The sequence below is a fragment of the Vulpes vulpes genome, chromosome 3 (genome assembly GCF_048418805.1).
Source record: "Vulpes vulpes isolate BD-2025 chromosome 3, VulVul3, whole genome shotgun sequence".
Classification (NCBI taxonomy): Eukaryota; Metazoa; Chordata; class Mammalia; order Carnivora; family Canidae; genus Vulpes; species Vulpes vulpes.
In genome coordinates this window covers 108,154,475-108,436,819 of record NC_132782.1, presented here as the reverse complement: position 1 = coordinate 108,436,819, position 282,345 = coordinate 108,154,475, and the positions used below count along the sequence as shown (strand labels likewise).

Here is a 282,345-nt window from a genome sequence, read left to right as displayed (position 1 = left end):
ATGCCCGGGTGGCTCAGTGATTGGGCATCTGCCTTTGGCTTGGGACGTGATGCTGGAATTCCGGGATCGAGTCCCACAGCAGGCTCCCTCTGGGGCCTCTGCCTATGTCTCTGCCTTCCCTCTGTGTCTCTCGTGAATAAATAAATAAAATATTTTTTAAAAATTAAAAAAAATAAAGTTTATTCATTTTTTTTTAAATGTTGTCAGAAACGAAGGAGAGGCGAGGAGGGAAATGTATTGGGCCTGTGACCTTACCTCTCCAGCCTCACCTGTAAGATAGGGATAGCAAGCCTTCTGTCCTCGGACCGCTGCTACGATGACCAAGAGGGATGCACTATGCAGGATGCCTGGCCTGCCTTCCATTCCTCTGGGATTACCAACCAGGACTTGGCTTTGTGTTCCAGAGTCACTTCCCCTTACAGCTCGAGAAGATCAGCCCATGCCCAGCTCCAAGGAAACAGACGTATTTTAAATAAAATGAATTAGAAATCAGATGACAGACCCAAGAGGCTGTTGAGAAGTGGGGGCCCTTCTCTGGGGAGATGGCACATTAGCCCCCCTCCCTGCCCCTGGCATTCTCTTGCCGCTCTCGGTGCTCAGAGATGATGTACACCACCATTGGGGCCCCCGGCGATTACCCCAGGACCCTACAATAAGTGCCACCCTGCAGGACTGGGATGCCTTGGTTGGGCAGGACCATAACTGGAGGAGGGAGGGAGCCCAGCCGGGAAGACATGTGGCTGCTCGGTGTCCATCACCAACATCCTGGATCCCGAATAACCTAGTGGGAAAAAGAAAAACAGCAGGCTTGTGACGACTGAAAATATCCATTACTCCCCAGACACAGGAGAGAACAGGGCGACTCTGTAAGCTCATCTCTGAAGAGAACGTTTTGATCCAGGTCTAAGTGGATCAGTAAAACCTTTCCTGCTCAACACACACAGGGAGTGGGTAGAGGGTCCACGGCCAGCCTCTCTGAAGTCGGGGTTACTGATGACTCCAGCCACGTTCCCAGGTTCTCCAGGCTCTCGCTCATTCTGCAACTGCAGGTGCTCAGCATTATAAGGACGACCAGGATGGGGAAGGCCCTGCTCTCATGCAGCTTACATCCTAGTGCAAGAGACAGATGACGAACAAGTAAAAAAATAAGTAACAGAGCATTCCAGAGAGCAACAAGCCTATGCAGAACATAAAACAGAGGTATGAGGAGAGCCCCTGCCTCCCCCCGCCCCACCGCCCCGGGCCCAGGCAGGTGGTAGGGGCAGCACAGAGTGGGCCGGGAGAGCTCTCTGAGCAGGGCACTTTAGCTTTGGGCCCAGCCCTGAGGAAGCCCATGGAATCCACAGAGACCGGGCTGGGCACTGGCACCCTGAGCCGCGGCAGGAGTGGAGCCTAGAGGCCCGAGCCAGTTTGGGACTCTCCTGCTAGTCTGCTAATGGATCATCACCAACAGCGAGGCTTCAGCAACAGGAATGGATTCTCTTGCACTTCTGACCACCCGAAGTCTGCAGTCAAGGTGTCCACAGGGCTGGTTCCTGCAAGAGGCTCTGACACAGAGAATGCTCTGCGCTCTCTCCCGCCTTCTGGGATCCCCGGCTTGTAGCCACATCCCTCCAATCTCTGCCTCCATCTTCACAGGGCCTCCTTCTCTCCACGTGCTTTCCTCTTCCCGTAAGGACACTCCCAGGATGGTGGGTGATTTCATCTCAAAAATCCTTACCTAGTTACATCTACGAAGACCCTATTTCCAAATAAGGTCACATTTGGAGGTTCTAGGTGAACAGGAATTTTTGGAGGCTACCATTCAGCCCACTACACACTGGAAATGGTATGATTTTAACACCGCGGCGGGTCACCTCCAATGAAGGAGGTGAAGATTGGCTAGGTGATCCTCAAACAGTTTGCAAGAACGACAGTAGTAGGCGATATGGATTCATTACCATAGCCCCTCGTCTACCATAGCCCCTCGTCTGCACCATTTCTGTGCTTGTGGGGCCTGACTTTGGACAGGCGGCCCCAGGACATTTTCTCTGGAGTCACTCTGTTCACACACACAGCTGACCAGAAAAGCGAAGGAATTAGCAGCCCCAGTCAATGACTGTAGGGTTTTGGGATGCCTGGGTGGCTCAATGTTTGAGCATCTGCCTTTGGCTCAGGACATGATCCTGGGGTCCTGGGATCGAGTCCCACATCGGGCCCCCCACAGGAAGCCTGCTTCTCCTTCTGCCTGTGTTTCTGCCTCTCTCTCTCTGTGTGTGTCTCTCATGAATAAATAAATAAAACCTTAAAAGAAATAAAAAAAGAAATGACTGTAGGATTTGGTGTACATCGGGTGTAGTAACTCAGAAGCCCATGTTTTACCTAGGTTCCAAGAATTCCCCAACAAGATTAAACTCCAGGGACCTGGAGCCTTTGCACTCAGCTGGAGGGAATGTAAAATGGTGCAGCCACTTTGGAAAACGGGCTGGCTGTCCCTCAAAAAGTTAAATATAGCATTACCATTGGAGCCAGCAGCTCCACTCCTCAGTATGCAGCCAAGAGAAAGGAAAATTTATGTCCATATAAAAACTTTACATGCGTATTCATAGTGCCTTTATTCATAATGGCCAAGAAGTAGAAACAACCAAATGCCTATCAACCAGCGAAGACACAAACAAAATGTGGTCTATCCGTCTAATGAAATGTTATTTTGCCGTTAAAGAGGAATGAAGCAGTGAGCCAAGCTACAACACGGATTAACTTTGAAAATATGCTCGGGTAAAGAAGCCAGACACGAAAGAGTACCTATTGTAAGATTCCATTTCTATGAAATCCCCCAAACAGGCAAACCCATAGCCAGAAAGCAGATTAGGAGCTGCCAGGGAAGAGGGCAACTAGGAGTGAATGCTCATGGTTTCACAGTTTATTTCTGGGGTGATGAACACATTCTGGGATGAGATGGTGGTGACAGCGGGACGGCCCCGTGAATACACTAAATCCACAGATCCGTACACCCGCTCATTGGGGCTGCTGTAACAGCACGCCAAAGACAGAGTGGTTCATAAGCCATGGAGATTTCCTTCCCAAAGTTCTGGAGGCTGGAATTCCAAGGCTAGAAATCCTCCCGAACCTGCCCCCATCCTATCTTCACCCAAGAACAAACCGCTACATCAATCTGAAGACATCTTTCCAGACCTCTGAGCATTTACATCAGCTGTGTGCGTCCTAGAAAAACAAAACCATGTAATAGTTGGTGAGCATTTTTTCTTATATAACTGATATTTATACACTTTGTATGGTCCTGCAATGTGCTTTTTTTTTTTAATCTAACAACGTGACTTGGTAAAATTAGTGAAATTCAGGGATTCTTCAAAATGCAACGGATGCTATTAGATCACCCCAAGGGGGCAGAAGAGTCATGCCTGGCACCTTCCTCATGTTCTATTTCTTTTATTCATTCTCAAAACAACACTTCAAGATAGGTATGATTTCAATTCTGGAGAAATTCGAATGTTAAGTTCTAGGGAAGTAATAACGTGCCCGACCACCTAGCATGTGGAACGTTCCCCGCGATTCCGAGTGGAAAGGACTGGCCAGCGGCCCCACTGAGGATTCAAACCCAGCGCTGGCGAGCAGGCAGGTCAGCTTGGTGCCTCCGGGCCCAGAACCCGGAACCAGAGAGCCAGGCGATGATTGCTGCGCATTTGCAGCAGGTGTTGTTAGAAGCGGGCGGAAGGCAGGGGGCAGAGTTACAATCGCCTAGGGGAAGAGCTCTCCCTCGGAGGACATAATCTTCCAGCGCTGACTGAGAAAACACATGAAGCATTCGGTAAACACAGCACCTTTGGCAAGGGGGCTGCTCTGGATGCCCCAGCCAGTCATAATCACCTGACGGCAATTTCCTGCAGGCTGGCTTCTCATCACACATCTGGCAGTGCGTCCGCCGTCCTCTGTCGCATACATGATTTGTCATTAGCCCAGGCGGCGGGGGTAATGTACACGTCGGCGAGTGTGAGCTAGCACTGTAACCCTGGGGTCGCCAAGCCTTGGGAGAGCCACTGGAGGGAGGAGGCATGCAGGAAAGGGCCTTTCACAGAGGCGTCATCCAGCAGGCCAGCTCGGACATCTGGGAGACGGCCTGCCAGCTCCGCCACGCAGAAGCTGGGTGACTCCCAGGAAGGCACTGGGCCTCTCTGAGCCTCAGGGGTGGTCGTGTGGATGGAAGAACTGAACACGAAGGGGACAGCAGAGTGGCTTGTAAATAACTGAGTGGTGGAATAGGGAGAGACCTCTCCCGACACCTGCAGAGCTCTGCAAAGAAGGGCTGGCTCTCCTCCCCCTTTATTCTGATAGGCTCCTCTCCAGTAGCAAAGGACCTCAGGACCTCAGGACAAAGTGGCATAAACAGTAACTCTTTTGTTATGTTCATGAATTCTGTGGGTCAGGAATTCAGGCAGGGCACTGTGGGGCTAGCTTCTGTTCTAGGTTGTCTGGGAGCCTCAGCTGGGAGGACCAAGAGGCTGGGTGCAGAAGGGGGGGCAGTACTCACAAAGCAGGGAGCTGAAGAGCTGGGTCCGGAGCATCCCTTCCAAGATGCTTTCTATTGTGGGCTGAACGGTGTCTCCGCAAAAGATATGTTTCAGTTCTAACCCTGTACCTGAACACAACCTTATTTGGAGATAGGGTTTTTGCAGATGTAATAAAGTGAAGATAAGGTCATGCTGGGTTAGGTGAACCCTAATACAGTAACCGGTACCCTCACAAAAAGGCAATTTATTTATTTCTTTAAAATATTTTATTTATTTACTTATTTGAGAGAGAGAGAAGGGGATGGAGGGAAAGGGAGAAGCAGGCTTCCCACTGAGCAGGGGCCTGATGTGGGGCTTGATCCCAGGACCCTGAGATCATGACCTGAGCCCAGAGGCTTAGCAGGCTGAGCCACCCAGGCGCCCTGAAAAGGCAATTTAAACACATACATACACAGAGGCAGAAATTGGAGTAATGCATCCATAAGCCAAGGACTGCTGAGAGCCACCAGAAGCTACCTCCTTGCCTCTGGAGGTAGTGTGGAACCAATGTTTGTGTCCCCACAAATTCATATGTTGAGGCCCCGACCCCCCAGTGAGGACATATTTGAAGACCGAGCCTCTAAGGAAGTAGGTAAGGTTCAATGAGGTCCTAAGGTTGGAGCCTGACTGCGGAGAATTAGCATCCTTGTAAGAAAGGGCACCAGGGAACCTGCTCCCTCTCTCCTTGTACACACGAAGCAGAAGCCAGGTTACAACGCAGAGAAGGCAGCTGCCTGCAACCCAAGGGGAGAGCTCTCACCAGAACCCGACCACGGCATGGAATTCCCAGCCCCCTAAACTGTGAGGAAGTAAAGGTCTGCTCTTTAAGCCACGATGTCCATGGTGTTCTGTTATGGCAGCTTGAACCGACTAATACAGAGTCTCTGGAGAGTACAGGGCCGGTGACACTTGATTTCGAACTTCTGGCCTCCAGGACTGTGGGAGAATAAACTCGTGTTGACTTAAGCCATCCCATTAGTGGTAACTTGTTACAGCAGCCGTAGGACATTAATACAGTTTCATGGCTCACATTCCCAGGGCCCGGAAGGATGAAGAAGAGATTCACCCAGGGCTGTTGACAAGAATTTATTCTCCCACAGTTCTGGTAAGAAAACTGGTCAGCCACGTGCAAAAAGAATGAAACTGGACCACTTTCTTACACCTCACGCAAAAATAAATTCAGAATGGATTAAAGACCTAAGTGTGAGACCTGAAATCATAAAAATCCTGGAGGAGAACGCAGGCAGTTAACTTCTTCAACATCCGCCCTAGCAACTTCTTTCTAGATGTGTCTCACTTGTTTCTGCAAGGGAAGCAAAAGCAAAAAGAAACTAGTGGGACTTGATCAAAACAAAAAGCTTCTACACAGCAAACGGAACAATCAACAAATCTAAAAGGCAGCCTACAGAATGGAAGAACATATTTGCAAATGATATAGCTGAGAAGGGGTTAGGATCCAAAATAGATAACGAACTTGTAAAACTCAGCACCCAAAAACCAAATAATCCAAGTCAAAAAAATGGGCAGAGGACACGAACAGACATTTTTCCAAAGAGGACATACAGATGGCCAACGGACACACGACAAGATGCTCGGGGTGATGACTTGGCATCAGGGACACGCAAATCAAAACCACAATGAGATATCACCTCACACCTGTCAGAATAGATAAAATCGGGCGGCCCGGGTGGCTCAGCAGTTTAGCGCCACCTTCGGCCCAGGGCATGATCCTGGAGACCCGGGATTGAACCTGTCGGGCTCCCTGCATGGAGCCTGCTTCTCCCTCTGCCTGTGTCTCTGCCTCTCTCTCTCTCTCTCTCTCTCTCTCTCTCTGTGTGTGTCTCTCAAAAATAAATAAAATCTTTTTTAAAAAATGGATAAAATCAACAATACAAAAACCAACAGGTGTTGGCGAGGACATGGAGAAAAAGGGACCCTCGTGCATGGCTGGTGGGAACACAAACTGGTGCAGCCACTGTGGAAAACAGTGCAGAGGGTCCTCAAAAAATTAAACAGAACTCCCCTATCATCCAGCAAGAGCACTCCTGGGTATTTACCCAAGGAATACAAGAATACTCCTTCAAAGGGATACACACACACACACACACACACACACACACACACCTGTTTCTAGCAGCATTATTTGCAACAGCCAAGATCCGGAAGCAGCCCAAGGGTCCATCGACTGATGAATGGGTAGAGATGTGGCACAGACACAAAGTGGAATATCACGCAGCCAGAGAAAAGAATGAAATCTTGCCATTTGCAATGACACGGATGGAGCTACAGAGTGTGATGCCGAGTGAAATTAAGTCAGAGAAAGATAAATACCCTATGATCTCACTCATGGGCAGCATTTCAGAAACAAAACACACAAGTGAAGGAAAAGCAGAGAGAGATAACCCCAGAAACAGACTGTTAACGATAGATAACAAACCGATGGCTACCAGAGGGGAGGTGGGGGGAGGAGGAGGATGAGAGAGTACACTTACCATGACAAGAAAATAAAAATAAATTTAAAAAAAATAAAAATTAAAGCTTCTCCCCCCCAAAATAAATCACATCTAAGTATAAATTAAAAAAAAATAAAAATTAAAGCTTCTCCCCCCCAAAAAATAAATCATCTGTAAGTATAAATTTTTAAAAAATAAAAATTAAAGCTTCTCCTCCCCCAAAAATAAATCACGTCTAAGTATAAATTTAAAAAAAGTAAAAATTAAAGCTTCTCCCCCCCCAAAAATAAATCACGTGTAAGTATAAATTTTTAAAAAATAAAAATTAAAGCTTCTCCTCCCCCCAAAATAAATCACGTGCAAGTACAGTTGCCATTTCCTGGGTGCTCGCAGCATGCCAAGGATGATGCTAACTGCTTTCCCAGCATTATTGTGTTTCCCCTTTCCGAATCAGAGAAGCCCAGCATGGGTTGCACATGTGAACCAGCAGCTTTTTCTCTCCCCAACGCATTCAAAACCTAGTGGGGGAGACGGGTAAACAGGTCTTGACAACCAGAGTCACAGGTGCTCTGATGGAGAGAGCTGGAGGAGGGGGAATCCAGGAAGGCTTCCTGGAAGAGGTGACCCCAAAGTGGCCTAGCCCCTGCCCCATAGTCTACAGTAGGATCCTCGTGGCCCGACATGCAGGTCAGTCTGTGCCAGGCCTTGTGAATAGCGAAAGGCACAAAGTACTAGGGACCCAGGTCCCAGGGCTGCAGGTCAACGGAGGGTACCCGGCCCCGCCCCCCGCGCGGCTCCGGCAGGTGGGCGTGGCCACGGCGCGGCGGCGGAGGGGGCGTGGCCGCGGCGGAGGGGGCGTGGCCGCGCCTGCGCAGACCGCCTACAATGGCCGCCGCCTGAGCCCGGCGGGGAGAGGCCTCGGCTGGACTCCCTCCTGCAGCCCGCGGCGGGTAAGCTCCCGGGACAGGCAGCGGGATGGGGACGGTGGAGGGAGTCGCCTGGCCGCGGCCTGGCCCTGACGCCAGCCCCCACTCGGCCTCGCTGTCCCCTGCCGACCCGGGCCGGTGGGAGACGGGGCCGCGCCGCCTTGCAGGTTTCCGTCGGGGGGTCCAGGCCGCCCCCGGGTCGGGGACCAAGACGGGAGGGCGAGGCCGGAGAGGGACTGCCCTGTGGGCGGCACTGAGGGAGGCGGCGAGACGGGAAGGGGTCCCTGCAGCCCCCGACTCCGGCCGCCGAGTCTGCGGAGGGCTCCCGCGCCCCGGGCCGCCGTCCCTCCGGCGCCCCGACCTCTCCTCGCACCTGCCCCGCCGCAGCCCGTTCCCTGCGGCAGCCCCGCCCCGCGGCAGCACCTGCCCCGCCTTAGCCCCGCCCCGCGGCAGCCCCGCCCCGCGGCAGTACCTGCCCCGTGTTAGCCCCCGCCCCGCGTCAGCCCGTTCCCCGCGGCAGCCCCGCCCCGCGGCAGCACCTGCCCCGCCTTAGCCCCGCCCCGCTCTAGCACCTGCGCAGTGTCAGCCCCCCGCGTCTGCACCTGCCCCGCCTTGGCCCCGCCCCGCGGCAGCACCTCCCCGCCTTAGCCCCCGCCCCGCGGCAGCCCCGCCCCGCGGCAGCACCTGCCCTGCCTTAGCCCTTGCCCCGCTCTAGCACCTGCGCAGTGTCAGCCCCCCCCGCGTCTGCACCTGCCCCGCCTTAGCCCCGCCCCGCGGCAGCACCTGGGCCGCGTCACCCCGTTCCCCGCGGTAGCACCTGCGCCGCTCTAGCACCTGCCCCGCCTTAGCCCCCCCGTCCCGCGGCAGCACCTGCCCCGCCTTAGCCCCGCCCCGCGTTAGCCCGTCGCAGAAGTGCGCTCAGGGCCCCGTTGGTGAATGCTTGAGTTGACTGACACCTGGCAAAGGGAAAGCCTGGGAGGCCGGGAGGTCTTCTAATCCACAAATAGGAGACCCTGACTGGGGGGCCCGAGGGGAGAAAGGATGAGCCTGGCCCCCGACACCCTTGGAGAGGCGAGCTGCTGCGGGATGAGCCTCAGCCCCAGGGAGGCCCATCTGCAGGCTGGGTGTCCATTCCCCCCCTCTCCAGGGAGGCGCCCGGACTGAAGCCATCCAACTGTAGCATTCCCAGAGACTCTGAGTCAGCTGTTCCTAAGTAGAAACACTGGCTCTTGCCTTTTTCCATCCTCCAGCACACTCTCCAATAGTAATTACTTTTTTTTTTTTTTAATTTTTGTTTATTCATGAGAGACACAGAGAAAGGCAGAGACACAAGCAGAGGGAGATGTAGGCTCCACGCAGGGAGCCAGATGTGGGACTCCCTCCCGGGACTCCAGGATCGTGCCCTGGGCCAAAGGCAGGAGCCCAACCGCTAAGCCACCCAGGCATCCCTAGTAATTACTATTGCTGCAACGATTGACACTTACTGTCGTTACTTGTTGGCGGTTTAACTCTGTCCTGAACCCTAAAACCGATGGTCTCATTTAATCTTCACACAGGCGGGGGGCCGGGGGGGGGGGGGCAGGTAGGTACAAGACACTACTATTCCCAGATAACTGGTCCTAGGAGAAGCCCTCTAAAGGGATCCCACTTCCTGGTTCTCAGTCATAAGGTACATTTCCGGGAAGCCCGGGTAGTTTGAATTTTAAAACTAAAAATTCAACCAGAAATGAAGAATTTGAGTTTGATTTTTTTTTTTTTGTCTATGTTTAAGAAGAGTTAGTGTCGAATTATAATATTATGCTCCTTCGTGGGATGTGATTTTTCCAATGAAATTGCACTATAGCAAGGAACAGCAAGCGTCTTTTGGTTGTGTTTCACTTTCAGAGCGTCGTCACAGAGGATCTTTTTTTTCTTCTTCTTCTTCCAAAACTGTATGTGGAAGTCCTCAGGATATCTTTCAGCCCTGGGAGAGCCACATCTACCTTTGAGACATTTATTCCTGTCTTTGGATCCAGCCTAACTGTTCCAGACCACATTGGTTGAGGGCTTTTGCCTGAGGAAGGAGCATTTCTCCTCCATCACTTTCACTGGCACTGTGAAATCCTACATCATTTTACTAGATTCACAGCAGCACTTCTCAACCCACTTACTTTGTGCCAGCTTCTGGTGTCAAGTGAGAAAGCCAACATGGAGGCTGATTTAACAAGGGATCAGCTTTTCCACAAAACTTTTTGTCGGGGGACACCTTTGGCTTCCCCATGGCACATCCTTAAAGGTAGGAACTCTAATTAGGTGCGCTCAGACTGTGAGGACAGCCCAGGTTATCGTAATCCCACTTTCCAATTGAAGAAATACAGGCCCGAGAGGTTTCGTGCCATGCCTAGGACACACGGCTTGTGCATGCACCTACCCAGGTAGGAACAGCTCCTGTAGAAAGGGTCAGGGGTTAGCAGCAGGTTTGGGCCAAACGCGCTGAAACCAGCCCAAGACAAGGAGTTAACAACTGCTGTGGGGCCACAGACTCTGCTCAGTTCTTTATGCCCTGGGCACCCTGCAAGGTGAGAATATAGCCTAGAGGTGAAGAAACAGGTCCAGAGAGGTGAAGTGATGTCCCCCAGGTCACATGGCGACGATTCAGAGACGGGTTTACACCCACTCCGCCAGCATCCCAGCCCATGGCTGCGTGTCGCTGCCGTGCAGTGAGGCAGACGTTTGGTTGCAAAGGGAGCCTTACTGTTTTGACCCCTTTGCCTCAGAGGTAGTTTCCGCAGCCGTTGTTGGCTGTGTCACCTGCATAATCTCTCACATCTGTACCTCACCGGTACAGTGATTCCCTTGGCTGCTTTATCTTCGAATCTCTGCTCGGTGGCTCACTCTCTTTCTAGTTTAAAAAGAATGCTTTAGGGGCACCTGGGTGGCTAAGTCGGTTGGGTGTCTGCCTTCAGCTTGGGTCATGGTTCCAGGGTCCCGGGATCAAGCTCCATGTCAGGCTCCCTGCTTGGCATGGAGTCTACTTCTCCTTCTCCCTCTGCTGCTCCCCCTGCTTGTGCTCGCTCACTCTCTCTCCCCCTCCCCGCCGTCAAATAAATAAGTAAAATCTTATTTTTTTAAAAAAAAAGAATACTTTAGAGCAACAAGGGTATTTGGGCAGTTGAAGTCAACTTCTAGAATTAAAAAAAAAAAAAAAAAAAAAAACTAAAGGAGAAATAACTAAATGCAAGGCGCAAATTGTGATTGAATACTGTTTTAGGAAAAGCCAGCTATAAAAGCATGAGAAATGGAGAAAGTTGGCTATGGACCGGGTTGGGGTTTTAAATGGTACAAAGAAATCTTAGGTTATCTTAGATCTGCTACTGATCTTGTGGTTATATGACAGCATGTCTTAAGAGAAAGACAGTATGGGGCACCTGGGCTCAGTCGGTTTAGCGTCTGCCTCCGGCTCAGGTCATGATCTGGGAGTTCCAGGATGGAGTCCTGCATCGGGCTCCCTGCTCGGTAGGAGTCTGCTTCTCTCTCTGCCCCTCACCCCACTCATGCTGTCTCTCTCATTCTCTCTGTGTCTCTCAAATAAATATACAAAATATTTAAAAAGGGAGAGAGAAACTGTAGAGAAATTTAGAGATAAAATGTGGTGTCTAGAATTTCCTTTTGGTTCAAGGGAACAAAAACCCAGGTAGACAGATCAATTGACCCCATATGACAAGGTGTTGATGACCACTGGATCTAAGCAGTGGGTATATAACAGTTTATTATGTTATGCCCTCAACTTTCTTGTCTCTTTGAAAATTGTCAAATGCAAAAAGTAGGAAAAAATTAAAAGCGAAGGAAAACTTTATCAGTATAAATGGAAATTTGGATCCTTTACCATAAATAAAAAACTCCTGTGAAACTGAACACACTGTAAACAGAATAACACAATTCTAGGTGGATTCTTTTCCCTTGCAAAGCCTCCGAGACTTTCTCCTTTAGGAAAAATTGAGAGAATCAGAAAAGGGAAGCATCTTCCCCCAGAGAAAGTTATTTACTACCGGGTTGGGGAGTATTTACACTGCTCCCCTTTGGGACCTGCTGTCCTGAGGACTTGATCTTGCCTTCCAGGTGCTGCTGTCCCATGATTAACGTGGAGCCCGGCCATGGTAGCTGGCCCCTACCCCAGCCATGGACGAGGTCACGTTCAGAAGTGACACTGTGCTCTCAGATGTCCACCTCTACACCCCAAACCACAGGCACCTCATGGTGCGGCTGAATGGCATGGGGCAGCCTGGTAAGGTCCTGCAAGTGTGCAGAGGGGCCCAGCACCCTGTGGATCTGTTTTGTTTTCTACTTTCTCATACTCTTCTTTGGGGGGAAAAGATTAGCAAGTTTACATTGTTCAGCGGCTACTCTTGTTGGATTGAGTAAACACCTGTGCTTTCCTGAGCACCTACTCTGTGCAGGGTGCAGGGAAGTGGGTGGCAGTGGTGGGCAGGACCTGCTCGGAGTGAGAAGGGAACAAGCCAAGCCCTGCCCTTGGGGAGCCTGTTGCCCAGTTTGGGTTCCTCTTGCCCCACCCCAATTCAGGCCCCTCTGTCACTTGGCTGGATGCCTCCAGCTCCTCCCACCAGGGCTCCCTGGCTCTGCTCTGCACACCTTACCCCTACTCATCTCCCCAGCATCCAAGGGGATCTTTTAGAAATGTGACTCACATCAGCACCCTGATTGAGACCCTCCGGTGTCTCCCTCTTGCTATTAGAATAAAATTGGACTCTTCACCCTGGCCTGTGAGCCCAAGCTGACCCAGTGTGTTCACACTTGCCTTTCTGTGCTCTGTTCTGTTCCTCACACACTGCATGCACTTCTTCCCTTCCAGCCCTGACTCCACATGTCTCCTCACACAGGCCCCCCGCCGGCCACCCTCCCCAGCTTTGACACCCTGTTTCCACTTGTTGTGATGTGATTAATACTCTTCTTTTCCTCATGTCCCAGTCTGGGCCCTGAATTCAGGAGCCTGAGATTCATGGATGGATCATTGCCCAGCCTGGGTCAGATAGCCAGGGGAGAGGGGGACTGCAGCCCAGGTCTATCCCCTCAATCCCTTGCACCCCCACCTCCAGCCCACCTGTCTGGAACACATACTTGTCCCAGTAACTTTCCAGCCACAGATGGGGGAGGTGGCATGGTGTCCTTGTCCTGTCCTCTGGGCTGGGTCTGTGTCTTACCTTGGCCGTGTCAGAAGCCGTGTGGCCTCGTCAGCTCCTTTCATCCCCCCAAGCCTCTGTGTCCACGTTCATAGGGTGGAGCTGGCACCACTGTCTTCATAGCGCAGGAAGGGTTAGGGTGATGGAGGCCGAGCACTTTCTCTATAGATGCTTGTCAAATGCTAGCTGCTCTCGGTGAGTGGCCCCAGCTTCTCGGCTGAGTCAAACGGGCTTTTTCTGTGGGCATTACTATGCCTGGCCTTTAGAACTCTGTCCCAGTGGAGATCCGGATTTTTCTGCAGGGAGGAGACAGCCCGGAGATATCGTGTTCGTCTTGCCTTTCAGTTTTCCTGTCCCAGTTCAAGCTTCTGTGGAACCGAGACTCTCAGACAGACTCAGGGGCAGAGGGCGGCAGTCATGGCACGGTTCCCGCCGAGGACACGCCCCCACATGGGTCAGGCAGTGCCAAGACCCCTCTGGGGAGTGGCTGCAGGATTGACACTGGCCAGGAGGGTGTGGGAGCTCAGCTGGACGAGGACGGGGATTTGGACGTCAAGAGGAGACCCCGGGCTGCTACGGACCCCGAACCAGCAGGGCTTCCAAGAGACAAGGTACATCCCACGATTCTAACACAGGAGGAAGATGACCCCCTGGCAGACGAAGCACAAGAGAGCAGCCCCCACGATATCATCAGAATAGGTAAGTACAGGCAGGCTGTGTTCTAGGCCATTCCATTGGGGGTGGTGCAGAACTCACTCCAGAACCCCACTCTGTGTCTTTCATGGATTACCTCTCTTCCTCACGGCCTTTCCAGGGATGAGCGTCCCCATTTCAGAGGCAGGAGCTGCAGCTCAGAGAGGTTGAGGAACATGCCCCAGGTCACGCAGCCAGTCAGTGGCAGAGTGGCGATTTGCACCCGGGTTTGCCTGACACCGCAGCCTATGTTTGTATGTCACGTGATCAGACCATTGGAACGTTCTGTCCTGGGGCGGGGAGGTGGAGGGGGCATGATGACTCTTTTCACTCTCAACCTTCACTTGATTAGCTTCGCTGAGCAGGGAATGGCAGACTTGGGTATTCTATACCGAGGGCTTGGCCTCTGGTGTGTGTGTGTGTTCGGCGTCCTGGGAATTTACCTTCCTGACCTTCCTGCAGGCTAAGAACAAAGTCCCACAGCAGAGGGCCAGGGTATGGCCAGGTTCCTGGCCTGTCCATATCACAGACCTCGTGCTGAGGCCCTTCCTTCAGCATGCTGTCACTCCTGCCCGGCCTGAGGGAGCCGAGGGGCAATTAAATGCTCAAGCTCCAGGGATAACCCCGGTTGTACCATCCCCGCTGGAAGGTGTGATGTGAGGGACCAGATCTTGGACTCTGGCGCCCTGCAGAGCTGGGCTTCGACCCACTCCACCCCTCAGGAGCCAGGTGACCTTTGACCCACAGAGCCTGTCCTGTGTTTGCACCCATAAACTGGGGTACAGAATACTGCCCTCTGGCCATCATTCGGTAAATAACGCCCAGTATGTGCCTGTACCAGGCCTGGTACAGAGCCGACCCCAAGCAAATGTCTGTCTCCTGACCACCGTTTTCCTCTGACCCCACAGACCAGGCCATTGTTTGCAGGTTATGGACCCATCTAAGGAGCCGATTAAAAAACACCCAGAGGGGAGGGGCGCCTGGGTGGCTCAGCCGATTGAGTGTCTGACCCTGGATCTCAGCTCAGGTCTTGGGTGGGTTCAAGCCCCATGTTAGGCATGGACTCTGCTGTAAGAAAACAAAACCCAGAGGGGAGGAAGATGTTTTTTTCCAGATCATTTGAGAGAATTGTCAAAAACCCTATAAAGGTTTTTCATGGACCTTCTAGGAATCCATAGATCCAAGGTTCAAAATAAATTATGATCATTTCCTGGAGAAAAGAAAGAAACTGAGACTCAAACAGAAGAGAAAGAGGCAGGGCCGGAACTCAGATTCTGAGTCCTATGCCTCTTCCCTTGACTCAGTGAATTGGGTAAGTCCCTTAATCACTCAGGACTCAGTTTCCTTGTCTATAAAATAGGTATAACTACTTCCAGTTATAAAGAACAAAGAGATGGCTCCCATAGAGCTTTAGCACAGTGCCCGGCACATAGTAGCTATTCAGTCAGTGTGATCTGCTGTCAGCTTTAGTCCCTGGGGTCTGCTCTAAGTGAGGAGACAAGATACTGGCTGAGAGAGAGTGGGGTCCCTGCAGGTCCAAAGACCCTATCCTGATGGGAGCAGGATACAGACCAGACTCTTAAACAATCTTCCTCACCCAGTTTGCTAAGCCTGGTGTCTCACAGGTATAACCTGAGGCTGGGAGGAGGCCCATCCAGGGGATGGGGCATGGTGGGGTGCAGAGACTGGGGAAGGGACGGGCCGGGGCAGCCGACACTGAGGGTCTGGAGCAGGGCTGGAGAAGCAAGGACCCTGGGGAAGCCTCTTCACTGCCTGCTCTCTGCTGCAGGAGCCTTCACCACGACAGGCAGGTCCTCCCCACCCCCAGTGCTCCCTGGGCACCCTTTCAGGTCCCACTCTACACCTGCCACTTCCCAGCTCTGCCCACAGGCCACCTGCACCACCTCCATCAGCCTCATTTCCTCACCTGTGAGGTAATACTCAAGCCTGTTTCACTGGTGGTTTTGAGGATTAAATGACAGGTTATTCACAGAGCATTTGGCTTGGTGCTCAACTCAGAGAAAAAGTACTTTCCCTATAACTTCTACAAATGCCTCAGCTTCAGTATCTTCATTTGTAAGTCGAAGTGGTGGTAGCTATTTCACAGGGCTGCTATGACCCATCAGGTACAGCCTGCCTGGCCCCAGGCCTGGCTGGGGGACATCTCTCCACTAAGTGTTTAGTGAGTAAACTCTGTTGTTGGTGGACATGTTTTTATTCCACTTTCAAACCAGGTAGACAGGTACGTGTTGGGCTTTAGGAACCGGAAATCCTAAAGGGAGTATATTGTACTAAAAGTGACCTCTTCCCAGCCACCAATATCCAGTCCAGCCAAGATGCTGGTGGACAATGCCTCAGTCATCTATTTAAGGATCAGATTTTAAGTCTCCATGCAGGGCAGAAATCTTGGGTCAGATTTATCATAGAGAAGCCTGCAGAGCAGGGGCCCAGGTGCCCAGGAAGACTACACATGGCGGGTTTCTCCCCTCTAACCTGGGGACAGATAGCTACTGCTTCCGTTGAGCACCAGACAGACAGGTTTCCTTCTGTTCTGGACCCCACTCAGCTTTATTTTTAAAGATTTTATTTATTTATTCATAGACACAAAGAGAGAGGCAGAGACACAGGCAGAGGGAGAGGGAGAAGCAGGCTCCATGCAGGGAGCCCAATGTGGGACTCCATCCCGGGTCTCCAGGATCATACCCCAGGCTGCAGGCGGCACCAAACCGCTGCACCACTGGGGCTGCCCCCCAGTCAGCTTTAAACAGGACTCTGAGATGCTGGTATTTGAGAGCTCAGGAGTCCAAAAACAAGGGCATGCAGGCTGCCCCCCTCTCCTCGTAGGGCAGACCCTCACAGACAGAGTGTGCACAGCACCACCCATGCTGCTTCTGACCCTGCAGTTCTCCTCTGCCCTCGACCCCTTCTCCTATTTGTCACAAGCACATGGTCTGATCTGGGCAACTCTGACAAGGACACGAAGCTACCCCACCGTGCACATGTTGAGCATGTTTTAATTTGATAGCCATCGCCGTCTTGCTTAAAAATACCAGGGCTAATTCTTCTTTAACAGCAAGGATGTTTGCCACGTTCCTTTTTCTGTTTGGTCTCATATTTCTGTTCTCTCCCCTGCCCCCCACACCACCATCAGATTTTGTCTTAATATGTTTTGTGCTTGAGAATGCTTCTTACCATAGTTCACCTAAGAAAGGACATAAATTCCAGCTTACTTTGCTAACATCTGGTGTGGTTCTAAACAGAAGAAATACTTGGAATGCACTGTGAGTCAGCATAGAGCCGACCTAGACAGCACAAATACGCTGGGACTGTAGTGCCCAGTCACGGGACATAGTAGGGTGGAGGGCGGGGTGTGTGTGTTTGGCTGGATTGGGCCAGGACGTGCAGTGACCCTGGTCTTCGGGCTGTGGGGCAGAGCTTCCCTGTTATCCAGGCGAGCCTCCGTGCCTGGCCTGGGAGTGCTGCTCACCCACTGTACTCTCCCGACTGTTGCACGGCCCGTGTTCCTGCCTCCCTACAGAACGCCCAAGGCCAGCGCTCATCGGGCCATGTTTGCAGATGGCCATGTACCTCGTCTATCTTGTGTCCTATCTGTCCCCATTTTCATGGTGGCCCTTTCTCTTTTGGTTTCCATCCTGTCCAGAGCACACCATGGCCACCCCCCTGGAAGATGTTGGCAAGCAGGTGGGTAGGTCCTATCCACTTCCTGTGGCCCCAAAGGGTCTCCTCAGAGTCTCACGTCGGCTGTCATTCCTTGTCCATCTCGCCCCCAGGTGTGGCGGGGTGCCCTGCTCCTGGCAGACTACATCTTGTTCCAACGGGACCTCTTCCAAGGACGCACCGTGCTGGAGCTTGGGGCGGGCACGGGGCTGGCCAGCATCATCGCGGCCACCGTGGCACGTACCGTTTACTGTACAGGTAGGCTGCCATCCCAGGCTAAGGGGAGCAGTCCCTTCACAGGGCGTGTCCTGACTGTGTCAGAAAGTGAGGCGGACCAGCTGGAAATTGGGCCTTGGGTGTGGTTGATTTTGCCATCCCATTCCGCTGGTTCTCTCCTGTGTTGTTTTCTCAATAACAGCAGGATGGCCCAGCGCGCCCGCAGGTGCAGGAGCACTTACACGGCAGGAGACATCGCTGTCCTGCTGACACCACCTCTCACACCCCGTGAAAGCACGGGTGGCTCAGAAAACCAGGATGGATACTCCTCTTATAGGCTTGAAAACAGGCTTACATTTTCTTCCCAGTTATAGACATCGTGCCTACTTTATTTTTTTTTTTTTAAGATTTTATTTATTTGAGAGAGAAAGAGTGAGAGAGAGCATGAGTGGGTGAGGAGAGGGAGAAGCAGGCTCCCGCTGAGCTGGGAGCCCAATGTGGGACTTGATCTCAGGACCCCACAATCATGACCTAAGCTGAAGGCAGTCGCTTAACTGAGACACCCAGGCGCCCCAAGAAATTGTGCCTGCTCTTAGTGGAAACTTGTAGGATGGGAAATCAAATTGACTCATACTTTTACAATCCCCAGATTTGTTCAGCAGTATGCAATTTATTCAGCGCCCACTCTATGCCAAACACAGTCCTAGATGCAAGAGATCCAGGAGTGAATAACAGAGTCGCTGTCCCCCAGGAACTTTAGAACCATTACTTTCACTGTTTGTGTACGGTTTTTAATCATTTTTCCTCTTTTTCTTTGAGTGTGTATACTCCCAAATAGTAGCTGAAATCAGATTGTGTATTCATTGCTGTATGTTGCCAAAAACGTGGAAAAACATTTCTTTGAGAGCGTTTTTCAGAGTCATCAGAAATTTTTTATAAGTATGACTTTTAATGACCAGGTACTATCTCATCTCTTTGTTTAACCATTTTCCTGTGTTTGGGCATTTTTGGTTGTTCCCATGTGCTTTGGAGTTTTTGTTTTTCTTTTTGCAACATTGTCAGGTGCACCATTGTGCGATGATCCTCAGACTAGGTGTGAAGCAGGTGTGACCCTTTTTAAGCTTTTGATACATATTGCCAAGTGATTTCTTTCTCAGTTTTTTATTTTGAAACAGTACTAGGCACACATAGAAACTGCTAAAATGGTACAGAAAGTGCCATAGACCCCTCCTCTCCTCCCCTCAGTGATGGCATCTCATGTACCATAGTTCACTGATGAAACCAGCAATTTGATGCGGACACAGTGCTCCCAACTACACCCCACTGGCCCATGCGCTTTTTCAGCTTTTTCCTAAGGAGTGTACCAGTTCGTAAGAGGGTAGGATCTCATCAGGTAAGTGTCCCTGCACTTTAAAGCTTCAGTGTCTGCTAGGCAGAAAGGGGACATCTGCTGCTCTGGTTTGCACTTCCTTGATTCCTAGTTCCCATCCCCATGGCACACGTCTTTTGCTTCTGAGACAGGAAAGGGAAGCTAGGGATCACCTATGATGCCGGCACACTTTCCAGATACTCCGCATTAGCCACTGGCCAGGAGTGTACAGGGCAGGCCCCCGGTTCCACTTCATGTCAAGGTTCACATAAATTGTCAACAAGTACTTCCCAGAGTCATGTTATCATGCAACACCCAAGAGCTTTACCCTGTGCCTGGTGCCCAGCAGCAGCACAGAATCAAATTGTCTTATCTTTGAGAGGGAGGTTTCCTGGCACAAAGAAGGGAGCTTGGATCTAGATGGCACATTATTGTTAGCAAAGCCTTGCACGTGCTTCAGTGCCCACTCATAACTTCACAGTGACCCCGGGCAGTAGCCGGGGCACCTGTCCCCATCCATTGTCCAGATGAGCAGACTAAGTAAGAGTAAGGTCAGGTGGCTGGCCCCAGGTCGTACACACAGCTGCTCACACTATGGGTGGGCAGGGCCCCCGTGGTTCAGACTGTTTTCCATGAAGCATAGGGAGGGGCCAGCAAAGGGATAATTTGGGGGCAGCTCCAGGGCTCTGGTCTCCCACTGCCACTTGGCCAGAGGTGCTCCTCTCTTGTATGTTTTATGTGTTAGAATCCCACAGAAGATCTGTTTGGACAAAAACTCCCATAAAGACTTACAAGCTACTGTCAGGCACACACCACCAATATTCTTTCCCTAGTGGCCCCGGGAAAGGAATAGGTGTGTCCCTTTGGTGAGCAGGGAACTCCCTGCCCCCAGTCAGGCTCTACAGGTTCCCTGGAATGGAGAGTCCTCGGGGTGGCGGGACAGGGTCGGGGCATCCACAGCTATAGTGGGCCAGCCAGATGTCACTTACACAACGTTCTGTACCTGCCACACATACATTCTCCTAAGTGAAAATCAGATTTTGGTAAAATGCCCACACCCCGCACTTCATCAGGGATGCAGTATACAGAGTCTCGGCTCTGCTGAAATGAAGGGAAGCACCAGCTCATCAGAGCAGCAGTGGCTCAGGAGACACAGATGGCTGAGACAGCGAATCATGCTCCCAAGAGCATGTCCCCAGCCTGCAGGAACCTGCTGTGTATCTCCATGAATCACATCCAGACACCACACCTGATTGACACACACTCAGAACTGGAGCTCTCACCACTTCCCTCTGGACTGCACAGAGTCCGTCCCCACCAGCACCATCATCTCTTAAGGGAAAGATCCTTAGTAGGGCCTTAAGGTGAACATACTTAATTTTGGCTGTCAGCACATGGGGAAGCTTTCCATTTTGCACCCTTCTGCTGTCAGGCTGTCGAACCTGGAGACAAGTGTGGTGATGGCTGGTGTTTCATGGCGTGCCCTTCTGTTATTTCAGATGTCGGCGCAGATCTCTTGGCCATGTGCCAGCGAAACATTGCCCTCAATGGCCACCTGACTGCTGCTGCAGGTGAGGCCCAGCGGCCCTTCTGCCTGGGTGAGAGGGGTCTGTGTTTGGCAGGTGGGACACTGAGAGCTGGGGTGTGCCCACTGCCCTGACACCCCCATGAATGGAGGGAGCACGGTCCTGGCTACACAGAGCTTTGTATCCGATGACTCTGTCCTCGAGCCATCCCCTCCTCCCCATGCCCACTATTGCGTCCCGCTTCAGCTCTCCCTCCCAGACAGCACAGCGGCCCCCGCCCGATCTCTCAGCTCCTTGTCTGATCCAGCCAGGGTATCATCCCTGTAGCATCTACAGTGACCTTTTGAAAATGTGAGCCAGACCCTCTACTCCCCACAGAAAATCTTCAGGGGTGCAGTCCAAGCTCTCCCTCTGGCTCCCAAATCTCCTAGTCTGACCCCTGCCTGCTTTTCCTTTTCTCTTGACAGCCTTATTGTCCAGCCCTGTGTCCAGTGATCCGAGCACTCGTTTCACGTGCTCTTCCCTCTGCCCAGACCATTCCCCCACCCCCCATCTTCCTGATTGTTGGATTTCTGCACCACTCGCAGAAATGAGTTGATGTGATAGATGCCAGCAGCCGCTCCTCACCGGACTTCTGTCCAGAGCATCTCTAAGCAGCTCGGGGGACACCTTCCCACTCAGCTCAGGTCACTCCAGCCCACGGGCTTCAGACCCTTCAGAGGTCTCCAGTTGCAGTCTGAGTGGACTCCGAACTCCTCTGCCAGTCCCATAGCCTGTGGGGGCCTGGCCCTGCCATCTATCACCTCTGCCTCGCAGGACCCCTTTGTTCCTGCCACTCCAGCCTGTCTGAGGGCTGCAAGGCCTCCTGTTGTTTCCTCATCCCGCCCAGATCTCCAGACCTCCAGACTAGGTCACGGGTCTCTACCAGAGCCTCATTTCATCTTGAACCATTGCATTTTGACGTTTGTGTAACTGGTTGATACGTATCTGGCAGCCCACTAGGCCACACGCTCCATGGGGCAGGGGTCTGTGTGTGTGACGCCCTGTCACATTTGCTGAATGCCTGTCAACAAGAGCTGGAGGGGAGGAGCACACAGGACTCAGCCGCTCTTGGAAGCCTCCCCTGACACCCCAGTCTGACAACAGAGCTCCTGTCTCCTGTGCCCCTGGCACGTCCCCTCAACCACACCCTGACCACACTGCCTTGGTGCGTGCTGACCAGCTGCTGCTGGGCCCCAGAGACAGGGACGCACCCCAGAAACCTCTGTACTCCCTGTGTTCTGTGCCAGACCTGATACCTGGCACTCAGAAATGCTGAAGGAAAGGAGGGATGTAGAGAGGACGTTGGTGGAGAGGTGGAGGGATTTTGGCACAGAATGGGAAGCGTCACCCTTTTCCCTGTTTTGAGTTCTGCTTGTTTTTGCTTTTGCAGGCAGTGTAGTTAAGGTCAAAGAACTGGACTGGCTCCAAGACAACCTGTGCACAGGTGTGTACCTCCCTGTCCCCCTGTCACACCTTGAGGCCGTCAGCCCTGTGTCCTGGGCTGAGCAGAGGGTCCTGGCTGGTGCCACGGTCCCTCAGTACACAGCCACTCCGCTCTCTTGGCTGATGGGTGACAGCTGCTGGCAGCCTCCACGTACTGTGTCACTCAGACTCACAGTGTCCCTGTACTGTAGACCCAGTAGTCCCTGAGTTACAGGTGAGGCCTGACACTCTGGGTTAAATACCTGCCCAGGCCTGGGAGGCAGCCTCCCAACACAGCGCTGTGTCTTCTGTCCATGGCAAGGAGTCCTCCATGTGGCTTCAGGGCCGATTGAGGGGGAGAGTTTTCTGAATTTATTATTCACTGTTTTGGACCTGCATGCTCGCTCACTGTTTAGGACCTGCATGCTCACTCACTGTTTAGGACCTGCATGCTCACTCCTTGTATAAAAACTTCTTTTCCTGTCAGATGGCAGGCGAGAAAAAAATCATGGCTCATTGACTATCCGTCATCTGCCACGCACTTAGCCCCGTAGGCCCTCTGACTCCCCAGCAGTCCTTGAGGGCAGCGTTACTACACCCATTCCGGTGCAGAATGAAACCCAGAGAGGTGAAGCACCTTTCTCAGGGCCACACACCAAGTTTGTGGGGGCAGCAGTGCCTGCCCCTCAGCGGCGGAGGCAGATCCCTGGTCCCACGTAGGCAGCTGTGGCTTGAGGCTGGGGCGCTAAGATTCAGACCTACCTGGCAATGCCCACCATTCCAAGCTACCCCCAGCTCTGTTTCCTCTCCTGGAGCTTCTTTATTCAGCCTCAGAGCTGGCCTGCAGAGAAAGGAACGTGCCTAAAATGGCCTTTCTTCTTTCACAGACCCGGAGGTCCCCTTCAGCTGGTCTCAGGAGGACGTCTCCGACCTGTACAGCCACACCACCATCCTGCTCGCAGCCGAAGGTAGGACATCCTGGTCACAGCAGCGCCAGTATGGTGGGGCATCAGCACACTGAGCCCTCCCCTGAGCCCTCTCCAGTCTCCCAGGTGGCCCCTGCACCCACTTGCAGTTTTCAGCCCGAGAGCTTTCCAGTCTGAGCGTGGCTGTCGCTGCATGTTCCTGGAGACCCAGTGCAGGGCCTGGGGGTCCTCTGAAGGACACATGCCCCTAATGGTTACATTTTCCCCTCGTGCCCGTTCTTTTCCCCACAGTGTTTTATGATGATGACCTCACCGACGCTCTGTTTAAAACACTCTCCCGCCTCGCTCACAAACTGAAAAACGCCTGCACAGCCATTCTGTCTGTGGAGAAGAGGTGAGCTCCGCACCCCCAAGAGCCAAACTCCCCCTCCTGGGTGTGTTCCATCAGCGTCGTCCTGTCACTCACTGAGCATGTGCCATGTGCCCTCCGTGCCGCCCCTCACACATGGCCTCCCGCCACCTGCCGGCCAGCCCTGTGCCTGGGTGCTGCCGTCCCACCATCACTGGTGGAGAGAGGAGGGCTGAGGGGCAGCAGGGAACCTGGCACAGCTGCTCTGTGAGTGGATGAGCGCCCAGAGCCAGGACACTTGGCCACGGCACTGTCGAGGGCCTCTCTGAATGTCCCATCTGGACGCTGCCTGTATCCTCAGGGCCCCAGGCCTGTCTGTCTTCTTCTGATGCAGACAGAGCTCTCCCGGGACACGTGCACTTGAACATCCTGAAGCATTAGGGCTCCCATTGAGGGAGTGTCAGTTTTGTGGTAGACATAGTGCTACACCGTTTTCTCCAGTTCTTATGCTAGGGCACAGCTTTTCTGAAGGCACTTTGGAATAAGTAACAAAAGCCATAAAACTGGGGCACTTGGCTGGCTCAGGCAGTAGAGCATGTCACTCCTGATCTTGGGGTTGTGAGTTCAGCCCCACATTGGGTATAGAGATTACTTAAAATCTTAAAAAAAAAAAAAAAGTTATGAAACCGACGATACTCACCCAGCATCCAGCATCTCGAAATCCACCCCATTGGAAGCACTCATGTCTGTGTGTGCACCGTCCTGGTGTGGTCATCACAATGTTATTCATCCCGGTAATGTCAAGGAGCTTCTTCAAGGCACAGGTGACCAAGGGCAGCACACGGACCTCACTTGGATGCTGATTTTATAGACAAAGGGAAGCCTCGAGAACATCAGGAAATGTTGGGCCCTGACTGGATATTGGAATGTTAAAGAATTATCCTTGAATTTGTTTTAAGTGAAACAGAAGCAGAAAAGGGCTTATCTTTTCGGGATACATGTGGCTGTACTTCTAGAGGAAACACCATAATGGCTGGCGTTAGCTTTTTAATAATCGGGTCTGGACGTGTGGGGCCACAGCGGCCCGGAGCTGGCAGTGGTTGATGCTGGGACAGTTCATCACACTGTTGGAAATCTCTTGTAGTGAGAGACCTTGGAAAGAAAAAGGAAAGAGGCAAAGAATTTGAATTTCAGGTCAAACCATGTTGCAGGTTCGGGTGTAGAAGTGGCCATGTGGCCAGGCTGGGAGGACCGGTCCCGAAGCTCCCCACCCACCACCTCCCAGCACCCTTCTCCACTGCTGCTCTCAGGCCCTGCCCTTTGTTCATTCATCGTCTGCATGGTTGTGGGCACCCTGTGTGCAGATTCTGTGCCAGAGGAAGCTGGGGAGGCCAGCAGGCGGTGCTCTGCGTCCACCTCCTGCTCTGCTTTGTAGCTCAGGGCAGGGCCTGTCTTTCAGGCAGTGGTATCTGCAGCACCCGACTTTGCCTTTCTGAGCCTTGGTGTCTGTGTCTGTAAAATGGAAGCGCCTACTGTGTCCCCTCCCAGGCTTTCTAGATTCAAGAAGGAAGTGCACCTAGTACTCAGTACACAGCTGCTCCGTGCAAACCCACTGAGGGCAGTGAGGTCAGGGAGGCAGCAGGAGGGCAAGGCGTGTGTGTCGGCTGCTTGTTTGCAGGCTGAACTTCACACTCAGACACCTGGACGTCACGTGCGAAGCCTATGACCACTTCCGCTCGTGGTTGCAGCGCCTGGAGAGGCTTGCAGATGGCCAGCTGCGCTTTGTGGTGGAGCCGGTGGAGGCCTCCTTCCCACAGCGCCTCGTGTATGAGCGCATCCAGCAGCTGGTAGGTGCGGCCCCCTCTACACCCGGGCCACTGTGGCTGTGCATGACACTGCTGACCCCAGGGTCCTCCAGATGTGGGCCCCACACCCTGGTGCTGTCGGGCAGAGGATCAGCTGGCAGCCAAAGGCTGTGGTGGGGTCTCCCCACTTAGGGGTCTTCCACCTTAGGGGTCACCATGTCTGCAGGTGGGCCTGCAGTTGTCACCTTGGACTTCACAGCACATTCTATCTCTCTGAGCGATTCAGGCCCCAGAGGAAGCAGGGCTGAGCCCAGGAGGTGGTTGGTGACCCAGGAAGTCGGGATGAGGGGCACTTGGTGGAGTTCTTGATGCAGAAGCTACAGTGCTAGAGGCCACATCTCCACTGTGGGAGGTACCCTGGCCTCGCAGACTGGGCAGGCTTGTCAGGTGACCAGTGGCCCTTCTGACTGGGCACAGGGGGCCATCAAACTAGGCCTCAGAGTAATCATCCTAGTAATGGTCCTCGGGCCAGGTCCCAGGCCAAGCTCCTCCCTCCCCTGCCTCAGTGGATGCCAGACAACGGGAAGTCACCCTGCCAGGCAACAGCAGAGCTGGGGCTTAATCTTACAGCCACGTCACTTCCTATTAATTTTAAACCCAGCTCATGGGGAAAATCTGATAAATCAAAATTACCCTTGAAAATCCCTTATAGGGGGATCCCTAGGTGGCTCAGCGGTTTAGCACCTGCCTTTGGCCCAGACGTGGGACTCCCGGCATGGAGCCTGCTTCTCCCTCCTCCTGTGTCTCTGCCCCTCTCTCTCTCTCTCTCTCTCTCTCTCTCTCTCTCTCTCTCTCTATCGTGAATAAATAAATAAATAAATCTCTTTTTAAAAAGTCACTAAAAAATATTAAAAAAAAGAAAGAAAATCCCTTATAATTACCAGGAGCTGCAAGTCCCAAGGTCTGGAATGCCTGGCTCCTGTTCCCTTTGCCTCTCAGCTGTGACCACCCCTTCCCTGGGTCTATGGAAACCAGTCCTAGATCTGAGGAGAGGGGAGGGCTGGTGTGGCCAAGGGCTGTCCCTCTCACGTTCCCCGTCATGTTCCCCAAACAAGCACAGCACTGAATTTGTGTGGTTGCCATGCATGAGGAGCAACCTTCTGTTCATGGCTATGCCGCCCCTGGACTGCCTCCCTGTAGATGGCAAACAGTCTACTCCTGCCAGCGAGGACTCAGGTTTCCACTAAGAACTTGGTGTGTTTTTGTACCTCCTCCACCTGCCGTGTCGAGAGGAGCAGCACATGGCCAGGAAAATCAGCTCCTTATAAAACGCAGAAGTCACAGGAAGTGACACCTAAGATCTCCCCAAATGGAAAAATTGTGATTCACTGCCATTCTTCTGGTCCATTCTTGATGCATCTTGGGTTGATGCCAGCTTTAACTCCCATAAATCCAGCTTCTCTCCCAGAGTGAGGCAGAAAGAACGGCCTAGAGCAGCAATCAGAAGCAGCTCCCCACTCCTGCGTGAGCTTGCATGCTGCCCATGGTTCACGTGTGGTTTGACTCTTCTCCTTTGCTAATTACTTCCCTCTGACATAGTGAGGTCTCCTTCGCAAACCTCGGGAATCTGCTTTCTCTGTTTGCTGCAGGAACTCTGGAAGATCTTTGTGGAACCGGTAATGTGACCCATCATCGCATCCACAGGCATGGCTTCTCGACTGTTCTCAGAATACGTTTCTAATAAAATTGAAAGCTCACAAAGTAATGTGTTTGAGGTCGTATCATTTTAGAAATGGGGCAAATGTAGCGTATATGCCCCAGGACTGTCTTCTGGAGTCAGTTGCTACCTCCCAACAGCAGCCAGAGCATGTTCTTGCTCTCGGCTGGAATTCCAGTCCAGTTAGTTGCATGTTTTCTGTGCTGCATGTTCCAAGATACCTCAAGAACGGAGACCGTGTCTGGCAGGTGTTCTCAGCTTGATTCCACTAGAGTCGATTACTTCAAGCTCCCTGGCGGGCAGGGCATCCAGGGCCAGGCCAGTAGCATCTAGTGCTCCCTCGATTATCTGCTTGCAGACCTGTTTAACATCGTTGCCACAGTTACAGTAGGAACACTACACAGGATGCAATACAGGAGCCTCACTGCCTTCCACGGCTGTGTGTGCCCCGTCCCCATCCCTCGAGTGAGGGCCCGTTCAGAGGAGGTGGCAGGAGCCAGCAAAGAGGCTTTTCTTTTCTGTTTTAGCTCATAACCAAAACCGGGGTGAGCTTAGAACAGACACAGGAGGGGATCCCTGGGTGGCTCAGCGGTTTAGCACCAGCCTTTGGCCCAGGGTGTGATCCTGGAATCCCAGGATCGAGTCCCACATCAGGCTCCCTGCATGGAGCCTGCTTCTGCCTCTGCCTGTGTCTCTGCCTCTCTCTCTCTCTCTCTCTCTCTTGCTCATGAATAAATAAATAACATCTTTAAAAACACACACACAAGAGCAGCTCTTCCTGGTCCCATGTGGCTGACCCAGGGTGGAGCCGTGATCTGCCTCACAGCCTTCCCTCCCAGAGCCCAAGCTTCCCCTCCTCCCCTTGGGCCCCTTTCCTGCTTCACCACATGTGCATATCTCTGTCTGACTTTTTATCTTTTTCTCTGTGCCCCTCCCACCTCGACCCCTCCCCATCGCTTTACACCCTTTCCCACCATCTCTCCCTCCTCCTCCTTCCCAGCTCTGGTCCCACCCTCCTTCCTTGGCCCTCCTCTAATGTCCTGGCCCACCGCCGCTCCCTTCCTGCCCCGCACAGCACAGATATCCCCCTGGCACCTCTGCCTCTCCAGCTCCATCCAGACACCAGATTAACTCCCTCCATCTTCCCAACAGCTAGGATATCAACCTGGTTACACCCATTTCACAGTTTGAAGACTACTGCTCTAAAAGGAAAACATCTCCATGGGTCAGAGCCTTGTCTGTCTTAGACATCAGTACATTCCTGCCATACGGTGTAGCCCAAAGTGGGTACTCAACACCTACTGTTGAATGAGCAATGGGTAGGAGCTGGTGTTGGGGAGACTGCTCCATCACAGACACTGCTGCCTTCAGGGGCATTTGGCAGTGTTTGGAAAGGGCGATGGGTGCTGCTGGCCAGGGATGCTGCTTAAGCATCCTGTAATGCACAGCCAGCGCCCCATGCAGGAGTGCCGAGGTTGAGGAATCCTATTAGGAAGAACATAAGCTTCTTTAGGAAGGAAAAACTGGTCTCAGCTGAACGTGCAGAGAAGGTGACCCAAGAGAATGAGTCTCACCCTCCCCTCTAAGAGTGGGAAGAAGAGTCACACACATCATCTCTAAATCTTCCAAAGACCCTAGAAAGCAGAAGTTAACCCCACCTTACACACAAGAAACCTGAAGTTCAGGGCAGTCGGGCCACCTGCCGGACATCGCACAGCCACCAAGTAGCAGAGTCGGGCTCAGAGCCCACACTCTCCCCTTTCCCACAGTGTTTCCCGGCCCACCAGCAGCAGCAGCCGCCCCAGCCCCAGCCTGACTCAGAATCTGCTCTTTGACAAGACCCCAGTGATTTGTGCACAGTGAGTGGTTCGGGAAGCTAGCTTTTGAGCTTTTCCCATTTTCTGAGGTTCCTACACAAAACCATCCCTGATAGACTTCCCCTAATTGGACAGAGTTGCAGATCATAATGGGATATATTAATAACGAGTCCTCCAAACAGAGCCCCACGAGGCCGAGCCCCCAGCTGGCAGTGTGTCAGCACTAGCTGACATTTTCCTGGCACTCCCGGGGACAAGCCCATAAATGTAATTGGCACTAAGCAATAGAGTCATCGCGCCTTTCACCTGGCACATTAGGGTGAATGCTTTCATGTCTAAAGCTCTTGGCCTGAAAGCGTCCTCTAAGTGGGGCCCAGAATTAATCTTGATCCACTATAATTCAAAGCATCGTCAGGTTTTCACTTCTCGGAGTCAAAATGCACCCTTCTTGCTGTGTTTTATGACTTTGCTTGAGCCTCTAGAAGTGCGTTTGGCAGCAGTATTTCAGAATCCTCAAACCATCGGGATATTCTGCTAGGGAATTAGCCTTGATAAACCACTGCACTTATTTTATTATTTTTTTATACAGTGCAACCTTTTCGGAGAATATATGGCCCAAGGAGGGAACTTGGTTGTTCAAGCCTGTGCAGGAAAGATTTAATAAAACCAGCAAACAGTGATACTGTGGCCTCCATCACTTCTCGAATTACTGTGCACACAAGTCACGTGGGGTTTTGCCAAAACGCAGATTCTGACTCGGGTCCCTCTGGGTGGGGCTTCATGCTGGAACTTGACTAGCCACCAGGACTTACTGGCACGACTGGTCCAGCAATCACCGTGAGGCACGCAGCTGGGCCGTGTCATTCCTGGTTAAGAGCAGAAACTTGGGCTGGGCAGACCCGGATTCTGATCCTGGCTCTTCCCCAGACCTGCCAAACAACCTGGAGCAAGTGGCCTAGCCTCTCTGAGCCTCTGCTTTCCTCATCTGTGAAGCAGTTAGGCTTTTGTCCTGAGAGTGATTGTGAACGTGATTACTAGATAATCCACGTAAGATGTACCAGGGGAGTTTTCAATAGAGTGCGGGTATTGTCCTAATACAACTTTTTGGTTCAAGAGCATCTTCAGCTTGTACACTGTGGCCTAACATCACCACCTTCTAGAGAAATCTTTGTTCCCATATCCTCCAGCAGTAGCTGGGCAAAGAGCAAATGTGAAAAGTCATGTGGAACAGGCCTGCCTTAAGTTTGGGCTCTGCATTACATCACTTTGGACACCTAAAAGGCCCTCGGAATAGTCAGGCCATCATCCACACCGCGGACCCCAAGTCCAACAAGACACCCCGTGGGCTGCCGACAGGAAGAGACATGTTTCCTGGGGAAGTGACCTCAGAGACCAAGTTCTTTATAAAGTGAAGATAAAAGTGGGCCACGGTGCCTGCCCGTCTGCAGTGAGACCGTCGTGTGCCGGGTGGCCTGGACTCTGAGAACTCTAAGCTGGCGAGCAGACCTTGGCCTTACGTGACTCTGACCTACAACATGGGTAGGAGACCCAGCTCCCTGTCTGTGCATCAAGGTGACCCACACACGTCTTGACTCTCAGCCGCAACAGCCATACATGCCCCTACCTTGGGTGCAGGGTGAAAAAACCGTGTGCTTTGTCCTCCCAAGGGGATGACACCCCTGTGCGTGCTGGTTTCCTGCCCTGTATGCTCCTAGAAAGCTAAGAATGTACTTTCTCCTTAGTTAGGTTGCAGCCTCCTGCGTCTCAGGAGGGACTGCCGGTTGGAACCCACCTCTGCCACTCGGCCAGTGCACCTGCCCAGCAAATAGTGGTGCCACAGACATTGGAAGGAGTGGGAGTTTCAACCCTGGATCCCGGCTCAAACCAGGGAGACCTTCCAGATTGTGCTGCTTCTCACGTGGCAGCTCAGGGCAGCGTCCCGAAGCAGGTATCAGCAAGGGTCTGCTCAGCCGACACGGATTAGTGATTCTGCCCAGGAATGCTGGGCTTGGAAATCTGTGGACTGTTAGGTGGTGTCGCAGCCTGGCTCCCAGCAGGCTGGTACCATCAACCTGACAGTTCTGTGCACCGAAGCCCTCTGATGCACCCCGAGGGGCCCAGCTGCTCTAGAGGGTAGTGGGCAGGGTTGTCACCGCAGACCGTGGGCTTGCATAGTAAAAAGTGCCCTGGACTCTTGGGGACAGCCCCGATCTCTGTCCCCACACAGACCCTCATTCTTGTCAGCCCAGACTGGCATTCAGTCCTGTGATTGCCTCACTGAAGGGATGAATAGAAAGGGTGGAAGGGGAGGGGCCCCAGGTGACTTGGGCGGCTGCGTCTTCTTCCAGAAAGCCTTTCCCAGGTGTCCACAGCCACTGAGCCTTCGATGATATGACCTTTTATTTTTTTTTTAAGATTTTGTTTATTTATTCATGAGAGACACACACAGAGAGAGAGAGAGAGAGAGAGAGAGAGAGAGAGAGGCAGAGACACAGGCAGAGGGAAAAGCAGGCTCTATGCTGGGATCCTGACATGGGACTCGATCCCAGGACTCCAGGATCATGCCCTGGGCCAAAGGCAGGCGCTGAACCGCTGAGCCACCCAGGGATCCCTGATATGACCTTTTTAAAACTTGGTGTGATAGGTCTGTTTCCCAGCATGCGTCACTCACAGATGGTGAGCTCTGTGGGGACAGGACTGGCGTTATTCAAACCCAGGCCTGACACAACCCATCATTCCGCAAATATTTGTCTGCCCTTCTCCATCTGCTGGATGCTGACTGGGTGCCTGGGAGGCAGCAGGGAGCGAGACATCTCACATCCGTGCCCTCATGGGGTCCAAAACTAGATGAGGCAACAGGCAAAAAGCATAAACACATAGCGTGCATCAGGTCGTGTCCAGAACAATGATCCGAAAACCAGCAGTATGGCCCGGGGCTGACTGCTCACTGCATCCGTGGCAGAGCGTGTTTGTGGAGCCCACTGGGCAGGGTGCAAGCATCTGGCAGTTCTGGAAAACTCAAACCATGTGACTGGTGACTTTCTTTCTGACCAGTAGGAGGAAAACCCCAAGGGGAACGGTAGTTTTGGCCTGAGAGATGTTAACCAAATTTGGGTCTTCTATGGCGATTTCATCTTTGGTTTTTCCTGCGTATGGTAAACATCCCTGCTTCTCGAGGTGTCACCCTGCATCGTCAATGTCATCTGACATCTCAAAGTCATCGGCTTCGTCCCTCGTTTGTGAATTGCACGAGACCGACCTGTGCTACCGATTTTTTAAAAAGTACATTTTAGTGGTTTGAGCCTTACAGCCTTGACGGGGTTGATGAGGGCAATGAAGAAAGGTAAAGCCATCTAGCACTAGGTGAGCATCCGAAAAGGCCAGGTGAGGGTCCGTGAGGGGCCAGGCGAGTGTCCGTGAGGGGCCAGGCGAGCGTCCGTTAGGGGCCAGGCGAGCATCTGTGAGCGGCCAGGCGAGGGACCGTGAAGGGCCAGGTGAGCATCTGAGAGGGTCTACATGAGCATCCGTGAGGGGCCAGGCGAGCATTCATGAGGGGCTACATGAACGTCCGTGAGGGGCCAGGCGAGCATCTGTGAGGGGCTATGTGAGGGTCCTGAGGGGCCAGGCCAGCATCCGTGAGGGGACAAGCGAGGGATTGTGAGAGGCCAGGCGAGTGTCCATGAGGGGCTACGTGAGGGACCATGAGGAGCCAGGCGAGAGACCTTGAGCGGCCACTCAAGTATCTTAGGGACCAGTCAAGGGACCATGAGGGGCCAGGCGAGTGTCTGTGAGGAGCCAGAAGAGGGACTGTGAGGGGCCAGGCGAGGGACTCTGAGGTGCAGGCAAGCGTCCATGAACAGTTTTGTGAGGGTCCCTGAGGGGCCAGGTGAGCATCCTTGAGGGACTATATGAGTGTCCTGAGGGGTGACATGAGTGTCCGTGAGGGGCCCGGTGAGCCTCCGTGAGGGACCATGTGAGTGCCCATGAGGGGCTACATGAGGGTCCTGAGGGGCCAGGCCAGCATCCTTGAGGGGCCAGGTGAGGGTCCTGAGGGGTGAGGCCAGTGTCCGTGAGGGGCCAGGCAAGCGTCCGTGAGGGGCCAGGTGAGCATCCATGAGGGGCTATGTGAAGGTCCTGAGGGGCCAGGCCAGCGTCAGTGAGCAGCTAGGCAAGCATCCATGAGGGGCCAGGCGAGGGACTCTGAGGGGCCAGGCAAGCGTCCCTGAGGGGCCAGGTCAGCGTCCATGAGGGGCCAGGCGAGGGATTGTGAGGGACCATGTGAGCATCCCTGAGGGGCTATGTGAGGGTCCTGAGGGGCCAGGCCAGCGTCCTTGAGGGGCCAGGCAAGCGTTCATGAGGGACCAGGTAAGGGACCAGGTAAAGGACTGTGAGGAGCGCAGTGAGCATCCGTGAGGGGCTACGTGAGCGTCCTGAGAGGCCAGGTGAGGGACCGTGAGGAGCCAGATGAGCATCCGTGAGGTGGCAGGTAAGCATCCTTGAGGGGCAGGTGAGTGTCCGTGAGGGGCCAGGCGAGGGACTGGGAGTGGCCAGGCGAGTATTTGTGAGGGGCTACGTGAGTGTCTGTGAGGGACCAGGTGGGCATCCATGAGGCACCAGGCGAGTGTCTGTCAGGGGCCAGGCAAGTGTCTGTGAGGGACTACATGAGGGACCTTGATGGGTCAGGTGCGGGACTGTGAGGGGCCAGATGAGCATCTGTGAAAGGCTGTGTGAGCGTTCATGAGGGGCCAGGCGAGCGTCCGTGAGGAGCTAATGAGCATCCGTGAGGGGCTACGTGAGTGTTCATGAGGGGCTACGTGAGCGTCCGTGAGGGGACAAATGAGCCTCCAGGAGGGGCCAGGGAAGCATCCTTGAGGGGCTACGTGAGCGTCCGTGAGGGGCCAGGCGAGCGTCCGTGAGGGGCCAGGCGAGTGTCCATGAGGGGCTATGTGAGCAGCCGTGCGTGGCCAGGAGAGCGTCCGTGAGGGGGAGGCAAGGGACTGTGAGGGGCCAGGTGAGTGTCCGTGAGGGGCCACGTGAGCGTCCATGAGGGGCCAGGTGAGTATCTGTGAGGGGCTACGTGAGGGATCGTGAGGGGCCAGGCGAGGGACCGTGAGGGGCTTTGTGAGCATCTGTGAGGGGCCAGGCTAGCGTCCTTGATAGGCTATGTGAGCGTCCGTGAAGCGATCGGCAAGCCTCCATGAGGGACCATGTGAGCATCTGTGAGGGGCCAGGTGAGGGTCCTGAGGGGCCAGGCGAGCGTCCATGAGGGGCTACGTGAGAGGCTACGTGAGGGACCATGAAGGGCCTAGCGAGAGACCGTGAGCAGCCACTCGAGCATCTGTGAGGGGCCAAGTGAGGGACCATGAGGGGCCAGGCGAGTGTCTGTGAGGGGCCAGAAGAGGGGCTCTGAGGGGACAGGTGAGGGACTCTGAGGGGACAGGTGAGCATCCTTGAGGGGCTATATGAGTGTCCTGAGGGGTGACATGAGCATCCATGAAGGGCTCAGAGAGTCTCCATGAGGGACCATGTGAGTGCCCATGAGGGGCTACATGAGGGTCCTGAGGGGCCAGGCCAGCGTCTGTGAGGGTCCAGACGAGGGACTGTGAGGGCCCAGGCGAGGGACTGTGAGGGGCCAGGTGAGCATCCGTGAGGGGCCAGGTGAGTGCCTGTGAGGGGCTACGTGAGGGTCCTGAGGGGCCAGGCCAGCATCTGTGAGGGGTCAGGCAAGCGTCCGTAAGGGGCTATATGAGTGTCTGTGAGGGGCCAGGTGAGCGTCCATGAGGGGTCAGGCAAGTGTCAGTGAAGGGCTACATGAGCGTCCGTGAGGGGCCAGGTGAGCCTGCGTGAGGGACGATGTAAGCGTCCATGAGGGGCTACGTGAGGGGCCTAGGGGGTGAGGCCAGTGTCCGTCAGGGGCCAGGTAAGCGTCTGTGAGGGGCTATGTGAGGGTGCTGAGGGGCCGGGCCAGGCCAGTGTCGGTGAGGTGCCAGGCGAGCATCAGTGAGGGGCCAGGCGAGGGACTCTGAGGGGCCAGGTGAGCATCCGTGAGGGGCCAGGTGAGAGTCCATGAGGAGCTACGTGCAGGTGCTGAGGGGCCAGGCCAGTGTCTGTCAGGGGCCAAGCAAGAGACTGTGAGTGGCCTGGCGAGTGTCTGTGAGGGGCCAAAGGAGTGTCCATGAGGGCCCAGGCGAGCATCCGTGAGGGGCTACGTGAGGGTCCTGAGGGTCCAGGTGAGGAACCCTGAGGGGCCAGGTGAGCGTCCATGAGGAGCCAGGCAAGGGACTGTGAGGGGCCAGGTGAGCATCCGTGAGGGGCCAGGTGAGTGTCCTTGAGGGGCTATGTGAGCGTCCATGAGGGGCCAGGTGAACGTCCTTGAGGGGCTACGTGAGTGTCCTTGAGGGACTATGAGAGGGACCGTGAGGGACCAGGCGAGTGTCCGTGAGGGGCTTGGCGAGGGACTGGGAAAGGGCCAGATGAGTGTCCATAAGGGGCCATGTGAGTGTCCCTGAGGGGCTACGTGAGGATCCTGAGGGTCCAGGCCAGCAATGTGAGGGGCCAGGCGAGCGTCTGTGAGGGGCTATGTGAGGGTGCTGAAGGGCCAGGCCAGCATCGGTGGGGGCCAGGCGAGCATCTGTGAGGGGCCAGGTGAGGGACTGTGAGGGGCCAGGCAAGCATCTGTGAGGGGCCAGGTGAGGGACTGAAAGGGGCCAGGCGAGCATCCGTTAGGGGCTACGTGAACCTCTGTGAGGGGCCAGATGAGCGTCTATGAGGAGCCAGGCGAGCATCCGTGAGGGGCTATTTGAGCACCGTGAGGAGTCAGGCAAGGGACTGGGAAGGAGCCAGACGAACGTCCGTCCGTAAGGGGCCATGTGAGCATCCCTGAGGGGCCAGGCGAGCATCCCTGAGGGGCCAGGCGAGTGTCTATGAGGGGCTACATGAGCGTCCGTCAGGGGCCAGGTGAGTGTCCATGAGGGGCTACATGAGCATCCATGAGGGGCTACGTGAGCGTCCGTGAGGAGCCAGGTGAGCCTCCATGAGGGGCCAGGTGAGTGTCCGTGAGGGGCAGCTGAGCGTCTTTGAGGGGCCAGGCGAGGGACCGTGAGGGGACAGGTGAGCATCTGTGAGGAGCTACGTGAGGGCCCATGAGGGGCCAGGTGAGGGACTGTAGTGGCCAGGTGAACGTCCGTGAGGGGCAGGTGAGTGTCCTTGAGGGGCCAGGTGAACGTCCCTGAGGGGCCAGGCAAGCATCCCTGAGGGGTTATGTGAGCATCCGTGAGGGGCCAGGTGAGCATCTGTGAGGGGCCAGGCGAGGGACCGTGAGGGACCAGGCTAGCATCTGTGAGGGGCCAGGCGAGGGACCATGAGGGGCCAGGCAAGTGTCTGTGAGGGTCAAGCGACCATCTGTGAGGGGCTCAGTTGGCGTCCGTGAGGGGCTAGGTGAGGGTCCATGAGGGTCTATGAGGGCTAGGACCAAGAGGGGCTAGGCGAGCATGTATGACGGGTAGGTGAGCGTGGATGAGGGGCAGGGACCGGGTTGTTGGGGGGCGAGGGGCAGGCTGAGAGAGGAGCCCAGTCTGAGAAGGAGCCCAGGGTCTGAGAGAATGAGAGGATGAGTGAGTGAATGAACAGAATCCCGGAGCTTCCAGGGCTCCTTGCTCTGGGCCAGCCAGTGGTGAAGACAGGTGCGGAGACTGTTCTTGGCTTCACGCCCCCGGGCAGCCTGAAGGTCATTTTTTCCTCCCTGAGGTTGCAAGTTTGCGAGTCTTGAGGAGGCCAGCCTCATGGGCTCTTCACTGTGGAGGACCCTGGCCACGAGGTGGCGCACCAGCCTCATGAACTGACCGCGGGAGCTGCCCCACGGAATCCAGGGCATTCCTCAGTCCCTTAGTCGCTGGCAGCTGCTCCAAAGCGTGGGTCCCCAGGGACTCTCGAGGCACCCTACGTAGCCTGCTGCGTGCTGCACAGTAGTATGTTGGCTCTGAGAGCTGCCCGGAGGGCTGAGGCTTAGGAAGCATACGTAGGCTGTGTGAGGCCGGGACTAGAGGTAATGGGGGTGCGGTCTACACCCAGGTCTGTCGGATTCTGTGGCCAGCATTTTTCTATCGCCTCCTGCCCAGAACAGGGACTGTTTGCTGAGGGCCAGAAGGAGTGATGTGGATTGGAGGCTGTGCTGGGCCTTTGTCCTGGGGGAAGTGGAAGGCGCGGGTGCGCCAGGAATTCCACCCAGGCTCTACGAAGCACAGACATCGGAGCCAGGTAGGAGCTCTTCTGCCACCAGGGGCGTCTGGATCCGGGCGGGCGGCGCTCAGAGACGGGCGGGCGGGTGGTAGTGTCTCCCGCTTCAGAACTCACCAAGAAAGAGCCTGGAGCTGACAGTCTAGATGCCGGGGCCACAGTTCGAAGGAACTGAGCCTTCTCCCGACGCCCACTTCCGCTGGAGGCTCCTGAGAGGCGGTGGCCCTCCGCGGGTAGAGCATGGCACATGGCGTCCGAACTGGGCTCAGACCAGCCCCAGCACTCACGCCTGTGAGCCTCGGCACCCTCATCTGTAAAACGGACTCAATACCGACCTCACTCTCAAGGACGTTCTTGGTGAGCACGTGAAGCACCTGGCACATAAACTGGCCGGGGAGGGCCGGCGCAGGGCACGGTGGCCATGACCATCTCCGTCGCCATCTGGGGAGGGCTGCCAGGGTAGGGCAAGGCCGCCATCACTGTAACGGTCATCATCGTGACTATTAATTACTCGCTGTGGCATTGCTATTAACTGCCGGTGGCAGGGGTGGAAGCTCTCCAAGCGGGCGCCTTGCTCAGCGGTTAATGATGGCCAAACAATCGCCCTCGCCTCACCACTGTGCCTGAGTGTTACTTGACTGACAGCATGGGTTATTTTGAGGAGAGGGAAAAAAAAATCAGTCAGGCTCTTGCCGTCCCTGAAAGGTTTCCACGACAACGCACACCTGGATGTTCCAGGCGGAGGACGGCCCCTGGGGGAAGAGTCAGAACCAGACTCCAGAGGTGGGGACGGGGTCCTCCCACTCCTAATCTGCCGGCTGTTTGGACAGCCCTGAGCAGGACGCTTTATGGGCTCTCCCCCTTGAGCCCCTCCACAGCCCTGCTACCATTCTAACCCCCACTTTACAGATGGAGACGCAGAGGCTCAGAGAGATTGAAATGGGCTAACATATTTGGTGATTTGGGCCTTTCTGGGTTTCACTCGTCAAACTGCAAGCGCCGCACTAGAGCGGGTTTCTCAACCTCAGCACTGTTGACATTTGGGGCCAAATAATCCTTGTTGTGGGGCCATCCCATGCACTGTAGAAGTTTAGCACCTTCCCTGGCTTCCACTCATTGCCAGGAGCATGTCTCTCCTCCCAGTTGTGGCAACCAGTCAGGGGAGGTGCTCAGAAAGTCAGGCTGAAACCCAATGGTCAAGCTCCCCGTTGGGCTGCCCTCGGTCTGTGGGCAAGGAAACCAGGAGTCAGAGGGACGAGGGGCCCCCAACAGGCTTGCTGGAGGTTCGCGGGCGGGCGTTCAACTGATGGCTGGGTGGTTTCTGGTGTAGCCTGTAAGCCCTCCAGACCCCAGGGGCCTTACTTGCTCACACGATGCCCCCAGCTCAGCTTACTGTGCTGTATCACAGACTTGGGGACAGGCCAAGGCAGCCAGGCCAGCACAGCAGATGTCAGGTCTCGGCGACAAGTAGGGAAGTGGCGTGGGGGGAGGGCTGTGGTCTCCCTGGGGTTACAGAGGCGAGTACAGGGTATTTCGAGGAACGCAGCTTTGATGCAGTGGTCCCCATCAGGGGGCCTTCCGTGGAGCCAGGATTGATTTCCCAAGCTATGTGCACAAGCTGTCACATTCAGTCCTCCGAGCAAACCAGCAAGAAGAAGCTGCCAGCCGCCTTTAAAGAACTTAGGTCAGAGTGTCCGTGACAGGCCCAAAGTCACACAGCTACAGAGCAGTGGTAGGTCTGGGGCTGGAACCCTGGTGAATCCAGCTCAGGAGCTGCTCCCTGGAGCCAGTGTGAGGTCTGGTACCTTCTGGCAAAGCTCTTCCATCTATTGCCTCTGGATTCAGCAGGAGAAGGAGCATTTGCACGCCCTTCACGCCCGCCAACTCCCAGGGAGCCTGGGATTCATTTTCAGGAAGACCTTTTTCCATGGGAAAGGTCTTTTAAATATCAGTCAAGCAACTGTCTAGTTCCCACCAAGTCCAGATCTTTCTGGGGCGTTCAGTTTGGAAAGAAAGAAAAGTAAAGGAGGCCATTTCCTCTAATATGTTGTCAGTTCAGTTAAACATATACTGAGCCCTGCTCTGTGCTGGGCACTATGCCTGGCACCTGGCGTGGGGTGATGAGTCAGGCCAAGGGCTTGTCCCTGTGGAGCTTACTGGCCAGAGGAGATGGCCCTGAAAGAGATCCTTTAACAGCCTGCCTGACACACAGTAAGTAGCTGGTCAGCAGTTTTGGTGAGAGTGGGAGAATAAATGGGCAAGTACACACATGAGCAAATGAGGACTGGAATCAGCTAGTGAATTTGTGATGGAATGACAGAATTTATGAACTCATAAGTGCTATGGAAATGGTGAGCACAGACTATGGGAACCTAGAGAATGGCATTTTAAAACCTCAGCAGTGACCAAAGATGAGGATGGGACAGAAGGAGGAAGAAATCCAAAAAAGTCTGGAACACTGACAGCACCCAGTTCTGAATGTAGAGCAACAAGATCTCTCATTCTTTGCTGGTGGGAACACAAAATGGTACAGCCACTTTGGAACAGTCTGGTGGTTTCTTACAGGACTACACATACTCCTGCCATATGACCAACCAATGACACTCCTTGGTATTGACCCAAGGAAGTTGAAAGCTGGCGTCCATGCAAAACCCTGCACACAGATGTTTATAGCAGCTCTATTCTTTTTCTTTTTTTTTTTTAAGATTTTATTTTTAGGGACGCCTGGGTGGCTCAGCAGTTGAGCATCTGACTTTGGCTCAGGTCGTGATCCCATAGTCCCGAGGTCAAGTCCCACAACAGGTTCCCCGCGGGAAGCCTGCTTCTCCCTCTGCCTGTGTTTCTGCTCCTCTCTCGTGTCATTCATTCATTCATTCATTCAGAAATGAATGAATGAATAAATATATCTTTAAATAAAGATTTTATTTAAGTAATCTCTATGCCTGATGTGTGGCTTGAACTCACAACCCCAAGATCAAGAGTCATATGCTCTACCGACTGAGCCAGCCAGGAGCCCCATAGCAACTCTATTCTTAATTGCCAAAACTGGGAATCCCTGGGTGGCGCAGCGGTTTGGCGCCTGCCGTTGGCCCAGGGCGCGATCCTGGAGACCCGGGATCGAGTCCCACGTCGGGCTCCCAGTGCATGGAGCCTGCTTCTCCCTCTGCCTGTGTCTCTGCCTCTCTCTCTTTCTGTGTGTGTGTGTGTGACTATCAAATAAATTAAAAAAAAATAATTGCCAAAACTTGGAAGCCAGCGAAATGTCCTTCTTTATTTTATTTTATTTTTTTTAATGTCCTTCTTTAGATGAAGGGATAAACAAACTGTGGTCCATCCATGGAATATTATTAATCCGTGCTTAAAAAAAAAAAAAAAAAAGCTACCAAGCCGTGACAAGCCACAGAGGAGACTTAAATGCATATCGCTTAATGAAAAAGCCAATCTGAAAAAGCTACCTACTGTATAATTCCAATTATGTGACATTCTTGGAAAAGGCAGAACTATGGAGGCAGTAAAAAGACAGTGGATTCCGGGGGCGAAGGAGAGAGAGCACTGGCAGGCAGAGCACAGAGGGTGTTAGCCTGTGGGACGCTGTAATGACAGACACACGGCATGACACAGCTGCCCAAACCTGCGAATGCACAAGAGTGAACCCTGATGGAAACTCTGGACTTTGGGCATTGGTGTGTCCACGCAGGTTCATAAGTCCTAACAAACGTCCCCGTCTGGTGGGGGAGGCCGTGCATGTATGGGGACAGGGGTGCATGGGAAATCTCTCTACCTCAATTTTGCCATGAACCTAAAACTGCTCTAAAGTCATTTGATAGGGAAAAAAAAAAAGTAAGAAAAATACCTTAGCCATTGATGGTAGAGAGGGTGGGGGGCCCAGCCACTGCCAATGCTCTGCCCAGCACTCTCTATGTCTTTGCACACTCACTTGCCTTCAGTCTGTCACTGCCTGAGACTCAGCCCGATGTGGGCTCTCTATGGCCATCTCTGCCTGTCCAGCTCAAAAGGGACAAGCTGGAAGTGCTGGGGAGTTGACACCCTGGGCCAATTCCCAGCACTCCCAGCAGGATGCCACCCTGGTCGACCGCTGTGATCACATTATTGCCTACCTTTCCCATCCTGGCTCACTACCCTACTCCTATTGGTGTCTCCTGGGTCCCTTCCCAGATAAAACCCTCAGGATCTTGTCTCAGGGTCTGTTTCTGGAGGAACCCAAAATACGAGTGATGATTTTGAGAATGGTCATGATAATCGCCAGTATTTGTGGAGGACCTCCTGCAAGCCATCCAGTCTGCCACATGCTCTGCAGGTGGTTCTCCCATTTGACACGCAAGCGAACCCAGTCATGCAGGCATTATTATCATCATCCTCATCGTCTAGAATTCCTCATTGTCACAGCTAGATCTCCAGAGTTTAAGGATACAACTGCTCTACCGCTCTGTGTCCTGGTTTTTGTCTTCTGTTGTCTGTAGGGAGGAGATGGGGAGAGTGGAGTAAGAACTTCGGGATTTGCTGGCCCTGGGGGAAGAGTTTGATCTGTTGATGAGATTTCAGCAGGGAGTTGATGGACAGCTCCTGGAGGCCAATAGCTCCCCCAGGGAGAGATGAGAGGAGTCAGCACTCTCCCTCAGCATCCTGCTTGACACTGTCCTTTTCACACAATGATATGGATCGGTATTCATAGAGCACCTGCTGCATGCCAAGTACTGTCCTCAGAGATCTCAGAAATGCCATAGGTCTCAGACATGCCAACAAAGTCCTCAGAGATCTCAGATAAGACATAAATGCTTAGCTGTGTTCCCCAGCAGTGGAGATGAGTCAGGGAGCCACATGCCTCCATCTGCAGTGCCTTCACATGTATGGGCAAGAAGAATTGGGGTGAATACAACTGCATCTCCAGCCCCAGGAGGAAAGGACCTAGAACATATTAAGCTCCTTCCGTATTGTTGAAACTACATACGTGTTATTTAACAAGAGGCTTCTTCACCTCAGCACTAGCGACATTTTGAGCAGGATAACTGTTGTTGAGGGTTGCCCATGCATTTACTGCACCTGGGAAGCCCCCCAGGCATGAGAATGGCGCTGGGCGACGACACAGTTCCCCTGTACTTTCAGTATGTCCTGAGCTAGAAGGAGAACTACACTATTGTGTTTCTTGGAGGCTGGCAGCTCTGAGGGACCCAGTCATCACAATGACAGTGGAAGTGGAACAAAGCTGTGACACATCCGTGACATATCAGAGGTAGTAGCTGGGGATGGCACACTCACCTTACGGGGGTCGTGCAGGTAAGGAGAGCCAGAGGCAGCCCCTGGGTCTTCGAGGAGCCCAGCACAAGGGACAAAAGCATGGGAAATCCACCCTGCCTCTCTCTGAGCATTCTGGCCTCCATGCAGATGTCACATCCTTCCAGGCGACCCCCTGGTCATCATGGCTGTTGTACTTGCTCCGACTCTGGGCACATTATCCTACTTTTCATTCCCCCCAAAGCACTTATTGTCAGAAATTCATTTCGTTAGTTCATGTTTGCCTTTCTTATCCTCTCTCTCAGGCCTATGGAAGATGGAAGCCCCATGGAGGAGGGACCTCAAATCCCCAACCCTAGTACAGCTCAGCACCTGGCACAGAGTAGATGCTAACTGTGTCTTTGTTGACTGGCTGACTGAATGAACAGACAAATTACTGAATGAGTGAATGAGAAAGCTCTGGGCAACCTCACACAATTGGGCGGGTCACTTGGGGAAGCTGGTAATAACAACAGCTGCCAATGTGTGCACATCCACCAGGCGCCGAGCTGAACTCCTGTCATTTGCCCCAAACGGTGACCTACTCTGCTAGATACATTTTTCTTGTTCTAGTAAAATACACGTAACACAGCATTTACCAATTCATTATTTTTTTAAGATTTATTTATTTATTTGAGAGTGAGAGTGAGCAGGGGGGGACGGGCAGAGGAAAAGAGAGAAAGAGAGAAGAGATAAGCAAACTCCCCACTGAGCGCAGAGCCCAACAGGGGCTCAATCCCACGACCCGGAGATCATGACTCAAGCTGAAATCAAGTCGGATGCTCAACCGACTGAGCCACTCAGGCACCCCAGCATTTACCACTTTACAGTGAACAGTTCAGTGGTGTTAAGTACATTCACCGTGTTGTGCAGCCATCACCTCTGTCTAGTTCCAGAACACTGTCATCAACCCAAATGGAAACCCCATTTCTACTACCATTCCTCCCTTTCTTCCACCCCCAGCCACTAATCCACTTTCTGTCTCTGGATTTACCTATACTGGACATTTCATCCTGGATCCATACAGCATATGGTCTTTTGTTTTCAGGTTCGTCTACATGTCATGCACCAGTACTCCGTTCCCTTGTATGACTGAATAGTACTCCACCATCCAGACCTTCCTCAATTTCTCCGTCCATTCATCAGCTGGTGGACACTTGGCTTGTTTCCACTTCTGGGCCACTGTAAGTAGTGCAGCTATAAACATTCATATACAAGTTTTTGTTTAAACAGCTGGTTTCAACTTTTTTGGATATCTACCTAGGAGTGGCATTGCTAGGTCATATGGTGACTTATGTTTAACTTTTTGAGGAACCGCCAGACTTTTCCACAGTGGCTGATTTGTATGTTCCCACTGGCAGTGTGTGAGGGTTCCAATTTCTCCACATCCTTGCCAATACTCACTATTTTCCATTTTGTTATTACCACCATGCCAGGGAGTGTGAGGTGGTATCTCGGGGTGGTTTTGATAGGCATGTTCCTAATGACCGATGATGATGAGCATCTTTTTATGTGCTGGTTGGCCATCTGTATGTCTTCCTTACAGAAATATCCATTCAAGTCCTTTGCTCATTTTTGAATTGGGTTGTCTGTCTTTTGGTTGTTCAGTTGTAAGAGTTCTTTATATATTCTTGATCCTAGACTCTTTTCTGATATGTGGTCTGCAAATGTTTTCTCCCATTCTATGGATTGTCTTCTCATTCTCTTGATGATGTCCTTTGATGCACAAAAGCTTTTGGTTTGATTAATTCCAATTTATCCATTTTTTTCTTTTTTCTTTTTTTTATGCTTTGGTGTCCTATTTAAGAAGCCATTGCCAAATCCTAAGTCATGAAGATTTACAGATCTCTGTGTTTCCTTCTGAGAGTTTTATGGTTTTAGGTTTTATATATATATATAGGTCTTTGATTGATTATGAGTTAATTTTTGTGTACAGTGTGAGGTAAGGGCCCAACTTCATTCTTTTACATGTGGATGTTGTGCTGGACACTTTAATTGTTCAGTTCAAAAATGAGAATACAGACTGAGAGGGAATAAATGACTCATCCAATGTCATCATTGGATCCAATTCACTACCAAGTCCCCAGCCAGTCCCAAAAGCCCTCCATGGTATCCATGTACTATTTTGTGAGCTGGGAGTATGGAAAGCATGGACCTAAGAAATAAGGCACACACATTCTAGTCTGGTTCTGGGCAAGCTCATCCCCATCTCTGGGCCTCTGTTGCCTCCTCTGTACAATGGGTGGCCCATCTCTAAGGGCCTTTCCTGCTCAGACTGCTGGCACCCTGAGAGCTTCACATTCTATTGCCCTCATTTCCCTTCTCAGAAATGCTTTTCTGGAAGGAGCTCCATCCTGGGCCAAAGCCAGCCCCTGGAAAACATTGTCAGCATCCCCTGCAAGACACCTGCAGGCCCAAGCAGCCCCGTAGGAGAACTGGGACTGTGGAAAATGCAAGGGGAGCTAATGTGAGAAAGGCCTTGCCAGCATGCTGACAGTTTTCTTCACAAGTGTCACAATGAAGCTACTTGAGAATCAGCTTGCAAAGCACCTGACTGCTAATATCCCTCTCTCACCCCTCCTTAACCAGAAGCAATGTAGCTACTCTTGAATGCCCAGTACCAGGGCCTAACTCCCAGTGGGTGCTGTGCATGTTTGTTCCCCCTGATGGTCTTGGACCAGGCCTTGGGAAACTTTTTCTAAAAGGGGCCTTGTGGTATATATTTTTGCCTTTGCAAGCTGTGTGGTCTCTGCCACAACTACTCAGCTCTGCCATTATAGCACAAAGACAGCCATAGACAATGCACAAGTGAGGGGGTGATATCCCTGTGTGCTAATAAAACTTTATTTATGCACAGTGAAATTTGAATTTCATTGTTATTTTCATGTGAAAGAAAATATCACTTATTTTTATTTTTTCCTACCATTTAAAATATAAAACCCACTTTCTACCATAGCTTGCAGGACATATAAAACACATGGTAGGCTGCATGTGGTTAAGCTTTTGCTTTTTTGTTTTTCATTTTAAATATTTTTTTTTGCTTAATATAGGAACAATATATATTTGTTATAGAATAATCAGAACTTGGTGATATATAAATAAAGTAAAACTAGAATCATCTATAATTTTAATATACAGCTCTAACTATACTAGTGAGCTTTTTTTTTTTTAAATCTGTCTGTCTCTCTCTCTCACTATCTATCTGTATTGGTGCCTTCAAAGTGATAGCCCCTAGCTATATATGACTATTTGACCTGAAACAAAACTCAGATAAAATTTAAGTTTCAGTTTCTCAGTTGACTAGCACACGTGCAGTCTTCAATGCCTAGGTATGGCTAGTGGCTACCATATTGGATGGCACAGACACAGAACATTTCTGCCATCAGACAAGGTTCTGTTGGACAGCACTGATCTATCTAGGTCTATCTACATAGATTTAACAAATACAGAACGATACCAAATAAACTTTTTTGGTGAATATCTTTGTTCACTTAATATTTTGAGATGACATTTTCATACCATTCAATACTCAATACTCATGTTTTACTAGAGGCATTCTGTTCATGCAACAGATGTCCCTTTAGAGTCTCTGTGGTTGTACATTTGTTTCCAGTTCTTTGATACAATAAACAAAATGACACTAAACCAACTTAATCACTAAACCTTTGCACCATTCATTGTTCTGGAAAATGTTTTTAATAGGAATACCCAGTTTCTCTCCAGGAAGGCTTTGATCATTTGTACTCCTCTCAGCAATTCATGAAATTGTCCACGTCCATGAAGCCCCCACAAATAATTGTAGTTATGATTATAAAAATTAGGCAATTTTGGTAGATGAACTCTTTCCATCTCTTTATTTTTTTTTTAAATTTTTATTTATTTATGACAGCCACACAGAGAGAGAGAGAGAGAGGCAGAGACACAGGCAGAGGGAGAAGCAGGCTCCATGCACCGGGAGCCCGACATGGGATTCGATCCCGGGTCTCCAGGATCACGCCCTGGGCCAAAGGCAGGCGCCAAACCGCTGCGCCACCCAGGGATCCCTTTCCATCTCTTTAACATGCCTTTCTTTGACAAACTTTATTCCCTCCTATATTTATTGACCATTTCATGTCTTTGGGTGGGTTTGAGGCAGTAAAGAGCATTTCTCTGTATGACTTAGACCAAGAAAAAAATTACTAGATTTATAATCCAGGCTTCATAAAGTTCTGCAAGCAAGATGGCAGGATAAACATACCACAAAGATTGGGAAAGCTCTCTTAATTTCAGCAGAATCTTGGATCAATCACTTTTTCTATCTGTTCCTTTGAATGATTATTGTTTCCTTTTGGTCCCTATGGTCATAGGTCACACTAGAGGGCAGGTAAGGGTTTTTGTTTTTTTTTTTACTATTTTTAAAATTTTGCTTATTTTGCTTGTTCATTATTTGTCTGAATTCCTTAATTTCTAGCACCACAGTCCTTGCCCAAACAGAGATAGGGCAGCCTGGATTCCTGGAAAGCAGCAAGGAGGGTATCAGGTTTCTGCAAGATAGCAGCAGACTAAAGAAATAATTACTGATCAAGATGAATAAGGAAAAGCAAGCTGGGTTCTTCGTGGCCTTTGAGGGTCTGGAATTTCCATTCATTGTGAGCTCTGGGTGATCTCATATTCTGATGGGCAGTTTCTGCATCTCTGACTACCACTGAGTGAAGGTGTCCTCTTTCCAAATACCTTTAGAAAGCTACTAGGCTATCACACATTCACCCTTTAGTATTGACTAGCTTTCACACCACATTTTAAGTTTTATAAAATCACCTCCATCACACCTAGAATCTCACTTACCCCACGAAGGAGGTACTATGACTATTGTCTTTATTTGCTGTTAAGGAAAGTGAGGATCGGTAGGTGGGGTGACCCGCCGTAGATGATGCACACAGAACCATGGACTCCTAGTCCAGTGCTCTTTGCGTTGCCTCCAGCGTGCACAAGCTATTTCTCTTGCTGAGCCGGTGGGCCAGGCGGTGTTAAATGAATGGCAGCTGGGAGGGCTGAGGGCGAGAGCCGTGAACGCCCACCCCGGGGGCCGGAGAGGGGCAGGGCATCATCATACACGGACTCTGACTCCGGATCTAGGGTTCCAGAGCCAGGGCGCGGGGCGCACGTGGGGCAGCTACGCGCACCCGGAGCCCCCGGGACCCGGGAAAGGGGGCAGGAGGTGATTAAGGTCTAGGTGAAACCAACCTCTTAGAGACGCGCCCTCCGCCCCCGCTCAGACGGGCTCCCCTCCCGCCTGACGGGGGTCCTCGGCCCGCTCCGCCGCCCCAACCCCCGCTCCCCGCCCTCGCGCTCCCTCCTCCCGGCCCCCGGCTCCTCCGCCCCCGGAGGCCGGACTCTGCCCCCGCCCTGCCCTCCCCTCCCCCTCCCCTCCCCCCGGGGGCGGTGGCCCGTGGCGGGCGCGCTCATTGGCTGCGGCGCGAGCGAGGGCCGGGGCCGGCCGCGCCGATTGGCCGGCGAGGCTCGGGGAGCCAGGAAGCCCCGCGAGTCGCTGGGGGAAGCGGGGCAGAGGCTGGACGCGCCGGAGCTCGGAGCGCAGGAGCCGCGGGTCGCAGCCGGCGGACCGGAGCCCGCGGATCGCCCGCGGATCGGAGCCCCGGCCTGCAGGTAAGGGCCCGGCGCCGGGGCGCGTGGGGCGGGGCGGGCCGGCCACGCGAGATGCAGTCCTGCGGCCGTGCCCCCAGGGAGCAGAACCGGGGCGTCTTCCCCCAGAATCGGGCCCTCCCTTCCCAAAACGAGAGGCTCTCTCACCTCCCAGAGAGCAAAACAGCGTCCTTTCCCACCAAAAATGGGCTTTTCCTCCTGGCCCCAGCTCTCCCCGTTTTACCCCTGGACTGGAATGCGCCTCCCAGAGAGGAGTCCAGCCTCCACACGGATTCAGCCCCCCCCCCCCCCCCCGCCCCATCTCTTCGGAGATGCGCCTTCCGCCTCCCTCAGAAACTAAGTTTGGGTCTCTTCTCCCACCCTGCTTCGCCGTGATGAGGGTCTTCTCAGCTCGTAGATAGCAGTATCCTCCCTCCCATGGAAAATGAAAGCCCCCAGGTGTCCTGGGAGATACGCCCGTCCTTACGACAGGAAAATCTCAAGGCAGAGACTCGGCAAGTCACCCTCAAACCCGGTAGGGATCTCCCTGCATACCTCACCTCGGCAACTGGACGCTGGGATTTGCCTTCAGATATGAATGACTCCCTCCCCCACCCCGCCCAAGACCCCCTTCCACCCCTTACAGAGGTATGGTTGCCTCAGACACCACCACCTTAAAGCATTTTGGGGAGGTACCCTCTTCCTCCAACAGCCCCTCTAAGGTCAGGGGCTTTCATACTCAGCAATAGGACAAGGGCCTGGCCTGGCCGCCCATCTGGACCAAGTAGCCCACCTCACTCCATGTCTCTAACCCATTCAAGCCAACAGCCTCTCACTAACACCCTACACCCACTCTGCTGGCCTCTCCCTAATCTCATCCTTCCCCGCCTATACTCCCACACCTCACTGCCCCACCTAATCCCATCCCACCTTCCCTCTCCCACCCTGGCCAGAGATGAGACCACAGGAGGTTTAAGAATGAAGCCCTTAAAGCCAGGATCCTGGGCCTAAGGACCCTTCTAGTACCCTCTGAACTCTGACAGCAAGATGACCTCTGAGGCAGCAGGACCACTGGGGACCCCACCCTCACCCCCACCCCCCACACAAAGGGCTGGTGTTCAAGACGTTCTCCTCTGGAGAAGAGAGTGTCAGAACGCAGAGAGGGTCCAGCTTGCTCCCTGGGGCTGCCCCCTTCCCCTTAGCTCCAGTGGGCACTGCTCAATGGAATCCCTGGGCACTTGGCCAGAGGAGGTAGATGCTGCAGGAACCATCCATCGGGCTGGAGATACTGCTGGCTTTGCTGGGCTAAGGGTCAGGATGTTGGTGACTTGAGGGGGGTGGTCAGAAACTGGCGAGGGTGGAGGACAGGAAAGAGAAAGACAAGGAGCTTTGCCTTGCTCTTTAGAGCTGTACTCGGGACATGGGGTATGGAGAAATGTGTGTCCGGGATGCCCAAAGAGGTCAGCCCGGGGGAGAGGGTAAGTCTGGTGTCTCCAAACCTCAAAGGGCTTCTAGATTAAAGATCCTGCCCCTTCATTTAACAGTTGAGCAAACAGAGGCACAAAAAGGGGAAGACACTTGCTCAAGGTCATCTAGCCCAGTGGGTGGCAAAGCTGGTCACAGTCTCTCCAGGGATTGTGGGGTGCTGGCGTCTGGAACGGAAGCTCCAGTCCTCACGTTTACAACTGGGACTGACGGTACTGACCTCTCCACTTGTCAGAGGAGGTGCAGAGGCTCTGGGAATGCCACGCAGCCAGGAAGGGGCAGAGCTGGCATTGAGGGGACCCTACCCTCACCCCCACCCCACACAGGCCACCTTGAAGAATCCATTCCTGGGGGTCTGCACTTAACCACTCACCCCATGGGAGCTTTTTACTGAGCCCACCACCAAACTGATGCTTGCCAAAAACCAAATTGACCCAGGATGAAAAACAAGATGGGTTGCAATATACTGGTGCCTGAGACCACTGCAGGAGCCTCAGTTGGATATCTGGGTTTGTTCCAGGAACTTTGGACAGGCCCCTTCCCTCCTGTCCCTGCTCAGGGTATGATTTCTGTTCCTGAGGCACTGAATGGGACCAGAGCTGAAACCAGCAGCAGGCTCTCCAGAGCCACCCAGCTGGGCAGCAGTGACTGGGTCCCTGCAGATGGCTGGGTCTTGAGGAGGGGGCTCCCCCCTGCCTCCAGCTGAAGGGTTGGCTGTCATGCTCCAATTTAGAACAGAGAACCAAGTCCAAGGAGCTGAGGTGAAAGTTCAGAGCATGAGGGGGAAGTGGAGTGCATAAGGGTTAAGAGATCGGTCCCTGGAGCCCTCTTATCTGGGTCTAGAGCCCAAATCTTCAACTCGGGTGTGTGCTCTTGAGGAGATTATTAACCTCATCCCATAAAAGGAGTTAATCTTCATAAAGTGCCTAGCTTCTCCTACAAATGGGTAGAAGCAATGATTCTGATTTCAAGTGCAAAGTCATAAAACCTTTGTGCTTTTAGGACCGCAGACCATAAAGTCAGATGGAGCCTTGAGTTGACTCCTGCCTCCTGCTGGCTGGGGATCCTTGGGCAGGTTACTCCCTCTCGAAGGTCCTCCTCCCTCATCTTTGAATGAGATTTGTTGAGGGGTGGGCATCAGTTGAGAGCTGCAGAATGGGCCGTCTTATTCTCAGCAGTATTGACCCTGGCGTCAGAATAATTCTCTGTCTCGAGGGCTGTCTTGTGCCCTGAGGGTGTTTAGCTACATTCTTGCCCCTCTCCCTACTAGATGCCAGTACAAGCCTCTCCAGCTATGCCAACTAAACTGTCTCCAAGCACTGGCAAACATTTTGGAGGGGGGGGGGGAGAATCACATACACACACACACCCCACTGAGAACTGCTGGCCTAACACACATCCTTGATGTGTCTTGACATAACACAGCATCCTTCCCCTTCCTCCAGCTCCTTGTTCTGCCTTCTGCATGATGGGGGTAGGGGATGTCCAGCCGCTGAGCCTCTCAGCCTTAACCACAATCTCCGTCCTTCACATCAAACAGGACTTGGCCACCTCCAGAGCACCTCCGTGTGCATTGCTCTGGGCCTCCCCATTTTACAGCTGAGCAGACTAAGACTCACAGAGTTACATGGCTTGCCTAAAGGGATAACCCCCTTCCCTGCTAGAGGTCAAGGAAACAGTCATGCCAGCAACAGTTTCAGAAATAACCTGGTTCCGGAGCCTTCTTCAGAAGGTCATCTGTGAGTCTCTTCTAGAATTCCAACTACCCTCCCACTTCTAGGACTCTCCTATAGCAGTCCGCACTCATGCGTGCAGGCCAGCAAACACAGGAATGTCTGCTGCAGGACTTTGCAACATCAACAGAGGGAGGGGCTACATTACCGCGTGTTCACACAGGGAAATGAGTGGTCACTGTAGAAAAATGAGGGGAATGTACATTCCTCACCTGGAAAGTTCTCCAAGATATTTAGTGAAAACAATAAAGTTGCAGAATTAATATCTATAGTATAAAAAAATATATGTCAATGCATATGAGAATGATTAGTCAGGCAAGAAAGGGGCATGAAAGCGGCTTATATATATATAAGAATGTATTCATGGGGGAAGAAAAAGAAAAGAATCCTCTAACCAGCTTCCCATGCATTAAAATTGAGCAAAGCACAGCACACGAGGTTGACAGACTTGCTCCAGGTCACTCTGCCAAGAGGTATGGCTGAGGGACTCCAGCCCACAGGAGGAGCCCTGTCACTGTCCCCAGTGTCAGCGTGCTGGGCACAAGTGTGGTCTGAGGACCACACACTGGGGAAGTGCTCACGCTAGCAATTCCAGTGGCTGAAACTCAGGCCTCTGCACTTGCTGAGAGTTCGGGAGCCTCGAGACATGAATCTGAGGCTTCCCCACCCCAGGCTGAACTTCTGCCCTGGCGTTGGAGAGCTCCTTAGAATTCCAGTGGGCTCTGGGGTCAAAGTGATGACAGCTGAATTGGGCTCCTACCAGCATGATGGCTTCACACCGTGACCACCATACCTCTCAGCATCTCATTTCCCCACCTTGGAAGACAGGATAATAATGGAAAACAAAAAAAAAAAAAAAAAAAGGAAAGTAGTGGGAGGAGGGGCAGTAGTAGGACCCCCTTCTTGGGTTATCCTTAGAGGATCAACCAAAACTGTGTTCCAACACCTGGTCTTCTCTGCTGCTATGAACATATATGTACAAGTTTTGGTTTAAAGACAATTTTGGTTTTAGTTCTTTTTGCTATATACCCAGGAGTGAACCACTTGATCATAGGATCAGTCATCTGGTAATTCTTTAACCTTTTGTAGAACTGCCAAATGACACCATTTTACATTCCCACTAGCAACGTGCAAGGGTTCCAATTTTTCCACATCTCTACCAACATTTGTTATTTCCCACTTATCATTCTTATTACTATTACCGCCATTCCAGCAGGTGTAAAGTGGTATCTCGTTGTGGTTTTGATTTGCAGTTCTCTAGTGACTAAGGATGTTGAGGATCTTCTCGTATGCTTTTTGGCTGTTTGTATATTTTCTTTGGAGAAACGTCTATTTAAAGTCCCTTGCTTGGGGATCCCTGGGTGGCACAGTGGTTTGGCGCCTGCCTTTGGCCCAGGGCGTGATCCTGGAGACCCGGGATCGAGTCCCACATCGGGCTCCCGGTGTATGGAGCCTGCTTCCCCCTCTGCCTATGTCTCTGCCTCTCTCTCTCTCTCTGTGGCTATCATAAAAAATAATAATAATAATAAAAAATAAAGTCCCTTGCTCATTTTTTAGTTGGGTTGTCTTTTTGTGGTTGAGGTTTTTCTAAAGTATATTTTATTTATTTATTTATTTATTTATTTATTTATTTATTTATTTATTTAGAGCATGCAGGTGGGGGCAGAGGGAGAAGGAGAGAATCTCAAGCAGACTCTGCCTTCAGTGCAGAGCCCTCTGTGGGACTCGATCCCACAACCTGAGGACATGCCCAGGGCCAAAATCAAGAGTCAGATGCTTAACTGACTGAGCCACCCAGGCTCCCCTTATGATTGAGTTTTAAGAGCTCTTTATATACATAAATATATATTTGCGTTGCCATTTCCTCCTACATGTAAACATTTGCTCAGCTTCTATGGGTCAGGCAGTCCTGTGACCTTGGGATATTAAGATGACTACAACACAGTTACTGCCTACAAGGGGCTCACAGTCTAGGACAAATATAATATTTCTCAACCTACACTATTTCATATTTCTCCATATTCTACTACATATTTCTCAACCTCCACTATTAACTTTGAGGGGCTATCCTGTGTATGATAGGATGTTTAGCATGATCCCTGGCCCCTACCCCACTAAATGCCAGTAGCATACCCGCCCCCCCCCCATGTTGGGACAACCTAAAATGTCTCCAGACATTGCCAAATGTCCCATAGCAACAAACTGTCTAGTTGAGAATCACTATTTAGAGGCTAAGACAGATGTGTATATCTGCAATTTCAGTCATATTTCTTGTGCCTAAGAGAGTTCACAGTGGATATTCAGGACATACTTGTTGGATGGATGGACACAACCATTTTGTTGGTTGGATGAGCTGATGGATGAATGTGTTAATGAATGGATGAATAGATGAATCCAATTTATAAAGCCCAGACATATGCCTGAAATTCTACTATGGAAAAACAAAACACTGTTCTTAAAAGTAGAACTTTCTACCCTTTTTCTCCACCTAGCACAGCAGCTGTCATGCATGACCATAAGAGGCCCCTAGAGGACTTGTTAACACACAGATTGGTGGGCCCCACCATGAGACTTTATGATTCAGTAGAGTCACTGGCCTAGCAGAATGCTCCCAACCTGGTTTCCATGTTCTTTGAGAACATGGAAACCAGAATCCTCCACCTTGCCAACCCATCCTTTCTCAGAGGTCTATGGGCTTAACTACCAACACCTCCCATTTAGGTCCTCACATTTATTGCCTTGGACTATTGGCAGCATGCTGGAAATCTGCCCCTTAGCCACATTGAGAATTCCTTCAAAGCTGGGACCCATTGTGTCCTAGCACCTTGCTTCTGGAAATGTGCTACAGCGCCCAGCAGCATCTCAGCATCTGGATACACATCTCAGCATCTGGAGAAATACAGACTGTTGGGGGCACCTGGGTGGCTCAGTCGATTAGGCAACTGACTCTTGGTTTTGACTCAGGTCATGACCTCAGGGTCATGGGATGGAGCCCCAAGTCAGCTCCATACACAGCAGGGAGTCTGCTTGAGATACTCTCTCTCCCTCTGCCCCTTCCCCTCCCTCTAAAATAAAGAAATCAAAGAAAAGAAAAGAAAAGAAAAGAAAAGAAAAGAAAAGAAAAAAGAAAAGAAAAGAAAAGAAAAGAAAAGAAAAGAAAAGAAAAGAAAGGAAGGAAGGAGAAAGAAAGAGAGAGAGAGAGAAAGAAAGAAAAAGAAAGAGAAAGAAAGAAAGAAAGAAAGAAAGAAAGAAAGAAAGAAAGAAAGAAAGAACTCCAGACTGTAGGCCTATCTACACTGGCCTACAGAATGCAAATCTTTATTTTAACAATATCCCAGGTTGGCGGAGATAAGGTGGGGAGGAGGGGTGGGACTTAAGACTCATGGTCACATTCAAGTTTAGAAACCTTGTCTTAGCACATGTCTATCACCCTCACAACTCAGCTAGACCCCCGGGCTTAGCTTTGCCACTGAGTTACATTGGTAGGATTTGTTACAGTGTAAATGGTGTCTGGGCTGGAACATCATCTGGGCATTATTGGTCATTCTGATTTTTGCCTTACGCAATTTGTCTCTTGGAATGTCTAAACTGAGGGCTTGACCCATGGGAAAACAGAGGCTCAGTGGGGCAGTGCCTTGCTCAAGGTCGCAAAATGACCATGATGCAAAGTGGAGATTGCCATTCATTCTCTCAAGGGGAGCAGGACCCAGAGGGGTTGAAGTGTTGTGGTGGTGACACAGGAAAGCATGGCGTTGGAAGGGGGCATTCTGAACCTGCTGGGTTTGTTCTTCCAGAGTAGAAAAATGGGAGATTACTTAAAAGTAGGCCAAGAACCAGAAGGTGAGTGGTATGCTTTCATTTATTCAACAAGTATTTATTAGGTATTCAGCAGATACCAGACATTGGCACTTGTATATGGTCTCATCCTTAGTGGCTTCTGTCTAGGTAAGCAGTCTAATTGCCTGACATTTGTTCATTCGTTAATGTGTCTGCTTGTTGCAGTTTCCATGTGTCCTGTAGAGTACTAGGGGAGTATGTGTATGGATAAGGCAGAGATAGAGACCCAACTGCTACACCAGAGGATCTTCTAGGCTAGCTGTGGGGAGACAGACGAGAACAACTGCTGTTCAGCGAGATGCGTCCTGGGGAGGTTGGGGGTACATAGAGGTTGGAACTCAGAGAAACCCTAGGGATGCTGGGGAAGAAATTGTGGGAGGAAAAGGCAGGAAAAATGTTCTTGACAAAGAGAACATGAACAGAAGCTCAGAGACCTCACAGAAAACTGTTAAAAGAAAATCTTCAGAGATAAAGGTAAAATCATGACTTCTATGCAGACACAAAAACAGACACTTGTTTAAGACTGTATTATGCTGGGGCACCTGGGTAGCTCAGTCAGTTAAGTGTCTGCCTTCAGCTCAGGTCATGATCCCAGGGTCCTGGGATCGAGCTCCATTATTGGGCTCCTTGCTCCAAGGGAAGCCTGCTTCTCCATCACCTGCCCATCACTCCCCCTACTTGTGCTCTCTTGCTCTCTGTGTCAAATAAATAAAATCTTTAAAAAAAAAAAAAAAAAGATTGTATTAAGTTCACTCAGTGAGGGAACTGGACAGATGTTAGAACCAGTTTGAAGGCAAAGTCAACTAAAGTACAATTATGTATGGAGGAAATGAATGCTGAAATGAATTGTAAATGGAGGGGGGAAATGATTGGACAAGACTGAATTTGCTTGTCTTATCAGTTTCCTACAATTTACAAAGGACTGGAAAAAAGAGCTCAAAGATAGCGAACAGGACTAGAATCACATAACCCGAAAGTTTGTATTGTATACAGATAATGCATAATATTCCATTGAAAAATTGACACAGTTTTTCCCCCTGTACAACTACTGTTCAGGGATTGGGGGAGGGAGACCTCTGGTGGAGCACAGGGTCAGTGAGTGAAGACAGGAGCAGCTGCAGGAGAACCAGATCATGGACATCCAGGTGGCCCATGAGAGTGAGCAGACTTGACACAGAGACAAGTAGGGAACCACGGAAGGGTTTTTAAGCAAGCAGATACCCTGATTTGATTAGCACTGGAGAAAGATCCTTCTGGAAGCTGGGTGGAGAGCAACTATAGGTGGGTCAGAGAAGCCTGATAAAAGATGGGATGACAGGGATATCACCTAGAGTAAGGCTTGGCAAATTTCTTCTGTAAAGGGGCAGATAGTAAATACTTGAGACTTTGGGGACCGTACAGTTAACAATCACTATTCAGCTGTACCAGGATGGCAGCTAGAGACAATGTAATGAATGGGCAGGTGTGTGTTCTAATAAAACTTTATTTAAAAAAATGGGCCAGTGAACCAGATGTCTCCCCCTATCCAAGCCCTCCCCACAGCTTGTCCATCTCCTACCTAGAGTGGTAGTGGAGTGGCTAGAGCTGTCCATGGTTTTGACAGGCCTACTGTATGCCCTCCTCCAGCTGGATCTTTAGAAGCCATTGGCAGCTCTCCTGGCGGGAACCTAGGGACACTTTCCCCCATCTACCTTTGAGCACGAGTTCCCTGAAGGAACCAGACAACCCCTGGGGCAGATTGCTGGCCTTTCAGCAAAAGCTTTTAGGACCTCAGAACTCCTCTGGGGACAAGGTTGGCCATATAGCCTCTTACAAGCAGCCAAAAGAGCAAGCCACCTCAGGAGGGCTGTTCCTCTGTGGGAACAGAGCCTGCTTCCCCTCTCCTTGCCCAGAGCTGTAAATAGCTCTCTGCTGGCTTTGCAGGCTGAGCGCCCTTCTGGGGACAGGCTGGAAATGAGCACACCAAGGAGCACTTGTGCAAATTACTGCCTGCATGTGGGTTTGCGAGCCTGGCATCCTGCCCCAGCCTGAAGTGTACAGTCCTCCCAGGGCCTGAAAGCCCATCTCACGGGAGATGGGCACACACAAGGACACAGGCGTTCTGACCCGGGGACAGGGTCCAGGAGGGATTCAGAGCTAGGCTGTCAGAGTAACGACAAACCAGAGGGAGGAGAGGAAACATCTCAGAGGACCTACCCTCATGACAACAACCTGTAATAGTGGCTGCTCGTATTTGCTGAGAACTCAGTGGGTGCTAAGGCTATCCTGGGAGATTTATGTATATTTGCTCAGGTCAATGCTCACAACACCCCCGGAGGAAAGACTGGTCAGGTTGCAGAGGGGGAATGCAGGTGCAGAGAGGATAGCAGACTCGCCCGGGCTCTCAGAGTAACAGCAGCATGTTCACAGAGAAACCCCGGTGTAACCCTGAGCCCCACGGATGCCGTTGGGTGGATTGTCCCCACCCCGTCTGACCTCCGTTTACTTCTCAATCAGCCAACAGGAATAATACTATCTTATCCCTTGACCAGCTGCTGTGTGGCAAATGAGAAAGCAGAATTAAAAAGTCAAATGCCAAGCAAGAACAGCGATAGGCAGAGGAAAGTCCAAAGTGCTTCCTTCAGTAGCCACTGCCCACAAACAACTTGGACCATTTGCAGCCATTGATCCCTTTCAGTCATGTGCATCCCCCCCACCCTTGAGGGTCCCCTGTGAATGTGGGCTGGGGTCTGTTTCCTGGATGCTCCTATGGGGTCAAGGGAAAAGTCACAGGTTTGGAAAGCAGCCGTGTTGCAGCTTGCTGAAGGCCCTGCAGATGGTGACTTCTGGACCTCAGTTTCCTCATCTGTAAAATGGCAACCATGCTAGCGCGTCTTAAACATATTGGTGGTTACTGGGTAGGATGGTCAAGGCGAACGTGGTTGAATGTTTTCTACCTGCCAGACGCCATGGCTCTGTTTGGATGATCTCTTAATTCTCTCAGTACCCAGATGGGAAGGTCTTCTTTTGTGGATGAAGGCAGAACCAGAGAATTTTTTAAATCCCTTGATCAAGGTCAGAGGTAGGACCAGAATCTGGACTTGATCTGGAACCTGCCTGGCTCCAATGCCTGTCCTCAAACACGTGACCTCCAAGGGCCAGAGAGTCAGAATCCCGCTCCTCCCCTTCCCGTGCCTTTATCCGCCTGGCCTATACGTACATGCTTTGTTTTTGAGTGGTGATTTATTTTCTGAATAGGCAAAGTAATGCCTGGTAAAATGCTCAGCCAGTGCAACCTCAGCCTACGAAGGAAAAGTAAATTTCCCTCCCTTACCTGCATCTCCTGGGCCTCTTCCTCTCTCCCTAGAGACAGCTCCATATTCTAAGAAGGGTCACTGTTTTGCACGTTGTTTTTTTGTTTTAGAGGGGGAGGGATGGAGGGGGAGAGAGAGAATCTCAAGCAGACTCCCCGCTGAACACGGAGCCCAACTCCAGGCTGGATCCCAGGACCCTGAGATCATGACCTGAGCTAAGATCAAGAGTTGGACACTCAACCGACTGAGCCACCCCAGTGCCCCTCACGCTTTGTTTTTTATCCTTAATATATCATAGAGACCTCTTCTTACCCCGTTTCATGGCTGCAGAGTATTCCGTGGTGTAGGGCACTTACTTACTTACTTACCCAACCAGCCCCCGTCCACAGGCTCCAGCTTGGTGCCAGTATCTGGCCATCCCAGAGGAGGCTGCAGTGCACATGGCCATTTCACACACGTGCAAATATTCCTGTAGGATAAATTCCTAGAAGTGGTATTGCTACATCAAAAGCTGTTATGTGTAGGTTTTTTTTTTTTCAAATCCTTTCCATAAACCCTTTTCTTATTAAATATAGCATACGTAGGGAAACAAACACAAAATGCGAAAGAACAGCTCAGTCTTTTTTTTGCGAAGCCAGCGGTCCTATAACTGCAACCAAGTCAGCAAGTAGATCGTCCACTGGGAGCCGGAAACAGCAGGCTCCTCATGCCCTTCTTAATTGCGATTCCACACCCATGGAACCCCTTCCAGTCTTTCCCAGAGCCCATCCTTGCTCTTGCATTGTGCTCTTGCACGTGTTCCACCTAAGGATGTGTCCATTCATGACACGTTAGTTTTGCCTGTTTTTTTTCCATTGTGTTGGGTTGTGTCTAGCTTCTTCTGCGTTGCTGTGACCACTGGGATTTTATACATGCTGTGCCCTGTGGCTTCGTCCATTCATTTTCATTGTTGGCCAGTAGTCGGTGTGTGCATGAGCCATCATTTCTTCATCTACCCCACTGCTGGTGGACACATGCATTGTGTGCAGTGTGAGGGGTCTGTTTTAGTCTGCCCAAGCCGCCAAAACAAAATACCAGAGACTGGGGGGTCTTGAATAATAGAACTGCATTTCCCACAGTTCCAGAAGCTGAAGGTCTGAGGTCAGGATGCCAGCATGATCCAGTTTTGACAAGGGCTGTCATCCTGGCTTGCACATGATCCCCTTCCTGCAATGTCCTCACATGGCAGAGACAGCGCTCCGACATCTCTTCTTCTTATAAGAATACTTATCCTACCATGAGAGCTCCACCCTCACAACCTCATCTAAACCTATTTCCCAGAGGCCCCGTCTCCAGATACCATCACACTGAGGGTTGAGGCTTCGATGTATGAAGGAGGAAACAACACAGTCCAGACCAAACTGTTACACATAGTGCTGCCATGAGCACAAAGTGGCTGCCCAATTCAGACTCCACCAGCCATCATGAGACTTCACTTGCTCCATATCCCATCCAGCTCCAATACCTTGACTTGCTATTGTGTTTTGTACTTTTAGCCATTCTGGTGAGTGTGTACTGGTTTTTAAGATTTCCCTACCTACTCACTGATTTTGATCATCCCTTCTATGTGTTTCTCGGCCATTTGCATTTGCTCTTTAATGAAGTGCCTATTTGGATCTCTTGTCCATTTTTCTTTTGAATTGTCTGTTTTTGTTTTTTTTTTTTTCTTTCTGCTTTGTAGGAGTCTTTGTCATGCTTGATAGTGATCCCTTTGGCAGTCATATGTTTTGCAAATATCTTCTACCCTGTGGTGCAATTTTCATTTTCAGTGGTGACTGGAATTTTTTAATTTTTGTATAGCTCACATTATTCATCTTTTCTTTTATGGTCAGTGCTTTTTGTGTCCTATTTTAGTAACCCGAGGTCATTCATAATGCCCCCTCTTATCTCCTAAAAGCTTTCACATTTTACCTTTCAGATCTATGTCTACTACGCCCGGGGATGATTTTTATGTGCGGCGTTAGGGAGGATCATGACAAGTTTTTCTTTCCATAGGGATACTCTAACTGACCCAGTATCACCGCCACTTTGTCAAAGGTCTGTTCTTCTGTCCTCTGTTCTGTTGCCTTGTTAAGTGTTTGTCTTCGCCCCCACACCGTGTTGTCTTAACCACAGTAGCCTTAGAGTATGATAGAACATGGCCAAATTGCCTTCTGAAGAGACTTACCAGGGGCACCCGGTGGCTCAGTCAGTTAAGTTTCTGCCTTCAGCTCAGGTCATGATCCCACAGTCCTGGGATCAAGTCCCACATCGGGCTCTCTGCTCAGAGAGGAGTCTGCTTCTCCCTCTCTGCCTGCCCCTCCCCATGCTTGTGCTCTCTCTCTCTCAAATAAATAAATAAATAAATAAATAAATAAAACTAAACGAAGAGACTTACCAGTCAACGCTTCTTAAAATCTAACAAAAATGTATTGAGGTCCCAATGTGGTGCCAAACAGTATAATACGATTTTTAGTATAAACACAGCTTAAAGAGTTTTGCAGTCTTTAAGCAGCCAGACATGAACCAAATAACTATAGAAACAGAGATGCCATGTCAATGTGATGGTGACACAAAAGGCAGAGGCCTTGTGGGTTTAAGAGTGTGTGAAGAGGAGGATCTGATCTGGTGGGACAGGGTCAGGGAAGCCCTCCTAGAAGAGATGCGCCATGTGTTGAATAGAAACTAAGGAATTGGGAATCCCTGGGTGGCTCAGAGGATTAGCTCCTGCCTTTGGCCCAGGGCGCGATCCTGGAGTCCCGGGATCGAGTCCCACGTCAGGCTCCCGGCATGGAGCCTGCTTCTCCCTCCTCCTGTGTCTCTGCCTCTCTTTCTCTATGTCCATCATAAATAAATAAATAAATAAATAAATAAATAAATAAATAAATAAATAAATCTTTAAAAAAATGTGAACATCAAATTATTTTTAAAAAAAGAAGAAACTAAGGAATTATAAGCAAGGGAAAAGCATTTGGGGTAGTGGGAACAGCATCTGCAAGGGCTCTGAGGCAGAAACCTACATAAGGCAGAAACGAGATCCAAGGGGCAGACCCAGAGGGAGAGGAAGGGAGTATATGTGGGAATTAGAACGGTGAGTGGGGCCAGACCTCCAGGCCTTTGAACCATGTTCAAGGTCTGGTTTTTGTACCAAGAACCATTATCCTGAGCAAATAACAAGAGTCCCCTTGAATCTTCCAGATTAAGAGCAGTCCCAAGAGCCCTTTCAGCACACCTAGGGTTGCTTCTTTGCAGGAGAAAATGTGCACCAACCTCTGGAGTGATACCTGTGTTCATTTAACATCATCCTGCAGCATCTGGAGCTGAGCAGTTGGGTTTTGCCAGCTGTGGAAGGGACAGCTCCTCCACACAGGTCTGCCCGGGTGCTGCCAGCAGCAGCGTCTACCCGGCACTGTGTCAGGTCTGGAGCCCTTCTGCCCCCAGCCTGGCAACCATGTCTTGCCTGCTGGACTCCGCTGGGATGGGCCTGGTGCCAGACACCGTGCCGCAGGCTGGAACTGTTCCTCTCACTCTTCATCACCATCCTTGCTCATCACCCCAGGGAGGCACAGGTATCCTCACTCCATGGATGAGAAAACAGAAGCTTGGGGAGCTTAAGTCACTTGTCTAAGACCACATAGCTTACAAGGGACAAATGTGACAGTTGCTGGCTCTCTACAAATTTAATTTCTAAACTTGAATGGTACTTTTTTCTTTTTAAAGAAAGGAGTGGGTCAGACTGGTGAGCATCACCACAGCCCTGTTCTGAGTCAGAATTCTAAAATGTCCCCAGATCCATGCCCTGAGCTGATGAGTATCTAGGCCTGAGACACATCCCCCCCACACCCCGCCCTGCTCCTGCTCCTGGCACTGCTGTTGTAGTTTGGGGTTTGGGTTCTTTCTGCGCCAAGCAGAGTAACTGAGAAGGTTTTAATCAAGGTGTATGTCTGCCGGGGTTTTATAGAATTGGGAAGTGGGGAGGAGCTCTCTATACACCAGAGCTCAAAATCTTATTAAATGGGTCCGTCCCTGTTTGGAGACAGGAGATCCAGACAGAGCTGACAAGATTGATGTTGTTTTCATGAATCTGGGCATCTGTTGTGTTCCTTGTGAGTTTTCAAGGCAAGGAATTTGTTGAGAGAACGAAGAAGCCAGGACCTCCGGGAAGGTTTCAGAGCTCGGAGAGATGGTGCAGTTTGGAAATAAGGATTGGCTTTCCCCTCTCTGGTGGCATATGTCAGGGGGTAGAAACCAAGCAGAATATAGATTTCTGTGAGTCCCTACCTCTGTCAGACCGTGCTCCCTCAATGAGTGCACAGTCTGTGTGCTGAGCATCTGTTCTGTGCTTGGCAGTCAGTGCGTGTGCTGGGTGCCACAAGTACCCTCTCAGGAACCCCCTCACTACCCTGTGATGTGATTTCAGACCCATCTTGTTGAAGAAGAGCCATGACCAAACTTGCACCAAACTCCCCAGAAGCCAAGAGCAAGAGCTAGAATTTGAACTGCTCCACCAGAACTGCTCTGTGGGTTCCCTCATATCTCCTTGGTTGGGGGGATGACCTGCCATTGTTCCTCAAGAGTAGGAGATTTCTACTGGGGCAGATGTGCCCTGCCCTCCTCCCACGCTAGAGGCCATTTGTCACGGTCTGGAGGTATTTTGGGTTGTCACAGCGTGGGGGGTGGGTGGCAATATTGGCACCCAGTGAGTAGAAAAGCCAGGGATGTTGCTAACCATCCAGCAGCCCCCACCACACACGACAAAGAATGACCTGATACACAAAACCCATAGTGCCAAGCCCGAGAGACCCCGCTTGAAAAGCACGCCTTTTCCATACCCTCTTTAGAGTTATTAGAGGACATTTCCAACGGGGAGCACATCTCTCTCTAGCACCTTGTCCCTGGTGATGGGTTCTTGCAGGGTTTCTGGGTGTTCTCCCGCTAGGATGGGAGCTCTGGGTTGGAGGCAGTAAAATGCTTTTGATAACATCAGTAAGGAGGGAGCAGCCGAACCCGTGATGTTGAGCTCAGCATGGATTTTAAAACTCAACATTCCAGATCCTGCATTCCAGGCAGCTTCCAATAGTGCACATATCCCCCTGGGTTGTTGAGGAAGTTGAGAAAAATCCCTGGGGATTTTTCAGGTCCCTGGGGACCTGAAACCCGGGGCACCTGCCATGTCACATTCTTGCCCTTCTTCTGAGAATGAGGAATGTTCATAAACTCAGGCCATGCTGCTCAGCATGGCATGCCAAAGGTCACGTTTGCTCAGGGGAACTGTCCACAGGTTTATCTCGAGGGGATGAGCAGACGTGCAAACCTCCCCTTGCCCTTCGCATAGGGATTCCACTGCCTTGCACAACCAGATGAACACTTTCCTCAGTACAGATAGGGAGAGATTCACTTGGTTTAGACCTTTGAAGGAGCCAAAGGTATGTTGTAGGAGATAGTAGACGGTAACTGAATTTTGCTGGGACTGGTTATCATTAACCTGGAGAAGGTTATGAAATGAGGCATGTTCCCTTTCCAGGTGCCGGAGTTGCCAGGAAAGTCCGGCCAGGGCTCAGCTGGGGGCTGCAGGGACCCCCTGTGCATCCTGCCCCTGGCGTGAACCAGCAGAGCCAGCTGCAGGGCTCAGGGATGTACGCACACGAAACCCACCGCCCTCGCCGTGAGGACTAGCTATGTGGGTGATGCGGAGGCTCGCCTCTGCTTTTCACAGGGAACAAAAGGGCACAAGAAACCCTCTGACTAGCCTCTGTTGCAAGTGCTTTACAGTTATTCTTATTTAACCCCCAAGGTAGGTCCTGTTCTCATCATCTTACTAACAAGGAAGCAGGCACAGAGGGCATAAGTAACTCGCCCAAGATTATATGATATGGTTGCAAATTTTGAAATTTCCATCTTAAGTGATTGAGAGTTCAAGGACAGTCTGACCCAGAGACACAGCCTCTTTTTGTGGCAGGCCCCCCATCATTCATGGAGGAAAGTCCTCTTGCTGCCCCAGACCAGGGTGACTGCCTCTCTTCAGGGAGGTCCTTCTCAGGGCCTTCCTTGTCACAGAGGCTTACCACTCTCTGTCATATTTCTCTAGCATTCAGCTGTGAATCCCATAAGGACACAGGCTTTCTAGGTCCTCTCCATATCCCCAGCATCACCCCAGGAACTGGCATAAAATAAACACATGGCCAGTGTTTGTTGAATAATACATGAATACGTTCTTTGGATGAACTTTTTCAGAGAAGTTCTTGACAGGGTTTCGTGTACATTCAGGTCCCAAATATGCTTGGAGGGATTTATTTGGTTTCATCTTGCCTTTTACCAGTAAGCTCATTGTTTTGAGATCCTTGTATATTCACACATTATAAGAAATACAGGGAGATTCTGTATACCCTTCACTCAGTTTCCCCCACTAGTAACATCTTGCTAATGTGTAGTCACAACCAGAAACTCGGCATGGATGCCGTCCACCCATCATATTCAGAATTCTTTGGTTCTGCGCACATGCACCTTCTATGTTTCCAAACAACAACGATTTCTGTCCTCACAAGGGTGCCAGCTAAAACAAGGAAAGTAACAGCATCCCAGGGTGGCTCAGCACTTGGGCTGGGGTCTTCAGAGGTAGAGGCTGTGGATGGTGAGGTAGGGCCACCCTGTGGGTGCCTGGTTACCTGAGGTCCGGCTACCTGGGCTCAGAGATGGAGGACACTGCACTCTGAAGGCATGGTGTGGCTGTCCCCTAAAACGTGCCCCAGGGGGAAAGACAAAGGCAATGTGACCTCTCAGCCATGAGAGCCTTGAAGGTGATGTCTAATAAATCCCTGCAAGCAGCCCATGTGCTCCCCAAGTAGCACCTAAATCCTTGTCCATGGGTCTGAATCCCCGCTCAGCAGTAAAACCTCAAGCTCATCAGTTAACTTCTCAGTGCCTCAACTGTAAGATGGGGGTAACCATTGTATCTACCCTGGTCATCGTTGAGGGGATTAAGTGAGGTAATACAGGGGGACGCTCAGAAGAGTGCCTGACACGGAGTTAATTGCTCGGTGGAAACCAGCATTACCCTTGCCATCATGTCTTTACATCAAATCAATTTGCTTTTTTCACTGCGCTTCGTCCCAGGCGATCATATCTGCATACTGATGCAGTTTTAGACTCTAGGACCCAGGGTGACTCAGTGGGTGTTGGGAAGTGATGTGACTCTGAGCCTATTTGTTGACCTGGAGAATGGGCGTGATGATAGGACCCGCCTCACAGAATTTGTTGTGAGATTTTGGTTGTCGAGACACATGGCTGACCCTCTGGAAATGGAGCCCTGTTCCTTGCCACCTAGAACCTCTGATAAGGCATCAAATTGCTCATCTTCTTCAAGCCTTGTTTTTTCACTCTTTTAAGTGGGAGGGTTGGACAAGATCTGATTATCCGGCTTTCAAAGTTTTAAGTTTGAGATTCCCAGTCACCACCACCACTTTGCTGAAAGAGGGTCTTGTGTTTGGGTGGGATGGTGCATTGGAATTGGCTGTGACAGGTGCCTCTGAAGGCCGAGTCACCCCCAGAGTAACTTAGAAATATGGCCATGCACCACACCCAGGTAGAAGCATCCAGGCAGAGAAGGAAAAGGGAAACGTGGCGGGCCATCACATCCTAACACTGGAGTTCTGGTTTGGGGACATAGCTCTGCTCTCCCTTCTTCACTCCCAGGCTGTGCTTCCTGTTCCAATGTACTTCACGGGGACACAAGGCCCAGCAAGCCACATGCTGCCCGCACTGCTCGGCCAGGGATACCAGGCTTAAGCCCGAGCCACTGGTACTGGTGCCCCTGGCATCCGTGCTCGTGACCAGAGCTCTTTATTCCCAGTCTCCTCTAGCTCTGCTGGGGAACATCCTTTGGAAATCAGAGTGGCTCGTCAGTGCCACGTGGTTTTAGGGGAAAGTTGCTGAGTGTACAAGACGTCTCCCCCCCCCCACTTGATCTGGCATTGTGGGAGAAAGGGGGGCACTCCTCAGAGATTTCTGCTTAAAGACCGAATGAGAAGCAGATGTTTGGTTCACACTGGCTGTGATAAGAGGCAGGTGCCTTGCCGGAGTTTTCATTTCCTGCAGGACCCAAAGGACGGTAGAGATTGCGCTCCTCCATCTTTTTAGAATCACCCCATAGCTCCGTGCTCGTGATTGTGGAAAAGCCAGGCAGCCAGGCTGATGGGTTCAAATCCCAGCTACCACTTACTTGCTGCAAGGGTGGGAGTGAGTTTGACCTGAACTACTCTGAGTCTCAGTTTCCCTGGCAGTGAATGGGAACGAGTCTTGCCTGCAACAGAGCACCACTAAGTCTCGAACGAAGAGCACTCGCGGTGAGCACAGGCACAAGCAGCTACTGGTGATAACCAAGTGCAGCAGTTTGCCCCCGGACATCAGTTACCTGCCATTCCTCGGAGCAGAGCCGTGGCCCCAGGAGAGTGGGCAGGCACACAGGCACAGAGTCTCAGAATCTGGGCCTGGGAGGGACCTCTGTGCTGATCCAGCCTAACCAAGCCCCTCCCGATGCTTGAAGCCCCTCTTCTGCATCCTGGAAGGGATGTCCAGCCCCTGCAGGGGAACTCATTCCAATGCAAGAAGCTTTCTTGGTTGTGAACCTGAGATCTGCCCATTTTGGTTATTTCTCTCTCGTTTTGTAATTTATCCAAGACTACAACCACAGTACAGGCATGACTGGAGCTCAAACCTGCATCTCAGCACACAGCTCATGCCCATAGCCTCTAGACCTTCTTACCTCTGTCATTCAGGGATTCCACTTTGCCCAGGACTCAGCAGGCCTCTGGACACACACAGGGCCAGTGTGACCTTGCAGGGGGAATCCCAGTTTAGAAGGTTGCCTTCGGCCTGTGAGCTCTCCAGAATTTGGGGGATCAGCCATCTGACCGTGTTCCTGGAGTCCGAGCCAGCCCTTCTTGTCTGCAGATGCTGAACGGCTGATGGGACCACTGCAGGAGAGGTGTGGGAGTGTTCCCGGCAGCTGGGTGCCCTGCAAGGCAGATGTAAGACAGGCCTGTCTGAGCTAACCCAAGACCGCCTACTTCCCCAGAGGGAAGCTGCCCAGATTGAATGATCATTTGTTGATCTTAGGTTTCCCTTGTACAAAGTCATCCTGCCACCCCCATTCACAGACGTGTCCACAACCCAGGGACATAGCAACATTCAACACATAATTTATGTTGTGCACCCACTATGAAACAGAGGAGAGCCAAAGAGATGAGGCGCTGGCATTCCAGGGCAGGAAGACAATCCTGAATCCTGGGCAGGAAGTCAATAAACAAATGAGAAAACAGTGACAGGCCATGACAACAATAACGTTCGCAGGTGGGCAGTCACCTCCCTCAGGGAGGGGAAGCTGTTAGCCGAGCTGAAGAAGGCACTGGCTATTCAGAGATGGGGGCACATCAGGTGTATTGGCACAGGTTTGGGAGACATTGAGCTTCGTCCTTCAGGCTGCCCCGGAAAGTGGATTACGTGGGGCCCACAGTGGAAGCAGGAGACCATTTAGGAGGCTGCTTGCAGTTGTGGTTGCTTGGATTTGAGTGGGGACAGAAAGAGAAGATGTCCTGGAATTGTGTGGAGTGACATCAGGCCACGACGGGGGCAGTCAGTGCCTGGGTTCAGACCCAGGCCCGAGTGGTACATCTGCGAGCTGGGCCTCTCCTTCCCTCATGTGCACATGTTAAAGTGGAGGACACGACCGTTTGTAGACTATAGGTGATGAGAACGGGGCCTGTGACACATGACTGGGTAGAAACACTCGTTGAGATAATGCACACATTTGCCAAACTTGAGACAACAGAGTACCATAGACAAGGTGCCTTGAACAGCAGGAGTTTATTCTCTCACGGTGCCGGAGGCCAGACTCCAAAGTCAAGGTGTCAGCAGGGCCATGCTCCCCGCAAAGGCACGAGGCCTCCGGCTCAGGTGCCTGAGTATTCCTGCTGCCAGAGGGAGGACAGAGCAGCTGAGCCCGTGGCCCCTAAAGCCAGGCCCCATCATAACCTGCTGAGAGAGAAGAGCTGGGTGGGGGAGGCAGTCAGGCAGGCCAGCAGGGTTGGCCAGAGCAGTGGACAAAGCGGGGCTACATCCCTGGCTGTAGGTCTCTCCTTAGACCTGCCTGATAAAACAGGTATAGCCCCTTGTTTTAAGGAGGCTGGCTCTCAGTGACCTGCCAGAGCTAACAGTAGCGACTAGAAGAGCCAATATTTGGCGCAGAAGTGGTGTATTTTCCTTCCTATGGCAAGTGACCCCTGGAGGGCTCTCCCTCTACCAGATGGCTCCCACAGCGTGAGCCTCTGAAACTCAGTGGCTTCAGACAGCGCTGCATCATTATGTCCCCCACCCCTGCGGCCTGGCTGGCCTCGGCTGGACACTTCTGGCTTGGGGTGTCTCATCCAGTGCTGGGCTGGGTGCAGCTGGAGCTGGAATCATCAATGGGGCTGGACGTCCAGGATGGCTTCTTTACCCCCAGCCTGCACTGCAATGCTCCTGACCTCTCCCTCTATGTGGCTGTCAGCCTCCAGGACCTCTCCTGGGACTTGGGCTTCTCCTGGCCCAAATGTGTCCCAGGTAGTCCCTTCTTCCATGGAGGCAGATAGAGGTCATGCCTGGCCTGGCACCACGTCCCTTCCACCATGTTGTTCTGTTTTTACAGCTCCATCACGATATGATTTATATACCATATACTTCACCACCTTTATTTTTTTTAATGCTGTAATTGATTTTATTCTTTTTATTCTAAAGATTTTATTTATTTATTCATGAGAGACAGAGAGAGAGGCAGAGATACAGGCAGAGGGAGAAGCAGGCTCCATGCAGGGAGCCCCATGTGGGACTCGATCCCAGGACCCCAGGATCACGCCCTGAGCTGAAGGCAGGCACTCAACCACTGAGCCACCCAGCCATCCCCACTTCACCCCCTTCAAAGCATACAATTCAGCAGGTTTTGGGTACATGACATTGTTAAGGTTCTCAAATTGTGGTTAAATATATATCACAAAATTTGACATTTTTCAGTGTACAATTCAGTGGCGTGAATTACACACACACAGTGCTGTGCAACCTTTACCGCTGTCTGGTGCCAAAGCCTTCTCATATCCTCAAACAGAAACTCTGCAACCAGTCAGCAGTAGCTCCAGCAACCAGTAATCTTAAATCTACTTTCCACCTCTGTGAATTTGTCTGCCTCCGCTCTGTCGTGGAAGTGGACCACACGCCGGCCTTCTAGATCTGGCTTCTGGGTAGGAGGCCGTGAGGGGTGTCCTGGGAGTTTGGGCATGAGCGGCTGTGGTGGAGGTGGGATGACCAGACAGATTCTGGATTGATTTCCAAGGCAAAGCCAGCAGGATTTCCGATGGGTTAGATGGGATGCCGGAGGGGGGCCCCCGGAGGGATGGGGTGGCCCGGAGCCTCGTACAGGCACCTGAGTTGGGCACCTCTGTTGCCATTGTGTCATTTCTATGGGAACCTGCTATTTGTGGCAAGCGATACTACTTTCCAGACAGAAAAGCGATGTGAAATCACCTAAATGTATTTGTTAAAATGAGAGATCATTTGGAGGGAAAGGGTCTTATGAATACTGGCAAACACAGCAAAGCGAGGCGGACTGCAGGTGCCGCGTCTGGAGAAGCACGCCCCTCCGGCGCTGGCGACACGTTGGCAGAAAAACGAGACACTGCTGCGGGAAGCGGCAGGGTGCTCCTGCCCTCTCGGAAAACCCAACTCCATGTGGAAGGGGCCGATGCGGACCATCAGTTTGTTGTGGGGAACACGGGACAGATCTGCAGCTTCTGGGCCGCAGCGCCTGGACGGAAGGTGGGCAAACTGTCCACGAAGGGCCAGCTGGCAAGTGCCCTGCGGGTTCAGTCCCCGCTTCTCCGCTCTGCCAGCCTCACCCTTCAAGGCAGCCACGGCCACCGCAAATGATCGAGTGTTCCAGAAGTATCTATTTGCAAAATCAGGCAGCTGGCCGGCATTTGGAGACCCTGAGCCTAGAGTCTGAATCCTCTTCGGGGACCTTCTGTGAACCCCAGGCCTGCCAACACCGAGCTGAAGCCCGAGCTTCCCGTTCCCCCACGGGCCGGGGTGAGCCGAGCAGCCCTGTTTCGTGTCCTGTTTTAGAGTTGACTGAACTCCTGCTGGCATTGACCCACTTAAACCTCGTAAGCATTTCCACCTGGGGATTGGAATCCAGTTTGACCTGGTTCCGTGCCAGAAAGTAATCTCCTTTTTAGAGCCCATTTGGAAGCCCGTCTCCTCTTTCCACACCTTCTGAAACCATACCGAATGTGGATCGATTTTGAAGTGCCTCTGGGCTCTGTGTTAATGCCATGTCAAATTATTCATTAGTTGTTTTCCTATAATTAAATGTCTAGACGCACTCGGCTGCCATGAACTGAGGTTGCACTTACCCCTCCTCTGCCTTCTTTCTGCATATTATTTGAGAAAGCCAAAGGTGCGTCTTTCCTCCAAACATTGAAATAAGCTAATAATACACGTCACAACGATGATTCAGAAAATGCAGAAAAGTAGACTGTCACCCCACAGATGAAAGATAAAAGTGTTGAACAGGAAATGCATTTCTTTCTTTTGAGCCTTGCTTCCCCATGTACTGGCTTATGGTTTTATTTTCTGCCTTGACAAAATTATAGCCAGACTGCATGTAAAATTTCCCAGTTCTTTCTCTCGTTACGTTGCTTCGAAAATCGTTTCCCTGCGTTTTTCTGCAGTTTCAGTAAATAAATGAGCTATCGTATCACAGCTTTTTTGGGGGGCGATCCCCTACTGCTGGTTGCTTACATTATTTTCAGTTGTCCGCTCTCGTAAACTACACTGCTGTGACCATCTCTGAGTACAGACCTGTTCCTCTGTTTAGGATTACTTGCATTAGCTAAATTTCTGGAGGTGGAATTATTTGGGTTTAAAATATTTAGTATCTCTTGATTCCTTGTGGCTGTATTTTCCAAAAAGGCTGCACCCAGGGACTCTCCAGCAGGATGTGTTTGGAGAGGCAGGGGTGATGTTCTGACACTCAGACCTGAGATCAGAGAGGCATTAACATAACTTTTGGTTGGTCTGTTGGTTTTTCCTCCCGGGGATCATTTCAAAGAGAGGAAATTGGCTCCACACCTAACACACACCCTTGATTTCACAAAGCAGTTAAGAGAGGAGGCAGGCTGCGTAGTTCCATAGCGAAGGATGCCCATAGTGAAGGATGCTATTTCTGCATACTAGCCTTTGCCCACATTTCTTGGTAGAGCCTCCAGACCCTTTGGGTTAGGACTTTGCACATAGTAGGATATCAATAACGTTTTTTAAAAACAGGAGTGTCCTTTGGTCAAGTTTCTTTACTTCCAAGCCCTCAGATCTCTTATCTGTAAGATGAGAATAGTAAGAATTCATTCAGCAGACACTGAGCATGCCTGTCATGTGTGCCAGGCACTGTGCCATCTGCTGGGGATGCACTGCATTTCTGGGGAATGGCAAATGGCGAATGGTATGAAAGGGACACTTTCAGGTGATACACAAATGAATATACATGTGCAAACGGTGGTGAATGGGAAGAAACAATACTACTCTAAGAAATTACAGTGGATACTTTTACTTCTATGTGGTTAAGAAAAAAGCTTCTTGGGATCCCTGGGTGGCTCAGCAGTTTAGCTCCTGCCTTCCGCCCAGGGTGTGATCCTAGAAACCTAGAGTCCCACATTGGGCTCCCTGCATGGAGCCTGCTCCTCCCTCTGCCTGTGTGTGTGTGTGTGTGTGTGTGTGTGTGTGTGTGTGTGTGTCTCATGAATAAATAAATAAAATCTTAAAAAAAAAAAAAAGAAAGAAAAGAAAAAAGCTTCTCTGAGGAGATAATGTAGGATGTTTGAAATCTGAGGTGTGCATGGAAGTTGGCCAAGCAGGAGTGAGGGAAGCAGTCCAGGCAGCAAGAATAGCCCATGCAAAGGCCCTGAGGCCAGAGAGCTTTTTACTTTCCAGGAATCGGAGGCAGTAGTTGCTTGGGCAGCATCTCAAAGGCCTCATGAAAGCCTGGGAACCAAAATTGAGCTGAGAAGTGACCAGCTGAAGGCGAGGGAGCGGGAAGGTGACTGTCCCAGCAGTAGATGACCATGGTGGTCTAAAGGAGATAGTGGAGACGAGTCCTATTTCAGACACAGATCAGAGTTCCCTTTTAGGCTCCTTTCTCTGGTTTCATCCTCCAGCTGATGACCAGGTAATTCTGGTCATGTTCAAGAAGTCAGCACTAAAGAGCAGTTGGCTTCTAAGCCAGTTTGTGAGAGGCAAGAGCGAAGACTGCATTTCTGCAGCCACACCCTGGAACCAAAAAGCTGGCTGGACTGAGCTCTGGTGCATCCCAGCCAGGAGTCGGGGATGCTGGCAGCACCAGAGCATGTATCTCTCAGGCTTTGGCTAGAATCACCCCAGAATGAGTCACAAGGTGAGCACCACCATCCCCATCCCCAACGAGACACAGCCAATTCTTGCATGTCACAGATCAGGTCAGATCTGGCCTGAATGGGAGGAGCAAGCGAGAACCAGCTGGCTTTCTCACATGTGATCTCATGAAGGAATGGGAAGCCACCACTGTGTCTAACAGGGAGCTGCTCGGAGTGTAGATGCTGGACTAGACAGGTCCCTCTAACTCACATCCCATCAAGACTGGTGGGGGGATCCAATGTCTGCTTTATTATCGATTCTTAAGGTCCCAGGCTGGTACAAAGTTCAGAGTAAGTTGCTTAATGCTTAAATGATCTTATGTATTGATTAATCAGATTGTTTAAAATTAAGTGCCATGAGTCAAATCCTCCTCTAAGGAGTTTAATTTTTACAGACCCACGTGACTGGCGTGTTGTAATAAGATATTTGGCATCATTGGTGGCTACATTTGGGGCCAGGTTTCTAGATGAACTTCAGTTCAAACTGCAGCTCCTTAGGCAGGTAATTAGTTCTATGACCTTGGACATGTTACCTAAACTACCTGAGCTTCATGTTTCTCCTCTAGCTCATAAGAGCACCTGCTTCCCAGAGTCGTGAGAATAAGTGCTGTCGATATATATGAAATAATTAGAACAGGGCAAGGCATATAGTAGGTGCTCAACAAGTGATGAGGTTTGGTTGCACAAGCTGCATTCTCCAGGAAGCCACCACGTGTGGCTCCTGAGCCTCTGAAGTGTAACTGGTCTGCACTGCCAGGTGCTGTAGGCATAACACACACACTAGATTTCAAAGATGTACGATCAAAAATAGTAAAATCTCATTGATTAGTTTTCATATTGATTATCTGCTGAAATGATGATTTGGGAATATATCAACTTGAATAGAACATACAACTAGCATTAATATCATCTGTTCCTCTTTTTTTTTTCTTCTGTAATATGGCCACTAGAAAATTTTAAATTCCGTCTGTGACTCGCATTTCTATGTCTTTTTGACAGCACTGATCTAAAGGCATGATTTAAGAAGCAGGAATGATTAAGAAATGGGAAAAGCATAGACTTTACAGAAGGATTTAGGGGCTTGGGGCACCTGGGTGGCTTAGTCGGTTAAGCATCTGCCTTTGGCTCAGGTCATGATCTCAGGTCCTGGGATCGAGTCCCATGTCTGTTGGGTTCCCTGCTCAACGGGGAATCTGCTTTTTCCTCTCCTTATCTCCCTCCTCCTGCTTATGCTCTTTCTCTCTCGCTCTCTCTCAAAAAGAAGGAAGAAATATTTATGGGCTAATCAGGGTAGTACCATGCTCTGTATGCTACTAGGGAAGTCCCCTAACCTCCGTGTGCCTCGCCTTTCTCATCTGCAAAGTGGAAGCAAAAATCCCTACCACAAACAAGTTTTGAGGCTTGAGTGAAACCATGTATATGAAGTGCTGAGCTGCACCCTTGGCCCAGGGCAGGTGCTCAGACACAAACAGAGGTTATAGCCTTTGTTACAGGTGCAGGGTGTGTTTAGCATCCCAAGGGGGCAGAGTAGATACTGAGGATACCTTCATAACTACTTAGTGGTACAGCAAGCCAACCGTGGCATGCTGTTTTCACCCCCGTTGCCACATTTGACCTTCAGAACGACCCCAGGAGCAATAGCTCCTCGTGGAGCTGAAGGAACAGAGGCACAGGGGCCCTTTAGGGTCTGAACAGGAAGCAGAAGCCAGGTGTTCTCCTGTCAACCTTGTGCTTTCCGGAAACTTGCAAAGTTTTCCAGGGACAAGTTTCAGTGTCATTTCCCCTCCAGTTAGACAGCATCCCCAGGCATCCCCTGAACCAAAAAGAAGACCAGCACCTAATACAGTCCAGCAGTCTGCAGAGCGACCTCACCTGGTAGAGCCGGTGGGGTGCTGTGCATTATGGAGGCGACTTGAAAGGCAGGAAAGGCACCCCTGGGCCTCTTGCTCCTCAGCCTGGTGGAGAGTAGTGTTGTTGCTTGTGGCGGAGAAGAGGAAGCTCCCAAAGCCATGCGCCCTGGACACACTGGCACCCCCTTATGTCTCAAACCAACTGGGTACCCAAGTGTACAAGCTTCTGGGGCACAGCAGACATGCTGCATTGCAATGTGCTTTAAATTAATATGTTAGACACTTCCTCTCATCAGCACATAAAGCGCTACCTCATTCTTTTTTATCGGATGAATGTTATTCTGTGTTATGGATGCACCAAAATTTATTTAGCCAGTTCCCAGTGATGGACATTTAGGTTGCTCTCCATATATACCAATGAGGCAAATTCCTTCAAGTAGAATGATGCTTAGAAAAAGTGGTTGGGGCATTTAAAAGTTTGTGGATTTGATTAAGTGCTGTCCAAAGTATGCGTATAAATGGGTAGCCCCACCAACAAGGTATGAGGTGCAGTTCCCCCACACCATCAACATGGCCAGATAGTTCACGTTGGGAAGTCCATGTGGAAAAAGCAGAGGGAGGGTGAGGTGGCAGCTGGGAGGCTGGGGCAACTGTCCAACTAGGAAACTGGGTACTGAACCAGGACAAGAGCAAAAGAGGGGAGGGTGGAGGCTAGACCTACAGTGGTGCTGAATGAAGGTAATGGGACGGAAGAACCAAGCATGGGTCTCAGGTTTCTGACTTGAACAAATTGGATCTGTTCACTGAGATGCTGAACATAGAAAAGGGAACAAGTGTGTAAAGGGAAACAATGGTTTTAGCTGAGAACCTACGAGCTCAATATGCAGGACATCCTGTTGGTGGCGTCTGCAGGCCCAGGGAGGAAGATTTGGGGATGGTAAATCTTCTGTGGAAATCATGAGTGTGCATGAGATCTTCTTGGAGTGCATGGATGGATGAGTGGGTGGGTGGATGGATGGACAGACAGGTGGGTAGGTGAGTGGATAGATAGACAGACAGATGGATGGGTAGACGGATAGATGGATGGACAAACGGTGGATGGATAGACAGTAGATGGATAGATGGATAAATGGACAGGCAGACAGGTGGGTGGGTAGATGCATGAGTGAGGGGTAGATGGGTAGATGGACAGATGTATGGACAAACAGGTAGGTGAGTGGATGGGTAGATGGACCAACAGGTGAGTGAGTGGATAGAAGAAAAGATGGATGAGTGGGTGGGTAGATGGATGGAAGGATAGATGGGCAGAGGCAATGACAGACAGAAATCTAGATTTTATTCTGTTTGGACTAAACCATATGAAATTGCTATCTTTATTGTTCACAAATGACAAAATACTTAACCTGATGCAGGCTAAAGTATGTGAGGGGGGAAAGGTACATCATACCATCTGCAATTTACTTTAAAATGCATCAGAAGTAGAGGATTAATGGATGGATAGCAGGGTAGATATGTGATAAAGCGAGCGTGGTACCATGGCATCATCAGAAGCTGGGGGTGGAGGCGGCATACAGGTATTCACTGTCAAATTCAACTTATCTTTATGTTGGAAATTTCCACAGTAAATTCATGGAAAATGATTTTCAGTGGTCAAATGTTGGCAATTTCATGTGGTTTCACTTAATATATATTCCTCATTTGGCCAAGAGAGCTTTCTGGGTTCCCATCTGTGGCATCAACAGATCTGCCTCACAGTCTCTTTGGTCTTATTCTTCCCGGAGTTGGGGGCTGGGGGTCGGCGTTCCTCCCTCCTGGAGTTAATGTTGAATTGCCCTAATGAGCTGATTACTGCGCCAAGTTCGTTGGTATCTGGCTTGTAATAATTATAGATTTCCTCTGTGATTTGATCCCATTGGTTGCCACAGCAACAGCGTAATAGCTCAACTGAAGTACTGTCACGGTGATTTAGAACCAACATGTCTCTTGCAGCCTCCAGTCTGGGTGCCCCCACCCCCTTGCTGTCGTCATGGCAACTGATGAGCAGCACATGACCAAAAGCTCTGTGTCTCCCTCCCTCTGCCCTCCCCATTCCCACTCTGCAACCATTCCCACTTCCTCTCCTGGACCCCTTGTGGACAGGCATTGACCCTAGCTTGGCTATACTGGGGGGCTAGAGTAATTGATGCCCCAAACCTTCCGCGGAGAGTGGGGAGTTAGGTGGATTGTCAGAGCCAGAGCCACCCCTCTGGCCCCCAGGGGTCTTGGAGATGACTTGGTGCCCCTCAGAGCCCCCTCAGGTCTGGGGCCATGCTGTAGGCGGGATCTGCTGCATCGCCCCCATAGGAGGGCTGGGGGGGGTCATTTAGAAATCCAAAGCCGTGGATCACTGCTTCATACTCCAGGGGTCCGGAGCCTATGAGAGAACAATCTAGGAAGAGGCTCCTGGAAGAAGGGGGGGTGGACGGGCAGAGAGCCTGTTTAGAAGGTCCTGGGTCAGGTGCCTCATCCTTCCGGTTTAAACTGAGCTGTACTTAAAACATCTTTTTTAAAAATCCATGTTCTATTTTTCTCTGTGTGTTTATCTCTTTTTTTTTTTTTTCAGTCTCTGTCTGTCTTTGTTTCTGTGTGGATCTTTTCCTTTCTGTTTCTGTCTGAAACCTCTTTGTGAAGCCACCTCTCAGCCTCTCACTCTCTTTCCTCCCTCCTCCTTCACCCCCTCTCCATCCCCCTGCCTCTAGCATTTGCTGGGAACCAGCTGAGAGCATCCTTGGCCCAAATTTGCTTTGCTTCTGAGGCTCCTTTCCTCCCCCTGGTACCTGAGCCCATGTTTCAGGGACTGCCTGAAGTCCGGAGCATCCTCCTGAGGGGGAGCTGGTACCTGGAGGCACCTCTTAGGATGAACCCAGCCTTTCTCATCCCTGGGACTCTGCAGAATGGCATAGAGGAGGCGTTTTAAGCAGGCGGGAGCTGGGCTTGCTGCAGGACCCTGACTACCCGGCACTGTGAGTGCAGACGTGTGTGCATGCGTGCGCACGCGCACATGTGTGTGTGCGTGCATGTGTGTGTGCATGTGAGATATGCATTTGTGCATATCTACTGGTATGTGGAGGTATGTGTCAATGTGTGTCAGTTGCTCTTATCTGTGGTGCTGGGTATGCGAGTGTGTGTGCACATGTGTGTACCCATGGTCATGTGTGTAAGTGTGCCTGTGTATGGCTTTTGGTCTAAAGGACACACAACTGTACATGACAGATTTTTCAAGGATGCTCGGTGGAAGGAACACAGTGGGATGAACCCCTTTATTTTTTTTTAATTTTTATTTATTTATGATAGTCACACACAGAGAGAGAGAGGCAGAGACACAGGCAGAGGGAGAAGCAGGCTCCATGCACCGGGAGCCTGATGTGGGATTCGATCCCGGGTCTCCAGGATCGCGCCCTGGGCCAAAGGCAAGCGCCAAACCACTGCGCCACCCAGGGATCCCGGGATGAACCCCTTTAAAGTGGGAACAAAATTAACAAAAAGTGGTATTAAAATGACAGATAAGCAAGTCGCTTTTGCCAGCCGGCTTGCAAAAGCACTTCTACGCGCATCCGCCTTCTGTCCCCAGGAAATGAAGTAAGGGTCACCTTGAAAAGCTCTTTTTGCTCAAGAGCTAAAATAGATCCTTTCCATCCTGAGGGCTAAAACAGCACACACACATGCACCTTGTCTTTGAAACTCGGGAATGGGAGGCTCAGGGGATCGCCAGCAGGGGTATTCTGCTTCACCCGCCAGGAGAGCGGAGTTTGCAGGGAGACCCTCTTGCCTGACAGCCAGGATGGCCTGTACCATGCACCACGAGCAGGTAGGAGAGACCTTTGATGGCAACTCCCCTCACATCTCACACTTCTGTGGTCAATTAGAAGTTCATTGTGAGTTTTTCTCACTGCGGCAGCCCGTGCCCCAAGGGGCGGCGAGAAGGAAGCAGGTTTAGAAAGCAAAATTTCACTTGCAGGGCAGGACATGGCAATCCAGATGACTTGCCGTTTTGTAGTTAGTCTGTGAGAGCTGGCAGCTGCGCCACCCCGGGAAGGGATTCCTTCATGCTCTGCCTGACCCTGAATCCCGGGGGGACTTAGCAGCCGGCTGCTCAGAGTGAATGCTAACATCTCAGGGAGAGGATGGGTCTGGAGGTGGACACAGCCTCAGGAAGGCTGCAGGCCAGGGAGGGACAGACCCCAGTCACCTGGTGCCACACCCTCACCCTCAGAGGACTGCTACCACTTGAACCTCCTTGAGGTCAGCACTATTGTGGCCTCCATCTGCCATGGCCTCATCTCCTCGGTCCATCTGCCAAAGCCCTCATCACCTCCTCCGTCCTTGCCTCCAGGAAATCTTTAACTTCCACTCAAGTAGAGCTGCCCCCAAATACCTTGTACCTCCAGCATCACGTACCCTGCAGACCTTTCTCCACGTGCCCATGAGCTGCAGTTTGTTTCACAAGGATTTTAGGAAAAATATCAATGAGGATGAAATACATACAGAGCAACTGGCCTGGACGCTTAAAAAATCCATGTCATAAAAGGCATAACGGCTGAGACATGGTTCCCGGTTAAAGGAGACCAAGAGCCATGTGAGCAGACGCAGAGAGCCGTCCTGCAGTGGCGCCTGGAACACAAAGGACATTTCAGGTTCAAGTGGGCGAACTTGAACGTGGGCTGTTAGATAATAGCATTGTGTCAGTGACAAATCACCTGAGCTTGAAATACTTGTGTCTCAGATCACTTGTGCTGAGAGCACATGGAATGCTCTTGTTCTGTTTTGTTTTTTGTTTGTTTGGTTGGTTAACAGAACGATAATAGTAACTACTTTAGGGGATTGTTTGGAAAATTGAAAGTGCTATATCATATGTAAAGAGCTTAGCATGGGGCCCAAAGTAGGCGATTGGTAAATGTAGTTGCTGTTGCTGGTTACTCTTTTTTTTTTTAAGATTTTATTTATTTGAGAGAGTGAGAGAGAGCATGAGCGGGGCATCAGGGCAGAGGGAGAGGGAGAAGCAGGAGAAGCAGGTTTCTGGCTGAGTGGGGAACCTAATGAGGGGCTCCATCCCAGGATCCTGAGATCATGACCTGAGCCAAAGGCAGATGCTTAACCAACTGAGCCACCCAGGAGCTCCTGGTTACTCTTGTTAGCATTTTCCGGGCACCCTGTGATTGGATGCAAGTGAAAGGTCTTTCTCATCTGCACCCAGGACCAGCTTCCCTGGCTTGTGACCCATATGGTCACACAGGGCCCGTGCTCATGGAACCCCATTCACACTTGGTTTAGTACTCTACTGTCACTGTCTTCAAATTCTTAATCATTCTTGACAAGGGACTTCGAATATTCATTTTTGCACTGGGTCCCACAATCACCCAGCCAGTTCCCTCTGCACAGCCATCGGGAGCAGCTCTTAGACTAAACTCCCTGTCACCTCATCACAGCTCAGAGAGGCCCAACCAGGCCCGTACATTGCTCCATTCCAACCCCAACACAGTCCGTCAGCCTGCAGCATCCAGCACAGCGGCCGCTCCCCACGTGTGACAGTCAAGCACCCAGAGATGAGGCTAATCCAAATAGAGATGTGTTGTGGGTATAAAATTTATACTGGATTTTAAAGACATCCTACAGGAAAAAAAAGGAATATAAAATATCTTAGTAATAATCATATTGATTACATATTGAGATGATTTTTAGATACATCGAATTAAATAAGATATATTAATTTGACCCGTTTTTATTTTTATTTTTAAAAATTTTTAAGTAATCTCTATACCCAATGTGGGGCCCAAACCCAAGTGGCATGCTCTACTGACTGAGCCAGCCAGGTGCCCCTGTTTTAGCTTTTTTAGCATGGTCACTAGAAAGTGTAAAACGACTTAGGTAGGTCACATTTGAGGCTCGCATTATATTTCTGTTGGACAGTGTTGCCTTCAACCAGATTACCTACTAGTCCATCATGACCTGAAACCAAACCAGGCCAGCAAATGAGAGCCCAGTGGATCAACTTCCAAGGGCTTTTTTTTTTTTTTTTTAGATTTTATTTATTTATTCATGAGAGACACAGAGAGAGAGAGAGAGGCAGAGACACAGGCAGAGGGAGAAGCAGGCTCCATGCAGGGAATCCGATGTGGGACTCGATCCCGGGTCTCCAGGATAATGCCCTGGGCTGAAGGCAGGCGCTAAACCACTGAGCTACCCAAGGATCGCCCCCAAGGGCTTTTTTTTTAAAACCAAACTCCAGCCCTGGTGCTCCAGCTTAGACCCACGTCTCCCCGCCAAAATCCACCAGGCACCACTCTCTAGTGAGGTCATCACTGCTGGCCAGCCTTTTTTAACTCTTTGCTTTCTTCCGGAAATGCCCCAACATACTGATTTTTAGACCCAAAGAGTTTGTCGAGTGGCCTAAATATATTTGCAAGACAGAATGGTGGGCAGAAAGAACCCTGGACGTGGAATCAGAAGAAATAACTCAAGAATTAAAATCCCAGACCACCCCTTCTTTGTCCGGTGAACCTGGGCCCTGTATTTAACTTCTCTGTGCAGGGAAGCAGAACAGCACTGGCTACAGAGTCTCACAGACCTGGGTTTGAAGCCTGGCTCTGTGGCGTACAAGCTGTGTGACACAAGACAGGCCCCTGTCCCTTAAACACACAAGTTCCCTGACCTTCCGGAATCCACAGCAGAGGGCTGGCACCAGCCTCTCACATTTGGTTTATTTGTTTTGTGTTTCTTTCCCCACCTTGATGGTATCACTCCTCAGGGTGACCAAGAAAGAACGGAGACAGGGAGTGTTTGTAAATTCTCTCGTGGCTCTTGGTGTTGTGGGCCAGGTGTTGACAGGCTTGAAAAGCTGCCTGAGAGCCAACTGGAGGGGCGGGGGGGGGAGGTCCTCAGTTCTGAGCAGGTGGATGGATCCCCAGTCATCTTGGTCCCCCTGCCTGTCCCCTTGCCATGGTGACCACCGGACACAGGCTGTCTCAGTGGGACCCCACAGTCGGAGTATACCACTCCATGGAGTGCAGCATGTTTGGTGAGGCTTCTCCGTGTGATGTGGTGCTAGGTGCTGGGGCTGCTGAGCCGAAATCAGTCACCTACTAGCAAGCGACACTGATGATCCCCCATCACAATATGGAATCATCTTATTTATGGTCTGCTCCTTCCACTGGAACAGAATGCAGAGACACTGCTGTCTTAATTTCCCTGGCTAAAGGGAGAGACAGAGATGGTCTCTGTCTGTCGACATTATAGGTGAACCAGAAAAGAATATGCAATATCAGTTTATAGATGACATACACATGGCAAACGTTAGCACTTGTTGAAACAAGGCGGTGGCTACAGCCAGACTGACCCTGAGTATTTGAAAGTCTTCATTAAAAAATAAACTTAGGTTGCTGGAGAGATGCAGATGAGTGGCATGTAACCCTGAATTGGTGAATCAGGAAGGCTTCCTGGTATAGGGGGCCAGAGGTGCACTATGAAAAAGTACACAAGGGTAAAGGAAATATAAACAGGAGGCAGAGGCAGGGTGGGGATACAGGAAGGACACTTCAACAGACATTAGTACCTGGGTGATAGATGACCTGGAGGTAGGGAAGAGCAGAATGTGAGCAAGTCAGTGTCACGGGGCAGGGAGGAGCACCTGTGCACCCAGCCAAGCAGCTGGGCTTTACTCCGGGGGTAGTGGGGACCAGGGAGTATTCAAGTAAGAGAGCGTCTGGGAAGCTGTGTTATGTAAGTCAGTAAAATGGTTTCATTCAAGCCTTCAACCTGTTTCCCCAACACTTCTCATTTCCCCTGGAGGATGACCGGGGTTTTTGTACATCTCACTCAAGGAGTAGCATTGTAGGGATTTGCATTTTTTTTACTTAGCAAGTTTGTTTTCCCCTAAAGGTATCAAAAAGTCATAAAACAGGGGTTTCTGGGGTGGTTCCTGTGGATGGAGCGCCCAACGACTCTTGATTTCAGCTCAGATCGTGACCTCAGGGTCATGAGATCGAGTACCGCATCAGGCTCTGCGCTGTGCACTCAGCTCAGGTCTGCTTGAGATTCTCTCTCTCCCTCTGTCCCTCTCCCCAACTCTCATGATTTCTCTCTCTCTCTCTTTCTCAAACAAATAAGTCTTAAAAAAAAAAAAAGTCATAAAACAGGAGCATTTCTCTCAAAAGGAAGGAAGGAAATATTTGGACACCTGGGCGGGTTTCCCTGCCACGGAGGGTGCCAAACCAGGATGAATTCCATCACAATTTTCTTCACTCCGGATGTTTGTCTCTATGTGGACAAAACATAGAGAACACAGTTGTGTTTGTTTTTGGACAAAAGTGACGCTTGTCTGGCCTCAAAAGTTGATAACCCTTCTTCCCCAGGCTTATATCTTTGCTCTCTCTTTGGTGCCATACTTTGTCCTCCAGGTGCTCCACTCCTTTTGCTAAATAAGCTAAACAAGGCACTGTCAGCTATGTGGTTCACAGCTCCCGCCATCTGCCCTCTGGCATCCCGTGGGAAGACTCCGAGCACTCCCTAAGTGAACAGATTACATTTTCTGTCTCAGAAAAACAAGCTACCAGATGGGGAGGTAGGGCTGGGCCTGAGGACTCCTGAAGTCGACACACAAGGGCCATCCGAAAGGCCTGCCTGTTTGGCCAGGGTCATGTGATTGACAGCCACTGTGGTTGCACCAAAAGCACGGGATGAGCGGGCCTGTGTGTGACTGGAATAGTTTAAGGGTTAGCCAGAAAAATTAGGAAACGAGAAAGGGTGGACAAACTCTTTTTCACAGATTAAAGTTTCAAATACTCCGCACTACTTCTCCATTACCTAGAGCTGTCCTAAATACTAAGGACTCTAAAGATGGCAGTTCTTCCACCGAAAAGACCTTCCATTCCATTGGGTTCCTCATAGAACTGGGGCTTCTGCACCCTGGAAGGGACAGCAGGGACGAGTGTTGGAGCACAGGGGAAAGTCCAAGTGTGGCCTGAGGTTGGAATTGTCAGTGAGGGCAATTGTAGGTCCCCACTGATGAACATGTGGCCAAAAGATGAGAATCTTTTTTTTTCTTTAAGATTTTATTTATTTATTCATGAGAATACACAGAGAGGAGAGAGAAAGGCAGAGACACAGGCAGAGGGAGAAGCAGGCTCCATGCAGGGAGCCTGACATAGGATTCAATCCTGGGTCTCCAGGATCAGGCCCTGGGCTGTAGGCAGTGCTAAACCGCTGAGCCACCAGGGCTGCCCCAAAAGATGAGAATATTTGGGAAGACTGCAGACACTGATAACTGTTGGTTTGAAATTCTTTGTTCTTGTAAAAAAAAAAAAAAAAAAAAAAAAGGATTCATCGACCTGAGTTGTCTGATGAGATTTCTAGGTAAGGACTGAAGCCGCCACCCTGGGAATGGGGCCAGGCCTCGGCCTTCAAGCTGACCCAGCCCTGGGTCTAGCCCAGCTCTGTTGTCTTCAGCTGTGTGACCTTGCACAAGTGGCAAAACCCCTCTGAGCCCCTCTCCCACCAGAGAAAATGAGAAAAGCACCATTTACCTTTCAAGAGAACAGGCAGTGTGTTGAGCCTTGACACGGCAGGCATCCGTCCATTGAATTGTAGCAGATTTCTGGGTGCACACGGAAGTGAACAATCCTTTAAATTACTGAAAAGGGAAGACTTTTCCAAGGGTCGGTAGGAACACAGGTATGCCTCATAACTCAAGTGAGCAACAGTATTTCCAAGTCACTGGCCCTGCAGACCTTGGAGGGAAGAAATTGACTCCTTTTGTTATCAGCTGTGGTATTTGTACCCTTGGCAGGTCCTGGAGTCCTTAAAATGAAATATTTTCCCTGAATAGGAAATGTATCTCCTCCAATCGCCCGACCTTATTTGTTTGCTGCTGTTGGCTTTCCCACGGGAACACAAGTTCCCTGAGAACAAAGTGGGACATGTCCTCATTCAGCGTGGCATCTTGGGGGCCCTGCTTCAGTGCTCCATATGCACTTGTGGAACTGAACAGATTTTAAAGGCCAGAACTCCCTTCTGCGGCTTCGACCTGGGGTAGCTTCTTCCCCGTTGGCACAAGCGTCCTTTCCAAACAGATTCTGTTCCTTCCATCCTTCCCCCTTGTAGGGCGAGAAATACAAAACTGACTTAACTGTTTGCAGATGCTTCTTTCCAAATACTTGCTACCCCCAGAACAAAGGCTCTCTGTCTTTCCCTCTTGGAGGGCTTGGATTTGACGCCTTGTCTGTTCTCTTTCCCCTTGACCCTATTCACAGGCTGGGGGCCACCTGCCTTCCAGCTTCAAAGCACTCAGCCTCCCCCGCTTGTGATTTAAGTTCGCCTCATTCTTCCCGATGGAAGCTGGTGGGCAGGGCAGGTGGGTGAGCTCCGAGACAGAAGCATGAGGATGGAAGAGGTTGGGACAGACCAGCTTCTCTGTCGTGGAACCTGGAAGGTCAGGCTCGTAGCAGGGAGCAAACAGCCCTTCCCAGCACTTCAGGCCATGGAGCACCTTCCCTGCCAGGCAGAGGGTTCTTTGGAAACTGAGGAAATAGTGTGCTGTGTCTTCTATGTCCTGTGTGCCTCCTTCAGGGGGGCCCTGACCAGACCGAGTGCCTCAGGACCTCTGGGTAGCTTCCATTCTTCCCATTTCACAGATGGGGAACCTGAGGCCCCAGTGAGTTGCACAACCAGTCCAGAGTCATCAAGCTCGTATATGGCACATCTGGACTCCATTTCTGGCTTGCGTGACTTTCTCAACTGCACCTCTGCCTTTGGTAGGAGCCGACACTTGCCCCTGCCCAAGAATAGTATCGCCCTCCTCTTGTACGAGTCACTGATGATTGTATGATGCCGCAAGAGGCAGGGCACAGGACACCATGCTCGTGGGGAGGGACGGCTGGGGCCCATGCGGAGACAGCCAGGGGAGGCTGCGGGCACTGGCAAGGGAGGAGGGAAGCCAGCTCTGAGATAAAGCCTTCTGTCCCAGCGCCATCCATTACAGCCCCATGAATGGGGCCCTGTTAGCCATCTGCACAGGCCCAGGGCTCCCACTTTGTTGGTTGCCATGGCGACCCTTGGCCTTGACAACAGAGGCGCACTTGGCTGTGTGTGTCATTGTGTCCCATTGAGTCTGCAGAAAAGCCGACAGACAGCCGGGGCTGCAGACAGGAAAGGAACGTCTCATGCCTCGGCCAGCGCTGTTGTCTCAGCCCCGAGAGAAGATAGGAGAATGAGAGACAGAGCATCTTTTGGGGCCCCAAAGAGGCCTGGGGTCCATTTCTAGCCAATGATGCAGGCAGAGAGTTCGTGTTCGCCGGGCCTGCTAGGCAGCGTAGCAGAAAGGTGAGTCAGACACCATCTTCAGGACATTTATGGAGCGGTTGCTATTTATTCCGGGAGTGTTTACAGCTAGGCACTGCCCTGGGGCTGAGGATACAGCAAGGACCCACGTCTCACGTCTCAGTTCAGTTCACACTCTGCTAGCCTATGAGTTAGGTTCAAGTGGTATTATCCCCGTTTTACAGGTGGGGAAAATGGGGCACAGAGAGGTTGCTTAACACGCCAAAGGTCACACAGCCAGCAGAGGAGCCTGGTTTCACATTCAGCACCCTGCACACTACTTCTCCAGGCAGCCACCACGGGCTTCTTTCTTCCTGGATTTTTGAGACGTTTAACTCCTAAAGTCAGAAGCCCTCCATTTCCAGGGATGTGGGGACCACGCAGACCCAGGTCAAGTGCAAGGTGCACCATCCACCTCTTAGGGCAGTAATTTTCAGCCTCCCTTGGGAGCTTCACCAGTGCCCATGTCACACTCGTGAGACTGTGGTCTAGTGCTGGGTGAAGCCCATCATTGTTGTTATGCTCCTGGAGATTCTCATGGGCAGCCGAGGGTAAGAACCACTGGCTTTGAGCTCAGGTACCCTGAGCCTGCCATCCTGCACTTGGCTGAAATTACAAATAGAAGGTACATTGCATATAGTAAGTGAGCTGTTGATGTATTTTATTCTTTCTCCAGAGCATTTTTTTTCTTTTTTTCTTTTTGCCCTTTCCCTGAATTCCCCTTACCCCATTGATTTAAACACTACCCTGGCCTCTCCTCATCCCATCCCACCCTCCAAATGTACGAGACAGATGAGAGGAAGCAGAGAGAGCTAATTGGCATTTTAATTAAAGAAAGGGGGACAGGGAGAGGTGGGTGGGCCTGGAGGGCTCACTGGTTAGACCAGGGTTTGCAACTTGTTCTGACTGAGACACACGGTAAGAAACAGCATTTCTTGCAGGTGCCCTGCATGCCTCAAACCAAAATCACCATTGCTCGCCATGCACTTGAGTGGTTCCTATTCTCTCCAGTTTATGGGTTAATTTAAATTTCCCTTTCAGTTCTGATCATGTGTGATGCTCGCCTGCCTTTGACACCTAGCTGATCTCTATCTCTAGATGTTCAGATCGCATAGGGCGTGGGGGGGTGGGCAGAGCAGGGACATAGATGCTCAGATGCTCACACTGCCTCTGGGGCAGGAGCAGGGGGTCAGGAGCAATGCAGTGGGGCTTTGGGCATGCCTGCCAGGTGGTCCTCAGGAGCATGGAGACTATGTGATCCAACATGTGGGGAAACTGAGCCAAGAGAAGCACGTGTCTTCCTGACCCAAGGAAGGGCTGTGGTGGACAGTACACAACGACTTCAGACTTGGGCAGAGGGGAATATTATTGTTAAGTTGTTGTTTCAATACAAATCTCAGACCTGCTCACTAATCTTCATATGAGTCCTCCAATGGGTCATCTTTTTTTTTTTTTTAAGATTTTATTTATTTATTCGTGAGAAACAGAGAGAGAGAGAGAGAGAGGTAGAGACACAGGCAGAGGAAGAAGCACGCTCAATGCAGGGAGCCCGATATAGGACTCGATTCTGGGTCTCCAGGATCATGCCCTGGGCTGAAGGCGGCACTAAACCACTGAGCCACCCAGGCTGCCCAGGTCTTCTTAAAAGGCAGTTGTTGCTGTCTCCGTTTCACAGCTCAGACATGTGTTGAGTTCACTCACTGCATAAATTGACCTGGGAACAGCACTGAGGTCTGGGTCCCGTGGAGAATGAGAAAAGCCTGATCCCGTCTCTCTTGGGGTTTGCATTTTTCTAAGTGTGATTGGAGTGTTTCAGGCAGGAAAGTGATGTGAGATGAATTATCCTTAAAGAGGTTGAGGACCAAGTAGAAACTGATGGAAAGCAAACAAGCAAGGAAGCCAAGAAAGCACCAAGGGTGCAGGTGAGACGATGCAGCCGTGGCCCCTAGCAGGACCCTTGGGCACCAAGCTCCCTGCCGTCACCGTTGGACGAAAGGGAGCCTTCCCTTGGGACCTCCTTGCATCTGAGAGGCCCCAGAGCCAGTCCCCAGGGAGAGTCTGCCTTTTCTTGGGCCCCTTTCCTCTGTGACCCCAGAAACCTCCACGGACCTCAGACCACCGAGCTCTAGAACCAAGCACTGCATCATTGGGCGGAGAATACAAAAGGGAGGGACAAACCAGAGACAGAGGAAACTCAAGTGCCTGACGCGCCTACCATCCCTCAGGCTGTACACATTACTTGTGCCCAATTCACAGCACCACCAGTAAGAGAGGCACCGCTCCCCCGCATCCCCTAAATGAAGACACTGAAGCTCAGAGTGCTTTCGAAAGTTTTGCTCTGTCAGTTACATAAGACAGTAGAGCTTTATAGCTGGAGCCCAGGCTCTGGGCACAGCACACGTGTGTGGAGTGCCTGTCACAGCGCACACGACAGACATCACTCATCTATCACAGCTCTGTTTCTTCTCGGCCTGGTTCACCGTTCATCACCAGCACCTACACACAGCGCCGGGCATATCACGGGGTGCGGCGATATCTGCTTGGCAAATGACCCGAGCAAGCAGGGTCAACGGCAAGCTGTAGTAGGCAGGAACTTAAAGGCAGGCCTGCGTGACCTCAGCGTGTCCTTACTCCACACCCTTGTCTTGTCGTCTCCCGTCTGTAAAAGGGGAGGGCCAGCCCCATAATTCTCACGTTTCCTTTTATTTTTTATCATGGTCAAATTCACGTAACAGGATTAACCCATTAACCGTTGTAAGTGAACACCTCAGAGCCTTTTGGCACATTCACAGTGAGGCAGACATCACCACCAGCTCCAGAACTTTCTCATTATCCACATCAGAAACCCCGTACCCACTAGACAGTCCTCGCCACTGTCCCCTCCCCCCAGTTCTGGGAGCCACTAACCTGCTTTCCATCTCTTAGCATGTACCTGTTCTAGACATCCCATACAGATGGAATCATCAGCGTGCGGCCCTTTGTGTCTGGATTCTTGCACTAAGCATCCTGTTTTTGAGGTTCATCCACTTTGTAGCATCTGTCAGCACATCATTCCTTATTTTGGTGTGGAAGGGCTCCATGGTGTGGACAAACCCCAACTGGCTGCTGATGGCCACTCGGGTGGCTTCCACCCTTGGCATTGTGAATGGCGCTGATACTACTGTGCGTGGGCATGCATCTGTTTGAGCTCCTATTTTCTATTCTTTGGTGGTGTACACATAGGAAGGGAATTGCTAGGGGTGCCCAGGTGGCTCAGTCAGTTGAGCGTCTGACTCTCGGTCTCAGCTCAGGTCTTGATCTCACAGGTATAAGTTCAAGCCCTGCACTGGGCTCCACACTGGGCATGGAGACTACTTAAAAAAAAAAAAAAAAAAAAAGGAGTGGAATTGCTGGGCCATGTGGTAACCTGTGTTTAACTTTCCAGGAACCTGGAAGTCTTACAGGCTGGGGATTTAGAAGGTGGTCTCTGGCTCCTTCCTCTCTCTCAACCTTCACCCCACTAGGTGCCCCCCGACATGCCTCAGGAACCCCCCTCTTCAGTTCACAGTGACCCCAGCATCTCACTGACTGTGGCTTGTTCTGTGCACCCCTCCCCTTGTCCTGTCCTGGCTGACCAGGACCCTTCTGAATGAGACCGGAGCGCTGGGCTCCCCCACACACACACAGAGGGTCTCCAGCCAACCCTGGGCCTCACCTTCCCTTCCACTCCTCAGTGATGTCCCAGACACCCTCCCTGTGCACCCGACTCCTACCCATTCCACGTCTCATCACCCCTGAGTGCTGGCTCAAGCCTCGACCTCCTCTCTCCTCCGTGGCTTCTGAAAATCTCACCTTTGAAGGTACAACGCGGTGACCCTGCACTGGCATCGTAACCCCCACCAGAACGAATCTGCCTCCCTGCGTTCCCACTTGCACCTTTTTGTACCAGCAAAAGTCATGATCTCATCCCACCATGTACAGAATTACTTGTTGACAGTGAACTGGAAAATTTTTATGTACGCATCTCACCAGGTTATTTTAAGGATTTATTGACATGAAGGGGAAAGCAGCCTAGTACATTAAATTCTCCCATGGTCTCCCCCTCCTTCCTCTGCCACTAAATTATGAGCCTCAGGAAGAGAGGAGCGTTTTACCCATCTCAATACTTACATGATGCAGTACCTTGCCTGTAACAGGCACCTAATTAATTTTTGTTGATTGAATTAGCGAGCTAGAGAAAGCGAGCGCATGACATCAGTTCTTCTGATTGTTGGAAACGTATTGTGCCGAGAATTCATGTCTGATAGAGATCAGGTTTTGTTATAAGGTCAATTTCAACTGCAGGCCACTGAAATGTCACCACCATATATTTCCCATTGTGACATTTTGTAATTGAAAGTGTGCAGGTGCGACTCTCACTTTTGCAGAGCATTCAAATGTTAATATGAGCGTTCTCAGAGATTCTCGAATTTTCAAACACATGTTTAATGGAAATTAAATTGTGTGGAGTCTTAAGTGCTCCCGTTTGAGACAAATGGCTTTAAATGAGAGACAGCAGCCGCTTGTTCTGCATAGTCACTGTGCTGCTAAATTAACAGGCTTGCTTTGAGCTGGATATGCTGCTGGAATAGATTTAAAAAAAAAAAAAATCCATTGAGTTATCAAGGAAAGAGTATGGTTTATCAGTTAATTTATGGTCACATGTTCCAGACCCGTGCTCTCCCCAATAACATTTTCTCTGGTGAAAAGCAACAAAATCTCCTCTCTGAACGAGACCATTTGTATTCATCAAGCCCCAGGATCTTACTGCGGCGAGGTGTTTTGTTATTCGCTGAATTAATTAATGTTGTAATGAGCAAAAGCAAGGGCTTTGGGGTCGGACAGTCCCAGGCATTCCTGTAACCAAGGCCAAATCATAACCCTTCCGAAATTCCATGGTCTCATCTCCAAAACGGGGGACACCCTCCCTGCTGGATGGTTCGGCACATTGAGGGGGATAAAGAATCATACCCGAATCATACCCAGCGCCCTGACATGACAGTCACTTCCACCTGGACCGCATCCCAGATCGGCCGCCACTGGGAAAGACTTCATCCTTAGCCACCCTGCCGGCTCAGGTCCACCTGCAGTGCTGAAGAAGAGAGCCACAGGCAGGCACTCCCAGGGCACCCCAAAATGTGGAGCTCGGTCTGAGTCTCTAACCATGCTGTGAGCCGGACTCTATAAGCAAAAGAAATCCAGATACTCAAGCAAGCTTTAAAAAAAAAAAAAAGGTTGGGAGGAGGAAAAGACGGTGGGGGGAGCTCTCTTCTGGACCCGGAGGATGGGAACACTTCTCCCACAGTCCTGATGTTTCCTTTCATTTGGAGGGACAGCTATGAGCCTGACACTCCTGGCCCTCCCCCCACCGCACCAGCTCCCCCCAGGGATAGGGGGACTCAGCTTGGCCCCAGCAGGCCCAGCAATGCACGGTGCGCACGGGGCCAGGCAGGGCTGCAGGTTTGAGGTGGACCCAGGGAGCCTCTGCGTCCAGGACCCTCTACGTCCTCTCCTGCAGCTGCTTCTCGGCTGCACATTGTTCTGAAACACCCGGTTTGCATGCTGGCTCCTCTCATGGGGTAGAGGGGGCGCCCTGGTGGCTCAGGGTTAAGCGTCTGCCTTTGGCTCCGGTCGGTCGGTCCGTGACCCCAGGGTCCTGGGATGGAGCCCCACATCGGACTCCCTGCTCAGTGGGGGGCCGGCTCCTCCCTCCCACTTGTGCTCTCTCTTGCTACCCCCCCCCCAAATAAATAAATAAAATCTTAAAAAAAAAAAAAGATGAAGCAGGGGGTGGACCCCACAACTCCCAGGGCTCTGGCCTATCCCCGTCCAGGCTGCGGCCAGTGGGGCACACAGCACAGACACGGCTGCCAGGTATGCGCCCCTGTAGACAGAAGGGGGACGTTTCTGAGAGCAGGGAGGCACGGTGTGCTGAACAGACACCCCAAAGTTACCTCCTGCACCCACTTCCCAGGAAGCACCTCAGTTGTCTCATCTGTGAAGAGTTGACACTGACAGAGCCACTCGTCCCCTGGGGCTCTGGGGATGAAACAGGGTGGTGTCTGCAGCACAGCTAGGTGCTCAGGACATGGTTGTGCTTGGAGGGCAAGCACTGCCCCTGACCGATCCCTGTGCCCAGTGCCCACCGGAAGGGTAGAGGGGCGTGTAGTAGGTGAGCTGTGAATATTCACGGAATGAGTGAGTCTCCAGCCAGTGCCAACACCGCCTCCTTTGTTCAGTCCTTGCTTCTAATATTGTCCCACGTCCCATTAGCTCTGGGGGTACTGGGTCAGGAGCACTGCCTGCGCATCGTCCTGAGCTTGGTCCCAGACCGCACCCCCACCCTGTGTCCTCACCCTGCTGCTAAGCCCACCACCACCTCAAGTTGGCACTTCGTCCGTGCTTTGTTGCAGAGTGAATGGAGGGACATGTGTGAAGTGTGAGGACTCAGTGACTCTGGGGTCAGACCTGTTTTCAGACCCACCATTAACCTCTCTGTGCCTCAGTGTCCCTATCTATAAATAGGGGACCACAAAGCCTTGTTGTGAGCACTCATAACAAAGACGAATATCAGCAGTGTCCTATGCAAAGAGCTTAGCCCAGCGTGCAGCATGCAGAAAGGACTTGGGAAACAAGCTCCCTGAGTCGTGAGAAGTGAATGGCTCCATCGCTGTTCTGAGATCCAGCACGATACACCTGAAAATACACACTCCAGATACCAAAGCAGGGGTTTAACAAGAAGACCCACAAACCAAAAGATGCAGGGAGAACACACTTGAATGGTGGCCTGGGGATGGGGTAGGGGGGAGTGTAAAGGAAAACAAACCAGGTGGGGAGGGGTTGATCCAGGCCCACAAAGCAAAGGGTGACTAGCAGGTCTAGCCAGGGAGGGCAGGACTTCGGAGGGGTCTGGGGCGGTTCAACACGGGGGGCATGGGAGCTCAGAACCCTCGCTCCCTGGGTTTCAGAGCAGGGTCCCACATCCAGGGGAAGCCCCTTCATCTCTAGCAAACTCGAGAAGGCTGGTCACACTAGAGACATGCACTCCCCGATACTGCACTGGGTCCCGAGATTCCCAGACAGCCCTGGGGACCAGTGTTCTGTGTGGGGACAGGGCAGGGGGGCCCAGCCTCCCATGTCGTGTGGCCACTACATCTGCTCCGAATCTTCCTCCATCTGAGCCCTCCCATCTTGCAGACTGGGCCTGCTTGTCCTGGATGGATGACGCCCTGAGCTTGTCAGCTCACTACAGGGGGATCTCTGTCCCCTTTCTCTGGTTTTCCACCTAGAAAATGTGTATAAGGATGCTGCCCAGGGTGTGGTCAAGGCCAAATGAAAACACCTGTGAACAGGCTTTGCTCTTTATTTAAAGAACCACTAGAATTAACGTGGGTCTTGAATTCATGACCCAGACAGCAACAGTCACATGCTCCTCTGACACCCAGCCAGGTCCCCCTGGCCTTTGATTTTTCAAGTGTATGTTCAGTATGAAAGCAAAGGACGGGATGTCAGAAGAACTTTCTCCACTACATGGGGTGTGGCAGGGAGTGGGATGCTTGGTGGCAGGAAGGTGCTGGTGGCTGGCCTGACTGTGCATTTCTGGTTTCTTTCAGGGTGGAAGCGTGTGAGGGAGGCCTCTGTTCCTGCAGGAGAGGACCATGGCCTTCATGTTGCTCCGCCGGCGGCTGCCCTGCACCTTCCAGCACAACTACCGCCTGCTCGTGCCCAGTAAGCCGTGGGGGGTCTTGGCAAGAACCGGTCCTGATGGGAAACACAATCCAGACTGGGGATGGACGGGCTGGGACAGCTGTTGGGGTAAAGGGACTGGCCAGCCAGTGCCTCGGGGGCTGTCTTCCCCTCATGCACACTAAAACTGTCCCCATCACCACCACCCCCATCTCCCATCCCCGCCATGAGCTCCTGGCCTGAATGAACAGCTCTGTAGCGAGCAGGAAGCTGATCGGGCCTGGAGCCACGCTGCTGACTTGAGTGGTGGCCCCAGCAGCCGGAGGGTCCAGGTTGTCCTCATAGGGACTGTTGGGGAAAACATATAGCTGAGCTTGCTGCCAAGAAGCAAGAAGGCTGTAAGCATCCTCGTGATTGACCTAAAGGCTAGGTGTGCTTCAAGGGCACTGGATAGGAGGCGGCCGCCCCCACCGCCCCCACCACCCTCGCCCTCACCTCCACCCCACACACCCAGCTGGCTCGCCCACCCTTCTGCCACATCTCTTCTCACTGAGTTCAGGCAGCTTAGCCAGGCCAGCCTCATCAGCTTGCAGGCTCTCATGAGACCCCTCCCAGTAGCCCCACGAGGAAGGCACGCATGAATCCCGTTTTACAGGTGAGGAAGCTGAGCCTCAGAGAAGCCAATCACATGACCAATTGAATGCAAGTCAGTCTGGCTGCAAACACTGGGTTATGATCTCTCCTCCTTGTGTTTCCTTGGGGCTTTGGGGGGAGAGGGGCCAGCAGCAAGCCCCTTAGGGGAACCCTACACCCCACCCCCAGCCTGTCCCATTCTCTCAGAGCCCCATGCTTTGTCATCGTGGTGTCCCTTTCTTGCTGGTCTCATCTACCTTCTGAAGACTAAGAGCTGGCCATGGCCTTGGTTGGCGTGTTGAATGCTGGTGTTTATGTCCCAGGTGGGATAAAAAGCAGGTGTGTTCTCGCTCTCTCTCTCTCTCTGTCTCACACACACACACACACACACACACCAGTATTATATTAGGTTTGGTTTTATTTTTTTATTAATTTTTTTTATTTATTCATGAGAGACACAGAGAGAGAGAGAGAGGCAGAGACATAGGCAGAGGGAGAAGCAGGCTCCATGCAGGGAGCTAGACATGGGACTCGATCCTGGTTCTCTAGGATCACACCCTGGGCTGAAAGTGGCACTAAACTGCTGAGCCACCTGGGCTGCCCTAGGTTTGGTTTTAAAATAAATCTTTTAATTTTGGTTGATCTTACAAGTACAGAGAAATTACCAAGATAGTACAGAGAGATCCCATGTGCCCCAGTGTCCCCCACAGTTACCATGCTGCATCACCAGGCTGCCCTTGTCAGAACCAAGAGGCTGACCTCATACATTACTATTAACCAACCTCTAGACTTCTCTGGATTTTACCAGCTTTTCCCTTGATGCCTCTTTGGATCCCAGAATCCCGCCCAAGTTCCCAGAGCGCACTTAGTTGTCATGTGGTCTCCTATGGTCTGTGAAGGTTTCTGCCTCCCCGTGTTCTTGACCTTAATAGCCTCCAGGCATTAGGTTTTGGGTTTTAATTTTGTCTTATTCAGTTATAAGAGAAGCACATTAACACTTACCCATTATTATGTTAAAAGTAAACTGAAACCTGACTCAAATGTCGCAGGTTTGATGTGCTCCAAGCAGAAGGGAGAATCGTCCCTAGCGGGTACTGTTGAATACCTACTGGGTGCCGAGCACTGTGCCAAGTGCCAAGGATACAAGAGAGAGTGGCCTGTGAGACACCAGCCTGGTGGCTCCCCTTTTGCTGGTCACTCTCAAGGCCATCTGGGCCTCCCCAGGGAAACAGCAAGGAAAGAGCAGTAGGTCAAGACTCCTACAACTGGGCCCCATTCCATCAAGTGAGCCTGACCAGTGGGCAGGACCCTGAGCCTCCATTTCTCATCAGGAAAGTGGGGATGGTCCCAGTGTCCTCCCTCCTTTCATATGTCTTCTATCAGAAGGAACAGTTCATGTAAAAGCACTTCGTTTATGCTTATGCTAGGTGGGAAGTGGCCTTACTCCCATTTTACAAGAACTGATAGGGAGACACAATGAAAAAAGGAGACAGAAATGATTAAATCAGAGGTATCAGCTCTGCATTTTCTTGGCCAGAGCTGAATCTTTTTTGGCACACTTGTACCAGATATAGAGAACCATACTGTGAGATTTTTTTTCTTTTCTTTTAGCTTGTCAATTAAAGATAACTAGTCATAGATGGATGGGTAGGTAGATAGATATGAGTCTTTTAATACTAAACCATAGTGTTGGCAAAGATACAGGTACATGTGGACTCATACACTGCTGATGGGCAAGGAGCAATAAGGAAATACTTTTTAAATGATAGCTAACCTTTAATCCATTTAGTCCCCTGGGAGAGGAAAGGGAGACTCAGAGAAATCATATAACTTCCCGGAGCTTCAGTATTAACAAGTGGCTGAACTAGGCTTTGAGTTGAGAGCCAGGCTGGCCCCAAAACTTGCAGCGTTAACCACTGTATTAGTTATTTATTGCCTTATGACAGCCCCAAATTTAGCAGGTTAAAGTAATGTGCATCTATTATCTCACAGTTCCTATGGATTAAGAATCTGGGGGGCAGCTTAGCCAGATGCTCTGGTTCCAGGTCTTTCATGAGGGTGCAGCTAAGCTGTTAGCCAGGGCTGTGGTCTCATCAGAAAGCTCACCTGGGAGCTGGGGGATCCATGTCCAACCTCACTGCCGTGTTTCTGGCTGGATTTGGTGCCACGTGGACATCTCCACAGAACAGCTCACCACACGGCACCTGCTTCCCCAGAATGAGGGAGAGCAGGAGGGTGCTTCAGCCCCCCACCACACCCACTGTGTTTAGGTGTTTGTGTGGTGTCTCCACCTGTCAGATCACTTGGAAACTGTTAGACACAGTGGCTTATGGCTGAGACATGGCCTTGTTTCACGCCCCATCCCCCCAAATACTGATGATCGTGTACTGGCAAATGGAGTGCAGAGACTGGGAGACTAGACAGCAAAGCAGTTATCTCTGGGTGGTGAAATTATTGATATTTTCCTCAATGACCATGTTATCAAAAAAAAAAAAAAAAACAAATAGGTGGCATGCTATCTCCCTGAGAACAGGAGAAAGAGCTGGAACTTTGCAACTCAGAGGCAACATAGTGCACAATTCCCTCTGACCATCCCATACCTTTGATGCATTTGGCAAAAGACCTGACCAGCCCAAAGAGTCCCCTGCCCCTTCAGAGAAGCAGGACGCTCAGGCAAGTAATGCAGGAGACCCTCTATCACCAAGTTCATCCTCAGCTCCTGCGGTCTCCGGTTTGGCAGATGCAGACACAGATAGTAGCTGTGCCTTCAGGGCTCAGCAAAATGACTACCAGGGAACCAGAAAGAAACGAAGAGCCACTGGGGATGGATCGGCCCCTGGGTCCCCATCATCCACAAGAGTCCCTGTCCAAGTAGCCACTTCTCCTGCTTTCCCAGTCTGCCACAGTGTTCCTGTTCCCAACGCCTCAGTTCAGGTTAAAGGAGAACCCACATCTCCTGAACAAGATGAGAATGTGAATGCTGTGTCACGAGGCTGTGACTTGCAATGTGTCCGAGGAATTACTGCAAGCTAACAGGGAGAACAGTGCCAGTGGTCCAGTTTATCCAGCCATCCCCGCAACATCACCCTTCTCAGGGCTCACGGAAGATTTCCAGGAGCCTGGCCAAGAACTGAAGTTCTCCATGGACCAAGGAAACACCAGGAACAGAGGAGACGCCCCTCTTCATAATCAACCCCTCCCTCCACCAAACATAGATTTAAAAAAGGTGAAGAGCCACCCAAAGACAACAGTGGGTCTTCCACGGTTGTGGTTTGCATCAGAAGCACCCTTGGAGAAGGAGGCCCACTCTCCAGCTGGCCGGCCTGCACATGGGCAGAGTCCACTCCGACATCAGCTCGGAAAGAAACTCAGGAAGAAGGCTCTGTGGGCTGCCCACTTCCTGAAAACAGTGACACTGGGCAGGATGTGTCTACCACTAGCCCTGCAAGGGATGTAAAAACAGGAAGGTCAACCAAAGTGGCAACCCTGGGAAGGCAACAGAACTAGCCCCAAACAAGTGTCAGGGATGAGAAGTCCTAGAAATTCCTAATGCTCAGTTTCAGGCAGTGGCCATTGATTCCTCTGACTCTGGACAAGAGAAGCCAGATAGTCATTCTAGAAAGGATACTTGAGACTCCACAGAGAGAACTCATTAGAAACGCGTCATTGTGGTTGTGATGAAGTTAGCTCTACTAGTGAGACTGGCCCTCACTGTAAAGGTGGTGTCCCTGTAGGTATGGCACAAACTCTGTGATCTCCTCCATGAGGGGATCAAATAACTCTTTACAAGTATCCTCAGAGCCCGGAGATGATGGGGGTTGCCCCCCGAAGGAGCTCTGAGGGGCACCCAGCCTCAGTGAAGAATGCAATGCAGATGGTTGAGAACTTGCCCGTTCAGCAGAGGAAAGTGTCCGAGCTTCTGTCTGGTGAGTCGCAAGTGCGTGGTGTCTGTGAGGGCCATACCCCTGAGTGAGCTGCCCCCTGGATCCTGAAGCCTCTGGGGAGTCTTTGCCCTTCACACTGGCCACAGCGGCCGCACCGTCTGCTCCTACAGCGCCACGACGTGAGGGTGTGTGGAGCAGCCACAGCTGGAAGGGCCACACTAGATGGTCAGTCCTCTGTGCGGGTCTGGCGGACGCCCTGTGGTCACCTTCAACATAAACAACAAACCAGACCTCGAGATCTTTGAATGCCGTGGCCCCCGGGCCGTCAGCCGTCTCGCCACAGCTTAGGAAGGGGCCCCAAAGCAGGCCGTTGTTGGGTCTCGTGCGTGTACCACTAGATGCATGGACCGGAGGCGTCAGAGGACCCCAGCAAACCGTTCTTTGCACGAAGGTGGTATATGGCCTCGTGTTCAGGGGCTCCTGCCCAGACCACTCAGCCCATGCCCACAGCATTCGTACTGGTGACCTTGCATGGATCTGTGAAAGTCACAACGGGAATACCCTGTGCAAACGTCCTAGCAGAAGTGATGGTGGCTGCTTGCCTGGAGAAATTTGTCCGTGTCTGTGGGGTACAATCGCACAGTTGATGGGAGGTGTTTGGAGGACACAGAGATGTGGTTATGTGTGTGACCATCCACAGGAGTAAGACTCATACCGTCTGACATCATGACAGGATTCAGGCCACCAGGCTACATCCGACGCAGACTTACCGCTCTCGTGGCACGGTTGCTCTCTGACGTTTGGCCTTTGTAGCTTGTTCAGAACAACATCTGCTCGCTGACTGCACGAGCCCAAACTTTCAGACCCTGAAATGTAGCTGCAAGAAGTGCAGTGCTCTTCTCACTGCGAGGAGGGAATCCAAACAGGACGCTGCAGGACACCCAGAACGACGTGCGGAGAATAACAGCAAAACTGATTCATCAAGTTTTTTGCCTCTCATCTTGGGAGGTCCTTAAATTGAACTAACTTCACATCAGCCCCACACAGAGGCTCCAGTTTTCCCTTCTGCACAGAAGCAAGGGAAGGAGGAAGTGGCTTGCAGCCGAGTGTGCCAGCAGCAGAAGTCTGGGCACGTCTATGGGAAGAAGGTTACACTTGAAGTGCTTACTGGAGGCTTTGTCAGATTTTAGGGAACAATGCTTCTCTGGGACAGCGTAGAATGTAATAATTATGCTACTGGTAGGCTCCAGATGTTTATCAAAGATATAGATCTTCATCGGTTAAAAAATAATAATAAAGGGATGCCTGTGTGGCTCTGTGGTTGAGCACCCGCCTTCAGCTCAGGGCATGATCCTGGAGTTCAGGGATCGAGTCCTGCATCGGGTTCCCTGCATGGAGCCTGCTTCTCTCTGCCTATGTCTCTGCCTCTCTCTCTTTCTCTGTGCCTCTCATGAATAAATAAATTTTTAAAATCTTAAAAAAATATATAATAATAATAAGTAGGGTGGACAATTGGGGAGAAGAGATAAGATTTTTTAAAAAAGAAAAGAAAAGCAGAGCAAACAACTCCAGTTGAACTTGACCTTGACTTCGGCCAGGTTCACATACAGAGCCCTTGCTGTTTGGGAAAACTGGCACTCATTTATGACTCTCACTATCAAGATTAAGAGAACATTAAAAACATTTGATGGCTGTTTTTATAGTTTGGAGTTAAACATTGACTCTGGATTGGCGAGGCCCCAGCGGGCAGCAGGCATTGTCATCAGACCCGGAGGGCTGGGCTGGACCCCACCATGCGGGGTCTCGGGGGTGAGGACACACGCCTGCATCCTGGCAGTGCTGCTCTGCTCATGACCGAAAATGCTGGATGGTTCACTATTAATTCACACTTTCTTTGTGCCTCTAGGAATTTGTCTTTGAAGGAAGTGGGTTATTTTGCTGCAAATGTTTCATCTCAGAGCCCAGCACTAGATGAGATGAGAGATAGTATCTGGGAAAGGAGAGGTCTGAGGGACAGCCTTGCAGCTTAGCCGTTTACCAGCTGTGTGACCTTGGGCAAACTATTTGACCTCTCTGAGCTTTGGTGTCTTCTTCTGCAACATGGGAATAATCATAACATCTACCTCCCAGGGGGTTGTGAGGCTTAAGTGAGACGTTGCCAGGCATGCTCACTATAAATACCCCATGAATGGACATCTCTGCTCATGTAACTTGTAAGCCATCCCATTGACCATTTAAATCTTATTACTTTCTCTTGTGGTTTCTAACATTACATATCATCATAAGAGATCGGCGGTGCCTGGCTGGCTCAGTCTGTAGAGCACACCGCTTTTGATCTCAGGATCGTGAGTTCAAGCCCGACGTTGGACATGGAGCCTACTTTAAATGCTTACGAGAATATTTGTTGTATTGGTATTTGGTTATTTTCCCCTACAAAAAGTCAAAATTGAGATAGAGTAGGAAAAGGAAAAGTATTAGACATGGGCTCAAAACCTGGCTCTGCGGCTAACTAGCTGTGCGGCTTTGGGAAAGTTGCTTAACCTCTCTGCTCCTCATCTATAACCCGAGAACCATCTCTCCTGAGGGTTGTGGATAAATGAAAACAGTGGAAGGGAGCTCGCCGGGGAGGGCCTGCCTAGCACACAGTGGGGGCTGAATCTGTGTCGGCTGCCCCATCTTCCCGTGTTCGATAGCACAGCTGCCCGCCAACTTACCAGGCTATGGTTTTCAGGATCTCTGCCCGGAGGCCTTGGCCCTCTTCCATCCTCACCCACGAAGACTTGGCACACGGCAGGAACCAAAACAGACCTGTCTGCCTGCCACCTGGCCCTGGGCTTCCCTGTCTCGTGCCCCATCCATCCCTGATCCCTGGGGACGGGTTCTCCATCTCTCCCCCCTGCCCCTCCCACCCTGTCTGCTCGCAGCCTCGACGTCCTCATACCCATAGCTCCACACAGCCCCACTCACTCCTGTCGTTCCTCTCAAGACCCTTTCAGCTGCAACTCCCACTGGGGCTGCTTCCAGTGCCGGCATCTCCACTTTTCAGATCCCAGGAAATCTGGCTGCTGCCACACGGTGTCAAGACACTTTCTGGAGAAAGGAAGAGAGGACCTGCGTGTCCTCACTGGAGGACAGCTTCCAATTTTGAATTTTTCACTTTCCCTCTTTACTGAAAACAAAGCGGATCCACATCAGTCCAGAACTGTTTTTTATACAAACATGTGTCCCTGTTTCATACAGGTCTAGCTGGAATCAGTTTGGACCAGTAAGAAAGAAGTCATCAATATGTTCCACGACCTTTTACTCTCTGCTAACAGAACAGACTCTGTAGGGATTCCCTTTTCATTTTAAGATCAAACAGAAGACAATAAAAGCCGGCTGCTTCATGCTTTAAAATAAGAGTACCACTAGATTTTAACTGGACTTTATGTTCAAAGGGCTACAGCTTGTTGCATAATTAATTCAGAAGCCCTCTTTGATATCCAGAGCAATTATGGAAAATTAAGAATGAATTTGCGTTTTCTAATATGGTTTTGTATACTTTGGCAAGCTGTGTGTGTGTGTGTGTGTGTGTCCGAGAGAGGGAAGGAGGGACAGGGCCTAGCACATTCTTTGCTTCTCTGAGTTTTGGTTTTCTCTCCTATAAAACAGAAGCAACAATGTGCCTCTCAGGGTTGCATAAAGAGAAATGAGATGGTGTAGATGACTTACACAAAGTGTCTAGTGATTTCCTAGTTTGATGCAACCCAAGTAAGAGGAGCTAACATTTCCCAGCCACCACATGTGTGCCCAGGGTCAGTCACCCCACACTGACCTTGGGTTCACCACAGCCCTCTTTCAACCAGGGCTCAAGATGTGGGACCGAGGCTGCCCTTTATCTTAGCCATGTGCTGAGCTCAGAAGCCTTTGTGGGTCAAGCCTGGGAACAGCCCCCCCCCATGCATTTATTACTGTACAAAAGTAATGTGCAAGCCAATGACTTGTGCCCCAAACTTTTGTTTAAACAACAACAAAAAAAATCTATAAGTGGGGAACCACCTGAATTTAGACATTTGATTATTCCTTCGTCGGTGATTTTTGAATCTCACAACTAGGGACATAACTCGAGGGGCCGTGCTACCAGCATCTGGTGGGTGGAGCCAGGGATGCAGCTCACCATCCTTCAGTGCCCGGGACGGCCACCACGACAGTTATCTGGCCCAAAATGCCATTCGTGCTAAGGGCTGAGAAACTCTGGCTTATGTATATATTGGGATATATATCTGAGTATAAGTTAAATTTTGACAACATCTGGATAATTTTTATAATCTGCGCTTTCACATGGTAATACCATGGCCATCTTCCCACGTCCATAAAAATTCAGAATTTCCAGGGGCACCTGAGTAGCTCTGTCGGTTAAGTGTCTGACTCTTGATTCCAACTCAGGTCGTGATCTCAGGGTTGTGAGATCGAGCCCCACCTCGCACTCTGTGCTGGGTATGGAGCCTGCATAAAATTCTCTCTCCCTCTCCCTCTGCCCCTCCCTGCTCATGCTCTCTCAAAAAAATAAAAAATAGAATAAAAATTTCCACGTCCAGGGATCCCTGGGTGGCGCATCGGTTTGGCGTCTGCCTTTGGCCCAGGGCGCGATCCTGGAGACCCGGGATCGAATCCCATATCAGGCTCCCGGTGCATGGAGCCTGCTTCTCCCTCCGCCTGTGTCTCTGCCTCTCTCTCTCTGTGTGTGTGACTATCATAAATAAATAAAAATTAAAAAAAAATTTCCATGTCCATGAAATGGTGGAATATGTCATATCGTGTTTAGCTGTTCTCCACTGTTGAACATTTAGGTTGTTTTCTTGTTGAAAGGCAGTATTATTATAAATAGCTTTAACCTACAGTTTTGCATACTGGTCCCATTATTTTCTTAAGATTAATCCTAAAATGAGACTGCTTAGTTAAAAGGAATAGAAAGGTGTCATTAGCTGATACATCAGCAGGACATGAGCATGCCTATTTGCCTACAACTTTGCTAGTACTGGGCTTTCCCATGTTTTTTGAATCTGTAGTGTTTTTGTGGTGCCCAGGTCTGGCCAGAGTCTGTGTTCATGGATGGTCTGACTAGGATGGGGTTGAGGCCCTGGCACTGTCTCCACTGGAGACATCGGGTACCTGTTAGGGTGGAATTCTCATTACAGCTACTGTTACCAGGGATTCTCATCATCTTTGTTTATTACAGGCTCCAGACACATCAGTCAGGCCGCAGCCAAAGTTGATGTTGAATTTGACTATGACGGGCCCCTGATGAAGACAGAAGTCCCAGGGCCTAAATCTCGGGTGAGTTGAGCACACTTGAGTGGTGTTCATAAGAACAAAGTGAAAGGGGTCCAGGAGGTAAGAACACAGTGAAGCATAGGGACCTGCATTCTTAGCTGCTTTTAGAGAGCCTGCCACTAGAGATCCAGGACATTAAATGAGGCCGTTCTGCCACAAGAAGTCAAAGAGGCCTTCTCAGAGGAGATGTAGCAGTTACCTGTTGTCACAGTAATGCTGTGTAACAAACAATCACAAAACCTCAGTTGTGTTCAGATTGCCTATGCATCTGGGGTTAACTGGGAGCTAGCAGGGCAGCTCCGTTGGGCCCATCTACATGCCTGGGGGATGACTGGCCACTGGTTGGTCTAAGCTAAGCTTGTCTTGGGTCTCTCATCCTCCAGCAAGCTGGGCTGGGCTCATCCTCATGGCGATGGCAGACGAGAGCACATAATGGGTTTCCTGAGGTCTAGGCTCCACATTGGTCCACCATAACTCCTACCTCATTCTGTTAGCCAAAGCAAGTCAGATGGCTTGCTCGGAGTCTAGAGTGAAGGGCTGGGGCAGGACATCTGACCAAGATGGAAGAACATGGCATGACAGATGGCACAGGACAGGGAGAGCAAAGGCCCTTGATCTTGACCTTGAAGGATAAAAAGGAAGAACTCACTAAAGGAGCGCATCATTCTGTTGCAGGTGAGGGGAACAGTATGTGGAGAGGTGTGCAAGGTGACAGGACACAGCATATGAGACACATTGGGTAGCTCTGGATCCCTGAGGAAGGTTGGCACCTCTCAGAGATGCTACAAAAACTGCATATAACACATTTCAGAAGGCTGACTAACCTTGATTCTGTTTTGTGATGCGCTATACTATTTCTAATGTTTGCACCAAAAAAAAACAACAATGTAAACCTTTTTAATACAAATTGGCTTTTTTCTTGGCCAATTTGCAGATTTTATCCACAATGTCTTTTTTTCTTTTTTAACTGTCAGAAGATACCCCTTGTGTCATTGCAATTAGTTTATATAAATCTGGAAATCTCATGTATTAATGCAAGTGATTGTAGTTATTTTGATAGCATTTTACTAACAAAAGAAGGGATATTTTTCATGCATATTTCTGTGAAGGAGAGGTGCATTTTAATTTCATTGTGGTGAAAATACCTGGAATGATCATTTTATAGTCTTGTCATTAATATTAATTTCTATTTTTTTAAGATTTTATTTATTTATTAATGAAAGACACAGAGAGAGGGAGAGAGAAAGAGGGGCAGAGACGCAGGCAGAGATGCAAAGACACAGGCAGAGGGAGAAGCAGGCTCCATGCAGGCAGCTTGATGCTGGACTCAATTCCAGGACTCCAGGATCAGGCCCTGGGCCAAAGGCAGGTGCTAAACCACTGAGCCACCCAGGGATCCCCATTAATTTCTATTTTTATGTGGAAACATGATTTTACGACACCAATTGCTAAAGTTGATTTTATGTTGAATTATTTTTAGAGATTGAGTCTATATAGTAGTAAAGCAACTAGTTCCCAATTCCCAATACATAATTCCCAGTTTCTGTATAGACTTGTACATGTGGTTTTTGGAGTGTTTAGACTATAATTACAAGTGGTTCTTTGATGTGCAAGTTTATATTTTCAGTTAATTTTATTTTTTATAACAGGACATTAAAGCCTTTTTTCCCCAAATGAAAAGGGAACCAGGGTGCCTGGGTGACTCAGTCCATTAAGCATATGACTCTTGAGCTCAGCTCAGTCAGGTCTTGATCTCAGGGCTGTGAGTTCAAGCCCCATATTGGGCTCCACACTGGGTGTGAAGCCTACTTTAAAAAAAAGAGGGGGGGGAGCCCTGGTGGCTCAGCGGTTTAGCACCGCCTTTAGCCCAGGGTATGATCCTGGAGACCTGGGATCGAGTCCCCCATCGGGCTCCCTGCATGGAGCCTGCTTCTCCCTCTGCCTGTGTCTCTGCCTCTCTCTCCTTCTGTGTCTCTCATGAATAAATAAATTAAAACTCTTTAAAAAAAATTTTTTAAGGGAGGGGGAACCTATGCTTTTATGAGCACTAGATAAACACCTTTAGCTTAAATATTTTTAATGTTTTATTTTATTTTATTGCTATCCTTCCAAGTTTCTACATTTCTGTTTACAGTGGTAATGTAGCTGGCAGGAGTAGTTTCCTGCCAACTATTTATATTAAGCAATTTTTTAATAATTGTAATATTATTAAATTACCTATGACTAATTACCTATGATGTTATTGGCATAAGGCTGGGGAGAAGCCCCAACACTTGGAAAGACATGAAAGACTTGAACCTTCTTTGGCAAGAGTGTGTCCTTGCTATAATGCTTTTTGCTCTTCTTGCCTGCAGGAGTTAATGAAACAGCTGAATATAATTCAGGTAAGTGAGGATGAGCTAGCATTCTCTCCACTGCTTCTCTATTATAACTTAGCTTAGGGACACAAACACCTAGGCTGTGCTGGCTCTTAAAAAAATAAAAGAAAAAGAAATACAACTGATTTTGTTCTAAACCTTTTTTCTCCTAATTTCCCTTGTGATTTCTTTTTCAACTCATTTGTTATTTGTGTGTTGTTTACTTTTCACATTTTGGTGAACTTCCCAAATTTCTTTCTCTTACTGATTTCCAATTTCATTCTATTGTGGTTGGAAAATATATTTTGTGTGATTTCAGTCCTTTTAAATTTACTGAGGCTTTTATTTGGTCTATCCTGGAAAATGTCTCACATGCACTTGAGGAGAACCACTGTTGGGTAGAGTGTTCCATAAGTGTGTGGGATCTATTGGTTTAAAGTGTTAAGTCTTATTTCCTAGTTAATCTTTTGACTGTTGTTCTATCCACTATTGAAAGCCAGCTATTAAAGCTTCTAGCTATTCTCTTATATTTTTCTTCAGTTCTGCCCATTTTAGCTTCCTGTATTTTGGGGCTCTGTTTTCAGGTGCTTACATGTTTATAATTGTTACATCTTTTTAGTGGACTTCACCTCTAGAAACATTTTTGTTTGTTTTACAGTTGATTTCGTCTGATTAATATAAACCATTTCAGCTTTCTTAGGATTGCTGTAAGAATCATGTATCATTTTCCATTCTTTTACTTTCAACTTATTTGTATTCTTGAACTGAGAGTACACCTTGTGTAGACAGCATATAGTTGCATCTTTTTATCCAGTCTGACAGTTTTGTTATTATTGATATATTCATATCTTCCATTTTACTGTTTGTTCTCTGTATGTCTCATATATTTTTGTTTCTCTTACTTTTTTTTTTTTTTGCAGTAAGTGGATATCTTCTAATGTGCTGATTTCATTTCTTTCATAATTGGTTTATTCATGGTTGCTCCAAGGCTTACCATTATCTTAACACCAGAATCTTCTTCAGATTTATTTTGTTTGTGATATATAAAATACAAACTTACAGCTTAGTAAACTATCATAAAGCAAACCATTCATGTAAGCACCCACAGATACCCTCTGTGAGACCGTTGAATAGACAGGACATGGTTTACTTCACCAGTTCAAGCTTCATCCTGAAAGATGGAGAATCTAGGGGATTGCAGCAACCCTGAATCAGCCTCTGCTTTCTCCAAGAACGCAGAGGCTGTGCACTTTTTCTGCAATTATGAAGAGAGCCGAGGCAATTACCTGGTTGACGTGGATGGGAACCGGATGTTGGACCTTTACTCCCAGATCTCCTCTGTCCCCATAGGTAAGAGCTGAGAAATCCATCCTCATATGTATCTCCTCTCTGTTAGCCGTGACTGCCCAGACTTTACATGTTCTTTCCAGCATGCACATCCCTGTGTGCCGCCAGACACTTCCCTCAAGGGCAGAGAAATGGAGCAAGTAATTGGTAGAGGGTCTAGTATAGGGACTTTACGTGACTTCTCTTCTCTCATTTACTCTTCCTTGAAACCCCACAGGGTGAATATGTATTAATACCTCCATTTTGTAGACAGATAAGCAAAACTCAGAGAGGTGACGTGGCTTGCAGAGGAAGCATGGCTAGGACGTGAGCCCAGGTGTGTGGGGCCCTAGCCTTTAATGTCAACTGTCTTAGGTTAGGTCTTGTAGAAGAGCCTGAGGCATGGGTTCTGTACAAGTAGCTTATTAAGGGCACAGTCTCAGGAGACAGAAAGGAAGAAGGAAAGGCTAAGAAGGATGAGGTCTCAGCCAGAGACTAGCCATAGCCTGACACACAGGGAGCTCTGGAGCATGAACTGCACCCCAGAGTTGGTCCCTGACTGTATCAAAGAGGCTGGCCTTTTTGTACTCCAGTGCATTCCAGCTGCCAGCAGGAAGGACATGGCTCATCTCTCGGGCAAAGTGGCTTCCATTCACCAAGGGCAGTTTTCCAGAGAAAGAGGCGGATGGAGCTGTTACTGATCCCCACACAGGCAGTTGGGAAAGGGGTGGCCTGCCCAGTCAAGGTGAGCGGTGGGGGGCACCAGCAACGTCTGTCCCACCAGGCTGACCTCTGGGCCATGCAGAGCATGACTTGCTGCTGGAGGAGGGCAGGGCAGAAGATGGGATGGATAAGGCTGACTCAGACACACAGGTAGCTGCTGCGCTCAATGGTGTGTGGGCTGAGCATCTCTTTGGGTGAAGCCTGTCCCTCGATGCATGATGCCAGTCTCTATTTATTTCCCATTAAGATGCAATTAGACAGTAAGGTGACTCATTCCTTTTGGGAAGCTCATCATTCAGACACACTATGGTCTCCAAAGGCATTTTGGGTTCTGTGATTTATACAACCTTCTCCGCATTCCGGATTGGTGTGGAAGGGCCAGTTCTGGAGTTCTCAGGGTCAAATCCTAGCTCTACCCTGTAACAGCCATGGGCTGCAGGCCATTCTCTTCCCAGCTAGCTCTGTGTCCTCCCATCCCCAGCCCCTGTGGGCCTCCCTTAGTCTTCATCCCCATCCAGATGCCAAATATGGGGGGGGATGCGGGAGATCAGGCCAGCAGAAGTTGAGAAAGCATGGGGAGTTCTGAAAGTTCTCCTCTGGTCATCTTCTCTCCCCTATCTGGAGTCTTTAAGATGATTTCTCCTAACGTAACTGCTGTGAACTTGCCACGTGCGTGGCACCCTACACACTATCCCATTAGACCCTATAACCGTCCTGTCACAGTAGGTCTTTTAACATCATCTCCAGCTTTCCTGTGGGGGCCAGGTCTCAAAAGGTCACAGCATTTGTCCAGCATGTCCAGGGAGCCCAAGGATTTGAACCAAAGGCCCTCTGCCTCCTAGAGTTTCTTCTGTGATAGCAGCCTCACAGTTGGCCGCCCTGCTGCACCCCACCCCGCCATGCGGGGTCCCACAGCATTAAAAGCCCAGGCATGGATTTCCCTGATCAGAGGGACCAGCTCTGCTCTCATCTCTCCCTCTGAAATCAATAAGACAAGCTGCATCTGTGGTTTAATAAGATTTTTCCTGGAACTGGCTTATCTACTAAGGCAGAAAAGTCATAAATACCCAGGCAGCATGATAAAGAACCAGAGCTGAAAGACCTCTGGCTAAAATACAGTTGGAAAAAACCCAGAGTGCTTGTTCCTTCCTTGAGTAATGAGCACCTTGCAGCCTTGGGCCTAGGATGCCCTTGAGAAGGGCAGGAGTGCAGGGAGGCTGCTCACAGCTCTACCTGCTGGGCCCCCCAGGTCACTGCCTCAGCACACACACCTGTCCACCCTCCTCCAAGCAGGCAGAGTGAAACCACAAGGCTCATCAAGTCATTCACTCTTTGATGCTGCAGAGGAGAAAGTTTCCCCAGGGTGGTGCCAGGACCTTATCACCCCTCTAAACTTGCTAGGCTCCTCTGGCAGAGTGGAGCAGGCCCCAGGCCCGGGGCCCTGAGCAGGCCTCTCACCAAAGGGATACGAGTCTCCCCTCCAAGTAGTTCATTTAAGGCTGCCTGGCTGGCTCAGTAGGTGGATCATGTGACTCTCAATCTTGGGGTTGTAGGTTCAAGCCCCGCATTGGGTATAGAGAGTACTTAAAAGAAAAAACAAAATCTTAAAAAAAAAAAAAAGTTTATTTAAACTGAAAATGAACTGGTTTAAAGAAAATAGGTACAAGGTATGCATGGTAAAAATTGTGATCCTGGAGACCAGGAGTTGCCCTCTCTGCCTCCTGCAGCTGGTCTCCCTTGCGACAGTTCTGGGCTCTTGCCCGTGTTACTGGATCTCCACCTCATTTGTTCGCTTAGCTACTGTGTACCGAGCACAATACTTGGCCACTGCCTCGGAGGGTCTTCCAATCTGGTCCCCTGACCTCTGTGCCCACCCCCCGACACACACAGGCCTGCTCTTCCCAGTGGAGTCATTGCCAGGATTGGGAATGATAAACAGAAGCTGAAAATACAGCCCTGGAACCCAGGACGCTCTGGCCCCAGTGCTGTGCAGTGTCCCTCCTCCTTTACGATAAATGCCTCCCCTGACCAAGCATCTGTTGTGTACAGCGGGCTTTCTTTCTTTTTTTTTTTAAGATTGTATCTATTTATTCATGAGACACACACACACACACACACACACACACAGAGGCAGAGACATAGGCAGAGGGAGAAGCAGGCTCCATGCAGGGAGCCCGATGTGGGACTCGATCCCAGGATCACTCCCTGAGGCAAGGCAAACGCTCAACCGCTGAGCCACCCAGGCGTCCCATGCAGCAGGCTTTCTGTTCCTCATGGCCCCTGGTAGATGTTAGGTTGCTTTCAAACCTGGAGATACTAGAGCATCACGGTTAAGATGTGTGTGCACTGGTCACTGTACATGCGTGTAGGGCGAATGCACAGAAGGTCAGCTGCTGAGTCAAAGGGTGTATCCTGAGCCTTGTCGTGCAATCCCAGGCTCAGTCTGCACAGTCGATGCAGTCGACTCTGGGAAGCAGTGAATGTACGAAGGATGGTGCGCGTGGGTCACAGGTTACAGGCTGCACCATTCATTCGCTCGGTTCCTGAGCAAATGTGTGTTGTGATTTGACTCCAGCAGTGGCCTGGGAGAGGAAGGTGAGGGCCGCATCTACAGTTCATCACACTCGCCTCGGTCCTGAAGTGGGCCTCAGCCTTGCATTCACTGCCTTGTCTGTGTCTAGCCCCCTACGGCTCAGACCTGAGCGTCAGGATCAACTAGAGAATTTGGGAAGATCTCTGGCAGCAGCCTGAGTTGATCCTGAGTCCAGAGGTCTGGGTGGGCCCCAGGAATGGGTCTTGTCTGCAAGGGATAACAAGGCCCCTCATGAAGGGATTGGGAGGGGGTGACAAGCCGTAGGGGAGGGGCGCAAGGACCCTCTAACCAGAACTCTAACCGAGCCCTCTCTCCCCAGGTTACAGCCACCCTGCTCTCCTGAAACTGGTTCAACAGCCTCAAAACGCGGTGAGTCCTGGGTTATGCAGTGTTCATGGTGATCCAGAGGATCGCTGGGCAGCCCTTCATTCATTCCACAAATATTTATTGAGCACATACCATACACTAGAGACTTGGAATGCCTTGGTGAGCAAAACCACAGAGCCCCGCCCCACGGTCAGTTAACCACACACATGAGCAGGGATCTGCATCCAGAATGAGGCAGACAGTACTGTGTTGGTGCAAAACAATGATGGTGGCAGCAGAGGTTGACATCTATCGAGAGTGAAATGTGTGCCAAATGCTGTGTTCAACACTTTGCAGCTGTAATTGTTGATAAGTCCATGGGGCAGGGCCCCGTTGTCATCACCATCCTACAGATGAGGACATGGAGGCACAGAGAAGTCAAGGATTTGCCCAAGGTCACACAGCGAGAGGAGGTGCTGGGACTAAAACCCACAGGAGCAGGGCTTTCCAGGGATTGAGGGGGCTGGGGGTCAGGGAAGGGTTCCAGGGAAGTGACTGAAGAGGAGGAGCCTCCAGGGCCCCTGCAGGGAGAAGGGAGTGGGAGGGAGAGCAATGGTGAGGACAAGGAGAGAAAGAGGACATGTGGCCAGAGCTGGAGCCGCAGGGACTGGACAGGGTGCAGATGTAGGGACCACATAGGCCGGATGTCAGTCTCGGGGCATGGGGACGCTCGGAGAGGCGGCCAGCAGCGTCCCCTCTTCAGTTGTGAGAACCAAACCTGCCTGCAGACACTGCCGCGTCCCGGGGGGGGGGGGTGGGGGGGGTGGGGAGTGCAAGTAGAGGTGCCCCCAGATGCGCACCCCTGGGGGGCACACTGAGTATAACACGCTGAGCGGCGCTTCCCCCCAGGTGCACTGCTCGGTGACCCGTCCCGTATAACCCGGTGTCTCTCAGCTCTGCTTTCGTTATTACTTACATAAGGAGCCTTCCTAGACATTCTCTTCCTAGTTGTTTCCGTGGCGTAACTTCAGTGCCTCCGTGTTTCCTGCTGCTGCGTGGCCTGAGTCTGGCGGCTCAGCTGAGCACTCTCCTTGGGGTCTCACAAAGCTGGAGGCTCTGGGGCAGAACCTGCTTCTGCGCTCACTCAGGCTGTTGGCACTCATTCTCGGGGTTTCCACGCCAGCAGTGCCGGGCCAGTCCTCTCTGCCCTCCTCCTGCTTCTGCTCTTAACAGAGGGCTACCGTGGTTGCACTCAGCCCACCCAGAAAATCCAGAGTAATCTTCCTATCTGATCTGATCAAGGACCTTTAATCCCATCTGCCCAAATCCCCTTTGCCATGTAAGGCAATCCTGTCAGGGATGGGAAGAGGGTGGGGCATTTTCCTGGAGGCCAACGTAGTGCCTACAAGTCCCCTGCCAGACACGGACCTCAGAGCGGGCTGTGCGCTCCCCGTCACAGGGGGTGGGGGGGGTGCTTCACCCCCAGGGAGAACGAATCAGTGGCACCTGCTCCCCACAACATGCCCCGCACCTGGCTGCCAACCCCTTAAGTCTGACAGCGTAGGTGCATCTCTAACATGCTTTACCGCCTCGTACGCGGAGTCCTGCAGCCAGTGGTCGCACCCGGCCTATTTCCCTCTGAGTCTGTCTGTGTAATTCATCCCGGTGTGTAGCCGCAGACCAGCCGTGCCCGGGCCATTGGAGCATCCTCCGTGTGTGCATCCCTGCAGTGAACCGGCCCGTCCTACCGCTGGTGGGCCTTTGGGTGCTTCCCCATGCAGACACTGGTGAACGTTGGAGAGCCTGGGTTTTGGTGGCCACGTTCGTGCGTCGCCGCTGGGCTCTGCTGGCCTGGCGCTGGCCTGGCAGTGTGCGCTAGCAGGTGGCTCCGGCAGCTCCAGCGGCTCCCGCCAGCCCGTCCCCACTGCGCCCCCTCCCTGTCCTCGCCTGCACCAAGTGTCACTGCGGGGCCATCATCCTACTCAGAGTGACACAGCGAGTGGGGCTCCTGAAGAGAAATCTAAGCCAGGCGGACGGTGGGGGGCAGGCGCATTGGGGACCCGGCTCCCGGTTTTGAAGTCCCTCCCCTTTTAACCGTCAGACTTGAAGGTGACCAGAGAGAACCACATTTCCCCTGAGGGATGTCCCCGCCCTGCCTGGGAGGGGCTTGGGCCTGGCTCCCCCCACCCTTGACATCCCCCCCCCCCCCCCCCCCCCCCCCGCCCCCGAGTTCAGGGGCTGATGGAGCAGAAATGGGCGTCCCCTAGAGGTGCCTGGCGAGCCCATTTGGGAGGCTCCATGGGGATGTTTACATTCAAAGCCTGGCTTTGTTTCGAAACGTTGTGCAGATCCCAGATGCCTCAGCAGTTGGTGCTGAAAAAACTGTGTCAACAAACATGTCACACACATTTGCGGTGTCAGCTGCATCCGGAGGCAGAATCATCCCCGAAAACACGTGACTTCGGGGCCCAGGGATTCTGATTCCAGGGGATGCCCTGCCCCCACCCTTCTCTGCCAGGATTTGTGTCCCCTCACCTTCTTGCCTCTCACCCCTCACCCTGTCCAGCCGGCCCTGGCTTTGCGTGTGTCTCCAGCAGCCCCCCTCCACCAGCACCCCCACCCCGGAGGGCCCGTGCTCACCGCCCCCGAGCTGCGCCTTGCCTGGAATTCCTTCTCCTACCCACTGCCTCCAGGATGCACCCCATCTCCCCCACTTCAGGTGCAAAGCCCTTGGTGGTTTGGCTCCTGCTTCTTCAGCCTCATTTCTTGACATTTGTTCAGTCATCGATTATTGATTGAACACTTCCTGCGTGCTGGGCACTGTTCTGGGTGCTGGCGAGGTCAGGGCCTGTGCTGACGGTGTTCTCCTGCAGAAGTCTGGGTTCGGCCAAGTGAAAGGAGCCCCTGGGCACAGTCTCAGAGAAGTGGGAGCTGCCCTAAGCTCAGGGGGGTACACCTGGGGCACCAGGCTGGTGGACCATTGGCTGACATGGTGGGTCTTCCAGATTCTTGGCTAGAGATGCACTCGGCAGCGATTATGGGACTTTGCCCATCGAGGACAGGTTCCTGCCAGGTCATTGAAGTCCTACGAAGGGGCTAATCAACCCTTTTGTACCCCAACCACATCACCCTCAAACTCCAATGTAATTACTTCATGTGGCTGCAAAAAATGAAGCAGTGGCCCCTGGATCCAATTTCTGGGTTCCTGCCCCAGTTCCAGTTTCTTGTGTCACCAGGGCCACTCGTTACAGTGCCCATAGTTCCTAAATGATCAGTGCACAGTCATTGCGCTGAGTGATGAGTGCAGCCTGACACCTGGGACTGCTGACCTGGTCCAGTCAGACACCTGCCACCACCGTCACCTCCTGGCCTGTCTGCTATCCATCTAGACTGAGCTGCTGCCTCATCTTGCACTTTGACGTCTCACTGGCTCCGTACAGGCAGCAAGGGAGACGTTCCCCTTTTGGAAGATAAAGACTCTGAAGACCAGAGAGGTCACCCTATGCCCCAGGTTGCACAGCCTCTTAAACCAAAGCCCATTCTCTTCACACTGTACTTTAGGACTGCTGAGCCTGACAGCAAGGGTTCTAGAAACCTGTCCTCATTTGATTCTGCTACCCAATGTCCCAGATACCGTCTGTTCTTAATGTCATGCTTTGTTGAACAAGAACACCACCCCCACATCTTCCCTGGCCCCAGAAAGGCAGTCAGGCTACCAGCCAGCACGGCCCTCCCCTCCGTGAGCCGCTCCCCACACTGCCTGTGACAGCAGTTCGCCTTGACCCTGACCTCACGATGCGCTTGGTTTCCTTGGAGCCCCACTAACAGCTCGGAGCCAAAAGGAGATGCCCCTCCAGGCCCCTCCAGGCCAGCCAAGGTCTCTCTGGGTTGCACTGGGCTGACTCGTATCCTGCATTAACGTTCTCAGGCAGAGGCTGCCTGCCGTGTCTGGCAAAGGAGTGGCTCTGAAGTCAGCGAGCCTGCTCGGAGTCTTGATTCTGCCCCAACCTGCTGTGTGACCTGGGGCGGGTTGCTTGACCTCTCTGGTCCTTGGTCTTCCCAGCTCTACAGTGAGGAGGGTTAACATCCCCAGCCACTTACCCTAGACTCACCCCGGTGGTCACAAAACAGAAAATAATAAGAGTATGAATCCGCCCCGATTTCTAGCCGTCCGAGCCCAATTCCAGAGCCACCAGGAGGGCGCATCTGGGGCCTCCCTGTCCAGCGAGCGCTACCTGGATTTGCCCTAAGATGACTGCACTGGTTACATCGGACAGAGAGGAACCTGAGCAGCCCCCAGGCTGGGTCATTTACCTGTGCATTTAACGAGGTGATGCGACCGTAGACTAGCTTCAGGTGCACAGACAAGGTGGGGCCGGTGCCCACCTGCCTTTCACCCAGTTCGCTGGTGCCGACACCTCTCTCCCCAGATTAGCCCCTTCGTAGGACTTCAATGACCTGGCAGGAACCTGTCCTCGATGGGCAAAGTCCCATAATCGCTGCCGAGTGCATCTCTAGCCAAGAATCTCTCCCCACAGCACCTTGTCGAAACTAAGAAATTAGCACGTTGTGTAGTGCAGACCTCGTTCAGATTTCCCCACTTTCCCCAATAGTGTCCATTTCCTGCTCCCGGGATCCAGTCCAGGATGCATTCAGCACAATCCCTTTTTAAAACCCAGATCCACTCCTGGGAACCTCGCTGTTTACACATTGTGCAGAGCCTCCCTGGACCCTTCCCAACCCCAGCCTGGAGCACTCAGGATCTCCAGGGGAGGGGGGCCTCTGGCCTTATTCCATCTGAGCCCACAGACTCACCCCACGGGGTCTGCATCTTTCCAGAATTAAATGTTCTCCTTTATCCTCACTTTAAAGCACATCTCTGCAGCCCCACAAGCCTTGGGGGCCTTGGCCTGGCATGTGCCTCCAACTTGTCGTCATCTGGGCAGCTAGTGGCCACGCCTGTGTTTTGAAGCCATCAGGCAGGGAGGGGCTGGTTTTCTTCAAGAATGCAGCTACCTGAGTGTGGGACTGTCCCTTGGGCAGAGAATTCTGGCCAGCATTTTATAGTGGGGTGACTTCCCATTGAAATCTACATTTCCCTTTTCTTTTGAAATTTGGAGGCGCTGGCTCCCTCTGCCTGCAATCCTGCTTCAAAGTCACAGGGCAGAGCTGACCGACGCTAGGGCCAGGCAGGTTCACCTCCGAGGCCACCATGCCCCCTCGTTTTCGAATTATCAGAAGCGAGTGCCCATTTGGAATCAGGTTTGCACTGTCGACTCCCTTGCAGAGGGAAATACTTCTCTGGACCCACATCTATCAAAATTAGAATAAGACACCGACATATATAGGGAGTCAGGTAATTTTTCTAACACTGGTTCTCTCATGCTCCTCCCATCCCACTTCTGAAGAGCTGCAGCCTGCATCTTGATCAGATGGCTCTCCTAAGCCCGGCTCGGTGTGGAAATTCTAGGGCCAACACTGCCTCTTAATGCCTTTCCCCCACCCTTTTTTTTTTTTTTTTGGATCAAAGTATAATTTACATGTAGTAAAACCCATCCTTTGTGCTCTGTAACTCTGTGGGTTTCACCAAACACACAGTCATGTAGTCGCTGCCCAAATCCAGGCACCTTCAGGCACCCACATTCATAGCACCGTGCCAGACGCCAGGCCTGGACGCACCCCGAGTGTCCATCAATGGATAGCACAGTGTGGTCTCCCCATACGACGAGATATTATTCAGCCTCACCAAGGAATCCTGAGCCACCCTGCACCACAGATGAACTCCGAGGACATGATGCTCAGTGAAAGCAGCCAGTGTCCAAAGCCAGTGTATGAGTCCACTTAGACGAGGGACCTAGAGTCGTCGTCAGAGTCCTAGCGACAGAAACATTGGTGGTGGTTGCGGGACTGGGGGGAGGAGGGATGGGGAGTCGGTGGTTAATGGGGACAGAGTCCTAGTTTTGTAAGATGAGAAAGTTCTGCAGATGGATGGATGGGTGCGTGACAACATACCTAACACTGCTGGACTGTACCCTTCGAAATGGTTACATGGGTACGTTTTATGTCACCTGTTGTTTTTTTAACCACAATTTTTAAAAATCCAGACACAGCACAGTTCAGCACCCAGACATTCCCCCAACCCAGGCCAGCCCCTGGCAACCGTGCGCTGCTGTCTCTCTTGCTAGTCTTGCCTTTTCCAGAATGTCCTAAGAAGGGGACAGTGGGGCGTGTGCCTCTCTGACTCCAGGCTCTTTCAGCATCGTGACTGAGCTGCCCCTGTGTTCCCCCACGTGTGTCAGTAGATGGTTCCTTTTATTGTTGAGGGATATTCTGTGGTGTGCAGATACCCATTCCCTTATCCTTCCTCAATGCGGGGACGTGCGGGTCATTTCCAGTTTGGGGCAAATAAAAATAAAACCCACCATAAACATTCACAGGTGATCACGTCCTTGTGTGTTCATTTCACTTAGGTAAATGCCTAGGAGTGGAATTGGCGAGTGACGGGGCGTGTGTGTGTGCGCACACGTGCGTGTGCAAGGGCACGTGTTCAACATTGTAAGAAATCGCCACGCCGCTTCCCAGTTTGTTCCCACCAGCTGTGAATGAGGGTGGTGGGTGCTCTGCACCGTCGCCAGCACGTGTTAGTGTCCACTCTTTGTTTTTGAGCCATTAGGATGGGTGGATTTTTTAGATCATAATTACAGTGTATAAAATTAGAATTACAAAATTATGATCATAAAATTGTGACTTAATCATAATTCACAGGAAGTTGCAAAAATAGTACTTTTGCAACTTTTGCTTCCCCCGGTGGTAGCATCTTCCGGAACTACAGTGCAATACCGCAACCAGGAAATATCACAGTACTTCTTACACCTGGAGCGATCCTAGCGGATTTCTCTGACGGTGCAGGGAAGCCAGCCGCTGCCAGCACCTAGCGAACACCGTCCGCCCACCTGAACACACCCGCTGTGAATAGCTCGGTTGGTCTCTGGCCAGCAGGGAGCCAGGTCAGGGCTGAGAAGTCACTGTGGGTCTCCTGCCTTTTTGCAGAGCACGTTCATCAACAGACCTGCCCTGGGCATCCTTCCTCCAGAGAACTTCGTGGAGAAGCTGCGGGAGTCTTTGCTCTCTGTGAGTTCAGGGGTGGGGCGGGTGGGAGGACAACCTGCTGGAACCCGCAGGGAGGCCCTTCCGGTCTCTGGGAAGGGGTGCTCTCAGAGGGAGGAGAGGCTCCAGACCCACTCCTTTGAGGATGGGGGTGTTAGTCTTGCTCTTGTGCTGGTTCTTTCATGAAGGGCATTTTTAATTTTCCTCTTAAAGAGAAGAAGGGATTCCTTGTGCACAGGAAAAAGGAACCAGGGGGGATTGATATCTATTGCTTGATCGGAGCTTTGCGTGTTATTCAACCCTTCCCAACATTTCGGTTTTCATGGTTGCAACAATTAAGGTCATTCTGAACCTCAACTTCCCACCCGTAAAATGTGGGTGTTTCAGGGGATGGCTGTGGTGCCAGGCAGGACAGTCTGGGCTGCTCTTCGTGGTTTTGTCCTTGCCCTCCAGCCTCAGGGCCTTCCTGGGCTTTTCACCACCCCCCTGGAAGAGCCCAAGTCCGCTCTCCTAGTCCTGCTCTCGGGGACCTTCCTGGGTCCCTCCCAGCTCCCCACAGCCTCCGGTGCCCAGTGTACACCTCTGCAGAGGTTCAGCGCCAGCAAGGGCCAGGTGGAAGTCAAAACGGAGCCAGCCCACAGCTGTCTCTCCCTGCAGGTGGCTCCCAAAGGGATGTCCCAGCTCATCACCATGTCCTGCGGCTCCTGCTCCAATGAAAATGCCTTTAAGACGATCTTCATGTGGTACCGGGTGAGATTTGGGGCATGAGCATGTGCGCGCGCACACACACACATACACACGGGCTCCCCACCCCCAGCCGCACACTCGCCCCTTGTCCAGCTGTGCATCCTACCTGGCCGGAGTACGGAACAGCAGTGACCATGGTTAAAACCCAGAGAGGGCCACTGCCTGGACGGGGCTTCCCAAACATCCCACGGTGGGTGGCGCAAGGAGCTGAGTTACCCAGTGTAATTACACTGGTTTCCTTGGCATAACACACCTCAGCAGCTCTTAGTTGTTCCGATGGAAGAATAATGCACCTGTGTGTTCCTCTACTTACTCTGCTGTGAGCACAATGAACCCTCTCGTGCTTTGGTGCATAGGTGCACCAGGCAGTGTATAGGATCAGCCCCGAGAAAGCACTCGCTAGGAATCCAAACTGAACATGGGTTTGCATACAAAGTGGAAGCCCCTCCTCCCCCCGGAGAGTCTGAGATTTCGTCTATTGTGTTTTGTCAGAACAAGGAAAGGGGTCAAACGGGTTTCTCCAAAGAGGAGCTGGAGACGTGCATGATCAACCAGGTAAGCACGGCGGGCCCTTCCGCCCAGGCCATGGGACAGCTGCCACAGCCCCTCCAGCTGGTGCTGGCTGATGGACCCCAGGCTCTCGGGGAGCTCAGGCTGCGCAGCTTCCACAACAGAGATGTATTTTCTCCCAGTTCAGGAGGCTGGAGTCCTAGGGCCAGCTCAGTTCAGTTCCCTGGGACAGGCTCTCTGCATGGCTCATAGACGGTGCCTTCTCACCGTGTCCTCATGTACCCAAGTGCCTCATGTGCAGGCGCCCTGATGCCACCACCAGGACCCCCCCCCATCCCTAACCACCTCCCAAAGGCCCCTCCTCCAGACACGATCACAGTGAGGGTGAAGGCTTCCACACAGATATCTGGGAGGCGCACAGACATTGTGTCCCTACCGAGGGATCCCCAAGCATTCCCACTCCCTGGTTCATCCCCCTGGCATCAGGGCTGAGTGGGGCCCTTCCTGGCCAGCACTCATCAGTTTCCCAGGACAGCTGCCTGAATTTGACTGAGGAGCCTTTAATATATTTTCTAGAATCATCCAAAATGTCAGCACAGAGGCACGTACAGGGGCATTCTCCCCATTGGCGCTTATAGTCGTGATAACCAGGAAAGATTGGGAACCACTTGTATATCCAGTTACGGGGGATGGGGGACAGAGTGTAGGGGTTCCAAATGGAACCCCAGCAGTCCAAAGAGGCGCCAAAGAAGCCGGTGTCGGAGGCGGGGGCTGGCGGTGGGGGTACAGGGAGAACCGGGTGGGTGGGTGCCAACCTCCCCGGCCAGCTTCAACCAGACCAGGCCTGTCCTCCCTCATTCAGTGATTTAGACAGAAGTGTCTGCTGAAAAAAAAAAAAAAATCAAGAGCCACTATACTCAGTGACCCCCTGCACATACCCACAGCAAAAATAGTCACAAAGGGTTTCTCTTGGCCTGGAGACACACATGCTATAATTCAGTGAAAACAGTGGAGGTAAATCGCACAGACACTGTGCTGTCAACCATGTAAATAAATACACGAGAGATTACCGGAAGAAATCCTGCTAATACTTTTACAGTGAGCTGCTCTGGGTGGTAAGGTTGTTTTTGGTTTCTTTGCATGCTTCCTTATTTTTTTTTTTTTTTTTCCTAATCTACCCCTTTCTCTGTGTTCATACAAACCTGCACAAACTTAAGCGTTTTCTTTTTCCTTCTGGCCATCTTTGAAAGCAGTGGATTGTGCCGACTCTCAGTCTCATCCGACACCCACAGGCATCTTGTTCCATCAACGTTTTTAGATCCCGTTGCTCACATTTAGTGGCTGCATCCGGGCAAACAAGGAAAATGACAGGAGTGTATTCCAGAGTTTGTGTGGAGGCAGGGGGGTGCTTTCCTGGAAGTCTCAGGGACCCGGAGATGAGCCAGCCTGAGAAAACACTGTGTGCGCCTCCCAGCAGTAACCCTGGGTCCCAGGGTTACTTCTGCAGCCCAGAGTCGGCCTGAAGCCACTGGAAACAGGTCTGGCCAGGTTAGGGGGTTGGGAAACAAGGCTGATGTGCCATCGGCAGGGAGTTCCTGCGTCCCTCCCAAGCCCAGGGCAGCCGCTGTAGGAGGAGGCCACAGCCCCGCAGACCCCTTCCAAGGGCCCAGAGCACTTCTGGTGAGATGCCTGGTCCAGCCCCGTGTCCCAGGAGGCACCCAGCCCCCCTGGAGCAGTGGAAGCCAGAGTAGTCCGCTGGCACGAGGAGTTCAAAACTCCAAAGCCCCCGCAGCCCAGCAGGGGACGTCGGGGCATAAGGCAGCGTTGGGCCCGGGGCAGCTTGCTCACCCAGCCTTTGTGCTCGGCCACCTGCTCTCGCCACGGGAGGAGCCCGGATGATGCAGAGCGTGTGAGAAGCCAGAAGTTTAGATACTTATATGAAATCTCTCGATTAAAGAATTTTTTACTTGACTTCATGGGCAAAACAAAACGCCTGTGGGCTGGATGCCAGACCTGCGGGCTCAGTCTGTAACCTGGTCCTGAGAAGGGAGCGCAGTTCTTCCGATGCACGTGTGTTCTGCTAGGTGTGCAGGGCCAACAGTACAGCCCCCATCCCTACCGCAGTGACTGACAACCACCGTTTCTTGGTCCTAGGCCCCCGGCTGCCCCGAGTACAGCATCCTCTCCTTCATGGGCGCGTTCCACGGGAGGACCATGGGTAAGAAGGACCCGGCGTGATCCCCCGGTGGCAGTTAGGGTACGAGTGACAGCAGCAACCGTAGTGACGCTTGCCGTAGCTCCCACCCTGACAGTTTTCACGTAGTATCTCACTGACTCCACACCTTTCTCTGCAGAGGGGGTGGTTGGGGATTGTCATTCCCGCTTCACAGACGTGGAAACCAAGACTCCGCAAAGAAGGAACATCCCAAGGCCATCCAGTGGCAGAGCCAGGACTTAAACCCTGGCTCTGTGCCTCCAAAGCCTGGGCTTCATCTGTGATGATTCAGAAAGTAGAGCACATGCATATGCACATACACGCATGCACACACGCACGCATGCACATGCACACACGGGCCCACGGGTTCTGCTTTAGCTTAGGGGTGTCACCAGAACTGCAGGCAGCAGGCCTCCCTGGGTGTTGGAAGACGTGGCCTGCACTGCCCGTCATCTCCTTTTCAAAGACTGTTCCTCCTACGTCCCCAAGCCAACCACCTTCTGTTTTGCTGGCCTAGGATGTTTAGCGACCACACACTCCAAAGCTATTCATAAGATCGACATCCCTTCCTTCGACTGGCCCATCGCTCCGTTCCCACGGCTGAAATACCCTCTGGAAGAGTTTGTGAAAGAGAACCAGCAAGAAGAAGCCCGCTGCCTGGAAGAGGTAACCTGGGACCGTGCACATTCTCCCGCCCCGTCTCCTTACCCCCGGGGAGGAGGAGCACAGAGTTCACCCGGGACCCTCGTGGCAGTCTCTGGGGGGGACGCGGAGACAAATGCCTTATGTCCCAAATGTTCCACATCAGGAAAAGTAATGAGACACCTTGATTTTGCCTCCTGGCATCCATCTCCCTGTTTCGGGTACTGATACCTTATCGTTTAAGCTTCTTTGGGGGCAGGCTTCGCTGACTCCAGAAAAAGACAGACTTTATGAGGCTGTGGCGCAGCCCATAGGAAAAGTGGATGCCTGGGACCCTGGAGCCCACCGCTTTCCAGCCTTCTCCCAAGTGCTGGGGCTGCTTTGGGGTTGCAGCAGGGGCAGGCCAGGGACTGGGGACGGGCAGCGCCGCAACCAGCAGCCATCCTTTAATCTGTTCCACATACTGGGGTTCCATGTTAGGCACTGGACAGAGTCTTCACTGGGGAAAAGAAGCTGGAAACTCTTCAGGTTTGGAATTTGAGCTCAAAAGAGGCTGATTTGAGGCTGGTCAGCCTCTTAGACTTGTCATCCTTTTCAGTTAATAATTAACATGTCCTGGGTGGGAAGCAAGGTGCTGGGTGCTGGGTACTTGTGGCAAATAAAAGAGACAAGACAATGGAGGCCACTGCAGCCCTGTCCAATAGAAATATTTAGCTACACGTCATTGCAGTTTTTCTAGAAATCACAGTTTTTTAAACAAATACGTATCCGAGAATCTGCACAGAAGGGACTCTCTTATCAGTAATGGTCTCACACTAATGACCCTGTAGCAACAGCGGTGGCAGCAGCCACCCCTTCTTTACACCCGACCCTGTGCTGAGTGGTCTCATTCAGTCCCCCCACCTCCGGGGCCAGCACCCTGAGTTTCTCCCCCAGGTGCTAGCACCAGGCCCAAGTCGGGCACATTCCCACCCACACGAGCGGCTCTGAATGGATGTGACGAACACACGTTTAGCATCGCTTCAGGGGTAGGGGGTGGAACCCACCTGCCCACCCGCAGATGCTGCTCTGGGGTTCCCGCCAACTGTTGTTACTTGTCCCCTGGGAACACAGGTGGAGGATCTGATTGTGAAATATCGGAAAAAGAAGAAGACAGTGGCCGGGATCATCGTGGAGCCCATCCAGTCTGAGGGCGGAGACAACCACGCGTCCGACGACTTCTTCCGGAAGCTGAGAGACATCTCCAGGAAGGTCAGTGCACAGGGCACAGGGCCTGTTGGGGCCATGGGCCCTCTGCAGTGTGTTTTCCAGAGCAGAGGGTTAGCCCTGGGATCCTTGCCCATGTCCAGAAGGTCAGAGGCTTCCTGGTGGCCTCACGGCATTGGAGGCAGGAACAAGGGAGGGAGTTTCTCCGTAAAACCTCACTGCAGACTCAGCCTCCACCTGCCAGCTAGTCAGGGACGTTCCCCATCAAGGGAAGGCCTCGGTCTCCTCCTTGTCTCTCTCCAGACCCATCTCCTCTTGCAGCCCAGTGTGGTCCACACTCAACAGACACCAAATGAGCAGACTCTAGGTTAATACCACGTGTTTACATGTGCAACTGGCACATCTAACCAGTAAGATGAGTTGCTCTAAACACAGATTCTCAGCAAGTAGTAGTCGGGGTGGTGAGCAGAACTGGCCACAGGCCAGCTGGAGCCTGGGAGGCAGGCGTCGGCCACTCTGCTGGAGGAAGAAGACCCTGCGGGGCCTGAAGCCCAATGCAGCGCTGCCACGCTTCCATTCAGGACGTCCTAAAGTGACCGTCCTATCCCAGCTCAGCAGTCTGAGGACAGGTTCAGACCCCGCTGCGGCAGAGCTGCTCTGCAGGCCCAGGAGCGGGGGCTTGGTCCACAGGCCAGAAGGCAGTGTGCCTCTGGGTGGACGCCGGGTCCCAGGCTGGTCCAGGGCTGGTCCTCGGTGGTGGGTGCTGATGTGCCCCTTGTCTCCCATCCTGACCAGCACGGCTGTGCCTTCTTGGTGGATGAGGTCCAGACAGGAGGCGGCTGCACCGGCAAGTTCTGGGCCCATGAGCACTGGGGCTTGGCTGACCCAGCGGATGTGATGACCTTCAGCAAGAAGATGATGACCGGGGGCTTCTTCCACAAGGAGGAGTTCAGGCCCAATGCCGTGAGTAGCTGCCTGCCCTCCCTTGGCTCACCACCCCTGGCTCTTCCTCCAGACCAGGAGCAGAGGGGACCCCGGCCGGGTCACACCACTCCTGACCCATGTAATTAGCCGGTGGTTATGCTCACCCAGCTCTGAGCAGGGCGATTTCCTTGCAGCCACCGTCAGTCCCCTGCTTCCCACGTGCCCATACCATAGTGTTGGTAGCTGCTGCCGTGAACTGAGCACGTGCTCTGTGGCCGGCCCAGTACTTTTAATTCTCCCAGCAATCTAAGCAAGTAGGTGTTATTTTTCTCTCCTACTTTACTAATGAGGAATCAGGTGCAGAGAGCTTAAGTAAGTTGTCCAAGGTCACATATCCTATGAAGTGACAAAGCCAGGATTCAAACATGGAGCCCACGCTCTAAACCACTGCACTGTACTGCCAGGTATCCACGGGGATGCTCATACGTACAGGCACACAGTTATCAGGGGCCTAGGACCCTTTCCTCCACCATTCCTGCCTGTGCCTTCCACACTCAAGGTTGCCTCATGATCCAAAATCACTGCTGGAGCTCCAGCCATCACATACCAATTCCAAGCAGAAGGAAAAAAAAAAGGAGGGAAGGACAAAGTGGCCCCCGTCTTGTCTTTAGAAAGCAGCCTTCCCAGAAATCCCACGATATTTCTGTTTCTAACACTTTGACTGAGATCTGGTCACGCGGCCACTCCTGTCTGCAAGGGAGGCTGGGAAGTGTGTTTTCGGTGTCTCCCCTGACACCTGCATACTTCATGGAGGAATAAAGTGGCCATCGAGCCTCTCCTGACTCCACCACCATATTTTCTGGGACAAATCCCGTACCTTCTCAGACTTGGCTCCTTTGTATAAAGTGAGGTCACCGTAGTTACGGGCTGACTGTCGTGGCTTCCCCAGGACCGAGGGACTGTCCGGGGCATGGGCCAGCTTGGCCTCCCCAGCAGCAGCCCCTAGCTGTAGGAAAGTACCCAGGGAGATGCCGTGTGTTGCCCTCCCTGAGCTTGGTCGATGCTCGCCGGGCTCGTTTCTCTCCTAAAGGAGGGACGGGTGTGTCTGAGGGAAGCGGGGGGCCCTCCAGGATCTGCCTGTGTGTGAGCCCCTCCGACGCCCCGTTCCAGCCCTACCGGATCTTTAACACCTGGCTCGGGGACCCGTCCAAGAACCTGCTGCTGGCCGAGGTCATCAACATCATCAAGCGGGAGGACCTGCTGAATAACGCAGCCCATGCCGGGAAGGCCCTGCTAACGGGGCTGCTGGACCTGCAGGTACCCCCGACCCCGGCCGCGGCTCCCCCCACCCCCGCCACCATCTCCCATTCCTAGGGGCTCCATCCCTCCCCCACTCCCAGTTCCTGGTTCCCTTTGATGCCAAGTGTAAGCATCCGTCGCCCCACTCACATTCCCCGCAGCGTGTCGCCTCGTCCCACCTCTTACACGCCACCCCGCAGCAGCGCCGTCAACAGGAGACGTGGGAAGCCCCAGAAGCCATTTTAAACGTTCTAGTAACCAAACAATAAAAGGGAAGGAGGCAAAGTTAGTAATGACAGAGTTTCCTGACCCATTACACCCTGACTTGAGCCTGCCGTCAGCACAGAAAATACCGAAGGGGGCATTTCGCGTTGCCTTCCGTGTACCAAGACTTCGCCATCCAGCCCATCCTTCACCCTGACACCCTGGCACAGCTCCCCTTGGACTTGTCGCATTTCAGGCCACGTGTGGCCACCGCGCGGGACAGGACAGCTCCCGGTTACGCTCGCTTGTCTTTGTTACTTCATGCTCCCTGCCTGCCGCCTGCCACCTGCCCCCACCCAACACACACATGCACAGGCATGTGCACACACACACATGTGACTCTCCCAGACGGGGCGGGGGCCGTTGGGGGCCCAGTCCAGCCCAGGAGCTGGAGGAGAGATGACTCTCCAGCGCACTGGTCAGAGAGCCCTTCTGCTGGGATCTGAGCGGAACCACCAAGGGGTGATGGCCGTGGTGGTGGTGGTGGTGAGGGGGGGGTCAGTTGGTGGTGGTAACAGCTTCCATTTATTGAGTGCCCGCTGCATGCCCAGACTGGAACAGGGGCTCTCGTACGCCCGTGGAGTTAAGTCCAGTACCAATACAGTGAGTGGAGCCACCATTACTATCCCAATTTTACAGAAGAGGAAACTGAGGCGTGGAGGGCTAGTAGCTTGTCCAGAGTGACGCAGAGTGGCACCCATGGGCTTGGAAGCTGATTCTGGTGGACTTCAAAGGCCGAGTTCTGCAGGTGCCTGGGTGGCTCAGGTGGTTAAGCATCTGACCCTTGATCTCAGCTCAGGTTGTTTTGGGTTTTTTTTTTAAAGATTTTATTTATTTATTCCTGAGAATACACAGAGAGGAGAAAGAGAGAGAGAGGCAGAGGGAGAAGCAGGCTCCATGCAGGGAGCCCGACGTGGGACTTGATCCCGGGTCTCCAGCACCACCCCCTGAGCCGTAGGCAGCGCTAAACCACTGAGCCACCGGGGCTGCCCTCAGCTCAGGTCTTGATCTCAGGGTCGTGAGCTGGACACGCTGGGCACCGAGCCTACTTTAAAAAAAAGTCATGTCTCTGCCGGTGTTTACCTCTCTGATGTGATCAAGGACCTAATGATAATTGTTATTTCCGTTAATTGAGAACTTGCTAAGCCCCAAGCATTGTGTTAAGAGCGTTATCTCATGTAATCCTCAGAATAGGTGGACTTCTCCTCCGAAGGAGGAGAAGAAAGCCAGCCCACCCCCATTAAATTTTTTTTTTTTTAATTTATGATAGTCATACAGAGAGAAAGAGAGAGAGGCAGAGACACAAGTAGAGGGAGAAGCAGGCTCCATGCACCGGGAGCCTGATGTGGGATTCGATCCCGGGTCTCCAGGATCGCGCCCTGGGCCAAAGGCAGGCGCCAAACCGCTGCGCCACCCAGGGATCCCCCCATTAAATTTAAATTCCAGTAGTCTGAGGCCCAGGGGGCAGGCACAGGACTTGGCTCCAGACACGGGGCAGTGGCAGGAGCTCCGGACACCCTCCCCCCACAACATCCCAAGGTAGGGATACCAGATTTAACAAATCATAATACAACACCACCAGTTAAATTTGGAAAATAGCAACTAATTTCTTTCTGGCGTGAGTATATCCCATGTACCATTTGGGACATACTTATACTAAATTATAAGTTGTTGATCTGAAATTCAGATTTAACTAGGTCATCCCGCATTTTTTTTTTCAGGCACCCCTAGCTCAGAACAATTTGAACTTAGGAAAACATAATGATGCTCATTTTCTGGGTGAGAAATGGGAGGCCTGGGGAGGTGAGCAGCAAGGAGGCCAGGCTTTAACCCCAGTCCCGCCTGACTGCGTACTCTGAACGGGTAAAGTGTGGCTCTTGGAACAGCTGAGACCCTCCAGCAGGTGCAGTGGGTGGGCTCTGTGTAGAATTTCTTTTTCTTTCTCTCCTCCTGGGCTGGATTTGCATTTTAACTGGAGTTGGGTAGAGGTGGGTCTAGGAAAAGCCTTTGCAAGAGTTGTGCCCTTCCTTCCTCCCTCCCTCCTCCCTGCCTCCCCAGATGAGGGTTCTGTGGAAACCTCCCGGAGCCAACACTGGCCGCTCACTTTGGGGGGCCCCAGAGGCTCATCTAAAGGGATGGAAGGGGAGAGGGCCCTGTCAGGACCCTACAAAGCTTTAGGCAAGGAGGAGTTACAGAACACCCCAAAACGATGAGCCAGACAAATGGGTGAAACAAAAGGATGCCTGTGGATATGGAACAATAGTTGAGGCCCTGCCATGAGGAGGGGTTGGGAGGGAGCTCCACATCCTGCACTGATTAATCAGGTCAGCGGACACTCAGCACACGTGTGCATGTGTGTGTAGATGAGACCATGTCCCCAGAGACAACAAGAATATGGGACTTGGGCAGCCCCGGTGGCGCAGCAGTTTAGCGCCGCCTGCAGCCCAGGGCGTGATCTGGAGACCCTGGATCGAATCCCACGTCGGGCTCTCTGCGTGGAGCCTGCTTCTCTCTCTGCCTCTCTCTCTCTCTCTCTGCATCTCTATGAATAAATAAATAAAATATTTTTTAAAAAAAAGAATATGGGACTTGTGGGTGGCTCGGTCCGTGAAGTGTCTGCCTTCAGCTCAGGTCATGATCCCAGGGTCCTGGGATGGAGCCCCAGGTCGGGCTCCCTGCTCAGCGGGGAGCCTGCTTCTCCCTCTGCCTCTGTCCTTCCCCCTGCTTGTGCTCGCTTACTCTTTCATTCTCTCTCTCTCTCTCTCTCAAATAAATAGTTGAAACCTTTAAAAATAGAGGAGGGGGGAATATATTTGAAGCGCTGCCTCCCAGCCAATAGGCAGGTGCCCAAACGAGCAGAGAAAGTGCTGGAGTGACTGCCAAGCCTCAGTTTCCCCACCTGTGGAGACCAAAGGGGCCCTCCTCTGCTGGTGGATCAAGGATTCAAGACCCTGCTTGTAAGTGCCTAGCACAGCGCCTGGCACACACATGGGCCCTTACCACCACCAGAAAGTGGCATCATCTCCACTCTCCACCGAGGGACTGCAATGAGATGACACTTGCCCCTCAGCTCTGCCCTCACTGTCCTGAGGTTTTTGTTTTTGTTTTTTAAGATTTATTTATTTTAGGGGGGCAGAGAGAGAATCGATCCCACAACCCCAAGATGAGGACCTGAGCCCAAATCAAGAATCAGATGCTTCCCCGACTGAGCCACCAAGCACCCCTGCCCTGAGATTAGTTTGGGTCATGCCTTCGCATGGACACTGGAGTGGGGAAGGAGCAAGATCTCCCACACCCAGTGGCTGTAGCTGGGAAGCTAACTTCCTCAGGCTGCTGGGCAAATGACCAGCTGGGTCATTTAAAACAAGAATTCATTCTCTTGCCGTTCTGGAGACCAGAGTCCGAAGCCGAGGTAGCAGCATAGGCACTGATTCTGGAGGCTCAGAGGGAGAACCCATCCCACGCCCTGCCCGGCTTCTGGAGGTTGCCAACCATCCTCGGCAGCCTCCGCCTGTGGGAACCCAGTCCAGCCTCTGCATGCCCGTGTCTCTGTCCAGACCTCCCTCCTATAAGGACACCAGTCCTTGGTGTTAGGGCCACTCCTATGCAGTGTGGCCTCCCCCCAACCTAATTCCATCAGCAAAGACTCTACTTCAAAGTAGGGCCACATTCACAGGTTCCAGGTGGGCATGACCTCGGGGAGGGAGCACCATTCAAGCCAGCACCCCGTCTCAGAGCCTGGAGTGAGGATGAGCTTCCTCTCCTGCCAGAACCACAGCTTCTCTAGAGGAAGCGCAGATAAAGATGGCGAACGTCCTCTGAGCCCCTGCCAGGGGCCAGGCCTGGCGCTTGACACAGAGATCTTGTGTCGCTGAATTCCCACCATGGCCCATTGGGAGACGACAGAAGCTTCAGCTTACAGAAGAGGAAACTGAGGCACAGGCCACTTGCCTGACTGGCCCAAGGGTGCATCAGGAGAAAGAGGCAGAGCAGATTTGGGACTCGGGACTGGAGGTGTCCCCAGCCAGAGCCCATAACCCCACCACCATCCTGCCAGACCCGGGGGAGCACCGCACAGGTGACAGGCTTTGACGCCGCCTTTTCCCCCCATTGCAGGCCCGGTACCCCCAGTTCATCAGCAGAGTGAGAGGACGAGGCACCTTCTGCTCCTTCGACACTCCCGATGAAACCATTCGGAATAAACTCATTCTAATGGCCAGAAACAAAGGTAAGCGAACAGGACCGGGAGCCAAGCTTCACCAGGGTCCCAGGTCACCTGGTGACAGTGCTGCTCGGGGTGCCTTGGGGCACGGGCCAGCAGGGGGTGCCTGGAGCTGAAAACAGTCCGGGTGCTCTTTCTCAAAAGAAGGGAAAGAGGCCGCCGGGATGTCCTTACACACTCACTCCGTAGCTATTCACGGAGCCGGTGAGTTGCAGCAACACGGGAGAGAACTGAGACGGGAGTGAACTAGACCATCAGGGCCCTTCCTTCAAGGAGCTTCTGGCCTAGCAGGCGGGGACAGGGGAGACAGCGTCCCTAAACCACTGGCTGCAGGTCCCAGCAAGGAGGACGGGGTAGGATGGAGAATCGGGGCGGGGGGCGGGGGGGGGGGCAAGCTCAAAGCCAGGAAATCAGGAGAGGCTTCCTTGAGGAGGAGGCAGAGGCGTGTGCAGTTGTCTGAGGCCCGACAGAGCCCCTGGAGGCCAGGAAGCCTCTAGAACAGAGGGTGAGGAGGGGTTGCCAGGTGCACATCACCGTGGCCTGTGGAGCCCGTCCAAGAGGCTGGGCTCCTCCCTGGGCTGGGGGGAGCCGCGGGGAGGCTCAGTGGGGTCGGAGTGCGCGGGCAGAGGGCCCGAGGTGGGTCAGGCCCAGACGGGCCCTTTGCATCTCAGGATCCCTGAGGGGCAGGGCTAACCTGCCTCGTCCTTAAAGTGAGGAAGTGGGTTTTGCAGGTGCTGTGAGGCCTCGACCAGGGCACCCAGCCAGTCAGTGCAGAAGCTGCGGGACCCCAAATCAGCAGACCCGGCCCCCCTGGGGACAGCCCGGCCCCCGCACCTGCTGCCTGCCTGCCTGCCCTTCTGTCCTTTCCCTGTTTGCTTCTTTCCTTCCCAACCCCACCACGAGGTTCTGGAAGGCGAGGACTTTGCCTTGGGACTTGGGTCTCAGTGGGCCTGGCTGGGGGCAGCAGCGGGGGCAGCAGCGCAGGCATGTGAGGTGGGAGGCGGGAGGGAGAGAGGGGAGGGAGAGAGAGAGAGCCTGCTGGGCAGGCGGGTGGAGGGAGTGCGGCTCTGTGCCCCCCCCTGCTGACCCCCTCCTGCCTCTGCTTTCAGGCGTGGTGTTGGGAGGCTGCGGGGACAAATCCATTCGATTCCGCCCCACTCTGGTCTTCAGGGATCACCACGCACACCTGTTCCTCAATATTTTCAGCGACATCTTAGCAGACTTCAAGTAAAGAAGCCATTTCCACTACGCAATGAGAAAGCCCTGATCTCAACTGTTGTCAAATTGATTAGTTTGCCTAATTCATGTCTTCACTTAAAGTATCAGAGGCGAATGTGTAAACTGAAGGGTTCTTCGTGGGAAGGGGATGTTCGTGGTGGCTTGGGGGGGGTGGGGGCGGGCGGGAGGGGATGGTTTTGATTTTCCTCCCTGCAGAGCCAATGATGCACATTGGTCTAAGCCCAGAAATTCTTGCGTGAGCCCTGGACGTCGTCTTAGGCAGGGGCCGTGAGGGTCCTGTGGCCATGGATCTGCCGGCCTTGACCCCCCACGGTTTCTTTGGAAGCCAGGCAAGGGAATGACAGCTGCTCCTGGGACTGGGGGCTGGGACCTGTGGGTTCCGGTCCCCCTCAAGTGCCATATTCTGTGATGGAGGATGCTGGCCCCCCTCACCCTATGCAGACAGATGTGCTGTCCCCTGCCCGCCCGGCCTTGGAGCCCTGAGCAGGTCCCATGCACAGTTCAGTGAAGGACAGGTCAGATGGCACGCAGGCAGGACAGCAAGGACAGCAGGCTTGAGCTTGCAGTGTGGGGAGGGGCTCTGTGGCCTCCCTACGACGGGCCACTCTGCTCTGTGCAGCTGGGGATCCTCTAAACTGTGAATTCTGTCCTGGGCGGGGCTTTGCCTCGGAGCATCTCCAGGTGCCATCGGCGGCACTTCTTACCACCCTCCTGTCCCCAAACTCTGTCCCCTCTGTGACCTGTCATCCCAGGCCTCAGGGTGGGGGGCACAGCCTGAGCATCCACAGGGACACGCAGGAGCCAAAAGGTCGGAAGCACAAGCCAGTCGCCCGGAGCGGAAGCCCAGGGCCTGGGGCAGCAGGGCCACCTCCTCCTGCATCCCCGGGCATCTGGGGTCTGACTTGTGGACCCCACGCCCGGGGGCTCTGTCTCTAACTTCTCCTCCACCTCTGCTCCACCTGTGAGCAGCCCCGCAGGATGGCAAAGCTGTGCGCAGCTCCTCCATCGCAGGGAATCCGCCTCTGAACTAGATTTCTTCTCGAGGGAAGCACTGTGCGTGCAGGCGCCAGAGCTCCACGCAGAATAAAGATCGCCTGTTGGTCCAAGGTGGTCTCCTTGTACTTGCCACCCCGGGTGAGAGGTCTTCCCGACGTAAAGGGTACGTAGATTACCAGGCAGATGAGGGCTACGTGCTTAGTTGGACTGGTGCTGAGGCTAAGGGGCCTCTTGTGGAGGCAAGACATTCCTGGAACCGAGGTGACCCCAGACGCTCCTAAAAAGAGCATCTGGTTGTCCCACAGCAACGGTCTGGTGTTCGGTGGGCGGACTCGGGAAGCCTGGCCCTCCCCGCCCGATAGGAAGCGCTCCATCTCCAGGTGCGTGGCCGGCCGCCTCAGGGGTGGACATACCAAGGTTTTCAGTCCAGTACTTTGCTCTCCTAATAACTAATCATCCAAAGACCTCAAGCTGGTGGTGGTTGTCTCGTTGTCTCTCTTTCTTTTCTGCTTCCACCCTCCAGCAGACTCGGTCATTGACCTATTTCTGTAGAGAATGAAAGGCACCGGCACGTCTAACAGGCACGGTCAGAGCCACGGGCCGTGTGCGCTGTGCATCTCGCAGTCCACGCTAGCCGTTGCTGTTAAGAAGGACTCTGGTCTTGGGCAAGGCTGTCCGGGCGCGCTGTCCCCCTCTCTGTGCACGGTGTCGCTGGTTCGTGTACCCATCCGTTTACTCTCACTCCTTCAGGGAACTTTCATCAAGCCCCTGCTCCACCCCGGGCCCAGGGCTAAGTACTAGGAGTACAAGGGGAAACGCAGCATAGTCCCTGCTCTCAAGAGACTCCTGTGTCACTGGGGACGACAGACCCTTAAGCCAGCAATCAAAGCCGAGCAGCAAGTGCTGTAACAGACGCGGGGGAAGACGGGGAAATCAGACGGAGTGCCAGTCAGGGTCAGGAGGCTTCGGGGAGACAGTAGCACTTGAGCAGGCTTTTTTGTAGAACGAGCAAGAGTTCTCCAAGCAGACGAGGCAAGGAGGAGGCGGAGGAGTGTCGCAGAGACAGGAACAGCACGTTCACAGACACATCAGTCCACGGTCTCCCACCTTTCACTGGGGTTCCAGATCCCACAGGCAATATCCCAAGATTCCAAGGCCTTATTCAACAAACAAGCCAGATGCAAACCAAACCATAATTCATTTATTGGCATAAGTATGCTTTCTCTGGAGAACCCTAGCGCTGGATGCAGACGCTCGGTTAAAGGTTCCCAGAGTCTGACAGGTTTGCAAGCCCGGCCGCAACCAGAAACTCCGCTCTCTTCGGTGGAGGGAGTGGGCTATACATATTTTGTTCTCTCCCACGGGGCCAGCGTAGAGGAATGACATCGTTTCACCTGGAAAGTCATTTCCAGACTTACTCCTTACCAAGGGAAGTTACTTCTTGTGAAACTTTTTAAGCCATTTACCAACACACTCTCGTTGGCTCAGGGCATAACAGGAGTTCCCGAGGCATCCTCTCTTGGGGGGTGGGGGTCAAGCTGGAAGAACTTCAAGGCAAAGAACTCTCGGTGGGGCTCAAGCCTGTAGGGGGAGAGGTGGGTAAGGCAGGGAGCCCAGCCAACAGCTTGCCACCTGGGGCGGGGCCCGCGGAGAGCTTCTGTGGCCGACGGTCTGGGAACGGAATCCATCTCCATCCGTGCCATAGACTTCAGTAACTATCTCTAGCGAGTCTTGTCACTTTTCCAGAAAACAAGGTCCTGTAATAGCAAGTCTTAGCACATCCTCACTTTTATTATAAATGGGTGTTTTTTTATAATTTTTACTGACACTCAGTAACCATGCAAAATTGTGCACAACATTAATATACCTGTATATCTGTACCTATCTCTATACACACACACACACACACACATCAGCTCATGGTAGAGAACCACAGCTAGGGAGTACCGCCGACTTACGCATTCAAAGTGAACTTGTTTACAGTATTCTGGTGACAGTGCCAATACATGATAAAGAAATTAACATGTCACAATGTAACTGATGACCATACGCACAATTCCGTGAATTAAATCTGTTTCCTGTGTTAATCGGTATTCTTAAATTAAAAAAAAAATTTATAATGGAAACATCTGCACGAATGTGGCCTCTTTGGGGTTGGAAACCGTTTCCTTAAGTGATTGTCTGGCAAGTACGTATTCACTACCTATTACAGACCTCTGAGGGATGTCCTGGGGGATTCGTCGGCCTGCACAAGCCTGCCTCAGGCTCAGGAAGCACCGTGAGGCCACAAATTTCACCGGAGCTCGTTGAGGACTTACCATGTGACAGGGGCCCAGGGGTGGACGAGGCGTGGTCCCTGGGCTCAGTTCATCCTCTGGCGGGGCAGAGGTCACAGCACCCCACAGGGACCGGAGTACAGGCGGACCCCGGATGCTGTGGAGGCACCAAGGGTAGGCCCCAGGTCGGAGTGGAAGTTCCATCTCCAGGGTCGAGCGGGAACTGTGAGAGACTCTGAGGAGGGATGGAAAGCAGTGCAGACCAAGAGCAAAGCTAACCGGAGGCACAAAGGCAGGGTGAGGGCAGGGCACTCAATGGTGTCATCACAGAGAGACCACAAGAGCCAGAGACCAGACCGAAGAAACAGGCAGGACTCGGCCCCAAAGGCCTTCTGCGCCCTGCCGAGAGGCCTGGCGTTCCCACGCTCTGGTGCAGGAGCTGCAGGTTCGGAGCAGGGGGTCACCCAACACGCTGAGCACTCCTGTGAAGGACAGGGAGGCCAGTCAGGAAGCGACGACAGTCAAGGTGACGTGGCGGCCCGACCTGGAAGCGGAGTCATGGGCTCCTGCCTCACCGGTGTCCCCCACGCTGCGTCAGCGACCGTGGGTGGCTCTGACTCTTCTCACCTGTAAAATGCATGGTGTGGATCATGTGGTTTTGCAGGTTCCTCCCCCACCCCGGACACTCAGCACGTCTATAAAGGAATTATCTAGAAGGCAAGATTTACCATCAAACATATTTTTCAAATAATCACATAGAGTAACGGGAGTTATCATTTGGTGAGCATCTGCTCTGTGCCAGAGTATTCTGTGGGGGCTTTATAATTTTCATGACAAACGTACCAGCTATGTACTTGTATGCTTGTTTCTAAGATGAGGAAACAAGCTCAGAGAGGTTGGGGGAACTGCCCCAAATCACACAGCTTGGAAGCCAGGATTTGAAACAGAGATGTATGTATGAAGGATGGTATATTAGTTAAACAAATGTGTGTGGCCGCCTTGGGATCAGGTGAGGAGAGGCACTGTCTCGCACTCCAGGACCTTCGTCTCGGCCAGCCTAGCTGCCAGCCCGGCCACCAGCCTTGGAAAGTCAACCTGAACCGGTCAGTGTTGCTGTGAGCTCCTAACGTACCTTCCTTTTTCTTCTTCTTTGTTTAAAGATTTTATTTATTTATTTGACAGAGAGAGGGAGCAAGCACGAGTAGGGATGAGGGGCACAGGGAGAGGGAGAAGTGGGCTCCCCAAGGAGCAGGGAGCCTGTGACTTGGGGCTCGGTCCCAGGACCCCAGGACCATGACCTGAGCCGAAGGCAGACGCTTCACCACCCGAGCCCCCCAGGCGCCCCTTACCTAAGGCGGGTGGTGGAAGGCATCAAAACGTCAAGGTTAGAAGCAGACTCTGTTTTCTACTTACTGTTCTGCTTCCCTGCCAGGGAGGGAGGGCGCTGCAGGGGAATGACCTGACTCAGCTGCTTTCTAGCTGGGTGACCCCCAGCAAGTCACTTCACCCCTCTGAACCTCCTCTGCCAAATGAGGTCGCTGCTAGTGAGGCTCGCGCTAGGACTCAGCAAGTGCTTCCCTGGACCAAGCGTGATTCTAAGTGTGTCCCCAGAAGTCAGGCGGTCCTCCCAGGCACCCTGGGGGGGGGGGGGGGCGTGGCCATCGCTGCTTCCCAGATGAAGGACCCAGGGCACGAGAAACCTGCACAGTTACCAGGTGGCAGGACACACAGTGTGTCGCATACGGCTCCAAAGAATGATATGTTTCCGTCACCATCTAAAGGTCCCGCTCGTGGATATTAAATCTATTTCCCGAAGCAGATACAGGCCCAACCGAGTCCCGGAGTGGATCTCAGCTGTTAATCAGCAAAACGGATGTTTTGTCCCCAGAGTTGGTATAAACACGGCCTCGTGGCCGGGGCCCTGTCTGGTGAATCGGGCCCGATTTTATAGTTGAATGCCACAGGATCAAAACAAGGCCATAAAAGCTGGACTCTGCCTGGGGTTCAAAGGGACCCTGTGGCTTTCCATCTGGGGACTCCAGTCCTGAAGTCACAAAGCAGCAGTGAAAGGACAGCTCGCACCCCTAGCAGTTCAGCCCAGACCGCACCCCCCAGCCAAGCCCCCCAAGTCAGCTCTGGGAGTGCAGTAAACACAGCCACGGAGTGGCGCGTACCAGGCCCGTGACACGGAGATCTTATCTTTGTGGCCAGGGCAATAGGACACCAGCTGTGCGATGTCCCCTCGCCATGGCCTGGGGGTCCGTCTGCTCAGGTGGCTACCACAGGACGACACTGCGGGCCTATCAGCCCCTGGCGCACTCCCCAGGCACACGCTGCCCCCGACCCCCACACACGGAGGGCAGGGAGAGACCGAACAGGGAGGCACTCCCGTGGGGGGTGGCGGGGCAGCAAGCTGGGGGCCTCAACTGGGGCGGCTGCAGGAGGGATGCGTCCCACACCCGCCTGCCAGAACCTGAAGAGCTGATGCGGGGCCGTAACCAGGTTAGTGGTGGCCGCTGGTGATGGGTCAGGGCTGTGTCCTCGGGCGGCTCCGGAAACACAGAAGTCAAGCGACGCTGACACACACACCAAGGCCAGGGGACGGGGAGGAGCCCCTGACTGCCCGGGGCCAGTTTGAGGGTCAGTAGGCCGGCTTGCCCTCCGAGGGCCCCCCCACCCCAGAGGCTGGCGGCTGTCTACGGTGAACATGTATTTCTCATGGTTCCGGAGGCCGGAGGGCCATGGTCAGGTTCTCAGTGAGGACGTCTTCCTCGCTACGTCCTCACATGGCCTTCCTGGGGGGGCAGAGACAGAGAGCCCCTGTAAGGGCCCTAAGCCCATCATGGGGCCCCTAGTCACCTCCCTAAGGTCCCACCTCCAAACCCCCTCTCACTGGGAATTATGGTTTCTTTTTTTAATTTTTTAAAGATTTTATTTATTTATTCATGAGAGACACAGGCAGAGGGAGAAGCAGGCTCCCTACAGGGAGCCCGATGCGGGACTCAATCCTGAGACTCCAGGATCACGCCCTGGGCCAAAGGTGGCGCTAAACCGCTGAGCCACCCAGGGATCCCCCTCCTTTTTTTTTGAGTTATGGTTTCAACATATGAATTTTCCGGGGGCCTATAGACCTTTGGGTCCATAGCAAGTGCCATACGGACAGTGGCATGGTGCAGTCCACCCCCTGCCCTGCAGCCCAGGGCCCGGAGCCGCCCAAAGTCCAGGGGGTCTCAGCAGACAGGCAGGAAAACCACTCTAGAAGGGAAAGACATGACTGTCACCCAGTCTCCAAGACTGAATGCTTCCCAATGTCAGCTCAGCTTCCAAGGCCAGGATGGGAATTCGTAGTAGAGAAACTTTTCTCTTCACCCTGAAAGTTGACGTGAAAGGGATCTTTGTCTTTCACTGCATGTTTCTTCATTTGTTAAGATGGACAACACGCTCCTCATGAAAACGTAAAACCAGTATTAGGTTATAAAGTTGACCGTGGAGGCCTTCCCTCCAACCCGTCCACCCCCCCCACCCCCGTCCGTAACCACTGTGAACCAATTAGAATCTACGGGGTTTGTACAAACACAAAAATAAGACCACACAAAACTATACTGTCCTGTGACTTGTTTGTCCACTAATCACTACCCTACGCTTGGTTATCTTTCCGCATCAACAGATAGAGTTCAACCCATTTTTTTTTAGACGTATTTATTTATTTTAGAGAGAGCGTGTGCACGTGGTGGGGAGGGGCAGCAGGAGAGAGACACTCAGGCTCTATCTCGGGGCTATCTCGGGGCTCCATCCCATGACCTGGAGATCACAACCTGAGCCGAAACCAAGAGTTGGACACTTAACGGACTGAGCCGCCAGGGCGCCCCTCAACCTCACCCTTTTTAAGGGCTGTGTAATATTCCACCCCATGGCTCCACCAACACTTATTCACCCATGCTGCCTACTAACAAAAACTCAGTTTACTTCCACTTTTGTCATTGCTATTCGTTTGTTTTGCTATTAGAGACATTCAGTGAGCATCCTCCTATGAGGATTGGGTTTTTTTTAAGTACTTATTTATTTAAGACCAACTTAGCAACCGAGCTAGTGAGAGAGAGCACGAGGAGGGAGGAGAGGGAGAAGCAGGCTCCCTGCTGAGCAGGGAGCCCGACTGGGGCTCCATCCCAGGACCCCGGGATCATGACCTGAGCTGAAGGCAGACGCTTAACTGACTGAGCCACCCGGGCGCCCCACTTGGGTATTTCTATTAGATCACTATTTTGGAATTGTCATCTAAGTGGGGGAATCACCAATATATCCACCACCTGAATCAAAGGACCCCTTGCATCTCCTGAGAAGCTGCTTTATCATCTGCTGTGTGGCTTTCAGGAAGGGTAAATAAATCTCAGTGATTCTCAAAAGTTGGGGTGCCTTGGAATTACCTGGGAAGCATAAAAATACAGATACCCGGACAGCCCGGGTGGCTTGGCAGTTCAGTGCAGCCTTCGGCCCAGGGCCTGATCTTGGAGTCCCGGGATCAAGTCCCACATCGGGCTCCCTGCATGGAGCCTGCTTCTCCCTCCACCTGTGTCTCTGCCTCTCTCTGTGTGTCTCTCATGAATAAATAAATAAAATCTTAAAAAAAAAATACAGATAGCCTGGCATCTACTAGAGTGCGCAGGGGCAGGGACCGGTGGGTTTCGTTGACTTTGCCGGTGTCGATTCGGGGGAGTTTGAACGGCTCCAGGGTTCGGCCGCCCGTGTGCTGCAGGAGCCCCACGGTGGTGGAGGTGCCCAGGGGTCTGGGCCGCCAGCTCCTGAGCAAGGGGATGGAGCGATGCCTTTGCCGTGTGTGCCCTCTGCTGGTCCTGTGCGAGCAGACCACACATGGAAACCCAGGATCTTTGGGGCCAAGGCTGGTGAGAACGGGGCTCCCACCTCCAGTGGGGCGACGACGCTCCAGGGCAGCGCTGGTCAACCCAGGCCACACGTGGGAATCGCCAGGGGAGCCCTGACAATGGCAATGCCTGGTCACGGGCCCGCACAAGGATTTTTTTTTTTTTAAGATTTATTTATTCATGAGAGAGAGAGAGAGAGAGAGAGGCAGAGACACAGGCAGAGGAAGAAGCAGGCTCCACGCAGGGAGCCCGATGTGGGACTTGATCCCGGGACCCCAGGACCAGGCCCCAGGCCGAAGGCAGCGCCAAACCACTAAGGCACCCAGGCTGCCCTGCAAGGATATTTTTAAAAAGCTCTCCAGGTGATTCTGCACGCGGAGCCAAGAGCTGAGAACCACTTCTTTGGGGGAAAAAAAAAAAGTTGGCCCAGGAACACAAGGTCCCCGAAGGCAGGAGTTGACTCTGTTTTCTGCCCTGATGGTCTATTTCTGAAATTCCCAGCCTGGCTGCACTTCAGAATCGGCTTCACACTTGTCAGAAAGACAGATTCTGGGGACCCATCCAGACAGAACTAGAATCTCCAGGGCCGAGGTTCACGCAGTCGCTAGCTACAGCTAGACCAGCCCCAGGGGTTATCCAAGTTCACTCCTGTCTTTAATGAGGTCCGAGTCCAATCATTAATACCTTTTAAGACTTTTGATAGGTAAAGACTATCTTTGGGGAAGGGGGTTCACAGTCACGGAAGGAGCTGGCAAGCAGGTGAGGGAACCATATGGAAAAAAACCCACAGCCACACGGAACTGCTATATAACAGACTTCTCTGTACAACGAAATCTTCACTACAACGTCTTGAGTATGAATAATAAGCCCCCTTACACCGGGGAAGAAACTGGAGAGACAGAGTTCTATGCGGACATCTAGGCAGAGAGACTGTCTCTGCCTGGACGTGGTCAAGGGCAGAGTCGTGGAGAAGGGAAGACAGCTGGGGTACAGGTGGGACCAGACCACGTTAGACCTTGTTGGCCATGGTAAGGACTTCAGTTTTGGGTTTTTGTGTTTTTTTAAAGACCTTGTTTATTTGCCACACACAGAGAGAAACAATGAGAGCACAAGCAGGGGGAGCAACAAAGGGAGAGGGAGAGGAGGAAGCAGCCCCTCCCTGCTGCGCAGGGAGCCCAAAGACGAGGGGCTGGATCCTGGGACCCTGAGATCATGACCTGAGACGAAGGCAGACGCTTCACCAGCTGAGTCACCCAGGCGCCCCAGGACTTCGGTTTTTACAGCAGTGATTTTTTTTTTTTTTTTTTTTTAGGATCACTTTGGTGATCTCAGGGTCCTGAGATGGAGCTCTGCACTGGGGCACCATACTCAGTGGGGAATCTGCTTGGAGATTGTCTCTCCCTCTCCTCCTGCTCACACTTCCTCAATCTCTAAATAAAATAAATAAACGCTGAAACACACACACACACACACACACACACACACACACAGGATCACTTTGGCCGCTGTGAGAACAGACTCTAGAAGGGGAAGGATCATGGAGGCAGCAGGGTGCAACAACCCAAAGACGTGAGGGCGATGTGGATCAGAACGGCATGGGTGTACAGGTGAGAGGTGGCCAGCTTCTGGTCGTATTTTGAGTCAGCCCCAAACAAGAAGGCAACGGAACCACATTCCGTTTCCCCTGAAGAGTGAGCTGCTGCTCCCGAAAGGGGTCAAGGCCCCCCAGGACGCCCAGGCTCTGGGTCAGGGCTCCACGAGTGTTCTTCTGCATGCAGAGCCCTTGCATCTGGGAAAACCAGATAGTGGGTGGGTGGGTGGGTGCCCAATGTCCCCAGACACCTGAGGAACACAACCACACACTCCCCAGACTAGGGTCTCCAACCACTGGAATCAAATCCATGAACCTCCGACCTCACATCTGCATCTTTACTACAACGGAGTACAAATTACCAAGTGCTGATTCTTCTTCGGGGCACCTGGGGGGCTCAATTAAGGAAGCGTCTGCCTTCGGCTCAGTTCACGATCCCACAGTCCTGGAATCAAGCCCCACATTGGGCTCCCTGCTCAGCAGGGAGCCTGCTTCTCCCTCTTCCCCCCCACCCCAATAAAAAATAAAATCTTTAAAAATAAATAAAAATTAAAGCTCCCATAATTTCTCTCCCCGTTCTTGCCTTTCTCACCCTGCAGGCTTTCCCCAGGTGTTAGGATCAAATCCGGGCCCACCCCCAGCACGCACACCCGGCTCTTGCTCTTGTCCCTGCCTCCCACCCCACAGCTCCCGGTCACCGAAGTCCCCCATACACTGGTTCACGTCCGTCCTCCCTCCCCCAGACTCCCCCAAAGCCCCCTCTTCATGGCCGGCACTGAGCAGGGCCTGGCATGAGAGATTTGTGCAGAATGAAGGGCTGATCTGGAAACTTGCAGGAACAGACGGTCTTGTGTTATGGGCTTTACTCACATCTGTGAAATGGAATAAATTAACTACGGAAACCTAACTTCTTTCGTGTTAGTGACTTTTCTCAAAATGCCATGTTGTGTCTAGGGAGAAGGCTCTCTTCATATACTTGATATGCCACTTTTTTTTTTTTTAGGGAGGGAGGGCAGTGTGTGTGGGGGAATAGGGTAGAGGAGAAGCAGGCAGGCTCCACGCCCAGTGTGAGGCCTGACCCGGGCTCCACCCCACGACCCTGAGATCATGACCTGGGCCAAAATCGGGAGCTTAACCCAGAGCCCCCCAGACGCCCCATGATAGGCCACATTCTTTTGTAACAATGGGGGGAAAATGGAAACGACTTACATAGTCAAGGTTAAGGGAGCAGCCGCATCCACTCCGTGGAGTATTTTGCAATTCCTGAATTTGTTTCTACGTAGATTATTTAAATGAAAAAATTCAAATAATTACCTGCACCTTTTATTTCAGGTAAGGTACGCTGCTTGTTTTCCCCAATTCTACAAAGATCTAATGGACATTCAACACTGTATCAACGTGCACAACGGGAAGGACTTGTATTTGCATTTGTGTGTGTTGCAAAGGGATTACTACAACATGGTTAGTTCACAGCAGGCATGTCACATAGTTACAAGGTTTTTTCCCCTGTGACAAAATATTTTTAATGGTTTACAACTAAGACAGTCACATGTTACGTGAAGCAAAACAACCCAAATGGTTCCAGGGACAGGACATCGCTGTTTTTAGGGAAGCCTGGCCGTGCAGGGAGACCCCGCTGCACACCCATGAGGATGGCTGTCATCCAGAAGACAGACCTGGAGAAACTGGAACCCGCATGCATTGCTGGAGGGACATAAATTCACGCAGCCACTGGGGAAGTTCAGCAGCTCCTCGGAAAGTTAAACCTAGAGTTCCTGTATGATCCAATAATTGCACTTCTCACACTTGAAGGAACCGAAAGCAGGGACTCAGATTTCTGTCCACCAGTGTTGACAGGAACGTTACTCACAATCCAAATGTCCAGGACAGCCTGGGTGGCTCAGCTGTTTGGCGCCGCCTTTGGCCCGGGACCTGATCCTGGGGTCCCAGGATCAAGTCCTACATCGGGCTCCCTGCATGGAGCCTGCTTCTCCCTCTGCCTGCTGTGTCTCTGCCTCTCTCTCTGTGTCTCCCATGAATAAATAAATAAAATCTTTAAAAAAAAATCCAAATTGTCCATCAATGGATAAACAAAATACAGTCTACACATACATTCGCCCCAGAAAGGGACAACGTTCTCCTACACGCTACGGCATGGATGCACCATGAGGCCAGGTCAGCCGAGGGAAGCTGGACATAAAAGACCACACAGTGTAGGATTCCATGTACAGGAAACGCCCAGAATAAGCAAACCAGAGACAGAAAACGGGTGAGTGGTCACAGGGGCTAGCCGGAGGGCGAAATGGGGAGCAATGTTTAATGGGCACAGAGTTCCTCCAAGAGATGATGAGGGAGTTCTGGAGATGGGACAGAGGAGGTGGCCGCACCACGTCGTTATGTACTTTAACGCCACTGAACCGTATGCTGAAAGGTGGTTAAGGGGATAGATACATTTACGTTACGCATATTTTACCACAATAAAAAAAGCCTGGAAGTCCGTCCACACAACAAAACATTTAGTTACTGACTTCTGGGTGGCCGAAGTATAAAGATCAGGTCCTCCTTCTGCTTTATTCCGTCAGAGGGCATAACACGTAGGAGTGACTGCAGGGAAGGGCAGCGCATACAGTAAGCTGCAGTTTATAACATAATGCACCAGAACACGGTTCGTCTGGTCTATCGGACCGCAAAGGCCTGTGACAGGAGGGCCCCCAGGCGTGGGGGGGGGGGGGGGCGTGCTCACAGGGTGACACCCATCCCAGGGGCTGTGCGGTCACCATCTCGGCAGTTCCTTCCCAGCCCTGAGGGGAAATCCCCACCAGCAGCCTGGAAGCCTGGCACCACACCGACCTTGACAGTGACTGTACTCTGACTCCCAGCCCGTGAGACAGGCAGCCTTTCCCTTTCAAGGATGCAGACTCGACAGCCTGCCCCGGGACAGGGGGATGAGCGCTCACAACACCCAAGTGTTCTCACACCCAAGCTCCGGGCCCCCGCCTCACCTACCCGCCTTCTGGTTCACTGCGTGACACCGCTTCCTGCAAGAACTGGCCGTTAGCAGAAACTTCTCCCACGACCTGGCTCCATGTCCCAGGCAAGCGTGGGATGAATTTGCACTAAGGACCTCTCCTAAACCCGACTACTCGTTCCTGCACCATGAACCTCCGCATCCCAGAAACAAGGCCCTGGAGGCGCTGGCAAAGCCTTCAGCTGCCTGACCCCGTTCTTCGGCCTTACCCACACCCTCAGCCGTCCTGCTGGAGATCCGGGCAGCTCATTTGGGGGTGTCTAGTGTCCCAAACACCCGTGTGAAACGCTCTCTGTCCAAGACACGTCCGTAGCGCAGAGTGAGGTAGAAGGTCTGCTTCCCACTGTACTGCTGGATACGCATAAACAGCTCCTGGGGCCGGTCGCTGGTCTCTGTCATGGGCACCACATCAGCCACGGGCCAGTCCGTGTCCTGCCGCCGGCCCCAGAAGGTCAGGTGGGCCACCCGCAGCACCGTGCCCGCCTCGTTCACATACAGGATGCCCACCAGCCTCCGGAAGAAATGGCTCATCCAGCAGAGCATGGCTAGGGCAAAGCCAGCTATCCCGCCTGCAAAGTACAGGGAGCTGAGGGTCATGAGGCCATGCGAGTACCAGTAGAAGCCAGGCGGCAGGGCCAGCAGCGTCAGCGCCGTCTGTGCCACCTTCAGCCGGGACAAGTACCCAAAGGTTCTGATAGCATCAAACCGGTAGATGATCTGGAATTTCTCTGCCTCCGTGCCTGCTGCCTTCTCCTTCAGGGGGGCCCTGCTCCCCAGCCACCTCCCAGGATCCTGCCCGGTGCGGCACCACAGCCCGCAGATAGGCCTTCGCCATGCAGCTCCTGGGCCTGGCAACCGTGGCACAGCTCGGAGGAGGGCAGCCTGGAAGGGAGAGAGACCGTTGCTTTTTTAGAACTCAACCATGAGAATTGCAACATAAAACATCTGCAGAGCATCCTACCTAGAGGTTCCTGCCAATCCTGTGAGGCTACTACTATTGCCAGAGACACAGGGAAAGATGCTTTAAGCTCGTGTGATCTTCACCCAAGCGGTGCCAGACAGGTGCCCCTACAGTTGACCCTTGAACAATGCAGGGGCTTTCGGACACCAGCCCCCCATGCAGTCTAAAATCCACATGTAACCTTCCACTCCTCAAAAACTCAACTACTAATAGTACAGTGTTGACCAGGAGTCTTACTGGTAAGTCAAATAACACGTATTTTTTTGTTACATGTATTTTATACTGTATTTTTACAATAAAGTCAACTAGAGAAAAGCATGTAATTTTAAAAATCATGAGAAGGGCACCTGGGTGGCTCAGCCATTGATTGTCTACCTTCGGCTCAGGGAGTGATCCCAGGGTCCTGGGATCGAGTCCCACATCGGGCTCCCTGCAAGGAGCCTGCTTCTCCCTCTGCCTGTGTCTCTGCCTGTGTCTCTGATGAAAAAATATATAAAATCTTTAAAAAAAACACACAAAAATCAAAACCATAAGTACCTTTACAGTACTTCACTGTATTATCAACACCATTAAGTTTACCTTGTTTACCAGATGAACTATCAGTAGCTACGTTGTCTTATACACAACATATAAGACACTGTGGATAGTATACACATTACTAACACTAGACACAAAAAAAGTAAGATAATAAGAAAGGGAGATTTCTATTTATTTGTAAGGACAATGATTCATGGATTGTAACAGAGAAGCAGTAATAGGGTTGCTTTATGGCAGCCTAGTGTAATCGATAATACTGTTTCCCAGGAGCCTCGCCTGTACACTAATGAATGAATCATCCTTATAAAAGTTTTATGGCACACAGGGTTACAGTCACTCATAATACAGTATCAGAAACACTGTTCTTTAAAGAAACAAACCACTTAGCTGTGATGATAGTCTGATATGCATTTTCTCCAATTATAGGAGGGGAGAGAGGGGGGCAGGAGGAGGGAGGGGGTGAGGGGCACGCGTCAGGGCAATGTAAATCTTTGAAAGCAAAGTTACCAAACCATAAGAAGACACGACGTTAATTTTATATTAAATACCACTCACCTTCGCCTCTGAGGCTAGGCTACCCATTTCCAAAGGAGTCTTGCACATGATGTTGTACAGGATGAAGACCCAGGAATAGGGGGGCAGGGGGGACAAGTTCTTGCCACACAGGGACTAGATTTTCACGTGAAGACACACACGGGATAAGCAAGTTTAACTGTGCAGCACGAGGACTACTTACTACGTGGAAGCGGATAAGCGGGAAGGCCTTCATCCTCCTCACCATCTCCCCACTGAGTAGGCTGAGGACCAGGAGGCAGAGGGGCTGGCCCTGGGGTCACAGGGGTGGGACAGGTGGAGGAGGCTGAAGGGCAGGCAGGAGAGGCAGGCACACTTGGGGTAACTTTACAGAAATACATTGTAATCTCGTCTGACTTTTCTGCTTTTTCATTTCTCTAAAGATGATTCTATAGGGTACCAATCCCTCTTCCACCATCTGCTTTAGTCTCAGTGCCCATATCACAGAAGGGTCCATGTCAGAAAAGAAGTCGAAAGCCGTCTTGAATAATCGAAACCCTTCTGCCAGGTTTTCTGATGTCAACTTGTTTTCCGCCCCTGCGTCTTCTACACCCCCCTCACCTGGCCCTGGTCCACAAGCTCTCATCTCCACCGAGGCACCCTCGGTGAATCCCTCTGGCGTGGGGTCTATGGGTTCTTGAGGTGGGAACTCATTGGTGGCCTCTTGGTTGGCAGAAGCTGCTTCTCCCGCTACCGGACATTTTTTAAGCCAAACCTCTTTCTAAAATTATCAAACCATCTTTTGCTGGCATTAAACTCTCCAGCTTTAGTTCCCTCACTTTCCTCTTGCTTTAAGTTGTCATACAGCGACTTTGCTTTCTCTTGAATCATATTAGAGTCTATAGGGATGCCTTTCTCATAGCAGTCCTGCACCCACATAAAAGCAGCATTTTCAGTACGAGATAAAAAAGCGTCTCGCAAAAAGTGCAAGGTTTTCACGCCCGCAGGCATGGCTTTCTCGACGGCTTCCCGGATTTCCTCTTCTTTTTTGACAATGGCCCTTAAGCTGGATTTGTTTATCTTGAAATGATGGGCAACAGCAGCCTCAGACTTTAATTTACTGTACATATTGAGCAATTTGACTTTTGCTTATAACGTCACGACTTTTCTCTGCTTCTTGGGAGCACTTCCAGAATCATGAGCGGCGTTTCGTGTGGGTCCATGGTGTTATTCAAGGTTTACGGTATTGCACTAAACACCATGAAAAATACACGAGAACCTCGGGATAACTTCTGCCATTCAAATTGGCGACAAACTGCTTGCGAGGAGACGATGAGCAGCGCACACCGTTTTAAGCTCATACGACACCTGAGCTCACCAACAGGGGGGTGGCTGTGGGATTATTACAGTAGAACGGGGCGTCGTGTCGTTTAATTTTATGCAGTCAGGATTTACGACTGCATCTCTGTTTGTTTTCCTCGACTGTGAGTGATACCGTGCACAGTCTGTAAGTGTCTCTGTGCTTTTTATAACAAACTTGTGCATACTGTATGGCAGCAAATAACAAACTAGTATCTACATGTATTTTAGGCACTTGTGACATACCTAGCTTTTTATTTTTATAGTGTTTCTAGGCTATGCCGTTGGTCTGGCGGGTTTTTCAAATTGCTGCAAATCTCCAAAATATCTTCCTTCCAATGTATTTATTTTCAACAATCCGGGCAGCCGGGGTGGCTCAACAGTTTGGCGCCGCCTTCGGCTCAGGGCGTGATCCTGGAGTCCCGGGATCGAGTCCCACGTCGGGCCTCCCTGCATGGAGCCTGCTTCTCCCTCTGCCTGTGTCTCTGCCTCTCTCTCTCTCTGGGTCATGAATAAATACTAAAATCTTAAAAAAAAAAAAAAAAAAAAAAAACAATCCACATAGAAGTGGACCCACAGGATGCAACCCCGTATTGTTCACGGGTCAAGGGTACTTCCACTTTACCAGAGGAGGTTAGGCACAGAGAAGGTGAGAGGTTTACCCAAAGACACACAGCCAGCGAGCGGGGCAGGGGCTGGCTCTCAGACCGGCCCCCTTCTCCGCAGGCAGCTCCAAGAGGCACAGGAGAGGTGGCAGGGCCTGCGTCCATCCGGCAAATACCTGGGGGCCGACTCCGGGCTGGGCCCCGGATGCACAAGGCCGTGGGAACGTCCTCCCCGAACGAACCTCTGCGACACCCGTCGTGAGGCCTCCTCGGTTCTCCGTCCGGTGAGAGCATCCTCGTGGCGGCTGAGGGGGAGCGCTGCCTTCCAGGCCCGGCTGGGGAAGGGCGGGGGCGGGAGGCGCCAACCCACCGCACGAGGATTGCGGCCGGTGCGCGGCTCCCCACCCGGGGCTGCCTCCCCAAGCCAGACGCGCTTTCGAAGGCAGACGGGCGGGCGGGCGCGGCAAGCCTCAACCCACGCCGGAGCCCGCCCACGCGCGGACTCTCCGGATCAGAACTCCAGGACTCCCCCTGCCACCCGCCACCCAAGAGCGCACCGCCCCCCCGCAGTTCCCGCCACGCGCCCTCTTACCATGGCCGCGCGGACGCCGCCGGAAGTGAACCTCCTGTTGCCCCGGAACGTCTAAGGGCGCCTAGCTTGGTCGTAATAGGACGCCGGGTGGGCGCGCGTTGCATCCTGGGATTTGTGGTTCCGAGAGGCTCTCCGGCGCGAGTCCCCGGCACTGTGGGAGGAGAAAAAAAAAAAATCCTCCTCCTCCCAGCGTGCCCCGCGGCGCGGGGAGGAAGGGGCCGAACCCGGAAGTTCCGGGTTGCCGAGGAGTCCCGGATGGAAGGCGGGGACATGGCGGCGTCCGGCTCGGCGCTGTGCCTCTTCGACGTGGACGGGACGCTGACGGCCCCGCGGCAGGTGAGGCGGCGCCCGGCGGGGTGCAGAGCCCCAGGGTGCTCCGAGACACGGGACGGGGGCCGGAAAGCCCTTGAATGCAAAAAAAAAAAAAAAAGTGGATGGGGTTGGAAAAGGCAGCTCCGGACTCTCTCCCCGCTCGCGCTGCATTCGAACCCAAGTCAGCGCCCCCAGCCGCTAGCGGCGTCCCGCCCTCAGCCCTGTCGCCTGCGAGCTGTCTGAGCTGGACCCTGTTGACAGCACGTCGCTTAACCTCTGAGTCTCAGCATCCACGGCTCCACGTGGGGACCTTCCCGGTGCCGTGCGGGGCTGTCGCATGAAATGGAATAAATTCAGGAAAAATCTCTTGGGCGCAGTAGGCTGTAAGCGCTGCCGCCGCCGCGACCCTTCCCCACCCCACTCCGGCACGGGTGATGGAGGGGCCCTGGATTTTCCTCACGCCGCCCGCTGAGAGCCTCCTTCGACTCTCGGGAGCTGGCTTCCCACGCCCGGGTCTCGGCCGAGGTCGACCTTTGCGGCGAAGCTCAGGCTCACACCAGCCCTGGCGGGGGAGCTGGTCCCTGAGCCGCAGACCTGCGACCCGACCCGAGTGACCTCACGGCCTTCGCAGCCTCTCCCCGCTCTCTTCATTTCGGCCAGAGGGTGGCGCCGGTGTGCTCCACACGGTTCTGCACCAAATACGTGTGACTACATGACATCACTTTGCCTTTCGTTTTCCTCTTTAAGATTTTATTTATCCGTTCATGAGAGAGACGGAGAAGCAGGCTGCCTGCAGGGGAAGCCGATGCGGGACTCCGTCCCAGGACCTGAGCTGGAGGCAGGCGCTCCACCACTGAGCCACCCAGGTGCCCTCGTTTGGCCTTCCCTTTTTTTTTTTTCGTTTGGCCTTCCTGAGCCACAGGTTCAGTGTCGCTCCTAACCACATTCAACTGCAAGTTATTCAAAGGCCTTTTCTGCTTCAGAGGCATTGGCCGGCTCGCACCTGTGGAAGGTTAGAAGCCCTTGGCTATCTGGAGCCAGAGTTAGCAATTCCTTGTTTGTGAAGGGCCAGATAGCAAAAAATTATTGTGTTTGCCGACTACGTGGTCTGTAGTAACTGCTCACCTTTAATGCAAAAGCAGCCGTAGACCTGATGTAGACACAGCATGGATGTGTTAGAACTTCGGGATCCCTGGGTGGCGCAGTGGTTTAGCGCCTGCCTTTGGCCCAGGGCGCGATCCTGGAGACCCGGGATCGAATCCCACGTCAGGCCCCCGGTGCCTGGAGCCTGCTTCTCCCTCTGCCTGTGTCTCTGCCTCTCTCTCTCTCTGTGACTATCATAAATAAATAAAAATTAAAAAAAAAAAAAAAAGAACTTTATTTAGGGATGCCTGGGTGGCTTAGCGGTTTGGCGCCTGCCTTCAGCCCAGGGCCTGAACCTGGGGTCCCAGGATCAAGTCCCACATCAGGACTTGAAAAAATCTTTTTTAAAGATTTTATTTATTTATTCATGAGAGAGGAGAGGCAGAGACACGGGCAGAGGGAGAAGCAGGCTCCATGCAGCCTGCTTGCAGCCTGCTCCCTCCATGCAGGGAGCCCAACGTGGGACTCGATCCCAGGACTCCAGGACCATGCCCTGGGCTGAAGGCAGACGCTCAACTGCTGCACCACCCAGGGATCCCCCTGATTTATTTGTTATAAAAACAAACAGCTGCTCACTTTGGCCCATGGGCTGTAATGGTCTAGGGTTCACATTCCAGACCTTTTTACTTGACACCATTGGACCTTCTCACCCATTCTCCTTCTTTCATCCCACAGATTAGTCTCCTTTACCCTTTTAAACATAAGGAACCCGAGACTCTGTGAAACTGACCTTGATTTCTCACAGCCCATCTGGTACAAGCCTTTGGGCCACTGGGCGTTGTTGTTTGCTAAGTTGGCCATTATCTGCCACCGCTCTCAGATGGAAGCTGCGCTGGCTGCTGGTTATGCCATTTCCGGAAGGTGCTTAGGTCTCCCAGAGGGAATCGGGATAGATAAGCAGGAAGTATGAAATAGCAAAGAAACCTGTGACGCATTTCCTTAACACATTTGAAACATGATATTCTTTGCAGCAAACAATTTTAATACTGAAAAAAAAAAAAGTCTAACTTAAAGAAAGGAGATTGTTTCTGTGTTCTGGGTGTTCCAGGTAAAAAATAAAATTATTTTAGCAACAGGGCTATTCATTACACAACCTTTCCCCCTCACCCCCCAATACATATGTTCTCAAACACTGATAAGCATATTACAATCCGGAAGCGGAAGAATGGGTTATCTTGCAGGTGCTGAAACACGATACAGTATAAACAGGGGTAAAATACAAGTAGAACAGAGTCCACAGCTTCACACATCTCACTATTTTAGTAGAATATTCTTGTGCCGAGTACTTTTCCTAAGAAATGCCATTCCCTCCAAAAAGCTGTTGAGACTTAGAACAAAAGGCTGCGAAAAGAAGCAGTCATAAAGCTTGAGTGAATTGTTTTTAGCTTTATGTCATAAAAAATTCAAACACACAGGGGCGCCTGTCTAGATCACCCAATAGAGCATGTGACTCTTGATCTCAGGATCGTAAGTTGGAGCCGTGTGTTGGGTGTAGAGATCACTTGAAAATAAAATCTTAAAAAACTAAAATAAATAAAAATGTTTAAAAATGTCAGAAGTACAGAATCATGGAGAACGTAGTATGCAGAACAACCGTATCGCCCCCACTTAAATGCAGTAACAAATGACATTAACTTTCTCTCCACCTTTTTCTTCCACTGTATCGCTTCCAAAGCCATGGTCATCATGGTGCTTCACCCCTGAGTATTTGAGCCTGCATTTCTTGAAGGCATCATGATGACTGTAGTGCCATTATCACCACTGACAGAGATTGTCATCCATTCCTACATATGATTTAATGCCCCAGTTCAGCAGTTGGCAAACATTTTTCTGTAAAAGGCTGAAATTCACCTTCAGAAGGTGAATTTTTAACATTCTTTGACCTCAGTTTCAAGTTTGTGGAACTTTCATTTCTCTTTTTGTCCAGGATGCTTTATAAAGAACTCCTTGTGATTACCAACACAGGAGTTGTTTGGGACTGTCAAAACAACTTTGATGTGTGACTGTTTTGCTCTAAAGATCTCCCTGCAGTGGGTAGTTTAGATGCTCTGTTGTGCTCACAAGCAGCTGGGTCTTATTTCCTGTCAAAAAGTTTTTGCTGCCGGGATCCCTGGGTGGCACAGCGGTTTGGCGCCTGCCTTTGGCCCAGGGCGCGATCCTGGAGACCCGGGATGGAATCCCACGTCGGGCTCCCAGTGCATGGAGCCTGCTTTTCCCTCTGCCTATGTCTCTGCCTCTCTCTCTCTCTCGTGACTATCATAAATAAATTAATTAATTAAAAAAAAAAGTTTTTGCTGCCACTTGGAAATGAAGAGGTGCCTTCTGACCCACACACATTGCAGACGCGTCTGATGGTCACAATACCACAGAGCTCATCAGTGCACAGGGGTTCAGATGAAATAAATTGCAGGGATGCCTCAGTGGCTCAGCGGTTGAGCATCTACCTTTGGCTCAGGTCATCATCGTGGGTCCTGGGATCAAGTCCCACATTGGGCTCCCTGCATGGAGCTTGCTTCTCCCTCTGCCTGTGTCTCTGCCTCTCTCTGTGTGTCTCATGAATAAATAAATAGAAAATCTTAAAAAAAAAAAAAAAAAAAGATAAATTGCAGCTTTGGGTTCTGCTTGAAAATGGAAGTATTGCATTTTTAGTGTTTTGCAATCCAGAGACTCTTCCCCACTTCCGGCCATTCTAACGTCAGGAGTCTTCCCCGCATCCGGCCATCCTGACGTCAGGTGTGAGTAAGCCACTCGGGGGCCTCTGGGACCCATTTTCACGGTCATTGATTCATAGAGGCTGCTGGTGCACTCCTAGATTTTATCTACTAGGTCAAGATTCCACTGGAAGATGTAGAAAAGATTGCTCTGTTATAAGCCTTTTTGTGCAGTTTTATTCTGTTTGTGTTACTCTAAAACAGTTTTTTTTTTTTTAAGAAGAGAAGATTGCACTCTAGATGTTTACATATTGAAGTTGTGTTTTTGTTTTTAATTTCTGCTCACTTCATTTCTAAAGATACCTCGTGTGAGGGCCACCTGGCTGGCTCAGTCAGTGGAGCATGTGACTCTTGATCTCGGGGTCATAAGTTCAAGCCCCATGTTAAGGGTAGAGTTTACTCTAAAAATATTAATAAAGTAGGGCATCTGGGTGGCTCAGTCAGGTAAGTATCCTACTCTTGATTTTAGCTCAGATCATTCAGGGTTGTGAGATCAAGCCCTGCCTCGGGCTATGCACCGGGCATGGAGCCTACTTAAGATTCTCTCTCTCAAAAAAAGGGTGGGCGGGGGCGCGGATCCCTGGGTGGCTCAGTGGTTTAGTGCCTGCCTTTGGCCCAGAGTGCCAACCTGGGGACCCGGGATCAAGTCCCGCGTCGGCTCCCGGCATGGAGCCTGCTTCTCCTTCCTGTGTCTCTGCTTCTCTCTCTCTCTCTATGTCTATCATAAATAAATAAATGAATGAATGAATAAATAAGTAAATAAATGAATAAGTAAATGAATAAATAAATCTTTAAAAAAAAGATTAAGTATTCCCCATGTGAATGTATAATTCACATTGCTAAAAGTAACAAAATAACCGTAAAAAACAAACTGGGATTAATACAGGGATATCTTGTCATGTTCATAATTTCTTTTGAATTAGTGCACAGTTTGGGCTTTAGCGTAAAATTATACCATTGAGACCACTATTGATAGATAGGAGCTTTCCTTTTATGAGAGGCTAAAAAAAAAATCTAGTGATCTTACTCTTGTACTTACTTATTTTTAGTTTTGAATGATTAATTCTTTTTTAAGGTTATTTATTGGAGAAAGAGCACAGAGGGAGAGGGAGAAGCTGACTCCCCGCTGAACAAAGAACCCAACATGGGCTCGGTCCCAGGACCCGGAGATCATGACCTGAGCCAAACCCAAACGCTTAACTGAGACACCCAGGCGTCCCAGTTTTGTATGATTATAACAAATCAATTCTGAACGTCCTCTTTAAACTTATCACATTATTTTGTTTTAAAATCAGCAACTTGGGCAAGTCCATCGCCCCTCCCTCCCAGGCCAAGGCGCCCCCGCCCGGTAGCCGCCGAACCCCGCCCCCTCTCTGGACACCCCCACCCCACCCCGCCCCTCCCCCTAAAAAAAATCAGCAACTTGGGGATCCCTGGGTGGCTGAGTGGTTAAGCGTCTGCCTTTGGCCTAAGGCGTGATCTTGGAGTCCTGGGATTGAGTCCCCCATCAGGCTCCCTACAGGGAACTTGCTTCTCCCTCTGCCTGTGTCTCTGCCTCTCTCTCTCATTAATAAATAAAATCTTTAAAAAAAAAAAGTCAATTCATTCAAAATTGACCCTGCTCAGTGAGGAGTCTGCTGCTTGCTCCCACTCTGTCAAATCTTAAAAAAAAAAAAAAAGTGACAACGCCTGGGTGACTCAGTGGTTGAGGGTCCGCCTTTGGCTCAGGTCATGATCCCAGGGTCCTGGGATAGAGTCCTGCGTCGGCTCCCCACAAGGAGCCTGCTTCTCCCTCTGCCTGTGTCTCTGCCCCGCCCCCATGAATAAATAAATAAAATATTTTTAAAAAATAAAATAAAATCAGCAACTTAAATCTGTAAGTGGAATACAGCATAGCATTTGAGAGGAATGCTCCAGATGTGTGTGTATCGGCATAGAATGGTCACCACAGCTCACTGCTCAAGACATGGAATGAGGCCACTTGTGTTTCAGGAAATAAGACCTATTTATATTTTTGTGCATTTGGGCAGGTATATGAACATGGAGAGGAACAACACACAACAGCTGTTAATAGATTGCGTGTTTTAAGCTAGGTAAATAAAATTTAACACATTTTCTACTAGTAAAAAGTTGATGTCCCCAAATGACAACTATAATATTTGAACCTACTACGGATCTAGGGCCTGAACTGGCACGCGTGAAAGTCAAGGTTGTGTCACTATTACAGTTTTAGTCTCCTGGTTACTTTACAGCTCAGGATTTTTTACGTTCCTTTTTGTAGAAAATCACCGAAGAAATGGATGGCTTTCTACAAAACTTGAGGCAGAGGATCAAAATTGGAGTAGTAGGCGGGTCAGACTTTGAGAAAGTGCAGGAGCAGCTGGGAAATGATGGTAAGTAAACTCTATGTTGTTGATTACAGCTTCCTGTGAGGACAGTAGGGCCTGTGGCCATTAAGGATCATGGGCCGCCCTGAGCCCTCCTCCCGTGTGGCAGGCTTCCTGCTCCCTGGTTTGGGTAGACATTCTCTCTGCTTTCTCTTTCCTCTGTTCTTAATCTTAGAGGTAACTTTCTGGAGTTGGTGGTGAACCACTTGGTACTCAGACACACAGCCAGGGTCCCCCAGAAGTTTGAGTGTGTGTGTCACCGCCTGGAATACTTCCTGTTGCCCCATCCACTCTCCTAGCTCAGCTCAGGCCCCATCTCTTGACCATCCTCATCCAGGGGTGGAGGTGCACTCCGGGTCTAGGGGCCTCCTCTCCATTGCCCTAACACAGTATTTCCCAGAATTCCCTAACCAGGAGTCACCCGGGCTGGTCCCCTACCTATTAAACCAGAATCCCCAGCACAGGACCCCTTTGCTGCAGATTCTGAGGTCTCCAAGGCCTGGGAATCATGTTTTAGCAGCTCCACCCAGGACCTTGTAATGCACAGTCTTGCCAGCACCGCACTCTGCTTGTTGGAAACTGTCTGGTTACCCGTTTTTCTTGAAACTACACAGACTATGGATTGCTTCTCTTGTGCCTCCAGGGTTTCTGGCCTGTAAGCACTGGAGGGTGGAGCGTAGATGAGTTGATCATTCTTGTGGACACTGTTGACGTTTTGGGCCAGATCGTTCTCTGTCGTCGGAGGCAGTTCTCCCTACTGTAGGATGTTCAGCAGCACCCTGGCCTCCACCCACGTGATGCCAGGAGCACCTCCCCTGCCGTGTGACAACCAGAAATGTCCCCAGACTTTGCCATGTGTTCTCTGGGGTAACGAAATCACCCCCAGTAGAGAACCGGTGTTTTAACTATAATATCTTACAGTCCAGATCTGGGTAAGCTGTTTTTATTGGATTAGTTACTCTGAGTACAATCAATACATTCTCTTTAAAACTCTTTGTTCTGCTCACACTTAATCTTCCTTGAAGATACTCAGAAACACTAGAAACAACATAATGGGGCATGTTAAGCCCTGGAAATCCTGGGTCCTAAGCCCTGGAAATCCTGTTACTAGGACCCGACAGCCCCTTCTGCCTCTGGTCATATTTTTAACCAGAGGCTCAGAGAGGTTTTATGTCAGGGTAGGGCATTATCTGTAGATTTCAAAGACTGTAAGTCAAAACAACAAAACTGTTCACGAGCTAGAAGAAAGTAGAAGACCCAGCTGTATCAGAATCACCTGAGGAACTTGTGAAAATCCAGATGTGAGGGCCCCACCCAACACAGGGAACCTGGGAATCTGCATTTTCGCAAGCAACTGATATTTGGGAACCCATTTAGATTCATGTGAGTGGGCTCCAAATCTGGCTACATGTAAGAATCACCTAAAGACCTTGTTTTTAATTTTTAAAAAAAGAATCTTTTTTTAGGTTTTTATTTTTAGCCTATCCCCTGCATGTTCTGATTCAGAAAGCCTGGGAACCTGTGCATTCTCAGTGCTGCCCTGGTGAGGCGGACCCGCAGGGAGGCTGGGGGGGCCATCCTTAGCTCCCATCATCCTCTCCAGGTGCAGGGGGCTGAAGGCAGAGACGTGAGGGGCCTGCCACCAAGTCTCCATTTTGCAGCCTGGCCACCACCTTGCACACTTGTAGTTAAGAGTCTTTAAAATATATATCTATATATTTTAAGGTGCTTGTCCTACTCTCCCAATCTGTTAAGACAAGATACTTCACAGTTCTTACTGGAGTTCAGCAATGTTATTGGTGATGCGTGTTAATCCAGAAATAGAAGCTCTGGCTGCAGTTCCTCACACACTAACTTTTGTTTTGTTTTGGTTGCAGTGGTTAAAAAATATGATTATGTGTTTCCCGAAAATGGCCTGGTAGCGTACAAAGATGGGAAACTCTTGTGTAAACAGGTAGGCTCTCAAGTATCCAGAGGACTATATACTATTGTTAAAATGTTTTCTAAAAAGATATTTGACATTGGATGCTTCTGGGAGGTGAGGAGCAGGGGAAGGAGTGAATCTCCACCCTGTATTCTTTTTTTTACATCTTGAATGTCGAACCATGTGACTATCGCATTTTCCAAATTGTCAAATTTTTGTAACTGTTTTTTTAAGGATACTTAATCTGATATTTCTCTTATGCTGGTAGAGACTAGGGCAGGCTGCCTCGCAACAAGCATTTTTAAGAGGTGCTGTGTGAGTCTCATTAGTAATAAGATCATTCTACTCAGACATGAGAGAAAGCCTAAGTGGAACAAATACATTTTCTGTCAGCTTCTGTAGATGTTTTAATTGAATAAAAGCAGCAATAATAAACTCTTTGGGCCTTTCATGAAGTATTTGAAAGATAATGAGCACAAAAATCTTGAGTAATGAAGCAGAAAATGCTTTAATGAAAGCCCTTTGTGGTTTGTCTTCTGTTTTCAAGCAGGAAAAGGAGAAAGGGAGTGGGGCATGTCACCCTGGCCGCCACAGCAGCCGGGTGACCCTCGGCCAATAGTGGCTGAAGACCTGGCTTTGCTCTAAAGTTATTCTGAAAACGCCTCCCCCTGAATCAAGTAACCCCCGTATTTTCTTTGTCTAGAACATTCAAGGTCACCTGGGTGAGGCCCTAATCCAAGATTTAATCAACTACTGCCTGAGCTACATTGCGAAAATTAAACTCCCGAAGAAGAGGTGGGTTTTTGCCTTTAGCCAAGACGCAGCACCAGCAGGTAGCGTAGTGTCATTCGCTGGCTTGGTGCTAGTGTAAATCCTGGGCCCCGTGCTTAGTGAGGAATTCCTGGAAACCTTCTAGTGGAAAATGATCACGTAAGTGATGGCATTTCCACATGATGGGAGTCGGAAACCAGACGCTTTCGGAGGCTGTGGGTCCGGGGGAAGGCCTATAAAACAGCAGCGTGAAAAGCAGCATGAGCCCCAGACCCAGGAGCCCGCCAGGAGGCCCATGCGCGGCCCTGTTTGCTGGGCCCACGGTGCGAAATAAAATCTGCATTAATCGCTTCCTTTGAAAGTCTGGTTTCACCCTGTAGAGTACCTGCACTTCTGGCTTCAGTAGCCTCTGATCTGGCAGCTCGATGCGCGTTCAACACGGCAGTAGTCAGCTAAGCGGTGCACGCCCCCACCCCCACTCCCCCCATCTTTCCCAGCCCCCCCCCCTTGTTCTGACCTCCGTAAGCATCTGATTTGGGGACCCACCTCTCGCTGTCGATTCCCATTTTAACGTATGAACAACAATAATGTGCGTTCGTGCCCACGGTCTAAAGATAGGCAGATGAACCCGTGAGCTCTAACAGTGGCTATTTCCCGGTGGTGAGGTTACAGGTGGCTACTTGGAAATGCTTTCATTTTCTTCTCCGTTTTCTGCCCCTTAACATGTAACACCTTAAAGAGGAGGGAAGAAATATGTTTTAAGTGGCAGCTGAATTTCAGGACGTACATTCTCGAGACTGCTCAAGACTACCAGAACCTCCACTTGGGGTCAGGGGCATCCGTTTTCAAATCTCAAATGTGGGAGCTACAGATGAGACAGGCTAGACCCGGAGTCAGTCCTGGCTGCAGGTGGGGGTTCATTATCCTTGGCTGTATACTTCTTACATATGTCGGGAAGTCCCCACGGGAAAAAGTGAAAACATAGTGTCTTCCACCCCCATCCAATTCAGTCTTTTCTTTGGGTTAAGCATGAACGGAGGCTAAAAAAAATTTTTTAAAGTCTGAGTCTATCCCTTCCTCAAAGAGATTATCATCCTAGTAAGGGAGACCGGTGTGTAGAGCTTTAATTTCACGTTAGCATGAGACACCCCCCCCCCCAAATTCGGGAGGCAGAGCTGAGACCCAGCTGGATCAGCACTTTTGCACACCTCTTAGCAGCCCTCACTGAACACCCATGTAGGTCACACAGGGGCAGCAAGGCTTCAGGTGAGTCCAGATCTTCAGGGAGGAATTGAACACTTGATAAACTGCCTTAGCCCTGGTTTTTGAGAATAGAACCCTTTCTAAAATGCAGCAGCCTCCCTTGGAAATGAGAGTGATACTGCGTCCTTGAGTCGGGGAGAAATCATCGAGCTCTTTTTCTGACAGTTTAGGACCTGCGGCCCTAGGGTCACCCCTGGGAATAATCACTAGGGTACCTGTAGAAGGTAGAAGGGACAGGGCTGCTCCGTACCCACTCCCGGACGTCCCAGGCGGGGGATTCTTGAAAAAGCATCTCATGCGCACACGTTGTTGTATCATTTGCTTCTGTGCAATTTGTGTGCAGCCCTGGGAAGGATCCAGCCATTGAGATTTTGCTGCTTTTATTTTTACCTGACGAGTATCCATGGCTTCCCAGTTAACAAAAACTGGGACATTTGATTTTCTCAAGACTCTAGAGGTGACCAGAAAGACTGCCTTTGTGAGGCTCCGAGGGCACCCAGAGTCACACAACCTCGCCAGAGGCCACGTTGGCCTTGAAGCAGTCCCTCAGCTCAACACTGCACGTGTGTCCCCAGTATTTACAGGTGGCTGGTGGCTCGAGATCAGGGCTGGGTGTGGAAGACAGGGCCCAGGGAAAGGGTTTCAGAGGTTCACAGGCATCAGCGTTTAGAACTAGGAGATACCTCTGAGCACACAGTCACAAAACACTTTAATTGTATCATAAGGATCGGTAGCTCGCAGTCATTTGGGTTTTTAAAAAACTGTTTTGAGATTCAAACTGGAAACACGGTGGGGGGGGATTTTTTTTTTAAAACATCTTTATTCAAAGTAACTAAAAAAACGTTAAGCTATTCTCATTTTCTGTGATCAGATCAGCCATTTAGTAGCAGCTGGCCACAGGATGTTTCCTTAGTGATTTCTGAGGCTGGTGGGGCGACCCTCGGAGCATTTTCCCCATAGCTCTCGTCAGATCACTGGGTTCAAGAGGTCACTAGCAAGGGTGTTGGGCGCACGAATTTTCAGACTCCTCAGGGCACTTGAGAGATGGTAATCATCTCATAGCTCTTTATTAACGACAAAATTCACTATCCAACAGCAATAACGACTACATGTGCAATTTTAAGTTTTCTGTAGCCACATTAAAAAAAAAAAGCAGAAAATGGGGGATCCCTGAGTGGCTCAAGCAGTTTAGTGCTTGCCTTCAGCCTAGGGTGTGATTCTGGAGTCCCGGGATCGAGTCCCACACTGGGCTCCCTGCGTGGAGCCTGCTTCTGCTTCTCTGCCTCTCTCTCTCTCTCTCTCTCTCTCTGTCTCTCACGAATACATAAATAAAATCTTAAAAAAAAGAAAGGATCACTGGAAATTAATTTTAATCATGTTTTATTTAAGCCAGTATAGTCAAAAATAGTCATTTTAACAGTGTAAATCATTTTGAGTGAGGATGACATTCCTTTTTCATGCTTCATCTTTAAAATCTAACCTCGATTCAGCTCGGCCCCACGTGGCTGAGCACAGCCCCGTGAAGTGTCCATCACACCAGCCCCTGCCTCCTGGAAGTTTATCCATCTATAATGTCGCCCCCATAAGTAATGTATCTCTGGGCCCGTCCCCTTTCCTCTCTAGGGGCACTTTCATTGAGTTCCGAAACGGGATGTTGAACGTGTCCCCCATTGGGAGAAGCTGCAGCCAAGAAGAACGCATTGAGTTTCATGAACTTGATAAAGTGAGTCCCTCGGACACAGCCTGGGTCTATGGAGAGAAGATGTGCAGCCTGGTGGCCCGTCGTTGAAGGGTGCTTTCTGAACTGCCACGTGATAGATAAGCGGTATCTCTTTGTTTTTCTCAGAAAGAAAACATAAGACAGAAGTTTGTAGCAGACCTGCGGAAAGAGTTTGCAGGAAAAGGCGTCACGTTCTCCATAGGTATCGTGCACTTGGGCGGGTTACGGGCTTTGGGAACCGTTTGTCAGGGGTTTGCTGTGGGCCAGTGAGCTCTTGCAACTGGACTGTGCCCAGCGTGAGGGTAGACAAGGGGGTTCCAGAGGCAAGCTCCCCTGTGTGGTCAGCCCTCGTGGAGACTGGCCCAGGCTGCTGGATTTGGTTTTAACTTCTCACCGGACAGGATCCCTCCTCCTGCACCTCTCCTCTTGGCCCAGAAGAGTGCTAGGCTGAATAGATTCTGGAATCTCAGGAGGCGTGAGCAGCAGGGAACCTTAGCAGTCAGTTGGGTTGGTCTTATAGGTCAAGAAACTGAGGCCCTGGAAGGAAAGGGGACTTAGTCTGAGTCCACAAAGGTTTTATCTACAACAGTAAGCCAGCGTGCGAATATTTCCAGTGTCCGACAATTCTTCCCGCCGCACTGGCGCCTAGGACTCGGCTGTCGGTCGAAATCATTGTCATATGCTTGAAGCAAACGGATTTCTGGCGGCACAGATGAGTCCTTACTTAAAGCCCTCTCGTTTTACCACCTCTACTAAGTATACAGTTGGAGGAAAACTGGAATTGCAAGGGGATTGTGTCTGATAGACCAGTGGGTAGATTTTCAGGTGTTCTTGAACTGTGAGGTGAACATCTGCTTGCCACAGCTCTCAGAGGCTTTCCTCACCACCAAAAGCTGCCTGCCAGTGACCTTCCACGTGGGTTTCCCAGGACGCACTGCATGCAGCCTTCTTCTAGGCAGCGTCCTCCAAGAACCAGAGCATGTTAAAGCTCGAGGCGGCCTAGCTAAGTGAAGCTGTTACCCTATTTTTCACCAGCCTGCTTCATTAAGACCCACGCACTTGATGCAGCAGTTGAACACAAATGCATTCCTTGTTCTGAGCTGGCAGTGTGTCTCACTTTTCGATTTCAGGTTGAAATAATGTTGGGAAAAAGCACTGCCACGTTAATTTCTAGAACCGGCCACTAAAGTAACATGAGTAGCAAACAAGGGTATTAATAATCGACCTGGACCTTCCAGTTGCCCAAAAGTAGACTGCGTGTTCTTTTAGCGACCTTGGCCTCCTTCCCACCTTTAGCTTATGTGTCCTCCCCCCCTCCCCCTCCCATCCCCCTACCCCGTCTCTGCAGGAGGCCAGATCAGCATTGACGTCTTTCCTGATGGCTGGGACAAGAGGTATTGCCTGAGACACGTGGAAAATGATGGCTACAAGACCATCTATTTTTTTGGGGACAAAACCATGCCTGTGAGTACGGGAGTGTGTGTTGGAGGTGGATTGTTCAGTTTGGGTTGGAGAGGGGGACATGGACCAGTGGGCCTTTACCCCCTGTACGGTCGGCACTGGCCCAGCTCACACTGAGCAGGGGCTTCTGTCCTGGGAGAGATGCAATGAAGCCTCCCTCCCTCCCTGCTCAGACATTGGACACCTCCCTGGAGGCAGATGTGGAGATCACTTTGAGGCCACATCCCTCAGTGCTGCTGTCTGGTCCTCTGTGCCTTTCAAAGAGCCCTTGGCCATTTTTACGTTGTGTTTCCACTGTGTTTTTCCCCCCAGGGTATTGATTATGAGTTGAGCACAAGTGTCCTAAATAATAGGAAGGTGGGGAGTCTTGGTGTGAAATTCAAGAGACAACCCAGGGATTGTTTAGAGGTGGGCATGACCCACACAGAGTTTAGGGAACTGTCCCTGTCGGAAGTCCCAGGTCCCAGATTGACTGAATCTGAGGCAGGGCTGAGAACAGAGCTGTGTCAAAAGCCAGCGCCAGTAGGAAGACTGAAGGAGGGATTCCCCCAGAGCCACCATGGCAGCAGGACGGGGTTCTCCTTAGGACAGGTGGGCTCCAAGAGGGGGCTCGGCACCAGCCACCCCTGCCTGGCCCCGGGCATGCCACCGTGTGAAGTGATGGGACTTACCTTGCCATCAGCGGTCCTGGGTCAGGCCTTATGGCTCTCCTCCTCCCAGCAGGTGTGTCCTAGGTGCTACAGATTCAGAGTTTTTTATCCCTCTGGTCTCTCATCCACTGCAGAGTACTTGCCCTCCACTAAGGTTTCTCTGGGGTAGACCTGCCTGCCTTTCAGCAAGGTCACCACCTACAGTCTTCTAGCATGAAGGGAACTTCTGATCAGTATGGTCTTGTGTCCATCATTCTAAATGATAAAACCAGGATTCCAGTGTGCCTGGGTGGCTCATTCAGTTAAGCGTTTGACTCTTGATCTCGGCTCAGGTCATGATCTTGGGGTCCTGGCATTGAACCCTGCATTGGGCTCCCCGTTCAGCAGGGTGTCTGAAGATTCTCTCTCTATCCCCAACCCCACTCGCATGCACTCACTCTCTCTAAATCTTTTTAAAGGGAGGGGTTTCTGGGGCTAGGCTCCATTGGTTGAATGTCTAAGTCTTGATTTCAGCCCAGAATGTGATCTTGGGGCCTGGGATCAAGCCCTGCATTGGGCTCCCCACTCAGTGAGGAGTCTGCTCATCGCCCTCTGCCCCTCCCCCTGTGCACATTCTCTCTCTCTCTCTTAAATAAATTATCTTTAAAAAATTAAACAGGACTCAAAGTGTCGGTAACTTGCCCACGGTCATACAGCTCAGGACAGAGCTGGTGGCACTAGAACAAACCACCTGCTATTCAAGCGCATAGGCTTTCCAGTCCAACCAGCCATTCCTCTGGCCTAGCGGGGAGGATTCTCTTCTAGTTCCCAAGCATCATGGTGCTGCTTTTCGAGAGGTGTGTCCTCTAGCCTGGTTCTTAATGACAGAGAGAAGTGCTTTACAACCGCATCCTTTTGGTGAAATTATTCAGATGCGGAAATGCCTTGAAAAAAGCCCGTTTGTGACTTTGATGTCTTTAGAGAAAGCACACGAGTGGGATCCAAGGGAGGGCCGGGCCCTTCTGCAGCCCTTGCAGCTCCGTGCCAGCCCCGGCAGGCCAAGGAGAGAGCTATGCAGGCAGGCACGCCCAGGTCTTCCTTCGTGATGACACTGTGTGCGCACAGCCGTCCAAGGCCCCAGCTGGGCCTTTGCAGGATAGAAAGCAGGTCTTGAGATCAGCAGAGAATGCATGCCTTCTTTGGGGAGTTCTCCATCTGGGCATGCCAGAGTGTTCTGTTCTGTTTCACTGCAATGAGACCACATATTGATTCTGTTGGGTTTTTAGTTTTACCTACTTTTTAAAAGTGGATACTATTTACAGAGGGTTTTTTTTCCCCTGGGATTGTTAATACACATTCATCACGGGGCATTAGAGAAAGTCCGAGGGAGAAAATGGGTCACTGTGGTCACAACTGATATGCCTCTGAGGCTTTTCTCTGTGCACATATGTGATCCCCAAACTGGACTCTGCGTGCTCGTTATTTGATTTTCTGCTGTGTTCTCAGTACATACATTAGTAAATATTTGAAAACGAGATTTCCAGGGCCAGTATGACCCATTTCTCCAGCAGAGGCCCTGGGGCTGTGGTTGTTGACGCGGCTGACACCGTGGTGACCGTTCTCTGCTCTCACTGATGCGGTCAGTCAGTGGCTTCCTGGAAATGGGAAGTAATGGTCCAGCTGTCTAAACCTTTAAACAAGCACAGAGCCATCCAAACGATAGCTCTAAACTTCTTGTAGTCAGGGATAGAGATTTTGAAAGCAGTTTTCGTTCTTTGCACCAAGGCACATGTTTTTGCTGGTTTCCAAGGCAACAACATCCGAGCTGAGAGCTGTCAGTAACAAGCCATTTCCCAGGGGTGCCTTGGTGGCCCAGTCAGCTAAGCATCCTACTCTTGATCTCAGCTCAGCTCTTGATCTCAGGGTTGTAAGTTGGAGCCCCGCGTTGGGCTCCACACTGGGCATGGAGCCAATTTAATTAAGAAAAAAAAAAAAGCCATTTCCCTGCCAAGCACCACAGGCTTAGAGGCCTGCCTAGCAGCCCCCTCCGTCTACCAGGATCTGGTGTTACACGAAGCCCCCTCCACCCCTTCCCTGCTTGGAACTTCCCAGAGAGCAAGCAGGGTGAAGAAAGACTTGGCCTTTGCTTTTCTAAAGGCACCTCCACCCCCTGCCCTCCCCTCCTCTCCTCACCCCACCCCCGCCACATCCTGCCCATCAGCCACAACAACCAGGATCTTTGAAAACCCAGCTCTTTATAGATCTTGGAAACTAGCCCTTTATCTGATATGTCATTTGCAAATATCTTCTCCCATTCTGTAGGTTGTCTTTTAGTTTTGTTGACTGTATCGTTTGCTGTGCAAAAGCTTCTTATCTTGATGAAGTCCCAATAGTTCATTTTTGCTTTTGTTTCTCTTGCCTTCCTGGATGTATCTTGCAAGAAGTTACTGTGGCTGAGTTCAAAAAGGGTGTTGCCTGTGTTCTCCTCTAGGATTTTGATGGACTCTTGTCTCACATTTAGATCTTTCATCCATTTTGAGTTTATCTTTGTGTATGGTGCAAGAGAATGGTCTAGTTTCATTCTTCTGCATGTGCATGTCCAGTTTTCCCAGCACCATTTATTGAAGAGACTGTCTTTCTTCCAGTGGATAGTCTTTCCTCCTTTGTAGAATATTAGCTGACCATAGAGTTGAGGGCCCATTTCTGGGTTCTCTATTCTGTTCCATTGATCTATGTGTCTGTTTTTGTGCCAGTACCACACTGTCTTGATGACCACAGCTTTGTAGTACAACCTGAAATCTGGCATTGTGATGCCCCCAGCTATGGTTTCCTTTTTCAATATTCCCCTGGCTATTCAGGGTCTTTTCTGATTCCACACAAATCTTAAGATGATTTGTTCCAACTCTGTGAAGAAAGTCCATGGTATTTTGATAGGGATTGCCTTGAATGTGTAAATTGCCCTGGGTAGCATGGACATTTTCACAGTATTAATTCTTCCAATTCATGAGCATGGAATATTTTTCCATCTCTTTGTGTCTTCCTCAATTTCTTTCAGAAGTGTTCTGTAGTTTTTAGGGTATAGATCTTTTACCTCTTTGGTTAGGTTTATTCCTAGGTATCTTATGCTTTTGGGTGCAATTGTAAATGGGATTGACTCCTTAATTTCTCTTTCTTCAGTCTCAGTGTATTGAAATGCCACTGACTTCTGGGCATTGATTTTGTATCCTGCCACACTGCCAAACTGCTGTATGAGTTCTGGCAATCTTGGGGTGGAGTGTTTTGGGTTTTCTATGTAGAGTATCATGTCATCGGCGAAGAGGGAGAGTTTGGCTTCTTCTTTGCCAATTTGAATGCCTTTTATTTCTTTCTGTTGTCTGATTGCTGAGGCTAGGACTTCTAGTACTATGTTGGCAAATTCAGCACAAATAAAAAATAAATTTATAAAAACAAAGAAAGAAAAGAAAAGAAAGAAAGAAAGAAAGAAAGAAAGAAAGAAAGAAAGAAAGAAAGAGAGAGAAAGAAAAGAAAGAAAGAAAAGAAAAGAAAAGAAGAAAGAAAGAAAGAAGAAAGAAAGAAAGAAAAGAAAGAAAGAAAACCCCAGAGCTCTGAGTGCAGCCTCGAGGCTCCGGGCTCTGGTGTGGAGTGCTTCCCTTTGCTGCAGAGAAGGGATAACAAGGGCACAGAGACACACACCCCGCCCTGCTCTGCAGGGCTTCCCCTGGGGGAGCTGCCTGGACCAACTTCCTCACCAGCCTTTCCAACTTCCCCGGCAAGACAGCTTCTGCTGGCTTAATGCTTCCTGGCTTTAAGGCAGTTGGAACCTGGAAACATTCTAACACTTCATGAACATTGACAACTGATTGACTTTTTGACTCAGCGGATCCTCTTGCGTGATTTAGCTGTCTGCGCGCGGGAAGGGCACACACAGAGTCACAGCATTGGGCAAAAGCCTGCATTGCTGTGAGAGGGACTGACCAGTCACGGGGGCCCACGCACATAGCAGGATGCCCTGAGCTATACAGACAGCTGACGGAGACCATCCCTGGGATTACATAGGTGAGCTTAAGAGGGGGAAGTAATCTCTCTTCACATTTGCTTTAAGCACATAAAGGGACCCAAAAAACAGGTGACAGACCTCTTGAGGGCTAGGGACAAGGTTGGAAGAGAGATTTACCACTGTGTCCTGTTTTTAAATTTTCAACTGCATGCATGTGCTATCTGTTGATAAATAAAGCTTTAAAATGTCAAATCGAGAAAAAGAGAAAAAGTGAAATGTTTAGTTCCTAAAGCACTTCAGTGTCAGGCCCTGAGCTGGGTACTTAGACGTTATGTCCTCTGGTCCTTGGGCAGCCTGGCATAGCAGGCAGGGCGGGGTGCAGTGCAGGGTCAGCACCAGCGGCATCCAGAAATCTCTTGTCACTTTCCCACATCACCTCCAGAAGGCTATTAAATCATGTAACACTTGGTTTTCCACAGAGGCTAAAAAGGAAGATAGGTCTTTAAGCTTAAAAGAGGTCCCCGTCGGCCTGGTAGGAAGAGGCAGCTTTGAATTCCGAGAAGACCCAGATCTAGCCTTGTGGCCAGCGTGGGACCACACACGTCCCTGTGTGTCCATGAGCCATGGTTCCTCTAAAGCAGCAGGGAGCAAAGGGAGGTTCTAGAGGGAGGGTGGCTCCCGGGGGGCCAGCTCCCCTCTCCTAGGAGGGGAGCCAGCCTGCTACCAAGTCTGCAGCTTTTAATGAAGTTTAAAAAAGCCCATCCACTATGAGATTGCTCTGAGAGGTTGGGGGCCTACAGGGTGGGTGGTGCATGTTGAGCCTCGAGTTCCTGGCCAAGTTGTGGATAGAGTTGGCCATTGGCCATGACCTGGGCATCCTTGCTGTGCCCAGTATCTCCCGCACTCACTCTCAGGATGCCCAAGGCCTGAGGGCACTGAATGTGTCCTGTGCGCAGACCTGCCCTACTACTCCTGTGTTGCAGTGCAGAATCTGAGATCCAGGTCTTGTGGGGCTAGTGGCAGATGCAGGTAAGCACAGAGCGGGGGAGTCCCTCACTCCCAGAGGAAAACTGCTGCTCCCCAAGAGTTCACAAAAGGAAGTTGGACCGGGTTAGAAATTTAATGGAGCTGAGGGCCTGGCATCAGCTCCCCCGCGGGAGGACAGGAAACAGGACACCAGACAGGGGCACCATAGGTGCGGGATGTTCACATCCAGTTGGGGTTGTTGGGGTCCCCGCTGACCTAGCTGCCTTCTGGACACCAGAATCTGTGGTCAGCAGCCCCTGCTATAGCTCTTCCTTCAGAGAGACCCCGGCTTCAGGCCCCTAGAGCGTGGCTGGCCCTTGGGGAGTCCCCTGGTCCAGTGGCTGATGTCTCCGTCCATGCCAGCCCCCTCACACAGTGCTCAGCCCCATCTTGTGGATGGGGGGTGTGCTAGAGCCGGGAGCAGCCCCTGAGGGTTGCCCTGGGGGCATCAGCAGGACAGCAAGCCAGCTCACTTAGTCACCAGATTGTAAGTCACAGGATCACATCCTGGAAGTACCCTGGAATCCCCTAATTATTTTCAAAACATGATCATGGGGCCAGGCTTTTTTTTTTTAAGCATAACTATTTGCTTCTTTTTAGGGAAAATTAGTATCTAAGAGCATACATTTTTCTGAATATATTTGAAAGTGGAGACTGTTTGCATCCCCAGCTGATGATCACATGTTAAGCAAGCAGCCTTATACCAGTCACATGGCGTGCACTCACATCCAGTTGGCTTCCCCACAGTGGCACAGTGGCCAGGGACCCTGGCCCCAGAAGTACTGGTAGAGCTCTCGCAGTGACTGTCACCCCAGCCAGGAGAACATCGCCACCACAGGTCTTTGAGGACAGAGCCCATGTCCCTTTGGCCTTTGTACGCCGGTACCTAGGGATTTGATACATCCTGTTACACTGACCGGAGATAAACGTCCACACGTGGCAGGAGTGGACTCCGAGCTGGAGGGGGTCTACTTGTTCTCCAGATGGGTGTTGGGAAGTCCAGCGGGTCCTGCCTGCTTCCCGCCGAGCAGGGCACACGGGCCAGGGACACTCGATTCCTGTTCCCTTCCTCACCTCCACTGTCAGGATCATCGGGGAGGCCACAGCGTGTGCGGAAACTGGCTGGGTGGCTGGGAGACTGGACTCCGTGCGAACAGGGTGGACACTGCCTTCTGTTTTTCTGTTTTGTCCTCAGACCTTGGCCTTGTAGGGATTTAAATATTAATGGGCTGCTGGCACTGAGCTGCAGGCCTCCCTTCTGGGCTCTCGGGTAACACAATCTGGCATTCATCCCTTCCAGCTCTGCTCCCTTTGCCGAGTCTCAGAAACGGGTCTTCCCTACCTGACCCTAGTGACCTACAGTCCCCGTGCAAACCAGGCGTTTGGAATTTCCGGTTCTCTGAAGCCTAGTTCTAGAGAAGGGCCCTCACTCTGGCTTCGTGTTGTGCTTCTGCTTCTCCTGCCCTCCCTCTGACTCTGGCATGTGACCTCGAGCTCTGTGCAGCCCCAGGTAGCAGTGCTGCACCTCAAGGGACAGAAACCAGGTCCCCTGGCAGGAGAGGAGGTTCAGGTCTCAGGTTGCTGACTCTGCTGAGCAGAGACAGGGCTGGGAGAGCTGGCCCAGCCCGGTGGTGGTGGCAGGGGGTGGGGTGGGGGTCTCGTTTTCATTCTCTGGACCTGGTGCCATTGGGTTCCGCAGAAGAGCTCACCCTCCCATCCATTACCACCCCTCCCACCCCCAGGAGGGCCATGGGAGAGGCCAAATAAGGCATCTGTTAAGTGCACACCTGTCCCTGCCTGGTGAGGTCTCCAGGGAGGGGAAGGTGCAGCAGCTGCAACCCCTTCCTGCTTGGGAGTCAGTCCCTCGTTCCCCCGGGAAAGGGCACCTGCCCTGGTACCCTGGCTGGCTGTCAGCCTCCTACCTGTTGTGCTCCCGCTCCTCGTCCCCATGCCCCACCCTACCCCCCACCCATCCTCCAGAAGGTGAATCTGATCATGTCCCCAGGTTGCAGCCTTCTGGGCAGCTTCACATAAAACCCCAAGTCCTCACCTCCCAGGCCTGGTGGGCCACTGAGCCGCCTTCCCGGGCACGGCTTGTCCCCTCTGCTTCCTGCTCTCTCCCTGCCCCCAACGCAAGCTGTGAAAGCCGCCAGGACCTCGGTTTTGTTTGCCCTTTGCTGGGCAGGCAGCAGATGCTGGCCAGGCCTCCTGGGTTACTGCGTGAATACAGACTCCTCCCTCCTGCCAGCGTGAGCGAGTGACCGGGAGTGACCGTGTCCCAGGTAGATGTGTGGTTTTTCTGGAGAGTGCACTAGTCTGTTTATACTCTTAGGGTCTCTGCGATTGTTTCTACCCTCTGGGCTATTCCTGAGAGGAATCTGGCTTTAATTCTGAGAATTACATGAACCGGCTTCACATTGACCTGCTGGGGTCGCACCTGGGATATGAGAAGCTCAGAGGGCACAGGAACCTGTTAGTACCCCAGCAGCTCCCCCGTCATTGGTGCTGGGAAATGACCCCTCTCCCTAACATGACTCCTCCCCCTGGCACACTGGGCCCAGGCAGCAGCCCCCCCTGAAGCCTGGGGAGGGGTTATTCCCACAAAGGTGAGAGCAGTCATCATCACTACGTCTGTCAGCCCATCTGTCAGCCCCGTCAGCCCCTTACAGGAATGTCAGGTTTTTCCTAGAGAATCTTAATGAGAAAAATCCATTATTTTAATCATATTATACACTAAATGATTTTCCCAAGGTTTTGAGTTAGACTGACCAGTTTTGTGAGGAAAATACAATAAATTGCACAAGAAGAAAAGCAGGGGCTTTCCAGAAGCTTTTGGTGGGGGTGCGGCACAGACTGGAGGACCCGTGACCCCGGGGGGCCCCCCCCATACGGGGCCTGGCACAGGCAGCCTTGCCCTCCGCTCCTGGAAGTGGCCCGGGGGAAATAATGCTACACAAGCCTGGGGCCACATGAGCTGAGGGGCAGGCACTGCGGGCGGGGTGCCATGTTACCCCCCGTCCAGCAGCAGGGGGCTTCCCCACAGCTCCTGACCCCCAACCCCCACCCGCAGTACCAGCAGGGTCTACACTCAGGCTGCCTGGCCCACACACCAAACACAGCAACTTTCCATTGAAACGAGTCAAATGGCCTCTGGGTGGCTCAGTGGGTGAGCGTCTGCCTTCGGCTCAGGTCGAGGTCCCGGGGTCCTGGGATCAAGCCCCATGTCGGGCTCCCTGCTCAGCGGGAGCATACTTGTCCTCCTCCCTCTCCCCTGCGCATGCTCATGTTCTCTCTCAAATAAGGAAGGTCTTTTAAAAATTTTAAACAAATCAAAATCAAGCCCAGTTGCTTTGTTGCCCTGGCCACATGCCACCCAGTGTGCAGCAGTCACCTGCGGCTGCCATCAGCTCGGAGGCCAGGGTGTCCAGGTCGCAGCGTGCTCCCAGGGCAGCGCCGCAGTGGGCTGTCCGCCCTGCCACACTGCCTGACTGGTGAGAACGGCTTGGGCACGGTTGAAACACAGTGGCACAGAGAGTGCTGTCACCTGCTGCGTTTGCTTTATAGAAAAATAAGCCTGAGACAGATCTTCACAAGAGCATCGTGATTTCTTTCTTTGGCATAATTACATGTTCCAAGCTAAATTGCAGTTCAAGGGAAGGTGAGAAAGCCTCCCTGTGATGACTGTGCTCATGTTGTTCCCCCCCCCCCGGGAGCTTAGGTAACTGAAGCCATGGTCCCTGCCAGGAGAAGGGCCAATTCCTCGTTTGCCCAGTGGCTCACGCCTCCTTTGTGTCTTTGCAGGGAGGGAATGACCACGAGATCTTCACCGACCCGAGGACCGTGGGCTACACGGTGATGGCGCCCGAGGACACCCGCAGGATCTGCGAAGAGCTGTTCTAACCGTCCCTCACCCGAGGGAGGGCAGGGCGTCCCACTGACGGGCCTGACGGGTCACCAGTGGCCACACTCAGGACCCCTCCCTCTCTCCCACACCCCTGGCCCACGCCAGGCCCTCCACATTGTCCTGATGGAGTGGCCTCCACCAGACTAGTCAAGAATGGCTCGAAGGAACACCTCCAACCAGATTTCATCCCCGCCCCTGAGGTCAGACCCTCCAAACGTGCAATCACAGTACACACGGTTTTGGGGGAACTTTCCCCATTGTTCTAGAACGATACAGAAAGAGCAAATGTGCCCAGGCCCTCCCTCCTGGGTCTTGTGAAAAATGTAACAGGTATGAGTGCTTGGACCCCCCATGTCAATACCTCAATACCGACAGGGGGATCTGGTATTGGGAAAGGACCAGCTGTTTACAGCCATCCCCCCCAGGACAGAGCTTCAAACCGCCTCCTGAAGTGAAGCTCCTGCCTGAGTATCCGCTTGGGGGACTTTGAAGCCCAGGGCACTGAGGCCACTGGCCGGCACTGAGCTCAGCAGTTGGTGGGATGCAGCCCACTGCTGGCCTGCCACACAGGTGAGCTCAGAAGTCACTACACCTGGGAGAGCCTGCTGGGTCTCCAACCGTCGCCATGAGAGCCCGTGGCCACCAACAGCCAGGTGGGGAATGGGCAAGCGGTCCTGCCCCTGGATGCCCTGCCCCTGCCCTGGTGGCCTCCCTGGGGGCCCAACCTCACATGTCTCAGGGATCTCGTCAGAGCCTTGGTGCTTAAGAGCAGAGGAGCCACACTGGCTCTGCACATCATTGCCTGAACCAATGTGTCTGCCCCAGCCTCCCCCGGGCTTGGACCAGAGGAGCGGGGCGGTGGCTGCGCCTGCGACCCTCACTCCAGCTTGGAGGTCAGCCAGGGCCCCTGTGGCCGGAAGGCAGCTCCAGGGCCCCAAGGAAGAGCACTTTCCAAGGAAACGGTTCACAGAGCGCTTTTCTGAATCTGGACCTGTCAGGACCCACAAACCCTCAGTCCACTCCAGCCCCAGCACGGCCTCCACTCCGGGCTGGCTGACCTGCTGGGGGCTGCACCCCCGCCGCCCCACCCTGACCCCACAGGGTGCTTCCATCTCCACGTCAGCTGGCTCCCCCAGGCTTGTGTTAGCGTGGGGTCCCGTGGGGGGAGGTGTACATTGCTCAGTGGTTCCCAGGATGTGGCCACCCAGTGGTACCTTTCCTCCTTGAATTTCACAAATGACACTGTAATGACCTTTCCCGATGAAAAGCAGCAAATTAAAGTGATTTTATTGTTTTCCTAGTTCTCATTCTGATGACTTTTTTCTTCTGTGACCGTCCTGTGAATGGGGATGTAGACGGTCAGCTGTGCTATCTCCTCAGATTCTGGAAGGAAAACCCAGCCCTTGCAGATCTGAAGGCCTCTGCTTTGGACACTCTGGTGTGCCTGCAGCAGTGGGCTCTGCTCCTCCCGGCTGGCACAGCTCCTCGCCTTCCTGCCCACGGGGTAAGATCCCCCCCTCCCCCAGAGTCTCCTTGTTACAGCAAAGCAAGACCACGGAGTCTTACTCCCACTTGCCTTTGTAACTGGAGATGGCCCTGCCTGGGCTGCCCCACACAGGTGCCCGAGGTGGCCCGGCTGGGCCTATCCCTCCCTGGGTTTCCACAGTGGCTGCCTGCAGACACTCAGCGGCCCACCCCCGGGGCCCCTCACCATCCCTGGGGCCGCCCTCCATGCTGCCAGAATTTCCTCAACCTGCCCCCACCTGCCCCCGTCCCTGCCTCCCGGCCTCGGCTTCCCCAGCCGCCTGCCTGTTCCTTCTCTCCTCGGGTCTAACCTAACCCCCACCCAGGGCCTCCCCTTAGCCAGGCTCTGCAGCCCCACATGCACTGGTTCTGGGGGCGCAGATCCCGGCTCTGCAGCTGACCAGCTTGTGACTCTGAGGGACTCAGGATGGGTTCATCCCGGCCCGTTGGCTCCTCTGCCCCCACCTCACAGGTAACCTGAGCGGGTTCCCTCCAGCCAGACTGGCACTAACAGCACCAACCCCCAGGACAGCTGGGGGGTGGAGGGGAAGCCAGTCCCTCGGCTTCTGCTCCCCTGCTCCCCTGGCAGCACAGATGCCACGAGCAGTTTCAACACAGTAGCTAAGCGTTGAGCAAGAGAGAAGCAGAGGTTGGCCCTGAGCGGCCCTGCGCGCCCTCCCACCCCCCCCCACCCCCCGCCCAGGCTCCTAGAGGGAGAAGCTCCCAGGGAGTCCCTCCTGCACTCCCGAGGGAGGAGAGGGGGTGACTCAGGATCTGCAGGACACTGCCAGGTGTCTCCTCCAGAGGACAGTGGGGCGGGTTTGGGTGAGGCAGAGGTGGCCTTGAATCACTTCCTCTCCCAGGGCTTTCTCCCCATCTCCCCCCCAGCTCCTTGACCTTGGCCCCATCAGGCCGCTCCGGGCCGGGCAGCCAGGCCCCCAGGCTCCCTCCCACAGCCGCCCCACCCTTCACTCTTCACTGGAGCTGGATTCCCACACCTGCCGGTCTGGGCACTGCCTTCGACAAATCCCCTCGCCTTGAAGAAATGCCCACTTCACCTTCTCCCTAAACAGGTTCAAGGGCCCGGTTGTAATTTTTCCTAATACGCCTTGAAAATCAGCACTGCAGTGAAAATACTCACCTCTGCACCCCCAGAAATCATCTGCCCTCAGTTGGGAGACACTTGCTGGGGGGAACGTTCCCAGCCTGACCCAGAGCAGCCCTGCCCTGCACTTCCCCGCTGCACTCCTGGACACCCAGACCTCCTGCTGCCAAACTGCCCTTCTCTGGCCTTCTCTGGCCCGCCCTGGCCGTCGCCCTCACCGCTCAGGCTCACACGTTCCAGTGCAGATGGGGCATCCGTCCACAACTGCCGGAGTAAGTAGCACTTTGTCATCACGAAGCCCAACCCTACAGCTAAGCTGCCCAATGCCTGAGAATGATGATTAAGGGGAAAGGGATGATCCCACTCGCTTATTCACCACCCAAAAAAACCAGCCCGTGAAGCGGAATGACGCAGAGGATGACTGTGCCTGTGTCTGCCCCCGTTCGGGGAGACGCCCTTACCTGCTGGCTTGAAGCCGCGGTCAGCCTCGACCTTCACAAACAACACAGCCTTGCACAAAACACACTTTATTGAGAAAAGGGCGGTTGGTGGGAGGAAAGATGTGCATGGAATCCTGGATGCCATTCCCAGCTCTGTCACCAACATCAGACGTCCTCCCAGAGCCTCGAGGAGCTTCTGTAAATGGAGACTCTCGTGTTGGAGCAGGGAGGGGTCTCGCAGAGCCCCGACTGTGTGCCAAGGCCAGGACCAGGCCACGGAGACCTCCAGGGGCCCAGAAGAGGGCAGGGGCACGAGAGGCCAGGAGGAAGCTGACCAACTGCTTGCTTCACTGCACAACACACTCATATTTTTTTAAAACTCACTAGTCAGCAAACTAGTTCTACCCTCCAACCCTTTCCAAGGGATGCCGTTCCCAGACCGAAAGACCAGTCCACAGCTGGGACACCTGATGAGGACCTTACCACCTCCCGCCATCCCCTGGCCTGCCCCCGCGTGCAACATCCCCATCTGCCCCGAAGCCAGCTTTAAAGCTGACAAGTGGATTCTGGACTACACATATTTCAAAAGATTATTACCCAGCTATTTCTATTTTTAAATCACAACTAACACCAAACCACCACAAAGAAACTCCTAAGGATGTGATTTGGGAGAAATATCTACAAAGGTTTGAAATGTCGGCAGCGGAGTGCACACAGGGCTGGCTCTGGCTGAGAGCCTTAGTTATGGAAAAAGGAAAGAAAAAAAAATCCCAAGCACTTCTTAACACCAGTTTTCAAGAAAACCCCATCACGGAAGGTGCATTTCTCCTCCAACTTTTGAGAGGACCAGCCCTGTCCAGAAGCAAGCTGCTGACTCCCTTCTGGATGAATCTGGACAAAGGTCTGATTTTAAACAGAGACCCTCCCCCTTCTCCCACCCGCACCCACCACCTAAAAGACCAGGATATGAAATCCTCCCGAGTGATGACCACTCCTCCAGAGGGCGGAGGGAGACCAGCTTCTAGGAGAGGAAGCAGCTGAGCACAGCGTGGCCAGGGGGAAGGCTAGGGGCTGTGGAGAGAAACTTTTCCCCAGATGCCCAGTAGTGACGCTTCCACTTGCAAAGGCACCAAAGCACCCCTCCCCCGCCTCCCGCTCCCTGGCCCCAAGGAGCCAGCTCCCCTGGAAGCAGTAGAGGAGCAACAGGAGAGCCTGGGGCAGGGCCAAGGAGAGGGACCAGGAGGGCGGACCCATGGGTAAGAAAGCCTCCCGGGAAACGGGCAGGGCCCCTGTCAGCCCCCGGGATGGACTGGACCCGGGGATTCTGAGTCTCCAGTCCAGGGGTGCAGAGGACTCTGTGGGCTGGGGAAGCACCGCCTGACCCCACCCCCCCAGGCTGGGGTGGGACCCTCCACTCAGCCACCAGCAGTCGCCCCTCTGTTTTCCATGCTTTTAATGCTTTTCAGATGGTGAGAGGCTGTCGTCATGGTCAGAGGCTGTGCTGGTGGCCGAGAGCACCCCCGGCCTGCCCCCCCCCTTCCTCCAGGAGATACTTGAAAGGGACCGTGCTCCCCCTTTTGAAGCCCCATCTCAAATGGCAGATCAGCAGTCGGCATCTCCAGTTTGGTCCTGCCTCCTCCTCCCCCCAGTCTCCCGCAAGGCCAGGAGAAAGGGGCGCTTCCGGCATCCCCTAGGAGCTGACAACATGGCCGGACCAGGTCTCGTGCTTGGTGCCCGGGGCTAGATGGGTGATGACCACCTCGACGGCCTGCAGCTTCTCGTTCTTGGGAGGGATGGAGCACATCTTATAGGTGACCTCGTCGCCTTCCACGGGGACGTACTCCCCTTCCACGCTGCAGGGGTGGGGAGACAGCACTCAGCACGCAGAAAGGCCCCGCATGCCACACCCAGGACCCCCGTCCATGCAGGGCAGAGGGCCACCCTTCCAGGGGAACCCTGCCCCCTGCCCTGCCACCAGAGGGAGCCACCATATTTCAGTGGCGACGTCACCCCTGGATGTCACCCCTGGCCTCCCTCACGTCACCCCTGGACGTCACCCCTGGCCTCCCCGACATCATCCCTGGATGTCACCTCTGGATGTCACCCCTGGCCTCCCTGACACTGAGGCCGAGAGCAGGCTAAGCCTAAGCAGGTGCTCACACTCTCCGTCAAATGTAGGCGCCGTGGGCCTGGGGACAGAGAGCCTGTCCGGGCCAGAGAGGAAGACGAGAAAGCCATCATGTCACAGGTGAGAGCTGGCACGGCCAGTTTCCTGAGCACCTGCGGCACACCCACCCCGGTCCCAGGAGCCCCCGGAAACCCAGATGCGTGCACCTCTGTCCCCCTGATCCCCCAGATACTCAGCAAGCCTGCAGGGAGGTCCCTCTGTGCTTACAGCTAGGTCCACGAAGGGTCCAGGGAGATTCCCGGACTTTCTACAGGCATGAGCCACCATCTCGCCCAAGGCCATGTGGTGCCCATCAGGCTGCCCCGCCCCCAGGGCCCCTCCACGAGGAAACCCCCCTTAGCTCTTGGAACTGGTCTGTCTGGATGAAGAGTCACATAGCAAATGGTGCTCCCCTTTGGTCCCCAGGGAGCTCAGGGATACACCTGCTGCCCACTTCCGGCAGTGGAACCAGACATCCCCGAATCTCCACCTCTGATTGGCTCCCCACCCCCACGTTTTCCCTACTAACCCATTTTTGTGCAGTGCACCGTGCACATTCTTGTAAACCACTACACATCCTTTCTGGAAAGACGCAAGTACATCCACACACGCGCTCGTACACACAGCAAATGCACCGCGTTGGCACCTTCCTCAAGTGTGCACCGTAGAAGGGCTGGTGCAGTGCCCGATGTGTAAGAACGCGGGGGGGGTGGAGGGGCTCTGGAAGGGCTCGTTCGCCCATCCCAACGTACACCGTGACAGTCCCCTACCTGTCTGCAAAAATGTGGCTTGTACGTATCGCCTGGCCTGCTGCGTGGGGTAGGGCTCAGGCTGCCACGGACTGAAATGAAAGCTCGGGGAGGTGGGGGCGGTGCGAGAGGCCAAAAAGGGGCAGGGGTAAGGGGGTGCCAGATTAGGCCCCACACATCTGAGGGCGGGACTGAGGCACAGGCTGCTGGCCGCCTTCCAGCCCCGAGGCCTCGGATGTGCGGGCCCCGCCCTGGGCCTCCCAAGGGTTTCCACACAGGAAGGAAGGGCTTCAGGGAGCCAGCGCCAGGGGATGGTCCAGCTCCACACTTCCTTCCTGGAGCACAGGGGTCGCACAGCTCCCGGCCTCACCAAGCGGTCCCCCAGGTGAGCAGACCAGACCCCAGGTCAAACGCAGCTCCCAGGGGCGCCCCCCCACACCACCCACCTCAGACCCATCCCAGGGGTTCTCCACGCTCTCTCCAGCTCGCTCTCTCCCCGCCCAAGCACCTGTGCACCTACACCTGCACGCACAGCCCCCCAGCACCTGTGCACCTACACCTGCACGCACAGCCCCCCAGCTCCTGGTGCACCTACGCCTGCACGCACAGCCTCCCCAGCAACTGTGCACCTACGTCTACACGCATACACCTGCACACACAGCCCCCCCAGCACCTGTGCACCTACGCCTGCACGCACAGCCTCCCCCAGCACCTGTGCACCTACACCTGCACGCACAGCCCCCCAGCTCCTGGTGCACCTACGCCTGCACACACAGCCTCCCCAGCAACTGTGCACCTACGTCTACACGCATACACCTGCACACACAGCCCCCCCAGCACCTGTGCACCTACGCCTGCACGCACAGCCTCCCCAGCAACTGTGCACCTACGTCTACACGCATACACCTGCACGCACAGCCTCCCCCAGCACCTGTGCACCTATGCCTGCACGCACAGCCTCCCACACACGCAGTCCCACACCCTCACATGCAGCGCCCACCAAGTCCCGCCCTCCCCCTGCCTCCTCGGGGCCTAGGCAGCACCTGCCCCAAGCCACCCAAACCACCCCTGACTCACTCGGAAATGTGCAGGAAGATGTCGGGGCCGCCATCGGCCGGGGTAATGAAGCCGTGGCCCTTGGAGCGACAGAAGCATTTGCAGACTCCTTTGTAGACAGGACCTTGAGAAGCCCGCACCGTCCTGACAAGAGATGGGCAGAGTGAGATGGGGGGACCACCACCCGCCCTCCAAAACAGCCACCCACTCTTCTGGGGCCCACCCAGCTCATCCCTGAACACTCCCCCAAAAAGCTGTGCCCCAGCCCATAGCCAAGGCCACAATGTACAGCCATGCAGGTTGTGCACTGCACAACTCTGGGAGCCATTCACACAAACTCTAATACGAGTGATCCTGATGACCCTGGCAAATTTTCTCAGGCCTCAGTTTTTCCATCTGGACAGGCGGGTAGACCAAAAGCTCTCTGAGCATCCCTCAGAGAATTAGTCGTTAATTAACTGCTCCTGGGGCCCGAGATCTGGATCCGCCAGGCACCGTGCACGTCCTCTGCAGCTCTACGGCTAACCTGCTACTGTCCCCATTTTGCAGGTCAGGAAGTTAAGGTCCCACAAAGTAAGAAGCTTGTGTATGGTTAAAACCCAACAATTTAAGATCCCACTGGTTTCCTGTGTGTCACTACCGCAGCCTGGGGCAGGCTCAGGGGCCCGGGGCAGTGCCCCGCGGAGTTTACAGGGTGCCTTCCCAGTCTCACCATCGCTCCTTCCACCCAACCTGTCTCCCCGTGCGACAGATGGGACCACTGAGGCACAGCGGTGGCCAGACACAATGGCTCTGGCTCTGGGCAGCTGACCCATCTCAGGAAGCTCTCCCACGCTAGCCCGAGACTCACGCTGAGAAGGTCCTGGTCCGGCGGGTGGGCAGTGGGCTCGGGACCACGTTGCCCCGAAGAGGGGACGGTGACCGATCTCGGGCCTGCTGGGTGTCCAGTAGCCCGACTGAAGTCTGGTGGGTGGGGGGCTGTGGCGGCGGAGGTGGCTCAGATGACATGGCTAACCTAGGGGGCGACGGGGGGCTCTCAGGGGCTAACGCCTTGCCAGGAGGGCCCCAGGGACACCCCCACCTGACACCCATTGCCCTGGGCTGGGGAGTGCAGGCGCCAGGCTGGCCTGGCCCCTGCAGCAACCGTGGACCCCCCTGTGCCACCGGCCTGCCGGGAAATGCCCACCTGTCCGGTGACAGGGGCGCCATCCATCCCCTCTACATCCCCAGCGCACAGCGCAGACCCTGGCCCGCTCGGGGCTCTCAGTACCCACGAAGCGGGAGGGAGGCAGGGCAGGCTTGAGCGGCAGCCACCAAGTCACCCTTCAGCCACTTACCACCTGACCCGTGCAGGGCCGGGGTGGGGGGGGGGCAGAGGGAATGGCTCGCGGGGTCCCTCCAAGAAATGGCCAATGGCCCCAGGTCCATGCCCAGGGGCTGCCACGAGCCTGCACCAGGACAGCGAGCCTGAGGGACCCAAGGCGGCGGGCGCCACCGGCCACTGGGGACTCCAGTTCCCTGGGTGACCCCTCCGTGCATCAGGCGGGGGTGGGGGCGCAGGGGGCTCCACAGCTGCTCCCTGCTCTGGCAGCCTCGCCAACAGCAGGACGTGGCCCCGCACTGAACACGTGACCGCCAGGGTAGCTGCTCCCGTTGGGCCTTGGCTCCAGCTCCCGGGAAAAGGCCCAGCGCAGGAGCCGGGGGGCCGGCGTAAGGCCCTGTCCTCTCGGGGACCAATCCCCACCTGCAAAGTGGGGAGCTGAGTGCGTGCCTCAGCCCACGCGGGGACCCCGGGGGCAGCTCTGGGCTCACCCTCGGCCCGTGTGGGGACCCCAGCCCTGGGCTCACCCTCAGCCCTGTGCAGGGACCCGGGGACAGCCCTAGGCTCACCATCAGGCCCACGCGGGGACCCGGGGACAGCCCCGGGCTCACCCTCAGCCCCACACGGGGACCCCAGCCCCGGGCTCACCCTCAGCCCCACGCGGGGACCCGGGGGCAGCCCTGGGCTCACCCTGGGCCCACGCAAAGCGAGGGGCACCACAGGCAGCCCTGCCGGTTCTGGGCCGACCGTGGGGTTTTCAAATTTAAAACACGGGTTTAAAAAAAAATTAAAACAGGGGTTTGGGACCCCCAGGTGGCTCAGGGCATGACCCCAGGGTCCTGGGATCGAGTCCCGCATCAGGCTCCCCACAGGGAGTCTGCTTCTGCCTCTGCCCGTGTCTCTGCGTCCCATGAATACATAAAATCTTAAAAACCGACGCAGCTCTCTCAGACCCGGCCTTCCAGCTGCTCTTGGAAACCGCCTGAAGCTCTGATGACCCTGAGCGCCGTCTGCCACCCGGTTCCATCACCTGGAGCGACCCCCCACCCCTGCCCCGGGGCCCCCCACTCCCCCGTCCAGCCCTGGGTCTGTCCCGCTAGGAAGAGAGGGGGCCGTGGGCCCTCCAACGCCAGGGACACAGCTACCTCCCGACCCTTCTCTCCGCTGCAGCCGTGGCCAGGGAGGACCAGGGAGCCCCCACCTCACAAAGAGCCCGGCCGCGGGTGGGGGCCAGGCCTCCAGCGTGACCCAGCAGCGCAGGTCATAGAGTCCCAGAATGTTCCGACGCTCAGGGTTCCACGGGGGCCCCCACCGGTGCCGTCCACACCTCCCGGGCCGTCCTCGGCAGCTGGGCACGCCTGGCCTCACGCCACCCGTGACACCGAAACCACATAACACACGCTAAGCCCTCAGCCTGTACCTGGCACACGGGAGCAGCAACTGTCCTCGTAAGGTCACTCCGCAACAGGTGGCTGGTGGCGGGCCCCGCTCACGGCACGAGACACACGGCACGAATCTGGAGCCAGGGAATAAACAGCCAAATAAGTAAATAAATACAATCGTCACGGGTCCCCCAAAGGGCCAGTAAGAAACAGGAGGTGGAGGGGGCCGGACAAGAGAAGCTGGTCCAGTGGGGCGCCCGCTGGGCCCCGAACAGTGAGAATCCACCGTTTCAAAACCAGGGAGGCTCTTCTAGGGAGGGGCGCAGCCTGTGCAAAGATCCTGGGGTCGGAAGGGCCCAGGTGTGGCTGCGGGCCAGCGAGGCGGCAGTGTGGCAGGGCCCAGGGACGGGACACCAGCACGGGCACCATCAGCATCGTGTGCGCCCACAGTCTCCATGCCCGTCTGGCCATCTGTCGGCCCCATGCCCCTTACCATGCCCACCTTCCCCTGAATCAATGGAAAAGGCCCAATCTGGGGGCCCCCTTCTCTCCAGCCCAGCATCCCTGAATCCCTAAGTGTGCCCAACCCTCAGAGGTGCCAAAGGGAGCCCCCAGCCTCGGGGCTGGGCCACCTGAGGGCAGCCCAGGGTCCCTCCGAGTCCAGCCCTGGGGCTGGCGGACAGCGGGGTTCCCATTGGAACCAGGGGCGTCGGCTGGCAGCCAACCAGGCACTCCGCGTCCAGCGGGGGAAGGCGATCACCACGCTCCCCGGGCGCCAGAAACCGGGGCGTGGAGGCCACCACCGGCTGGGGTGGGGGGACACGGGGAGGCCCTGGGACACCTCAGCCCATCTGAGGGGAGGGAAGGGCAGCTGGGGCAGCTGGGCAGGTCTGGCCGGGGGCCACCCCGCCCCCCGGGGGCCGCAGGGGACAGACGTGAATGGCCTCTGTGTGGGGGAGGCCGGGGCAGAGTCCAGCTGTAAGAAAAACAGCTGGGGGAGGGGGCAGCCTGTCACCGGGAGCCAACCCAGCAGCTGCTGCCTCCCTCCCCCACCTCCCTGCCCCCTGCCCTGTGCAGACTGGGAGGGGCCTGCAGAGGGCCCCCCACCCCCCCAGATAGGGAAAGGCCTGCAGAGGGTCCCCCACCCCACCCACAGATGAGGAGGGGCCTACAAAGGGCCCCCCCTCCCCCAGACTCCCACCCACCCCACAGACAGGGAGAGGGTTACAAAGGGCCCCCTACAGCACCCAGATGGGGAGAGGGCCCCCCACCCCCCAGACGAGGAGAGGGTTACAGAGGGCCCCCCATCCCACCCCACAGACAGGGAGAGGGCCCCCACCCCCCCAGATGGGGAGGGGCCTGCAGAGGGCCCCCACTCCCCCAGATGGGGAAGGGCCTACAGAGGGCCCCACCCCCACCCCTAAGAGACCAACCCCAACAACTGCTCTCCCAGGTGGCCAGACTAGAGGAGGCAAGGCCCAACCTCTGGGACACGCCCCCCCCAGGGCACACAGGTGCCTGAAGCCCAGAACCCACCTGGACCCAGTGTCCCCAGTGCCCCAGCCAGCACCCACCCCGCGTGGGCCTGTCACTGGCTGTGTGAGGCCAGGTGGGGCCGCGTCTGTCCCGCAGGCACACGCGCCCCCCCCCCCCCCATCGGCCACCAGCTCGGCCACCCGAGGACCCTGACGGCTGCACCCTGTCCCGCGTGGGCCCCGCGCGCACAGGAAGCGGACCCGCAGTCAGCAAACCCCTGCCCTCAGGAGCGCAGGCCTGGGCCGGACACCCCCAAGCTCAGTGTCCTGGAGCCAGCACCTCACCCACCTCTGCTCGTTCGCCCCCACTTCACTGATGGGAATACTGAGGCGCGAAGGGTCCAGTCATCTGGCTCCCCCAGCCGGCAGGGACTTGGGGAGGCTGCACGGAACTGGGGAAACAGTCCAGAGAAAAAGCAAGGGGGAGAGGGAGCGTGGGTGAGCAGCTGCATTTCCAAAGCAGGGGTCTGAGCAGGGGGTTGGGGGGGTCGGGGGGGGGGCAGGCTCCCTTCCCTCACTCAGCTCCCACCCCAGGTTGTACCCGGAGCCCAGGGCCAGGGCAGGGGGACCCAAGGTCTAGAGTGTGGGAGCCAGGAAACCACCCCCACCCCGCTGCCCTGGGGGAGGGGTGTGTCCACAGGGCCTCCTGGGAAAGGGGGAGGTGGGGGCCTCAACCCAAAATAGCCTGCGAAATTTTCCACAGGCCACTGGTCCTCCCATCAGGGTCTCAGAGTCCAGCCAGGCACCAGGCTCTGACCCTCCCAACCCCTCCTCTCAGCCCACCCACCTATCTGGGGACTCCGGACACCCCTGCGGCCCCGTTAGCCCCCACCTCCTGCCCTGAGAACCCACCAACCATATCAAGGAGCAATCAGTCTCCAGCCAGGAGACTGGGAGTCTCCACCCCAGGGAGGGGAGCCTTGGCAGGGTTCTCAGTCATTGACACTTTAGTGAGAAAAAGTTTGCCCTTTACTTCCCAAGGCTCCATTCTGGGTAGCTCTCATACCCATCTCCTGGAAGGCAGGCAGATGGGGGGGTGGGGGGAGCTAGGGGAACAAGAAGTGGGGTTCAATCACGTTGGGTGCTTGGCAAGGCCAGTCCACTCCAAGCCTAGGCTGGAAACTGGGGATGTCTGGGCTTTGCATGGGTTTCTGGCTGGGGAAAGCCTGGGCTGGGCATTGTGTGGGGGCACTTCCCAGCTGCAGGGCCAGGCCACTGTTGGTGGCACGTGGGGATGGCTCCCAAGGGGCCCACACAAGAGGGGGTGGGGCACCGGAGAGCCCCCCCCCCACGGTAGGGAAAGGGGACAACAGTGAGGCTGCGCTCCTCATTCACCCGATGTCCAGCGCCCACCACCCACCGACTTCCATGTCAGGCTCTACGCTGGGCATTCACTCTAGATTCATCCCCTACATGGTTTACAGGTGGGGAAACTAAGGCACAGAAAGGGTCTCACACTTTAGTGTCCCCTCGAGTCTGTGCAGACGGTGGGAAGCCGCAATCTGATTCCGAAGGACGGGAATGGGATTGTGTGCCTCTAAGGTGCTGCCACCAGGGAGGGAGGGAGGGAGGGAGGCAGCTGCTGCTGGGCCCTGGTCCCCGTCCCTGATCCCTGGACACCCAGCGGCACCAGAGTGGGCTGGGTGCGACCTGCCCACGTCCACAGCCAGCGGGTGGCAGGGCCGGGGCTGGAACCCCAAGTGAGAAGGTGGAAGGGAAATGGGGGGGGGGGAACAGAGGTGAGGCTCTGCATGAGTCACCAAGTTACCCCAGAGCACCTGGGATTCCTCCTTTGTAAACTGAGGCTGAGACTCGCTGCCTCCCTCCCCACCTCCCACCCAGCTGGGCCCCAGCCTGGCACAAGGGAGGGCTGGCGCCACCTCCACGGGACAGCGGGGTCCCAGGAAGCAAGAGGCCCCAGGAGGGGACCCGAGGCGGCCACCTCCCCCTCCATTGTTCAGGAGAGGACGGAGGCGGGGAGGGGCAGGGGAGGCCAGGGAGGGGCGCAGAGGGCGAGCGCCAGCCACCACCCGGAGCAGCACAACAAGGGGGGGTCAGATGAGGCCGAGCCCAGCCAGGAAGTGCCCCCCCAGCCCCGGAGTGCCGGGCGGAGGCCGGAAACCTCTGGGCTCCCGCGTGGCCTCTGGACCCCCCCTTCTGCCCCCTGCACCCCACCCCTCACCCCCACCCCCGCCGGCTAGGACCAGCTCCACGGACAGAGAAGGTTCCCCCGCACCAGCCCCCGCCCTGCCCACCCAGAGCCAGCAGCCGGCCTGCACCCCATCACCCCCAGGTCACACACCCCTAAGCGCACCCCCACCTCCATCCCCCCGGGGCTTGGGCGGCTTCAGGCCCGGGCTGGGCTCCCGCTCCCCCCATGACCCCGTGCCAGCGACCTCCGCGCTGCACGCCTGTTTCCTCATTTGTCACCCGGGACAGTAGTGCAGCTCCCAGGCCCCCGGACACCAGGCAGACGGCGCCGGCTACAAAGGGCCCGGCGACAATACCCGGGCGCCGGGGGTGGAACTGTCCGGCATGGGGCGATCCAGGATAATCCCTGCCATTGCTGTCCTTGCTGATGGGACACAAACCAAAAGCCCTGACTTGGTCACTTTGCGGGACAAAGAAACACGGCTCCCGTCCCCGGGGGAACCCACCCTCCGTGGTGACCCGGGGCGAGGGGAGGCTGCGTGGGGTCTGAAAAGGGTCCCTCCTGGGGGTGGGGAGGGGTCATTCCTGGCAGAGGCACCTGCCGGTGCAAAGGCCCAGGGGCAGGAAGGAGGCTGCGGGTGGGGAAGATAATAGAAAGCCCTGTGCACAAGTTTGGGGCTCAGGCGCCAGCGGACGGTTTAAAGGCGGCGGTTGATCTGAACCGGCTGTTTTTACGCGTTGCCTCTGGCTTCGGAGCGGCGAGGGCTGGGGCGGGGCCAGGGCTGGGGGGCCAGGGCTGGGGGCGCAGACACAGAAAGACCAAAAAAAGGCAAGTAAATCCACGACAGCCGCCAACGTTTCTCCCGGGACCGGGCGAGCCTGCTGCTTTTATTCTCTCTCGCCCCGTAGCGACAGGAGTTGCAGCACGAGTGTGCAAGTGGGGAAACTGAGGCTCCTATGCGGCAGGGAGGCACGTCCAGCGACGGGAACGGGGGCCCTGGCTGGGCTCGGCGGATCCCCGCTCCCCCCACCCCAGACACACATCCCCTCCGGCCCCAGAGAAGAAAAAGAAAAACCAAGAAAAAACCAAACAGCCTTGCATTTCCGGCCTGCAGGCGGGGTCGCCGGCGGGGCGCGGGGCAAGTCGGCTGCTCCGCCCAGGCCCCCTGCACGCGCCGCCCCACGGCGCCCCGGGTCCCGCGCGGGGGGGACCGCGGCGGCCTAGAGACCCGGCCCGGAGCCCCCCGCCTGCACCCGGAGGCCGAGGCCCAGTCCCGGCGGCTCCCGCCACCCCCCGAGGGCGCCCCGAGAAGCTGCCTACCCGCGCCCCGCGCCCCGCGGCGACCCGCTCGCTCCGCAGCTGCTCGGCTCCGACTGCGCGGGCGGAGGGCCCTGGGGGCGTGGCCAGGGCGTGGTCGGGGGCGTGGTCGGAGTCTGGGCCACGCCCCCGAGCTCCCGGCCAATGGGGCGGCGGGGCGGACAGCCGGCGGGGGGCGGGGCGCGCGGGGGCGGGGGGCGGGGCGCGCGGGGGCGGGGGGGCGGGGCGCGCGGGGGTAGCCCGCCCCGAGCTTTGTGTCCGCGCACGGTCCCCCGCCCGCTGCAGCCGGAGTCCGGAAGGCCCGGGGCACCGAGCGCGGGGACCCTGGAGCGGGAACCAGAGCAGGTGGAGGGAGCGGCTTCCACCTGGGCGCCCGCCTTCAGCTCAGGGCGTGATCCCGGGGTCTGGGGATCGAGCCCCGCATGGAGTGGAGCCTGCTTCTCCCCCTCTGCCTCTCTCTCCCTGTGTGTCTCTCAAGAATAAATAAATAAAATCTTAAAGGAGGAAAAAAAAAAGAGGGAAAGCTATTGATTTGTTCTGTTTTATTCTTAACGTGCACCCCCCCTCCTAGAGTACTGGAGTCCCCTGTCTTTTGCAAGGAAAGGACAAGACTCTCAGCTTCCAGGGTAGGAAACTGAGGCACAGAGAGAGGTGACGGGCACCCTCCACCCGCCGCCACCTGGTGACACTGAGTCGCAGCACGGGAGGGTGGGGGGAGCCCCTAAAAGGGAGCCCAGCCCTGGAAGGAGGCTCCGGCTGGCGGAAGGGGGGAGGAATCCCGTCACTGTCCTGGCACTAGGAGGGGAGGTGGCACTCAGGTGCCTGCCTCTCTGTCTCTCCCTCCCTTGCCCACAAAGAAGAGACCACTGGGGACGCCACAAGAAGACAGCTGTCCCCCAGCCAGGAGGAGGGGCCTCCACCAGGACACGAATTGCTGGCACCTTCATCTGGAACTTTCCATATGCCAGAGCTGTGAGAGGTCAGTTTCTGTTGCATGTGCCACCCAGCGCGTGTGGTGTTCGGCCTTCCTCTTCCTTCGCCACAACTAGCCATAGGCTCAGAGAATTTCACACCCAAATTTGGTGCAGTTCTGGTCTTCAGTCATTTGCTGCGTGTGTTGTCCGCCCCCAGGCTCTGTTTGGGGTGCGGATAGCATCCAGAAGCAAAAAGTGCTCACCCAGTACCCACCCAGGAGGAGTCACCTCCCGGTGAGACAGCAGGTGAGACAGCAGGCCAGGGGGGTGAATAAGGAGGGCCAGCTGGGGGGGCTGGATAAGCCTCGGTGGCTCAGCGAGTGCCCTGCCCTCGGCCCTGTCAGATAAGATAGGTCCCAGGGAGGTGTTCTCTCTCCCAAATTGTCACAGTGTGAGCCTCCTGCAGCCCGAGACATCAGGCCACCATCTGATGACACTGGCCCAGTGGCCAGACTTGAGCCAGCCGCCGATGAGGAGATCCGGCCTAACTTTTCTGATAAAGACCAATCACCTATCCAGCCACGTGACAAGTATTTATCGCACATGTGCCCTGTTCCAAGCCGTGGGCTACACAAAACTCATGTGGGTCCTGTCCCCACCCCCAGAGAGGCACAGTCTAATAGGGGAAGCAGATGTTAAACCAGTCATCACAATGTCAAATAAAATCCAGCAGTACCCACAGCAGGGACAGTCTTCGGGCTGGAGAAGCCAGGAGAGGCTTCTCTGGAAAGTGCTGGCTGACCTGAGATCTTCTGGAAGATCAAGAACTAAACAAAGGAAAGGACATTCCTGAGGAAGTTTAGAGCAAGTGCAAAGGCCCTGAGGCAGAGTGCCGTAGGGCTGGACTCAGAGAGAGAGAGAGAGAGAGAGAGAGAGAGAGAGAAAAGGAGTGTGAGGTGAGGGGGCAGGAGCCGGAGTGGGCTAACTTGATGGGTCTTAATTAAGGAGCTTCATTTTGTAGAGGGATGGCAGCAGGTGGGGTCTAAAAGCAGAGATGAGGGGCACCTGGGTGGCTCAGTGGTGGAGCATCTGCCTTCGGCTCAGGGCATGATCCCCGGGTCCTGGGATCGAGTCCCACATCGGGCTCCTCACAGGGAGCCTGCTTCTCCCTCTGCCTGTGTCTCGGCCTCTCTATCTCTCATGAATGAATAAATAAATAAATAAACTCTTAAAAAAATAAATGAATGGATAAGTCAATAAATAAATAAAAGCAGGGGTGAAGGGAATCCCTGGGTGGCTCAGTGGTTCAGCTCCTGCCTTTGGCCCAGGGAGTTATCCTAGAGTCCCAGAATCGAGTCCCGCGTCAGGCTCCCGGCATGGAGCCTGCTTCTCCCTCTGCCTGTGTCTCTGCTTCTCTCTCTCTCTCTCTCCCCCTCTTTATGTCTATCATGAATAAATAATAAATAAAATCTTAAAAAAAAAAAAGCAGGGGTGAAATGGAGACTCCCCCCACCCCAGAGTTTAACTCCACCCACCTGCCCCCCCCCCCCCCCCCCCCGTCCCTTCCCACCATGACTTGGGACTCCACCGTCTCACCAGGAGCAGCCCCCTCCCATGGCTTGTGCTTCCCCCTAGTATCGGTGCCCACATGTGTTTTCTGTGCAGCAGCCCGAGTGAGCCTTCAAAAGCAGAAATCCAACTGCTACTAAAGAAAAAATTGCTTATGACGTTTGTTAAACACGGTGAGACGCACTTTCGTCTGGACGGCGGTGAAGGGTGCAGGGGCCACTGCCATGGGGTTCTGCGGTAAGGGAGAGGGACGCAGCCCCGCTCCGTGCACGTGGCCAGGACACGTTGGGGGGGCGGATTTAGGACAAGCTGGAGATGGGGAGGTGGCTAGGAGGGGGCAGAATGTGGCTGAGTGGCCCCGCAGGATCCTTGCAGAACCAGGCCTGAGCAATCAGGCCTTCCATGGGAGGTGGCAGGGGATGAGGAGCTTGGGCAGATCCCTGGGGCTGGGAATTCTGGCTAAACCAGCCTGACGGGATTCTTGCCAAAACTAGACTCCTTGGAAAGGATCAGAAGCTCAAGTCCGGCCTAGTAGGGCAGAGGGTGCAGAGGGACTTAAGTAAGGTCTGGTTGGGGAGAGAATCTTGTCACCATGCCCCTCCCCTGCTCAAGACACTTCAGTCACTCCCTATTGCTCTTTTTTTTTTTTTTTTTTTACAATTTTATTTATTTATTCATGAGAGACACACAGAGAGGCAGAGACACAGGCAGAGGGAGAAGTGGGCTCCTGCGTGGAGCCCGATGTGGAACTCGATCCCGGGACCCCGGATCACACCCGGAGCTGAAGGCAGACGTCAACCGCTGAGCCACCCAGGCGCCCCCCTATTGCTCTTAAATGCAAGCCAGACTCTGCTGTGACACCTCAGATTGACTCCTCATAAGAAAATGCCAGCAAGGGCACCCGGGTGGCTCAGTTCTGAAGCGTCTGCCTTTGGCTCAGGTCATGATCTCAGGGTCCTGGGATCGAGCCCCACATCAGGCTCTCTGCTCAGCGAGGAGTCTGCTTCTCCCTTTGCCTCTGCTGCTCCCCCTGCTTGTGCTCTGTCACTGTCTCTCTCAATAAATACATAAAATCCAGGGACGCCCAGGTGGCTCAGTGGGTGAGCGTCTGCCTTCAGCTCAGGGCGTGATCCCAGGGTCCTGAAATCGAGTCCCGCATCGGGCTCCCTGCAGGGAGCCTGTTTCTCCCTCTGCCTGTGTCTCTGCATCTCTCTGTGTCTCTCATGAATGAATAAATAAAATTAGAAACAAAAAACAAAAAACACCAGTGCTCCAGAGAGGGCCCTGAGGAGGAGCCCAGGCCGGCCTCCAGCCTCCCTCGTGGGGCCCTGGGTCCTGGCGACCGACCAGATCTAAGCCGGCTCCCCCGCGGCCTTGCAGTGTGGCCTTGGGCTGCAGGACACAGGGTAGGACAGGAGTCCTCAGCCCCCAGGGCAGCCCCTGAAGGGCAGCGGGGAGGAGGGGGGCGGCACAGCTCTGGCAGAAGAGGCAGCCCCAGCAGTGCAGGCTGGTGCTGCCCCCTGGTGGCTGTGGACTCGGTGGGGGGGCTGCTGAGGGCACCCAGTCAGCTCTCTCATTGCTTCCCCCTCAGGGCACCTCAGTGCCCTCTCAACCCTTGGGAGCAGGGACCGCCGTCCCCCCAGAATCCCCAGACAAGGGGGCTGTCCCCACCCCACGATGTATAGCCTCAGCTCTATACAAGGACCCTGTTTGCTGGAGCAGGGGATCCAGGGGATTTTAGGCCAGTGGAGTGCGGGGGAGGGAGGGGGCGATGAGTGGAGCGTGCAGCCCGTTCCTTCCTTCCTTCCTTTACTGTCTCTCGGTCACTCATTCGCACGTCCAACCTATGTTAACTGAGCACCTTCTGCATGCCGGGCGCTGGGGGGTGCAGCAAGGTCAAACCTCAGACACCGACACATACAGAGGTGTGGACAGGCTCCCGAGGACGAGGACGTGCCCCCAACCCTGCCATGGAACAGAGAAGAAGCGATGGTGAACTGTCACCAAGTGGCGGCAAAAGGGCCCGGCCATGCGGGCAGTAACATGGAACTGGAAGTTTCAAGACTGTGGGTTGGGGGAGCCACAGGCATTGATTGCTAAGAGAGCGAGAGCAAGAGTGGGAGAGAGAGAGAGAGAGAGAGAGAGAGAGAGAGAGACTGGGATCAGAGGGACAGCTGGGGGGGGGGGGCTGGAGCCGGGCCCCCACCTGAGAGGTGGTGTCCATGAAGACAACACCTTCGTGGGAATTAAACAAGGGCTTCCTCCAGACACCCCTTTTTCCCCATCAGCTGAGAAGCAGTTGTAACAATGCACAGATCTCCCCACCCGCGATGTGCGAGGCACCTGCTAGGCCAGCCCCCCAACCGCCCTGTGCGCAGACGCCCCCCCCCCCCCCCCGCCCTTGGCCGGGCGGCACCTCCACTTACCACACCTCGCAGCTGGCGTCCTGGGCCGCGCTGATGCCTCCGAGGAAGCTGGTCTCCCCAGGGAGGGAGCTGGGCGCCCAGGGCACGGGGAACCTCCCCCCATTCCCAGCTGGAGCTCCTCCACCAGGGGGATGACTGCGACCAGCAGGTGGCACTGCCGGAGCCTGGGGAAAGCCCTAGGACAGCCCGGGGACCTTATAGATGCGTATATATTAATAAAGCAGGTGCTACCCGGGCGTCTCTATCCCTCTCTAGGTTCCATAAGCTGGACAGTAGCGACGGTCCCAATTCTCCCTCCCTCCCCATGATGTCACGTAGCTTTTGGCATCCCCATCCTGGGAGGGTGACCTGGGCCCTGCTACCTTTCTAGAAATGGGGGTGATGCAAGCTCCCCCACAGCCACTGGCTTTAAATGCCCACAGTTCCAGCAAGCAGCAGAAACCCAGTGGTCTGTATCTGCCCCAGTTCCAAAGTCCCGCACAAGGAGATCGGGTTGGCCTAAGCCAGGTCGGGCTTCCACCCGCTTCAACCAGCCGGGCCCTGGGGTGGCAGGAAGGGCTGTCGCTGCCCGTTCCTGGGGGCGGGCAGGGGGCTCAGAGACGTGAGCGCATGGCTCAAGCATAATCCTGCCCATAGGGATCCCTGGGTGGCGCAGCGGTTTGGCGCCTGCCTTTGGCCCAGGGCGCGATCCTGGAGACCCGGGATCGAATCCCACATCCGGCTCCGGGTGCATGGAGCCTGCTTCTCCCTCTGCCTGTGTCTCTGCCTCTCTCTCTCTCTCTCTCTCTCTCTCTCTCTCTCTCTGTGACTATCATAAATAAATAAAAATTTTTTAAAAAATAATTAAATAAAAATAAATCCTGCCCATAAATACCACAGCGTGGTGCTACGTCATGTAAATAAGTCTGCTCTGGGGGAGCCGGGGTGGCTCGGTCGGTGAGGTGTCTGCCTTCGGCTCAGGTCATAATCCAGGGTCCTGGGACCGAGTCCCTCATGCATCGGGCCCCCTGCTCAGCGGGGGCTCTGCTTCTCCCTCTCCCTCCACCTCTGACCCTGCTCATGCTCTCTCTCTCAAATAAATAATAAATAAAATCATAAAAAATAAATAAGTCTACTCTGTATTGTTTTGCCACCGAATTTGTTGGCATGCATTCACTTGTTTTTATTGGTTTTCCACCTTTAGAAATGTCTTTTTTTTCCTTTTAATCTAATTACTTTCTGCTCTCCCCCCTTCCCAATTTTTTGTAACAAAAAATGCACAAGCGTACAGAAAAGTTGAAATAATTGTGAAGACCCCCATGCCCACCCATCACCTTGATCCTGGTCGACATTTTGCAAGCTTTTCTATTTTTTTCACAGATGTATCCATCTAATAATCCGTCAACCCTTCTTACCTTTCAATGAATTTTTTTTTTTTTTTTTTAAGATTTTAGTTATTTAGGGCAGCCCGGGTGGCTCAGCAGTATAGTGCTGCCTTCAGGCCAGGGCACGATCCTGGAGACCTGGGATCGAGTCCCACATCAGGCTCCCTGCATGGAGCCTGCTTCTCCCTCTGCCTGTGTCTCTGCCTTTCTCTCTCTCTCTGTGTCTCTCATGAATAAATAAAATCTTTAAAAAAAAAGATTTTAGTTATTTATTCATGAGACACATACAGAGAGAGGCGCGAATATACACCACAGTGTGTGTATCTGTTCCCTTGTTTGTGGGCACCAGATCGGTCTCCAGTTTGGGGCTTGTGGGAGGGGCAAAGCAAGAGAATCTTTTTTTTTTTTTTAAGGATTTTATTTATTTATTCATGAGAGACACAGAGAGAGGCAGAGACACAGGCAGAGGGAGAAGCAGGCTCCATGTGGGGAGCCCAGTGGGGGACTGGGTCCCCGGAATGAGATCACAACCTGAGCTGAAGGCAGACGCTCAACCACTGAGCCACTCAGGTGTCCCAAGAGAGAGAATCTTAAGCCCCGACACTGGGCTCGATCTCACGACCCTGAGATCATGACCTGAGCCAAGGTGCAGGCTTAACTGACTAAGCCATCAAGTCGCCCAGTTTGGGGCTATTTTAAATAAAGCTGCTCTGAGCATTGGTGTATATCTTTTTTGTGTGTGGATTTGTCTCCCTTCTCCTGAGCTCACACCTACGCATGATATATCTGGGTCATCGGATAGGTTTAGGTTGTTTTTGCAAGAAACTTCCAGATTTCGTATGCTCCCACTGATGACAGACGATGAGAGTTTGGGGTGCTTGACATCCCTGTCACCACCTTCATGTCAGTCTTTGAACATTTTTAACAATCCAGGTGTGCAAGCTCCAAGAGTTTGGAAAAATGAATACACTTACGCAGTCATGATAGAATCCTTCCATCATTTTATTTTATTTAAGATTTTATTTATTTATTCATAAGAGACCCACAGAGAGAGGCAGAGACACAGGCAGGATCAAATGGGACTCGATCCTGGGTCTACAGGGTCAGCCCTGGGCTGAAGGCGGCGCTAAACCACTGAGTCACATGGACTGCCCAGAGTTGGCTTGTGATCTCTCTCTCTCTCTTTCTCTCAAATAAATGAACATCTTTAGAAATAAAATTAAAAAAAAAATAAGAATGTAACCAGTAGGGCAGCCCTGGTGGCGCAGCGATTTGACGCCGTCTGCAGCCTGGGGTGTAATCCTGGCGAACTGGGATCGAGTCCCACGTCGGGCTCCCTGCATGGAGCCTACTTCTCCCTCTGCCTGTGTCTGTGCCTCTCAATCTTTCTCTGTGTCTCTCATGAATAAATAAAATCTTAAAAAAAAAAAAAAAGAATGTAACCAGTAGCACCTATGGTTTTTACATTTCCTAGGTGGCTAGTGATGCTGAACACCCTCGTATGTCTGTGTGTGTGTGTGTGTGTGTGTGTGTGTATCAGCCACAGCCACGTTCTCTTTTGTGAAGTGTCTGTTTGGGTCTTTTGTCCACTTGTAATATTGCATTTTTTAAATTGTTCAGTTGGGAGTTCTTTTATATTCTGGACGCCTGCGCCGCAAGTATCGTCTTCCTGCGTGTGGCTAAGCTCTTTGTCTTCCCCCACCTCGTCTTTGGGAGAGCAGGTGCTTTGATGATGCCATCTTTCAAGTTTTTCTTTTTATGGCCTGTGCTTTGTGTCCCGTGGAAAAAAATCTTGATATTCAGCCACGTTTGTTTGTTTTCCGTTACTTTCCATTGTTCGGCGTTGCTTTTTTCTTCTGTGCGTCCTTCCTTTTAAATTAGTAAAAGCCGTGATATGGTTCCAAAGTCAAACCTATAAAGCAAGGCATAGAGAGAACCTGCTTTCTGCCTCATCTCCCCCAACGTCAGCCTTTAGCTCTTAAAAAAAATCATTCCTTGATTTCGTCTTGATTATATATATCCTTCCCCATCTCCTTACACGCACATGCGCACACTTACACACTAACTCTATACATATATATGTGTGTGGTTATACAGGTATAGTTATACACAACTTCTTGGGGTTTTAGCAATATATTCTAGAGAAACTGCACCACAGTAATTCATGAAATTTGTCCTCTTTTCAATCTTTTTCTCTTCTTTCCCTCCCTCCCTTCCTTTTTTTCTCTTTTTTTCTTTCTTTCTTTTTTTTTTTTTTTTTTTTTTTTTTAGATTTTATTTATTCACAAGAGACACAAAGAGGCAGAGACACAGACAGGGGGAGAAGCAGGCTCCCTGCGGAGAGGAGCCCGATGTGAGACTCGGATCCCAAGACCCCAGGATCATGCCCTGAGCCAAAGGGAGACATTCAACCGCTGAGCCCCCCAGGGGCCCCCTTCCTTTATTTTGGATAGCTGCAGAGGAGCCATGCACGGACACTCAGGTTCCTTCGAGACTTTTCTGTTGCATCAAACAGCCTCGTGTCAATGTCCTTTGGTACTTTTGCTGGTCTGTCGTTGGGATGGGTCCCTGGAGCAGTATCGCTAGATCCAAGGTTCCCACATCTCTAAGTGAGCTGCACATTCCCGGATCCCCCTTCTGGGTCCTATGAGGAGGCCCATCTCCCCCCCAGACTCGCCAGTAAGTTTCGGTCTGGGCCAATCTGAGAGTCGAGCAGGGTTGTTTGGGACGCTCCCCCCAATATATATATATTATATATATAATATATATATATATAATATATATATATCTTCCCTATAGAATTCCAAGTAATTTAAGTATATATATATATATATATATATATATATATATATATATATTTTTTTTTTTTTTAAGATTTTATTTATGCATGACAGAGAAAGAGAGAGGCAGAGACACAGGCAGAGGGAGAAGCAGGCTCCATGCAGGGAGCCCAACGTGGGACTCGATCCTAGGTCTCCAGAATCAGGCCCTGGGCCGAAGGCAGGCGCCAAACTGCTGAGCCACCCAAGGATCCCCTGCCCCCAATATTTTATGGCAACACGAGAAGTCGCAGAGTTTACTGTCCGAGCATACAGCCCTCACTTTGTGCCCTTGTTGGCACCAATCCTGGCCTTGTCCTTACTGGCCGTGACCCTCGCCAAAGCCCCGGGCACAGAGGCCGCCCCCTACCAGGGACAGTGTCTCTCAGGGTTACTCCAGCCAATCACTGCCTCGCAGGCACCACGGTGGCATCGACCATTCGCTGTACCTGGCTCGCATCTCACAATCTCCCAACAATCCTAGCGCAGCAGCCGGGACCCCCACTTGACAGCTGAGGAGGCTGGGGGTGCAGGGCTGGAGAGTTAGCACCTTGCCCAAATTCACTCAGCTCAGCGGGCAAGAGGGGCCATCAGACATGCAGGGAGACGTGCGTGAACCGGTGCACCTGCGTGTGCCGCACGGGCACGTGCATACGGAGCGCGGGTCCCTTTCTCAGCCACAGGACGCGACCGGCCACACGGCTGGGTGTCCGCCTACGTCCCTGGAAGCAGAAGCCCCGGCTGTGGTCAGATTCCCCCATCCTGCAGGCCCCGGGTGGCACCCCGGCCCACCCCCGCCGTCGGGAACCGAAGGCTGGTTTCAGGTGGTCCGGGGAGGGCGGTGGGGCGGGGAGCAGAGCCACCTCCCCAGGGTCTTCCAGCTCGGCCTGTAGGGAGAGGAGACACAGAGCCCACTCCTCGCCCAGTGACGCCCCACATCACAATGGCTGTTCTACCCCAGCCAGGCCTGGGAAGAGGCGCCAGGGGGGCCCCCACTCTGGCGTGAGGGCAACCAGACAGCGCCATGGGGACCCCTCGGGACAAGCGCTCGGCCGCTCTGGGCTCGGAACCCGACGCCGCCCGGATACCGCTGCTGGAACAAAGGTCGCCCGGAGCACCCCGGTGGAACTATCCCCAGGGTGAGATGTCTCCCCATCCTGGGCACAAGGTGACCTGGGGGCCCACGGGAAGCAGGAGAGGATGGGTCCCCTTGCCTGGTGGGGGCTGAATCCAGTCCTCCTGCTGTCACATCGCATGGTCCTCTGCCAGCCTGGGGACCCTGTGACTTGAAGGAGACAAAATAGGGTTTCCAGCAGCCCGTGCCCTCTCTTAGGGTGTTAACAAGGAGTCAGAGAAGAAGACTAATGACTCCCTTGTTTCAGGTACAGGCTGCCCCTCGGGTCGCCTGCCCACCCCGGGGCCAGACACAACCTAGACTGGCTGGGGTGGGGGGCGCGGGGGGCCTGGCCCTCCCGAGGAGATCTTGGCCAAGTTGCCCATTGGATCCAGCCATCTCTTTGGATCCAATTTCTTTTTTTAAAAGATTCTATTTATTTATTCATGAGAGACACAGAGAGAGGCAGACACAGAGGCAGAGGGACAAGCAGGCTCCCTGCGGGGACCCCGATGTGGGACTTGATCCCGGGACCCCAGGATCACACCCTGGGCTGAAGGCAGATGCTCAACCGCTGAGCCCCCCAGGCGCCCCTGGATCCATTTTCTGTCTGGAGAATGGTTTGAGAGGATTAGGAGCTGGTTGGTGCAGGGCTGGCCACTAACTCAGCCGCAAGGTCAGGTGACAGGTTACTTCCTCCCTGGCCTTCACTTTGCTCACCTGTGAAATGGGTACAAAAGTCAGCCTCAGACGGGACTGCTGGGGACACAGGCCGGCTATGACATCTCCTGTCCCCAGGAGTCTAGGCCGTGTGGGAGAAAGTGGGGAGGGGCTTCCTGTCCCCCCGCTGCTCCCAGTGTGGGAAGAGGCACTGGGTGGTGGGGGTCTGCAGCAGCCCCTTCAAGCCACGAGGCCCCTCCCCTGGGAGAGGCAGGTCCCCATGCAGAGGGTCCGTGTGGTTCCCCGTAGAGACCCCGTGAGCCCCACCCATGGACCAGAGGGTCATGTCGACGACGGGGTTCCCACCCTGCCTGCCCCAGACCGCACCCTGGGTGTCCGGATCCTGGAATCCCCTGTCCAGACAGCTTCGCACCTGAGGGCTCAGCCCGGGAGCTGCAGCCGGCGGGCTGTTGACACGGTTGTGAGAGGCCCCTGGGGGGGCAGGAGGGACCCACGGCTGGGAGGTATGTGGGCAGGCCAGGGCCCGGACGGCCCCTCCTGGGAGGCACGTGGACCCCGCCGTCTTGGAGCCGTCCTGACCAGGGGCAGGGGCCTCACACGCAGGGCCGCCCTGCACGTCCTCAACTTCCATACCTGCTGGCTGACCTCGGCTGACCTCGAGCGGGGGCTTAACCTCGCTGAGCCGGGTCTGCACCTGTGCACCACTGGAACCCTGCCGCCGCCTTCCTCACGGGGCTTTTGGCGAGAGTCCGTGCGGTGAGGTCGTGTCAAATGTGCAGCAGAGTTTGGAACGGAACAAGTGCTCTGTATTCTATTTTTTAAATTTTATTTATTCATGAGAGACACACACACACACAGAGAGAGGCAGAGACACAGACAGAGGGAGAAGCAGGCTCCCTGCAGGGAGCCCAACGTGGGACTCGATCCCAGGACCCGGGGATCACGCCCTGGGCCAAAGGCAGGGGCTAAACCACTGAGCCACCCGGGGATCCCCATATTTTTTTTTTAATTTTTATTTACTTATGATAGTCACAGAGAGAGAGAGAGAGAGAGAGGCAGAGACACAGGCAGAGGGAGAAGTAGGCTCCATGCACCAGGAGCCCGACGTGGGATTCGATCCCCAGTCTCCAGGATCGCACCCTGGGCCAAAGGCAGGCGCCGAACTGCTGCGCCACCCAGGGATCCCCCGTATTTTTTTTTAAGAGAGATGATGGGCCCCATGCGCTGCTTACATCCTCAACTTCTGGCAGCACCTCCAGGATCTTATATCCGAGTCCGTGAGGACACATCTGGAGCCAGAAACACGGGGTTCACACCTCAGCTCAGCGGCCACCGGCCCTCATTCCTCCAGGCCTCGCCTTGCTGTAAAGTCGGGGTCACCGCGAGGCCGCCACCTTGTCAGCGCCCCGGGCTCTGAGCGAGTCTCCTTCCTCTCTCCCCAAGGGCCTCCTCCTCCTCCTGGTCCTCGGCCTCCAGGTGCTCCGAGTCCTCCCCCGTTGTACATCCAAAGCCCCCAGGCCTTTCACCCCGGTGAGTGTCTGCCCCCCGGCTGACTCTGCCCCCGCAGCGCCTCCCCTGAGAGCCCTTCTCTGCTGACCCCCCCCAAGCTGCGTGACCCCCACCGCCGGCCGTGCCTCCTCCTCCCCGACGTGAAATTGGCAGCACAGGGGCCTGCTCCTGGGTGGGCACTCAGGCAAGGCTTCTGGGGCGAAGTCCTGGTGAAACCCCCTTCCCTACCCTGTCAGGTACTCCTGCAGCCCCCGCCCAGGGTGGGCAAGCCAGGGAGCCCTGAGCGGGCACAGGTCCCCGGGCGGGGCCACCCATGCTAGGTGCACAGGTGCCCAGAGGCCCGTCGGGGTTCCAAACCCCGGCCCCCCTCACCACTGACCCCTGGGAAGGCTGGCTAGCTTCCTTCCTTGCTTTTCTTTTTTTTTTTTTTTTTAAGATTTTATTTATTTATTCGTGAGAGACCTAGAGAGAGAGGCAGAGATCCAGGCAGAGGGAGAAGCAGGCTCCATGCAGGGAGCCCGATGCGGGACTCGATCCTGGGACTCGAGATCACACCCTGAGCCAAAGGCAGACACTTAACCTACTGAGCCACCTGCTTTTTTTTTTAAGGTTTTATTTATGTACTTACCTACCTGAGCGGGACAGCTTTCTTAACCAGCTCAGCCCCCACCAGAGCCCCCCTTCTCTGCACACCCCACGACTGCAGAAACAGCCGCAATGTTTAAATAGCTAAACGTCCATTTTTTTGGCCTCTCTGTATGAATGGGAGAGGGAGACACAAGGATGCCGACAGGTAGGATCTAGGTTTTGTCGCTTCCCCCACCACGCTTCACCGAGGTTGTCGGAGCTTTCCACCAGGGGCGGGGACTCGAGGACACGCTGGCTGACGTCACGGACACCCCGGCAAGGGGGTGGATTGAGCACACTACCCCGGGGGGGGGGGGCTCACTGAATCGTAGGAGCCCCCAGGGGAACCCAGAGAGGCCCCCACATCCCCCAGGTGACCCCTGGCCGGGGAGACGAGGTGGAGGGAGGTCCAAGGGCCGGTGGCTGCGGGGGCGGGCGACAGGGCAGCGTGAAGGGAGGTGGAGCCAGAGTGGGCAGGAGGGCCCACCGAGCAGCGCGGGCAGGGGGCTGGGGTCTGAGCTGCCTCCCCCGCCCCCAGGGCTCAGCAGCTTGCCTAGGATGGGGTCTGCTACCCCCATACAGTCCGTATGTCCCTACTGCGGGAACTACATCATCACAGTGACCAACCCGGTCCCGGGGACCCTCACCTGGCTGCTGTGTACAGGCTTCTTTGTGTTTGGGTGAGTGCACCCCCCCCCCCCCCCCCCGTCCACCTTTTCCCCCGCAGGGGCCCTGAGCATCCCCAGGGACAGGGACAGATGGCCTGCTGGGTTGGGGGAGGGCTGCCTGTGGGGCGGACAGGCCGGGCAGGCGCAAGGGCAGGCGGGGGCCCAGGTGAGGACGTCGAGGCTGCACCCCCACCCCGCTGCTCCTGAGGCTGCAGGTGCTTCCTGGGCTGCTGCCTCCTCCCCTTCTGTGTGGACAGCCTGATGGATGTGAAGCACACGTGCCCCGTGTGCCAGCACGAGCTCTTCCGCTACCGTCGCCTGTGAATGTCCGCGAAATAAATGTCCATTAAATGCCGCTTGTCTGCCCACGTCTATCCTGCTGGGTGCCTGCTGGTGCAGGGAGGGCCAGGCAAGGGCTGGCCAGGCGCCTGGCACACAGCGGGTGCTCAGGTAGCCACAGTGAACGAATCTCGGGGAGCCTGGTCCCTGGTGCCCCTTCTCGGGCTCTGCGGTGTCCCAACCCCGGGGAATCCACAGCGCGGTCAAGCCGTCCCTTCCCGGCCCTTCCCAGCAGCCATGGCCTCACGTGTCCAGGGACTTTGGCAAGTGCTTGGGACAGTGAAGGCCCTGAGCTGGCAAACAGGATCCCCCGGGGTCACGTGGGGTCTGCAGGGACCAGGTGGGGGCGGGCACAGCCTATACGGAAACCTGGTGCACAAGCAACGGAGGGCTGTGGGTCTTTTTTTTTTTTTTATAATTTTATTTTTAACTAATCTCTACACCCAACGCAGGGGCTCGAGCTCACAAACCTTGAGATCATGCTCTTCCCATGGAGCCAGGCAGGCTCCCCCCAACAAAGGAATTTTATTTTGCAAAATAAGATGGTTATCCACCCACGTTTTCAATGGAAATGCATTTCCTAGAGAAGGGGGAAAGGAAGTGGGTTTATCAGGGGGCAGGAAAGACAGGGAACAGAGGGAGTGCCCTTCTTGGGATTTAAATTTTTTTTTAATTAAAAAAAAAAAAGGAACTTCACCTGCTGTGATGCTCATCACCCCCTGGGGAGGGCAGGGTGCCCCGGTCCTACAGACACGAAGACCCAGGCAGAAGGTCCCTCGGCTCCAGTGACCTGTGGCTGCAGGTCCAGGGCCTATCCCCCTGCAGCAGAGATGGGAGGGTGTGTGTGTGTGTGTGTGTGTGTGTGTGTGTGAGTGTGGAAGAAGTTCCTGGAAGCCTCACGAGGTCACACAGCCTGTGGGGACAGCCCTGGCCTGGTGTCACACTACCGAGGGGGCTGTACGAGCTCTGGGGCCGGATCTCTGCCTCTGGATGTCAGCCGGGCCTCTGGCTGAACCCCAGGGGCCCTGGAGGACAGGGGGAGCACTGGTTCCCGAGCCAGCTCCTCCTTCCCAACAAGATGTCCAGGACGAGGTGAAGCATCTGACCCACGGGGGGTCACTCTGTAGGGAGGGACCAGCCCCCGTCTGTGATACAGCAGGCCGGCCGGGTGCACCCGGGGAGACAGAAGGGCCCCAGGCGGACAATACAGGTGGCCGTCCACCTAGGCTCGGCGCCTGCGCGTCCCACACATGGCAGGACACCGTTACTGGAGGAGGCGGGCAGCGGGGAGCAAGGCCAGGGCAGGCCCGCCGGCCCCCAGCACCCAGGGGAGTCTTCCTGGGACTGGGCCCGTCTCCGGTTTGGAGGAGCTGCATGCCTGTGCAGAGGCGGCCAGGCCACGTGGGGACAGTCACAGGCGTGCCTGGCTCCGCTGACGAGGCCAAGACCGTCTGGAGCTGGAGCCGGAGCTGGATGCATCTGCAGAACTCGCCTCGAGGCTCTTGGACGGACTCCGGGCTCACTAAGCAACTCGCTGGTTTTGACTGGGATTCCCGGAGAGGTCCACGGGCGGTGGCGGCCAGTCCTAGGACAGGTGCCTCTCAACGTACACGCGGCACTGCTTGCGGGGCCTCAGGGTGCTGAGTTTGGGGGGCCTCCTTCACTGGCCTGGCTCGGCCATAGCCGTGCTCCTCTTCGGGGGCGAGTGGGTCCCCGGGATGCCCTCGACGTCCGGGGGGTGGGGGCTGAGGTGGCCAGGTCTGCACGGAGCAAGCAGGGAGCCCGGCCAGGTGGCACATGCTGGTCACTCTGGGCTGCCCGGAGGCTGCACGGTGTGCTCCACGGTGACGACTGTTACAGGGTGGCTGACGGAGCTTTCTCAGCTACTCTCTCCCCCACACTTGGCCAAAGCCCAGGGACGGGACCGGGTCCCACCCTGCGCAGCCTGCAGGTGCAGGCGAGCCCCCAGCCTGGAGCGCTCAGGAAGCTGAGCGGCGGTGGCGCGCGGGGGGCACTCAGGCCAGGCTTGGAGGCAACCAGCCCCCCCGCAGCAGCCAGACGCGGCCCTGGATCGGCTCCCCACGGCGAGGACAGGGCCCCCGAGGTACCCTCCCTGCCGGCACCTACCACATCTCTGAGCCTAAGGCAACTCCGGTGTGTGCAGCCCCGATCCAGCCCAGGGCCCTTCGGGGCGCCCCTGGTAGGGGCCCTCCCCGCCAGCCTTGCTCTGATGGCTCTCCACGCCCCCGGGGCCTGGCCTCACAGCCTCCCTCAAGGACGGTGGGGAGGGCGAGTCCGCACAGCTCCTTCCTGGAGGGCGGAGGGCGGCAAGGCAAAGGGCCGCCTAAAGGGCGCTGGGAAGCTGGTCTCGATTGCACTTTGCTCCCACCCAGAAAGGAGCGCCGCAGGCTTCGCGGGGACGGCAGGTCAGGCTGAGCAACGCCGACGCGGGCAAGAGTGGTCAGCGCGGCTTTCCCGACGCGGCACACGCTCGCCGCTTGTGGCACCTGGAGTTACACGGAGGGCGGATGCTCAGCTGCTGGGGCGGGTGCACAGCAGGCCCCCGAGGCTGCAGGGACAGTGCCCCCACGCCACTCTGCGGGCCACAAGGTGCAGGAGATGTTCCCCATGTCATCCGTGAGGGGGCTGTCCCGGGCACTGGCTCCCCACCGGCCCAGCCGCCACACAGGCCTCCTTCCCCGCCACGTAGGGGCCGCATCTTGGACGGCCTCTGCCTGTCGTTACCAGGTGCCACGGGACCCCGGGCTCGGCCGTGTGCTGCCTGCGGTGCATGGCTGCTTCCAGGCTCCCGCGGCGTGGAGCCCCCCGCCCTGGGGCACCCACAGCCAGCGCCCCCCAGGTCTCCGTCCCCAGAGCCATGCAGCCCTCAACCACGTGCCTCAGAGCGGAGACGGCGGCAGGAAAGGCCTGAGGCCTGCTCGGGAAGACACGGTCCCGAGCCCACTGTCCGTAGGTCCCATCCCAGACATGGGCTCCGTCTGGCGCCAGAGCCGCACCTCCCAGGGGCAGCGCCCGCTGTTGGGCGCTGGAGCAACACGCGCCCCCTCTTGCTGGAAGGGGTGGTCCCTGGGACCGCGGCCTGGGTGCTCCTAGCGAAAGGCCAACGCCCCCTCCACCTCCGTCGCCTCAGGAAGGCGCTTCCTGCCTACAGGGACTGTTCTGGAAGGAGATGGCAAGGCTGGTATGGTTTGCGGCTCACGGGTGGACTGAGGCCGCCTTTCTCCGCCCAGTGCGCCCAGGTTGCAGGTCACAGGTCACATCACGCTTCCCAAGGGGCTCCTCCTCGTCAACTGATGGGAACGTCCTCGGGGTGTAGAGTGAGCGGAAGCTGCTCCCCCCTGTGCCCCCCACAAACACTGTGAGCTCAGACACCCAACCCAAGCTGGGAGGGAACGGAGCAGTAAACGCACGTGGCCACACCGTCAAGTCTTTTGTAAAAAGTCCCTTGATAACCCGAGCGCGTGCTGTGCCAGCTACCCGGCCAGGACCAGAACTGAAGTCCAGCGGAACGGAACGTCAACCTTCACGCTCAACGTCAAACACGCAGAGAAAGATCCTCGCCGGCCTGCGCACACCTACCCTCCCTACGGCCCGAGGCCTACACCTGGACCTGGAAACAGACCAGAGTCCAGGAACCCTTGCCGGGTGGGCCACGTGGCCGGCTCCCCAGGGCTACGCCTCCCACGGTGCCGGCAGTATTTCCGAGTCGCCTCACTTGTGCCCAGGGTCCCCCTGGAAAACCTCCTCTTGCTTGAGCTCAGACCTAACTAGGAAGAGGCAGGATCAAACACCCGCAGGGGACCAGGGCTGTCGGGTGAGCAACATGACCGGCGGTGGGGGGACATGGGCCTCCCTCAACCTCCACGTCACTCACCGAATTGTCGTTTTTATAGAAAATTTTATTCAACATACAACATTTTCCAGCAAAAAGGCAATATACAGGAAGAGTTGGTGTACATTGCTGCTACAGAAACAAACAAAAATCCTGGAAAAGGATGAAAAATAAGTGTGATCTGCTGATTCTATTTTACTGCACTCAAAACTAGACACGCAGCCGGCATTAGCTCCAAAATAAAAGGAAACAAGGCTGGGACTGAAATAAAACTACACACAATGAATATCGACATCGGTGAGAGTCACTTAGATGCACCCAACAAAGTCACCTCCTCCCAGTGGCGAATTGTACATGTTCATTCATTAAATATACAATTTCATTTCTTTTTTTTTTCCTTTTAACTTTTTTACAAAGTCAACAGCTTACTGACTAGTGAGCATGCCCTCTTTGCTAAAAGGCTCTCCTTCCTTTTCTCGTTCCATCTGTTCCGTCTCGAGGAACCTCTACGGGCAACTGCTTCCCCCGTGCGAGTCAACTGTGGAGAAGGGGCAGCAGAGGACACCGTGATCGTACTTGGCGGGGCTCTCAATGTCAGAAAAGCCCCCGGACTGCCTGTCGGGACTGTACTGGTGTGTACTGGTGCTCGGGGCCTCCACGTGGCGAACGGGCTGCAGCACGGCGGCGGCTGGCGGAGTGAGGACACGGGGACGGAGACCAGGCAGCGGGCGGGGGACCGAGGAAGGGGGACAGTACACGCAGTGAAGGAAAGAGCACTATTTATTAGGTTGTGAGTTTCTCTGTTTTGCCTTTACAGATGCACAAAAGGTCATGGCAAGTAGAACTGAGGGAAATACGTCAGACGAGCCTACACATACGAGCGGCCGCAGGGGCCGGTGACCGCGGCCCCAGGAAGGCAGCCAGGCAGCCTCGCCGGCTGCGAACACACCAGAAGCCTCGCGCCACAGCCGCGCGGCCCTCGCCTCTGCTCCCCTGCTACGCTGGCAGTCGCCTTGCACTGTGGTTACCAGAAAATAACTCTCATTGGCATCCAAGCTTTATAAAAACACCTTCATTTTGCTCAAAAAGGGCAGTCAATAGATACAGAGAAGCCAAACTGAACAGCCTCAACAAAATAAAATTAACATCAGCAGCAAATCCTCTTGCTGAAGACTTCGGATAGAGTGCACGTGTACCAAAGTTCTAGGCTGGTAAAAGGGGGCACACACCCACGCAGGCCCCTCGCCCTGCACACACTGAGTAAGGAAGTCAGTTATGGATTTTAATGGCCTTTTCCAGGTAAGTGTAGCGACTCCTCTTTGGGGCTTTGTTGAAGTGGTCGAGCCCTAGCCAAGGCCGAGGATGAGACATGTTACCTGGTGGAGAGAGAGAGACACGGCTGAGACCGGATGGACGGCCACCCCGGAGCCCAGGGCCAGCGGCCGAGCACACCCCACACTCCTGGGGCATCCTGTCGGAGCCACGGGCACCTCCACCCCGCCTGTGTCCTAGAGGAACCCCGGTCACACGCTGTTCCTCCCTGCCTCAGACGGAACTGGAACCCGGGGCCGTGGGAGGGCTCTTACCAGGTTGGGGCTCAAAGTCTTTCAAGTTCACTTCATACTCATCCTCGTTTATGTACTGGTGTCGGCCCATCATCACAATGGCAAATTTAAACTGAAAGACAGAAGGGGCCCTCCTCCATGAACTCTGGGCACGAGCAAACACACACCTCTGGCCAGAGTCCAGGCTGCCTCATGAGCCAAGATTTCGGGGTGCTGCCCCTACTTCCCTCACAAGTGCCTAGGACGTGCGTTACCTTCTCAAACTCCTTTTCCTGGATGTCTAGCAGACTCTGAATCCGTTTCATGACTTCTCTGAAATGTTCGCCCTACAAACGGTAAAGGACACGTGTGCGCACACTCGCCTGTGCCCCTTTGTGGATGCCACCAAAGCCCATCATCAGCCCACGGGGCAGGAGGCCACATTCAGCAGCATGAATCTCAAGGCACCACGAGACGTCACGTTTTGGCGAGCAGATAGATACTCGACCGATTACCAAACACCCTCACCTGGTGTATCCTGAGCAAAAATGGAATCCCAAACGTCCCGAACACCTCTTTGTGGAAGTGTGCCACTGTGACCAGCATCTCATTCTCCTTGTCTATATCCACCTGGTCCAAAGGGATTTCCTGGGGACACGGAAGGAGACACACGGAGCTGAGCAACTCCGTCTATGCAGGATAAACGCCGCATCTGCTTCTGACTCGCTGCTCCAACAAAGCAGTCAGGTCCTATCTCTGCCCCAAGAATGATGAGAACTCAAGAGCTGGACGCTCTCTGCATTTTTAAAGGAAGCTCTGGATTTTCAGGGACCAAATAATGGACTATTCCAGTAACTATGGAAATTTCAGCTGCTCTAAAATCAATAGGGAGGCCCAGCTTCTGACCACCTTTACTTGGGGCCCATATTTAAAATTTACACCCGAGCACAAATCCTCTGCGATCCTTCCTTATATGTGGACCCCGAGGAGTCAGACCCAGAGATGGGACAATGCTGGTGCCAGGGCAGGCGGGCAGCTGTGAGATGGACAGCAGGGGGCCGCTCAACACGGTCAGCGGGCTTCACGCCGCCGAACTGTACACCCTTAAAGTGCTTACAATGGAAAATTTTGCGTCTATTGTTATCACAATAAAACATTAATTTCTCAAAATCTGGAAGAATAAAATTAACTGCAGGGATCACCTCTACTGGTACCATAAACACTTGGGCCACATCTGCAAGTCGGTGATACGTGAGGAGGCGGGCGGGTGGCCGTCCCACCCGGCCAGGGCGCCGACGAGGGCGAGGACAGGCCGGTTACCTCTATTCGAAACGTTCTACTCGTCGCCGGAGATAAGCATTCCAGCAGCTCATCTTCCTGGTGCACACCAATGATCTTGTAGCTTACGATTTCTAGCAGCCTGCACACAAGAGGGGGGATCCATATCAATTCGTGCGAGAGGAAGGAAGGTTAAGTAGCTTCCTGAAACAATTCTTTAGTAAAAAGCTACTTGACATTTGCTTATTTTCTCCCTTTTAGAGCTGAAATGTCCAAAACACAGGCGTCCCTGGGGAGCACACAGAACCCTGCTTGGCGGCCCCATCTGGGCACAGGGATGGAGCTGAAAGCAAGTCTCTAGGAATCGTGCACATCGTTCCCACAACGGTTCCCAACAGGGCGGGACTGGGGGTGTTTTTCTCCTGCACCCGTTAGAGAATAAGGATCTCATCCTTTTATTAATATCATGGGGCAAACATTCCCGGAACCAAATAGCCTCACGGCCTGTTGTGTCCTGTGAGCAGACGGCAGGGCACCGGGAGGAGAATGCCTGCCTCTGAAACAAGCCCAGCCCACCAAGCCTGGGCCTCTGTCTTTAGCCGGAGCATTAGCGACATGGATCAGAAGCGCCCTGATTTCTCAAATGCAACCAAGAGCAGCTCTGTCCACTTCCAGCTGATATTCCATCTGGATCCTCTTCATCGCGTGTGGCTTTTCTACCTGCATCTCATGTGTACGACAGCTTAATAATAATCAGGAGATGGGAAGGAGGATATGGCTCAACTGTGAAATATTCATAAACTGCCACGAAAGCTGGGCCAAGAGCTAGTCTGACGCTCTGCGCCATGGGCCAGGCCCCCCCCTCCACCCCCGGCCACATTCAGCTTCAGAGATACTTGCCTAAGCTTCCCTGACGCCTTCTCCCCGAGCTCAACAGCCTTTTTACATTCTTCCAACAGGTCCCGGACACACCCATGCTTATCGGGATATAGTGTTATTTCCTAGTAAACGACAAGATTTGAAAGAAAACCTGAGGGGTGTGCTTAAACCCATCCACTTTGCTGGAGAAGAAACTGTAGAGACGTTCAGTGGTCTCTGGCTACCCACCACTGTTGCCCTTGTCGCCCCCACCCCCAGGGCCTCACCCCAGGCCCGGAGGAGAGTTTAAGAAATGCCACTTGGATGCAAAAAGGTTGCCATTTATAGGACAGCTTCTCAGGACGCTGCCCACGGAGGGCCATCTCCTAGCCTGCTTGTCCCAGCAAAGTGACAACGGGACACAGTGTCAGCCTAGGTGGTGACCACAGGTGGACCTGAGGATTTCAGGCTGTCGGTTCAGCCCCAAAGAGCATGTTTATGGCACAGGGTTGGCAGAGCTACAACAACGAAACACTTGAGTGCAAACAGGGACAGACTTTCTAAAACCACCACCTCAAGTGGGCGGGCACGCCCTGGGTTAACAGTGGGCGCCAGCACCCACCCGCCCTCAGGCTGGCTGCTCACGGCCAGGGGGCCGGCAGAGGCAAAAATGGTTTGAGAAGCAGCGGTGGTGGCAGGAGGGGGACAGAGGGCCTCTAATACCTTCCTGTTTTAGTTTTCAAGGGCTAGACAGACAGAAACACACGCCAATGAAAAAAAAAATCCTATCATTGGAAAGCACATACCTCTTCCCTAAACTGGCTGTTTAACCAAATACACTTAAAACTTCGTCTGTTTTCAAAGTCTGTGATTTTCATCTTAAGCTAGTAAGAAAAGAGAGACTGTTAGATACATTTCCACAAAACCCAAGCCTTCTCCTTATGACCCATGGTTACATGAAATGGGACTCCTACCTGCTGATAGTAAAGCTTCTTAGGTTGTCTAGGCTTGAAGAACTGTAGGAGATCTCTTAAAGTCCCTTCGTAATTATGTCTAAGAGGGTTACCTGGGCCGTCCCTATAGCTGCACAAGAAAACAGCATATACAACAAACGACTTGTTTATTTGCCTACAACAAATATCCATGAGTGAGCATAAGAGCAAACTCTGGCCTTATGCCTACATTCAAAATTTGGGCCTGGCTTCCCTCAAGACTCCTATTTCCCAAGCCCCAAATCCCTCTGGCAGCCCACCTGCGCGCCCTCAGCAATGGTGACACAGTGCGGGGCCACCACGGCTGGGACGGGCCCCATCTCGATGCGTGGGACACGTGTGGGTGCTGTCGCTACCGGAAGCCCGGCTTTAGAGGAGGCTGCCAATTACTAGGACATCTGCGAGCAGTGTGGTCAGGACGTGCGTGGTGACGAATATCGGAAACTAAGCAATGGTATGCCAGCTGCCGTGGCCAGCTACTTATTAGAAGTAGTTGCACCATGCGCGGGTCAACTGTGGACGGTTTGCAGTACAGACCAACAGCGAGTGACCGCGGGCATGCCTTACCCTTGAGACTTGAAAAACTGGAGCAACATGGGGTCAGTGTTGAGTCTCTGTGCTACTGTCTTTGCGACCTGGGAGGGAAGGGACCCAAAGTCAGAAAAGAAGGCTCATCTTGGGGAATCAATGGAGATCTGCTTACAAACTTTATCATTAACCATTTACCCAATGTTCTTAAAAAAATGTGAAATGTACAGCCTGAATTTACATGGCCTCAACATCCACCACCTACCAGGGATAAACTCCCCAGTGTATCCCCATGGGGAGGGGAAATTAGCTGTTAAAGGATTTTTGTGCCACTCCCCCCTTTTAAGTAGCCCAAACCCCGAACTCTGAGATTAAGACCTGAGCTGAGATCAAGAGGCAGACCCCTAACCGACTGAGCCACCCAGGTGCCACCTTTTCTTTTGAAGGTTACTTAAGTAAACTCTATACACAACGTGGGGCTCCAGCTCATGACTCTGAGCTCCTCCAACTGAGCCAGCCGGGTGCCTCAAGGGTTTCTCACATTTAATGGTGAGGACTACAGGTTTAATTTCCAATGGCATGTTCTAATTGAGGCCAAGTGGCTGTAACAACAATCATCTCTGAAACCGAATTATGCCGAGGTGGATGGGGCGGGGGTCGGGAGGGTGACGAGCAGCTACTAGCCTCGTGGCAGCGCCAGCACTACCCACCCCGCCCCCCCCCGCCCCCGAACCATCTCAGACTACGGGGCTGTTACCCTTCTTCCAGAACCAAACCCATCAGCCTCTTCAGCAACCCTTTCTTTTTAAAAATAACAAGCTCTCAGGTATGGAATCTGAAGGGGAAAGGGCTTTTATTTATCAAATACCTGAAAATAATTCATTCGGTTTGATAATGTAACCACAAATCCAGGATCATTAGGGATTGTTTTATCACAGAAAATGACATCAACACGGTGGTAGAGGTCTCGGAAATATTCTTTTGCAGTGGGTAATTCACTGTTATCATTCTCAGGGTCATCCCTGGGGGGAGAAAGAAACAGTTTCCGGACTGAACCAAAGTCCAGGCCAAGGGTATCGGTATAAAGCAAACTGGCATCACCTCTCAAACCACAGGACAGGTGTGCACAGAAGTTCCAACTAACATTCGAGGATGCTGGGAGTCTGTCCCAGGCGAGGGTGCTGTGTGTGTGCTCTAAGCCTCGCGCAGCGCCAGTGCAGATGGCCTGCTCCCCGACTCGATACGAACATGTTTCACGCACAGGGAAGGACTCTGGACCGTGTGCTCCCTAACCAGGGGCTGGCAGGCGACCACTGTCACACTAGGGCAGCCAGGCTGAGTCGTCGCTAAGCCTAAAATATCCACTACCTGGCCAAGACCCGCTCTCGGCCACTGCACTCGGGGGCCCCCCACAACCAGTGCTGCAGGATGCCGCAACCAGATGGCTCCTTCAAGAGCACGGGAAAGGCTGCTTTCAGACAAGGCGTCTAAGACCGCAGGGCCGCTGCTTTGACACGCACATGGATTTAACGCGTGCACGTGCACACCGGGGAACCTGACGTGAAAGGCAAGGGAAACCATCCTCCTAAGAGCTGCCATGCTCATCGCTGATTCTTAGGACCGGAGACCATTCGTCAAATGAGGGAAAGGTTCACTGCCTGTGACCCCCACAAACCAAGAGAAGGCCGACTTCTGTCAACATTCTCAGCTACTTCAAACAAAATGTAACTCAGGGTTTCAACCCAGTTCTGTTTCTTGGTTCTGAGGCTCCTAGTACAAAGCGATAGAGTCCTTCAAACACTACTCACTTCTGGAAGACGATAATGTCACCGTCCATTAGTTCATCAAGGGCTTTATCGAGAGACACGTCGTAGTCCTGAATTCTCTCTGTTAAATTCGGTTTAACTTCCTACAGTAAACGAGATGAGTGGTTGCAGGTGAGTGTCTGTCTAATGTCCTACCCGAGCATCCTCTTTTCTCTGCCCTACGTTTCTAGTGAGTGAAGACGCTAATGGGAACGTTACAATCCACAAACACATAACGATCAGTGAGCCTTACTGAGGAAAAATCCGAGACTTTCAGATGTGACCCTCAGCTCGACCCCGCCCGAGGCCCCCACCACTTTGTGGCAGACTTCCCATGACAACCAAGTCAGGGCTAGCAGAACAAACAAGAGCCCTCCCCAAACCACCCAGGATAGATACACTGATTATGGAAAAATGAGCTATCCAAACCTCATAGAGGATAAGGCTAGTATCCTGGATAAATCCTGCTCTGTCACACATAACCGGAAGCAGGTCACCTGGGTTCAAGGAAAACAGAGTTCAAAGCTGTAATGGACCAAGACTTCAGCATGACCAGCTCCAGGGGTGAGCACAGTGAGGACTTACGTATTTTACAGGATATTGGTGTGTAGATGTGCCCACAGTAATTTAAGCTCCGTGTTTTGGGGTCATACATCTTCAAAAATAGCATGACATCATCTATAAGGTTAATAAACAGGTTTTGTTAGAATCTTAACACTTGGGATGACGTTTTTAAAATATTAATGGTAAGCTTAGTGGCAATCAAAATGACAGGCTATGGCACCCGAAACCTACAGTGTCAGGCGAGGTTAATCAAAAGGCTGAGCTGAGGACTACGGCACCACTCCGACCATTGAGGCCCTGGGAAACACTAATCCGAGGCAGTGAACTCATGAGGCGTCTTATTTTCCAGGCCAGGTACCAACTAGCTAGCTGAGCGTCGCCATGAGAAAATGGCAGCGTGTGTGTCTGTCAGCACAAACGACTGAGCACTTTACGGCGAGCGTCAGCAGACCCATCTGCCGTGGGTCAGACAGCGCTGTGCCAGAACAGAGCCAACCCGCTCGCCGACGCATTCTCTGCGGCCGCCTTTGGACAGTGGTCCACAGTGGCTCCCAGGCGTGAATATTCATTCCCTGGCCCTCGGCAGGAAGAGGCTGCCAGCCCTGCTCTGTCGCAGCCCCCGTGAGGCACGCGGCAAGGGCGGACACGAGGACCCAGCCCTTGGATGGCACCTCCACCTTGGACGGCACCAGGTGAGGTGCCACCGCTTTCCCGCCACCAGTAGTCTGGGAGGCCCACCGGGCTTCGCCAGGAAGCCTGAGCATGGGGAGGGGTTGGGGGACATTTCTGGAACCAGACTTCTTGGCAAGGGAGGAATGCCTAACCCCGTGTGTGTCTAGATGCTGGTATGGGAAGCCAGCTCTGCTGCGTGGAGAGCACTTACGATCTTTGTCAAATTTGGGTAACGTGGCTCCACTGGCAGCCAGCTCTGGATCAACAGTTTCCAGGAATATCGTCCACGGGTTTTCATTATCACTCAGCTCAATCATCTATTTCCAGAAGAGATGCCGGTTTTAGAATATTTCAGTAGCTAAGTGAGAGCGAAGACCACACCTGCCTGCACGTAGGTGGGCCAGAGGTGGACCGACAGGCCGCAGCAGCGCAGAGTCCCCAGCACCTCCCGGGACTCCAACCAAGACACACGGCACCCGTGACCCTCACCGTCTTGTTGCCGTCTGCCTCGTTATCCAACATCGCCGGCCGTTTGGTTCCGTTGCTCCTTGCCTGCATGGGCCATAATCGAATTTGATCTTGGGGAAATCCCTGAAAAAAAAAGTTAAAAATAAATTAATTAAAAACAAAATAAGCTCATATTTTAATTCCGTAGGAATGTAATGGTTCTAGGATTAGAAGGGAAAAGACCGTTAAAGCTCTCCCTGCTGACGTGGACAATGGAGACCCGGCCTTCAGGGTTCCCGGTGCCAGGGCTTTGATGCCCGGTGCCACGCCGTCCACTTAGGAAGGAGGGCAGGTGGCACCGGGAGGCCAAAACAACCTTCCCCAGCACGACCGGTACTCACCATGGTCTGCGAGAGGTTCTGCACAAATTCAGCCAGGGAGGAGTTTTTCAATACTTTGAACACAGTGTATTTCACTTTTTCTTCATCGTACATATCATTTCCCTGGTGGCCACAAAACTGATCCTCTGCGACTATCTGAAAATACACAAGAAAACACACAACAGAGTTCCCAACGGACGCACAAATGCCAGGAGACCACCCCAAGCAGAACAAAGTTTCCATAGTAAAATGCAAGGAAGAGCCAGTCTTTTGCTTCCATGAAACTTCCTCAGGAGGCCCGAGGAGAAAAGCATCAGGATGACGAAGGACAGAATCCGGTGTTCAGTTACAAAGTGCCAAGAGCTCCACGTCCACACGGCCACTCCTCCCTCCCCTGAGCACTAGCTGGAGGCCCGCTGCGTGCCAGCGTCTGGAGACCACGCGGTCAGAACAGGTGCGTGAGCACCTCTTCCCCGGCAACCAACCTGCTGAAAGCAACAGCTGCTTCCCAATACTGCAACCGAACCAGGAAGCCAAACCGTCTGGAAACTCACCTTCCCGTCTAGCTCTCCTTCCCTGCCCATCACCGGTCACGCCTCTCCTTGGCCCACCGGGAGCTCGTCCTCCCGTGCACCCCTCCTGAGGTGCTCCCCTCTCTGCCCCCCTGCGCTCCTCATCCACACCCTGACACAGCACTGCTGGCCGGGGGCCCTGAGCGGTCCCTCAGGTGCAGATGCTCAGGCAGCAGCCCCGTCCCGATGAGGCAAGAGCGCCGCGGAAGCCTGGCTGACCTGAACCTGCATGTAGAGGTGGGCTTCCTGCCGCTCCTTCCGCTTCTGGGCCTCGATCCTCTTCTCTTCTTGGAGTCGCTCTACCAACTGCTGGGGGATGTCGTGGTCGGTGACAGCTTGTAAAACCTCACCTGCACGACAAATGTGGCCCTGCTCACCTGTGTACAGGCTCTCTTCTCTGTCTCCCACCTCCTCCTCCTCCCACCACCCTTATGAGGCCCCAGGGTCCTGTCGTGGTCAATACACAATCTTATCCAAGGGAGGTTACTAGGGACCTTGAGGCCACATCAGAACCCGCATGCGCCATCCAGTTGGCCCAGAGACACCGTGACCGAGGCCACACGAGGACAAGCAGCAGAACTCAGGGCCACGGGGACGCAGGGCACGCCCCAGCTCTACTCACTCAGCTTTGATTCCCTGATGTACACCAGCATGTATGCGTTTGTGCAGTGCCGCACAGACAGGTCGTCGTCGTGCCCCCCGTAGTTGTGCTCGATGGCCTCCTCCTTCGTACACCTGGACACCACGTCGTCGTCAAATTTACACCACTGGCGAGGGAAGCAACGAGACGCGGCAGAGATAAAGCGCTCTGAGAAGCACACGGAGCAAAAGGCAGTGTATTCCTCCAACCTGTGAGGTGACGGTGTGCAGGCCCGGGCATGGCTGCAGGCAACTGGCCCCCTCACGAAGCTCACCGGCACCTCGGCCGGAACCGTGAAGGTGCCTCTGATGGCGACACTGTCATATACTCCAACGGCCCATTTCAATTTAGATTCAATCTACCGCGAGTACAACTCTTTACAGACTTGAGAAAATCATACAGGGCACACCCAACTCTGCTAGTAAAATGGAAATTTTACGGTATAGCTATAAAATTAAATGAGACATTTGATCCTATCTCATGACATACCACAGCCAAGTGAGGGCCTGACTTAAAAAAAAAAATCAGCAGAGTTCTATGTAATACTTATTTTCAATCTCTTCATTGTGGGTTGAGTCATTTTACATGCTGCTACATCCTGCAGTGAAAGGTTCATCGTGGTCTGGTGCTGTGTGGGTCCCTCTACCAAATCTCAGCCTGAGAGAGGCAGGCTCGGCCTCTGTTCTGTTCTTCACTGGCCCTATGGTCCTGGACACAGACCCCAAGGAGAACCTCGTCCTCTCAGGAAGACTCTGAGAGCAGATCCATGCAAACCAGGGGAAGATGAAGCATCACAACTGCGGACAACCAGGCATGCAAATCATCACTGCCTCGCCTGCCCAGCCCCAGGCCGTGGATGATTATTCTGCTGGTATTCATAAGTGCAAAATTTGTGCCTCACTTTACATGAGGGGATAAAGGTCCAACATTGGATACTAATAAGGAGAGGCATACACAAAGCACAATCACTAATTCACTATCCACCTTTAAGTATCAGCAACTAATGCAGGAGAGCACACAGATAAATCAGAGCCCAGGGTGAAATCTTTTGCTACCCAGGCAATCGGGCAGGAAGAGGAAAAGGCGAAGCTGAGCGTCAGGGTGAATGCCCTACATGCCATCACATCCAACTCTGCCCCCTGCCCAGCACTTACTTTGCCATCCCCTTTGGGGTTTAGATAAACCACATAATGTCCACCATGATTATCTCCACTGTGAACCAGGACTGCATGAAGAATATAATTTGCAGGGTCCTTAGGATCTGTTTTTTGCAAAAATTCATCGAGTGGTAACTGTTCTGGGAATTCAAACCTATTGAAAAACATTTTAAAAGAAATCCAAGTTTATTAACATGTGAAATAGTTTACCCTTCAGGCTTTACTTATTGCTAGGCGTTCTAATTTACTGACTCATCTTTATTTGGACAAGGAAGTATCAATGTGACTCAGGAGGCCCCTGAAAGATTTCTAAGGTAGCTTCTATTCATTAGAACAAGTTAATTCTCCATACAGCAGTACAAAATTTGAAGTTAGGTAGATGGAAATGCTTCTACATGCACTGAGATGCCTAACAGAATTTTAAGCTGAGGGTATTACACAACAACCAGCCTTGTGATGGATACACACCATGACTTTTCTAGGATGTGCGTAATTCCAAATGTTATTAACGAATAGTTCCAGCTGTCCAGGAATCAGACCACAGAGGATATACTGTAGGTTTGGGAAACATGGGAAATTGAATCTGAACAGGGAAGATATGTAAGAAAGGATCCCCTATAACCTTCTGATTTCTAAACACATCCTGAACTCGATTCATTTTTAGATTACCGGGTCCATAAATATTTTAACACAGTCAAAATTAGTCACGAAGAGTGCCTTGAGAGGGGGCCGGCGAGGACTCAGAGGAGAGCGTGTGCACAGAGTCCGAAGGGGCAACTGCCCCGGCACTAGCCCAATGCTGCCCTCAGCAAGTCTGGCTGGGCTGCCAAATGTTCAAAATTCCTAAAGGATGCCAGAAATCTGGGCTTTTACGCGAAATCTCATGATTTTTTTTTAAATGCTGGCAACTAATGCCAATAAAAACAGAAACAAAAGCAAGGTAAGGACCCAATGAAACACCTGAGCAGGGTGGACTTAGTCTACAAGACGCCAGTATGTGAGGTCTGGTGGAGACAGTTCCTTATAGATTCCACAGTGATGGGCAAGAATGAAAGAGCAAAGACCTGGCTGGTGGCAAATAATTTGGATCCCGTCCTCCTTCAAGTTTGATTGGTCAATAACCAACCTCTACCCTGTGCCCAAACTAACCAGGACAAAACTTCTATATTCTAAACCAGGGAAGGTAGTATGTACTACCACTTTTTTTAACCTGGCATTTTAGGAATCTAGAAAACACCTGGAATAAAGCACACACATACATCTACATCATCTTCCTGAAAATTCCAGCATATTCTAGAAGTCAATGCCAACTGAGAGGTTACAAAGTATTGGAGAATCCTATTTAAACAAATACAGCAACATCAAATTCCACTCCTGAGGTAACAGTGACATTCTGGTGAATGCACCCTCCCCTCAGGGACCTCCTCCTGCCACAGTGTGGAGGGGGCTGGTGTTCCCCAAGAGGGAGCTATGGGAGGAGCAGCTTCTGAAATCTCATAAGGGAAATTATCCTTTAAAACCATAGTTCTTGGGATACTGAGGCAGGAGAGAGACCGAAATACATCAGAGTTGAACTGAAAACATAAACAGACGAAATAAAGCACTGGGACTGACCCCCAAGGGCAGGCGATGTTCAATCTTAACTTTCACATCCCACTATAGATTACCTATCATTGATCTTGATATTTTGGTCCGTCTGAGGGTCATACATAAATCTCATCAGCTGTAGATGTAACACTGGTGGCAAAGTTAGGAATTTCACACCTTTCTCTGCTTCCTGAACATTGAAAAAGAAATGCAAGTTTAGTTCAGCCCTACTTAGTCCTTGAAGCAAGGACAGCAATAGTGGTCGGTGAAATCTGGTGGGAGAGGAAGGGGTTTATTAGGTATCCAGCAGGGGTGCTTTTAAACTGTTTAAGAAAAGCCTGGATGGCTCAGTTGGTTAAGTGTCTAACTCTTGATTTGGGTTTCAAACAAGATCTTAGGGTCAGGAGATCCAACCCTGTGTTGGCCGCCATGCTCAGTGGGGAGTCTGCTTGAGATTCTATTTCCCCCTCCCTCTCCCCAGTTCACGCATGCGCACACTCTCTCCCCCAGATAAATAAGTAAGATGTTAAAGAAAACCAAAACCCCAAAGACAAAAAGAGAACCAGGCTTATCAACAGTGAACAAACTGGTGGTTGTCAGAGGGCAGGGGTGGGGGAGGGGTGAAACAAGTGAGGGAGGATCAAGAGATACAAAATTCCAGTTAAAAAATAGGTCACAGATACAAAGTACATTATAGGGACAGAGTCTGGCAACACTGTGCTGTGGTGAGCACTTCCTAATGTATGTAAAACATCAAATCACTATGTGACACACCTGACACTAATATTAATACTGCACATCGATGAGACTGCAATTGAAAAATAAAGGGATGGCCTGGGTGGCTCAGTGGTTGAGTGTCTGCCTTTGGCTTAGGTCATGATCCTGGGTCCTGGGATCGAGGTCCACAGTGGCCTCCCCGCAGGGAGCCTGCTTCTCCCTCTGCCTGTGTCTCTGCTCTCTCTCTGATGAATAAATAAATAAGATCTTTAAAATAAAAAATGTAAAATGTTCTGCTTAGATCATTCTCTCAGGTTTGCCACAGTAGCTTGCATGGGAGAGATTTACTTTGCATTATATTCTGATGCCCAACAACAGGGGAACGGCTAAGCAAACTGGGGCTTAATCACTTGGGGCTGTTTTACACAATCATTAAACACTATGGGAAAGAAATATGAAAAGAACACCAAAAATCATTAATGGGAAAAGCAGAAGCTCAGGACTACAACGACGTGAGATCAGCTGTGCTTACAGACACCTGGCTGGGGCAGCCCCGGTGGCCCAGCGGTTTAGCGCCACCTTTGGCCCGGGGTGTGATCCTGGAGACCCAGGTTCGAGTCCCACATTGGGCTCCCTGCATGGAGCCTGCTTCTTTCTCTCTCCCTCCCTTTCTCTCTCTCTCTGTCATGGATAAATAAAATCTTTAAAACAAAATAAAAAACCAGACACCTGGCTGGAATAAGCACAGGTGCTCAGAGGTAGGGGTCAGGAGGACGCTACTAACCGGCTTCCTTCCCCTGGGCTCTCAGCACCTTCAATTCAGAGCACATGTGGCAGAGTGCACACTGGATGCTTACAGTCCAACCCACTTCCGAAAACTGTCCTCACTCAAGAGCAGCAAGACCCTCACACTAGCAACGTGGCCTCTGTGGAGTGGGATGTGCCCTGCTTCTGAACAAGGCCTCCCCTGGAGGGGACCAACCGACTCCATACCTCCCACAGCCCTGCCCTCACCTCAGCCGACTCTGGTTTCCTCCTGTAAATAACCCTCTGATAACCCAACCACTACCAGACCACGGGGGCTCTCATCATAGCTCAGCTTCCAATTCAGGCCTTCCCTCTGGGGCTGGCTAGGTCCAGTTGAAAGAACTGTCATAGACAAGGTTCTTTGACATCGCATTAGTGTAATTAAGAGGACAAATTATCTTTGGAAAAATGAAAACCCAGGAGCTTCCTGCCACACAAAGGAGTGGCATGGTTTTGATAAACTTTAAAGGACAATAAAAGAATTGTTTCTCTACCATGGTCCCTTGAGGCTACGATTCCAAAATATGTATTGCTCACTCAGACCCCAAACTATCCAGTGTGGACCAAGGCAATTCTTGTGAGTTGACCAAAGTGTTCCCTAAGCGAATCTAGTTGCATGTTTGCAAAGTGACTTTCTGATCCACAACACAGCATCCTGAGCGGCCTAAGCAGAAGAGCAGATCTGTGGCCAACTGCAAAATAGGCACATCAGCGCCACAAACTGTAAATTAGCAAGCTTGGTATGGTAAACACAGGATGGTCTGGGAAATTATAAACTGGCTGAGCCCACGTGTCCAGGTTATGCACCTGCAACACAGACTCTGGATGGCTGCATCTTGGAGGATGCTGCTGACCCACTCATTCGCCTGACTGGCAGGCAGGAACATATCATAGTCCATGTCTCTCCACCCAATTGTGGACTGACCAGTCACCTGTCCATAATGCTCACTGCACTGCCAGAAGCTTAGAGTCCCTGCAAGGCCTTGTGGAAGACAAGCAGGGACACCCTGTGTTCACAGAACAAGCAAGAGAAAACACGCTGCTCATTCTACAAATAAGGATCCTTTAGAAAACTCTCTCATGAATAAATAAATCTTTAAAAGTAAACAAGAAAACTAACTACATCACACATATACGTGCCAAAGTACACCATGAGGCAAAAGCCAGAGCCCGAGCAAATAAGAAAGTCTACAACAACAGGAAGCTGAGGGAAAGTTCCCAGGGACACCAGTGAGGTGAGGAGCAGGGTCTCAGATGCAACAGAGACAACACCACAGAGCACCAGGACAGGGCCTCTCGTGCACCAGGCCCGCCTGAGCAGCTGCACAATCGGAGGCCCCAAAATACAGTGTGTGCACTAAGAAATAAAATCCTTTGAGCTCTAAACTTGAGCAGCACATGAAAGGGTACAAGTAACTGTTTCATCCACAAGTGACACAGAGGATGTGGAAACACAGTGAGTGCCGTGGCGGGTAAGGTGGCACACAGTTCCCACGTTACCTGCAAGCCGTGTTCCCCGGCGTCGTATTTATTGTCACCGTCTAGTTGCTCAACGGCCACGTAATCCACGAATGATTCAAATACTTGAAAGAGAGAAAGAGAAGAAAGTCAACTAATGATTTCACTAAAGTCTTGATGGTGACACCACCGTCCCGATTACTTGGGCCTGCTGGAGGAAAGCGGAGAACCGCAGCTCCTGGCCTCTGCCCGAGACCCACCAACACCCACTGTGACCCTGCCACTGCTCCACAGGAGCCCCAAACCTCTAAGAACACAGACACGGTTTCTTCAGGGTGTTGCAAGTGACAATGTGGAGTCAAATGTTTTATTAACTTTAACATGACCAAGTAACATTAAAGTGCACAGTTTCACCCAAACACTTACCAAAGCTACAATCAAGACAGTACAGGTAGAGAAGGGGAAGGTGGGGACAAGAGGGACAGGCTGGGACAGTAAGTAATAAGATGAATTGGGGCTAAGGACCACATGGGGAGCATGGGGACTAGAGCCGCTAACCTCCTGTTGAGTAAATGAAATTCGCTACGAGATCAGAACTCAAATGCTCTGACACACACACAAAGAGGATGATGTACAGGCATAGATGTGCTCACTAGGATGGAGTGCTCCTTTCATAGTATGTCCAGAAAAATCACAACGCACGCTGTGAATATCTTACAATTTGGTCAACTAAACCACAGTAATGCCAGAGGGTGTGGGGGAGGGTGTAGAATTCGTGCAAGGATGACCCATGTCCCAGAACAAAGAGTCTAAAAACAAATCCACACAGATATGAACACCTGACTGCTGACAAAGTTGCAGAGCAAGGGGAGAAGGTGATGGGTTCACCAGAGACCCACATGCGGAGGATCAGTCTTGACATCCTACCACATGCATACAACCCATTCTGGGGGCAGCCTGGGTGGCTCAGCGGTTTAGTGCCACCTTCAGCCCAGGGCCTGATCCTGGAGACCCGGATCGAGTCCCACGTCGGGCTCCCTGCATGAAGCCTGCTTCTCCCTCTGCCTCTCTCTCTCATAAATAAATAAAATCTTAAAAAAAAAAAAAAAAAAAAACCATTCTGGGTGGATTATGTATAAATAGAAAAGATAAAACAACATCATCTAAGGGAATATCTTATGACTTCAGGGCAGGTGTTCTTAACATAAAAAGCAAAGAACGAAAGGCTTGATTTCACTAAAACTCTGAAATGCCCTTAAAGGAGCAGCACCCCTCAAAGAGTGAACAGAGGTGAGCCCCACATGGGGGAGCGGCTCTACCTGCAGTCAGGCCAGCATCCAGAGTGGGTGTGGAACCCCCCTCCTCCCTGCTCCTGCCCACCTGGCACCCGCTCAACTCTCTCTCCTGCGCTGAACAAGTTTACACCCTGGACCATGGGCGGTACAGGACTGTGAGCCTCAGAGAGCCCTTCAACTGTCCAGCTCACTGTGTGGAAAGAAACCCAAATGGGGCCCTATCTCCTGAGAGCCTGAGGGCCCAAGGCAGCTTGACTCTGTAGCGTACAGAGTGCACAGGAAGATGACAGCAGCAGTTTGTGGAAAGCTCTCCTGGAGCCTTGGGGGGTGGTCATCAGCAAGCAGAGGGATGACATGATCTGAGGCCAGGGGAGGAACCGCCCAGGACAGGATGTCAGTCCCCAGAGCTTACACCTGCCTGACAATGGGGGCTCTGCTCCCTCCAGCCACAGTGAAAAGTCTCCTTGTATGTGAAGCTCCAGGCAGAAGGCCCAGAACGGTGCTGCCCAGCCGTAGGCACCAGTAGCCCCAACTAAACACTGTGGAGCTCCCATCTGACGGCATGAAAACCAGCCTCCAAAGAACTACACCATGTCCAAGTCATCTCAACATGCTCCAGAACAAAGGTCAAGAACATCCAATACCCAATGAGAGAAGAATTACCATAGCAGGCATCCAAGAAGATGCCCAGACATGCAAGGAAGCCGGAAAACAGCCCCCGATGGAGAGAAAAGTAAATCCACAGAAACAGATCCATAAATCACAGGTGACAGAACTGGTCAACTAGGACATTAAGTTACTAGGAACTCTACTCCTGACATTCAAGAAGATATCCCAAAGACTAGCAACCACTTGGAGAGGTGACAAGGTGACTGCCCTTCAGGGGAAGGTATATTAAAGCGGAGACAGCCCCATACTCCCACTATGATGTTCAGCGTGATGAACATGTTCTGAATGGACACCCCCCCTTAGAGCCAACAATTACGCTCAACGTGAACACACAAACAAGTATGGGAGCCGGGCCCAAGAGCGGTGGGGGAGCCTAAAGCCCAACAGCCACACCCTGAAAACCCAAATGTCTATCAAGGAAGGTGTGGTCTGGAAACACCCGTGAATACTCCTCATGTGGAATACTGGAAAGCAGCAAAAACATCACACTATTGCTTCTCTCGTCCATAGGATGTGGAGCACAGGAAATGCAAAACAGAGGCTATATCCAACACGATCTGATCTTTATATTTTAAACATGCAAAAATAACCTGGGGGGGGGGTGTTTTTTTTGGGGGAGGGGGCTGTTAAAAGCCCAAACAGTGGTTTCCTTTGAGAAGAGGTGGTCATGGCCAGGAAGGGCCAACATCTGTGCTGCAAATGCTGAGGTGCCTGACCTGTGTGTGGGCACGAGCCTGTGTGCACGTGGGTAGCTGCACGCCTATCACCTGGGCAATGTTCTCTAGCTGTGCCATATTTCAACAAAAACCACTTGGGGAAATGAAGTATTAAACCAAAACAGAAATTAGCAAAAGGTTGTGCCATGACGTTCAAAACTTACTATTTTTCTTTCCTTTTATACTTAGCTGGATATCGTAATAATCTTCTCTTCTATCAGATCGATAGTCTACTTCTTTGCACTGGATATAGGACTACAAATAAGGAAAATAAGATGGCTTAAGTACTGACTGTCAAAATAGTAGCATTCTTAAATCGTTTAAAATCATTGGTGAAAACTGGTAACCACATACCACCATTTTGCCTCTGAATAATTTAGGTATGGTGCCCTCCACACACGTGCCTTTCATCTTATTCTCCACATTATCAAGCAACTGGAAGAGAAAGTTTTGACTTTAAGAAAATGTTATGCTCAATTAACATACCATAATTTGAAACTTGACTAAGAAATTTCAATGGTCAAAGAAGATCTAGACTATAAATATTATGACCTTTAGCATGCAATTATGAAAACATACAAAGTCTTCTTTCTTGGTTGGATATTTACAAAAATCTCTACATGCAACAGTTGAGATTAACCTCTATACAGCCTTTGGAATGAATTAGTAATCTGTAGTGCCTTTAGAAGCATTTTTTATATTCATTTTACCTCTGTGGAAAAGCATGTAAATTGAGCACTAAACTTAACTCGTATTGGTCCACACCAAGAGATTAATGAGGTTGAGCCTGTCAACAGGATTGACTGGTTTGTCCATGGATATTTAATGAACTGGATTCAATCCAGCTAGTGCTGCAAAAAAGAAAACACACCTTGCCCAGCCAATCACCTTGAATAACCATTTCATGTTGTGTCTGTGTGTCTGTGTGTGTGTCTGTGTGTGTGTCTCTGGTTACAACTGGAAGGACGGGATTTTGCTAGTGCCTAAAGATGGTTCTGGGGAGAATCACCTGTACAGATGGCTGCTCAGTTAGAACTTTTGTGCCCAGGAGTCTGGACGCTACAGAGTAACAATGGAAGTACTATTCTACAGCGAAGCAGAGAGCTCAAGAGCTTGGGACAGCTACCTAAGCTGATCTGTGGTTCCTCGGATTAGTAACTCAGGCAGATGTACCAACTCAACAAATTCAAACGATGCTACTACCTATTGCTACTGAAATCCAAGTTTCCCCTCATACTGCCCTCTCCAACAATTTTCTTTTCAAGCTTTCTGGCTTGAAAATGAGACAGATGCTGCCTCTCCTTCCTGGCCTGGTTGTGTCCCGAGAAAGGATGAGCGCATCTGAGTTGCACTGGCGTGAAGCAGGCCTGAGCTTTGACTCGGTTACCACTTCTGAGAGTGCTTCACAACAGCCAATGTTAAGGAGTGCAGGATTACAGCGCAGAACTTACCACTCGACACAGCTCTTGAACGTCGTGCTGCATGAAGCTATCTAAAGTTTCCCACCTTGGAAAGAGAAAAGGAACGTTTATATTTAAATTTCCAAATTTCAAGTAAGAACAAATTAGGCAACTCAGACTTAAAAAGGTAAACTGGGGGGGGGAAAAAGGTAAACTGCATACTCGGCCATTATTCTTCAATTCATTTTTTGAGATTATTTATTTTGGGGGGCCCAGATTAAAAGATATATTGGATTTTATCAGGCCACCAACATCTTCACAGCTTTGTCCTGTTCTGAACACCCTGCTGTGTGTGAGAGGATGCTGTCAGGTGGAGAATCAGGTCTCAAGCAAAACTCTGAAAAGAGCCTTTATGTCCCAACAGGACAAAGCAAAAATATGGTGATAAAAACACTCAGATGGACTTAAAACTTAAATGCCTACACTACACTCTGGATTCTCCTACTATGCGCTCTTTATTCTTCCTTGCAGAAGGAAGCAGAACAGAAAGGCAGATATCCGATACATACCCGAAGGACTTCGTTAGCTTTTTTGTTCCTACAGGCTTATCGCTGTGCTGTAATTCGTAGAACACTCTTTGTAATGCTAAGGGGACGCTTTTGGATGAATCATCACCCTCTGTTGGCATCATGTACACAGCCTAAAATAATTGATTAAGAAATAAAAATGGAATTTTATGTGAAAGTAACATTTCTAGTATCACAATGGCTATGGTAGTTGGTTGGGCTTCTAACTATCCCCCAAAATAGGTCAGGAAGTTTTTTTTTTTTTTAAATCATGAAAGTCTTGAGAGGCAATATAAAAAAAATACAAGAAAGTAAAAAGGAATTTAAAAATTACCCACGGCTCACCATCCAAAGAGAACCACTTTGAGTTCATACCTCTTGGAGCAACACTTTTTAGCTTAACATTACTTGTGAACAGAAGATGTGATAAGACCTAAGTGCCACTGTAATGATCCACATCCAGCTGTCCCCACACCATCCTGTCGGGGCAGCTACGGTGCTGTGCCGATGGAACAGGAGAAGCCAGCAGATCAGCCAGCAGCCCCCCCATGACCAGGAGTACATGTTGTCTGTACTGCTCCATGCTGTTCACACGGCATTCCTAAAGGACAGACGACTAGCTAGGACAGACGACTAGCTACACTGGATGCAAGGGACATCTGTGGTTTCTATTAGAATTCTCATGAATGTTAAGTTTTACCTGTAAGTGAAAACTACACTTCATAGCCAGGGGCTTTTCAATTCAGATTGGATGTAAAACTTCCCAAATGTCCCTACTAATGGCTTTCATATTTAAAAAAAAAAAAAAAAAAAGAACAACTTTATCATGGGGCTACAGAGCCTGCCAAAGCTAGGTCTGTTAGCCGGCAAACGTCTGATCACCCAAGTTAGCTTTATGAGCTTCCACACGCTGGAAGTGGGGCCCCTCTCTGGAGACAGCACTGTGGTACTGGGAGAGACACGGCAAAGCTGGGGGGCAGGACTCTCTGCCTGACCCTCAGTACTTGAGCAAAAGGGTGGGTGGAAGGTTGAGGGAGAGAAATACCATCCATTTACCTTTCGTAGTTGATTTGTGAAAAATAAAGTCTGCAGCAGGCTGTTCATGTAACAAGTCGCTCCCTGATTCTTTAAACCGACATAGCCCGTGTGCTTCTTTGAATCCCACCTACAAGATCAGTTCGAGGTTGAGGGAAAACCGCACAGGACACCTCCTCGCTTCTGCAGTGTGTGTGGAGTGTTCTGGTGAGACGCCGGCGTGTGGCCGACACCGCACTGCTGTGCACCATCACCTCTCTCCCACCATCCTGACACAGGAATGACGGCCACGCACCCCGCCATGGCAGAAACTCACCGCCAGGCCCCCAGGGCGCCAGGGGCACCAGGGCCAGGAGTTCTTAGCACGGTCATGGGCCCTGTCTGCCCAAGTGCACGAACCCGGTGCTGGAGGAAGCAGCTTAATGCTGCCTTTTCCCAAGATCACCGCTCACAGGCAGTCATTGAATCCTATCAGACTGGCTCTCAGTGTGGTCCCACTGCATGTGTACTGGCTCCCAGTGTGGAGTCAGCATGAAATGCCAACAGATGAAACCTGTCTTTTCTGCAGTCATACACATAAAGCAGAGACAGGCACATACACTGGGCCAAGTTAGTTTGGGCTTCTCAACTCCTAGTGCCTTTTCCCTAGTCTACGGTGGGGGTTGCTGAGGAGAAGAGATACATAGTCTCAGAGTTAGCAGCCCTCACTACTCGCTGCCCCCATCGTAACAATAAGCCAGAGAGAATGCCAGTTGAAACCACCCCCTTCCCCATCTCCCTCTGTACATAATGCAAAGACACAAACACATTTGCCATCAAGTGTTAGCAACATTAGAGATGTTTATTGTTGGTTGCGGTCAGGGTCAATAGTACTTCCAGGGGTTACTCCATGACCTTGCTGACACGCTCACATGTGCCAAAGTGCCCTGGTTAAAGTGTGTGGGTGGGTGTGTGCACCTATCCATGGATAATTTTAAGAATTGGCAGGAAAATCTAAGAATCCTACGTTATAGAGGTTATTTTAAAAACCATAATCAAAGATTTAGATGATAATGGTTGAATAGGTTTTGGTAAGATTAAAGTAAAAATCTGTTTTGATTGGGAAGGCTGAAAAACCCAATCCACTTTTTTAGTCAAAAGAAGTATATCATAAACAGAGGAAAGGTTTTCAAAATGGGGGCGGGGAGCGCCCTCACAAAACATTTAGTTTCTTGCTTTTGCCCCCACTCCTGACATCTGAATATAGTTTGAACTCTGAAAAGGCTAGTCAAGAAAAGCTCGATTCCTCCCGAACACACTCCGGGACCACACCAACCAGGACCCGGACCAAGTAACAGCTGCTTCTCGGCAGCCCCACGGCTCTCTGCCCCGGTCTGTCCAGGTCATCCCACACACGCACTCCTGCCAGAGCAGAGCCACATGAAGACAAAGTGACGTGGGCAAGAAACTGGCACCTGCTGCTCAATTTCTTCCCAGATTGCACTTGACGGCCTCACCCCCGGGTCTCGAAGTCAGTAGGGCCCCACAGCCTGATTCCAGCTTTCGGCTCAGCCTCCACACCTTCTGGATGTGCTGCCCAACCCCACACTTCCCTGCCGGTGTCTCTGCTCCTGTTGCTCTCTCTGGTCCCAATCCCTTACCCTCCCCGTGACAAGTAACCCAAGCCCATGCTTCCTGTAGGGCCGGACACTGCTCGGGCACACAGACCGGTCACCACAGAGGCATAATCGCTTCTCTTGCGGGTCCTCCGACCTCGGCTCCACCTCACTCACCACCTCCAACCCATCATTCCTCCTCTGCTTCCTCATCATACCCACCACTCCCAGACCTTCATATCCCTGCCTTCTTCAAAATAAAACCAGGGTGTTTCCTCTGTAGTTATTTACGAACTGGCATGAACTTCCTCCGTCCCACCAGTCTGAACATTCTTTGAGGACAGAAACCTGTGGCTGTCTTGCAAACCACAATCACATTCCTAGTGCACAGCAATGTCTGGCAGACAGAACCCACTCCATAAACTATGCCAGGCGAAGGGGCGAAGGTGAAGTTGGCAGACACAGCTGGGTATCCCCCATATGTGTGCCAAGGGGCAAGCGCAGAGAGGGTGCGTATCTGTTAAGTATATGCATCTGTTAACATGCTAGTGCGTCTTTCACCACAGCAGAGAAGGCATTTCTTAATAGCACCCAATTAAAGAAAAACTTACGCAACTCCATGGGGAGCATCCGCCTGTACAAAGACTTCAAAAGTAACTTTGTCATCATCTATAAATCCTTTCTCAGGATCAGTCACTTCCTATAAAAAATAAGAATATCCAACTTGCATGAGAACACACGAATGCCCACTTCATTCCAGAGACAATAACCCTGGTGCCCTCTACTTAGAGGAAAACATTACTTTTTCTAACCCTCAAATTGTGCTAATTTTGCAGTGTTTTGATTTGCATTAACTAGCGTCCTCTGAACAAAATCAGTAAGAGCCTGGTTCCTGTAGGAGGCATGCGGGAGGCAATGGGGGCTCGTCGCCAGGGCACGGCCTTGAGGCATGGGTCCCGAGGCATCAGTCCCGCTTTCCAGAGCAAGGGCTTGCAGAGGTTCTGAAGAACCCACGCTGGAGAACCAAGAATTGAGGAGGTTCCCCGAAACTATGCCTCACTTGGGGGCCCCACCAATGCTGCCTTGTTGGCTGCTTAAAAATCTCAGCTAGCAAACTGGAGAAAACACGTTTTCGGACACCTGTCCCACTTAGGAAGCACACGTTTTGATTCTAGAATGAAGAGAAGGCTCTGAAGAGTGAAGGACTTGGGAAGACGGAGTAATGCTCAGATCATTCTGCGTAAATACTTGGTTACTTACGCTCCAGGCCATGAAATTGGAAAACCCCCAATCATTCTCCTTGTGGAAGAACAAGTGGCTAATGCGTCGGCTGAACGACTTCTCATCGTCTCTGTAATTTATTATCTTCAGCACAGCTTGCGCATGGCAAGACCACGACCTGTTCAAAGAAAATCTAAGCCTCAGTTGACCTATTTAACTAATGTTTGTACTTTTAAAATCACAGCACACAAAAATGCCCACATTTTTCTTTTTTCTCTTTTATTTTTTGGGAGGGGCACATTTACCTTTAATGGAGAAAGCATCTAAAAGGGTTTGGGGTGCCCCTATGCCATCTGTAGTGTCGTGACCTATGGTCTTATTTCCTTAAAAAGTTTTAAATCAGGTGTTTTTTTAAATTGGTCTCAATAAAAAAGAAATTTCTGCATTTTAGATACTGGTCTTTAGATTCTGTGAGTGACTAGTTTCCTGATCACATGGTAGTTTTAGGATCTGATCAGGGTGTTAGGTGAAAAGAAGAGAACGAAAAGATGAAGGCCATGCCGTCCAAGAGCCCCCTCTCACACAGGTTCTGGGGCAGGGCTGTGCTGGGCACCAAATCCCAGCCGCAGAAGTGTCCCACTACTGTCAAGTTGGGCACAGATCACAAAAGGGCCTCTAGAGCAGTATTTGAAAACCAAAAAGATCCGGCCCTCTAAAGGTCCGCTAAGGACCTGGTGCTAAAGGAGAACTGCCCAGAAGCAACATGGCAAGACAGCTCCGAATCCATGTCAGCGAAGACGCGCGCGGCTCAGCGGAAAGAGCCTATGTTGGCATTTCTGCTGCTGCGGGCGCAGGCCGCCTGTACTGCACACAGACAGCTCACTGTTCTCCCAAACTACTGTCAGGCTAAAGTTATCTGTCAGACTACAGTGTAGCCCAAATACTCACCAGAAATCAGATCATAATGTGAACATGGGAAGAAAAATTTTAACCTACATACAGGCCCTGGCAGCAGCACATAATCACCTGTGCACTTCTTATATAGTCACGTAAAAAAAAAACAAGGAAATGCACTATGTTCCCTGGAGCCTGGACAGAGCAGCGAGGGCCAGAGCCCTTGGGAAACAGCCTTCATGAATGCTCCAAAGGGCCTCAGTCTGGGGGTGACTGGACAGACGTGGGCCAAGAAAGCAGCCTTCTCATGGGCTCCTCGACATGGAATGAGAAGGACAATGGGGGACAAGTGATCCGGGACCCTCTCAAACCATATCAACTAAGCTTCTGATAGATGCTGAACAGTGACAGTTTTTAATTAAGGGAAGAATTAAACTTTTGAGAATGAATCAATAGGTAGAAAATGTGAAGCCTCTAATCTTTGGTTTCATCTGAATAAAGGGACCATGGAGACTTTTCTCAATTTGAAGACATTTTATTGCACACTTCTTTTTAAAAAATTATAGGAACAAAACAATTTTCTTAAAATAAGCTGGAGAGGCTCATGTTATAAAGCCCTCAAAGGTTTTGATTTCAACTTTCTGATTTAACACAGAGGAACTGGTTAACACACTGAAGGGGAAGCTGCAGGACCTGAGGGATCTTCCTTAACTACAGTTGTCCTCTCAGGCAGTTTCTGGGAGGACGGGAAAGCCCTCAATCCAGCGGTGAGCCAGGCCACATGGGCCCCAATTCCATGTTCCACGGGCTGGTAGATTCTAAAACGTGAACTTTGTGTTTTTAGTTGCAACACACACCTTTTCTAGTTTGGATAGAATACCTACCAGTGAATTTTAAAGAGGGAAATGTATTTCACCGAATGTAATATCAAAAGGGCTATGCAGAGGCAGCAAGGAAATTCAAAACTGTTAAGTTCAGAGAGGCCGATCAGATCGGGCCTCCGATCGATCGCGTAGCGTAACTATTTGTGGGTTTGTAATCGCATCATTTAAACTGTCTTACGTGGAATCAGATTCAGCATTGCACTGGAGAAAGAATCCTACGCTTTTTTGGTGTGGTCTGTCTGGATAAAAGCGTGGCATCACCATAATCTTCCATGGCAGATTTCGCACAAAACACGGAGGGCTAAGGACCGACTCACTCAGTCTGCTGAAGCGCTCCACAGTGAACTGAAACGTGGCCTCGGAGCGCCAACTCGTGTCTGCAAGAAAAGGCCACATCAGTCACAGGGCTTGGACATTGGGAGACAGCACCGACAGCCGTGGGACACCGCGTGGGACCACCACCAACTGCGGGCGACCCAATTGCGAGAGCCTGACTCTGAGGGAAGTGCCGATGAGCTAGAACAGTGAGGTGACACACAGCTTCTGGGTGAGTGAAATCCCAAACCCAGAGGGCTAACACACACCTGCCGGCTCTCCTCAATCCCACAGTTGGGTAAGAACTCATCTACTCTACTCTGGCAATTCCCGAGTCCTCCTTGGTGAGCAGACGGGCTTGGCAGAGGAGGCCTGGAGCAGCTCGGGTGACATCTGCTCCCCTGTGCCGGGCTGGGGTGGGCCGGAGTGGGCCTGGGTGTTAGGCCATCGGGTGGGCCCCGAGAGGAGCAGTGAGGGGCCATGCACTCGCGGTGCAGAGGGAGCAGTGCCCCAGCCACTCCTGCTGCAGGGGAGCACTGTTTGAGACACAAATCTGGCTAAGAAGTGAGCCCCCAAATAAATGTTAACTTCATCAGTCCACAATTTTTGTGAAATACCAGCCTGGACTCCCTAAGGAGGATTAACTTAAAGAGAAAGAAATTGGTATTCTTATCCACATGAATCGTCAAAATTGTTAAATTTACTCAACAAGACGTGAAGGCCAATTTAAGGAATTAAGGTTTCCTCCAGTAGAAAGTGATGTATTGATATGATGCCTCTCTTAGCAGACTTTCAATTAAAAGTCACACTTTCGTATTTCACCTCTGACTGACGGTGACTATTCATTTACAAGTGACACTGGCTGCTGATTAGCCCTGACAACCCCAGCAGTGTCCAGATGGATGCTTCTCAAAGTCATGTGAAGGAGCAGCCCTCCCCAGGTCACCGCGCCAATCTTACCGGCTGGCACTTTTATAAAACATCAGGAAGCTGCTACAACGAGGTCAAACTTCTATACAAGTCTCTAAATGCTTGCTCTCCGTTTCAGTACCTATCTGATTGCAGAAGGGCTACAGTTCACAGGGTGGCAGGGGGCCAGGAGCCACATCTCAAAGAGACACAGTAGGTCTCCAGAATATATGGTACATGGAAGGCATTTTGTGGCTTGGCATCTCTCATCCCCAGGCTACTGAAGCACCTAGGGGGACTCTCAGGCTTGAGGTAAGAGCACGTTAAGCAGAACATACTGCCCTCCTTCATTCTTCGGTCTCCAAACTTCCCCAAGACAACCAGGTGCTCAGGATAAGGGCTTCTCGGGGGGTATGGAAATTCCTTATGTTTGTGACTATCTGAATTTGCTTTTAAGAAAAACATGTCCATCAATCCTCATGAGAGGGTAGTATTCTTTACCAAAGAAATAAGAACCAAAAGTAAGCTTGAGAGTTTGGCACTGACCCCTTCTTTCAACATTCTTTATCCCCAATTTTTCTGTTACATGTAGCCCTGCTCATGTAGAGCTACAGCCCCTCAGAAACAAGGGCTGCTCAGGAGGTGTGAGTCCTACCTAAGAGATGCAGCATGTACTCAAGCTTCATTAAGTGGTAGGTATGACCTCAACCCCTTTGAGGGGCAAAAAGATAGAAAAGGCAAGAGATAGGTTCAAGGTCATGTCTTAGACTGGCTTAGCCACTATTTCACAGACTCAAATCACATGTGAGCAGCATTTCAATTCTGTAAGGTAGGCAAGTGCAGATGTACTCCCACTTTACAGATGAGGAAACTGAGGCTTGCTGAAGCTAAGTGGTTTATCTTATCTGAGGTGTTTCACAAAATGAGCACAGCAGGTTTCAGGACCTGAGATCTGTGGCACCTTAACAGTGAGTGACCTTGCCTCTGGTAAGTAAAATGTCATATCCCAGAGTTTAATATCCCCCAAAAGCAGATCTCAATAAAACTGGTCCTCTTTTTTGGGGACCAGAGAACTGCAATTAACCAAATAAAAATCACCTCAGGGCATGTACTCATGAGATCCTAAAGTGTTCAGTGTTCCCAAGTTCTGCCTCTCTTCTAACTCACCCATTTGTTTTCAGATACAATTCCACTCTCTGTACGATTACATTTTTACAGACAAAAGTCAAAGCCCATCAGAAATGCTTTTTTGTTCTACCCCACTTCAGTCAAATTCCAAAATTAATCTTAAATATCAAATAGGCTCAAACAAAACTCAGCATGGTACCGAATCCACAAGATGGCAGGCCCTTCCTTCAGAGGCAGAGAGATGTTCAGGGGCCCATGCCTGGCACCATCCTGCCTCACAGAGCTCAGCTCACACAAATGGATTTATATACTAGATGTGAGATTCCACCTCATATTCAAGGCACACCCTTAGGACAGACTTACTTCTGAAAAATGCCAACCAGGACATTTAACATGAGATTTCATGCGAATAAAAATGTCACCTTATGGCTCTCAACTCTTTTTAAACTAATTACATAAATGAAAAATAACATTATATACCAAAAGGTCAAGACAGGAGGGCCTACAAAAAAGCAGAGCAGACTTGAAACCTATCTTTGGCAGAAAGACCTGGCCTGATCACACTCCCGTGAGGAATTACGGGAGCCATAAACATCTTTGCCCAAGAAAAGAGATAAAAGGTACTCCAAGATCCTATTTTTGCAACTTCCCTGTGTCTATATATAATTACTTCAAAATTAAAAAAAAAAATTAAAGCAGTACACTTGAGATTCTGAAGGATGCCCCACATCCTGCAGAATTAGTGTTTCATCCAAACAGAGACTCTATAACCTGCCTGAATGCTGAATTTAGTGCATTGCTCCATGCCTCTTTTTATTGTCAAGGACAGGATGAGGAGTTTCTGCTACCTGCGGTCACCATACATCCTCAACATGAAAACTTGGTTACCCTTCACCTCCACTCTTGCCCTTACAGAGCAGCGTCCACCATGCCCTTTGTACTCCAACCTTATCTTCCCAGGGCAAAGGCCAATGTACCAGACTAGGATCCAGTTGCATGAAAAAGGTAGAGGAAGATACAATCTTTTGTTTTAAATCAGAAGATTAGCCTAAAGAGTCCCCAAATGGCGCTCTTGCAGTTAATTTTATCAAACCTCAATTTTTTATTCTTTGCAAGTCCTAGTTGGCCCTCAGAAATTACTTTTGTTTCATGGGTACCGACAATCTACATTTGCAGAGGCTGCATTTACTCTAAAACTTCTCTCATCATTATCTAAGGAAAACCTGAGTAAGAAACCAAAATCAAAGTAGCATAGGTAAGTGCAACCAGAAAACGACTCTGACTCTTGCTCATAATTCCATTAATAGGACTTTTAAATACGGCTCTATCTCAACCAAATTCCTGCCTGTGCTGTCAGCTACTTAACTTTTGTAGAGAAAATGCCCTCCCAAAAAAGGCCCTTCTACCCAGTAGATATAAGCCTAATCCAATATTTCCCAGATTGCATGCCCTATTTTTACAATGTCAAAAGCAGATTCAGCAAAGGGGGTTCAGTGTTCGGGAATCACTAACAAAACGAGTCTTTTGGAAAAAGATTTTAAGGTATGGACAGTCCAGAGAAGCTCCATGATATGGACATTTGCTTGACCCAACACCGCTCCAACTTCCTAGACCACTGAATACTTCTCATCACATGCTAACATCCCACAGAAAAGAGTTTCAAAATACCTATTGGGATTGGGAAAATGCTGCCCTAAACTAAGGCTTCTACTCCTAGAAGCAGAACAATCTCCCTTCCATCCCCTTATCATCATAGAGAGACAATCATTTCACTCTCCTAGCCTGGGCCTTTCAAAAGACACCTAAAATCCCAAATCAGGAAGGAATACAGTGCCACTGAAGACCACTCTGCTTTGTCCTATAATGCCTTTTACCCGTCTGGTAACTCACTATGGGAGTATTTTCACTTTTAGGTTCTATGGTTTGGCAGTATTACTTATTATACTGATTTAGTAAAAATTGCCTCAAAAGGAAAGAGGTTTTATGTATATTATAATCTCCTAACAGTGGTTCTCAAGTGAGGCAATCTGGACCCCCAGAGACACCTGGCTGTGTCCAGAGACATTTCTGGTTGTCGGGACTGCAGGGAGTGGGCATGACTGCAGGGATGACACTGGCATCTGATCACACTAGAACAGACCCCTAAAACCAAGAATGATGCGCCCAAAAAGGCAACAGTGCCAAGGTAGAGAAACCCTGCCCTTTATCTACATCTGTGCCTCATCCCAAGCCTTCCCCCCCAAAAAAAACACGTGCAGAAATATTCGTTTAGAATTGCTCTGTGGAACTAGACAGGGAGCTCTCTGCCTGGGGTAAGCCAGTTACTGCTCAAGTGACTGGAAGCCCTCTCTGATTCACACCGGGCCCACCGGGCCTGGCTGCACCTTCCCAACTGCACTCTCTGAATCACTTTTGGCATCTCCGGTGTCTGAAATGAAACCAAGAGCCCAGCAACCAAAGAGACCACACCCACACCGTTGCCCTTGATCTACGGTGGGAAGCGCACTCCACAGGTAACAAAGCAGCGGGGTTTAGACCACGCCTCTTTACCTTCCTCAGATATTGCCTCAGCCAGCTGCCAGGGGGTAAACCGCACTGTGAGAGAACTCTCAACTACGGCTGCAGTTTCTCATGGAGGCTGAACTTTTGGCAGGAGGTCTGAACAGCAGTCCTTCTGGTGGCGCAGCCCGGGACTGATGGTTCCTTTCAATTGCCCCGTTACTCCCCTGGGAAGGACACAACCCTCATGAGGATTGATGGACAGGCTTTTGACAGAACATGGTTTTATATTACACTGCAAGATTCCAGGGACTGCATAAAGCGATTACTGGCTGCTACCGACTCACGATTTTGACCTTGCAAATAAATGTACAGGTCACCTATCTGATAAATTATATAGAAGAAATGGCCTCAAAAGAAAGTGATTTCCTGGGCACAAAATGTCCATGCATATACCTCTGCATACACGTTTGGCACAGAAGATATAGACCAAAAGTTAGTGTGGGAGAATGAAACCCAAAGCTCGATTCTAATTTCACACCTAATGGGAACAGGGAAGAATTACCAGCTACAGACAACTACAGTAAGAATGCAATGGAAACCCAAGTTCCAATGTCTAGAAGTATCTTGCTGCAAATAAAAAGGAAAGGAGAGTAAGATACACTTGTTCTGAACACTAACAGTGGCTGGGAAATTGCAACCCTGAGTAAATCCCCATCTGCTACAAACTTCTGTATTTAAACCTTCTTGCCTAGGCTGGGGAGAACCACCTTACCCTGAAATAAGCAGGTAATCTTTAAATTCAAATCCAAAACGGGCTCCTAAATTTTCTTCAGATATAGACCTCCTGAAAACTAGCTATGCCTAAGAAACTCAGAAGTACTCAAGGAAGAAATGTGTTTCTGATTGTTTTCTGCCCAATGCAAGTAAACAAACCACATGTACTCACCATCCTCCATATCTTCCTCTGTGTTGTTGTGCCCATCACTCATGGCTACATTCCCGTTGATAACAGGGTTTTGAGTAATTCTTGGTGGGTCATCTGTGTCTCCAGCTTTAAAAAAAAAAAAGAAAAAGAAAAAGAAATTCCATGGTTTTTACCTTTAGGTCTTGAATTAAATAAATAAAAACATATTTGTACTTCTGACGATTTCTAGTCACTAATATGATCCAAATGTGCCATAATGAACATGCCCTATCCCAAAAGGTATTTACTAATATGTTTACTACGAATTTTCATTGCTTTCAAAATGCTAAATGGGACACGAACAACCAGTATACCACATTTGCTCCATTTGCAATGATATTTTGAAATAGGCTTCCTACTCATTAAAACTCAACCCCAAGGGGCACCTGGGTTAGTCAGTGAAGTGTCTGCCTTCAGCTCAGGTCAAGCTCCCTGCTCAGCAGGGACGCCGCTTCTCCCCTTCCCACTGTTCCTCTCCCCACTCATGCGCGCGCGCTCTCTCTCAAATAAATAAAATACTTTTAAAAATAAAAATAAAACTCAATCCTAGAAAAAACATGGTTAACTAAATACATACAGAGCAACGTGCAATGGAACTTTCTACCACATGTTAATGCTTTAAAACAGCAAAAAACTGTGAGTCCTAAAGTGCCATTGGACAATTATTGTAGTAACTGAAGTATAAATCCATGCAAAAACCAGAATGGGGGAGTTGGGGCAGAAGGTGTGTGAAAGGGGGTCCCTAGGAGGATTAAGAAGCACATAAAAAGATGTGTTACAGATTTCTAAATGCTTGCTGAAATATGGCTTGACAAACATTTATATATAATCAAAGGCATGGATTCAAAACTTTGAAGCAATGAATGGCAAATATCATTCTCATCTCTATTTAAAAGCAATCTTCTTACACTGACGTAGGTCGTTGGCTTAAAAGGAAAAAAAACAAAATGCTAGGTCAAGTGTTGGGATTTAAATAGCCTTCGGTGGCAAACAGGGTCCATCTTTCATATGTAAACCCTCTCCTTCTTCCACATGTCAGAACAGCTCACTGCAACTAATGTGGCCCCCTTATGTTTCCTGTATGCATTCTGACTGAAATCAACAGTCTCAGCTACAAATAGGAGATGTGGTTTTTAAAACAGCTACCTAAGTGTGTCCTAGGCCTGCAACTTTTCAAAACATTTCCCCCATCAGATCGTCAGCGGGTCTGATTCAGCACCAGGGACAGCACCCTCCCCGTTCCCCTCTAGACACTCTCCCAAACCCCCAATTATCAGATTACATCTCTCAAGTAATTCCTGAATATAAACCATGTCTTTCCCCTTAAGCATCTCAAAACAGAACTCAGAAATCCTTGGAGGCCAAGAAACCGGTATTACCAAATTTGTGTCACTTCTAATCCTGATACTCTTGTTTTATTAACTATTATCAATATATACAATTAACACTTGTATTGAAGTTATTTTTAAAAATAGAGACGCCTGGGTGGCTCAGCGGTTGAACAGTCTACCTTTGGCTCAGGGTATGATCCCGGCATCTGGGATCAAGTCCCACATCAGGCTCCCTGCGAGAAGCCTGCTTCTCCCTTTGCCTACGTCTCTGCCCCTCTCTCTCTGCGTCTCTCATGAATAAATTAAAAAAAAAAAAAAACCTTAAAAAATAAAAATAGAAACAAACATACACATTTTTGAAATGGTCCCTCCACCATCATACCCTCACGCAAACACACACAAAAAAACTGGGGTGGGGGTGAGGAAGAGAAATCCTTTTTGAAGTTGCATAATTAGCTAAAACTCGAAACTCTTAAAACATATGTGTTTAAAAAGCAACATGAAAGATACGGTACGGTACTTTGAAATGTCTTTTATACACATTTATCATCCTAAATTAACATCAAACCATCATTAAAAATATTTTAGGGCAGCCCCCATAGCCCAGTGGTTTAGCACTGCCTTCAGCCCGAGGTGTGATCCTGGACACCCGGGATTGAGTCCCACGTCAGGCTCCCTGCACAGAGCCTGCTTCTCCCTCTGCCTGCGTCTCTGCCTCTCTCTGTGTGTGTCTGTCATGAATAAATAAAATCTTTAAAAAAATATTTTATGAGGAAAAACCCCTATGAAGCCCTATAAAATAGATATGGCACATTCCACCAATAGAAATATTATGCAGCAGTGTTTTATAAAGGTTCTCAATGTACCCATATGCAAAGTTCTCTAAGCTATGCTGTTACAAAAAAGAAAAAGATACTAAGCAACCTTTGGTTATAAAAGACAGTTTGTTGGAATAAGAACAAATTCTCATTTCCCTTTTACATGATAAACATTGGAAGGGCACATATTAAAAGGCTCTCCAGAAGCACAGGTAGTAGGAGTCTGCACTATACACAGACTCACATCACATGAATATACCATAAATCTTAAAATAATTTGCTTGATGTATGCCTGGCATTTTAATTTAGTTCCTCAGTTCAAATCTGTCTTACAATTGACTTAAAATATAGTTTTTAGTGCATGACTGCAAAAACAAAAATCTCTATACAAAATAGAATATCACACCTGTAACAAGGATGCTATGTAAATGTAAGCAGTCTATAAACCACAGCAGGTCATAGAATTCTCCAAATGATCTGTAATCCTGAAGATTCTGAGATCCAAGTGAATTCAGATTGTAACTGAAACAAGGTATCTTCTTTAAAAGGTTTTTGTGACTTGAAATAAGAGTCCTCTTTTTTTTTTTTAAACCAGGAGTTATGGTAATTAAAAAAAAGAAGAAAAATCAAGATCAGACTGGAGCATCTGGGTGGCTCAGTTGGTTAAGTGCCTGACTCTTGATTTTGGCCAGGTTGTGATCTCAGGGTGGTGAGATGAAGCCCTGCATGGGGCTCCATGCTCAATGTGGAGTATGCTTTGCCCTCTCCCTCTCCCTGCACTCTCATGTGCTCTTTCTCTCAAATAAATAAAAAAAAATTTTTTTTTTAGATTTCATTTATTTATTCATGAAAGACACACACAGAGAGACAGAGAGAGAGAGAGTGCGAGAGGCAGAGACACAGGCAAAGGGAGAAGCAGGCTCCATGCAGGGAGCCTGACTTGGGACTCGATCCCGGGTCTCCAGGATCACACCCTGGGCTGAAGACGGCGCTAAACCGCTGAGCAACCTGGGCTGCCCTCAAATAAATAAATCTTAAAAAAAAAAAAAAAATCAAGACCAAGTCAAAAGATCTATGGATCACAGCACCTGACTGTGTAGGGTAGGAAAAAAAGTGAGCCACAGTTTTTTGGAAGTAGGATTAACTACAGTGCACTGACAAAAATCTAATATTTTACAAATGAGGGATCCTATTCTAGTGTTAATTAAGACAGGATCAGTTGGCCCCTAAAGGCAAAGTAAGAGAGTTCTACATTTGAACTGAGGTTCTCCTGAGCAGTATCCCACCTTTTTTTACACATCTGTACTGGTCTGATCAATTTGCTCTTTTCTACCCTCCTTAAGCATGAAGATGCTGGTCCACGCCAGTAGCTGTGAAATGACAAAAAGTCCCTGGTAGGTCCACTACGTACATGAGAATCTGGCCAATAACAGGCCCCACTGATGCTCCCAACCAACTGCCACAAGGCCTTGGTAGAAAAAGTTGGCAACTCAAGTCTAGCTCCTAAGGGACTGAATATCCAGTTAAAAAAAGCTCCTCATAAATGAGTTAATTCAGCAGGAGGATTAAAATTTTAATTAAGACACAGTAAATCCCTGGACCTGAATTCAATGATGAAAGCACCCAAAGCCCACAAAAACTCTGTATTAGACTTCCAGAAATATCTCAAATGGCAAGACTTCCTTCATTATCATCAAAGAAGTGCAAGATTGGCATGTATATGCATTTATACGGTGATCCTATTCCTGAATTTTATGTCTCATCTAGTTGGAATTTCCCCAAATGTGTTAACTCTCATTTGGTCAAATGTGAACCACAGCACTACTTTTTTGACACACAATGGTCTCAAATAAGATTGGGAAAATGCTTGGTGAGCACTTCCAAGAACAATATGGCATGCTTCAAATAAAAAGACAAAAGGTCCCAAATGTGCCAAATATCTGAGGGGAAGAAGCAGTGATTATTTCAAAATATATTTATGACACTCAAATACGATCAAAGATCATTTCCATTACTTGAGACTGGTAAAGCTTAAGTACCAGAGGCACAATTTTAATATATATACAATAGGACACAAAATGCCTTTTCTGAAGACTAGAAATACACAGGAGGCTAGGGTGGTTGGTTACAGACCCAATACACTTCCTCCTCTTTCTACTGAGGAGCCCATGCTTATATTCAGCTTCCCTTCCCACTAACTTCCATTTGTGAGGTCACAACACAGTACCTACTCAACAAAGAACACTTGCCAATTGCTATGGAAATGAGGTGGTGCTAATTCAGCGTCTGAATCTCACTCCTGGATGAAATAAGAAAGAGCAGAATTTCAATTTGCTGGCTTTAACATTTTCTGTCACTTTACAAAAATTACTGAAACCTCTCCCCAAACAGCCCGAGTTGAGGGGACAAACCAACACAGTAAGACCTCGCAGCAGCCTTCCAAGTAAGAAATTCATGTACCGCCACCAGGTGGTGCCTAGACCACAAAGATCCAGCCACACCTCAGATTCAGTCTCTGCTCAGGCCCCAGATTCCTCCTCAAACTTTCCAACTAGTGTGATACAAGCCAGTGAACAAAACACTAGCTCAGTTAAAAGGCTAGACTATATGGAGTGCCAACACAGAGTACACGGTCTAACTCCAGTTCATCTGGAATTCCAAGTCAAAAGCCCTCTGACTTCTATGAGTCCTCCTCACCTGGTCTCCTCTCCTGGCACCGAACTCATTTTAAGGAAACTTACAGGGGATCAATCCCTGGGTGGTTTAGCGCCTGCCTTTGGCCCAGGGCATGATCCTGGAGACCTGGGATCAAGTCCCGCGTCGGGCTCCCTGCATGGAGCCTGCTTCTCCCTCTACCTGTGTCTCTGCCTCTCTATGTCTATCATGAATAAATAAATAAAATCTTAAAAAAAAAAAAAAAAAAGAACCTTACATAAAGTAGAGGTTATCATTGTAAATGAGAACACTGGTATCTCCCTGCATATTGATCTCTTAATTAACAATCCCAAATATGTTTAGTAGGGGCAGTTCAGAAATAACAGTACTGGTTCTGGAAATCCATCAGCACCTAATAAGAAGCCCCATCTGAGCCTCCCCCCAGTCACCTTCTTGTCCAAGCTTGTGATTCCCCGCCATGTCTGCATGGCTTGATAGTAGTGTCTGCAGGGGCTGGGGAGGGGAGGGTTCTCTCGTCTCCACATCAGAGTGACTGCATAGAATCTCTAGGAGCTCCACCTCAGCATTCTTTTTGTTAAAGCCCCCTCCCCCCACACACACACTCAATTCTTGGGTTCAGGACAAGGAATATATTCAAGCAACCTCATCAATTTAGATAATCACTTCCAAAAGGCAAAGTGGTCCAGAAACAGAAAGAGGATGTTAATGGGAACAAAAGTCGACAGTGGGGTTACTATTACTAGGTTCCTCAGCTGCTGCTGTGGGTCCCTAACAGCGCGGGAACCTGGCTGAGGGGAACACAGACCTAGAGCTAACGTAGTACCTCTCTCCTGTAAACCCAGAATTCATCCAAAAGTGAAAGTTTACTTGAAAGAAGACAAAACAGAAAACCCTTAAGCATAAGAAGCAACAAATGTAACTGATATTAAATTTCTATGTGGAAAATCTGGACATGAAGCATCCACCTCAGCAGCCTGCAATTCTCACACAATTCAAGGGAGAAAAGAGCAGCCTGAGAGCGAGCGTGGTCTGTGCTGGAGCAGGGCAGGAGAGGAAACAGGATGTCAAGTCTGCTGGAGTGTTTCATGAATCTGTAAAACTCCATTTACTTACTGAGCCCCCACTGAGTGCCAGGCCCAGTGCAGACATTCTCAGGTAACAACCACAAGCTCCCTTTACCAGTGGACTCACTGGCTTCAGGCTACAGCTGGACATGAGGGGCACTGTCCCCAGGGGAGCCCCGTCCACATTCTTGGCTCTTCCTCCAGAAGACCAGCTCTGCCCACGTGGTCTGTCCTCCAGGAGGAGTGCTCACTTCTTAGATACAGTACATGTTAGATGGAGCCCCCAAATGAACCCAGAGGCACCAGTCAGGAAGAAATAAAGTAAAAAGTCCTGAGGAAAGAGGCACGGTGCTGTTTTCTTTTTGCTGTTGTTGTTTATTTAAAAGAGAGAGAGAGGGGATCCCTGGGTGGCTCAGCGGTTTAGTGCCTGCCTTCGGCCCAGGGCCTGATCCTGGAGACCTGGGATCGAGTCGCACGTTGGGCTCCCCACATGGAGCCTGCTTCTCCCTCAGCCTGTGTCTCTGCCTCTCTCTGTCTCTCATGAATAAATAAATTAAAAAATCTTAAAAAAAAAATAAAAATAAAAGAGAGAGAGAGAGCTTGGAGGGGGGGTGTGCAGCGGGAGAGAGAGAGAGAAGATCAAGCCAACTCCCTGCTGAGTGCAGAGCCCAGTGCAGGACTCCATCTCATGACCCTGAGATCATAACCTGAGCTGAAACCAAGAGGCAGATGCTGACCTGACTGAACCACCCAGGCGCCAGGGCCTGATGCTGTTTTGAAGGCTGAATTTCTTGATATGCTTTTTTAAGTGTCTACTCCCAACATAGCCTATACTCCTACAAATTTCTACTAGATCACCCTGATTTAATTCTGTATTAAACATACTGCTGAGGGATTCCTGGGTGGCTCTGCCTTCAGCTTACAGCGTGATCCTGGGGTCCTGGGATTGAGTCCTACATTAGGCTCCCCGCATGGAGCCTGCTTCTCCAGCTACCTATGTCTCTGCCTGTCTCTCTCATGAATAAATGTTTAAAAAAAACAAAACAACAACAAAAAAAACCAACATACTGTTGAGATAACTGTGGACACGCAACTATTTTTTTTAAGATCTTATTTATTTGAGAGTGAGCGAGCAAGAGAACACGGGAGGGCAGAGGGAGAAGGAGACTCCCTGCTGAGCAGGGAGCCCCCATATGGGGCTCCATCCCAGAACCCTGGCATCATGACCCAAGCCAAAGGCAGCCATTTAACCAAAGGAGCTACCCAGTGTTCCATAGATTCACAATTATAGAAATAATAGAGATCCACTTCCCTTCACCCAATTCCCCTGGCACCATTTTGGGAAATCATAGTTCAGTTCACAATCAGGACACCGACACTGATGCAACACACTAACCTTGTTACTGTTCACTTGAACTTGTAAGACACGCATAGGTGTGTGTGTCTGTCCAGTCAAGACACGAACAGTTCCAACACAAGGACCCTTGGATTGCCTTTTTTTTTTTTTTAAAGATTTTATTTATTTATTCATGATATTCACACAGAGAGAGACAGAGAGGCAGAGACACAGGCAGAGGGAGAAGCAGGCTCCATGCAGGAAGCCTGACGTGGGACTCGATCCCGGGTCTCCAAGATCACACCCTGGGCTGCAGGCGGCGCTAAACCGCTGTGCCACCCAGGCTGCCCTGGGTTGCCCTTTTATAGCCATCCACACACCATCCCTGTTGTGCACACTCTTCTCCCATAACCCCTGGAAATGATGAACCTTCTCTGTCCCCATAATTTTGTCATTTCAAGAATGTTATATAAATGGATACAGTATATAACCTTTTGGAATGCCCTCCTCACTCAGCACAATTCCCTTGAGACTCAGGTCAACAACTGGTTTCTTTTTTTTTTTTTTTTTAATTTTTATTTATTTATGATAGTCACACAGAGAGAGAGAGAGAGAGAGATAGGCAGAGACACAGGCAGAGGAAGAAGCAGGCTCCATGCACCGGGAGCCCGATGTGGGATTCGATCCCGGGTCTCCAGGATCGCGCCCTGGGCCAAAGGCAGGCGCTAAACCGCTGCGCCACCCAAAGATCCCAACAACTGGTTTCTTTATATACTGCTGAGTAGGATTCCATGGCAGGGACACACCATATGAACCTGAGAACATCTGGGCTGTTTACAATTTAAGGTTATTACAAACAAAGCTGCTATAAACATTTTTGTGCAGGTCCTGGTTCTATATTTATTTTTACTTTTGGATTTGAAAGAATGAAATGCTCACAGTAGCAAGGCAGGCAGAACAGAGATGAATTAAGGGAAATGATTTGTCCACTCCAATCCTGACGTGAAGGAAGAAGTCACTGTCTTACGCGTCCTCTTTCAGACATCCTTACTATTCCTATATATGTGTATGCAGCAACATACATGCGTTTTCTCATGAACAAAAAATGGTATTAACATTACACGAATAAACTAGAGCTACCCCAAGTCGGTACACATAAATATGCATAGGAACTTAATTCTGAATAGCACCACAACATGCCATGATTTACTCAACCATCCTCGGACCATGACTACCTCCAGTTATCTATTTTAGATTTTTTGCCACTCGAATGATGCCACCATCTGTACTGATTTCAGTCCTGCTACATTTTATCACCAGGTTGTCGTTCCCAAACACGTCGGACTCCCCACCACCGCCCACCACCAGTAGATAGCCAAACTCCTCCCGATGGCAACGAGTGGCAGAGCATCCAAGACTACAAGGCTGCCAAGTGACACAGAGCAATGTATCAGATGACCCACGTCCTGCGGAACGTTCATGCACTTTTCAGGAGAGCTCTTCCAACTCTTAGCCCCAGCTCCCTCATTCCTGCTTTGGAGAATTCAAATACAACTCATCTGTTGATGCTCTGGCCCACAGCATAAATCCTAATGTACAGGACCTAGAACTAAGCTCAATGAGAGGAGCAAAGTGACAGCTGATAACCCAACAACAGTGAGAGGCAGAGCGCGGGGCTGGCTACAGACAGAGGCAGACCAGGAGACAGAGCAGGTGACTGATGTGTGGGACCCCACAAGTGGCACAGGGAAGGCAGTCCTGAGCAGGCCCCTGTGCAGGGGAGGGGGAGGCGGGACACTCCCCAAGTAACCAGAGACCCCTGAGAGCTGGGAAATGCTCCTGGCAAACACAGTATCTGGGAAGCCTCAGGAGCTATGGAGTCAACTCCAGGCCCTCTGTGGGATTCTTCTAGGCCAACACTGGGCCTCAGGCAGAACATGGAGGTCACAAAGGGATGACAGTCACCCAAGGAGACAATAAGGTGAGGATGGTGGGCCCCATGGCCTCTGCAACTGGTCTCTCTCTTCCAGAAGAGTGGTCCCTAAGAGTGACCACTCCTCCCAGCCACCAGGTGCAAAGCAGCAGGTGCTGACCAGGAATGCTGCCCGTTTGCCACCCTCACCTCCCCAGTCACAAAGACCACACGCCTGGGGACCGGGAGGAAACACAGATGCCTCCCTGCCAGCTCTCTGTGCCTGGCGAGGAAAGGGGAGCCTCTCAGACGCAGTTTCTGAATGAGGTCCTAGATGGCAAGCTTCAACTGTGCTTCAAAAAGTTCCTCCCTAGTCCATCATTACATTACCGGGGATTCAATACATCTCCCTAAAACATGAGCATGCCCTGGGTGCCTGCAATTACAGTAACTACTAACTAAAACAACACCTTCATTACTTCCTTGCTGCATGCCATCCTTTCCAGGTGGGGGAGGTTGAACAGCAGGCACCTGAGGCCGGGCCAGGCAGAGCCGGCACCCTTCTCAGTAGTCAGTCAACCTACTTATCGAGTGTCTCCTCTGTGCCCAGAGCTGGGCTGGGCCTTGGGGTTCAGGAGGGAACAGAGAGATAAGCCCCCTGGTCTCCTGCTGCTCGCTTTCTTGTGGGAGGAGACGAGAAGGGACAACTGCCAAGACGGGAGGAGAGAGCACAGTCACAGAGCTGCAGAACACTAGCTTCGTGGGGACAGGTGACATCTGCGTGGAGACCCCAAAGTGCAAAGGAGCCAGGCTGGCAGAGACCCCAGAGAAGCACACCCTGGACAGAGCCAACAGGGCCAAGGGCACTGGGCGAGGGGAAAAGAGGGAGAGGAGGTCCAGACAGAAGGCGGGCAGGGCCAAGGCCATGGAGGGCCCTGATGGCTACAATAAGGGCTCGCTAGCAGGGCAAGCCTCCCGTGCCCTTAAGGGCATTGCGACCTGAGATGGTCCCAGTTCCCAGACCAGGGCCGCCACCCCCAAGCATCCACCTGGTCGAGCCTGTCCCAACCATCACAGGCAGGTGGGTTCCATCAGAAGCTCCTCTGAGTCCACAGAGGATGTGGATGAGGTGGTTTGGTTTTGTTACTGTTTTTTTTTTTTACTATCTTGCCCCCGGGGCTAGCCTGCCAGTACTGTTAACAATGAAACCATGGCTTAATCAATACCACAACTCTAAAGTGTCTGGTTTTACTCCTTTTATGATTTTATATACAATTTGGCTATATGCGTCCCCCATGAGGCTGGCTGGGAGCCCACTTTCAGGTGCAGTCCTGTCCTACTAACCAGGGAGGTCTCTGGTCCTCTGCCGTTGGTGGGCCACCGCAGGGCCCAGGGGCAGTGCACACACAGCTTCATGGAGCCTGAAGGTTGAAAGCAGACCCACTGTTGAGACCTGACAACTCTATACCCTGAAACAATCCTGATTTAAATTAGGTATATGAAAATAAAACCCCCAAAGACAGCCATATATAAATTTGTGTACCTTAAATAAAAATATTTGTTTGGGGCCTCCAGTCTGGCTTGATTATGTAAAAAATCATCTATTCCCAAGAGGATCGCCCTAACTGCCAGTCATATCACACACTCTGGCGACTGGCGTGAATGCTGGCAGGCACGGAGAGGGCTACACTGCGTGGCTAAAGAGCTTGTAATTATGTCTGTGTTGCTTGCTCACACACACCATCCTGTTCCACAGAAAAAGAGAAATGCCACTTATCTGCTAACTTGTACAGCACAGACCACTTGTGGGAAAGAAAAGGAAGTCCCAGCATGCCCAGCAGAGACTGAGTTTCAGGGAAGCCACAGGACAAAGGTGGGAAGTATTTGTATCACACAATGGCCAAAGGATTAATATCCAGAATACACACAGTTCCTAAAACTCCAGAAGAAACAACCCAACAATGAATGAATGAATGAATGAAACAACCCAACTACCACAAGGGAGAAATTCATAAAAAATACAAATGACTCGGGTGCCTGGGTGGCTCAGTTGGTTAAGCATCTGCCTTTGGCTCAGGTCATGATCTCAGGGTCCTGGGATCGAGCCCTGCACTGGGATCCCTACTCACCGGGGAGTCTAGTCTGCTTCTCTCTCTTCCTCTGTCCCTCTCCCGCACCTGTGCATGTGCTCTCTCTCTCTTCTCAAATAATAAAATCCTAAAGAAAAAAATATACATACGACTAATACATATGCTCAACTTCTCTAAGGCGAAACCAATGTTTATGTACCAGATTAACAGTGAAAAATACTGGAAACGCACAGTGATGGAGAGTGTCACAAAATGAGTGGTGTCAAATGGCTGTCAACTATTCAACCCAAAAGCTGTATTTATTAAAACCAAAAAGCTGAATATCCTTTTATTCAAATGTCATTCCTAGGAATCTATTCCAAAGAAAACTAACATCCATGCCCAAAGATCTAGACAAGCATTTCTTACAATGAAACACCATTTTTTTTACAGAGAACAGTTAATGCCCAATATGAAGGGTTACATATAGTATGAAGTGTCCAGAACAGGCAAATGTATAGGATGCTGATCAGAGGTTGCATGGAGCTGGAGGATGGGAAGGCAGGAGGGGTCATGGCGAGGGAGTGCAGGGGTTTCTTTTTGGCAAAAAAAATCTTCCAAGATTGACTACGGTGACAGCTGCACAACTCTGTAGGTATGCTAACAGCCACTGCACTGTCCACTTGGAATGAGAGAACTGCAAATTATATCTCAATAAAACTGTATCTAAAACGAGAAGAGCACTTAATAGAAATAAGCTACTTTGCATGGGGACAGAGTTCTGAGGGCTCCTGCAACAGCAAATGATGTACTGAACAACTGAGTCACGTCAGCTGAAACACACTTGTTCTACTTTCTGCAGTATTGGTCTAAAAAGAGTAAACATTTTGGTATTTTAAAATTTTAATTATCTACAAAATTTACTTATGTGTAGAAGTTCACTTTACACTCATGTAGTTTTAAAGAAAGTAAAACTGTAGTTAAGGGGGTATCCCACCAAGACAGGCATCCCTGAGTTACCAGGACGTCCCTACAGAATGAGTGAGGCAAGTGTATGTATCCACAACATAACGACGTAGACCCACTAGACCCACCAGACATTAAGCGCACAATGCTTACTTCTGGGGAATGGCATCTTTCTTCCTTGCCTTCTTGCTTCCATGTTGTTAGTTTAGAAGGTTCAGAGAATACTTACTATCTTTTAACAATGTAAACACACACACACACACACACAGAGCAAACCAGAGAGCAAAGGGTACAAACCAAATACGTCCTAACACCAGCCCAAGAGTCCTTAGAAGGTACACCAGAGAAGGAAAAAGAGGGTGTACTGGCGGCACATGCAGATTCAGGAGGCAGTGGGAGTTCTGGGACAGTCACAGAGCAGAGATTGCCTCAACCATTTATGGTCTGGAAGCTGTCTACACCTTGGCAGATGGCAGCATCTTTTTAATGTCTGGATTTCCCTTAAGAACTTAAAAAAAAAAAAAAAAGGATTCTAGGGGCTGGGGGTGAGGTCAGACACAGAGGAGAGATTTTAAGCAAACTGATTGTGCTAATTAAAACTTTTAAAAAGTAGGGACACCTAGGTGGCTCAGTGGTTGAGCGTCTGCCTTTGGTTCGGGTCGTGATCCCGGGATCCTGGGATCAAGTCCTGCATCAGGCTCCCTGCATGGAGCCTGCTTCTCCCTCTGCCTGTGTCTCTGCCTCTCACTCTGTCTCTCATGAATAAATAAAATCTTTAAAAAAAAATTTTTTTAGGTAGTCAAATAGAGCCATTTCAAATGGGTTCTCTATTTGAATAACACCACAAAGAGCAACCTAGAGGGGCCCCTGGCTGGCTCAGTTGACACAGCATGTAGCTCTTGCTCTCTGTCAGGTCATGAGTTCAAGCCCCATCTAGGGGGTAGAAAGAACTTCTCAAAATAAACATAAATAAGCAAACAGCAACCTAAGATAGAACCCTAGGTTGTTTCTGGATTCCTTAACACACTGGTGCAGGCTGATCACCACTCACCACACCTCCTTCTTGCCCTCCTGTTGAGCGGACCCACCAGAGCTATCAAGAAACAGCCACATTCAAGACTTTGTAAAACACCAGTGGCCACAGAAATTGTTTAAACGTTCCTAGGAGGAAGACTAGTTTCCCAGAGAACAGCAAAAGAAATGTGGTTTAAAAAAAAAAAAAAAAAAAAAAAACGGGGACAAGACACTTCAGTCCACAAACCAGTGGAGACCTTGACCTGCTGTGCACAAGCAACGTCCCTTTGAGAACTGGACATTCAAAAGGCAGGGTCATTAGAACAGAAGACACCATGCTCGTGGTGTCAGCTCTCTACAAACTCGTCCTTCTGTTTGAACACAATTCCGGTCAAAATCCCAAGATTTTTTTTATACTTACAGATAAGCTGATTCTAAGTTTTTGTGGAAAAATGAAGGAGATACATACAGTAAATTAAACAATTTTGGAAAGAACACAGTTTGAGAAATTATACCACCCGATTAAACTCACTCAAAAGCTTCAGTAATCAACATGGCAACCAAAGTAATCACAGAGAGTATTGTCTTAGCCAAGGGATGAGCAGAGATGAACAGGACAGTAGAGTCCAGTAACAGACCCACAAAAATGTTACTATTTTTGACAAAGGGGTAAGCAATTCAATGGAAAAGGAATAGTCTTTATAACAAATAGTAAAGAAACAGCTGGACATCCATAAGCCACAAAAAGGAATCTCCACCACACATGTTACACAGAAACTAACTCATAATGGATCTTAGATATAAATATAAAACCTAACACCGTAAGACTTTAAGAAGAAAACATGTGGGATGGGGCAAAGAATCCATACAAGAACATTTTGACAAGCTAGACTTTGCTAAAACTAAAAGGTTTTGCTCCGACCAAAAGGATACCATATGAGAAAGGACAAGCTACAGATTAGGACAAAATGGGTGTGTATCACTTCCCTGACCGAGGGCTTGCATCTCAAATACTTAAAGGGCTCTCAACACTTGACAGCAATCAAACCACCCAATACTTGAACGGACACTTCAAACAGGATATGGCAAATAAGCACGTGGGTTGTCTGACTAGCAGCTGTTAGGTGTGTGCAAATGAGAACCACAGTAAGGTATTACTACCCACGCTTGGGTGCCTAAAACTTAAAATACTGACAATATCAAGTGCTGACAAGGATGTGGACCAACCGGCTCTCTCGTACAATAATGTGGGACGCAGATGGCACAGTAGTCAGAGTTTAGCAGTTTGGTGTAAGGTTAACATACTGTGCCAGACGACCCAACCATTCTGCATCTTACTCTAAAGAAAGGAAAACTCCATCCACACAAAACCTGCCACAGATATTTAGAGTGGCTTCATTCATAACTGACCAAATACTGGAGGCAAGCCAGATGTCCTTCCATGGGAACAGGGATAAACCCTGGTGCACGTGTACATGGAATACTACTGAGCCACAGAAGGGAATGAAGGATTGACACACCCAGCGTGGATGCTACCCTGAAGAAAGCAGCCAATCTAAAAGTTTACATGGTATGACTCCATTTACATGACATTTGCAAAATGACAAAACAGTAAGGGACAGAGGACATATCAGCAGTTGCCAGGGGTTTGCACTAGATGGAAGATGTGACTACACAAGAAAAGCCTGAGGAGCATTTTGCAGGGAGGGAACCGCTATGTATCCTGATTGAGGTGATGGTTACACAAATCTGTACAGGTGTTAAAGTCACAGAAACCCGCCTGCAAGTCAATTTCACTTTATAGTAATTTAAAAAACAAAAGGGAAAAAAACTCATCTGTAGGGCAGAGATAAGAAATAACCTACTGACTCTTTAAAACAACACTCCCTTGATATATGGTTTCAGATCCTTTAACTATCTGGGAAAAAGAGAACTAAAAGATTTTATACAAAAGATGGACGGTCTGAATCTTCTTTGCCCCAAGACCTTTAGATGGTCTTGTACAAAGCAGTGCACAAATGTCTGCATCAAAATTTGTTGTTGTTTTTTTTGGGGGGGGGGGGCGGGGGAGAAGGAGCTGCAAATGTGAAGGAGCCAGGGAAGTGAGAGATCAGAACTAAAAGCTAGTATGTTTAATAACAGGCGCATACTATGTGCCAATAAACTGAGGAACATCAAGAAGTGTGCTGTTTTACAAATCATGTTTAAATCCAGAATGAGGGACGCCTGGGTGGCTCAGCGGTTGAGCGTCTGCCTTTGGCTCAGGGTGTGATCTCGGAGTCCCGGGTTCGAGTCTCACATCTGGCTCCCTGCATGGAGCCTGCTTCTCCCTCTGCCTCTCTCTCATGAATATATAAATAAAATCTTTTAAAAAATAAAGTGAATCTAGAATGATTTCCCAATGAGTTCCAACTGTTCCATACAAGCTTCTGGAAAATAGAGAAAATGGCGAGGGGGAGGGAGCACGGAGGAGAGAAACAAAACAGGTATTAACAAGTGGAATGGTAGCCCTTATAAAGGGTTAGAAAGGAAAATAATCAAAATTATAAGTTATTTTTGGTTTAAGTGCTCCCTCCTTGAATTCTCATGCAACCTGTTACTCATCTTAACAGGATCATCTAATAAACACCTGCAAGTGATGGGGAGAAGATGGACAAATCTGGCCCACGCCCCTGTCCATGGCACTTCCCCATCACAGGGGGCCAAACACCACCACCTGCTCCCACCCGATGGCAGCGGCCCATGCACATCAAGTGGCCACCCTGCTGGTGGGGACAGTCAGGCTACCCTAAATACCACCCAACCATCTTCACCCATGCTTCTGGGATGTATTAAGACTTTTTATACCTAACAGAAGTCACAGCTCTCTTTGTCCCAAAGAGCTTTCTAGAATTGTAACTACAACCCTGTTCCCAATTAAGTAACAGCACAAGGTTGCTAGGACACATAAATGTGACTTAGGGGACTTACACTCATTTTTTTTTTAAATGTTAACTGTACGATGCAATGTGTCAATATTTACAAGATCTGGGTAACTCAGTGAATCAAACTTTTCCAAACGACCAATGAATCATATAGAAAAGGTCCATTCCAAGTACAAGACAGGGGTACCTGGGTGGCTGAGCTGGTTAAACCACTCTTCATTTCAGCTTAGGCCATGATCTGAGGGTCCTGGGCTCTGCATTCAGCACAAATCTGCTTGTCCCTCTCTCCACCCCCCCAACCCCCACTCATGCTCTTATTCTCTCTCAAATAAATACATACTTACATACATACATACATACCAGTGAATCTTAGTATAATAATTAATTTGGGAACACCTGGGTGGCTCAGCAGTTGAGCATCTGCCTTTGGCTCAGGGTGTAATCCCAGGGTTCTGGGGTCAAGTCCGGCATTGGGCTCCCCACAGGGGAGCCTCCCTCTGCCTATGTCTCTACCTCTCTCTATATATTTCTTATGAATAAATAAAATCTAAAAAAAAAAAAAAAGTTAATTTGTAGGGTTTCAAACTGGCACACTGCAATTAACCTTAAGAAGCTACCAAATTTGGTGTAGTATCAAAGAACTGTCACAATTATCTTAAAAGGCTATTAAACTACTGCTCCCTTTATGAACCAGACACCTCTGTAAGACTGGGTTTTCTACTTCCACTAAAATACAGTGCAAGTGATAGAAAGCAGAGACAGAGAAAAAGCAGAATCCAGCTGTCTTCTATTAAGCCAGACAATAAAGAAATTTGTAAAAATATAAAAATAATGCCATTCCTCATTAAATTTTTTTTGTTTGGGAAAATATTTATTTCCTATAAAATGCACATTATTTGTGTTGCCATGTATTGGTTTATTATTCCTAAATGAGTAAGACTGGTCATAGTTATAGCTTTTTAAGACAGCAAATAGTGACAGATATAACCCACTACCTGAAAGCTCTTTGGGGTTCTCATCAATTTTTAAACTGCAACAGGATCCCACTAACAAAAAGTTTGACAGTCCAAAGGCCAGACCAAATGGTGGATTTGTGTGGTGTGCTGAGTTAGCTACACTCCAGTGTACACACCCATGTGCCCTATCTCAGGAGCCACCATGCTGGCCATCTGGAAGGTGGAAGCCAAGGAGCCCACAGCCCTGTAGGCGTGGGGGTTTCCCTGCCTGCCAGGCCGCTAGGGGACCTGGAAGTCAGGAGACGCTCACAGGGATGTGGCTCCAGCTCAGCCTCACTTACCCTGCTTCCCACTAGCCGTCCCTCGCAGACTACATGCCCAATGGACTCCAGCACCATTAGCAACAGGCTGTGAGCAGGTCCCACGGTTGTGCATGGTAAAATCTAACAAATCCCTCAACTCTACTGCTACTCGCTTGAACCCTCAAATGACACTGCTATCCCCACCCTGCGCCACCCAGTTAACTCAATGTAGTACTGAAGCGCATGCAGAACCACAGAAAAAAGTTCCAAATCCCTTTAAAACATGTTGACGAAAACCTAGTGCAGATGACAGAACCAGGAGAGCCCACACATCTGCCTGAGCCAACGCACACGAGTGAGGCGCCACACGACGGCGCATGGATACAACTCTGCAGTAGAGAAAGCAGACAACGGGACTCTTGGCACAAGAAGCTGGCCACAAAACAACACATAATGTAGGATTCCACTTATAGGAAACATTGGGAAGCGATCTTTAGGGAGAAGAGACTGTTGACCACAGAGGCTGTAGGGAGAAGGGAGTGTCCCTAATGAATATAGGATTTCATCTGGGGAGAATGAAAATGTTCAAAATCTGATTGTTGAGGGTTGAACAACTGTGACTACACTGGAGCCCACTGGATGGTATGCGGTCAATGGGTGGATGGTGATGTATGTGGATTATGTCTCGACATAAGCTGCTATTTTAAAAATCATGGTGACTAACACATTTTATCGGAAGACTTCTAGAAGGGTGGTGCAAATCTAACCATTTATAACTGTTACCAAAGCAGGTAAAATCAAGAGTTAGCGTTAAACATTGTGGCATGTTCCCATCTGATTGAAACTAAAATACAAAAATGCAGTGCACTACTGTTCACAGCATAGAAAACGACCCAGGCTCTCCCCTGGTCCTCTGACCTCAAAGTCTGATGGGGAACAAAGCAAGCAGCCAGCACACAGTATGTTAATTACACTACAATGACCACGTCCCGGAAGTACAGAGGTGCCATTCCTAGCATCTACCAGAAGCCTTGCCTCTGGCTTTCACCTTAAATTCCCTGGAACACATGCTAGGCATCCAGGCACCAGTCCCTCTCAGCCCACTCCCCAGCACCATGGTGCCAGGTCTCCCTGTTTCCCCACAGCCGATGTAAACTTGCTCTTCACTTCCAGAACCCTACCTCCTCCTCATCTCTGGTGGCACTCGCTTTCTACCCTGCGGTAATTATGTGTGCACAGGACCTATCTATGTCCCGATGACTTTCCTTAAGCAAAGACATCTTATTACTTTTGTGTCTTTGCGAACCACCCCCACCGCCCAAGGCCCTGATTGCAAGATTACCAGCAAGTCTGCACTCTGCTGAGCCAGTTTGGGGGAACCTTCTTCCTCAGTAATTACAGAAGAAAATGCCTGGTTTTCCATTGTGCCAGCTGATCCTGTTCAAGGCAGCATGTACAAGAGAGGCAGAGCTAAAATTCAGCTCACAGGCTGGGGCCGCAGCATCCCTGCCCCATGGAATGTTCTATGCTAATGGTCACATTCCAGAGCTGTGCCACCCAATACCAAAGTCAGCATCCCCATGAGGCAGCTCTGGAGCCCCTGAAAGATAACTAGCGAGACCGAGTAACTGAATATTTTTTGTATATTTTTTTTACTGGAGTTCGATTTGCCAACATGTAACACCCAGTGCTCATTCCGTCTAGTGCCCCCCTCAGCGGAACTGAAGATTTAATTTTAATTCACTTCAATCTACTCGGCTGTGAGTGGCTACTGGCTACAGTACTGGACAGCATAAGGCTAGAAATCACTGCATCCCTCTAAGCCTTGGTCTCTTCAGCTGCAGAGCAGGGGGCTGGACAGATACTTTTCTGGGTGAAAGCAAAATTCTATGACCAAGTGCCTTCTGATAACATACCCAAAATGGACGCAGCATTTCAAGGAAAATAAAAGGCCTTAAAAAAAACCACACAAACAAGCAAACAAAAAAAACAACGAAAGGACTTAATTCATCAAAAGAGAAAACAGACTGTAAATAACAGCCTCCGATTCCCCAGGAAACACTGGCCCTAAAACATTGAGATGTGTTAGTAGCAGTCCTCCTTCTTGACATATACCCTCCAAGGTCATTCAGAACCAACTCTAAAGTCATCCTAACGACTCAGTAGCATGGCAGGGACCATGCCTTCCACATCACCCTTCAGAACTGGGCCTGAGTACTGAAGATGGCCACCAGTACCCACCCATGCTGGGTAGCACACACACTGCTGTGTCGGATACACAGACGCTGACGCTGTGGGACTGGCACCAGGCACCGTGACACTCACCTCAAAGATGAGACGCACCCCCAACTAGGACACCTGAGAGCCACAGCACTTATCTGCATCTTCTCCCCTCCCCCCCCCCCAAGTCAACTTGCCTGAAGGCCTCAATTTTGCCTACATGCTGCTCAATGTGGTAGCAGCTACCTGGGCATCAATGCACGTTACCCTTTGTTCTAGACATCTTCACTCCTGGCCGCGTCCCCTTGAGGCCAGAATTTGTGTCTCCCATCTTCCTCTTTCTTTCCTGCAGAAACTCAAGGACAAATGATGACCAATAAATATCCTAAATCTATTATGAGCCATGAGTTGAAATCACCCATCTGGTGTTATGTCCAAAAATATATACTTTTGGAGGAAAGTATAGAAATGAAAGATCCTGTGCTCACACAATAAAAGATCTTGTATTGCACTGTGTGAGCAGAGGGGACATTCAGGAAAGCTAAGACCAAAAGGCCACATTCACTTGAGTTGCCTTCAATCAGGTACGTAATAAGCGAAGACTAGCATCCAGCCATGTAAGGGTTTATTTAAAACTGTTCTGCTATAGTTTTTGACTGCTACAATCACTTTCCAAATTAAATGTGCTTCCCAAAGTAGCCTATGAATAAATTTTTTCCCCTGAACCCCCTGTCAGGGAAAGACGCCCAGAAGGAAATATTCAAAATATGCCATAAAAACAATGCCACACAGCTAGCTGGCAGCTAATGAGGCAAGGAGGGTGGTCACCCAGGTCACCCCGCTTCTTTGAGCCCCTGCCTCATTAAGGAATCCAGGGCTCTGGTACCCAGGTCCGCAGAATCAGGGACTCTGAAATGCAGTATGACTGTGCCCTCGGCCCCCACTAAGCCTTCTCAATTTCAATTTTTCATCTCTCCATATACTCAGAATTCTGAATGGTTTGCTTTGGGGATGATTTATTTGAGTTCAGGCTCTTATTATAACGTGTTACTGAATACCTGATTCAGTTACCTTCATTCTCAAAGGAGGAGGAATCTACCTCTAAAAACCTACTATTTTGTTCTGTGTCTTCTCCTGCCACCATACTCAACTCGCTGAAACGTACACGCGACCCCGGCCAGGTCTGGCAGTGAGCTACTTTCTATATTCAAAGCATGTGGTGAACCACACAGAAACGTTCAGCTACGACGCCCAATCGCAGCGTACCACTTTGGGGCGGTGGAGTAAGACGTGGGAGAAGGCAGCACAGGTGTTTCAACTAAGAAGCAGTAACCACAACTCTCCCGACCAAGGGGAATGACGAATCGGCAAATGGCCGTGAAGCCAGACTGCAAGGGTTCAAATCCTATCACTGACCCCGAGTAATGACTCAGTGCCTGGTTTTGCACTACTGTAACCCAGGGATGATGACGCACCTATCCCCGAGTCGTAGTAAGAAGCACAGGAGTTAATAATACGTGGACAGCCGGGCACCGAGAGAGAAGTCCTCAGGGAGGGTGAGCCGCCACTCACTCCTCCAGCCTCTCCAAAGCCTCCTACAGGTTTGAGGCCAGCTACCTATGTGGGGCACACAGCTGCTGCTTCTCACCCACATCCCTGCATCCTGTATTTCTGATCGCTGCTGGAACGGATTAGCATAAACAGTGGCTTAAACAACACACACGTTTCCTTTTTCAGTTCTGGAGATAGAAGTCTGAAAACGGAGCTCACTGGGCTAAAATCAAGATGTCAAGAGCAGGGCTGTGTCCCTTCTGGAGGCTCCAGGGGAGAATCTCTTTTCTTGCCTTTTCCAGCTTCTAGAGACCTCCCCCATTCCTTGGTTCCCCTTTGCGTCCTCAGAGCCAGCAATGGCCTTCCCACACCACACCCACACCCACACCCAACACACCCCAACCCCGACCTCCTCCTTTCACACGTAAGGACCCTTGAGATTACACGGGGCCCGCCCAGGTAGCGCTGGATAAACTTCCCTTTACGGGTCCTCAATCCCCTTTGCCATGTAAGTAAGAGTCACAGGCCCCAGGGATCAGGACCTGGACATCTCTGGAGGCTATTATTCCACCTACCACAGATCCTACACCTGTCAGTCACAGGTCCTGATTCAGCCAACCTCATCGTGCTATTCTACATCAGCCTCCTCCTCAAATTCAGCTGTGTCCCCTCCTCAGCTAAGCCTCAGCTGACCGACCCTTCCCCAGGGAAGCCAGTCCCATCCCTACTTTGTGGCCCAGCCCCCTCCTGTCCACTGCTCCCCCAGAGCCCTCCCCTAAGGGCTTCCCCTGCACACATGCATCTGGGCACCTGCACTCAGGCAGTCACACCCAGGGGTGGCCAGCACCCTACCTGTCAGTTCAGAGGGGACTCCTATGTGTCTGTCCTGCAAACTGGGCTCTGTGAGCGCCACAGCAAAGACAGCTCTGCTGCCACTAGGGTGCAATGGAGTCAGGAGCAAGGCTCAGTCCCTCGACTGTGTGGAAACCAGACAGGAAAGCCAAGAGAATAGGGCTAAAGATGACATGCCCTGTGCGGAGCCCACAAAAAAAGGTGCCCTCTGTGGACCTAAGCACAACAAAGAGCAAGCAGAGAAACTTTCCAGCCACCTGACTTTCCCACAACACGGAAGCACAGGGCAGTCTGGGAGTTGTCAAACCGGGCAGGACGTCACACAGGACCCCATTACACCTTGTGAGACTTTAGTGTTCATTTGTTAATTGTAAACCAAAAGTATATATAACCCGCAATCCATTTATCTGAATGAAAGATAACTTGGCTATACATTTAACAGGATAGTTGAAGCTGTCCACAGATAAATTCTGCAAAATTGCTTTAGAAACCTGCTTCCCCATTCTCAGTGTACCTCTGTAGCACCGGACTCATAGGTGTATTAGCAAAACAGAAGTGGTCTGGATAAATATCATCCCTGTGAGCAGCAGACGTGCCATCCACCTGAGCAGGAAGCAAGACTGTTACTTTAAAAACTACTCATGTATGCCGCATTCCTTCAAAGTGTGCGTGTAGGCTTTCAATACGGGGGAATTGCTATTTCACACAAAATTGTGCTTGGTTACCATGGTGGAACGACAGAGTTACAAGTGTAATCGAGTTTCTCTGTATTAATGGCCTATACCCACACTTTCAACGAACATAAACAGTTTCTGTAATTTTCTTTCTCTGTATGTATGTTTGTTCTAATAACTGATTTCAACAGTTAATGTTACATTTGTTGAATTTAATAATAAACCGGGGCTTGTATTTTGTGGATCTATTTTATTTCACTTAAGTAATTTGCGCTGTATTTCTACAAAATATGATTTAGAAATTGTCCACAATGGGGCAGCCCTGGTGGCTCAGCGGTTTGGTGCCACCTTCAGTCCAGGGTGGGATCCTGGAGACCTGGGATCGAGTCCCACATCGGGCTCCCTGCGTGAAGCCTGCTTCTCCCTCTGCCTGTGTCTCTGCCTCTCTCTCTCTCTCTCTCTCTCTGTCTCTCATGAATAAACAAATAAATAAATCTAAAAAAAAAAAAGAAAGAAAGAAAGAAATTGTCCACAATGGGCTAGAAATTAAGGGGGGGAAAACCTGGTTCTTCACCACAAATAAATGGAGAAGCCCTGCTCTATAGGGTTTGCCCAATAACTATTTTATTCATTTTACCTGAGCTTTCCCAGGACACACTGTAACTTCAACACGATACCAATACTACCAGGAACACCTTCAGCCAAGGATCCAACCAGATCATGTAGGTCAGCACCGGCCACTAACACTTTCTCCGGTAGGCAGATGTGCTGTGCACCTTGCTGTCCCATGTGATGGCCATCAGCCACATGTGCCTACGGAACACTTGAAATGTGGCTAGTTGGTTAAGGAATGGGATTTTTTTCCTTTTTAATGTAAGCTCTATAACCAACGTGGGGCTCAAACTCACAACCCTGAGATCAAGAGTCGTGTACTCCACCAAATGAGCCACCAGGCACCCCAATTTTATTTTAAACCTGAAACTGCGGCCCTGCAACTGGTGGCTGCTGTCATGCACCACACAGGCCCTTCCCCCCACAGGGCATCTGCTCCTGCCCTCATGTGAAAACCAGTGGATTTCTGGAGAAAGATGGGGGTCTAACGTAGGAACATGATCTCAATCTGTTCTCAGCAGAACCAGGAAGAGACCCGGAATGCTTCAGAGAAATGAGGAATCCTTCTGGCTAGGGCAGCACACCACTCCAATCCAATCCAAGCAGTTCCTCAGCCACCACAGTTCCCAGCCTCGAGGGGAAGGGGCAGCCCCAAGGCTGGGGCTCACAAGGAGGAGGCCACAACCACCTGCCCCTCCTCCCAGATGCTTCTGAGGGCATTCTGCTAGTCAGGCTTTTCCCACCCTATTTGTGCACCCTCTTAATCCTTAACACACTCCTCAAAATATAAGAGAGAATAGCGGAGAATCTTTGGGGGTATTTCTTACAAGTGTCTACAATGGTTACAAAACAGAGATATGGATTGAGGAATGTTTTTAACCACTTCACATACAGTTTCTTTGACTGAATACTGTCTCCTGTCTCCTCCACGTCACCTGTCTCCTCCACAGTAAGAATGTAAGAAGGACCTAACGTAAGCAGCAAGCATTAGGACGACGAGCAGGACTATGCAGCTGCGGGAACAGTCAAGACGTGTTACACGTACTTGTTTTAAGACAGCCAGTGCCCAGGGTCAATTAAGCGCCTTGAGAGAAAAGGAATTCCCCCAAGTGCATTGATGAAATATACCTGCAACCCCAGCGACACAGCCCGCGAGCCTTTTAATAAGGGAGGGCCTTCCACTAACGGGGTTTGCTCAGCAGACACGGCAGAGCAACAGCACCCCATTTCCCCTGGAAAAAGCCCCCCATCGACTCCTGAAAGTACGATGAATCGGGTGGCAGGAGGGGGAGCTGAGGGAAGTCGGATTACCACCCAGACACCTGTGGCTCCACCCTGGGGTGTATCACGATCTGCAGTATGGGTCACCTTAATAAACTCATACAACTGATTTCCAAACCAGAAGCCAGTTTAGCAACCTGTTCGGAGAGCCAGACTTGCCCCGGTGGATGTTCTGAGGCCTGGCACTGCCCTACCAGTATCAGTACCAGTCAGGAAAAGGGATTTAGCCACCCACATGCAATTCAAACCAGGGGAGGACCTGGGTTTTGAATATTCTATGCCAGGCAGGACAACCACACAGAACTGTTGTGGTGGCACAGTGGAATCTAATTCTCTACAGCTTTTATTTATTTATTTTTTAAAGATTTTATTTATTTATTCTTGAGAGACACAGAGAGAGAGAGAGAGAGAGAGAGAGAGAGAGAGAGAGGCAGAGACACAGAGGAGAAGCAGGCTCCCTGCAGGGAGCCTGATGTGGGACTCGATCCCAGGACTCCCAGATCACACCCGGGCCAAAGGCAGGCACCAAACCGCTGAGCCACCCAGGCATCCCCTCTCTACAGCTTTTAGATTCTCCATGCCCTCCTCCCCCAAAAGAACCGGCCATTCTTGAGACTCCAAGTTGACACTCAGGCTTCAAACACTGGGTAGGTGAAGCCCCTCAGGCAGGTGACCTGGGCTCTTCTAAAGGACACTTGGGCATCTCAGTCACTATTAGCAGCCGCCACCTCAGAAGCGTGGGCTGCACACCTCAAGGTCGCCCTGAGAACTGAACTGGCTACCACGCAGCGTTCGCACAGCCCAGGGAGGGCCCAGCCCACGCCAGGCACCAAGCTCTGCACTCACCGCAACCCCCGGAGCACACTCTCCTCAGCCAGCCTCCACCCCGAGGAGGACCGGACTCCACTTCTCAGGGTGTGTCCTCCCAGACACTGCTCTGCCTCCCCAGGCTCCCACTGGTGCCTCACTGGGCCCTGCCCTCACCTCACTATGTTCTGGAAGCATTCAGCTCTTGCCCAGGTCAATGTATTTCCTGACATAAGAAACTTTCTCGTTACCCCCACTGCCAACTCCCAAGTTTAATTCACCGACCCTCAGAAGTAGGCCTGCTTCTCTTCAAGAGAATTTCAACACGTCTGACTTCTCATTAGCCAAGGCATGTGTTAACTTACTAGAAAAATGGCATAACTGACTCTTGCCTACGCATGACACTTAAAATCCTGCTTCCTCTAACTTTCTTAAGTCCAAAATAGTTCAGAACAAGTTCATGAAGCAAGTGACATTGAACACTTAACTCTGTCACAGGGCACGTCAAGAAATACCTCGTTCCAACACTTGGGTCTCCAGAGTAAGATCCCTCTGCCTTGGAAATCAAACAGAAATAAATACCCAGTTGCATACAACTCCTCCAAAAAACCAGAGAGAGTGACGAAAAGAAATTTAAAATACTCAGAAGAGACCTTCCGTAATTTATGAAGGTCCAGCAATGCCCTTGTCTGGAAAACCACCTTTTCCTTCCAAAAGGATCAAAAATGCCATTTGAAGCAACTTACGTTCAAAGCAATAAAACCGAATTAGCAGCTATCAAAGCAACATTGGGTTTATGGCTTCAGCTTTCTCTTTCACACACCACCTTGTTTGCCAGCCAGCCAGCCACCATCCCACGTTTCAGGCTCAGAATTGCTGTTTCCTGAATGAGTATCTCCCACAAGTACACTGACCAGAAAAGGAACAGAAGATGTCACCTTCCACACAAACAATCCAACATCAAGGAAGAGGGGGGTACAGAAGTGATGACCACAAGGTCCACAGGACTCTAACTGCAGGCCAAGCAGCCGAGACAAGCAGAAAGGAGAAGATGATGGCACTGGAAGTGGTTCCAAACCACTGTCCTGGGGTACCTGTCCTGTTTGCATTCCAGAAGGAGAAGCCATCGGCCCCAAAGCCGGGGCCGCACCCCACGAAGCACAAGTCTGCGTGTGCTCGGCACTCAAAGCACAAAGGAGACCAAGGCCAATCCTGAGGGTCCTCATGGCCTAGCCTGGATTCTGCGACTTCCCACATCCAGGGAAGGCAGCACACCTGCACCCCCTTAAGCAGGGCAGTGATAGGGCAAAGCAGTCCTGTAGGCAGTCCATCTTCATTCATAGCTGTGTGAGCTGCAGGAAGGATGGAGGCAGAGACCAGTAAGAAGGCTATTGCAAAGTCCCAGCATGAGGCAACAGGGGCCTCACTTAGGGTGGTGGCTGGAAAACCAAAAGGGCTTGGCAACAGAATGTGGGGATCCAGAGAGAGGGCCGACTCCCAAAGTCTGGAGATTCGGTGACTCGATTTCCCAACTCCAGAGTCATCACTAGATGCTCTAAAAGTTTCCCAAGAACGAGAATACACTTATCAGAGGGCCACTCAGCTGAGTACACGGCAGTACCCATGTACTGCAATGCCCCAGGTCCCATCTCCTCTATCACCCATGTCACGTTTCTTAAAATATTAAGACCATGAACCTTAAGTAACTACTGAGGCATCTCAAGCCCAGGGGTCCAGAGTGGTGCCGAAATTGAGGCTGGTTAGGTTTTCTTCCCAATGCCCATTAGGATATAATGACCGCAGGGCATTTTTGCACACCCCCGAAAATCACATGCTTTGTTCCCTTCCTGGGGGGGCGAGGCTTTACCATCACACAAAAACACCATGAACTGAACATCCACGTTCATGGTTGTGGTGTACGGCACCTGACAAGCACTCTGTGCCTCCACCCTCACAATTACCTGGCAAGATAAGACTGACCTCCTTTTCAAGGAAGCAGAAAAACTGAGGCATCAAGAGCTTAAGCAACGTGCGTGAGGTCACACAACAATTAAAAGGCAAAGTCCACACTCAAACTCAGGTGGGGCCGAGGCTGTGCTCAGGCACCACAACTGCCCCGCCACGAAGAGCTCTTTACTCAATGGTCCCTCCTCCTCCCTTTCCGCAAGACTAATTCCAAAAAGAAAAAAAAAAAAAAAAAAATCAAGAGGAGGTGTTTGCTTCCTTCCCATATTTGTCTGTTCTCAATCTTGTATTTGTTCAGAGATGATCAAAATCAGCAGCCTGAGAAAATCAGGAGGGCCGATACCCATGGAGAGTTAACTCCCAATCCTATCAAAACCTGACAGGCTCCGAGTCAGACATTTCTAGGTTTGGCCTAATTTTGTCTGTATTTCTTCTAGGTTTTCAGAGTTGATTTTCGACTCTGGAGCTCCGCAGAGTTCTTTTACCAACCAAAGCTAAGGTGAGAGAAGAATCAATACTCTCATATTCTGTGATTTTTGTCTCGTTACGGTGCTCCCTGGAGAGGAAACTTGCATTTTAAATAGAATAAAATGTGCACGTTTGGTTTACCTGCGTGCACGTGTGCAAGGCAACTCACTTTCCGCTCCCAAACCTGCCTCAGCAGAAGAGTAACTTGAAACTCCACCTACCCACACGTGTTTGAAAGAAACAGAAACCCACTAGCACTGCTGCCCCCCTCCCCCCGACAAAAACACAGACGTCAATGATCAATTCTTTGCAAAAACTGCAGATTGACTCATTGATTTGCTCCCAGCTTGGTGTCCTGATGGCAGGGGTCTGGGTGTCGTACAAAAAAAAAAAAAAAAAAGTCTAACGAAACCGTCTGTCCCCATTAGTCTGAGAGATTACACTCTGAAACAGAGACTGCTCACACAGGCAGGAGAACCAGGGAACAAACACCAGGGTATTTACATTTGTGCCTGCTGGTCTATGCAGCAGAAACAAGGCCTTGGGAAAACTTCCTGTTGACTGGACAGGGCATTAACACAGACCAGATTATCACCTCCCAAGTACTCAGAGGGCAGAGGCCTGCGGGGCCTCCTCGGAGTTAAGACAATGAATAAACTGCTAGGCAAATTCCTTCCTGGCCAGACCTAATAACGCCACCCCTCCACAGTTCATCTGCCTCCCGACCCGAAACGTGCGATCAACTGCTCCGGGCCTTACAGGAAGTATGTGGCCTGACCCCAGTGAACTGCCAGCACATACCCCCCATCTTCTCCCTCTCTGTCCTTCACCCTTCATAACTTTCCCAACGGCTCAGAGTGAGACATTTTTAAAATAACTAATCCTGAGCGTTGTTATTCTCCAGCGGATATGCAAGGGCTGTGCAGAGTTGGGTTGAAAGCAAATGCTATCCCAATAAAGTGGAGCAGGAGAGCAAACTAACACTGACTTATAGATGGGGGGGGGGGGGGGGCCAACCAACCAAACCAGTCTCCCAAGCTCCTTCGAAACCCGCCCTGCCCAGGAGGGGCGGGTAGGATGCTCCTCACTGACAAAGCCTTCCCTTCCTCAGGCTGACCAGAACCCTGACAGGTTCCAGCTGCTGATTCAACTGGACTCAGGGCAAAGACGCCAGGCAGGTTCAAGGCACTACCACAGCCTGGCATACGAAGCCAACTAGAGTTGACGTTCGCTAAATCCCACCCCTCTGGCTTTTAATAGCCAGGATTCCTTCACGCTTCCAGATCCTAGACTACGCTATCTAAACCCACCACCGCGTTTCAGCAGTGGGAAGGCTAAGAAGGGCTGGCACAGACTGCCAAAGATACAGGCAGCTTTTTAAACCACACACCTGCAGGTGCTCACCAGGCACTGACGATCGCAGGTCCCACAGAGACAAGGTACCTTCTGGATAAAGAATCTGGGACAGAGGTCCGCTCAAAAGAAACGAGATCCTTAAGTTTAAGGAATCGGCAATAACCGCAACCTTCGCCACCCAACTTTGAGACACTAGCGAACGTGCACCTTACTGATTTTAGGGGTGGCCTTTCCAACGCAAACCTGGATGTAAAAATAAAACCCTAGGAGGAGAGAGAGTAGTCTTGGAAGCATGCACGGACTTCTGAAAAATCTTCCACCACCCTTCAACAGCTCTCCCACCTTACAGAAAGAAAAGCCTTTAGCACTCGTGGGCATGACTATTTCCCCAAACACACAGCTCTGTACCAGAAATAGGCTCTTCAGCGAGGTCCATGTCTATTACTTCTCGCTCATGTTCAAAGACACTTGCAAAGTGGTTAAGACAACGTACAGGGGCAATCCGTGTGCCAGCACTAACTGGACTTTTGTCTCGACTGAGTGATATCCAAGAAGAAACCAGAGAAGCAAGGCTTTTTTGTTACGCGGCCTAGAAAGAATACACAAAACTGTCTCGGCAACATATGCCCGCGACTAGCTGGTGAAGTCACACGTGCCAAAGGCTCTGTGGAGCTACTGCCTTGCTGAGGCCAAGTGAAACACAGAGGCCGGTCCTTGGCGTGGACTCTGCTCTCCTGTCCCCCATTACTGCCATTGTTAAGTACCACTGGGAAGCGCTTTCTGCAGGCATTTCCACCGCTTTGCCTTCTGCAATCTGGCAAGCCTTTTTTTTTTTTTTTTTTCGGTGAACATCCAATTACCGGTGGTAAGTTATTTGCAGGGAAATACCAGTCACGCTAAAGCGTTCCCACCAACGAGGGTGTGGCGTCCCACACGTGTGGCCACCCCACGGGAGGAGGGGTGCTTGGCCTCACTCAGCTTCCCCAGCAAGGTTCCATTCATTTTACAACCCAAGACCTCTGCTCAAAGCAAAGTAAGAACACTTGCTGCCCCTCTGCTCATTCAGGTACCCCCCTTCCTTTTGGACCCCTGAAGGCAGGTGAGAGAGAGCTAGGACCTTTTGAGACCTCTTTGGCTTCTCTCCCCCTAAAAGCAGTTGCGGGGGTGGGGCATGAACCCTAAGAGATGCCTTCCAATGGCCCCCTCTGCCTCAGCCGTGCAAACCAAAGACGCCTGACGCCAAACCTTTGCAACCAGGACCTTGCACATCTCAAGGCACCTGGGAGAACCGCTGCCACATGGGCAGAAAATCCAGTTACCTCGGCGAGTCAGCTCTGATTCGGCCGCAGGTAGCCATGTGCAGCGGCTCGCAGTTTTTCACACACATACACACGCACACCTGGCCGGATGCGGAGAGGCGCTGCACAGAGTCAGGTACCAAACTGCCCACCCAACCCCCCCCCCCTCAAAAAAAAAAAAACAGAAGCAAACAACTGATCGGCCAACAGTGCTCGCTGGGCTCAGAGCTCGGCCCGGTGCAAGCGCGGAGAGCATGTGCCCTTCCTTTTGCAGGTGTTTTTAAAAATGAAGCCCGAAGCAAGCTAGGAAGTGCTCGGTTTTGTTTTGTTTTGTTTTGCGTTTTAAAGAAAAGAGCGACCGGGGTCTGGTGGGGTCTGGTGGGGTCTGGTGGGGTCGGGTGGGGTGGGGTCGGGTGGGGTGGGGTGGGGGTGGGGGCACGCGCCGCGCGCTGCCCCGGGGCGGGCTCTCCCGGGCGGGCTCTCCCCGCGGCGCGCGGGCAGGTGCGGGCGGGCCCCGCGTCCGCGGAGGGGCCGGGCCGCCGCGACCCCGCGACCCCGCGACCCCGCGACCCCCGGCGACCCCGGGCCGCCCGCCCGCCCGCCCGCCCGCGCGGGGCGGCGGACAATGGGCCGGGCCGGGGTCTCCGGGCGGCCCCCGCGCGGGCCGGCGTGACGGAGCGGCCCGGAGCGGCCCGGTGCAGCCGCCCGCCCGCCCGCCCGCCGAGGCCCGCCCGCCCGCCGAGGTCCGCCCCGGCCCGGCCCGGCCCGGCCCGGCCGCCGCGTAAAGATGGCGAGCCCCCCGCGTGGCGCCGCGGCTCCCGGCCACAATGGCCTCACCTTCCATCTCCATGTCCTCGGGCTCGCTCAGCTGCTGCTCGCCCGCTTTCTGCTGCTGCTGCTGCTGCTGCTGCTGCTGCTGGTGGTTCATGTCGGCCGCGGCCCGGGCCTCGCCTGCGGGCGGCGGCGGCGGCGGCGGCGGCGGCGGGGCGGCCTCCTCGTCCTCCTCCCGCGCGTCGTCGGCGGCGGCGGCCCCGGGGCGGCGGGCGGCGGGCGGCGGCGGCGGCGGCGGCGGCAGGGAGACGCGCACGTACTTGCTCGCGATTCGCCCAATCTCGGCGCCGAGGCGGGCGGGCGGCCGGCGGGCCGGGCCGGGCGGCCTCGTCGCTCCCTGCGGCCGCCGCCGCCGCCGCCGCCGCCTCCGCCGCCGCCGCGGGGCCCGCCTCCTCCCGCCTCCTCCGCCGCCGGGGCCGGGGCCGGGGCCGGGGCCGGGGCTGCGGGGCCGCGGGCCGGCGGGGCGCGGGGGGCGGCCGGGCGCGGGCCGCGGGGTCAGCCCCGCCTCGGGCCGGCGGCGGGCGGAGGAGGAGGAGGAGGAGGCCTGGGCGGCCGCGGCGGGCCTGCGGGGCCGGGGCCGGGGCCGGGGCCGGGGCGGCGGCGGCGGCGGCGGCGGCGGGCGGAGGCGGCGGCGGCGGGCGGGCCGCGCTCGGGGCGCTGCGGCCTCCGCCTCCTCGGCGGCGTCGGGGCTCCGGCAGCGGACGCGGCGCCCGGCGGCTCGGCTCGGCTCGGCTCGCTCTCAAAATGGCGGCGGCGTGAAATGTCACATCCGCATGGGGGGCCCGAGAGCGAGCGGCGAGCCGGGAGCGGGCGGGCGGCGCAGGCGGCGGGCGCGGAGGGCGGAGCAGGGAGGCGGGGCGCCCGGCGGACCGCCCGCCGCCGCCGCCGCCGCCGCCTCGGACCGCCCGCCCGCCCGCCCGCCCGCCGCGGCTGCGCTCGGGCCGGGGCTCGGGGACCGGGGCAGGGGGGCTGGGGCAGGGGCAGGGGCCGGAGCTGGGGCCGGAACTGGAGCTGGGGGACTGAGGCTCGGGCAGGGGCTCGGGGCGGGGGCTGCGGCTGCGGCTGCGGCTCGGGCTGGGGCAGGGGCTCCGACTCGGGGCTCGGGTCGGGACCAGGGGAGCTGGGGCTGGGGCAGGGGCTCGAAGGCTAGGGCCGGAGCTGGGGCTGGGGCTCGGGCTGGAGCTCGGGGCTGCAGCTCGAGCTGGGGCAGGGGCTCGTGCTGGGGGCTCGGGCTGGAGCTCGGGGCTGCGGCTGGGGCTGGGGCTGCGGCTCGGGCTGCAGCTCGAGCTGGGGCAGGGGCTCGAGCTGGGGGCTCGGGTCGGAGCTGGGGCTGGGAGCTCGGGCTGCAGCTCGAGCTGGGGCAGGGGCTCGGACTGGGGGCTCGGGTCGGGACCGGGGTTCGGGCTGGGGGCTCGGGCTCCGGCTCCCGGGCGCCGCGCCCCCCGCGCCCCCCGCCCCCCGCCCCCGCCGAGCTGCTGAGCCCCTGGGCGCGGCGCTGCGGGTCCCCGGACCCCCAGGCCTCCCGGCGGTAGGGGGCGAGCGCCGCAGCCCGGCCCGGGCCCGACCCCCCGACCCCGGGGCCCTCCGCGTGACCTGGGGCGGCGAGCAGGGCGGGGGACCCAGGCGGGAGGCGGGAGGCCGGCACCCGCACCCGCACCCGCACCCGCACCCGCCGCCGCCGCCGCCGCGCTCTGGACCCCGCTCCCCGCTCCCCGCTCCCCGCTCCCCGCTCCCCGCGGGCCCCAGGAGCCAGCGGGGACAAGCGGGCTCTCGCTGCGGCCCCAGCCAGGTAGTGGAGCCCCTCACCGCCGCCCCAGGAGCCCCGACTGCTGTAACCGCGGCGTCTCAGCTTCGCTTCCTGGGGTGACCGAGGCAGCGCAGGTGGATGAGAACGTGGGCGAAAGGATAGACCCGTCCACGCACCTGTCCACCCAGGTGACCGTCTCAAGGGAGAATACGATTCTGCCCTAAAATGGCCCAGAAGTTGTGGTTCCCGTCCCACTTCTCATCTCCCTCCTATCTCCCGATCTCCTTTCCCTGCACTTTTATCCAGTTTTCCCGCCGGGCTGCAACTGTCCCATCTCCCCACCCCAAAAAGAACGTTTTGTTCTCCGCTGCGGTGTCCCAGATGCGTACTTGTTAGATGAATGTATGATTCACCTGTGACTGGGCACCCCACCGCCCCCCACCACACGCACACGGGCATTTCATACACCCGAAGGTTTCCCACCAGGGGAATGTCTTGCTAGAACCGAGGAAGGCAGCAAACAAGAGGGAAGGAGTGACTTCACCAGGAATCCATCCCAGTCCCCGGGTCACCCCCAGATCCCCAAGAGGTGTTGTTATTCACACAAATTCTCACAAATGCTAATGAGCGGCTCTCAGATGCAAAGGAATCCTCCCTTCCAGCTCCCTAGAGGCTTGGGGGAGGGCAGAAAGGAACCTCGGGGTGGACGGAGGGGTGGCAGGGAGTGACAAGTGATGCCTACCCAGTTCCGCGCCACCCAACCTGTCTTTGGGGCCTGGTTCAAAACGAACCCTGGAAGTCAATGAGTTAAAAGGGAGGCCCGGCATGGTGGGCGAATCCAATGTGGTATTACTCCCATCCCATGAAATACTATTTGGCAATTAAAAAGGAGGAACTGGGAGATGCTACCAACATAGATAAGCCTTGAAAACATGGTACCCAGGGAAAGAAGCCAGACACAAAAGACCCCCGGAGTGAATGACTCCCCGTTACAGGAAACACCCAGAGCAGGCAAATCAGTCTATAGAGGCAGAAAGCAGATTAAAGGCTGAGGGGTTAGGCATCTGAACAGTGTCAGCTCCCAGGCACCGGATTTTCTCTTGGGGTGTTCTGAAAATATCCTAAAATTTGACTCTGGTAATGGTTGCACAACTCCGCGAATATGCTAAAAACTACTCAATTATCCACCCTAAGTGGGTGAATTGTATGATGCATGAATCATATCACAGCAACACTGATTTTTTTTTTTTTTTATTTTCAAAAAGAGTATCCTGCAAAGGCCAAGAATGAGGGAGGAAGACCAGAATGGAGGCTGATCACAATCTAGGGGAGGGGCGGAGATGAACTGAACAGGTGCAATGGATATGGAGAAAAAGAGGACAGGTATAGGTGGGTTGACAGGTCCATCTGGCTGGACTTGCTGATAGGCTGGAGTTGGGTAGGAAGGTAAGAGAAGTTGTTTTCAGCCTCTGAGTTGGTGGTGATTTATTACACAACAATAAAAAAATGAAAACACATAAATACTGTCTGCTATCCTAGCAGCATCTCAAGGGGAATAACTTCACTGCTATAACCTCAGCACCTAGCACAGGTCCTGGTGCATAATAGATGCTCAATAAAGACTGAGTGAATGATCTCACCCCAGGTAATGTTTACTTGCTGCTAGGAGCCAAGGGTTTGTTTGGGATACAGAGGATGCCCCACTCTCTTTAAAGGCCTTTCTGGGCAGCCCGGGTGGCTCAGTGGTTGAGCCCCTGCCTTTGGCCCAGGGTGTGATCCTGGAGTCCTGGGATCGAGTCCCATGTCGGGCTCCCTGCATGGAGCCTGCTTCTCCCTCTGCCTCTCTCTGTTTCTCCCTCTGCCTGTGTCTCTGCCTCTCTCTCTCTCTCCCTGTATCTCTCATGAATAAATAAATAAAATCTTTTTAAAAAAATAAAATAAAATTTTTAAAAAGGCCTTTCCTGGGACCCCTGGGTGGCTCAGTGGTTGAGCATCTGCAGTGGTTGAGCATCTGCCTTCGCCTTGGGGCGTGATCCCCCGGGTCCTGGGATCGAGTCCCACATCAGGCTCCCCGCAGAGAGCCTGCTTCTCCTTCTGCCTGTGTCACTGCCTCTCTCTGTGTCTCTCTCATGAATAAATAAATAAAATCCTAAAATAATAATAATAATAAAGGCCTTTTGTAAGGATTTAACGGAAGGATTCCTCTGCTCTTTCCTTCTGCTCTTTCCTGCCTCCTTGCCCTTATCTTTCGCGGAGGAGTAGCTGGTAGGTGGGGAGTTTACTTCTAGGCCACATAGGCTACTCGAGAAAAGCAATACCAGTGTCCTTTAGGGCCTCAGAAAAGGACCCAGACTCAGTTACTCATTCCAGAGGCCTCTGCGAGCTTATCTGCAGCTTCCCCTTGTGGAATCTTGTCTGCATGAGCTGTAAAGCCCATTTGCTCACAGAAGGGGTGTGTGTAGGGAAAAATGCTACAGAAGACGCAAATCAGCTGAGTAATGCTTGCTTCCTGGGAGGTTGAATGCCAAGATGCTTCCAAAGGACCCAGAGCTATAAAGGCCAAGGCTACTCAGGGCACCGTTTTTAATCACTGCCAATTTTTTCTTCTTTAATTTCACAACCTGGGCACCTGGGTGGCTCAGTAGGTTAAGCGTCAAATTTTGGTTCAGGTCGTGATCTCAGGGTCCTGGGATCAAGTCCTGCACATTGGGCTCCTTGCTCAGTGGGGAGTGTGCGTCTACCCCCCTGCTCGTGCACGCTCTCTCTCTCTCTTTCTCAAATTAATAAATAAAATTAAATTTCACAACCCTTACCCTAGTTCAGAGACCAGGGACCTAAGGAAGACATGGGAAACCGGGGAGACAGGAACTGCTGGAGCAGCTGACTTGTCATTAGATAGAGTCAGTAGGTGCAGGGAGGGGCCACCCTATCATTACTCTCTGAGCAAAACATATTTTTGCTGCTCCCAGGGCCCGTGCCATGACTTGGCATAAACAGCTGGTTGGTTTTTCTTCTTGAGAACCAAAATATTTATCTACCTGGCAGCTATGTTGGCCAGGGTCTAAAATAAGTTAATGGAAGTGTCAGAGGGAAAAATGGAATTCACGGGAGCTTTTTATTTTTCAGGATAACCAAATTCTTAGATAATCCAGGCCTGGAAAAATGGCCTAACCCCACCACCACCGGGGTTAGTTAGGAGGATATGAACTTAAAAGAGATGAGGCATTCGGCCAAGGTCAAGGTCATGAGGCTAGAAGCAGTTTGGGAGGGTAAGGGGCTTTCGGATTCAGAACCAAAAGACCTAGGTTTCACAGGAGGTTCTGCAAAGTTGAACTTGAGAAGCTAACCATCTCTCTGAACCCAAGATTCTTACCAGGGAAATTGAGGAAGACAGTTTCTATCTAAAGGGGCTGTTGGAAGTCAAGTGAAATAATAAGACTTTAAATGCTTCATGTACCAGACATTATGAGACCCCAGCCCCCAGTTCCTGGCCCACCATCCTTTCACACAAAACCAGTCATGGGTCAAAAACCTACTGTGTGCCAGGGGCTGGGCTGCCCTCAGGGATAATCAAGAACAGAAATGACCACAGGGTGTCTGTCTCATTGAAACAAAGTCACGTGACTGACATTTTCCTGGGCCCTGTTTTGGGAAAGGAGGGGCAAAATGTTAATGCAAGCTCTTTGCTACAATGACTGCTCAGGGTTGGCCACGTGTGCGTGCAGACGTTAGCGTCTTGTTTTTATTTTTTGAAAAACAGCTCACAAAGATGCTTTGGTAGTGTGACTGGGCTGAATCAAAACAAAGATCCAGTGATAAGAGGCCATGAAAATGTGGGCAGACTTTGGTGCTTTCTTTTCCTCTTTTCTTTTGTAGAGTTGTCGGTTTTTGGAAAAACTAGTCAACTAGTTTCCGAAAACTAGTCAACTAGCCATTATCCAGCCCTCTTGGTCAGACCCTCTTAAAAGGGTTAAGAATATGGAACAATGGGATATTTTCAATTATGTGATTGGGGGGGGGGGGGGCAAGTTAACTCGGTTAAAGAGCACTTTGTGCGGGCCAGGGACTGTTTAGAGCATTCCATATGTTAACTCTTTTATTCTCAAATTAACCCTACAAAGCAGGTGCTATTTTACAGCTGAGTCAGTGCAATCTCCAGATTAAGTAACTAGTTCAAGGTCACACAGCTAGTGAAAGACAAGCCCAGATCTGAACCCCGGCATCTGGTTCCCCATAACCCAATAGAAATATATTAGTAAGAGAATTACTTTTGGGGCACCTGGGTGGCTGGGTCCGTTAAGCATCTGCCTTCTGCTCAGGTCATGATCCCTGGGGAGGGGGGGGGGTCCTTGCTCAGCGGGGGAGCCTGCTTCTCCCTCTCCCTCTGCCTGCTGCTCCCCCTGCTTGTGAGTGCTCTCTCTCTGTGTCAAATAAAATCATTAAAAAAAGAGATTTCCTTTATACCCTCAATGTAAATCCCCAAATGTGATATCACTTCCCAACTGCATTTGCCACTGCTTTCTCATCCGTATTAGCTGGAAAACAGACACGGGGCCACCTTTCCACAGAACTGCTCTCGAATCCTGCAAAATCTTCAGCAAGCATCCTTTACTTCCAAGGCAACCGCTCTGTTTTTATGTGGCCAACATTCACCTAAAAGTTTGTCACCTTAAGTACATCCTTGACAGAACTGTCTCAGCTCCAACTAGAAACGGAATAAGTAACTGGTTCCTTCGCCAGTTAACATGGGTTAAATGACTACTCTACTTAATCCTCACAACTAGGTAAGTGCAATACTCATCGCTAAGTAAGTGAGGGTGGAAAATATCTATGCGTTAAAAGTAAAGTTCATTTATTGAGTGCTCTCCTCCTGCCAGGACCCTTCCAAGGACTTTACATGAACTCCTTCATGTAATCTGTCAACAACCCTGTGAAATAAAACTGTCATGCACCCCTCTTTAGAGATGACAAAACCAAGACAGTAGAAGGAAGGCGATCAGTGTCTCAGGCAACAAGTAGCAGCAGAAGGTTTTCTTCACAGAGGTCGAATGCAAAACCAGCACAAGAGTGATGCAGCCATTCCACTCTTGGGTCTGTAGCCAACAGAACTGCAAACAGGGTCTCTGACAAAACCTCATAACAGTAAATGTTCATCATAGCACTATTCGCAATAGCTAAAAGGGAGAAAGAGCCCAAATGTCCACAGAGAGGTGAATGGATAACAAAATGGGGTCTACCACACGATGGAAAAATCATTCAGCTGCTAAAAAAATGAACTATTGGTACACACTACAAGACCAATGAATCTTGAAAACATGCTAATAAATGAGGGGGCGCCTGGCTGGCTCCGTCGGTGGAGCGTGCGACTCTTGATCTCACCGTGGTAACATTGGGCCCCACGTTGGGTACAGATTACTTAAAAATAAAATCCTAAAAAAAAAACTGAGACGCCTGGGTGGCTCAGTGGTTGAGCATCTGCCTTTGGCTCAGGTCGTGATCCCAGGGTCCTGGGATCCAATCCCACATCAGGCTACCCTGATGAGCCTGCCTCTCTCTCTGTGTCTCTCAGGAATAAATAAATAAAATCTTAAAAAAAAAATTGCTAGTAAATGAAAGAAGCCAGACGTAAAAGGCCACGTATTCTATGATTCCACTTGTATGAAATATCCAGAGTGAACAAATCCATAGGGACATAAAACCGGTTAGTGGGTGCCAGAGGCTGGGTATGCGGGTGGGGGGCGTGGCTGCTAAATGGCTTCTTGGGTTCCTTTTGGGGTCACGAAAATGTTCTGGAAATTGAGTAGTAATGATCACATAGAATGAACGTACATAATGTCCTAATGTTAAATTTTGCTGTGTTTTACTAGCTTAAAAAAAAATAAGGTAAAGATTTGAAGTATGGTATTCTCTCATTCCATAAAATACATCTCTAACCACTGTGGCATGCTTTGCATTCCGGTAGAAAGCATTGTTATTTTCGTTGTACAGAAGAGGAAACTGAGGCATAGGTAGGCAGTGGTGGAGATGGATTTCAAACAATTCTGCCAGCTGCAAAGTTTGAGATGCCATGTGCTGCCTTCCATTGTCCCCAAGCTCCTTGCTTCAGATGGGTTCGGCACCACTGCCCCTTGGGCCGGCTCATCCTCTGTGGGAGGCTATTCCGTGCCCTGTAGGATGTTTAGCAGCATCCCTGGTCCACCCACTGGAGGCCAGGAGCACCCCCAACCCCAGCTGTGACAACCAAAAATGCCTTCAGAATTGCCACTGGGTTATTCAGTGACTCAATTTACTTTTCTATTAATAAACTCCAAAAATAAAAACTGCTGACCTGGATAATTACATTATTTTACAAAGATCTCTGGCAAGGAGGGTGGAAAATATCTATGCGTTAAAAGTAAAATTCATTTAACACTTCTGAACCCCACACGCATTCGTTCATTCAACAAACATGGGCAGAGTGCTCCCGGGGCCTGGTTTTGGAGGTCTGGATTGCAGGCTGCTCCATCAGGAGAAAAGGGGATTTTGAAGCAGAAAAAATCTTGCTTCAAGAGAGTAAGTTGGGTCCCTCATCGCGTGAGAAGCTGGCTCATCCTTGCAGCTGGAAACACCCTTTCCTGGAACCCCTCTTCCCACATCTCTGAACACTCAACATACGGGGCACAGCAACCCGGCTGGGCTCTGGGTGCCCATCAAGGAGCAGGTCTCGCTCTTGCTCAGGAAACAGTTTATGTCAAATCAGTGGATACACACGCTGGCACCACTTCCAGGCAGGTTTCTTGCACCACAGGAAGAGTTCAGCGGCTGTTGCAAACAGCAACTGGATTTTATCTGCCAGATGGGAACTCGGGGAATTTAAATGAATTAAAATAATGGCATTTGATATCAGAGTTGATAGGGAAAGGGTTTCAGTCTCAGGTTCTAAGGGCAACAAACAAGCTGGAGAACATCAAGATCCCTTTTGTATTAAAGAAAATTAGACGCAATCAATGGAGAACGTTTATTAAGCACTTACTGTGTGCCAGGCATCCTGGTGAGTGTTTTCCCCAGTTTTTTTTAATAACCCAGAAACCCCAAAGACTTAATACGGAAAGATAATGTCCCATGTTCATAATGTTTACATTTCTTTAGAAGGTAATTTTTGTTCACAGATAATCTCCGCTGATCCTCACCCATGTCTGACAAAGAGAAGCATAAAGGAAATTCTTGTCTATAATTCAATTATCTGCATTTTGTGAGAGCTCTTTGAGTTGCTTTTAAAAACAATAACATTTGGGGATCCCTGAGTGGCTCAGGGGTTTAGCGCCTGCCTTTGGCCCAGAGCGTGATCCTGGGTCCCAGGATCAAATCCCACATCAGGCTCCCTGCGTGGAGCTTGCTTCTCTCTCCCTCTCTTTCTCTCTCATGAATAAATAAATAAAATCTTTAAGAAAAATAATAAATAAGTAAATAAAAATAAATAAAAACAATAACATTTTCGAAATAGCAAAGGACAATGCGTCTCAGGGTTGGCTGTTGTTTACTCATGTATTTTTAAGGATTTTATTTATTATCATTATTTTTTTTAATTTTTATTTATTTATGATAGTCACACAGAGAGAGAGAGAGGCAGAGACACAGGCAGAGGGAGAAGCAGGCTCCATGCACCGGGAGCCTGACGTGGGATTCGATCCCGGGTCTCCAGGATCATGCCCTGGGCCAAAGGCAGGCGCCAAACCGCTGCGCCACCCAGGGATCCCTATCGTTATTTTTTAAGTAGTCTCCAGACCCAAAGTGGGGCTTGAACTCAGGACCCTGGGATTAAGAGTCACTGCATGCTCTACGGACTGAGCCAGCTAGGCACCGCCGCAGGATTAGGTGTTATTTAGATATTTTTTCTCAGAATAAGAAAAACCGAGGCCCTAAAAAGAGTGACCTTTTAGCAACCTCCCAGTGCAACCACTTTGTTTTGTTTACTTATTTATTCAGCAGTGAATCCTGCTATTGGCTTGAAGTAACAAAAGGAAAACAGTAGTAAAATACAACTAAGAATATGGAATTTGGGGCACCTGGGTGGCTCAGCGGTTGAGCATTTGCCTTTGGCTCAGGGCATAATCCTGGAGTCCTGGGATCCAGTCCCACGTCAGGCTCCCCGTGGGGAGCTTACTTTTCCTTCTGCCTCTCTCTCTGTGTATATCTCATGAATATATTTTATTTTATTATTATTATTATTTTTATTATTATTTTATTTTTTTTATGAATAAATCTTTAAACAAAAATTCTGGGGCACCCGGGTGGCTCAATAGTTGCATCTGTCTGCCTTGGGCTCAGGGTATGATCCCTGCAGGGAGCCTGCTTCTCCCTCTGCCTGTGTCTCTGCCTCTCTCTCACTCTGTGCCTCTCGTGAATAAATAAATAAAATCGTAAAATTAAATTAAATTGAATTTAAAAAATAAAAATAAAATTTAAAATATTCTTAGCTATATCTCAAAGTAAAAATTCAAGAGAAGAGGAAAAAGAATACAAACATCCAATTAATGAATCTACATTGTTGCTATTGCTGTTTCAGATTTTGCAGTTAATTTCCTGAGCCAAAGTTATTTGTTTGTTTATTTTTAAGACTTTATTTTTAAGTAATCTCTAAGCCCAACACGGGGCTCAAATTTACAACCCTGAGATCAAGAGGCCTATGCTCTATCAACTTAGCCAGCCAGGCGCCCCTTATTTACTGGGCCAAATTTAAATTGAACTGCCCTGATTTCTGAGAATGATTGTTAATCCTGGAGCATTTTATTTTATCTTATTTTTATTTTTGGAGTATATATTTTTTTATTTTATTTTTGAATGCAGTTTTTATTCAAGGGGCTCCTGAGTGGCTCAGCAGTTGAGGATTTGCCTTCGGCTCAGGTGATCCTGGGGTCCTGGGATCGAGTCCCACATCCTGCTTCTCCCTCTGCCTGTGTCTCTGCCTCTCTCTCTCTCTGTGTCTCTCATGAATAAATAAATAAAATCTTTAAAAAAAAAAACTGCGTTCATTCATTTATGTATTGCCTATGGCTGCTTTCGCCCTGCAAAGGCAGAGTCGAGCAGCTGAAACAGAGACCTTGTAGCCTGCAAAGCCAAACTATTTACTTTCTGGAAAGTTCACCCTTATTTGCTGTACTTACTCAAATTTTTTCCTTTATTACCTACATGTCGTACTTTAATAATAATAACATTTGGAGGAAACATGCACCAAAACTGTCACATTAGAGCAGAGCTGCAGGGAACCTCCAAGATGGTTAAGGCTGAGAGCCCAGAGATGTAAGCAGTTAACCAGGGCTTTGGAGAGGGTTAGCAGTGGAGAGACAGTGCAGGTGACTGTTACGAGACCTCCATTCTGTCACCATTTGTCTTGTTGCCTCTCTGGGTACAGTGGGCTCCCCAGGTTCGCCAGAGCAGGTGACAGATACTTCCTGGGTGCCCTTTCGCCCTAGGGATACCAGGACTTCTCCAGCACTCTCTGATCTACATCACACAAGCCACCCCAAAGTAGTGTCTCAGAGTGTGTGTAGTCCCCACCATCTCTTGAGTCACCACCCCAGGAAAGGCTCCATCAAATATCCCCCGCAGGGCGACTCTCTCCAGGTTGAGGGTAGGGCCAGGGATGGGCACTTAAGTGCCCCCAGGTGATGCTGACTCATGCTCTGCAGCCTGCCACGTTTGCTGGTCTCTAGCTCCCCACCCCCGCCCCACATTGAGCAGAGCCCACCAGCCTGTGGCTTCTGACGTGTCTTTGAGAGTTAACACAGCTCATAGGTGATGGGTGATGGGTACTTAATACATGCCAGGCCCTGTCCTGAGTGCTTTCCATGGATTAATTCATTTAAATGTCACAACAACCTCATGAGCAGAGAGCCATGCTTGTAGTCATAAAGTGTGGCCACAAATCAGTGTTTGCCAGGGTTTGGGATAAAGTCCACTGCAGAAGAACACACAGGGGACTTTTTTTAAGATCTTCATTTTGATTGTGGGGATGTTACACGGTCCTATGCATTTGCAAAACCCATAGAATCTTATATCACAAAGAGTGAACTTTAATGTTTTTAAGAAAATAAAGGGGGGCGGGTGGCTGGCTGGCTCAGTCAGTAGAGCACGCTACTCTTTTTGTTTTTAAGATTTTATTTATTTATTCATGAGAGACACAGAGAGACGCAGGGACATAGGCTGAGGGAGAAGCAGGCTCCCTGCCAGGACGAATGTGGGACTCAATCCCAGGATCCTGGGGGATCAGGACCTGAGCCCAAGGCAGACGTTCAACCACTGAGACACCCAGGCATCCCAATAAATAAATCTTTAAAAAAAAAGTCAAAAGGGATATTGAGGGGATCCTAAAATGGAATGCAGAACGTGGTAAGTAAGTGTACAACATTCACTTTAAGGAGTGCTCACCTCTTTAAAGGAGGTGAGGAAAAGAAGGAGCTGACTCAGATGACTTTGGAAATGACAATTTTAATGGAAACTATACAGCTAACATCAAAGAACTGTACATTTAAAGAAGGAAGGAGGGCTGAAATCCAGCCCTGGAAACCCAAGCCAACCCTACTTCTGACAACAAAGGCTCCATCCATCTGTTCGCCCCACCATGGGCTGAGACAGCTGTCTGCCAAGAGGGGCATCTCTCTCGAATCTGTATGGAGGGCCCATAGAGGGTAGTAATGGCCCAGTCTATGATCAAGAGCTTTATTGCCCCCATTTTACAGATGCGGAAGCCAAGGCAGCAAGAGATTAACTGGCCCACGAACTGGTCCAATAAAGCACCAACAGTTTATATCTGGAAACAGCTCAAAATGTCCATTGACAGAGGGTTAGTAAAACAAAGTTCTATCCATACAATGGAAATATTATTCAGCCATAAAAAGGAACATCACTACAACATGAATAAGTCTGGAAAACAACACACCAAAGTGAAAGCAGCTAGATATACAAGACCACATACTGTATGATTCCATTCATATGGCACATCCAGAATAAGCAAATCCATATAGACAGACGGTAGAGTAGAGGATCCCAGGGGCTGGCAGGAAGCAGGGAATGGGGAATGACTGCTAGTAGATCCTGGATTAGGGGGGAGAAACGAGGATATTTTAAATTGACTCTGCTGATGGCTTCCCGCTTCCCTGCATACACTACAGACCACTGTATTAATTATGCACTTAGAACTATATAGCATGTAAATTACATCTCAATAAAGCTGTTATTTCAAAAAAATATTTCGGCTCTGGCAGCCTGAACACCACAGGATGGGAGCTCTTAAACAGACGTGCCAGGTTGCCCTCACCCAGGCAGGCCTGGTAATATTTCGAAACCCACATCCAAGGAATTCCTAAATTAAAGCCCTGCCATTGAATGCACACAAGTAGCCATTGTTTTGCCTGGTTCCACCCTGGGCCAGTCACTTTTCTTATATTAACTCCACTTTTCACAGCAGCTGGGCAGGTTGGGTTCCAGGCTCCCGTATTTCCTGGGAGGGTGGTGTTCCTGGAAACCTGGCAACATTTGAAGCCAATCAACACAAGACTACCCTTAACCATGGGTGGGGGGTGGTGGGGGCAGGTATTTCCGTTTTTCAGCTCAGAGGGGTTGCCCTGGTGGTAAGAGTATAGGCAGAGGGTGTTGCAGGCCTCTGGGTCCCCACCTACCCTGGGGTTCCTGGATTCTTAAATTCATGTGGGTTGTAGGGGTTTTGCATGATTTCACTTCAACACAGAAAGTGAGACTTACCCCTATTTTTATTGCATGGATTTACATAGGCACTGAAAATGACAATCCAGTATAGTTATCTTTCTTTTATGGAGAGGTTAGCAACTTGTCCAAAGTCACACAGCAAATAAGTGAAAAAACTCAGATTCTGAGTAACTCTAACTCTGCAGCTGGGGCTCCAGTGTCCCAACTTCCTAGGACTTCACCTCCCTCCTGGTTTCGTTTTGGAAGGCTTATCTTCTCTGAGTTTGATAGTTTGAAGAGGGGCAGCATTGATGGGATCCAGTTGGGCAAGGAAAGTGTTGAAGTAGATACTCTCAGACATGAGAGTATTCCTTTTTAGAAATATCTGATCTGGGGCGCCTGAGTGGTTCAGTCGGTTAAGCGTCTGATTCTTGATCTTGGCTCGGGTCTTGATCTCGGGGTAGTGAGTTCAAGGCCTACATTGGGCTCCACACTGGGCATGGAGCCTAATTTAAAAAAAAAAAAAAGTATTTGGCCTATGAACACATATACAGTTTGGGGTCTAGGGTGGAATCATTAAAACTTTGGATTTCTCAAAGACTTAAAGAGTTTTAGTAAGCTTCAAGTTTCTAAAACCTGTAACATTTTGAACAGAAGCTTTTGGCTTCCACTGACCCAATCTGCTCTCATTTTTTTTTTCTTTTGAGCATGTATAGGACGGAGCAGGACGCAGCCAGACCACGTGAGCTCCATGCCCTCATCTGTCTGAACTTGCTTCTGCATGTACTGGAAATAGAGACTCATGCCTCCCTGTCCACCTCACCAAGAGGGAGTCAAGTTTAAATGGAATAAAGCAGAGGCTGGCAAACTCTAGCTCATTGGTCACATTTGTCTGGTTTCATTTCTGTTTTTTGTAGACCCCAGAAGATAAAAGCGGTTTTTTTTTTTTTTTTTACATTTATTTATTTATTTTATTTTTTATTTTTTTATGACAGTCACAGAGAGAGAGAGAGAAAGAGAGGCAGAGACACAGGCAGAGGGAGAAGCAGGCTCCATGCATCGGGAGCCCGACGTGGGATTCGATCCCGGATCTCCAGGATCGCGCCCTGGGCCAAAGGCAGGCGCCAAACCGCTGCGCCACCCAGGGATCCCGATAAAAGCGGTTTTTACATTTTCCAATGGCCGGAAAAAAAAAAGGTCAAAGAACAACATGTCATGACACATGAATATTATGTTAATTCCGCATTTCCATGTCTATTAA

General features: G+C 51.6%; 7 protein-coding genes, 1 long non-coding RNA gene and 1 pseudogene across 27 annotated transcripts; 5 read left to right on the top strand and 4 right to left on the bottom strand.

The window, feature by feature from the left end:
- Window positions 1-7,842: 7,842 nt before the first annotated feature.
- Window positions 7,843-26,890, top strand: METTL22 (methyltransferase 22, Kin17 lysine). Its single transcript, XM_026003086.2, has 11 exons — window positions 7,843-7,950; window positions 12,025-12,190; window positions 13,449-13,802; window positions 17,458-17,498; window positions 17,588-17,732; window positions 20,559-20,630; window positions 22,018-22,071; window positions 22,937-23,017; window positions 23,267-23,369; window positions 25,003-25,171; window positions 26,779-26,890. Exons 2-11 carry the CDS (start codon window positions 12,085-12,087, stop codon window positions 26,812-26,814), a joined length of 1,161 nt encoding a protein of 386 aa, XP_025858871.1. The 5' UTR covers window positions 7,843-7,950; window positions 12,025-12,084; the 3' UTR covers window positions 26,815-26,890.
- Window positions 26,891-36,497: 9,607 nt separating this feature from the next.
- Window positions 36,498-134,178, top strand: ABAT (4-aminobutyrate aminotransferase). Of its 7 annotated transcripts, none has more exons than XM_026003090.2 (17): window positions 36,500-36,919; window positions 43,239-43,374; window positions 93,474-93,588; window positions 103,282-103,379; window positions 105,731-105,760; window positions 106,966-107,083; window positions 110,695-110,744; window positions 117,732-117,812; window positions 118,446-118,538; window positions 119,028-119,090; window positions 121,200-121,263; window positions 121,778-121,926; window positions 123,016-123,153; window positions 123,904-124,071; window positions 125,203-125,349; window positions 129,712-129,823; window positions 130,927-134,178. In XM_026003090.2, exons 3-17 carry the CDS (start codon window positions 93,519-93,521, stop codon window positions 131,046-131,048), a joined length of 1,503 nt encoding a protein of 500 aa, XP_025858875.2. In that variant the 5' UTR covers window positions 36,500-36,919; window positions 43,239-43,374; window positions 93,474-93,518; the 3' UTR covers window positions 131,049-134,178. The 7 variants fall into 7 exon arrangements, with proteins under 7 accessions (XP_025858876.2, XP_025858875.2, XP_072609984.1 ...); XM_072753883.1 differs by lacking the exon at window positions 36,500-36,919 and adding an exon at window positions 36,995-37,255; XM_026003091.2 differs by lacking the exon at window positions 43,239-43,374 and having other exon boundaries at window positions 36,498-36,919.
- LOC140598161 (zinc finger protein 106-like) lies at window positions 97,857-99,164 on the top strand (annotated as a pseudogene).
- A 7,928-nt stretch (window positions 134,179-142,106) lies between the features above and the next one.
- On the bottom strand, window positions 142,107-150,710 carry TMEM186 (transmembrane protein 186). 6 transcript variants are annotated; one of them, XM_072753885.1, is made up of 5 exons: window positions 150,580-150,710; window positions 149,832-150,040; window positions 147,860-148,799; window positions 146,062-147,723; window positions 142,107-144,709 (listed from the first exon to the last, which is right to left on the bottom strand). In XM_072753885.1, exons 4-5 carry the CDS (start codon window positions 146,104-146,106, stop codon window positions 144,074-144,076), a joined length of 681 nt encoding a protein of 226 aa, XP_072609986.1. In that variant the 5' UTR covers window positions 146,107-147,723; window positions 147,860-148,799; window positions 149,832-150,040; window positions 150,580-150,710; the 3' UTR covers window positions 142,107-144,073. The 6 variants fall into 6 exon arrangements, with proteins under 6 accessions (XP_072609986.1, XP_072609987.1, XP_025858880.1 ...); XM_072753886.1 differs by lacking the exons at window positions 149,832-150,040; window positions 150,580-150,710 and adding exons at window positions 148,981-149,036; window positions 149,167-149,243; XM_026003095.2 differs by lacking the exons at window positions 149,832-150,040; window positions 150,580-150,710 and having other exon boundaries at window positions 148,045-148,516.
- Window positions 148,619-172,942, top strand: PMM2 (phosphomannomutase 2). Of its 2 annotated transcripts, XM_026003093.2 has the most exons (8): window positions 148,619-148,730; window positions 154,842-154,953; window positions 156,825-156,901; window positions 157,575-157,666; window positions 160,529-160,628; window positions 160,752-160,827; window positions 161,974-162,089; window positions 171,540-172,942. In XM_026003093.2, exons 1-8 carry the CDS (start codon window positions 148,650-148,652, stop codon window positions 171,636-171,638), a joined length of 753 nt encoding a protein of 250 aa, XP_025858878.1. In that variant the 5' UTR covers window positions 148,619-148,649; the 3' UTR covers window positions 171,639-172,942. The 2 variants fall into 2 exon arrangements, with proteins under 2 accessions (XP_025858878.1, XP_025858877.1); XM_026003092.2 differs by lacking the exon at window positions 171,540-172,942 and having other exon boundaries at window positions 161,974-163,391.
- Window positions 160,269-164,173, bottom strand: LOC140598323 (uncharacterized). The gene is made up of 2 exons (XR_012000651.1): window positions 162,758-164,173; window positions 160,269-161,808 (listed from the first exon to the last, which is right to left on the bottom strand). It is a non-coding gene; the product is annotated as an uncharacterized lncRNA (long non-coding RNA).
- A 1,840-nt stretch (window positions 172,943-174,782) lies between the features above and the next one.
- Window positions 174,783-191,438, bottom strand: CARHSP1 (calcium regulated heat stable protein 1). 7 transcript variants are annotated; one of them, XM_072753890.1, is made up of 6 exons: window positions 191,300-191,438; window positions 183,211-183,313; window positions 181,425-181,520; window positions 179,534-179,698; window positions 178,705-178,827; window positions 174,783-176,564 (listed from the first exon to the last, which is right to left on the bottom strand). In XM_072753890.1, exons 4-6 carry the CDS (start codon window positions 179,689-179,691, stop codon window positions 176,402-176,404), a joined length of 444 nt encoding a protein of 147 aa, XP_072609991.1. In that variant the 5' UTR covers window positions 179,692-179,698; window positions 181,425-181,520; window positions 183,211-183,313; window positions 191,300-191,438; the 3' UTR covers window positions 174,783-176,401. The 7 variants fall into 7 exon arrangements, with proteins under 7 accessions (XP_072609991.1, XP_072609990.1, XP_072609992.1 ...); XM_072753889.1 differs by lacking the exon at window positions 191,300-191,438 and adding an exon at window positions 186,394-186,478; XM_072753891.1 differs by lacking the exon at window positions 191,300-191,438 and adding an exon at window positions 185,671-185,868.
- A 5,068-nt stretch (window positions 191,439-196,506) lies between these two features.
- On the top strand, window positions 196,507-200,405 carry LITAFD (LITAF domain containing). Its single transcript, XM_072751295.1, has 3 exons — window positions 196,507-196,621; window positions 199,952-200,093; window positions 200,297-200,405. The coding sequence occupies exons 1-3, from the start codon at window positions 196,507-196,509 to the stop codon at window positions 200,403-200,405; spliced, it is 366 nt and encodes a 121-aa protein (XP_072607396.1).
- A 3,914-nt stretch (window positions 200,406-204,319) lies between these two features.
- Window positions 204,320-267,859, bottom strand: USP7 (ubiquitin specific peptidase 7). 2 transcript variants are annotated; one of them, XM_072753880.1, is made up of 31 exons: window positions 267,662-267,859; window positions 236,355-236,459; window positions 230,733-230,931; window positions 228,816-228,954; window positions 228,167-228,255; window positions 225,982-226,090; window positions 224,929-225,059; window positions 224,411-224,465; window positions 223,314-223,394; window positions 223,124-223,214; window positions 220,322-220,404; window positions 217,378-217,487; window positions 215,708-215,864; window positions 214,536-214,680; window positions 214,133-214,263; window positions 213,363-213,497; window positions 213,004-213,105; window positions 212,726-212,831; window positions 211,864-211,956; window positions 211,708-211,775; window positions 211,282-211,382; window positions 210,342-210,495; window positions 209,513-209,580; window positions 208,928-209,036; window positions 208,760-208,837; window positions 207,996-208,096; window positions 207,138-207,237; window positions 206,346-206,465; window positions 206,093-206,164; window positions 205,860-205,950; window positions 204,320-205,649 (listed from the first exon to the last, which is right to left on the bottom strand). In XM_072753880.1, the coding sequence occupies exons 1-31, from the start codon at window positions 267,750-267,752 to the stop codon at window positions 205,543-205,545; spliced, it is 3,321 nt and encodes a 1,106-aa protein (XP_072609981.1). In that variant the 5' UTR covers window positions 267,753-267,859; the 3' UTR covers window positions 204,320-205,542. The 2 variants fall into 2 exon arrangements, with proteins under 2 accessions (XP_072609981.1, XP_025858885.1); XM_026003100.2 differs by lacking the exons at window positions 236,355-236,459; window positions 267,662-267,859 and adding an exon at window positions 235,457-235,632.
- Window positions 267,860-282,345: the final 14,486 nt, after the last annotated feature.

Excerpts from the sequence above, each read along its gene's own strand:
- METTL22 (XM_026003086.2), top strand. The coding sequence starts at position 12,085 with ATGGACGAGGTCACGTTCAGAAGTGACACTGTGCTCTCAGATGTCCAC. Across the intron at positions 13,803-17,457 it reads CCACGATATCATCAGAATAG|AGCACACCATGGCCACCCCC; the intron begins GTAAGTACAGGC and ends CATCCTGTCCAG. Across the intron at positions 25,172-26,778 it reads ATGAGCGCATCCAGCAGCTG|GAACTCTGGAAGATCTTTGT; the intron begins GTAGGTGCGGCC and ends TGTTTGCTGCAG.
- ABAT (XM_026003091.2), top strand. The coding sequence starts at position 93,519 with ATGGCCTTCATGTTGCTCCGCCGGCGGCTGCCCTGCACCTTCCAGCAC. Across the intron at positions 103,380-105,730 it reads TCCCAGGGCCTAAATCTCGG|GAGTTAATGAAACAGCTGAA; the intron begins GTGAGTTGAGCA and ends TCTTGCCTGCAG. Across the intron at positions 110,745-117,731 it reads TTCAACAGCCTCAAAACGCG|AGCACGTTCATCAACAGACC; the intron begins GTGAGTCCTGGG and ends GCCTTTTTGCAG.
- TMEM186 (XM_026003094.2), bottom strand. The coding sequence starts at position 145,928 with ATGTGCAAGACTCCTTTGGAAATGGGTAGCCTAGCCTCAGAGGCGAAG. Across the intron at positions 144,710-145,880 it reads GCCTAGCCTCAGAGGCGAAG|GCTGCCCTCCTCCGAGCTGT; the intron begins GTGAGTGGTATT and ends TCTCCCTTCCAG.
- PMM2 (XM_026003092.2), top strand. The coding sequence starts at position 148,650 with ATGGAAGGCGGGGACATGGCGGCGTCCGGCTCGGCGCTGTGCCTCTTC. Across the intron at positions 148,731-154,841 it reads CGCTGACGGCCCCGCGGCAG|AAAATCACCGAAGAAATGGA; the intron begins GTGAGGCGGCGC and ends TCCTTTTTGTAG. Across the intron at positions 154,954-156,824 it reads GGAGCAGCTGGGAAATGATG|TGGTTAAAAAATATGATTAT; the intron begins GTAAGTAAACTC and ends TTTTGGTTGCAG.
- CARHSP1 (XM_072753890.1), bottom strand. The coding sequence starts at position 179,691 with ATGTCATCTGAGCCACCTCCGCCGCCACAGCCCCCCACCCACCAGACT. Across the intron at positions 178,828-179,533 it reads CGGACCAGGACCTTCTCAGC|GACGGTGCGGGCTTCTCAAG; the intron begins GTGAGTCTCGGG and ends ATCTCTTGTCAG. Across the intron at positions 176,565-178,704 it reads ATCTTCCTGCACATTTCCGA|CGTGGAAGGGGAGTACGTCC; the intron begins GTGAGTCAGGGG and ends CCACCCCTGCAG.
- LITAFD (XM_072751295.1), top strand. The coding sequence starts at position 196,507 with ATGGGGACCCCTCGGGACAAGCGCTCGGCCGCTCTGGGCTCGGAACCC. Across the intron at positions 196,622-199,951 it reads CCGGTGGAACTATCCCCAGG|GGCTCAGCAGCTTGCCTAGG; the intron begins GTGAGATGTCTC and ends CCCCGCCCCCAG. Across the intron at positions 200,094-200,296 it reads ACAGGCTTCTTTGTGTTTGG|GTGCTTCCTGGGCTGCTGCC; the intron begins GTGAGTGCACCC and ends CTGAGGCTGCAG.
- USP7 (XM_072753880.1), bottom strand. The coding sequence starts at position 267,752 with ATGAACCACCAGCAGCAGCAGCAGCAGCAGCAGCAGCAGCAGAAAGCG. Across the intron at positions 215,865-217,377 it reads AATATCAAGATCAATGATAG|GTTTGAATTCCCAGAACAGT; the intron begins GTAATCTATAGT and ends GTTTTTCAATAG. Across the intron at positions 211,383-211,707 it reads CTAGCCTTATCCTCTATGAG|GAAGTTAAACCGAATTTAAC; the intron begins GTTTGGATAGCT and ends CGTTTACTGTAG.